The sequence below is a fragment of the Alosa sapidissima genome, chromosome 15 (assembly GCF_018492685.1).
Source record: "Alosa sapidissima isolate fAloSap1 chromosome 15, fAloSap1.pri, whole genome shotgun sequence".
Classification (NCBI taxonomy): Eukaryota; Metazoa; Chordata; class Actinopteri; order Clupeiformes; family Clupeidae; genus Alosa; species Alosa sapidissima.
This window is the reverse complement of record NC_055971.1, coordinates 4416422-4704779: the sequence shown is the minus strand read 5'-3', so window position 1 is coordinate 4704779 and position 288358 is coordinate 4416422. Positions and strand designations below refer to the sequence as shown.

Genomic DNA, 288358 nt, shown 5'->3' with positions numbered 1-288358 from the left:
TGCTAGTACAATAGACCTTGCCATTTTCTGGCAGATATTTTTCCCCAGCTGCCATTTAGGTATCTAAAAATTGATATCGGACTTGACTGTTGGCTGCTGAAATATTAAATCAGCCGAATGTTGAGGAGTTTATCAAGGCTCAGGATCGCTGGCTCTTAAGACGCTCTTTTCAGCAAAGCAGAGCAGCTTCAGACTGGTTAAAAAAGAAAAAAATAACATACATAACTGTCTAAACTAAGACTCAGATAATCACTGAAAAAAGCATGCCGCTCGCAATTCAATCTGAGCTGGCAGTGAAGAGAGGCTCCGCAAACAAATCGGACTCTTCTGAAGGAGTCGGAGGCATTTAGAGAGCAAATATACAAAGCTGTCACTTTTAAAAGACCTGACATTTTCAAACCACAGCCAAGCGGTGGCCACATCTTTGCCCCCCACCCACCCACCCACCCCACCCCACCCCACCCCAGCCCCCACCTCTATGGAGGTGTATTCTCCGGCTTACTCAGGCACAAAAAAAAAAAACCTACATATACATAAGAGTTCTAAACCTATTTCTAATATACTATCTGATGCCTGATTCATTCCTGAAAAGCTGGTTTCTTTTGTTTCAGGGAGAGGGGTTAAGGTAGTGTAGCCACCAACACACCACAGCACATCTGAGACGGAGAGAGAAGAGTCAAAAAAACAACACAATCTTGTTTTTCAATAAAAGAGTGGCTAGCAGATAAAGTGCCTGTGTGGCTGGCTAGCCCCGTAATTAGGACCCAGCTGGCTGGCGGACGCAGGCAGGGCTGTGACGTGGGGCCAGGGGAGCGGCCAGGAGGCGGGAGGGAGGAGGGCAGCCTGCGACTTCTTTCAGAGCCACATCCACAGCAACAACACCATTTGTCACCACCAATTCTGCACTGGATTACATCATAAATGTTCAATCCTTTTTACCAGGAATGGTGCAGGACGGTCTGGCACTCATTGTAGGGCCTCTAGTACAAAGAACTGCTAGTGCTGTTCCTGCCCTTGTGATGTATGGCAGTAATATCATCTTATTTACCTGCTCTCTTTTCTCTCCAATACATCCACTACTGTTTTGCACAGCCAAAGTGAAAGCAGTATCTTCAGCTACAGAAACTCATAATGATAATGATGTTTACACTTTCACCTATACATGCTCAAGAGAAGGAACAAAACCACAATGCTGTTTCACTAATACACTGTGTGCTGACCAACTGCATCACTTTTGTGTCTAAATGAATTTAGTATTCAGTGCATCTGTAAATCTGTATATCAGATGGATATATGGATAGATAGATAAGATAGATAGATAGATAGATAGATAGATAGTAGGGATGCACGATATATCGGCGGCCGATATATTATTGGCCGATAAGTGAAAATATTATTATCGGTCCGATAACATAATTCTGGCCGATAATTTGCGCCGATAATTTTTAAAGTCCTAATTTAGGCCTACGTAAGGTCCATCTGGCTACACTGAGCTACTTGAGCTTGGTTGGCTATACTTTTTCCTCAATATAATGTCAGCGGTGTGAATGTATTTCACCACTCTAACAAAATCTGTGGATATGCGTTCATTTGGGAATCTGTCCATCTCAAACTCCTCTCGTGAATGATCCGCCATTTAACCTTACCAGAGCGGAGCTCAGCCCTATCTAGAGCCGTCTTGTGCTGATGTGTTTGCACTTTACCGCGCTGGTCGGGGAAACAAATAAACAAACTCGTTAGTGGGACGAGTACATAAGTAGGCCTAGTTCTAAGTTTTAGTATTATATTTGCATTACTTTAGCTTGGGTTTTGTATTATTACCTATAAATATGCTAACCATTCCTGCTTCAGTTCCAGACAGGTCATCATAATAAGTTATTAAAACCTTCGGGGCTATAACCCCTTTCATTTCTGCTGCAGCAGGTTGTGCGCAACAGAGTAGATGGACATAAGATACAGTCTGAGGAGTTGCAGCTTTATTCAGTTACCCGCAGTTGAAACTAAACCTAAGTTTCCCTCACAAACTCTGATTTGGTCGCTATACTGTAGCTTATTCCCAGCTGAGCCGTTTATGAGTGTTTAGTAGTGATGGGGACGAGACCGCCTATGCCGAGTCCGAGTCAAGACCGAGTCTTTGAAGGGTCGAGACCGAGTCGAGACCGAGTCTGTTGGGTTTCAAATACAGTCGAGTCCGAGTCAAGACCGAGTCTCTGAGGAAGCAAGTCCGAGTCGAGACCGAGTCCTTTAGGAGTCGAGACCGAGTCGAGACCAAGACTATAAAAAATGTTCAGTTTTAATATTCATAATTTAATATCACTCCAGTTAATAATCAACAGTTAGGCCTACAGACTAAGCTAGATTGGGAATTGTTTAGAGGAGCAGTTTTAACGTCCTAATATGGACTATGCTGACCTACAGACACTCACCGGCAGCAGAGCCATAGAAATAAATAAACGGCTCTGACGGCAGTATCTTTGCATTGCACCATGGGATGTCATTTTTAAATAATGCCGGTCAACATTGCATTTTATTATTATTGTTGTTATGTGTTGTCTGTTTTTTTATATGAACATAAAAAATGCGTTGGTCTCGAGGACTCGGTCTGAAATTACGAGTCCTTCTCCTCCCACTGTGGTCCGAGACCGAGTCAAGACCGAGTCTTTGAAGGAACGAGTCCGAGACGAGACCGAGAAAGCAGAAATTGGTCTCGAGACCGGACTCGAGTCCGAGACCGGACTCGAGTACTACATCACTAGTGTTTAGTCCTAAATGAAAACGATTCATACTCTCTAGCCACTCACTCGCAATTCACTGACGTCAGGTTCACTTAAAGGAGCCACACATACTGTTATGTTGACTGCTGTACTATTGAGGACTATTATGAGTTCTGTCCATCATTTGGTGGTAGGTAAAATTACTGCAATAAAATTATGCTTATTAAATGCTTTCCCCAAATCACTTTTCACAATTTTTTTTCAAGAGTAATATTATCGGTTATCGTATCGGTATCGGCCACAACAAACCAATAAATATCAGTTATCGTTATCGGCCCTAAAATTCCATATCGGTGCATCTCTAATAGATAGATAGATACACATAGATACACACACACACACACACACACATATTGCATATGTGAGTATGAAGCACACATTTTTGTTTAATTAACACACAATAAAGGCCTATGTATGTTCAGCTTAATGTTGATGCAAGTTTTGCGTGTGGGCTCAGAAGTGCGCTCTGACTGCGTGGTTCTAAGCACATTAACTGTAGTCTCAGTCCACTTCATCTGATATTTCCTCTGATTTGGAGAGCTGAGGAAACCCGTCTAAACATCACAGCTAATTAATGGCTAAGAGCTCAGTCGTGCGAAAGCCGGAGAACACACCATGGAACACTTGACGGATGAGATGTGAGCAAATGTTCAATCTGCCGCAGATCCACTTATTTTACTTGGTTGACCAACTCGCTTCAGTTTGAGCTACTGTACAGCTGGTATTTATTGCCCATTTACTACAACGCTCTTGATGCCGCTGCTCTGTCTGACTACACCATTAAAGGTTAATAAAAGGGCATGAAGCAAGCAATGTCAAAAAAATAACTCTACAAGGACTCTTTAAAGGACTGAGACAGGCTCATGGGATTTCTGTAACGGAGCTATCGTTTACTTGACAACTCTAGTGTTTCTCGTTACTGGTCTGAAAGCATCCACCAATGTGTGTGTGTGTGTGTGTGTGTGTGTGTGTGTGTGTGTGTGTATTAGGACTGTGTGTGATGGGAAATAAAGAATATCTTATTTTCTTTCAACATCCATCTGATTTATCTGTATTTTGGCAGAATTCCAAAAGCAAGAGCAATATCTTTCTGTTAAGTTAGAATCACTGGGTTGTAAAATAGTACATAATGATGTGTTCCAACACTAAAAGAAAGTGGTAGCAATGTTATTTTTTTCTCTCTCTCTCTCCCACATACACACACAACACACACGGGGAAGTAGAAATGTTCAGGACCACTCAGTGATGGAAGGCGAAGTGGAGTTGTCCTTTTCCACACACAGAACAATATTTCCCATTGTGCTCATTGACACATGCACCATGAAACTCTCTCACAACAATTCTATGTGTAGATATGAGCTGAACATTTGAGAAACTCCTCTGCTTTTCTACTCAATGACATTAAGCCCATGTATTAGCAATTGCCTGAGCCTGAGCAAGGAGGCTCTGATACTGACTCAAACACACACACACACACACACAAACACACACACACACACACACACACACACACACTGCGACAGATAAAAGCCGTCTTTCTGCTTCTCCACCGTCTTTTCCTTCCCCAACAGGAGTCGTTACACTCCGATGTGCTGAAGCTCCGGCCATTTGGCGGAGAGATTCAGCAGTTCCATAATCCCTATTGATGAGAAGTATTAACCTTCCCCATGCACTGCACTGAGACCTCCAGAAAGCCAGAGAAATTCACTAGCCAAGGAGCAAAGGGATTACTGTCAAGGAAAATGTGTGTAAAGGCTCTTAAGAGAACATGGCGGGTTTCACAGGCCCATAATTACTATTACTTCACAGTAAACAAAGAGTACGCAACATACAAACAGGGCAGGGACTGTTTTAGAAAATAACAAATTAATGACCTGCACATCAACAGACTGGGACTATACCATGGGCTACAATTCTCAAGTCACATCATGTAAGTAAATCCCTACAAGATTTCAACTAATTTCAGTGCTGCACTGCAGGGAAAATACCACCACCATGTACATCTATCTGGATAGTGTAGGTCAAGTAAACCTCAAGTAAAGACGAACTACTTGCAATTGTGATAACAACTCTAGTGATGAGCTCTTTAAATGACTATGAATATCCAAAAGACTAGAAACCTTGAACTCTAATGCTGAAGATGCCTAGCTGTCCAAACTCTCACTACATCCGTGCGCTCTTCCTGTTCTATGCTGGATAACAAGGATGAAATGATCAGATAAATAAGCTTCTGCCAGTCTTTTTTTCCTCTGGGTTAGGTCAAAAGTCTTGTACAGTCTCAATCCCCTTTTTGGATAATTACCGCATTCCAACATTTTCTTTTGGTTTGCAGTGCCAGGAACCACTGAGCAATTAAAAGCACCACTGTTACAGAAATGCTGCTTTCAAGCCTAGACAGACTGCCTGATCAATACAACAGTGGGATTTGAGTTATGTCTCTGCTACACTGCACTGCTGAAGACATCATTCTCTGTAGCTATCTAAAGGGAACCACATGCAGCATTACAGTAAACATCACTAAAAACACACACACACACAGAAGGGCTGGTCACCCACGTCTCATAAGGAGGTAACTATTCAGAGAGAGCCAACGGACAACCCATATCCTTATTAAGTCTGTGAGCTTGTCTTCCCTGAAGGTGAAACAGAAACACACACATGTGGTCAGAGAGAGCTCTGGTTTCCTGTGTGCTGCAGAGGATCCTATGCTAACTCAGCCCAGACCAGAAAACTGAGCACAAACAGCATGCTAGCCTGTGCACACAAGTGTGACCGATTACTGCCACTGCAGGGAGAGCTTTCGGTGCAACGTTTTCTCCAAGTCACACACTCACTAGCTGCCTCTCTCAAAACACTCACACTCACACTCACACTCACTCTCTTACTGCCGTCCCTTACTCTCCTGACATAGATCACCAGTCCATGACAACGGTGATCACCAGCACCAGAGCACTTTCTCTTCTCCAATGTACTGTATGGGAGCTCAACAAACCTGCTGTGGTGCCTGCAGATGCCTTTCTTATCTTAGTCCTTTTCATGTACAATTCTGTTAATGGGTCAAATAACAACATGGGCTGTGTGTGTGTGTGTATGAATATGTGTGCATCTGGGGAGATACTCATGGGCCCATGTTCACTACATTATCATGTGTCCCAAGAGAACGAGCCCCCTCATCCCTCTTCTGCTGTAAAAAGCGTTAGCCTAACCTGGCCGTGCTGCCTGTTAATCCTGCTAAGAGTAGCCAGCATCTCCAGCGCTCACTGAAAGATTTGATTTGGCTAAGTGTTGAATTTAAAAAGATCCTCCGCAGCCTCAAAGAAGCATCTCTGCAAGCAAACAGCGACTGGTGGCATGTACCTGCAAGATGCACGCACAACTGATTTACGTTTTCTCCTCTAATCTGAAGAAAACCTTTCACGTACAATTACTTGTTGAGGCTAATCAAAGACAAATGTCTATAGCAACGGCACTTTATCCATGAGAGACGGTGATCAAAAGATTGAGCACAGAGCTTTGTGAAAGCCATTCCTGCACCGGCATGAAAACACAGCAGACTCTCCCCTTTTCTCACTTAAGTTCTCCTCGCTTGCGCTACACCCATTCTCTTCCCCCCCCCCCCCCCAAACACCCAGTCCCACCCCTGGCACCAGCACCAGCACCAAGCCACCCATCACAAAGGAAAAAGGGAACAAGCTCAAATGCTGCGTGGCCTCAGATTTCACATCTGTCTCCCGGTGATATCAGCTGCAAAAATAAATTGACTTTGAGAAATATTTGAGCTCAAACAGTTTCGGTCTCTGTGCTAATTAATAAAACGGCTCGACAAAAACAAGCAGGCCGATAGGTTTACACTGTAAACAGCCGCGGCGTGCTGCCTTAGCCAGATAAGGCTTGTTCAAACCCAGTTGGAGTGGAGTTCTGAGTGCGGCACCATAGCCCTACTCACTCCCTCCTCCCCACCACAACCAACATGGCTAATGGGCTCCTATTAACTAGTAACAAAGCTCCTCTTTTCCATCAACTTGGATTACTGATCAGTAATAATCGTACTAAGAAGAGGGTGTGACGGGAGCAAGATATTTGGAGCAAATATGTTCCATGTACTCTGTAACTGCATATTGCTGCATGTCAAGTAATGTCAACATTAATTAAGTGGTTATTGTCATCCTGAGGGCTAGGCCATGTCACGTTTCAAAAGGGTGACCTGCTGCTTGCTAAACAGTAATACTAGCACAGATCTTTCTGTGTGTCTCCTTTTCTTTTGCCTTCTAAGGAGACCCAACCTAATGAAAAACACACACACACACACACACACACACACACACACACACACACACAGACACACACACACACACACACACACACACAAGCAACACTAAAAAAGCCCAGACACAGCCTGAACACATTTGCTTCTCTCACTCCATCTCTCACTCTCTTGCTCCCCCTTTTTTTCTCTTTTTTTCCAGCGAGCAGATCCTCTTTTGTTCTGCATAAATGCCAATTACCTAATTCTCTCTAGCATGCAAATCAGATGAAAAGGGGCCACGGCAGATTGCCCATAGAGCTCCACACAGCATCGTTTCCACAGTGACAAGAAGGGTACCTTTTGGGACAATTCTCTACTTAACACTTTAATCAAGCTTCATTTAGAGGGGGGAGGGGGGAGGAAAAAAGTAATAGATTTTTTTGTTACCCTCTACAGCTTCAGAGTAATAACAATCACTTACCCCCCCCCCCCCCCCCTTACCTCCAGCCCACGACTACATTTCATTCATTACCAAAAAACCTCACTCTGCAGTCCAATACTTGGAGCACGTTAACACACGTGAAAGCCCACTAACAACCTCTAACAACCAATTTAAAATATTACAATTTCATTTCCCCTTTCTTTCAGGGAAACAGGGGTGGGGATGGGGGGGGTGTAAGAGTAGAACAATCCTAAAACAATCACCATACTCCATTTGGCAATACAGAAGGTTGTGTTCCCTTGGCTCAATTGGGGCTGTTCTGCCAAGACCCTTTCTGCATGGTTTAGTTGAGCTGTTCTCTTTAAGAAGAAAAATGGCACAATTAGGGTAAAGCCAACATAGTGAAGAGAGTGGGGCAGTAAAAAAAAAAACGAGGACAGCTCAGGTATATTAAAACAGAGTGAACAATGAGAATTGCTTCCACTCTCTTTCCACTCGACGAGATAAATTCACACCCCGCTCAGCATTCATCACCCCACCAACTGCCACTCATGCCGGAGCACTGACAGGAGCCGGGCATGGGCACACGCGTGGTGCTGAGGACAACGCACAAGCAAGCACTTCAGAAGATGCCCTCAGCGCTCGCCTCGCCGTCGCCTCGCCATCTCCTAGCCTCCCGTGTCTCGGCCTGAGCAGGCCAGGGCAGTGCCAGGAATAACAAACCAAAGCTGAGAGAGGAAAAAAAACTAGAGAGAGAGAGAGAGAGAGAGAGAGAGTGAGAGAGCCCTCCCAGATGGGTCTGCCGGCTCACTGACATGTTATTACACTTCATAAGCCGTCCCGTCTGACTCCCTGTGAGGCTAATGTCACTGACGCCCACTCCAGGAAGTGACCTCGCTAATGAAGGGTGAGGGGCGCTTGGTTCCCTTCCAAGGGCCATACCTATGATGAGGAATACTAATTACAAAAACAACCTGAAGGTGACAGAGAGAGAGAGAAGAGAGAAAGAGAGAGAGAAAGAGAGAGAGAGAGAGAGAGATAGAGAGAGAGAGAGAGAGAGAGAGAGAGAGTGAGCAAGCAAGAGATGAGACCTTGAGCAAAATAAAAAGCTGGTATAGTGACAAAAAAGTTCTGTGCATGACTGGTGCCAGAAATTCCCTCTGCATAACAATAAAGCTGAAAACCCCACTTTCAATGTGCCTTCCCTGAGAAGAAAACCAAAGTCCATTGTTATCATAAGTGTTATTTACACTTCGCTTTTCGCTGCATCCACAAGATTAAAAACACCATCACATTTGTACAATAAGAGCAATTAAACTATTGATGCATGATAATTTGGCGTGACATTTAGCACAGGCAGAGAGACAGAGCCACGCGCCTCTCGGTATTCCGAGCATCATTGGCTTCGCCTGAAAAAAGCAACCAAGAAAATGGGCTTCTTTAAACGATATGCACGACAGGGAAAAAATGTTGAGAGAAAAAAAAAAAGAAAAGAAAACGGCTCCACGCCACAAGATCTGAATCACCAATGATCCTCTCTGAAACCACTGAAATAATCCTGCAAAGGAATGATTCATGGAAGCAACAAAAAGACTGCAATTAATATCTGCCAAAGAGAGGACGTGTACTCCCTCTTTTTTGTGTGAATATGAGGCCTGCTCAGGATAATCCATCAACACGACTCCTCAGACAAGAGCATACATTTATGTGATAAGAATGGAAAAGGTGTCTCACCTCTTACACTTCACTCACTGTATACACAACTAGTGCTGACACTGTCTGTAGTTTATGTCATTCAGTTAGAGCACCAATGACACTGATTAAGCACTACGAACTGTGCTGTAGCGTTTGTATTTGGTTACTGATGTCAATGGTTTGTTTATCGCGTCTCTCATCTCTACTGCTACATGATGTGGGGAGATTAAGAATTCATATTATGAGCTAATAGTGAATAATCTCTCTTTGAATCTTCAGAAGGAACTTGAAGGAGACCAGAAGCACTGCAAAATTGGCTGTTCAAAGAGCGCGGCAACCTTTCTATGCCAATTATGCATCACCTGGTAGCCAGACCTCACACCATGCAGGTGTCTCTTGACACTTTCATTTCAAAGTCCGCGCATTCATTTTTAATGATTATAAAAGCAGACATTAAAAAACGAAATCTATTCATTGAACCCCAAAGACAAACACAGCTTGACATCTTCTCCTGCTTTTCCTCGCCAGTCGTATTTGTGTTTCTTTCCCCCCTCTCCTCCACATTCATCTCTATCATTTATGTCTTGGGTCCTCGCTGGAGCGCCGGTTCAAAGACATTTTCTCGTATTGCACTCCCCTGCCTGAATGGATGGATATAACACAGTATAATCAAAACAACTGACACTTGCCCTGAATCTGCCATGAGATTTCGGGTCACATCCTTCACCGGGAGGCAGGATATTACAGAAGAGAACTCACCTCTGTGATTTGCCTCAACACCATCTTTTTTTGTTTTTTACTGTGGACTACATTTTGACAATGACTGGTTTAAGCTGTTCATCTCTACGGTAAAGGCAGACACAGAGCTGTAGCTCCATAACCAGGCATTACCGTATGTTTATATATCTGCGTAATGTCTACTCTCACTTTACAGCACACAAGCATGGTGCATGTCTTTTTTTCAGATGGCCAGGTTTAGTGGAGAGTGGTTCATGCCTCCCAGTCCCTCTACCATGGCAATTGATTTTTCTGTCTCGATACTTGTTCATCCCACTTAAAGCGCTTGTTGCCTATGGAGAATCTGTTGTGGCAAATTGTATCCTGCAGTTTCTCTAGCCTGAAATAGACCACTGGAGAGGACGAGAGGAGTTACTACTATAACTATGAAGCTATGTGTGACCAAAAGCTTTACATTTTCACTTTATGGCTCTTTGAATTTGAAAAGTATAAGAAACTGATGTTACATTTTGCTTGCCTCACCTGCTTAAGACCAGTAATATTCCTGCCAATACCTTAAAACAGTTCTAAAATTTGAATATAAATATGGCCCTCCATACAAACTAAACAGAGTAACGAATTGCGGAGCATTCAAACTGGCCAAAAATGGAAATGGCCCTGATTGTGCAGATGTCATGGTGAGATAGGCCATCAGACGCAATGAGAACATTCTGTGGAATATGGAGCTGTGCTAATAGAAAAAGGGCCAATCAAAAGGGGAGAGACTGGATGATGCCAGCTTGTTTTTCCTGCCGGCTGTTGCACGCCATTTTTCTGCCCTTCTCAGCAAAACTAAAGACAATGCAGTTGTAAAATAATATCTTGGAGGACGAGAGCAGCAGCAGCAGCAGCAGCGGCGGCGGTGGTGGCGGTAGCAGGAGCGTGCTGAAGGGCACGGCCCGGCACTGCTGAGTCTGGCCCAGTAAAATGCATCATTAATGGTCCCTAAAGACCCCGCTCTCAGGTGGAGCTGCACTGTTTGTCTTCATACACGTTGGAGATTAGAGGCCAGAGCTCCGGGCATGCTCCAGTAGAGCGCGGTGCCAGTTTGGTTGGCTTACCTCCCGGCATGGCAGTGCTCGAGATTCCCCCAATATCACTTTTCACTGCAGAAAGAAAAAAAAAAAGAATACGAGGGGGGAGGGGGGGGGGGGGGGGGGGGGGACGCTCTACTGCAGTGTGCCGCTTCAAAACTTGCTGTGGAGGTGGGCGAGTCCGACATTAGTCAAGCTGCTGAGCGTTTGGCAAAAAAAAAGACAAATACTTCCTACTTCCTGTCAACAGCCCGGAGTTGAACACATTGCCTCATTTCTAAAGAAACACTGCAACCCACTCGTCTCCCCTAAACCACACTACAGCGAGGGAATGAGCTCTGACAACCAGAAGGAGCCAGCCATGACTATCTACCTGTCTGCACATCTTGCCAGCCTGCCTCAGGCCATACCCCATACCCATGCAGGAGAACAGAGGAGAGCCAACGTGCGTCGGTAAATAACAATTCAGGGAACCAGGAGCGCTTTGTCTTGCTATCTAATCAGGGCAGTGGTATCTGAACAACCCTTGTACTATTGCCAGAGACAAAAGGCAAGAGAAAATCCAAACAAAGCATTCATTTCAGCTGTGCGTCATGCCCAGAGTTGTCTCTCGGATGGCACGACCCACATGCTTTATTGCAGGTGCAGAAGAAAACTGCTCTCTCAAGCTTCCTGCACATTCATTAATAAGGGCGGTGTTTCTTTTCTCCACGGCTCTATCTGTAAAGTGTCTCCTGCAGAGACGAATGAAAGCAAAATAGGAAGAGCACATGGGGGCAGATAGGCTGGCAGACTTGCTGGATCTCTCTCAGAACTGAGAGGAAGAGAGTGAAACATGGAGGACAAAAGGAAGAGCAGTTATAGGGCATGAAGATGTGGTGATGCTGAAAGACATTCATAATATACTCAGACTGGAAAGGTAATGTAATTCACACACACACACACACACACACACACACACACACACACACACACACACACACACACACACACACACACACACACACACACACACTATATCTTCGTCACTACAGCATAACGGATGTTCATCTCCCATGGTGGCTGGCTCGGTCCTTATATAGACAAATGTCCTATTCTCCGGGGTCTCTGGTCATCTCCTCTGGGCCATGACAGAGCTATTTTCAGCCTGCTGTGCCACTCTGCCATCCATACAGGGCCAGAGACGAGAGCACAATCACCTCAATGTCAAACTCAAATTGTGGTGGTGGTCCCTGTCAATAGTGGTCACTCCACATCACACACGCAGAGAGAGAGAGAGAGAGAGAGAATGCTAAGGGAGAGCCGGTCATGTAGGTGGACAGCGCTAGTGCTTAAAAGCTTTTGAATGATAACAAAGATAGTGAAGATGACGCCGTGTGGCCCAGGGGACGATAAAGTCACACGTCACAGACGCAGCGGCGAGAGGAGGGGAGAGGACGCCCATATGGAGCTGTGACTCTGTGGATTTGTTGTGTGTGTGTGTGTATGTATTACAGACAAAGAAAAAGAGACAGACAGAATGAGAGAGAGAGAGAGAGAGTGTGTGTGTGTATGTGTAGTGAGTGTGTGTGTATGTGTGTGTGTGTGTGTGTGTGTATTAGAGACAAAGAAAAAGAGAAAGAGACAGACAGAATGAGAGAGAATGAGTGTGTGTGTGTGTATGTGTGTCAGAGACAGAGAGAGAGTGTGTGCGTGTGTGAGAGAAAGAGTGATAGATAGATAGAGAGAGAAAGAGAGAGTGAGAGAAAAAGTGTGTGTGTGTGTGTGTGTGTGTGTGTGTGTGTGTGTGTGTGTGTGTGTGTGTGTGTATGTGTGTGTGTGTGTGTGAGTGTGTGTGAGAGTGCGTGTTTTGAAAAAAAAACAATCCCAAGACCAGCCAAGGTTAAAGAAACACGGGAGCCTCACATCAAGTTCAACAGTTCAACTAGCAGCCACATCAGCAGATTAGGGATCGGAGGAGCCAGAAGTGCTGATTGGATGAAAAGCCATATGCTGCACTGACAGGCTGCGTGGAGCTGCTGGGGGCACTGGTTTACGTGACACACGCCACTGCAGGGAGGCCCTGCACCACGCCACACCAACCGCACCAGCCACACCAACCGCACCACACCACACCACACCACACCACACCACACCACACCACACCACACCACACCACGCTCTTCACCCAGGTGCTGCCGCCAGGCCTACTCTATCTCAAGTGCCGGAGAAAGAGCAAGGCAAACTGACTGTGACACCAAAGGGTGGATTGTATTACCCAGGGCCGAGTGTGGGAAGGCGAGTGTGAGTGAGTGTGTGTGTGTGTGTGTGTGTGTGTGTGTGTGTGGTGGGGTGGGGTGGGGGCCATGTCTGAAAGTGAGCCGTAAACTAACCAGAACATGCAGAGGAAGCCTCTGTGAAATCTCAGTGCATTGGCAGCTCTAACAGATATCAGCTGGAACAGGGTGCAGACATGCAGACACACAGACACACACACAGACAGACACACACACACAAACACACACACACACACGCACTGTTTCTGTACAACATGCAAAGGATGTCTTTTCTCTGTGTGTGTGTGTGTGTGTGTGTGTGTGTGTGTGTGTGTGTGTGTGTGTGTGTAACAGGCTGGGCACACTCACACTACCGATGCCTTCAGATCATTAACATAGAAGCGTGTTTTAACATACAAATCCTTGCGCCCAGCGTACTGAAACAAATGGTCTGCGCCGACACAGGGCCAGGCTAAATTTAGCACTTTTTCCATGCAGTGGCACAAGCCCTGAGCTGGACAGCACAGCCTGGGAGAGAGCTGGACCTGCAGGGCAGCAGGATGCTTTACCGGCCATTTCAGGCCAACCAGCACCTCTCGCAGCGTTTTTTTCCAGATGGCCAGGCAGTGGGTAGGGTTACACTGTGTCACTCTGCAGAGGTTGGACAATGTTAGCGAAATCAAAACAACCGAGGAGGCTTCAGAGCTGAGAGGGAACGGTCATTTTTTTCAGACTCTGTTTCTCCCTTCTGCCATTTTAGCTCTAATACCTCTTACCTATTGAACACCATGGATAGGCCTCTATTCTTGTCCTTTTCTGCACACCACTCCAATCCAATCACATATTCTCTCTCTCTCTCTCTCTCTCTCTCTCTCTCTCTCTCTCTTCCTGCAGCCCTTTTTTGACAGAGTTTATAGGGCTCAAAAGAAAAATGATGAAAAGGTCGACAAGGTCAGCCATCAGGCGGAGGTGTCTGATACACTTCATTTAACTACAATCCCCAGCCGCTCCCAGTGTTATTTTCCAAGGTCTTACTCCAATGAGGAGGAGCGGAAGAAAGGCAAGATGAAAAAAGCGATTAGTGCGGGATTGGGAAGTGTTCATAATTCATATTCCCTGTAACCAAGATGATTTCCCACATCTTAAAGAGAAAGATCACAGACGTAATGTGAAATGGGTCTCAATGGAGACCTTAGCGGGGGTGAAAGGGGTGGAGTTTGCCCCCTTTAAAAAGCACTCTGGAGGATTCCACAGCAGAGCTGCCTTATGCCTACAAGCACTCTCTCACACATAGATCACACACACACACACACACACACACACACATATATACAGAGACACACAAAACACACATACACACTGCAATTGCACTACACACGGATCAATCATACACACATTCACACACAACAATATACAACACTGACAGCATACAAAATGAAAATAAAGATGGTAACTTCTTTGTACACACACAGAAACAAACACGCACTCACAATGTACTGCATGTACAAACACACCAAATGCACAAGCAAATATACACTCGAACTACAAACTCAGTGTCTTGAGTCACAAACTAATCACGCAAACAGTTCTAATGACATCTCCTCTCCTGTGTCCCTCTATTAAAAGCTCCCAAAGGAGATGTGAGCAGCATAGGAAAGGCACAGAGAAAAGAGAGAGAAAGACACAGAGAAAAGAGAGATAGAGAGCCCTCTCTTCTTGCTGCAAAATATCTGATGTCAACTTCGATGACTTCGATGAATTTTGCAACGCTACGATAATGCGGCTCAAAGGTGCTGAACAGATAACCATTTCATGGTTGATACGTATATACTTTCCCTTTTTTAACAAATGCAATAAGTATATTAAGTTCATATTATTTACTGTTCTTTTGTTAACAATACCTTTATCATAGTGAGCTTTGTCAATATTGTACAGTATATGATATCATGATAAAAAAAACGGTCATAAAAACAGAGCTCATTTGCAGAGGGTGGGAGGGAGAGAGAAAGACAATGGCAGACTACAGGTGAAAGGGATGGCCACCCAAAGACTTAGTTAAGGATGGTGATAACAGACAGAGCACATGAGGGTGGAAAAGACAAAAATGGCAACAATACAGTCTGATTTCTAAAACAGTAATTAACTCTGTTATTCCAACATACTGTATCACCTGCCCCCATACTCAGTTATTCCCCTCCCTCTCCTCACTAGGTGCCCAAATTGGACCACATCCATACTTGACTGGGACACACCAATAGAGAGCGTTGCGTCACACAAAGAAGTCAATTTTCTCCTACATGACTGCCTGCACTATTCAGACAAATTGGTGTCGGAGGAACATTCCTCTGATTATTTAAATTGCAGAGCAGCTTTTAATTACAGTATAATCTGAAATAAAAGGGACATTTTCTTACCTGATATAGATCTATGCCAACAGCTAAGAGCTCTTTTTCTTATTTTTTCTCGACTTATAAAAATGTTAAATGCACAAATAAACAAACCAGGGGGCAGGTAATTAAAGTATGCAGGTAAAAATGAGTTGTCTTTAAGATGTAGCAATATGTAATTTACTGGTGGCAGGAGGACGAGTCAGGCAGACTGTCCACGACTGTGTCTAAAGCAGCAGAAATATCAGTCCCCTTGGCAATTGTCTAATAAATGTAGGATAAATAGTGCATTCTCCAGCACCAAATGGTGCCCCATGCAGCTTGGAGAGACAAATATTACTGCCGAACATAACCCAGTTTTCTTTTCCTGCAGTCATTATTACTGAAAGGACTGCAGAGCCAGGAAAATGCACCCCATTATACACCAGCAGGGCTGCGTGAAAAAAACTCAGGGCGTTCACAACGCTGGAGAGAGATACAATCTGTCCAAGCGGCTGGACTTCATCGCGTGTGTCACCAATGGTGCGATAATGCTAAAGAGACAAGATGACACCATAGCACTTCCATTTCTCTGTGTCACTGGCGACCCTTCAGCCTCACCATAAAACAACAGCAACACCCTCCGCCATCAGCAAACACCCAGAAACATGAGGAGACATTAATGTCCAGATTGCTCACAAAATGGCCAGGAAAACAGCACAGAATAAATCACTTTCCCAAATCAAAGCACTGCACAAGTCGGGAGACAGAGGAGTAGAATCCCATAAAAGCCCTGAGGAGCCACGGTCCCCACTCTCACAGAAAAAAGCGTCTTCACACACACACTGGTGTCTAGTCGCCGGTGAAGGAACCAAATAAGGAGCGCCCTGAAAATTCAATTCCTGGCTAATTAGCGCAGGTTTGCTGCTCGCTCCATGGTAATGGAATCCTGGGGATTCATCGACTGGCTGTGCTGTGTTTAAGGGCTGCAGATTAGCCCACAGACCCAGGCTGCTGCCACTGGCCCTCAACACTGACCCGGTGGAGAGCAAGAACACACCGACCCCACTGAAAATACACACCAACGTGATGAGAAACTAGACAAAAACCAAGACATCATTGATTTTGTGTGAAAACACACAACAAATGAGCATTGGGGGGGGGGGGGGGTCCCAAGTTGAACGATCTCTAATAAATAAACATATAAACTCAAAGTTTGTTGTGGCAGAGGGGCTGGATTTCCGCTGTTATTTTTCCTCTGGTGAGATCTTGATGAGTCACCATCCCAACGTGTTTCTACGACTCCCACCCCCACACGTCTCGCTCTGGTGCCGCCCAGGCGCTACCCCAGGCACATCCCACCCACTCCTCTACAAGTCCATACTGACACGCAGCCGCTCATCTCTGAAGCACATACAGGAAGAGGAGTCTCCTTCGAAAAGAGAGATTAGCTGTCATGGCTAACGGTGACACTAAAAATGCAGAACCTCACCCATGTCCTTTTACTCTGTTCCCACAGCAACCTCACTAAGACAAATACACCTCTTATCAGTGGGAGTATCTGCATATCCACACAAAAAAGCAAACTAATTTAAAAAAAAAAATACACACACACAAACATTTGGCAGATGAAGAGGTAAATTAATAAAGAAATTCAAGGGAGTGCTTTTTTTCCAGTGGTGCACAGACAGGGAGAGGGCTTGTCTCCACTCCTGAGAGAGCTGCTCCGACTTCAGGCTGGAACTTCAATGGGAACGTGTTTGGCTTTGATGCAGCGTTACGTGACAGCTGACAGCGCTGGAAACACAGGGCTGCTTACTGAAAACAACACCCAAACAAACAGGCACTGCCGGCACAGCCGACTGATGCGCCGAGCTATACCGCCCATACGCCAGACCTCCCACACCTGTGGAGAAGCAGCACTGCTCACTGTTGTTTGTCATCATTCTACCACCACCGCCACCACCACCCCCTCCCCAACCTGCAACAGCTGAAGCTTGTTGAAACCTGAACTCCAACTGTCTCCAGAACTGTATACGGCTGACAAAACCTACACGAGAAAGGAACTGGCACGCCTTTGAGGAACTGGGGTTCCGAGGCAGAGGTGTGTGCTTCTGTCTGCAAACAGAGGCAGCAGAGATTGCTGATGGGTGAGGGGTTGAAATTTCAAAAACCAAGACAGAATTTACATTTATTTTCAACATTACGACAGGTGTGTCACTACACGAAACGTCAATCTAAAACTAACAGGCATCACTGCAACAACCACCACAACCACACAGCACATGAAGCATTAAGGCAAGTGCCAGCTCAACATGCCATGGCAGAACTGAGCCCAATCCTGTAATAACCACTACAGACAATTACCTTTTCACATCCCATAATGTTCCATAGTAAAACATTTAGCACCATGATACTCTCAGTAAATCAAAGAGAAAGCCACCCAGTAACAGTAAAAGCTCTTCCACTGCACCTTGCACTGACATCTCACATGTTTGCATCTCTTTCTTTTCTCTCTACATCACAGTGAGGTCTAAAGGGAACAGTGAGGTCTAAACAGGACAGAGTAACAGAGATGGTCGCCAAATCCCTCTATCCCCCCACTCCCACCCAGTCACCGCAACAACAAGCCCAGTTATACAGTGAAGAATGAAAGCTCATACCAAAAGGCTGTGAGACCGGACATAAAGGTAAAGAAATATAATACAGGCAAAAAGCCTCGCCCTTACAAATGTGTTGTGCTGACAGCCATAAACAAAGCATGTCCTCCCACATTTACATGAGAATAATCTTACTAGAGTGTCAATCAAACACAGCCACCAAGCAAATACAAGAATTCGAGAGGCCATTAGAATTTTATTAGAAATTACAAAAAAATATTGCCAAGAAACACCAAGCAGCTCTTTCTTCTGTATTGGTACAGAAACAAAAATTCTGTATAAGAAACAAAGACAAAAAACCTAAACCTTCAATGGTATCACCGTGGGCGTGGGAGAAAGCCGACACTGTGTCTGGTCTCTAATGTAGTGGGACCGACTCCAGCTGCCCGTCATCCCCCTTAATCTCTCTCCTCCTCACTCTCCCCTCACGCTCCTTAATAGGAGCGCTGCAAACCTGTGTTCAATTAGGGCTGCAGCCGGCCTCTTGGGGCACAGCCCACAGGGGTTAACCGCTAAGGACCCTGGCCTGACACGGGACACAGGGCCTAGCTCCACGTCCAGCCCACACCCACTGAGCCCCGAAGCTCCTGCAGCTCGGCCGCCACAGTTCTGCACACATCAGCATGGACCTGCATCCCAGCGCCAGCACAATGGCTCCCACAGGAACATAATGATGTGTTAGGACCTTCGAGCCGGAGGTTGCATGAGTGTTTCATACATATAAATACGTGGATAAATAGCCCTTAAAATAAAAACAACTCTCAACCGAATGCTGGCACACCTCTGCAACTTTCCTGGTATACTGATGCCATAAAATAGTTCTGTGTGTCTGATGAGAACGGCTTTAAATGGCTTCGTCGCTATCTTCATTGCTCACTATAAAATATGAGCAATAAAAGCAATGCAACCAAGTGTATTTTACAGTGTAAAAGACAGGAGGCCGATCCTACATGGTCTATTTCTGCAACACGTGGAGAGAACTGACACTAGAAAAGAGGAAGAAAAATATAGACCCAGTAGAACACCAGCACAGGTATTTCTGTAAAAGAAAAGGGAAAAAAGGTTCTGTTGGAATACACTGACTGGAGGAGGGCAGGACTCAGACACAACGAGACACTGACAGACACCATCATGCCTAATAGGCGCCATTCAGAGTAATTCGGTGTAACACTCACACAATGTAAATAAATCAGAAAGGAGCGAGTGCAGCTGAATACATCAGAAGGCTGTCACCCGCCTCTGGGGCCGGCCTCCTGAGCATGGCTGCCTCTTGTTAAAGACCGGCTTCTGTTTGGGAGGACAGGGCCAGGCAAGAGAGATACCCATCATATTCTGACACAGTAATAGGCAAATGGTAAACATAATCTTACTGGTAAACACAAGTTGTAAATCTTCTGGCGGCGCTGTTTCTGCAGAGCTACCATGCCAACATCAGCAGCAGAAATGGCAAGCCGCTCAGCCTATTTGTTATTGCATGGCAACTAAATGAGCTGACAGAGGAAAATCAAAATCCATTTCAACGTAATGATAATGGACTAGCGGTATATGACAGGCTCACAATTTCCCATTTTACAACCCCGGCATTTGCATTCACAATTCAGAGAGGGTAATGTTTCATATGCTCCGGAGAAAACGGGCTTTAAGAGCAACACAGAAGGTATGAGGGGAAGAGAATTCCTGTACAGCTACTGTGAACTCACCCACATTAGCAATCACATTGTTGAGAATGGGATTGATAAACTATAATAACAGCTGCCAAATAACCATTAATAATCCATTACAAATTCAAAGCATTGTGAACGTTAAATCTATGATGATCCACTCTGACTACATGTGTGACATTGTCCTTGTGGGCCAGTAAGCAGTTAAAGAGCAGTGGGTTAGATTTAGCATGTAGCACTCAGCTGTCAACGGAGTGCGTCATGGTGAGGAGGGGGGGCTCTGACAGAGGAGGGTGGCATCAACTTTGGACAAGAATGGCTGGCCAAGGAGACAGCAGTCAGCAGAGAGAGAGAGAGAGCAGCTCTGAAATGGAGCCTTCACCACGCATGCCCTTTGGTTCTACCCTTGTAATCAGAGTCCGAGGGGGAAGGGAGAGTTCACCCAGAGAGAGCAGCAAAGGGAGCAGGCCAGAGAGAGAGAGAGAGAGAGAGAGACAGACAGACAGAGAGACAGACAGAGAGACAGACAGACAGGGAAAAGAGGGGGGGGGGTCTAGAGCCAGGGTCGCACCACTTTCCTTCTGTGCCATCGGGGATGGCTACTTTTAGCATGGCTGCTGCTATTCAGAAAATCTCAGCCCTGTGCTTCTGATTCAGAGACAGTATGGGGGGGGGGAGACACAGGAAGTATGTGCGTCTGGTTCTGTGAGAGAGAGACAGGGACAGAGGGAGGGATTGTGTGTGTGCGTGTGTGTGTGTGTGAGAGAGAGAGAGAGAGAGAGAGAGAGAGAGAGAGAGAGAGAAGAGAAAAAGAGAGACAGGCGGCAGCTCTTTCCAGCTCTTTCATTCAGCAACATTCATTAAAAAAATCAAGACAACTGAGTTTAACCTCAAAGAGGTAAATTAGTTTTTAGGAGCGGGCAAGCAGGGAATCAGGCTTGTCAATGGCTATTTGCTTTTTGATTTCCTTCAGTCGTAGTCTGCCCACTCTCTCTCACTCAGAGCAACTCTCTCCTTCTCTCGCCTCATCTTCTTTTCCTGCCTGATTTGCTGACTTTGGAGCTGAAACATGTTTGTTTAACAGCTCACAGAATATAGGTGTTAGAGGGAGCCATTCGCTTTGTGTGTGTGTGTGTGTGTGTGTGTGTGTGTGTGTGTGTGTGTGTGTGTGTGTGTGTGTGTGTGTGTGTGTGTGTGTTCTTGATTTATTTTTTAAAGAAAATGTACCACACTATGCAGTAATTAGAAAATTAAGCAACTGTTCAGCACTGAGCATTTCTCAGCATTTGCTACAACTTGAAATAATCCTGACCACCAAGTACTCAATTCCAGAGTACCCTGAGCATTCCTAGTAATGATTTTATTCCTGGAATATGTTATCTTCTTTAAACATATTTAATGTCAATGACATTCCTTGAAAAAAGAGTGTATTTATAAGAGGAATTTTACACATTCAAATGTCGACCACTAAACTAGGCCTAGGCTGTCTGTGGGGGCTGTAACACAATAGGACCAAAGGGATTAACATATTTTTTCTATTTAGAAACATCCTTCATTATGTTGCAATATACTGCCAGGAAAATCAGTGGCATCATTGATACATCAATAAGCATGACTAATCAATATAATGATGCCTGAGCCCAGCAGCAGACACCTAAACAGTGAGAGCTTTGTGAATCACTGATAGCAGACAAAAACTGGAGCCATCCATCTTGATTTAGTTCATTCCTCCCCCTCCATCGCTTCTCTTCTGTTGCTCTGACCGCAAACAGTCCATCCCCAGCACCAGCACCAGCCGGCCTGAATTAATGGCTAGATAGTTTGTAAGGCTGCACTCTTTTATTGTTAATTACTTTGTGCAATTTCTGTTCCAATATTCATCAGCTGCCTGTTTTGATAGACATAGCAGAATTCAAATCCCAGTATGTAATTCTATGAGCTGCACAGCGGTGTGTATTATGTGCCGTAAATCAACTTTAATTTACTGTCCTCCCCCTCTGGCTATTAATCTTTTCTGCATTACTCAAAAGCAACAGCAGCCAGGACAGCTGCTCCTCCAGGCTTTGGGTCTATAGGCTGAGCCCTGACTGCTCCGAGCTCCGACTCGCCACATTGTTCTTTCACCTTATTTCTGCCATATGAATGCAGACCATCACCACAGTCACAGCGGCGGCAGGGGCGGCCTGAGAAGAATGACGGTCTGAAAGGGACTCGTTCAGGCGGACGCTGTGAACGAGGATGGTTTTATTTGGGCTCGTGCTCTGACTGTGTCCTCTGTGCTGGTATATCGTCCTTTCACTCCCGATTCCGATGAATAGCAGAACTGAGCTCATAAAAGTAGCAATAAGAAAGAATCGAGGGAGAAATAAAACATCCAGAGGTGACACGACATACGAGGGCTGCAGGAACGTAGCATGCATCTCTTCTCCAAAGATTAGCCATACAGTATATTCTCTGGCTTTTCTTAAAGGAAAGGGGAAAAGCAGTGTGTCTAGACCACATGACTAAGAGTAGTAGGCACTGAATCATCAACCTGAATTAGACCAGATACTCTGCATTTTTAAACCTGAATGATGGGCCATTCAATTATAATAATAATTATATGGTAATAATAACTTCCCAGAACTTCAGTACAGACATATTGGGGAGCTTGCTGTTGTTTGGCCACTTGAAAGGCAAAGTCGCCTACACATACAAACACATACAAAAACAGTTTCCAACCAATTTCCACTCTTGCTCAAAGGACAAACAAAACTCAAACCAAGCTTCCCTGCAGCGAGTACAGTAAACAACTCTGACCGTTTAAAGTTAAAGAGGCTGCAAATTACAAGTATGCAGTGGCCTCAAAAGTCACTGCGAAAAAGCACAAGTTGTGTCCTTAAAATGAGAGAGATTAAAAACACTGCGGCAACAATTAAAAAGCTCATGAAGGCCACCACAGCCCATGTTGTCGGAGGACTCACTGATAGCAACAGGCAGCCCAAGGTCAGCTTGAAGAACACGTCAACCTCTGCAATGGCAGCTGTGGAAACAAAGATGGGGGCGAACTACAGTGACCCATCAACAAACAATCACTTCCTTGCGCAAAAACACATCTCCTTTCCCAAAAGAGCTCCAGCCTGTATGAAAGAGCCCCTGGAGCCATGGAGGTCACAGCTGGGATGGACGTGTCTCTGAGAACGACAGAGGGGGAGATGGCTGCAACATGAAAGAGTTGAGGAATGGAATAAATTTGGAGTGACCGGCAGCATTACAATATCCTTTCACGATCCCCGAGACTGCACAGTCCGCAAGCACACTCACAAACACACACGTTGGTGGATTGACCACCTTCAGCTCCGTGACCTGCCTTGACTTTTGCTCATTAGGGTTTTGTGGGCACTACATCGAGCCCATAGTCTGGCGTGATGCAAAGGCAATGGCAGGGATTATTATGAGACGTGCAAGCTTTTAATAGGAAGCTGAAAGCTTTTTAGCCAAACGGCGTAGGGCTTGTAGCTCTTCACACAATCCCCCCGTTACACCCCTCTTACAAATATGAGAGATAAGCAAACATCAACACACGGCAAATCACAACATCGCCAGATAAAGGTCTATATAGGTGAAAGCCCTTTCACACTGTTATGAAACTCTGGGCCATTATTCTGAAACCCAAAGCAATCAGCCTGGCATTAACCAGTTGGCACAGAGTAATTAAAGTAAATGGAGTCATTTTTATTCGCCATTAGAAGCCCTCTTCCTCTGACGTTTTTCTTGCTCAAATCAATGTACAGTGAAAGCCTTTTCACACCAATCCGTCTGAGCCCCGAGGACTGGTCTGGACAAACCTGCCAGCTGATATGACCTACATTCTCCTCTGTCCCGGCCAGAGAGTGAGCCTGAGAGCATCCGTAATGACAGCTCTCACCTGTCCCTCCGCGAGGAGGAGGAGGAGGAGGCGGCAGCACGCGGGGATCTCCAGGGGACCACCTGACTCCGAGCTGTAGCATAGCAACGAGGGCCAGGGGAGCGTAATCTCCGCCGTCCTCAGGAGAGTTGGCACTTTAGTCCTCTGAGGCGCACTAGCTGATGAACAGCCCAGTGCAAATCATCAGATGTTTTTTTTTTCCATTTGTTTGTTTGTTTGTCTTCCGATAAAAACACACCTCTGACTTGTCTGTAATTGCTTGCCTTTTCAATGTCGTTAAAGCGTGTGTGGGGAGGGGACCGATTGTGACTGCTATTCTAATGAAGGGCCACTCTGGGTTATTCCTGGCTTTGCCACTTATCATAGCCAGCTTACTGTGCTGAGAAAATTAACAAGCTCTATATCTCAGCAAAACTTTATCAAGTATTAAAGTTGCTGTATTTTAAATGTATCCAAATGAAATTAAGATAAAGTCAATAAGATAAATAAGTCAATAAAATATTGACTTAATGTAAATAATCAGCTGGGGAAGTTTTGTGGGTAAATCTATTAGTTTTTACCTTATTCACCTGTAATATATATATATATATATATATATATATATATATATATATATATATATATATATATATATAATACACCGATAAACAGTGTGGTGAAACACAAAAAGCCAATCACCAATGCAATCATTTATTTTCTGATTCAAGGTTGTACAGTATGCCTTACCAAACGTCACTATGAGACTTATTCCCCTCAGATGGTACAGACCAACCCCTCTGGCTCGAGGACTATTTGGACTCTTCCTTGAGAAGTCAGGTGGTCAAGGCACAGAGGCCAGGTTTCTACTCAGCTGCCTCACACAAGGCCACATGGACACCGATATTAGTTACTTAGTGGCACAAGTGCAGTTGCTTGCTGAAATGACTCCATTTATCTTGGCGGTAACTAATTACAACATTAGTTATCCACAGCAAAGCAATAGTGATTTACTGTACTACTGCAGGGAGAGAAGACCAAACATAAGACACGGGTCAATTAGTTTCATGCCAATATGAACAGGTTTAGCAGAGACTTGGGTGAAGGGTAGAGACCAGAGTAGTCTCCATATATCTCTGTAGACATGTATGGTGTGTGTGAGAGTGTGTGAGTGTGCGTGTGTGTGTACATGTGCATGTGTGTCTGTAGAGGAGTCTAGATGAGAGTGTTCTCAATATGTCCCAAGCTCAGACCTGCACATGACTATTCATCTTCAAAGCAACGAAACACATCAACTGGTGCGAGGCATTAGCCGTGCGAGCGTCAGACGTATCAATATCTTAAGAAGCACCTCGGCTCCCTTTTCACAGGCGCTCTGCCAGCCACAGGCCAGACCCAAAAATAAAAGCAGCGCACACCATTTGCACTGTGCCTGTGCCTGCGCTGGGGGAAACCCTAACAGGGCCCTCATAAAGCGCGGAGGGGGAGAGGTGCCGGACAGAGTAGTCACAGTGGAAAGAGCCCTGGTCACGGCAAGGCACCTGGCAGATGGAGGACCGACAGAAAGCAGGACGAGTGAGCAGATGACCCGGGCAGAAACATCAGCTCGGACGACAGGCAGAGGGGGGATTATTAGGGAACACTGCCAGGTCTTGAGAGCTCTTCACCAACCCAAACTAAAAACAGAACACACTTTGAGTTTCAAGTGCTGGAAGACGTCAGCAATTAGTTTATAAATACACAGGGTCAAACGTGCTAGGCTAGTAAGGAGCCACAAACATAACAGCAAGGGCAAGTCATAAAAACAACAAACATATCAATAACCTAGGGCTGGGCGATATATCGATATAAAAGATATATCGATATATTTTAAAATGCAATATGGAATTATACCATATCGCATATATCGATATAGTTCAAATTTGCGCCGTGATCCTTGCTCTACGCAAGCCGCTGACCGGAGCTCTCTGCACTGCTCCCCTCTCTGCACTGCTGTGAAACTGCACGCTACTTTTCTCATATAAATATATTTATTTCAGAAAAAGATTGGCCTATTTTATTTTATAGGCTATTTTTATTTAAGATATTTTTTTTATTTAAATGTGCACCTTGCGGAGCTTTGATTTTAAAAAAAGGCACTCCAGTTTTATGTTTACATTTTATTGTTATTTAAGTAGTGAGTTTTCAATAAAACTACTCATATTTGACTGAACATTTCATTTTACAGCTCTAAATTATATATGAGGAAAATATATGACTTTTGGTCCATATCACCCAGCCCTAGTGTGAGCATGTCATTAGGGCTGTTGACTGGGTATGCTCCAACAAGTGGACCTGGGGGATGAGCGACTAAAGCAAACTAGCATGAGACGAGTGTCAAACATACATTTATTTGTCTCTCCTCAATGTTTGTTTGAACAGGAAACATCAAAGTGCCGCTCCTTGACACACCGTTGGGGGTGAGACTGAAACCAGGAAACATTTTGTGGTTTCCTGAGCTGCCAACGTGCCGTCTGCAGCGGAGCCCACGGAGTTCTCTCCAAGAGCCGTGTTGTTCTCTGGCTGGAATCCGCCGCGTAGTCACCGGGGAGCACTTTCCCAGGCTCAGCGCTCTGAGCTACCTGTGCTACATCACCCACGGATACAGTTCCCCACGGGCCAGTAGCTAGCAGAGCAGCAGCCTCGTCGAGCCTCTTCCACACGCGTGGAGAGCTCTTAGCTGAGCACTGTTAGCGCTGCAGTGGGTCACTGGAGCCCCCCCACCCCCAAATCTCCTTTTCATCACATACAGAAAAGACAAATCTGACTGTTATCGACCAGGCCGAAATATTACATTGACAGTAATGTGAAGAGTAAGTAAATCTTAGCTGGCCTTTGGGAGAGGGGGATGGGGGGGTGCTCTCATAGTGGTGATTTCTTCATGATACAATGACACCAGGCAGCAAATCAAGGCTGGTGTCTATATCTGCTTTCTAAGGGCTTTTTTTGTGATGGCAATGAAATACAGCCGAGTGGGGAATTAAATCACATCACAGCAGGGTGAGCAGCTGGCTTCAGAGAGCTCAGTGGGAGTTCACCATTAGGTCTCTGACTGGATCAACAATGACAAACACAATCTTAATAGGAAGAGAGAGCAGGAGGACGCAAGGGGGAAAACGCTGCTCAACCAGCCTCCACTTGGGCTTTTATGGAACTGTCATGCCCGTGGAAACATACTCCTGAGGTCATTCAACATGAAACATGAGTGGTGTCACGCTGAAGGTCAAAGAAAAATGTTTAGTTAAGAAGCACACTCTGCTCCTCGTCACACTAGAAATAACCCAAGTTCAGCCAAATACTAGTGAATGTATTGGAGGCAGGCCTTATCCTTTTACATAATAACAGACCTACCAGGAGCTGACATTTCAATATATTACCATATGCTTCCAATCTTAGGAGCTTAAATTGTTGCAGTTGAGAAGAGGTAGAGCATACACAGATAAAAACGTCTTAACAAAGTTAAGTAACACAAACAAATAAAAAAGCGATCACTCAAACAAACAATCAAACAAAAAAGCAGCCTTTGAACTGTCAGGGAAAGTAAAGGGAGGAAGACCCCTGCTCTTCTCCTGCCAAACGGCTCTGTTGGGGAGAGAGAGCCTGCTACCCTTTCTCTCCCTGTCAAACACACTACTCTCTCTCTCTCTCTCTCTCTCTCTCTCTCTCCTCTCTCTCTCTCCTCTCTCTCTCTCTCTCTCTCTCTCTCTCTCTCTCTCTCTCTCTCTCTCTCTCTCTCTCTCTCTCTCTCTCTCCATCTCTCTCTCTCTCCCTCCCTCCCCTTCCTCCCCTTCCTCTCTCTCACCCACACTCTCTCACCCTCTCTGTGCCAGTAATCTCTCGCTGCTAGAGAAAAACTGCCGCTAAATTTAGCATCAGATTTATCATGCTGTAGGAGAGAAGCTGGAGTGGGCGAGTGAGTGAGTGTGAGAGGGAGAGTGTGTGTGACAGAGAGAGAGAGAGAGAGAGAGAGAGAGAGAGAGAGAGAGAGAGAGGCCAGGCAAGAAATAGTTGGGGGTGGTCTCAGTAAAAGGGGCTGTCCATCAAGAGTCACCCCCTGAGCCAATGAAAAGGTAGAGACCTGACTTCAAATGTCACATTCACACATCCATACACAATCACACACATACATACATATGTAGTAATATATATATATATATATATATATATCTACAGAGCAGCCCAATTATCCACCTACACATACAATATATACAATATAGAAATGTCTGGTAAACAGCCTTCTTATTCCCCTTACCCCTTGATATACACACACAGCCCTTGAACATTAGAAGAGTGTAGAGAAAGAGCGAGAGAAACAAATGCTGTGTAAACTCACAGTGGAGCAGTGAAGGGAGAGTGAGAGAGAGACTGACACAGAGAAAGAGGTGTTGAGGAGAGAGAGCTAAAGCAGCACAAAGAGGAACTCCCCAGGCTTCTAAAGCAGGGCAGCGGCAAGGAGAGCAGAGGAATACAATCCAGACAGAGCAAAGAGGAGGAGAGAGAGGGAGAGAGAGAGAGAGAGAGGGAGGGAGACAGAGAGAGGGAGAGACAGACAGAGGCAGCAGGCACCCTGGCAGGGAAGTATCTCGGTGCTGTGCAAATGGGTGCATCTCTCTCACACACACACACACACACACACACACATTACTGCTGCAGTCAGAAGGACAGTGGATGCACCAGGGCACAGGAATGATTGGTCAGACGCATTCATCGTTCTGAGAGGCCCATAGATACTGTTACCAGAAAATACACATCAGTGAGGACCCAGGTCAGACCCTCCAGACACACACACACACACACACACACGCACACGCCATTCACAGATAGGTGCAAGACACAACATCACCGCCCCAAGTCTGAGAGCTTTTGCTTGAAACAAACGTTAAGATCTGAGCGGCTTCAACTTGCTTTCAGCAAATGATTCAAGTCACCCAACGAGTGAAATCCTGCTTCTTAGAGAGAAATACTAAACTACAAGCAGCAAAGTGGCATCATTCCAGAAGAGTCTCCAAGCATGGTCTCAACACAGCATGTGTGTGGAAAGTGGATCCAAGGATGTGGATGACAATATGGTGCACCACAATATAAAGGAAAGGAATACCAAACACCCATCTTCACACACACACACACACACACACACACACACACACACACACACACACACACACACACACACACACATCAGTCACCAAGGACAGAGAGAGTGAAGGCCATACAAAAACATTGTCAAGGACATCCATGCCGTCCAAATAAACACACACCCATGTGTGCCCCCTCTCTCTCTCTCTCTCTCTCTCACACACACACACACACACACAAGATGCTCCCAGCTACAGCAGCCGTCCGTGCGAATGACATGTTGAGCAGCGGAGGCATCAAAGACAAGCCAGTGGGCCAGACCGAGCAGGGCTCAGGAACGGCTGTCTGCTCACAACACACACACACACACACACACACACTCACACACACACACACAGCTTGGCAGATCTGGCAGCTATCCAGTCAGCCAGTCACAGAAGGACAATAAACACACATGCAAACACACTCATACACACCAGAAAAAAATACACACCTACACAGTGCAGAGAAGCAACACAAACAGATGTACACACACACACACACACACACACACACACACACACACACAGTACAGAGAAGCAACACACACAAAATATCCACGCACAATTCATTGTCATCCAGCCACTGAGAAACTGCACTCACACACACACACTGAAACACAAATCCCTCAAAAAAACTGAAGATCGACAAAAAGAAAACTGCGGGATGCTCCCAAAACCATTTGTCACAAAGTAATAACCTGTCCAGTCACTGGCTTGTTTTGTTGCTAAGCTTTGACGGGCAAAAGCTCAAGCAGCTCTACGGAGTTCTAAGAGAAGAAGCGCTAACATTTTCCACCAGTGTTTGCCTTCTCGCTCAGAGTTAGCTCTTCAGCTGGAGCCGTGGCATTGAGAATACTTGTGTGAGCGAGTCCAGCAGAGAGGGAGAGCTCCTAAAGATGGCAGCCGAGGCGTGGTGCCGAATGAACATCTCTACTCTTTGATGGACTATTTCATGCTATGTGCCTGCTCAAGGCAGTGGGAAATTGTGCATTCATAATCAGGGAAGAACAGAGATGCCTCCCCCCACCTCCACCACACACACACACACACACACACACACACACACACACACACCATGACAGACTCTGAGGCATAAATATAAGCATCTTACACACTTATCAAATGCATCTTATTTATCTCCCATAAAATAGATGCAGACACGGCCATGAATATAAAAGAGGAGACAGGCCTCGTCTCCACATCTATGTACCACCTGAGCTCCAACACTACACTACACTACACAACTTGCACCACCCGAAAGATCAGCACATATGGCTATATCTATGTTCCACTTAAGCTCCAACACTACACTACACTACACTACACTACACAACACAGCTAGCACCACCCATCAGCACATATGGCTATATCTATGTTCCACTTGAGCTCCAACACTACACTACACAACTTGCACCACCCGAAAGATCAGCACATATGGCTACATCTATGTTCCACTTGAGCTCCAACACTACACTACACTACACTACACTACACAACACAGCTAGCACCACCCATCAGCACATATGGCTACATCTATGTTCCACTTAAGCTCCAACACTACACTACACTACACTACACTACACAACACAGCTAGCACCACCCATCAGCACATATGGCTACATCTATGCTCCACCTGAGCTCCAACACTACACTACACTACACAGCTAGCACCACCCACAAGGTCAGCACATCTGGCTACATGTGCAGCGGGGGGAGTTATGTCTGGGTCAGTATCAGAGAACACATTCTGCCCATTGGCACCTCTGTAGTCATTTTACAAACTAATCCATTTAAACAATGGCTGACTGACGAATGCACAAACTTGTATTAGAGTAATGTATGAGAGATCATAGAGAATCAATAGCCAGATGACCAGGCCACTTCAGTCAAGGATCAATGGCTTTGATCAATAAAGGTGAGTGGAGAATGGAATGGAAATGGCTAGTTTCAGGCCTGGGGGCCAGGGCAGAGAGTGTGTTGCTCCAACTAACCACCCACTCTCCACCAGTCATGCCATCATACAAGATACAACATGTCTATCAGATACACATTGGCACAATACAAACCACACACACACACACACACACCCTGACTGACTCGACCTGAAACCCAACCACCGGTCACCCTACTGATGGAGTGCCACGAGACACTGTCACATGGCGGCACCCCCACCACCCCACCCCCCACCCCACACCTGGCATCCAAAACTCTTACAGCAGGCCCGTAATCCCCTCACGCTCTCCAAAGTACAGTACAAGGCATCCGGAGAACAAAGCAAACAAAAAAGAAAAAGAATGGAAAAAAGAACAATAAAGAAATGACTGGCTGATTCTCTCAACTCCTAAATCCACAGGAACAGAAGCCAGACCATCTGGCCAGCTTTAAAAGGGAGCAAAGGCAGCGGAAGATGTACAAAGAAACAAGGTGAGAAAGAGAGACTGACACGGGGCCAGTGGGGAGATGGAGGCAGAAGGGAGGTTGATGTGTTCAGATAGAATATGCACAACCCCCTACACTCATGTCCTTTATACAAGAGCTTTCATTGCCTGGAGCCATTGCAGATCATACACAATGTATACATCAATCTCCAGGAGAACATCAAACACATTCCAGTGGATATCAAACCAAGCCCCTTTTATCAAATCTTTATTTCTCCCTAAACACACACACACACACACACACCTGCATACACACACACTAATGAAAAAGTGGATTACGTCTGGATATTTGAAGGAAAATAGAAGTGTGTGTGAGAGAGCTTTGCTGGGCAGGGGGCAATATGTAAGGGGACACACTGAGCTGAAGCCAGGGTATGGCAGGCATGTGTGTGTGTGTGTGTGTGTGTGTGTGTGTGTGTGTGTGTCTGTGTGTGTGTGTGTGTGTGTATGTTCAAGGTGAATGTGGTTTGGGCACTGGGCAGATACCACTAACCCCAATGGGCACTCCTTTGCTTGTAATAAAAACAGAATATTAATTTTTCCCACTTTTCTTCCAACTTGGCTGGAATGTTTCACAGCCTTCCCCCTCGGTGCTGAGTGTGCTGAGGCCCAACAGTTTCACAGTTTCTCAGTGTACAAGGTGTAAATATTTCCCTCCCCCGAAACACAAACCCAAAATATGGCACCGGAGAGTGTGAACAGAAAGGAGAGAGAGAAAATTAAATGGATAAGAATGTACAAGGGCAAACTCAGACAGCCCCCCCCCCCCCCCCCCAACACACACACACACACACACACACACACACACACACACACACACACACATCAACCTGGCTAACACTGACAGTCGCGCTACAAGATGAAGCGTGTACAAGAGTGTTGGTGGATGCGGATGGGGGTGTGTGTGTGGGGGGGGCGGGGGGGGGGGGGGGGAGGCACCCAGCAGAGGCATTGTTTTGACAGGTTTTGTGGCAGAGGATGCCAAAAACATCTCCGGTTAGCTTGCACAGCAGCCGAGGAGAGCTGAGGGCTCTCATTATGTTCCACTGGCTCTGACACTCCTCCTTTAGAGCAGTACATCAGACAACACAGCTGGACACTCCTTAAAGTCTCGATAGCATCAGTCATTCCAATTAATCAGGCTTTCTCATGCAGCATTCACAGATATTATAGTCTCCATCTTCTCATCAGAAAAAAACTACATGGGCCTGAAGATGATATTGGTACTCATCAAAAGACGCAAAATTTTATGAATTTAAATAAATTCAGACGAGGAGACTTGACTTTACATAACAGTGACCTTACAGAGCAAACAAGGAGAAGGAGACATCTGCCAACCCTGACAGGTGCCTCGCATAGAAAAAAGACAGTCAGTAGAAAATCTATTGGACTCAAGATTGGCTGTCATAGTTGTATCCAAGTTAATATCATAGTAATGCGAGGAGCGCTGTGACTTTCTTTCCGTTTATCAATAAGCTATGTCAAATCAATATGAGCTGGGAGGGGGGGGGGGGGGGTTAGATTCAGGCTAATCTGTCAGGTCACTCAAAGCAAATTGAAATGCAATAAAATGCTAATTGAAATCTCCCCATGGAGTGGCTCTGCATTTGGCTAAAAGGGAAAAACTAAACCACTGTTCAAGTCAATAAATATCAATCTGAGGGGTCCTGGTTACGGGACCATGCAACACTTGAAACTCCAATTTAATATGCCACCAAAACATACTTTTGATAACCAAAACCTCACTAGAAGAATTAACCATAATTAACCATTCACTTTTTTTGGACTGGTCAACTGTTTCACAATTACATCCATATATGGGGAAACTGGGTTCAGTTCAGAACTATCACAGAAGAGATCTATCTCAATGCATGGCCAAATGCATCACTTCACCTTCACTGACCGATCATGTCACCACCTGACTGTCCCCACGAGTCCACACCAGCCTGTGAAAGTCATCAAACATGCTTTTGACTGTAATGAAATCAACCACTTCCTCAGAGGGCCAATAACAAGCTGCCCGCAATCTAGCTCTGTGTGTGCAGCCGTGGGCTCTAACAGGCTACCGTAGGGCGGCCACACTCACGGCATCAATTATAGTCATGTCGTGACACGCACCGCCGCTGCAGGTACGGAGACAGGGTGTGAATCAACCAGCCTGAACAACAGTGAGCAGTCCACAAAAAGCAATCTCAAGACAGAGGAAAGAAACAAAACGTTTATTACTTCTCAAAAACAATAATCCCCAAACATTGCTACTGTCGTCTCATGCGCTAATGTAAGGGAGGCATAAAAACACCTCCGGAAAAACACCAAGACAGGGCGGTTTTCATTTTTCTCTTTCCCTTCCTTTCCTCAGCATGCCTTCTTTCCAGGGTTAGCCAGGACACTGTGCGCTGATGCTGTGCTTTGTTCTCACTGTCCCTTTCTTCCCCTCGCTCGCAAGTATTTCGTGGCATGATTGGAAGTGAAGGTATATATTAGTGCATTTGCATAAAACTTATTATGGACCCGGATTCCTTAAGACAAAAGAGACACACCGTTGGGGCTGTGCTCTGCCTGCCTGCCTGCCTGCTGCTGCTGCTGGAAGCTGGGCCCCCATTAATGCCTCCATTCATCTTGGATCTACCCTGAGCCAGAAAAACGCATTAGGCTTCGAGCCCTGCGGCCTGGATTTGGACCAGTGTTGTTGGCATGTGCGTCAAGCGCGTTCGTTTTCAAGTGCGTCATTTCTCCTCCACTGATTTCCCCGACCCGGACAGGACCGGGAAGTTCTTTGTTACAATTAGCGAGACAAGTGTGCAGTGGACACCTTCTTTGCACAGTAGCTCATATCTCACTGACGGTAGGCTGAGAATGCGTGAGAAACTATGAAAGAAAGAGGGGGAGAGAGAGAGAGAGAGAGAGAGAGATAGAGAGACATCACATAAGAGAGATGGAGAGGTGACAGATAAACAAAGCAGGAGAGGAGCAAAAGAACAGAGACTCAAACACAGCCAATACGAGAGCGATAATGGGAGGAGATGGTAACTCCCAACATGCATTGCAAACTTTAAGGCTAGGAGGTCTGCTGTGCTGAAAACTGGGACGAGACAGTTATTCCACTGACAGCCCGATCTGAAGCGACCACCTCGAAGAATACTTAAACAAGGCCATTGCAACAGAAGAACTGGACACTAGGAGACAAAGCTGTGATCAATGCCAGGGCTTAACTAACAAGAGCAGTATGTCGCGAAGATTTCATTCCTGCTGTCACCCGATATGTGGAATCCTAAATTCAATTTCACACGAGTAAAAAGTAAAACGACGCAATACTAATAATCTAGCCACTTTAATCCTATTGCTTTAAGGTCCTTGGATATCCACGCTCTCCTTTTTGGAGCTAAAACAAATACAAACCCATTTCCTCACTAATGAGCTTGCCCTTAAAGCACCGGAGCCAAAGGTAACTCAATGTCTATTCTAACACTCAAATAAATTATCCTTCATTCCTTCACAATCCACTCTATCAAAACCTATTTCAGTCAAAGACCAACACGTCGACACAACTACAGATCAAACCTGGGAGTAGCTGCAGCTGTGTGGGTGCTCTATGTTGGTGCATATCTTAACAACAATCCAATGCAAATGAAGTCAATCACAATTTCATTCATTTCAGTATGGCAGAAAGGTGTTTAATGTACTGTTTTGCACAACTGAGGATTGTGACTTCAAATGTGGCAAGTGATTTAAGAACCACAGCACAGCACAGCACATCAGACAATGATGGCTGTGACATCCCTAAGCAGATATCATGGTACATGGGTAGGAACTAGCAACGGTTTGCTGTGGCCAAGACTTGCGGCTGGAGACTCATGGCTTTCTTTCTTCCTTCCTTTACTTTCCTTTTCTAATGTCATTAAATACATTATGATGATAGAGTGGTGGAGTATTTCCCAAAACACTGAAGGTCATTCAATCAGCAAGTGGTGGGTTAAGTTCAAAAACTGAACTTCAAATCATTGTTTTTTAGAGTAGCTAAGAGAACTAAGCTAAAATGTGAAGAATGAAGAACATTTGCATAAGAGAAAATAAAAAGCGGTCTGTAATGAACAAAGAATACTCCACACAGTCACTGACACACACTTAAGCGCACATACACAAACACACACACTGATTCTGTTTCTCAATCAAATAGTGACCCTTAAGAACTGCATGTGCTTTGGCTTTGAAAGCTTTTCCACTGGCATTTTTTCATCCGACACTGCCAGGCAACAATACCTCCCTTTGTGCTCCAAACTTGGGAAAATTCCACATTTGATCTTTGGGCTTGTTTAGAGTAAAAACTGCTATGTAAAAAAACAGGACAACTGACCAATTTAATTGACTAAATTCCTGGAATCCTTTCCTTGAATAAAATCACTTGACTAAAAACAAAGAAATATTGCCGATTACCAAACGTGTCCGTAATATGCCCTTGAACGTGTTGTGACCAAACAAAGCCAGATCTGCATCACATCACCCAACCTTTTGCCTCTTGCTCATTGGACGTAAAGTTGGATAAACACACTGCGCAGAAACCAAGATTATTTCACCTTTTGTTGTTGTTTTTTTTATAAATGTACAAGTGGATATATGTCCTTACCTTGGGTTGAGCACGTCTAGGGAAGGCAACTTTAGGGTCGATCTGGTGGAAGAAATGCAAACAACAGAAAAGAGGAAAAATTCTGAATTAGACATTTGACATAATGCACAACAAAACACACTGCTCAGAATGTCTAGAGTGTGAATGATACAGGTACACAGATCCATGGCCAAGTCACCTGGACTCACAGTGGAGCTCTAAAGGTCAACAAGAAAAGGACTATCTATGGATTTGTAACAGTAACATACAGTTAGTATCGAAGGACATCATATCAATGTCTACAACCTGCCTTTCCCTTGAGGGATTACCACAATTATTAGTGACTCCAAGATCGTAAGGCAAAGGAGATCATTACATTATTCCCTAAATAAACAAATGCTTTAGGTCTTACACAACACAATTGCATAAAATAGACCTACATATGTCAAGCAAAGGATTGTACTCTGTTCTGTTCTCGTTCAGAACAATGTTCTTTTAAGTATGACTTTTTCAAGGATATGTTATGCCATGGAAATTCATTACATGACCTTCCCTTACAATTATAACGAAATAAAATGCATCGGACTGTTTTGTAACAAAAGACAACTGCAAAGCTGAAGTCGTTTGGATGTCACACAGCTGATGGTGTAAGCAGAGATATACGAGTAGTGCTATCAAACCCAAACATTTTAGTGATTAAACCAGTTCAACAAAAATAAAAAAAGTAAGAAATGTAAATGTTAAAAGAAACAATAAATAAATATGCCATTTCTAGTGAAGCTTAATGGAGCTCCCTTTAAGAAGTTAAACAAATGAGTCATACATTTGCCCTGCACACCTGATGACACACAGGCCCTCTCTCTGGTTACACTCAGTAGGGTTGTCCTCTGTCCTTCGCATGACAGGAGCCTGTAGCCCACAGGTCACCAAAAGCACCTTGGGAGCAATTATGAATGCAAAGCTGAGCAGACAGCAAGTGCTCTCTCTTCTCGTGGACATGTCCCCCCCCCCCCCCCCCCCTTCCCCCCTCTCTCTCTCTTTCACCCTTTTTTCTTTTCATCGCGAGCACAAAATAACTAAAGGGTAGAAGGCTATTAATGGAGGACTAAGCGATATATGAATATACAGAGGTCCACTACCATCTTCCACAGCATGGGCAAATGGACCGACTGGAACAATGGCTAGCACACCACAGACAAAAATAGATGTGCCTTGGGACAGAAAAAGTGGTACCCATATTAAGCTGGTCCAAATGGAATATTCAATATGGAGTGACCACTTTATTGTCCAGGAGGAATGGGAAAGATTAAAAAGAAAAAATGATGTGCCCCTCATCCTCTAATTCAGCAGAAAAGTGCTGTGGGCTTAAACAGAGGGCATATGATTGTAAACAACTGGCTATACTGCTTATTTATGTTTGACAGATTATGCAACTAATTCAAAATGAAATTTCCTCTACTGAAATGCTCTTCTAAAATTCTCCCTCTCACTCAGTCATAAACACACACACACATACACACAGCCATACACTCTTGCTCCTGAACCACTTGTGAATATTGCAGGTATCCAGTGCATATGCATTGCATTAATTCACAATTACATTTATCTTCACATAGCAGCATTTCCCATGCCTCTATACAAACACAAAACACTTAGATCATTACATAATCTTCCAAAATACCAAGACATGAATCTCAAAGAGACAGGAATCTTTTCACAGCTCAAAAGCTCATGAGGCTTAATGAATCCTCCAACCTGTCACCTGCTAAAAGTGACTCTGCATCGTCTCCCCCTTTTCAAAGACACGCTGTCCTTCATCAGGGGCCCTAGCAAGTGTGCACTCCACACAAGAGCATCAGGCTTCTTCTCATTCTCATTTCAGTCTTCAGTATCTATAGTACATCTTCTGATTCATACCAGGGCATCATTCAAAAACAAGTGGGGCAACGGAAAACCGACACAAAATTGACAAACGTTTCTCTATAAACAAAATGTCTCCAGGGGACTCAGGTTGCATCTCAGTAGTCCTTCCTGGACACATATAATCCTTAGTGCCAAACACAATTAGCAGATGATTTCCTGTAGCTGCCTCTAAGGCTGGGGAACATTAAATAAGGACAGAAAGCCTGTATAATGCGTGAACAGAATATCCAGAACTCTGGCCGGCTCCTGTGAGGCACCCGTGATATGTGCAACACTGAGGGGACGCCCAACCTACACTCTCACTTTCTCTCTCTCTCTCTCCAGATCCTGCTCTCACCTCCACCAGCAAGGACACGCTTCAATGCAAGCCATTCGAGTGCAACCTAAACACCGCGTGTGACATCACAATCCAGCGGATAAATAATCCGAGCTCCAAGCAGCCGCCCTGTCCTGCCTATTCCAGTGTGATTTCTACATTTCTCATTTTTTTCCCTTTCCTCTTCTTTAATGGCTCAAAATAATATAATGTCAAACACTGACCCAATTTTATCAGAGTTGTGCATGTGAGGCCCTTATGAAATTTGCATGGCCCAGTTTTATCATCTGAGGTACAAACTGCACAGTTTTAACAAGACTGAACAGGCTCCAATATAGTTTTCTTGTCATTACACATTTCATATATAATACAATGTTTATTACACCGCTACACATGAACAATGTAATGATTTAGTTCCCCAGCTTTCTGTCATAACCCCTCTAACCTTGCTGGTATTATCAATTCAAATACAGGCTGTAATGCAGACAGTGATTTTCTTCTCTGCATGAAGCATGTAAGACAATTACAACATAAAGTCTCAAGTGAGCAAAAAACATTTATCTGCTTGTACACATACCACTAGTCCAACCTGTCTCATACTCGGAGATGAACTACAACTAACACAGGCCTATTGAGCAACAAATACAGTTCTGCTCTGCAATCCTATTTTATGGCTCTATATCAATCAGTTTATTTTGGATGACTGAAAGACTGCATGTAATTAAAAATTGCTTTAAAGCCTTAAAACATCTCCATTCCTATAATGTGAAAGCTGTCTACTATATAAAGCTGTGGCCTGTTCCTAAATATGTCAGACAAAACTGACTGTTAACATATTTATACTAAAAGAGGATAAAAACATGCAGTTCCAAAAAACTTGCTTAGGTTCAGGAATGCTCTTATTGATGCACAAATTGCTGACAGTGACCTTTTGAATTATGCCTTTACAGAGACAAAGAGTTATTCAAAAAGTACATTAAATTGCACTGTGTGGTATTTATACAGGTCCTCCGATTCTCTTGAACGCACTGTTAGCAGAACTGTCATATCCCAACACTGCAAGTGGATCAAGGAATAGGTTATGCACCAGTCTAGCATTTTCATCAGACATTGTTATACTCAAAGTAAGATTGCCTTGTATGCCTCTTTGAAAGTTCTTAAGAAGGACCTCAAGTTGTGAATGTGTTCTTTAACTTTGTATCCAATAAAACAGTAACAAAACAGCTGCACAAAAGTAATTTATTTTACATTCTAAACTTTTACTCTAACTAAAAACATAACACACATGTAAAAAAACTTTAAGCATGGTTTCAGGTAAGTTTTGTTTTATTTCCATGCAAGCAATTAATGAATCACATAAACAATTATGGCAAGTGTGCATGATTGTATGTACATTACTTTACTGAAGCAGCATTAAAATAAAAGTGGCACATTCGGAGATCCATCCATCTTTCCCCATGCATTATTTAATCATATTGCAACATATTTTTAAATGATCCAGCGATGAACAGCGAAAATAATGTCAAATAGGGTCTGGGTTGAGAAACAGATCAAATCAACCTATGAGATGAAGCAGGAATTATGCCATACTTTTAAAGCAATATGAGTGGCACAGTTTAAGCGATCTTCATCCACACCACCTGTAGATGTGGCCAGATACCCTTAAATGCATCAATCATTTTTTTACTGAGAAGATGAATGTAGAAAATAATGTAGCCTTCCCAACGAAAATAAATTGCAGACTACCTATTCAATGCAATGTCAATTTAATTGTCCGTGTGTCCGATTGCAAACAGCTGTGTTTGAATGGTCTAAAAGACGTCGGTAGCCTATGCATTAACAACCGCTAGTGCGGGCAGATATGACAGAGAAAAAGGTTAAAGTCCTGATAGATATTAGAATGAGACAAGGACTAGAGCATGCAATCACGTAGTTACTTATTGGCGTCAAGTGCGTTTGCTTTCTGAATGACAGTATTATAATGTCACGGAGCAACCGAGTAATGGAGATGATATGGCAGCCTGTAGGCTATGTGAGTGTTTTCCAAAGTGGAGACCAGTGAATCACAAACATTTGCACACAGTTTAGAACAAGAACACCAGACATACCGTTTTTGAGTCTAATTCGTGGTGCGGCTGGGCTAAGACTTTATCTACACTGCCAGCATCCGCAAACGTAACGAACCCAAATCCCCTGAAAGAAAAAAAACACACACAGAGACCAAAATATTACTAAGACCAGTCACGGGAACAACGTGATACAGTGATGACAAATAAATCGTGAATGTCAAGCTTTAATTTGTTAGGTTACGAACATAATAGTCCAAATGCGGATGTGTGGGCTATATCTTGAGGTAAAAAAACTCGACCTCAGGCATATCAAAATGAAAATGTTTTATTAAAGAAAACATGACATCGGCACCTTCTTTAAAGATGCAATATTCACTGTGATTAATTGTTTGCATCCGCTTAAAGTGCAAATAAACAAACATACCGTGTAGTCCTAACTCAATGTCAAATTCTGGTAGGCTACCTTTGCAAATCGCTGATTCAATGGCTTAAGAAAGCGCATCGAAGGATGCCTGATTCAAAATTATCGCCTCACTGCCCAAGCCTGAGGCGATTTTAATGTCGCATAACCACGCGAAAGTGAAGAAGAGAAACACCTTTAAAACATTTTACCTGGAGCGTTTTGTTGTGGGATCTCTCATCACCATACATTCTCTTATTTCCCCGAATTTACTGAAATAGTCTCTAAGGCTGTCTGCAAAACAAAACAACAAGGATAACACATGTTAACGTGAAGTCGTTTGTGAGCACAACAATTATTGTAGCAATTTCAAAAGCCTGGATATACACAGGGGTCGAATAGAGGACTTCAAATGATTGGAAATCAAAATAACCTTGCGCGCACAACACATCCCGTACAGCGCCGCACGCTCGTTACACTGTAACTAGCACAGAACACACTCTGAAGGTAACAAAACACAGCCCCACAAAGCCACCCGATTGACAGCAAATGATTCTCTTACCTGGTGAAGTTTGCCAGCTGAGGCCACCGATAAACATTTTACTGTAAGAGGAAAACATAGCAGAAGTGAGTCCAGATGTCAGATCGGCCATTTTGACGTGTAGCTAACTACTTAGCTAGCTACAAAAAAAGATAGCTAAACGAAGGCAGAGCAAGCAGCAAGAGAGCTGTTTTAGTTAGCCCAGCAAGCTATCGTTGAAAAGGGGGCAGGCCCGTTCGCTAATATAATCAAACAACGGTGTAGTTGACTGCACGCAAAGGAGAATGTTAATGACAGTGCATCGCAAACGACAGTTCCTAAGCTTTTCATTATTAATTCAAATTAATAAAACAGCGACAAGTAAGTGCCGACGGAATTCTTTCTTACCCCGGGTCGTGTTGTGAATCATTAGGGCTTCCAGATGTGGCTTGGCTCCCTTCTCCCTCCATTGCTAACCCAACTATAGCCAGTAACTAATACACACAGTCACAGCAAACGCTACACGGAGCCCAGCTAAGAGAATATTACTGAGCCGGGAATGCAATCGTCACACGTGGGATCAGCTCTGGCTCCCTCCCCCTCCCTTGACCCACATGGGGCGGAGTAGTGGCCCGTCACCTAACCAATCCCATTGACGTCATTAAAAAGACACGCCCATTTATAGCTAAAGATCATGGTGGTGTTTTTCATGCGCCTGTGGGGAGCACCATGCAAGGGGACCATTACGTCATCGCTAAACACAACGCAATTTTAGCACAATTAATGCACACTCTGTTCCACCCAGATCCTTTGACTGAAATAAACCTTGCGTGTTAGGTGACAACCCTGACACAGAGCCTGGGGCATAACCTCAGCAGAGAAGAACATATTAGGTGAGTTGTTTTTAGTTTGCTTAGTGATCTCAGAGGCCCAATCAATCTTAATTTCTCACAGAACTGGTATATATTTACAATGGCAGTGGCCACTTCATAGTCAACTGCACCCTCAGCTCTCTGATATCGGTTATGTGTAGCCTAGTTAGGGCCTTCATAAATACCATGCAACACTGTATCCTTTACTTGTTTCAAAAATAATATAATAGTATAGCCTATTTGCAGTTGCAATTGCAGTTCCATCATAATTGTAACTGTTAACGCAATGTATGCCTCTATTTTACATAGCCAAATGTTATCGATTAATGCATATGTTCTTCGGTTTGTTTTTGTTCATACTGTGAATACTTCATACTGTGAGACATGTTGATAAAATAAATTCAGCAACTTTGTTCAGCTGATTTATGGATCTAGCATTGTCCTGCCCGGTCACAATATAATTCACCAGAAAAACAAGAGCATCACAAACTTGCTAAAAGCTCAGAACCATGGAACAGGCCATTTTAATAAGCTGTGAAAACTGAACTAAAACATGATTACAACAAGGGTAGAATAAGGGAAAGTTTCATAAAAGAGGGGAGTAAAAATGGGGATATTTATAATGACTAAAAAGTAGGTTTATTACCAAGAGTGTAGGAAGCAGTGCTGCCTTTCTATTAAATGTGAAAATGAATGCTCAATTAAGTCTGCTTGCTCAGTGAGTTCTGCTGTCATGCTACAGTGATTGCTGTTTATTTCCAAAAAGCCCCGTTTGAATTGAGCTTCCACGCCATATAGACAGCTCATAAATCTTTCTCTTTTTTCCTTTTCATTTGTCTTTTCCCACTTGTTTTCCACACCTCCTTCACCAACTTTTTTGTTGTTATGGTGGTGGGGGGGTGCATAAAGTTTGGAGCCGCAGTAGCCCAGTGGAATGAAATGCAGGTTGATTGGCATGTTAGTGCCGTGGTCTCACCTCAGTGAATGGCAATTCAAGAGCTGTCTGCTTGTTAGTACTGCAAGAAGAAGAGAGAAAAATGCAGAGCAACAAAAAACAAACAAAAAAAAACTTTAAAGAAAAATTGATATCAGTGCCCCTTGATGTCAATATTCAATGCCTTTTAGCTGTAGATGGTACCCAGTTAATACAGAACGACTAAGAAAAAGGTCATGATGCTACGCAATCAACAACGTCACACAGTGCAAATATCAAGCATTCCAAGCGTGCATTGGCAATTTCAGAGAATTCTTTCTCCGTATTACAAGACAACGTAGCTTCAGAATGATTTTGAAGCTGTTATCGATCGATAGAAAATTGAATCTACGGATCAATAGAAAATTCAGTGATGCATATCTGGAGAAATGGCCTCCTGGGTGATAGTGGGGCACCTTCATAGACTATTCGTTTTGATTATTACCTAAAAAAGAAGAGAGAAACAGGGCTTATAGTAACAAGTGGTCGCTTTGTTTTCACTAAGTGGCCTAACAGCTGTTTTTACCGGTGATCAAAACTCAGCTCATTCATTTTTCATGAGCATATGACTTTGCAAAGAAGCATCTCGGTGTGTTTGAATTATGTCCATGCCGCCTGTGTGTTACTGTCACAGAGGGTTATTTAGTCAAATGTTATTTAGTCAAAACACACACACACACACACACACACACACACACACAAACAAGGTTTTATAGCCTAACAACTACTGTGAGTCACAATGACACTACTAATATATACATTTGAATTCCTGTAAGAACAGCAATAATAGAAGACATCCATCAATAACAGGCCATTAGAACATCAATACAGAATCTCCCAGCAAAAAGTGTGCGCTAATTAAGTAGACAAGATAAATATAGTACAGGTTGGGCTATTACACCATTAGAAATACCATTTCTTTACAGGGTGTGCATGAATGTTATAATTTATGTTATTTCAATCACTTCAACCTGCTCTCACACACAGACATTACCTGTGAAGGTATCATGGGGGACCCCTGTTCATTTGTCAGGGAAGCCAGCAGAGATGATCTGTACCATGAGAGATTACCTTTACAGACATGAAAGCTACAAAAAGAATTACATCATCATTGCAAAATATATGGACTAAGAAATAGATTTGTAAATGTACAAATATTTAAAGAATATATTTGACTTCAACATAATTAGGTCTTTACAATCAGCTAAGAGAGTTATGACTGTGTCTCCAATCTAAGTAAGCAGTGAGTGACATGGTCTTGTATGACCTGTGAAAATAAACCCAGAACATATTATGTCACTGAGCACTGAGCAGTGCGCCAACCACCTCTGGAACAGATCCATGCACATCTGGATACCATGGGTCAGCTATTAGAATCAGATCAAGGGCAGATATATTTCCCTCAGCTACTTGTCCTGGATGGTCCAGTGCACGTGCTTTCAATGGGGAACGTATAGGCACTACACTTACGACAAAAAATGACCCATCAATCAGGAGACCAATGACCAATCACCTGAGGACATTTGGCTTGCATGTTTATGTAGACTTACCTCCCATTTTACAGTAAGTGGGTCACATGCGTGACCTGGGAGATAAGGCATTTGGCACACCTGCATTAATCACAAATGACTGTTGATAAATGTGCAATTATGCACCCTGAGCAGAGGAGCTGAATTGCAGTTTAATAGTGTCACAGGTTAGGTGGATAGGATTTCTGCCATGACTATACAAATAGAGCATTTGTACCAGGCTATGGTGATTCAGTTATCCTGAATGCCTGAATGTCTTTTTAACCATGAAAGACACCTGTGCCTGGGTGTCCTTGGAGTAACCTGCTGTGAATGAGATATATTTTGTGGTGCAGCTGGCTTACAATAGGCATGCTTTAACATCACACAGCATGCTCCAGTTTGCATGAAATACATTGCTGAGAGTCTGAGAGTATTGTATATATATATATATAACCTTCTAAAAGCTTGAAGCCCCTCTCCCCATCTCCCCCTATAGAGACCAGGCAGAACCATGCATTGTATGCCACATAGAAGCCAATGGCAATGGCATAAATAATTTAATTCAATTTAATAAAACAATTTAAGCTCTCAAAAGATATGTTAGGATGTGGATAAATGTCACATGGGCCTCTATAAATACAGTTTAGAGCTGCTGAGCCCTTTAATAATGGAGTTAAATATCCAATTTTTGTCTGACTGTAAATAATTTTATAATAATCTCTAAATCAAATATGTAAAACTTCTAGAGCATTTCCAGCCAGGGACCTTTATCAATTTTCAACACATTAGTTTTTCATACAGATCAGCGGACCAAAGCACTTCTCCTGAACTTTAGCTATTGGAGGTAGTCCAGTCCATTGGGATTAACTACCGCCAATAGGATTAAGTCCGAGATGCTAAAGATTTTTATTGAACTTCACAGAGTGTGTCTTTGCAGGAGGTGGAGCCTGTTCCACTATCACGACTGCAGTTAATGGAAAATGACATAGTGTGACTTAATTAATCAATGGGGGTGATGGAGGAGGCACTTAATTTCACTACACCCTGTCTGGACCCCAACTCAACAGAACCCACAGCATTTCCAGCAGTTTACAAAACTGTGATTAACTGATAGCAGCAGCAGACAGCATGAACTTACTGCAGCGAAATGAGGTCCATCAAATACATACATAGCAATAGTGATGATTTGTAGACTGTGGTGATACATGTTGTGGGTTGTTAAATGTTGAGTATATGTGTTGAGTAATTTCTGAGACTGTGTAGGTATAAAGACTATGATATGGAAGAACCTCAGCTCCAAGAAATAGTGAAATAGAGATAATATGTTATTACTGACCCACCTTCACTCTCTGTAAGATGCCTCAGGAATAGATTACTGTGTTTGCACATTATCTTAAAATATAGTCAAATACTATCGTTGGACACCCAGTTTTCCTCTGCCCTGCTTAAATGTATCTCCTGTTTAAACAGCATTTCCCAGGGAAGATCAGATTACAGTAGAAAATGCCCCTGTTTTATACCTCTTTCAGATCAAAAACAAGAGCAATCCCTTATCTTTTAAAGTGCTAATTAAAACATGCTTTATTTATTGGTAGTTTCTTGCATGCAGTTGGTGTTTCCAGTGCTTGACTTCTTTGATGTAGACCTATTCTCTTAGTCGTGTGTGTGTGTGTGTGTATTTATAAGTGAAGTAAGATGTGGAAGCCCAAAGAAATTGCCATAGTGAGAAACCATAATGTGGCACATTTGAGATGCTCTATCAAAACACTCTACTGTTTATTTTATTGTTATGGTCTTCAACTTTTTTATTTTCATTTCAAGAGGAGGAAGCGCCTAGCTTTTTGGCTCAACTGCTCTTCCATGAGAGCTGCAGATCTGAATAACAAAACTTGAATGAGTGAGTCTTCCTCTCCTCATTCACCATCTGGTGGGATTTAACACCGCAGTCTCATTCTGATCCATTGAGCCTGCACGGATGATGCCGTCTATCAGCACTACAGATAAGACATCCTCAGCATAAAAGAGAGCACAACCTCTGACACAAGATGGTGCTTTTATGATTTCTTATTGAACCATTAGAATCCGAGCCTGACCCAGCCTGGCATTTGCTCCTGTTTTGATAATAGGCAAATTAACTGATTCTCTCATTTCAAGAGCTGTTGTACTTATGACATATCAGATATCACAAACTAGGGTTCAGTTCATATAGATATTATTACATAATGCTGTTTTTATATAATATTTTATAATGCTTATGGTTTAATTTAATCAGGAACAACAGTACATTTTTGTTTGGGTTAAAAGCTCTACTTTCTGGGAACTACGCATGAGAAATATTTGTATTTTTCACAAAGTAATTAGTTCTGATCAAAAGACTGCAGTGCTGCAATCAAAATGCAATTTCATTCGACTGTTTAAATCCATAAACCACACAAATAACTTTCATCATCATCTTTTCTATTCAAGTCTAAAGGATAGAAACAAGTATCCTTAAGTATTACAACAAGTATTAGAATCCGTAAATGATTGTAAACAGCTGATTGTGTAAAGGTGTCATGCGTTGTGATAAGAGAACCCAGTAAACTTTGTTTTCACCCATTCTAGACTAGATCATCTCCGTCCATATCCTGACCTCATACTCCATCTTGTGGAGATGTGAAGTCCTGAAACAGCCTTCCTCTTGCTGCTACACAAAAGCCACGACGCACAACGCTCCAAATCAATGATTCTACTCTGATCCTCTCAAATAACATAGATTTATCTTATATGGTATTTAAATATATTCTAATGTCTGATCCTATCCTGTAGGTCACTGGCTTTGCATAATCACTGTGGATGTATGTGAGGCCTTTGTCTTTGCTTTACAGAAGAATAAAACTGGATTGTATGTGATTTCAGGGGCTGGTGCTCGGGAGCTGGCTGCATCACTTAGCCTGTGCGCACTGACCAAGTGGCTGAGCTCCGGTCTGGAGTGCACTACTTAGCTAGTCAGCAGTGTAACGCACCACCTCACTGCTCTCCTCTAATGGAAAAACGAGAAGAGGAGCGAGGGAGCTGGAGAAAAAAAAGAGTTCACAGGCAGTCGGACTCAAAGCTAAGACTCTCTTTGTAATTCATGATTTCTTCTCCAGCATCCTCCTGCCTCACTCCCCTCTGTTCTCCAGCCTGCCTCCCCAGCCTCGTGGTCCTGATGAGAGGACCAGCAGCTCACCAGATGCCATAGCCAACTGAGTGCCCTCTCGGCAACACAGAGAAAGTGGAATATGTTTTGTTAGAATATGTCTCCCTGGCATGATGTGTATATGATGAATACACGTGGGACACAATTTCAGCATGGCTTTGACCCACAGCAATAGAACTCATCTATGATATTTATTAATTTAGATATTGTATTAAATCTCTCTTTTATATAAAAACAATGAAATGTCTGATACCTTCATTTTGTCATACTATTAGGTAAGGACTTTATGTATGGATTAAAGCAGAAAATACTGAAATGACTGCCTATTCTGAAATCAACAGGCAATAATATTTTAGGATGACAAACAGCCAATCATATTAAAGTATTCTGTCAGATAATCAGATTTCAGATTCTGACAGCGAGTCAGATTGCAGGAGTGACATATAATCAGAATGATGGATTATATTACTCTTATTTTTAATATCAGAGGGTAAAGTGTTAAATTCCTTGGGCTAAAAGTAGGGGATTTACGACAATAGCCGATCAACAGCCAAGCCACAGGGTATTCACAATTGGCTGGTGGCAGTCGCCAACGTCCACGTTGTACCTGGGATCCTTAAAGGCCCTCTATCGTGGTACGCTGCCAGTTATTTGGAGGCCCCACCAAAGAACTAAACATCACCAACAATCACCTTCATGAGCATGCTTACGCCCCATTAATGCAGGCTCTGAGCAAAGCCAGTTTGAGTGAACAAGTGCATATATCACAAGGGATATTCAGCCTCTAAAATGTCACAAAAACGTTAAGCAATTAAATATTTGTTAGACCTACTTAACTCTATTATTATAGGTTATAGCGTAGTAAAGGCTAACATAAAGACAAAGATCATTTGAATCTAATGTAGGTTAATTTGTGCTGGTGTAACCTTAGAAAAAGAAAGAGTGATTACGTGGTGGACAATGTTTAGTAGGGGAGACCGGGGCTGGTTGGAACAGGGGCAGGTTGAAACACTGTTAATATCCAGGTTACTAGAGGGAGCTGCAACAAAATTCCAACACTAAACTGACGGCCTTATTGAGTAGAGTAAACTCACGTATGTAACTGGTCTCCAGGTCATTAACCCTTTAGGTGAGAACAACATTTTAATTTTGTAGTGTCAAAACTTAGAATATGCACCTCCCACTAAATACATCCTAGAAGGGTAATAGTTATAATTGATTGCTAGGGGACTCATCTATATCTTAAAATGAAGTTTGAAAACCTGAGGTGACTGATATTAGCAGGCTAACAGCATTTGTGCAAATGACCTAATGTGGGCGGGGCAGGTTGGCACACTGATTTTGGGGTTGGTTGGCACATATATTCCCTATGGCTATTTTGTGACAAATCTATAAACTTTGTATTTTACACATAAAAACATCATCAATCTTTATTTTAGCATTGTTATTGTAATTACTGAATATAGTTTTACATTTGGAAGCATTTCAGACATTTTTAAACATTTGAAGTAAAAAAACAATCGGTAGGGACCAAATTGGTCATGACGGTGGGCCCTACTGAAGAAAAACACACATGAATGACATCAGCAAAGCCCTACAGGCAGTGATATAGATGAGCACTTCAAACAAAAGCAAAAGGGGTACTGCAAAGGACTATAACATAGGTGTTCCAACCAACCCCGACTACATGTGCCAACCAACCCCGTGCATGGGGCAGGTTGGCACACGTGCACAACACCACTTTAATCATATATAACTCAAAACAAGGGATAATTTGTTGACATTGAATGTATACATTTTGTAGCTGAGATCCCAAGCTTTCAGTTAATCACAATTTGACAATTTCAACGCATTTTAAGACGGAGAAATATAGCCGAGAGTGTTCCAACCAGCCCCGGTCTCCCCTACCCACCTGTTCTGTAACTTAATATTCTATAATCAGTGTATGTGAAAACCTAACATGCAAAAAACAAATACTTTGAAATGACAACAAGGCATGAAATGTTAAAAGATAATCTTCCATGTTATCTGGCTGGTGATTTTAAATCTCCTAGTTATATAGTCCTTTAATGCCCCCTGCAGGCCAAAAATACTCATAGCTCCTTTACCACAAGTTTGTAACTTAGTCGTGCTTAACCATGGAAATAAGCAAAAAAGGGTCACGTTATGTTATGGTGTGTAGACCACAGATACAAATGGAGGCAGAGTCGAAGTCTTAATCAGGAGCCACTTTCTGTAAGATACAGGCAGTTTCTGTTAGACTGATTCTAATATGAACTCTTAGAATCAGTGGCGGAACAAGTCAGAGCCGGGCCGGGGGCGGGGCACATGACCGGGCCCTTTATTAAACTCATCATAACATAAATTTACAACATACACATGCCCGCAACAGCGGTCTAGGGGCTACAAGCGTCAGCGCCACGGTCCACGGAGAGCAATTATGTAGGCCTAATTTTGAAGTCCATCGAACGTACATGAAGTGTAACCAAGACAACAACAACAAAAACATTAGGCTACATGACCCCTAATCAGGGTTGCCAGATTGGGCGGTTTCCCGCCCAATTGGGCGGTTTTGCAATCTATTTTGCGGGCAAAAATGGGTTTGGGCGGGTGTATAAAAATTGGGCTGGTTTCGGATCAGTTCGGCGGGTTTTTGTAGCCGAAACAAAGGCACTTCAGACCCTTCTTCCAGCGACCGTCTCTGGTCAGCAGGCAGCAGTCTCTCACTCACTCACTCACACACCCTCTGGCTGACGTGCCCCCCTAAACTCACAACAGACACTCTCAGCTCACGTCACCTTATGTATCGAAACATGCATTCTAGCCATATAAATGGCATAGTGCATGGTATTTCCATAACCGCGAGATATGCGCTTCACAATGACCGCAATTAGTTGTTAGATATTCACAGCAGACAGTAAAGCCCAGCAGTAATTTATCCAAATTAACACATATTTCAAGTACCATTCATGATGTTGTCAAATATTGAAGTTGTGGGAAGTTTAAGCTGTATGTTTCTTTCGTCCCCCATGTCGTTTCATTTATCCCGGTATTGCTTGTGACAAAATATTAGCTTTCAGTGTTTTACGATGTCTTTGTAAATTACGTTTAATTAAAAAGTGTTTCAGTCCGGTTCTCCCCTACTCTGGCGCAGACCGCCATTCAAACACACAGCTCGCGGGGTTTTCAAACTTAGCTAGCTGACTGACAATGTCAATATGCCAAAGTGGGCAAAGAGCATTTTGTCATTACAGTCAATCTCTTCATGAATGTGCACACTGCTGAAAGATTACCTACGAGACAGGATGGACTTACCCCTTCTTTCAGGGTTGATGGATGTGCGCAGGTCTTGCGCGAATGGCTTGACATAGGACTACGGCCCACGTTCCGTCCAGCCCGACAGTTGTTGAGGAAGTTTGACAAAGCCTAGGCCTACTAGAACTTTTTAATTATTTTTAGGCCTAATAACAATTGCTCAAAGCGATTTTCACGAAGGGCCTAGGGCCATAGGCCTATGTTTTTTGTGTAGAGATGGCCCATGCATGAACGTTCTGCTTCTGCAAAGAGCGCACTGACACCCGTGTTCGTTCAACGCGACTTTCATGAAAACTAGGATTAACTGCCTGTCAGGTAGGCCTACTAATTGTTCTAAATTACAGGTGTCAAACTCAAGTTTGCCTTTAGCCTATATCTGGCGTATGAAAATATTTTTTGCGTGTAGTTGCCATGCATGGACGCACTGCTTCTGCAAAGAGCGCACTGACACTGTCCTAAATAGCCTATTCAGCGCGATTTTCATGAAAACTCTAGGCCTAACTGCCTGTCTCAGGAAATATATAGCGCCTAGGTAGGCTATTAATTAATTGTTCTAAATCACAGGTGTCAGAGTCAAGTTTAACTCAAGCCTTTAGCCTACATTTGGGGTAGGCCTATGAAAATATTTTTTGTGTAGCCTACAGTTGGCCCACCAGTTATGAACGCACTGCCTCTGCAAAGAGTCGACACCCCTGTTCTATAATCAATGCGATTTTCATCTAATGTTATGCATGAATATGCATGTGTCATGTTGCTATTATAAATAATTGAAATGTTGTGCATTAGGCTATTTTGTATGTTCATATATCCACTCAATGTTTTTATGTTAGGCTAGCCTACTGAATGCTTTTGTTCCAAGCGTCTATTGACACTAAACAGACAGATTAATAGTCTATGTTTAGCCTATTGCATTATTTTCCGTAACATAAGCTTATAGAATAATAGTCTGACGTCCGTGTAGCCTACTTTTGCGTTCATTTGATTGAATATTGTTTCTGAAATTGGATAGGCTAAGTCGAAAAATTGGTCATTTTAAAGCTTGTTAATGATTTTAATGTGTTTAAATGAGAAACAAGCAAAAGCCAATTTGGGCGGTTTTTTGTGCATTCTCGCGGTTTTTGACGAGGTTTTGGGCTGGAAAACCTTGCTGGCATCTGGCAACACTGCCCCTAATAAAAAAACAATAGCCTAATACACAGCACTATTTGAAGGGCATACGACGAGCCTTGCGCTCCGCGAACTCGTCCAAGATGCTCTGTATGTCCATTTTCTTTGCTCTCTCATTCTATATGGACAACATGGCAAGTCCACTCAGTCTCTCCTGTCCCACTGTGCTCCTCGAGTGGTTTTTAATGATCTTTAACTTGGAGAATGAGCGAGGTTGCAACGGTGACGGGAAGAGTCAAAAATAAAATTAGGGCGGTGCAAATCTCACTGAATGCAGAAGTTACTGCTGGGTGGTTGCTCAAACCCCGAATCTTTTCAAAAGGCTCAAGCCCCGAATGTACACAGACAGCTCAGACACAGAACGCATATAGGCCTAGGTTAGGCTACTTTCACTAGAGTGCGCATTCATTAGGATAAAAGATGCTTCACACCAAATCACAAAGACTCCAATTAGAAAATCGAAACCAAAATCATGTAAGTGTAGGCTAGGTGTTCTCTCATTGACGCCTGTAGGAGACAATATCGTTGATCCAATTTTGTAAATTTGCACGTCGTAAAGTTCAATATGAGAGTTAAAATAAAGCCAGTCATACAGCAGAACATTTTATTCAATGTTTTACACCTACTAAATCATCAAAGTAAATTTCAAAACTGTTCAGCAACCGTGAGTCATAACTCGTCCTGACTGGGGCAACCTATAAGCCTAATACGTCCCACTCTGATGAAAATGATTGAAAAGAAACCGTTTGCTACTCCGGCCTTGTGCCGTGGGAGAGGCCCGTCCCACCTTACCAGGAGGTGGGTGAGGGGCGCCCTCGCACCGGGCCCCTGCGGGTCCCGGCCGGGGGCGTGCCGCACCCCCTCAAGCTCCGCCCCTGCTTGGAATGCATCATCTATGCCTCAGAGATTTCAAAGACCAATGAAAGTCAAATTGTGTAAAAAGTGAACTCATCCCTTACGGGAAGTAGGCTATAGTTATGGGACTTCTCACCTTCACTCAGATATGACAGTGAAGAGTGACGAGTGGGAGAGATGGAGGCTTGGCCACGGGTCAGAATGTGGTACGGATGCTGCTGCTTGTGCCACAGCTACCCCATCACAAGTTTCAGCATGTTTAGACTGCAAGGGATTCATTTCGAGATAAGGCCAAGAGTAGTGCTTGACCTTGCCTACTTGGCTTTAGTAAAAACAGTCAAGATAATGGCAAAATGCATTTTAGTTAAAGAAACAAAAATAGACTAATAACATATATTTAAAAAGTAGATTTACAGCTGAACATATAATTAAAGCAACAAAATGCTTTTGAAATGCAATCTTTTTGTGACGATTAAAATGTGTGGTAGTAAATTTGTCAATGATCAAGTCCCACTGTCACTAGCAAATGATATATGGCTGAACGAACAAGACAACAAATGTAAAATATCAAAATGTGAAATAACATCAAATTGAAATTTATATTTATAATTTCTATGTTCACTACAATTACATATTAAAAAAAATCAAAACGCACACCAAGTCTATCTTAATAACTTTATTTATTACTTTTCCCTCCCAATAGACCTGTACATCCCAAGGAAAAAAAACAAAGAAAAAAAATCAAACCTTTCACGAGTCTAGCACAAACTGACCTGTACATGCCTCAGCATCGGGGCAGAATTGCTTGCACTCATGTTAAATAGCCAATGATTACCCTAGCTAAGCAAACACTTCAAACCAGTCCTATGGACACAAGAACTGAGCAGATCTCATTGGGAAGGGTGGCGGTGTTGGGGGTGGACACTTGGATGAACACAGTTCCCTTTTTTATTTCATGTCTCCTTATCGCTCTCCAGTGTGTTACAAAAGTACAGTGAAATATCTTATTTACACAGACTTGCACAATTTAATTATTTTTTTTGAAAGAAAACATCTTAAGTCAAGCCACACACTCCACTTTAGCAAAGGGGAGATGGTCTGATGGTGTAAAATGTACACAATATATGCCTTAGATGCAGCGCTGCTCTGGATCGGCGTTGATAGATCAAGAATCTAGGGGTTTCAACTGACAGGGCAGGGCAATGGTCAAATAAAAGAGGAAGACGCCAACAGCACGACTTTCTACTTTCACAGGGAGACTTTAACCATCAGTATGTTTCAGTATTAATGATGTAAAACTGTCAGTATTAATGATGTAAAACTGTTTTTAAAAAGCAAATGAATATGGAAACGTGAGTACAATGGTAGACTGTGGGCACTCAACCATAGCAAATGACACTAATGGATCAGGCTCTGGTCTAACACTGACCACATGACCAATCACAGACCAACCACAAGGTCTATCTGCTTAAAAGGTAGGTCCTGTCCCTCTCGTTAAGTCACGTCACCCCCACATGACAAACCACAATGTGTGACATACCCAAACCATACAATAGGTGACATACACAACAATACAGAGATATGAAAATGCTTTGGAAGGTCAGTTCAGTACAATCATCGGTTTTCCTTCATCAACACAGTTACACATACCAGCTAATTCATGGGCAAGTAATTTTACAATGCAATGTCAAAATAAGTGGTCCTCATAGTATGGACAACAAATTTAAAGTCATCCACCTTTCCTGAGGCTTGAACTACGAGACAGAGGCCTATACATGACCATGAATAAATTAGACTTTCAAGTAACAAGGCGTAAACAAACACGCTCATCTTAAAAACAGACACACTCAGGGTAGTGCCTTTCCAATGTGCTATTACATGGTCTTCTGCAATTCATATTAGAGTCAACGTCAGATTGAAACGGGGCCAAAGGCCCCCATAGTAGTGATATTGAAGGGCTTTTAAAACCACATTAGAGTACTTCATCAGTGCTTACAAAAGGTTACAAAGGCTCCAAATTCATTAGCAGAGCAGCCTCACCATGTGACTTCACCAAAAGCCCAAACAGTGGAAAATGTCTATGGAACCTGATGGCTTATGTATGACATTTGATGCTAGCAATGAGGTTACAGTGTTCTACAGAGACAGTATTTGGACACAAAGGAACTTGAAATGATCACAGCTGGTAGTGGTGATAGAAAACAAAAGATGGATGACGAATGAACACAAACAGCCTCAACAGAGCAGGCAGGGCAGCCTGGTGAATGCCCCACTGCAGACACACAGGTAAGTGACTGGAGAAAATAAACACACACTATTACTTGGTTGAACAAATAAACATGGGCGCACACATTGCAAATTTCCTTTACCATACCAAGCAAAAAAAAAAAAAAAAAAAAAACACTACAGATTCAGCATGTGAGCAACTGCATATCCCAAGTCCCTGTTCATTTGAACAACTTAACAAACTGAGAAAGTATTCTTACAGTACAGAGTACAGAGTTTTGATTTTGGTATTATTTTGACCACACTTTCTTTTAGATGTGACCCCCGTTCACCTATGCCATGAAATGGGAGTGATGATGCTGTGTTAAGCTTGGGATAATAACTGGCCAAACAGCTAGATCATGACTGCCCACACACTGGCTTTGACTGAATGAAACAGTGAGGTGAGGACTATAGGCGGCCAGTGGGCTTGTGTTTGTTGAAAAGGGAGTTCTAGGTCTTGAATGAAGGTATGAAGCAACACAGTGAAAACAACAGAGGCATGTGATCTTGTGGACAAGGCTTACATGCAAACCAGACACACACACACATAGTTATCCTAGTTCTTTAACTAGTGGCCATTCTGACATTGGCCTGCATAAAAACTGTCCCTTTTGCTCCCATTCTTATCTTGCCACTGCCGTGGTTGGTGATCCGTAGTGTCCATAATCCACTGAGGATGCTGTAGTGTGTCCAACACCCCATGTCCCTCGCCGACACACACCACATGAATACTTTTGTTTGTGTTTCATGCTGCCGCACAGCGCTGACCCTCCCCAACATGGTGTGCACTTAAAGGACAATGTAGGATGGGGACACCAGACACAGCACACAACACTAAGGCTATTGCCACAGAACCAAGATGGCTTATTGCCCACTAGCTGCCTCTTCTCTACAAAACACTAGGCCATCTCCAGTACCTTTGCCAAATGGAGCTCGGCTCTCCCTCAAAATTGCAAGCAAAGGATCAGAAATACGGTGAGAATGCACCGCGTTGCTTGGTCACCGCACCCTGAGGGTTGTGGTCAAGCAAGAGGTTTCTCATAGGACTGTCTGATGGGTAGGGGGAGGAGTGCAGAGAATGGCTCTTCTGCCTCCTCTGGTGGTCACAGGAGAGACGCCCCCCCAATTTCCTCCCGTTTAAGGCCACAGTGTTGTACAGACAGGAGATTTTGGGGGGTACAGGAGCAGACTTTGAGAAAGGGTGCCACCCACCAATCCCCACCCTTACAACACCGCCCCCAACCTCAGGACTCCCAGATCGGACGATTCTGATCTCGTTCCCTCACAGTGGTCTTACATGGATCAAAGTTCTTTTTTTTTTTTTTTTTTTTTTGGTGGAATTTTTATAAACTTGCTTGTTAACCCCACTTTATATTGATTACAGGTGTGACGATTCTTTGTTTCCCCTAAACATGACATTCGTAGAATCCAGCAAAGCACACACAGTGGACAAGATGAATCACTGTAATGGAAGCATACAACAATCTCACGACAAACGAGACCATCTGCTTTTGATGAGCGCCCCGATTCATTGTGTCTGCTATTACTGTACATGCGGAAAGAGATACCTAAAAAATTAATTTCCTCTGAAATATACATTATTCCTTTGAGTCAAGCATCCATGGAACAAAACATCCACAGACGTGTTTGTGCTGAACACCTGGAAGAGACTCTTTAGTGGCAGGACGGAGGGGGGGGGGGGGGGGGGGGGGCTTTATGTAACTACAGCAATGTCCATTTTCCTTTTGTCCCCAATTTCTTCTAAAATGTACAAGCTGGAAAAGTAGCAGACGCTGCTATCCCAGGCCTCAGTGGGGAGAGGTGATTTGGTGTGTTCTGGTGTTGGGACAGTTGCTTTAATCTTAGCTTGACTTTATTTTTAAAATAAAGTACTTTAGATTTCTTTTTTTTTTTTTCCGACAAAGAAAAAATAAACAATCCAAAAACTCAAATAAAGAAAAAAAAATAATCTCCTCAAACCAATGGTGTGCACTTCAGGTTGAAAAGGGTAGGCGGGGTGGAGAGAGGAGGATATGATTTTTTTTGAGGGGGGTGGGGGTGGGGCTACAGATGAGGAGAGACTCAGAAGTTGTCCACCCAAGTGCCAAAACCTCGTTCTGCCAGGGTGCGGTTCAGAAGTACCAACTAGAGGAAAAAGATTTAGAACAATTAAAGTGATGCAACTGAGAGGTCTTTATCCTACAGGTCAATGTCCTAGAATCTACTAAATTCACAGGTCTTAACAAAAAAAAGTACAGTTTCAAATTTTCCAGAACCTCTTCAATTAGTGAATCTGTCTGGCATCTAATAACATCACCTATATAAATTAAGTGTTTCTTGTTCTGGGCTACATTCAGGAATGTTGTAACTGTTAGATTACATAGCACATGGATATAACATACCTCATCTCCCACCATGTTCCACATCTGGACCATCGGAAGGCCTGTGTTGTTGTCGTAGTTTGTGACCTACAAGTGGATGAAAAAAGCAAATAACGGATCCATGAGTGGCACTTCACAAAAGGTATAATTAGTACAACCCCACACAAACACACAATCAGGCGGCATTCAAAAACGCATGCTTTTCCCCCCCCTACAGGCGCCGCATTTAACCGTTTCCATATGGAACAATGCAACTTGTCCATTGTGACGGTTGCATTTTTCTTTCCAATAACGTGTTGTTGCTTGGCTAGCTATCTTAAGCCAAGTCAGGAAGATAACATACAAACAAGTACACAATTCCTACCTAGCGTTTTTTTAATTAATTTTTTTTAAACATTAACTATTTTGGAATACTCGTGTTTTGGAGGTGAAAAAAGCATGTCAATGTGAATGCATCCTCAATCAGTGCACATTACCTGTGCAAGCAGCGGCACGCCTCTCGTCATTTCCTCCAAAGCAGCATTTCCCTCTGTGGAGAATCGGTCTTCACCTGAGGGTCAAGGATTAAAGAGTGCTGTTAACTAGCATTTAGAACTCCTTTGGACATCAGCTGCATAAAGTCCATCTTCACTCCAGATAATTCCTTCTATTAAAAAAATGATATGATCACTGTACCTGGAAGAGGCAGGAGGTTATCCAGTAGTACTTCGGTTCCTTGGAAGGGTAAAGTAACAAAGTCTGACCTGGGAATACAGATTTCAAAAGAAGAAGTCAGTACTACTGTAGCCACTTCAACCATAATGTCTTCACAGACTTTGAAAGTGTGTTTGGGGATTAACCTTATCTGCCGAAGTGTGTCGATCTTGACCCGCTCATAGCCACCGTAGTCCACGTAGCGGATCTCAACCTCGTTAGAGTCTTTGTAGAAGGAGATGACTTGCGCTCTCCACCATGCGCCTTCCCCAGCTGGGGCAGCACAGATCACCCCCACTGGACACACACAGGGAGCACACAATTAGGAGACTCAACGGCAGAAGTGATGGAAGAGAGAAAATCTCACACAATGAAATGGTGATCAGACGGAAAGAATGAGACTAAGGCCTCCGCTACACTACACCGAATCAGTTTCAATACGGGGTTCCGGATCAAATCCGATAGACACTGTAGCCTTGTTTGGGAAGCCTGAAAAAGCCTTAAAAATCATGACAAACGCATAGTCAATAAGTATGGATACAAGGGAATATAACCACCAGATAAAATCTGAAAACAGGGTGGAAATGGGATGTTTGCCAAGTTTAGGTTACTGCCTGGGTGCAAAAGACAGCATGCTACTTTATAGAAATTCATGTTATAATGGCAGGTATTTGTCTATGTATGTATGTATGTATGTATGTATGTATGTGTGTGTGTGTGTGTGTGTGTGTGTGTGTGTGTGTGTGTGTGTGTGTGTGTGTGTGTGTGTGTGTGTATATATACACATACATACATACACACACACACACACACACACACACATATATATATATATACACACACACACACACACACACATATACACACACGAATAAAATAGCCTACCTCGTGTGATAGACATTATAGAACATAGCCTACACAGTGCTTCAAAGGATCAAGAGGGATTTATTTGTCACATAGCCTACACAGTATGCTATATAATAGCCTAGCGTCTTTAAATTGCACATAATCCGTTGCCATTCACTGTATGGCTGTCAAATGAATAAATATAGGCTACTTCTCACGAAAACAAAGCAGCATGGCAATCACCATGTGAAACGAGCACAACGAATCAGGGAAGGGAACATGGGCTTGTACGTCATCTGTTTTCAGATGTTTCCGCAACACACTACAGATATAGTCCACATGTGTACGGCTGCGGAGCAAAATGAGTTAGGGGTCTCCAGCGGATCCAAATTGCTCCACTTCGGATACACTGATCCGATGGTCTAATGTGGAAGGGAGGGCGAATCATAACAGAAGTGTATCCGACAAAGTGTAGATGTAGCCTAAGACGAAGCATGGTCGTACACAAGAGTGGTTTATATAGAAACTAGAACATGGGCTACTGCTAAGCACAAGGGCAGATACAGCTGGCAGAAAAAGCAGCGCCTGTAATTGTTGTTTGACCGAGCACACGGTTCAGCCCTGCTCCTCCCCAGACTCAGACCTGCAACCAGGGCATGAGCATGCTAGTAAGGGAGCTAAAACCCATGTGCTAGCATCTATTACTAGCACGTGTTTCAAGGAATCAGAAAGGAGGTTCACTTAAGGGCTGTTCACACCAGGAATGAGATCTATAACTAATAATAAAAGACTCCTCACTGACCAAAATTAAGGAAACTTTCTCGTGTTGATGAATTTGATAGATTTTGATTGGCAGTCAGCTTTATATCAAACCCAAAAGCTCTCTGAAAGTGATCCCAAACGATATTGTTCTTAATGTCATTATAATTATAGTTTATGTTTGGACGTTGTCATTTATATTAGCTAGAACCACACTGTCAATACCATTATAGTCATCGTTCTTGGTGTGAACGGCCCTCACACACACACATACTGCACAGCTGTCGCACCCTCTAAATCTAACTCATCCGGATCACAGCACCAATGTAATGGTGTTGTGTGTGATCGGTCACTCGTTTCAGCCCTGCACCTACCCAGGCTCAAGCCCACAACTTGCACACCTTGGAGTTTTAGCACCCTAACTAGCATGCTCGCCTCTGCTGCACAGAAGCACAAAAATGGACAGGCTGCAGAGTGAGGTAACGGTGGGGTCAAAGCCAAAGGCACTAAGTGGGCAGATGCAGGCTGAAGTTGATCATTGATCATCTCATTCAATAGTTTTTAGTGCTGAAAGTTTAATTCATGTACAGGGTTTAAGACAACAAGCCTGAGTGGACTAGATCATTATGGTCAGCTGATATCTTTGTCAAACTAGTGACTACGGAGCAACAGGAGATGTACAACATGAGCACACACATCTACAAGAGAGGAATAGGACCACAAATGTTAAATAGTTTTGTGCTTAGCTAAATCTCATGTTCAGTGACTTAGGTTCCCCAGTCTGTGCAGAACTCATCTCATCAGAGTTCCGCACATCCTTTCCCCTATTCAAGAACCAGTCACATTTCCGTAGCACCTCACCTTCAATGGGGGTGGGCAGGGCAGGCGTGCCGGGTTGCGAGTAGCACAGGAACATCTGCTGGTCCAGGCTGCGCAGCGCGTGGTAGGTAGGGTGGGTGTGCTGCTGCACGAACATGTGGCCAGGGGAGACGATGTTCACCACAATCACCTCCACCGTTACACCATTGGGGAGCAGGAGCTGCAGGGGGGATTGGGAAACAATTACTCGACAGACAGACAAATACGGGTCCTGGAAGGAGAAAGAACACGCGTAAGAATAGAGGAAGCAGAACTCATCCGTACCCAGGAGGTCATAGGCAGTGAAGGGAGTGTGAGTGGCATGGGAGGGGGTGCATACAGGTTGGTCAGGTCCAAGTCCTTGAACTTCTTCCCAATCAAGGCCAGCGCTTTATCCACCTGCTGCTGTGTACCTAAGAGAATGAGAACAGAAATCATTACTGTATGAGGAGGGGAAAGATCAGAGAGCACAGAGGGGGTGTGGTGAGGCCAACAGGAAGCACTGTAAGAGCATGGATGCACCAGGGGAGGATTCTCTCCACACAAGAGATCCTCAAGGACTCCATGCAACTCACAACAGATATGCAATCAAAACCACTAGATAATGAAGTGCACCCTCCATCAGGTGCTTGTCAGAGAACAGCCTACCTTCCATGTGGCATATCTGGAACTCCTGTGTGTAAGGCAGAGTTGAGATGTAAATCTTTGCTCCTGAGCTTTGCTTTAGGAAGCTCACATATCTCCCTTGTTTTCCAATGAGTCTCCCCACTAGATGCTGGAAGGCAATTTACATGAAGCAGATAATTAGTCTTCCTTTTCCGAGGTGACAATAACAATGCAGACAAACTAGAATTAAGGAAGGAAATCACAGGTATATCTTGGCTTGTCTTTTTTTTTTTTTAAATCAAAGTCACAGTGACATTCAGTGCTAAATGCATTTAACCATACAGTAGCACCCCTGTGGCACTTTTAGTACAGAAAGATAAATCTTGACAAGTAAGAAAGATAATCTGACAAGTAATGTCAAATTAAGAGATTAGAGTATTTTGTATGGTTGAACCTGACTGCATCGGACTACAGAGAGTTATTGTTAGGATCAAAACACTTAATAGCATAAAGCCACAAAAAGTCAAGTGTTTTGTAACATCTTTTTAACATATGGGCCAAAGGGATGTCAAGCATTCAACAATTTTAGTTTATTATTAAACCAACAACAACTATATGTAACCAGATACTTTGAACAACAAACAGTGTGCTGTTGAGCTATATGCGGAAATAGATATATTTGGATAATCAATTAAAAGACCTTCAATAACATCTTGCCATGAGCAGACATCTAGCTGGTGTGAGCTAATAATACCCAAAAGGAGCCCTATACAGAAAAGACAGAAGGTTGTGGGACAGATAAGGTCAGATCTAGGGCATCAGAGGAAAGGGAGTAATCTTGCAGAGATGCAGGTCTCTGGTTACCTATGACACTACCAACAGCTGCCTGAAGGGGGCACAACTGCATAACTTGACTTGATAGTCAACTCATCTCCATCTGTGGTCATGGATATCTTGTTACATTTAATACATTGCTTCCACATGTAGAGCTCCTCTAACCATGTGGATGATGCACATACAGACACAGAATCACATCTCTTTTGCTTGATCCCATACCTTTTTCCAAACCTATAGGATGTGGTTCTGGTCTAAGAACCGTTTGCTGTGCTGTGGATCTTTACCTTTGGCACCTCTATCTCCCACACGATGACCTCTGAGCTGGAGGAGGCCGACGGCGGGCCGCTGCTCTGGCCCTCTCCCGCTCCCAGCGTGCAGCCGCTGTCCACCGAGTCCATGCTGTTCACATCAGAGCCTGGACACACACACAGGACACAAACATACATGAAAATGCATGAAACATTCAAATAAACAAGACAATTCCACAAATGTTGATACTACTGCTCAGTTAGCCTCTTGCTTCCACATCAACTCAAAGTCTATGACTAACTCAGTCTCACCAGAAACACTGAACAGTAAATATGGCATTTTGGGCAATTTCTCAGCACTGATTGTTAACAGGCTCCTTTCCCAGGCGTCTGTGCACAGGTTTATGTGCCTATGTGTTCATGTGTGTCCGTGGCTACAGACAAACAGCAGCCCATCATGCAGTGTTTCCTTCAGCACACTCACTGCTTGCCAAGCAACAAATGGAACTATAACAAAGCCCTTGAGCCAACGAAAAATGCCTGCGAGTTCACACGATTTCACTATAGGACTGAGTGATACACTGAATATATATTGACATTGTCCAACACTTCAAATATCATTATACCCAAGGCTCTTTCTAAAGATCATGTTACTGAGTATTTTGACAGCTAGACTGTATTATTAGATATTATACTAAGCTGCTATGGCCTGTTCAAAGATAATTGTTCATTGGGTCTGTTATTCTCATTCGTTCATTGAGTCTTTATTTAAAAATTTGCCATGACCAGCACCCTTACAGGGAGGCTACAGTAGTCACATAACTCAAGTGTACCGTTCGTTGAGCATCTGCTGCAACAATTAGCTGCCACTGTAATCAATGGAACTGGCTACACCAGACGTGATGGCGGCACATACCTTCAAATAAATGAGACCAAAACGATTTTACGCTCTGCTACCAGAGCACTTGAGTTACATGCCTGGTGTAGTTTAGAGAGTGAGACTACCAACTTTGTTCTTGCAAGTGAGCGGGCAATGTGAATACTGGTGTCATTTAATGGTAAGAGTATGATGTAGGCTGTGTACAAAACAAAAGAAAGGCCAACATGGATTATAATACAGGCTTCCAAAAAGAGGACGCATGCAGAGGTCACCCTCAATTTCTACTGTCTAGGCACTAAGGATAGGCTTATTAATGGTGTGCTAAAGGTCTTGCTTTCACCTTCTTTTACCTTTCTAATGATTAAACATCTATAGACACTGGCACACCTTCAGTCACACCCTATAAAGATTCAAGGTGAGCTTCTCCTGTGCACCATGTATGTAATGGTAGTCAAACTTCATTCCAAACGATTTGCTTCATAAAATAGGGTAGAATACCTCTGCTGCATCCATGGACTACACAGAATCTACATGTCAGTAGTCAATGAGTTGCACTTTTTGATTTTCAATTACACTTAAAAAACGGGCAGATTGAGTAGCAATGCCAGTTTATTTAACGTTTATTCCTTGCCAATTAAATTGGATGCCCCTTTAAAGTAGTCTTTAGGGTATGTAACAACTAGGTGTATTTTACGCTGATGCCGGCGTCCATTTTAGATTATAATCCTATGGAGTACAGTGTTTTCAAAAAAGTCATCGGCTTCTTTTAAAACGCGTCTTTTTCTGCAGCTCAGAGCTGGTTTTAAAGTTGAGAAATGTTCAACTTCTACTGTAAAAACGCCCTAAGTCACACTGATTTTTGACAGCTGACCAATCACAATCGGATACTTAGCATATCACAAAAAGACGCTTCCTGCTGCTTTTTGGAACAAAAACTATGGCAGATTCTGCAACTCTTGTCAGAAAAGAGACTAGTCTAACATAGATAAGTAAGTACAGACAATCATTCAGTAAATTAACCTTAGATTTGGGAGCTTTGCTTTGTTGGTGACCCAGAGAAAAATTCTGATATAGAGATATATATATATATATATATATATATATATATATATATATATATATATATATATATATAAATTATTTTATCAGACAGGACAAACAGGTCAACAGCACCGACATCCACAAAAAGCCTGTACTTTTGAATAAATGCACTGAAATGAAATGATAATTTTTTTAAAGTAAAGTTTAGTTTTGGTCTTAGGGAGGCTCATGTAAGATCACATGGATATGGAGTGAGGTCATCAGTTAAGGGGACTGAGATTGGTGAGGTAGGGCAAAGATTTCTGACCATCATACTTTGAAAACACAAAATTTCTGTTTTGTCGGCTAATGTCAAACTGGCATGTTTGCCAGGGCAATGCCAATGCACATAGATAACAGCACCTTAAATAGCTCAATGACTTGTGCATAGTAATATATAAGGATCATTTGCTGGGTGTTGTGCACAATGCAAAATGAAGCACTGGTTGCACACTTGCTGCATTGGGTGTTATGCACAATACATAATCTAAATGAACACTTGCATTTACCTGTCTATCAGGGTCTCATACCAGTCATCAAGGATGCATAACTGCTTATTTATTGACCCTTACATGTATTCTACATATCACTAGATTGCTTCAGTGTTCAGTGAGTAAAAGGAGCAACTTCAAGCACAAATAAAGAGCTTGCTTCAACTAATGCAAAATTCTACCTCACCACTACGTGACACACAATCATGCTCTGAACTGGGCTGGTAAATAAGTGTAGGGCACCCACCTCCAGACTGGTCGGCCTCAGCCTCGCTGTTGGCGTGGCCTCCATTCCTCAGGGAGGCCACGGTGAGGTGGGGCTGGAGAGCTGTGGCGGCTTCGTGCTGCTTCAGCACGGCCTCCTCCAGCAACACTCGAGCAGGGCTCCCCATCGGCTGCACCTCCTCTGGTTTGGAGGATGACACAGACGATGCCAATGACGATGCTTGGACGACACCATCTTTTGCGTCGGTGGCTACCTGTGGTAGCCCTTTGCCATGAAGGAGAAGGTCATCACTGCTGACGCCCTCCTCAGACTGGTAGCAACCAGAGTCCTCCACTGCAGAGTAGGTTTCATCAGTCTGTGGTTTGGACTGACTGATGGCGGGTTGTGCGGCTGTGACTGGCTGCTCCTTTTCTGCAGTCCTCTCTGTGCTGCGTTCCCAAGTGGGTGCTGTCAGGCAACCGTTGGTCATCTCTTTGTCTGACTGGTCTGATGGCGGCAGTCCTTGCAGTCGTGTTGCCTGCATAGATCCCTCCACCTCATCTGCTATGAGCTGTTGTCCCAGGTCGTCTGTGGAACATGGCCTACCGTTGGGAACAGGCGTGTCCTGAGACGCTGCGGCTTGTGTGGCCGCCAGAGTATCAGCATCGCAGCTGCCGGTCATCTGGACCTGTTGGGTAGCAGCTGAGATGACCTCTGTGATGAGGCCAGCGGCAATGCGCTCAAACTCCTGCAGTTGCAGCGCGTGTTTGTCGTCGGTGTCATCGTCTTCCTGGACCTGACTCACAATGCCATTCTCCACCTGCCACTGGTCGTGGTCGTCGGCGCGCACCTCTTCGGGGCCAGTGGGCGTGCTTGTGAAGAGGGGGGATGCCACATGCGGCACTGTGGGGGTTTCAGGGTGCACAGGTGGGGCCTCCAGTCTAGACTCCGATGTCATGGGAGCGGGCTCTTCTTTGGTGATGGGGCTGGCAGAGATCGATGGGGTACAAGGAGTCACATTTCCGAGCGTCTTTTGTAGGGTCTTGGGTGTGAGCTGGGTGTGTGGTGTCTCTTCTGCTGCCACCTCTCCCTCTGGTTCGGGCCTCTCGTCTTTGGTCAGCTCCACAGCCACGTCCACTCTGGGTTCCACCCGGTCAGAGCGAACAGCAGCAGCAAGCCTAGGCGCTTCACTGGCCACATCCGCGGACACCTCTTTGGCTGCTGTAGGCTCAGGCGCTTCTGATGGAGTGCTGCCTACATGCATCGGTCGTGTATAACTGCAGCTGAGGGCATCTCTCTCCGGTTCTGTGGAGCTTTTAGCTGCTTTAGTCTGCTGCTGCGATTCTACGCTGCTCTGGACAGGGGCTTCTCCACCTTTCCTGAGGTGGGGTGTGGATACTGGGGGTACTTCAGTCCTTCCCAGTCCCAGAGAGGGAGACGTGGAGATGGAGATAAGCTCAGGCTCAGGATCGGCCTCCACTGCTCTACCCAGAGGCGAGTGGACCTGAGCAGCCACCACCACTACCTCCTGCTCAGCGGATTTGGGCTCTGTGGCTTTGGGTCTGTCTCTGCTGGGCCTGCGGTGGACTGTGGTGGTGGCTGTGGGTTGGCAACAGGCTTTGTCCAGCAGACCATTACTGCCTTCAGTGGGGGAGCTGAGCAGGCCCATGGCTGGGGCCGCCCCCTCTTCTTCAGCCTGGAGGCTGGCTGGTCGAGCTTTCTTGCGGGAGATGTACCACCACCAGCCGATCAGCGCCAGCACCCCAGGAAGCGTGTACGGGGCAAAGGACCGAAACCTCAATGGCATCTCCTCTGGACCCTAGCTACTACACCTGATGGGGAAACAAACACACACACACATCAAAGGGATTAGGACCATGTCACAGACCGTATTTTACTGGATAGAAAATCCACAATGGGTAACTTTAGGAAATTCAAAGCAACCATATTCTATTTGTAATCCTTAGCCATCCATCTAAAAAACCTATACTGTTAGGTTATAGTTTAATGTAGAACAAAGCAAGGAGACAAATCTAAAGAGCATGGCACCCAGAAGTGCACATAAGAGGAAGACGGGGGTCCCTGACTGGTGGAGCTCAAAAGAGCAGGACTCCTGTCTTCCCCTGTAATGACAGCTGGCTCACATGGTTAATGTGTAAGCCCTTAGACAGGACCTAGGCCTAGTTCTGCACGTCCCCACTCACCTCCGGCTCCTATTGGCAAAGGCAAGGCTCCCCCTCCCTCCCACGGGAACCCACCTCCCTCATGTTTAAAAAAGGAAGTCCAGACATGCCTTTCCTTAACAGAACCTCAGCAGCTCAGCCTCAGACAGGAATGCGTCAAGGGGTGACTCCAGTAAACACCGGCAGGGGGCTATATAACACTACACTGCATAACTGTCAGGCAACCGTTGAACACTACTGAAAGATTGACACAATTCAGGATGCAGCTTTAAAATAGTTTTTAAGCTGTTGTTCACTGCAATGTCAAATTTGAATAAATTAAATCATTCTGTGTGCGTGTAAGGGCTGCCACCAAAAGAAGAATAATTTTCCTACTCTTGAATAAATCTGCAGGGGAAAGAATCTGACCACAAAAGAGAGTCAAATAAACCATCAACCAGTTTTACAGTGCTCATATGCAAAAACGATTCAGAAACTAAAATGCATCCAGTTACTGAAAGTGCTCTGGCAATGAAATCATCTTCACGGCAGCTGCAAAAACCTAAAAATTAATGGTTGTGGTTGTGGGGGGCAACACACTAGAAGTGAGGGACAACATTAGCACACCTTGAGTCTTCTCAATGGTAATTGTGTCACAATGGGAGGGGCCGTAAGTGCTCACCGGAGGATCTCTTTACTGAGATTACACTTTTAAGAGGCTCAGGGGTGAGTAATGCAGTACTGACAAGACACAAGAAAAGTGGAGAACCTCACCCCTCTTAAGGGTGAGAACGTATAGGCCTGTCGCTGAAGACGGCAGTTGCTAGGGGCAGCTGGGGCCCCTCTGCCTGTGTGGTAGAGATCAAGAGTCCTCAGAGAACTAAATGAACAAATGTCCACTGATGAATGAATGAGTTAATTGGTCTGAGTGACCAGAACAAAGTGGTAAATCATGAAAACACAAACAAACAACAACTTAAGGACCAAACTAACCTCAATCTCCTCAAAAAAGAAAAGCTTAATACCATCTGATCAACACTCAAACGCTGTGTGGGCTCCCCAGTGGCAACATCAACTGGACAAATACTAATGCTGGGCATGATACAATCACCTGAAAGCTGAGCTTGCAGATTAGTGCTACAAGGTCATAAGGCAAAAGCCAGCAACAGGTCACCAGCTACTGCAAGTCCTTGGCCTGACACCTCAACCCCATAATGCTGGGGCTAACCCAGGACTCACACCATCAACTAGTCACCACAGCTGTAGTCATCATTATCAGAATAAATCATGACAACTTCAGTACCAGCCACAAACATTTTGAGTGTTATGATTTGAGTGAAGTTTGAAAGCCCCTAGCATCCATTAGCCTAACTGTAATAGAACACACATATATACACCTACAATGCCGATATGTACCAGTGAAGTCACAGGGTGAGCAATCTATTAATTGTGTTCTCAATTATGAGCAACTATTGTCATAAAAAGAAAAGAATTCATGGAAATAAGACCGTCTGAAAACATCCACTGGAAGTTGTAGTTGCACCTCTGTCGTGGTGTGTCCACATGGTGGTGATACTTCACAACATGACTCAGGCAGTCTCTCTAGACGTTAACCTTCAATAAGGTTAAATAAACGCCGTGTAGGGAGGAGTCCTGTGATAAAAGAAACCGGGCTTTGAAAGCGACGCTCCCGCACCACTTCCTGGCCCGTGGTCCCCACAGTGGAAAAGCAAGAATCAAGCGACACTGTTGTACGACCTTGGGTGTAGATAACAGACAGGGTCACACCGCATTTGCTCAACACGCTACAAACCATTAAACACACGGTCAAAACGCATCGTTCACTGCTCAGTCGGGTGTTGCGGCTGCATTTAGAATATGACAAAACTCGGTAGTCACGAAGTAAAGAACGTACCTTCCAAGCTAACTTTTGTTAATGCCTGGCGTGCAGAAATGTCTGGAAATATCCATGCATGATTATTCACGTCAATCTGAATGTAGATTATTTTAAGAATATAAGTCTGTCATTCGTAACAGACGGTCTCCCCCTTACACATTTAGGTCAACGCAAATACCGGTAACGTTAGCAAACTTTCTCGAAAACACCCATGCGGTAGCTAGGTTTGCAGTTTGCGTTTATCTCGTGGCTGCGGTAACATACTAATAGCAACATGCTAGTCAAAGTTAGCTACCAAGGTAACTAGCATCCCAAATGCTGTAGTCTCGTGTATCACCAGAATGACAAAACCAGATAAATAGTCAAGCAACACTAAACACACAGTAGCTGTTACGTTTCACTGAATAAATCTCAAGGTCACTATAAGTTATGGAAGGCATTTTACCGTGTAAATAACAGGTTAATTGAATGAGAGCTGTGACCTCGCTGCATCTTGCCTATTAACAGCATGGTAGGCCGCAGCGTTTCATAAAACAATCCATCCAGCTAGCTAGCACAGCAGCTAACCACTGCAAAATTCCATCGGATGTCACTGGCAGTAACGTAATATATGATGGCTAAGTTTTTTTAAAACGATGTTCTTGCGTAACTACTGCATATTGAGACAAATATTTCGATATACTGCTCAAACAGTTTACACAGTCTGTCATCACATAACCAACTCAATGAGTATACTCATTGACTGACATTCAGTCACACTTACGTTACTGCAGTGTGTCAAACATGGTAAGCGTTGTGAATTTCACAGCGCACAAGGAAAATCACTCAGGTACATATAGTACCTAACTGTGAGAGAATTGTTGTCGCTGTGCGAATGCCCCCCAACAGTTGTACAATTATTTTCGCAACCTATCGCAAACATTGCCCGGTTACTTGGGCCACAAACCAGAGCTGCTAGCTCGTAAGCAGGTTTAGCGGACTGGTTAGCTATCGAAATGAGTTAGCTTGCGTTATCCTACTTGCTGCCTAATGTTAGTTGGCCAGGCAAGCATAACTCTTGGGAGGTTAGCCTGCCTGTTAGCAAACGTCGTTGAACAGTTTTATGTAAATGGCCAACAATGATTATCTAAGTTGCTATTTTCTTCTTATATTCAGATCACGAGTTGCACAACCTTAACGTAAATGGCACTTTACATATTGTCAGGTTTGATATTAGTATGTAGCAAAGGTCGCCAATGTGATCTTCCATCAAGCAAGGATGAGTTCTTGAGGCAGTCTAACATTATAGCTTATTTTGTTAGCCAATTTAGCAAGCTAGCTGGCCAGCAAACAAATTAATGATGGCCCACGGACAGAGCTGAAACGGGGCTCAGAGTACCATTCTCCATTCGACTCAAGATACTAAAGTAGCGTTACATCACACACACCTCAAAGACATATATTGGGTTACTTACTTTGTTTCAATGTTGTCTTCGCCGCCACTGTGAATTGCAGGCTCGTAATCTAATATTACGTACACTGGGCCCAACACAATCCCAACGTGTCCCCCCTTTCTGTGTGTATGCCTCTCTTTTCTCTCTCTCCACGTGTTGACCGTCCGAACAGCACACTCTAAAAACAGATCTATCAGCTGATCAAATCTCGCGTTAACTGCGTTGCGAGCAATGCCTGCGAGTCTCGCGAAACTCCGTGCCAGACATTTTCCATCTTTACGAAGGGGAGTTCATTTACCCTCCAGTTTTTGTAGATATAACAAAAAATTAACAATTAAGCAAATTTACATTAAAAAGAACACGTTTTACGTGATGAGCAGAATTAGAGATCAGCAAAGGCCTCCATGCACCCATAGGCTATGGTTTGGTTCGCCACCCACATATAGAAATTTTCACTAGGCCTGTGTAAATTATATGCCATTTAAAGTAAGCCGATTTTGGGTATACTTTGGGTCACTTAGTACTCACACCTAGTAAATCACACCTTTCTACTCTATCTTTTTTGTGTGATCTTGTGCCATGCACGTCACAAAAACAGCCCTAAAAGGGGCTCGAATTGGTAGGCCTGCAAAACAGTAGTCTACAGTAGGCCTACTGTTGTTTCAATATGGTCATTGAAACTAGAATCTATGTGACCCTCATTAAAGTCATGTTTGATTCAAATAAATTGCTCCGTAGGCCTGTGGGTGTGTACTGTAGCAGGCTAATGTTTCATTCTTTGATAGGCTAGGGGCGGAATGGATATAGATGTGGTTATGTTGGGGTTATGCATGGATGGATGTAGGCCTATTTCTCCTAACAAGCCACCAACACAAATGCTATCCATAATTTCTCCAAGGTGTTGTGTAAAATCAGCCAACATAGAGTTGTAGAAGGGAAACTTTTATTACGAACACTGGAATAATTAAATTTGCATGTTACATCTACAGCAACTAACGGCTTTACAAAAAGGAAATAATACAATAAGACATGTATTTACAGTAGTAAATATACCTTTTTCCATTTTTACACAAAATATTTACAAAGGCAAAAAGTACAGACTTGTTTTTCCTCTGCAACTGTGGCCAATGTGCTAGACAAAGGTTTAGCCTTGCATAATCAAATTAAACATGCCATGTATTTGACTGAAAAAAAAAAAAAAAATGGAGAGTGGTGACATATGCTCTGAACCCTAAGCTATGTATATTTAAAAAGTGTCGGGTTCTTCTATTTTCACATTCAATCTGTACCTTTTTTGTCTTATAAAAGCACTCTTGGTAACAGTACCATATAGGCCATCTTTCTCACCTTACAAAGTATTTGGTGCAATTTAAACATTGATTACAAGGGCATACTTATAAAAACAAACAAAGAAAATAAAGAATAGAAACAAAGAATAAACAAGCAATAAAATAAAACAAACAACATGCATTTAACTCCTACTTAGACATAAATTTTGGCACAATTTAACTTCAGGCTTCTGCACATACAGACCAGTATTGGGGAAACAACTGGTAATGCTTTTTTGTCCTTCAAAGACAGCCCATGGATTTAATAACAAGCTACACTTGTTTTATGTGCCGTTTTCAAAAAATGAGGGCTCTTTGATAGATTTTCAAATAATCCCGATCAGATGGATATCAAGTAAACAACATACTGTATCCATATGTACTCTGATGAGCCTGGAGGAGCCATGGGGAACATCGGAAAACAGCACTTTGGATTCAATTCTGTTTATTACTAAGACAGATGCTCTATCTCAGGAGTCAAAATTAGGATCTTGAGTTCCTCAGTCGTTTCAAGCAATATTTAAGATGCCACTAGTTGGGTTAAGAGACAATTATAAGTGCAGTCTAAACCATGGTTTAAGTTACTGTACCATAAATCAAAGCATATTGTTAAAACATTACCAGGACAGATGCACATGGCCTTCATGTGGTTCTCTTGCAGCAAATGGTTTGAAAATGGACATCATAATGACACCCCTTTCACATACCACATAGGCTATTTCAAAACAAATTGTATATAGCGGTAATAAAATTTGTAGTATAACACTTGGGAAAATGTTCTTGTGTTTGGTCCCTATTTTTCCCCAGACAGAACTATGAGGAGACCCTCGATTCTCAATGCAATCAATAAATCAAATGTTTAAAGGGAACATGTTTCAAATGATAGTGGTCAGAGATAGCTTATGAGTTCTTTAGTACTTTTTAGGTATTTTATTAACTTTGGTTTCATCTTTATAGAGGTTAGGCCAAGTTTGTCCTGATGCTTGTATTCCATAGTTTTAGTTTCCCTTTGATATGATGAAGACCATGTCTACATAATTTAAAACATATTAAGCTGGCCATGTCAAGATCCTCTAATAATCTGGATCATACTAACTTCTCTACTTGATTGCCTAGCAGTCTCCCTTTTTCATAGAAACTACATGGCAAAATTCCATGATTTTAAGCACGTATGCAGCATCACTGGATGTCAGTAATGGTGTCAACAAACAGGCAAACATTCAAAGCTCAGGAAAATAAAAAAATAATAATAAAAAAAAAAAAATGGCAGAGATAATTTCACACCTATCCACTTACGTTCTGTAGGGAAGCAGTGGTTACTTGTTACAAGTCTTTCCTAGTTTATCCACTGAGACCAGTAATGTAAGCTCAAACTAAAATGATAATTTGCCATAGTGCAAGATAGTCTTTGGTGCAGTGTCACTATGTTTGCTGCCATGCATTCAGGATTTGCTTTCAGTCAAAGTTCTCAGTCAAAACCTCACATAAAGTCCTTAACTGGGATAAAATGTTTCCTACCTGTGGATTGACTGAAGTGAGGGAGAACAAACAATATCAATGTGCAGTCACAGAACTAGAGTTACAAACAATGAAGGAACGTTGTTTCTCACGTTGTTGCTAGACATTGAATACAACTTATAATTTTCTTATCACTGGGGCACAGAAGGGATATCCTTCACTTTGTGATGCTGTTAACTTCGAACAACTAATTGGCTTGATTGTTCCTGTAATTAGGTGGAGAGAAAAACTCAACGTTCTCATGCCTTACTTATTTTGGTGTTTTTTGCATATTACACTGATTTCCTGGTCATATCACCAGACTGTAAACAAATCAACTCATTCCTCACCCATAAAGTAAAGCCTTTCGCACTATTTACATTTTTTTGCATTGATCTATATAGTTTGTTAGTGTCTTGCTATGGGTGTCAGTGGATGAACAATGCATAAAAGGAAAAGAAACAAAATAGCATGACTCCATCCTTACTTGAGGAGTCCCTTTACAGGTTAAATACTTTTTCAGGCAGAGTAATGATGCTTGTAATATTTCTGTCGATCATAGAATACTGTACTGTTTTACAATGCAGCACTCGAGTTATATGGACAAGAAAAATGAAAAAGAAAAAGAACGAGTCTCTAGTAATTAGTACCTGTACTTCCCTTCGTCAGCAAAATTTTACTTCATTTTTTCCTGTTTTCAAACTACAAAAACCCTGATGAAGGCACACCATGAATAAAACAACAACCCCAGTATATGTGAAGAGTCTTGCAATTTTGTCCTCTGTAATTATTTACATATATAACTTTGTATGACTTTCATATGTACATCTGGGTAAGATTAGTATGCTGTCCCCAATCCTCGCCAGGTTTCAAGACTGTGGATATCAGAGTTTCCCTACACAGGACATTCTTGGATTTCATCTCTCATCAAAATGTACCATGACAAACAACAGGTAGAAAGTGATGGAAAGCCATGTTTGGTTCACCACTGCCCTTTCTGTAGGGAGATATGAGGTCTTCTTTCTCCAAAGCTCATGGAGAATCAGAGGGAAAAGGGGATTCCTTGATGAAATGGTCATTCGGTCAGCTGTAACCTCTGTGGTCCAACTGAATGTCACATTTCTCTTTTTGTATACAATGATTTGAGTGGTTGCCTGAATAAGGCAGCCTGTGAGAGATCTGCTCACTTTCTGCGACCGTAAGGTAAATTCAGAATATTCACAACATGAGGGGAACTTGAGCGGAGTTCCTTTGTTTCCAAAACTAAGGGTTGACTGTTCTCCATGGGAAAAACACAAAAGGCCACAATCTGTTGAACCAGGACACAAATGTGCAATTTGAGGCCCGCCAGCTCTGCCCTGATTGAGGTGCCCCACAAGCCCCTGTGGCTTTGCTTTGCTTTGTTTCACAGAGCTGTTGGTTCAAACAGGCCTCTACACTTTAGCAGAGTTTCATCTCCTGTGAGCAACTCTCCATATTCAGCTGGCCACTGTTGTGTGAATGCATCAACAACATCCAAGAACGAATGGCTGAGAGTCAACATTTTTTAAACGGAGCTTGGTAAAAAAAGGACAAGAGTTTAAAACGGAGAGATGCTTAAAAAACTGGAGCAGAGAGAGAGAAAAAGGAAGCACTTGGGGATGAGTGGAAGAGTGGGGTGGGCTGCGGGGCTGCCCGCTCCTCCCCTCTCTGCCCATCTCCAGGGCTGCTCTCTGACCATCAGACGATCTTTTTTATGCTGGGCCTCTTGAAGCTGCCCGCACTGCGCTGCTTCTGCACTTGGCTTGCCGAGCCGTGCCGTGTGCGGCCACTGTTAGTGTGGCCTGTGGTAGGCGACAGCTCCACGTTCTCCTTATCGATACCTGAGGACAAAGGGGGGACAGAAGTTAGAAAGTTACAGAGACTGCCAGAAAGTGAGAATAACCGTTACAGAGAATAACTGTACAGCTGATTTTAGTTTAGTGAGGAGGAATGTCAGGATTGCATATTACTTATTACAGTGCATGCAAATGCACTGTATTGTTATTCCATGGGCTTCTTCTGACTTATTATTACAGTGCATGAAAATGCACTGTACTGTTCTTCCTAGGCAACTTCTTATTATTATTCCGCTTACCACTTTTTCCGTACGCAATTTCTCTTGAACAGTTTAACTTAGAAACTTCATTCAAACTTTGTAACGTAGGTCTTTAAACAGATCGGGTTGGTATGACTTTTCAACTTTGAAACTTTTTAAACTATTAAAGAAAAACTTTTTAAAAATCCCCATAGACTTAACATTGGCGATTGTGACATCATAATACGGCCGTTAAGCAATTAGAATCCTATGGCAGGTGTTCAGGCCACCTGCAGCCTCAGGCTTTAAGCATACAATCTGGGTCAATTAAGACTACACATCCTATTCAACTGTTTCCTCTGCCCAAAACTGTTTCAAAATAAAAGTCCTCACTACAATAATCCACTGTTAAACAATGTAACCCATTAAACTACTGAACTTTTTACATTCAACTTTTAAACGGTCTACTTTTAAACTATCTATCTATTAAACTAGCTTTCTATCAACAACTTTTAAACTATCTACATTCACTAGCTGTCTATCAACAACTTTTAACTTGTCATCAACTGTCAACACTTTTCATCAACTATGACTCCTACCCACTGTAGCTAGTTAGCATGGTTAGCATTGCTAGCATTTTTAGCAAAACTGCTAAAAATGATTAGCTAGGTTAGCTAAGTCACATGGTTAGCATAGTTAGCATGCTAGTTAGCATTTTTAGCAAAACTGCTAAAAATGATTAGCTAGGTTAGCTAAGTAATATGGTTAGCATAGTTAACATGCTAGCATGTTAGCATGCTAGTTAGCATAGTTAACAAAACTACTAAAAATGATTAGCTAAGTTAGCTAAGTAATATGGTTAGCATAGTTAGCTAAGTAACATGGTTAGCATAGTTAGCATGCTAGTTAGCATGTTTAGCATAACTACTAAAAATGATTAGCTAAGTTAGCTAAGTAACATGGTTAACATAGTTAACATGCTAGTTAGCATAACTACTAAAAATGATAAGCTTGGTTAACTAAGTCACATGGTTAACATAGTTAGCATGTTAGCATTGCTAGCGTAGTTAGCAAAACTGCTAGAAAATGTTTAGCAAAACTGCTAGAAAATGTTAGTTAAGTTAGCTAAGTAGCATGGTTAGCATGTTAGAATTGCTAGCACTACTATAAAACATTAGCTAAGTAGCATGGTTAACAGAATTACAAATCTTAGCATAACTGCTAGCAAACATTAGAGCCATTCCAACTTTCAGTTATCGTCAAATATCTACCTATACACAGCCATTAAACTATTTGAATATCAACATTCATTCAACTTCCAGTCTGTCAACAACTTTTAAACTATTTACCTTCAACTTTTAAACGGTCTACTTTTAAACTATCATTAAACTATCTATTAAACTAGCTGTCTATCAACAACTTTTAAACTATCTACTGTCTATCAACAACTTTTAAACTATCTACATTCAGCTTTTAAACAGTCCACTTTTAAACTATCAACTTTTATTAAGCTATGCAACCACCATGTCTATCCTAGCATCACCGTAGTAACCATCTCTGTATTATCTGTTTTAACTATACATGATATTTTACATCACAACTTTAGCATTTTCATGCACTGGTAATTCCTTGGAATTGCATTTCTAGTTATTATTATTATTCTTCCAGGCCCTAATTTGGCTTGAACCGCTTATCGTAGAAACTTGGTTCAAATTTCGTCACGTAGCTCTTGCTCTAAATTTTCGTTCTATGACTTTTCATATTTCTACGACTTTTACTTTTTGAGATATTAAAGAAACTAAACTTAAAGTTCTCCATAGACTTAACATTGCCTTTATGACATCATAATAGGCTATTAAGGAAATAGAATGCAATCAACTGCACCTGTGCTCTCTCACTGACTGCCTGCAGCAACTTGAATGGAACCTCTTCCTGTGTGTCCCTCTCCATTCAACTGAATAGCTCACTTCTCATCCCAAGTTTCTTTCACTTCTTTTTCTTCACTTTCTCTATCTATCTATTTCTCCCAATTTCAATAACTTTTAACTATTCTTACTTTTTTTTACTATTTACACATTTCATAGCATGGTAACCACTATAATGACCCTAGCAACCACTTTTATAGCATAGCAACCACTATCATTATCCTAGCAACAGCCTAGCAACCACCTTAAGTACCCTAGCAACAACCTAGCAACCACTTTTATAGCCTAGCAACCACTATCATTATCCTAGCAACAGCCTAGCAACCACCTTAAATACCCTAGCAACAACCTAGCAACCACTTTTATAGCATAGCAACCACTACAATGACCCTAGCAACAACCTAGCAACCACTTTTATAGCATAGCAACCACCATCATTATCCTAGCAACAGCCTAGCAACCACCTTAAATACCCTAGCAACAACCTAGCAACCACTTTAATAGCATAGCAACCACTACAATTACCCTAGCAACAACCTAGTTACCACTTTTATAGCATAGCAACCACTATAATTACCTTAGCAACAGCCTAGCAACCACATTAAGTACCCTAGCAACAACCTAGCAACCACTTTTATAGCATAGCAACCACTATCATTATCCTAGCAACAACCTAGCAACCACCTTAAATACCCTAGCAACAACCTAGCAACCACTTCTATAGCATAGCAACAGCCTAGCAACCACCTTAAATACCCTAGCAACAACCTAGCAACCATTTTTATAGCATAGCAACCACTACAATTACCCTAGCAACAACCTAGCAACCACTTTTATAGCATAGCAACCACTATCATTATCCTAGCAACAGCCTAGCAACCGCCTTAAATACCCTAGCAACAACCTAGCAACCACTTTTATAGCATAGCAACCACTACAATTACCCTAGCAACAACCTAGTTACCACTTTTATAGCATAGCAACCACTATCATTATCCTAGCAACAACCTAGCAACCACCTTAAATACCCTAGCAACAACCTAGCAACCACTTTTATAGCATAGCAACCACTATAATTACCTTAGCAACAGCCTAGCAACCACCTTAAGTACCCTAGCAATAACCTAGCAACCACTTTTACAGCATAGCAACCACTATAATTACCCTAGCAACCAACCCAGCAACAACTTTGCATGCACTGCATTTCCTTTCCTAGTTAATATTGACTTCACAGGTGTCTATCTTCTCCATTCCACTGACAGAGGAACAGATGCAAAAGTGAAAATGGGATTCAACTTTGATTGTTTTCTGCTGTTACCGCATTTACCATTTCTCTGTATTAATGTCAAATCTGCATTAATAGCATTCAAATTGATCTGCTCTAATATACAATCTAGCTATACTTAATATACTGGCTATACTTAATGGCAACTAAGGTTGCAACTAATTGGGGGCCAAGCAGAGAAGCTGCGAGGACCTCATTGTGTTTCTACGTTTTCCTATTATTATTATTATATGCAATGGGAGTCTATGGCAGCCTATAGAACCGTATGGTAAAAAGTTGGGAAATTTGGCACACTGATTGGGGACGGTCCCATGATTCATGTCACCAAGTTTCATGTCGGCAACTCGAACCCTCTAGCGCCACCAACAGGCCAAAGTTGGACGTGCGTTCATGCACGTAACTTTTGACCTGTTGGTCCGATTTTCAAAAGTCAGGTATTGTTGGAATCCTTGGACCAAGCCGAGTTCAACGCACCCTATGACGTCATTTTCCGCCATGATGGATTTTCCGCCATTTTGGATTTCATCAAAAACACTTAAAATGTATCAGGGGTCACATACTTTCTCTGATTCCCACCAAATTTGACACAGATCATCTTCAGACAAAGCCTCACAAAAGTTATCACTTTTTGTCTTCGAAAGTATTACCGTTCGCCCGTAAAAGCCAATCAAAATTTGTGACGAAGCCGCCAAACAGGAAGTGAGCTCATATCTCAGCAACCCTTGCATGTATCAAAACCAATCTTGGTACATTGACTCATGACCCCATCAGGAGGACCCTCAAGAAATGGTGACCTTTGACCTCTAGGGGGCGCTGTAATTCACAAACATGCCTTTTGGCCTGTAGCTGCTGCTGTGCTTAGAATTAAATTATACTAGTGGTGTCTGGTAATACTGTGAAAGGTCCTTAGGTCAACTGAGGGCAACTTGTCACATCAATATAATTTATTCGGCCGCCATATTTGATTTGATCAAAAACACCAACAATTTCGCACAGGTCACAAATTTCATCTGATCTTCACCAAAATTGGCACAGACCATCTTCAGACCATGCCTTGTCACTTCATTTATTTCTGTAACAATTAATAAAAGCGTTCGCCAATCATCCAATCGAAATTTGTGGCGAAGCCGCCAAACAGGAAGTGAGCTCATATCTCAGCAATCGTTGCATGTATCAAAACCAAACTTGGTACATGGACTCATGACCCCATCAGGTGAATGGCGAAGAAATTTTGTGACCTTTGACCTCTAGGGTCACTGCAATTAGCAAAAATGCATTTTGCCTTGTAACTTTTGACGTGTTAGACGTGAAACTTGCTTTGACAGCTTATGGCCATACGTCTGATTGCAGCATTGAGCTAACAGCATTTCGTTGCCATGGTTACTCCGGCCCCTCTCCTTGGCCCCCTCATTGCTGCTTGCAGCTATATTTATTATTTTCATAGTCAATTAATCTGTTGATTATTTTATCAATTAAGTTGTTTAAGTTTATCAATTAAGTTGTTTAATCAATGAGATGATGTTGAAAATGGTGAAGAAAATGCTGATAAGTGTTCCCCTGAATCTAAGATTTTGTCCTCAAATGCCTTGTTTTTTCCAAACACCAAACATATTTAGTTTACTTACTGAGGAGTGAGTAAAGCAGAAAATATTAAAGTTTAAGAAGCTGCAATCTGCTAATTTTGAGGCATTTTCCTTAAAAAAAATTACCTAAATTGATTGACCTAAATTGATTAACCGATAAATGTAATAGTTGCCAACTAATTGAAGTATCACTTCATTGTTGCAGCCCTAATGGTAACACATATGCATAAAGTTCTTATGCTAAGTTTGACTTGAAATTAAATTGCTTATGATGTATTGTTACACTGCAATTATGCCATTAATATGACAAAAGTGTTTTTTGTGTGCTATTATTGATCATGGGGAGACCCATGCCCTCAACATACAAGGTGTCCCATCCACAATGATGTTATGCAGATAATCACAGCTTAATAAAAGATTCAATGAAAGTGGCGTATTGAACACCAGGGGGCACCTAATGCAAGCTAGAGATTTTAGGGCGTTTATACAGTATTAAAATGACTGGCCAATTGCTCTGCTTTGATCTGCGGTTTAATTGACAGAGACAGCAATATTGGGGTTTACATCTGCTTTTTTTGACAGGGGTTGCTGAAACAAAAAGCACATGAAGTCACCTATGACTTCATGACTGGTCCTTATCCACACAAAACTATGTTTGATTGGCATCTTAAGACTGCTGTACAGCCATTATCCAAACATCCTATGCCTCCAAAAAGCAGGGGAACTGTTTTGGACCCACTCTCAACTGTATTGCACCATTACAGCATTACATTTCATTTCTGCTTTCTCTCTATATATGCATATATGGTTGCATGTGTATATAGGATCACAGAGAGAGAGGGTTTCTGTTCGGTGTGCTTTTGGGTAAAGGCTCCTACTTCACACCTGTCACAGCGGGCTGAAGGTGAGAGTAGTACCTGGTAGGACGAGGTGTTGTGGGAAAACTGCCGACTTAGAGCTCGGCAGAGAAGCTTGGCCCAGAGAGACAAAGAGAAAGGGGAGAAGAGAGAATGGAAAAAGGAAAAAAACAAGAATGAATGACTACAGCAATGAAAAAAAAGAGAGAAAACAGATAGAAAATAAATGAAAGACATACCACAGTCATAGTAAACTTTCCCAGAGAAAGCAAAGCAAAATAAACTAACCTTAGAAAGCAAACTAATGCAACACCAAAAACAAAAAGATAAATATGATAATTTAAGATGGATGATTGTATCTGTGCCGTGGCTTATGACCTAAGAGGTGTTTATAGAAAGAAACTTAGTATAGTATTAAGATGTGTTTCAAATATGACATACAAGAAGACTAATGACACTTAATAAAGCATGTCCTCACTGTCCTGCTATACAGTGCTGTCCTGAACATATCCACTAGAGGGCAGTACGGAACAAGCACAAGCAGAGCCATACAGTCTACAGCTCTGAGTAAAAGGACACAACAATTTAATAACACATTAGCAGCCCCAATGGAAGTGAAACATAGGCCTATAATGAATATATACAGTTCTTCTGCTTTCAGAATATTGCATTTTAAATAAATACTACTATATTTGGACAAATAGAGAAAACAAAAATTATTAAAACAAAAATGCAACTAAAAACACATTTATATTTAGGTACTACCATCCTTTTAGTTTTTGATTTGTGGCAACAGATTTTTGCACCTCAGTCAACATGACATAGAAAACTTGGCCAGCACCTGTAAAGTCTAGTGCAAAAAGCAATGATGGAAGGGAGCGGGTAGAATATTCCAGACAGACATCAGCCATGGATATGAAAGGGTTCAAACAGACACTTAGTTGGAGGAGAAGGTCAGGGAAACATGCTATGACCAGCTGTTCCACAGACTAATACTACTAGCACTACAAAGGTGATGGTGAACAAGGAAAGGTGACCTTCACTATCGAAAAGTGATGATAGTGCCGGAAATTGATTCCATCATCTCTACGTTACACTCCAGGATGCCATGGAGGTGTGGGCTGTGTGTGTGTGTGTGTGTGTGTGTGTGTGTAGTGTGGGGTAGGTTACATTTAAAATGTATTCCACTACAGATTACAGAATACATGCCCTAAAATGTACTTTGTAACATATTCTGAATACTTTGGATTACATCAGCATTGCATTAATTTGTATTAGCAGTGGATGCAATAGTTATGTGATTTGTTTTAAGACCCATAGCTAATGTCAAAAATCCACAACCTGGTTTACAGTCAGTGAGGATGGATTGATATATCAGGCTATGAGCTATGAAACACTGTTTCATAGCACAGAGATGTTCTGCCTGCACATAGGCTAAAAGACTACCAAATCCCAAACAAGGTATACATAGATTTGTTTTGGATTAATTTTAACAGCACAAGGGGTTATATGCCTTTTTTGCAGAACACTCTGTCAAGAAACGAGAACCTATCACTGGCTTAAAACATGCTGGCTGGATATAGGCCATATTGGCCTATACAACCAAACTCATTTTACATTCTTCATTTCCTGAGAGGTTTTTAATTTAGGCTATTGATATAAACAGAGAGGGAAAGAGAAAGAAGCCATCCGAAAGATATATAGGCTACAGTGTGATTAGAAAATATTTGAATTTGAGTTTCAAAAGCCTTGGCCTACATGTTATAATGATTTAAATTAATGATTTAACTTAAATTGATCAGTGTATTCTGAATACCACCCATTTAATTTGCAATTGTATTTAAATACAGTTACTCATATTTTGTATTTTAAATACGTAATCCTGTTACATGTGTTCCATTACTTCCTGACGCTGTGTGTGTGTGTGTGTGTGTGTGTGTGTGTGTTTGGGAGAGCAGGAGAAGGGATACAAAGGCAGGACAAACCACATGCAGGTGTGGAGCAGAGTGGGATACATGGATGACACAGGAACATTTCATACCAGGTTACAAGTGCAGAAGAACAGAAGAAACAGTAGCCACTATGCAACAGGTTTAGGTGACCACGCACCTGTGATTTCTGACCTGTGATCTTGATTGTGTGTGTTTGTGTGTGATTAGTTCTAAGTATGCATAGTAACTATGCTTATGACCCTTCTCCACATGCACCAGAGTTTGGCCTGATGTTGGCTGGCTTATTATGCGTGCATACATGAATTCTGTACATGTGAACTGAAAAAAAAAGTATGGTTGTCTGTGTGCATGTATAATGTGTGACTGTTTGTGTGTTTGTGTTTGTGTGTGTGTGTCTGGTGTGTATGTATGTACATGCAAAACGTATGAATGTACGTATGTATGGACGTATGTACCCATGTATGTATGTATGTATGTATGTATGTATGTATGTATGTATGTATGTATGTATGTACGTACGTACGTATGTACATACCGGTATGTATGTATGTATGTATGTATGTATGTATGCATGTATGTATGCATGTATGTATGTATGCATGTATGTATGTATGTATGTATGTATGTAGCGCCTGGCTGACCTGGTGAGTGCTGTGAGGTGGCCAGTGAGGTCATGGAGTTGGAGAGGTTCAGGTTGGCTGTGATGCTGAGCTGACTCTGTTGGGGTGGTGGGTAAGGAGACGTGGGCGTGCGCAGAGACTCTTCACTGGCCTCCTCCTCGATTCCCGGCAGGTAGGTGTCGATCAGAGCGTCCAGGAACTTCACCACCAGCTCGGCATAGTCGGGGATCTGGGTTTGCTGAGGGCAGAGGTTGGCGAGTAGCAAACGTTTGGGATCAGAGTGAGTGACAAAGAGAGAGATGAAGATAAGGAAAAAAGAAATCAAAGGAAAAATAAAGAACGAATGAATCAAAGACAACATGAGTCATTTAGTTCCCAAATCACAAACATCAGTCTGACCGGCAAGTATGTGCTAGCCCTTGTGCTGTGCAGAGCATCAGGAATTGGACTGAGACAAGAGCCCTCAGTGCAGATGAGCGGGAATAAGACTGAGATGTCTCTGATACACACACACACACACACACACAGCTGCAGAGAGAGCTGATGTTTGGGGAGGGGGGAGCAAGAGAAGCAGGGAGGGTATGGTGGCAACAAGATGGTGTCAGTTGATCCATTTCCAGCCAATCTGCAGATGTGGTTGGAGAACAGAGGGAGGGGAGGAATGGCAGGGGAGGAGGGGGGGACTGCTTACCCGGCACTTTTTTTCCTTTACAGTGCTTCCTGCGGGGAAAATGAAAAGCAAATAAGAGGAGCTATTAATCTTACCTTTGAGAAGGGACCAGCGAACCTCCAGAGCCCGTTGAAGCCGAAGCCTGCCAGCCAGAGGGGAGGAGAGAGGAGCGACAGCGCGAGAGAGAGAGAGGAGTGACAGTGAGGGAGGGAGAGAAAGAAAGAGAGGGGGAGAGGAGCCACATTGAGAGAGAGACAATATTATAGCTTTATAGCTAATATTACTTATATACTGTAAATGTAGTTATTCTTTTTATATACTACTGAATTGATTATGTTTTATTCCTCTCTTTTTTCCCCAAATATATTGTATCTGTTTGTATTATTTTGTTAAAATATGTATGTTTTGACAACACTGTTTCACTGAGTAATGTCAATAAAGCTCCATTGAATTGAATTGAATGAAATTGAATTGAAAAGAGTGACAGTGAGAGAAAGAGGGGGGGTAGAGAGAGGCGCAATAGTGAGAGAGGGAGAGGGAGGGAGGGGGAGAGAGAGTGCAAGAGAGAGCTTGCGAGAGAATGAGAGAGAGAGCGAGAGGGGGGATAGAGAGAGGAGTAATAGTGAGAGAGAGGGAGAGGGAGGGGGAGTGAGGAGAGAGAGAGAGAAAGAGAGGGAGAGAGGAACAACAGTAAGAGAGAGAGGGGGGTGGCGGGTCAAGGGAGGAAGGGACAATAATGTGAGCTGTGGTATAAAATGCACTCAAGGGCTAAACACAGCAGTCTGGGCTCACTAAACACAGCCAGTTCAGCTCTATTGACAAGAGTGATAAATGTCAAGGTGGAAACCAATGGGGCACAAGCCTGTTAACGTCTGCAACTCATCCACTAAACAGAGAGCCTTACAGCCAGTCCGTACACAGCACATGAGCACAAACACTCCTGGGCGGACTGGCAGAGTGACTGACTAGCTCTGGGACAGGAAGTGTGTGAGTGTGAGTGACAGAGTCACAGAAGTCAGATGCGTGGATGAGTCAGAGTGAAAGCTGTGTGTGCACTGCAAGTGGGTAGTGAAAGGAGAGTTCAAACGAGAACACAAAGATCAATGAGACAGTCTGGTAGATGTGGAAAGTGAAAGAGGACACTGGGCATGTGTGCGAGATGAGAGGGCTGTGGGTTTACTCTGCAGGTATAGGGGCTGGTACTGCGGGGGCGACTCCTCGTGGTACACCACACTCTGCACGATGCCATGCACTGGGTTCAGCAGGTTCGGATCCTGGCACATGGACAGCAGGTTGTTGATCTTGGAGTCCAGGAGCGTGTGGCTGGATATCACACAGCACACACACATGCGCACGCACACACATGCACGCACACTCACACACACACACACACGCACACACACACGCACACACACACACACACACACAAAAGCGCACACACACAAACGTACACACACAAACGTACACACACAAACGTACACACACACACACACACACACACAGAGAGAGACAGACATACGGACAGACAGAGGCACAGACAGAAAGAAACACAAACAGATTAGGCTCAAATGCAGGTTGGGCATCAGTGAGATAAGTGGGTGAAAGGAGAGCTTCTATAAGAACCTATAAAAGAAAAGTCTTACGCAAAGTCTAACAAAAAGTCTAACAAGTGGTGGCCGAACAGAGTTGCTGTGACATTATTCATTAAATTATTATGATTGTATTACAATGAAATCATAGTCATAGCCAAATGAAACAATGTCTTTATCATTTCTGTAATATTCATTATTATGCAATTTATTATCTATCTGTTTATTAGCTTAAAAGCCAAAGAAAATTAACTTTTTCAGGCCCACCATTAAAAGTTACGTAGAGTTTTCTTAAGTATATAAAAGCTCCCAGGCTAACAGGAAGTGGATACGCCATATTGCTTTTCTAACCCATCAGCCCTTTTTATGCTGAATCACTCATTTCCTGAAGCTGGATAAGGCCAGTCTGTTACTGGTGGCAGTGGGCCTGCAGCCTGGCTGGACAGTCTGCCTGGAGTTAGTCCAGCAGACAGGGTCTGAGTCCAGCAGCAGCTGAGAGCCAGCAGCTAATCAGACAAGGGATCTAGTGAATGGTCACTTACACAACTGGGAAGACCTTTGGGAAGACCACACTGGCCTCGGCCAGGTACTCATACAGAATCCTCTGGTGAAATTCATCCGTGGTGTACTTCACCAAGGTTGCCTGGACGACACGAACACGAACACACACACACACACACACACACACACACACACACACACACAAACAAACAAACAAACAGCGCTTAATCAATATGGTCCCTCATCCAGATAAAATCACTTGATTAATGCTTTAGGGGAGGGGGCAGGGAGAGCTAAAAACAACATGACAGGAATAGTGCACGATGAGATGGAGAGAGACGGACAGAGTGAGAGAATAAGAGAGAGAGCGAGAGTGACACGAGATGAAAGTGAGAGGGACAGATATCACAACAAGCAAGAGCAGCAGTGAAGGGAAGTGTGATGGAGACGGACAGAGAGACTAAATATGGACAAATTCCTAAACAGGGAGAGACAAATGAAGACAGAGCGCCAGGCAGATACAAATGGACACAGCAGGAGGAATATAGAAGAGGCCAAAAGCTTCCTCTCACCAGCACAGTGACCAGGAGAGCCTGGATTTTGGGGTCTTGGAGCACTTCCTCGTCCAGAAGCACGTTTGACTCGGACACAGACACCTTGCGGAGGTGAGAGTTGGCTATTCTTTGAGTCTCTGCGAGAGGCAGGACAGTCAAGAGTTACATTAATGTACACGTATACCACACACACACACAAACTCCATACTGCACTCACACACTCTCTCTCTCTCTCTCTCTTGCTCGCTCCCTCACAAACACACACACACACACACACGCACGCACACGCACACACACGCACACACACACAAACTCCATACTGCACTCACACACTCTCTCTCTCGCTCCCTCACACACACACACACCCCTTCTCACCTATCTCATAGTCGTTCTCAGCCACTCTCCTCATCTTTGGAGGAGTGGTCATGCCTGACTCCATGTCTGGCCTCTTTGGTGCTTTTGAGTCCGATATCAAGTGATCAAAGCTCTTCCTGGTGCCTAAGCATGCACGTGCACAAACACAAACACAAACACACAAGCAATCAGATTAGGTGTGTTACTAGGGAAACCAGTCAGTCACATACATACACGTTTAGTGCAGACCACACACCCCCAAATCACTCCTGCATCTACCCAAGTCTGGTGGCTGTTAGCTGGTTAGCTTGGTAGTTTCAAACAAAAGCACCATAATGGGACATGATGGATGGGTGTTTCAGCCAGTGGACTGTCCTTAAGCATGTTCACAATCCCTAGCGGAAGTTGAATACGGCTGAATTGTATGATTGGTCTACCTAGTAGCTTCTTGGTGTTGGCCTGTGAGGGCTGCCCCATGTCCAGGCTCATGGACTTGCGTGTGCGAGGGCTGATCTGGCCGACAGTGGGGTAGTAAGCCGCCAGGTAGCGCTCAGTCACTTTGGGAGACGTCCAGGGTTGGTTCTCCCTCAGTGTCCTGTGACAAGATGGAGGATGGGGATGACCATGCAAACTCTACTCGAATTTCCCTCACCATAGCTTCATATTTAGCAGTGTTTCTGTTCTGTTACTTTTGATGATTTCAATAAATTGCATTCAACATAATATATTTAAGACATACCTGTAGACTAAAACAAAGAACATGCTACAGTTTAGAGAGCAGCAATCTACACAACAGAGTTAGCATTGGCATAATAATAATAATAAAATAAACAAGCCAGAAAAGTCTATTTAGTACCTGCAGCCTGGGTCGCTATGGTACACAGAGAACGTGTCCATGGAAACGCTCTCCATGGTGACATCGGCGATTAGCAGCGACTTCCTGTGCTTGAGACTGCATCGGCTGCGCACTTCCTCTGAGACGGTGAGGAGAGCTGCACAGAGCGGAGCCAAAGTCACTTACTTGCTCCTACAAATCACACTTCAACGGCCCAATGCAGCAGAGAGCAAAGGAACACAGTGGAATGTGCTACAAGCACTACTCTACTGGCACTGTGTCATTTGTAGAGTTTGCCGGTGCTGCTAATATTGTCGGAAAGCCGAAAGTTGTTGTGTAGGTGATAAAAAAGCACTTTACAGAACAAGAACATTAAACAAGAACATTACAGAGACGTTATTTTGTAATTATAGTGGATAGAATCCACTATCTTGAAATCTAGCTTCTTCTTATTATTATAACCTTTTCTTTTTACCTTTTCAAGAATGAATGCGACTCTAACCGCTTCACGTACAGACATGTTGAAATAACCGTTCTGAAGGTCTGGAGTGGGGCAAGAGTTATTTTTCAGATTTTTCAGATTTCTAAAATGTTAAAAAGCAAATTTTCCCCCCATAGACTTGAATGGCTGTGATGTCATAATGGCCTAAAGCCAGCTGCGCTCGTTAAGCTCCAAGAGTAGTTCCCGGGCTAATCAGAACACTGGCACAGGTGTCACCTGTGAATCCAACGGTCTCAGCTTCTAATGCATACAATGTGGCAAAAGATAATTAATGCTTAGCAAGATGGGTAGTCCTAGTTCATGTCTATGAGGGCAAAGTGGAGTTCAGTCAGAGACGTGCTCTGGTTCAGTCCCCGCCTGCACAGGGGCGTGTCACTGACGTATGACTGACATTTGAACGCCTCGGTTCCACGCCAGACAGAAGCCGGAGTACAAAACAAACTTGGTGTACACCTTCATTAATGTTGATTTTCTCCCGACTGGAGGGTCATACTGTCACAACATTCTCCTGAAATGGGGAGGAGGGTTTGGAGATCATGATAACGTGTCCGAAATGTGCATCCATTGCTCAGAAAAATAGGGCTTTGACAAATTCTGGGAAATTCTTGGATTCTGCCATAGACCAGGGGACAGGAAATGGCCTATCAGGAAGTATCTTCGTAATCAACCATCTTTGATGTGGCGCTCCCCAAAACTACACATCCTGTTTAAGTGTTTCCCGTGTGTCAAAATAAGTCACAGCCATATCTCATGCTTTGCGCATTATATCTCCAGAACGGTTTGACGCATATGCTTCAAATTTGGTACAAGTGTTTGAATGGACTCAAAGATGAAGTGAGTTGATGTTGGAGGTCAAAGGTCAAGTCCATGAACACTCTGAGCACGATATCTCAAGAATGCCTTGACATACATGCCTGAAATTTGGTACGAGTGTTTGTATGGACTCAAAGATGAAGTGAATTGATGTTGGAGGTCAAAGGTCAAATGTCAAGGTCAAAAACACCTTGAGTGTTATATCTCAAGAACGCCTTGACACACAAGGTTTTTTGGTACGAGGGTTTGTATGAACTCAAAGATTAAGTGATTCAATGTTTTTTTTTCAGGAATTTCCCCACCAACATTAAGCCAGCAGCTTTCCATCCACTATTGTAATTCCTCTGGCATTACATTTCTAGTTGTGTATGTTATTCCAGACCCACCTGCTAGATAGGCCACACTCTGGGTGTTCACTTCAAAGCGGTCACAGCCCATGTGTTTGGCCACCAGCCCCAGTAGTGTGTGGAGGATGCGCACGGTCCGGGCTACCGTGCTGGACGAGGGGTGTCTGTAGCCTGCAGGAGGCACAGACACAGCAAGTTAAAAGGGATAGGAGAAGGGCATGAGGAGCAGATAAGAGGACTGGAGAAAAGTCAAGAAAAGAGAGAAGGATGAGATGCAGAAAAGAAGAGAGATGGAGGGGCTTTTACTTCACTTTAGTGCAGACCTATGCAATTACAGTCTTACAGCCAATGGCACAGACAAGACACCTTCACTGGCCAGGGCCATCTGCTATTTGGGATCTGTGAAGTACATCTTTCCCAGTGGGTCTCACCTTTCAGCAAATGTCCCACTAGAGCAAAGTTGAAGTTGGAGGTGAAGTTGAGGCCCACAAAGTGATCCATCTGTTTGCAATGCCACTCCAGAGGCTTGCGAATCTCCATGAAGACTTCCTCAGGACTCTGGAGAGACAGAGGGCTCCTTTGAGATGCCACGCTAATGTCAGAGGACAGCCTCCATGAACCACAAGGGTGCTGTTTCACACTGGTGTTATTCAAGTTATTACTCCATTGTTAAAGTCACACAATCCAACACTTTTCAAGGAATTTGTTTTATGAGCGACTATATCATTTTGATGGAATATGGCCATGTCATGTCCACAAGTTGTATAGGCTATGCAATGTGTAGTTCTGTGGTTCGAGTCAGAACACCATGCAAAAAAATGAATACAAAAGCGTTCATAGCAGTAATAGCCCAAAAGATGCATTGTTGATGTTAAGTTTGCAAGCTTCAATTAGTGCCAATTTCTGGTAGGTGGTGGCACTTGCAAGGTTTCTACACATTGTAGAAAGGTAGCTCACTAGTTTTAGATCAAAACTCTAGAATGCCTCTTTAAACTCAGTAGCAACTGTTAAGAGATGTTATTTGTAGCGGTTATTTTATGTACTGATATTATGGGATTCTTTAAAATGCAAATCAGTAAAGTATCTAGACGGCTAGAACTAAAGGCTTCAGCAAATATTTTGATGTAACTGGCAGTCAAGGAAAAAACAAATCAAAAGTACAGCAATACTAGGCACTGAGAGGCCCTTTCATACATGGGCAGCAGTATGAGGCCTTGAGGGCAGACCTAAACGTGGGGATAAATGTGTGGTCATTCAAAGTGCTGTGTGAAAAATGATCTTAAACTCTGGAGTACGAGCCACTGCTAAAAATAATTCTCAGTTCTGCCCTGAGACTGGCTGAGCCTTAAGCAAAAGGCCAGAGGTCCTGACTTCTTCTGACAAGCCTGCATGCTACACAAGTCACAGGAGCGTTCTCACTTACATGGGCGCGCGCGCACACACACACACACCCCTACATATAGACACAGCAGTAGTAGTCCCATTCTATTGCACTACTTCTCCCTCTCTTGCATGCTCTATGGAGTCTCTCTGACTGCCTCAGTCTTTCTCTCTCCATCATACAGTTGCTCCTTGTCTCCTTCTCTTCATCTCAGTCACAGCCTGTCTCTCCCCGTACACACTGTGTGTGTGTGTGTGTGTGTGTGTGTGTGTATGACTATACATGTCGGTCACAAAGCCTTTGGGCTTTCACCAACACTGACAGGGCTCACTATGTGTCTTCATTTGTAAATTCATCAGAGAACAGAAAGGGGATAGAAGACAGACAGTCAGTCAGTCGGTCAGTAAGCAGCACTCTTCTGTCCTCACACAGAGCAACAGTGGGCTTGACCGCTGAGGGGGAACACTACGCCCACAAACTGGGACTATTGATTTCAAGTGATTCAATGAGGAATAGTACTGAGCGGTAGGCCTGTGGGTTTAAAGATTTAGAAGGCACCATAGGCATACTGCAGCATGAGCAACTTTAATGACATAAAAGTTGATTAAGAATATTTCTATTTCTTCACAAAGTGATATGAGTGTACACAAAAGAATGTGTGAATGTCTGTGTGCATTTGTGTGTGTGAGTGTGTGCATGTGGGATTGTCTGCATATCTGCATATGCTCAAGTGTATGCTAATCTGGGTGAGGACCTAGAGCCTACTGGTGTGGCTTGCTTGAAGTGCCCTGCTCGTGTGGTGTGTGTTAGTGTGTGTATGCACCTTATCGTTGAACACCCGGAGGCTGTCGAGGGTGTGCAGGTTCTGCTCCAGCAGTGCAGTGCCCGCCGAGTAGAGGTTCACCTCGTCCAGCTGCAGAACAGCCACCGCCACCCAGAACAGAGCCCTGTGCATGGGGGAGTCCTGGACACACACACACACACACTGAAACCAAATCATTGCTTCATCGCTACCTTACGTATGTAAAGTATTTATTGTTCATTATAGGTCTTCTATTGTACTGTAGCTTGAATGTTATTCTACACTTGTCACTTGAACTAACATTCCTTGGATATCCCCACTCATGGAATGTCTCTTGACCAATCAGAAATTTAAGCTTACAAATTGTTCAACCAGACTTAACTGTTGTATAACTTAAAATAAACAGCAGATATAGGGTGTTTAAATATTTCACATAGTCTGCATTGGCAACATTGTATGAGATTACGATCAGAGGCGGACAGCCGGTTCAGAAAGTTAAAGTCCTGCCAAGTATTTGATCCAACCATTTAGTAAACCAGCTTATCCTAATTAGCAGCCAGGTAGATCAGATAACTAGTGATATCACCTGTGTTAAGTGCACAGGTAGAAAGAATATGACAGGACTTTTACTTTCTGGAACCAGGATGTCCGCCTCTGATTATGATACATGATAAAATACTTTTTTCTTGTCTTCAGTATATAGGACACACACACACACACACACAAATTCATTTAAAAGCCACAAAGCCACAGTAAAAGGAAATGGACCTTGTACAAGCTTTTACGGAGCACAAATATAACACATGAACTAAACTCAACTACACAAACCAATTGAATATCAATAATTTATTTAAACTAACTGTGAAACAACTCTATACTCAAGATCTACTTTTAATGAAATACAATAATTCATTCTGAGCAGTGCAGGGTGTCATCGGGTAATGTAGGCACTAATCTAGCTATCTAGAGGCTCCAAAGGATGCCAGCGGTTTTCATACCTTAGGCAGGAGGGGCTGCAGTTTGGTCAGAGCGATGACTGTAGCCTCAATGAGAACCTGACTGTTGTAATTATCTGAGCCCTTTAAACAACACTCCAGACCCTGGGTGAGCGTGAGAGACAGAGACAGGAGAGGAGAGGAGAGGAGAGGGGGAGTAACAATGAGGTAGATGAGGAGAGAGAGGGAGACAGTGATGGAGAGAGAGAGATAGATAGAGTCAATGAGGGAGGGAGGAATGGGTTCATTAAATCAGCTGAGGCATTGGGGCGAGGACAAGGAGAGCAGGAGACAACCTGCAGAGGCATGGCACCACCGCACCACCACACAGCTCTGCACAGCACCCAGAGCTGACAACAACAGAGTCACTGTGCAGAGAGCGCTTAGTACAAACAAAGCCATGTGTCCATGCTATCATACATAACACAAACACAGACAAGCTAAAGAACATCACCGTGAACACATCAACAGCCCAACTGTAGCTATACATTATTTCATTTGATTTAAAAATGTAGTTCAGATGAAATGCTGTATGCATTTCTGAAGCATTATTTTGGCACTGGTGCAGTAAAATCAAATTAGTCTACAAAAGCATACAGTTCTCCATTTGTGTGTGTGTGTGTGTGTTGGGGTCAGGGATGACACTCACTCGATCGATACTGAGCAGGGGGCTGGCCTTGCTGAGGATGCGGATGATCTGCTTGATCTGGCCGTGAGTCACACGCTTACTGATGCAGCCAAAAACCACCAGAGCCCGCGGCTGCAGAGAAGGGTTATACTGAAACGCAAACCTGAGAGATGGAGACAGAGAGAGAGAGAGAGAGGGAGAGAGAGAGGGAGAGAGAGAGGGAGAGAGAGAGGTGGAGGTGGCAAAGCGAAACAGAAGGAAAGCATTAGAGTATGAAAGGCAAAAACAGACATCGACATGAAGAGATGCGAAGAGAAAAAAACAAACAAAAAAAGACAGCATGTGGTAAACGGAAATAAAGATGGACGATGTCCAGATAAAGAATAGCCCTCAGCAGAGTGAGACTGATGGGCAGGGCTGCCATAAGCCTTGCTGCTGCAGCACGTCTACTCACTTTTGGGCCAGTTCTGTCCACTGATCCAGCCACTTGCAGCCTGGGATGTCTCTCATACAGGCCTATGGGGAACATAGCAGAGTTAGAGCACTACTCAGGGCCTCTCTAAGCAGGGCCGGACAGAGGAGACATGAAAGGCTGGCGCTTGCTCACAGGTTTACATACATGCTATGGAGTACAGCACACATAGTGCTGCACATGTACTGTGCTGTGGGTTCTCAGTCAGCAACTAAGTATATGTTGAAAGTGTCAACAGCATGCCATGGAGAGGAGAGAGAGGAAGAGGAGGGAGACGATGACAACACACATGTAGACAAAGGACAGAGACAGACGGACAAACTACAAACAGATGTTGGATGGCGACCTCCATGATCTCCAGCAGGGCCTCGGTGACCGTCTCCAGTGAGGACAGGGCAAACGTCTCGCGCTCGTACGACCCCGGGGAGAACGACCGGTCACGGTAACTGGAGCGGAAAGCGATGACAGCTGCCGATTTCACCTTGCTGATGCCAAATAGCAGGTAAAACTTGGGCAGTGAGAATTCTGTCAAACTTAGGCGAAGAACCTGCTTCGTCTCCTCTGTCATAAAAAAAAAAAAAAAAAAAACAAATGTTAGGATGTTTCAGTAAAAGACACCTACATGATTACCTTCTTCTGAGGCCTTTGTCCTGATCAGCTAATTAATTGTTACATCTAAGGACTTGGCAACTCCAAAGAGTGGGAATTGAGACAAATTAAGAAAACAACTCAAAGACAAAATTATATTATTTTTTTCATTTTTCAAGGATGACTGACTAGGAAGTTGCCCCCCCCCCCCATACTACTCTCTTGGACGTGAAAGTGGCAGGACGTGCGGTGGGCAGCTCACCGCTGAAGCAGAGCTGGGCGCACGTGCAGAGCGAGTGGATGATGTTGATGACCAGGCCGTGGGTGGAGGCGCGGAGCGACAGCGGGCCCGTGGCTACCAGCAGCGTCACCACGTGGAACAGGTAGGGCAGGTGCGCTGCCACGTCCAGCGAGTTGTTGAAGGACAGCATGAGCATGTAGCGCGCCAGGATGGCGATGTCGTCCCACATCAGGTGCTGCTCCAGCGTGGGCGTCGGCGACAGGCACGTCTTGTCAATGATCTTACACATGCGGCCGATCACCTGAGCAAATAAGTTCATGTTTACATGTGTCAAGTCAGCATAATTATGTGAAGCAGCCATTGTATCTGCACTACTTATATATATTTGCATAACCACTTAGATTAAAGTCCTAACTAAGTCCACATACACAAAGACCTATGCTCAGCTTTACACCCAGAGACATCTAAGGAAGGGATCTAAGACACATCTAACACACTATGCTCTCACTATGGTCTTAATTCTTTTAACATACATATTCCTTTTCACTATATTTATATTTCATATTCAATTCTAGTATTACATTCTGTATCTTGCTGTACATGCACAATGACAACAAAGGCATTCATATTAGTATATGGATAAACATGAATAAAGATGTATAACCCATCGACATTTCACTGTTTTCATATCAACAGTACAAATGGCAGTGGCCACAAGTCCATCCTTAAGGATGATCATTTGACAACCACAACTAGATGTGATCTATGCATTCTGAACACAAATAAATAGTATGTCTTTCTATCACTTTACTACTTCATCACCCCCTGCATACAATCTGGAACGAGAGAGAGACAGGCAGAGAGAGAGAGCCCATGCTGGACAGAAGGGTAGGGGCAGTAACATGGGCCTTGGGACTACTCTGCAGGAAAGAACGGGGGAGAGGGAGCTGGACAAAGCCGGCCGTTGTGCTCCTCAGAGTTGGCATGTTGGCACTGCGAGGTCAAAAGAGGCTGGCACTTAGCGTCGGTCACTCAGTGCCATTAAACAAGGAGTGAGGAGGACCACACCAAAACACATCAACAAATTAAGACTAGCAAGGATTAAACCACGTGTCCAAGCGTACAACTGCAGGATTCTGGGAGAGATCACAAAATTAAGGTACTGTAAGACATTTTATTGGCAATGAAATGGGCCTTAAAAAAAAAAAAAAAGTAAAAATCCACAATGACTACTATTCATAGTTAAGCTCTCACAAGTCATTGGGCAGACAGTGCCTGAGTTACTATCTTGTTTGCATGCATGTGTGTCCACTTGTGCCTGTGCGATACCAGGAGACGATGAGTGGACAGTGGAGATGATGGACCACTAGTAGTCTGGGTGGAAGGACCCTTACAGGCAGGGAAAAAAATTCTGGGAGGATCAAGAGGAATACTAGGCAAACTACAGATGAAAGACGATTCCTAAAAGCAGTAAGTCTCTCTCTGTTTAAATTAAGATTTGGGGAACAAACAATAAAGATGAGCCAAGAGTTTGAACTCAATGACCTCACGAAATCTCTAAAAGAGCGCACCATTGTATGATTATAACAAAAGTTTATTTCGTTCCATCTCCGTTACTTTTGCTTGAATTCCAGTCAGGGGCTTAATGTATGACAGATGCCAATGACCTAAGCTGTCTAAGGCACTGAGAAGCACCATTTTTAACCTCATCTTTGAGGCTGTGACCCTGAGAGGAACATGGGTGGGTTTTTTGTCTGATTGTTCCGACTGATGAAAGCTCAACTATGTCAGAGGGCTCTTTTGAAACAATGGCAGAAGTGTTAGCACGAGTGACGGCTGCTTCAGCACTGTTTATGCAGAGTTCTGCTTAAGGACTGAGAGGGAAGGCAAGAGAGGAACAGGAAAAGATAAGGGCAGAGAAGACAGAGATAGGACTGCTAGCAAACATTAACACAGAGTGACAGGGACAGAGAGCACGGTCAGAAACCCTCACCTTGCTGGACACCAGCTTCACATTCCCAGAGGCCAGGGCCACGGCAGTGTCGGCCATCACCTCGGCCTTGATGGAGCCCAGGCCTCCGGTGGCGCTGGTCTTTATGAAGCTGTCCAGCACCACGTCCAACAGGTCTGTTATCTGAGGTGGGAGCAGAGGGGGGGACACAGGCCAGTCAGTGAGGGGAACAGTGCTGGAGGAACAGCAGAGCTGACAGGAACAGGGAGAGAGGGAGAGGGAGAGGGAGAGGAGAGGGAGAGGGAGAGGGAGAGGGAGAGGAGAGGAGAGGAGAGGGAGAGGGAGAGGGAGAGGAGGTTTTCTGAAGTCTTCAGCTGCAATCTAACACCAAACAACCAACACACAGTTGCCAATACGATTGATGATGCAAATACTGCTACACACACTCAAACTAATTTCCCCTTTTCTGCTGAAATGAAGCTGTTCTACTTTGTTTGTGAGAAGTGACAGTGAGGTATTACTCTGCCTTTGTGCAGATAAACTTGAGTGGGAATGGAGCTTATCTTTATGGTCATTTATCTGCAGACTAGTTAAGACTGTTATTAGTGGCTCCCTTTAGAAAACAAGACTTACACCTCCATAACCGGAGCAGACAGCTCACAGCACATTACCAAACAGAGCAGGGAGACCATTAGCACATATTTGAAAGAGAGCGAGAGAAAGGAGAAAAGGAGAAACAAACCAGTAAACAAACAAGTACTGAAACACAGATAGACAGAAGTGGACAGAAGGGCCATACACTGGCTGAGTAAGAGACGGATGGACAGACAGAGACAGACAGACAGAAGTCACAGTATGACTAATGCACAGACAGACAGACAGACACAGACAGACGTCATAGTGTGACTAATGCACAGGCAGGCAGACAGACAGCCCTAGGGTCCTTCAGACCTGTCCCAGACTGCCCCAGATCTTGGCCTGGATGGACGGGTACATCTGCTTCTCGTTGATGGTCATGGTGATGAGTTTGTCCAGGATGGCGGTGACCCGCTGGCGCTTGGCGTCGTCGTTGTGCTTGCAGAAGCGCACCAGATTCTGCAGCCAGGGGGTCATGTACTCCAGACACAGGTGCTTCAGCTCAATACCTGCACACAGACACACGTGTGGGTCGCACCAAATCACTACACACATGCAACACAGAAGCTTCATCTGAAAACACAGAAAGTTATGCTACACACTATAGAGAAATACATAATGCTTAGTGATATATCAAGCAACAAATCATGTTTATATTTGTGAATATTTTGTCTCACACAATATTTACAGTTAATTTGTTTAGCAGTTACAAACTTGCTATTGTTAGCACCTATCTCAACAGCTGCTAAAAGCAGCAGAGTGTTTACTGAATATATGACTAACTGTTGACACTTAGAGAGTTGACATTTATAGAGTCTGTGAGAGCATTAGCAAATCTTGATATGCAAGATTATGTGCATGTTTGTGCATGCATCTGATCATGCACATGCACATCTGTGCAGGCTGCATGCATACACAAAGGTGTGTGTAAGTGATGATGTTTGTTATCTGAGTGTGTTCTACTGACTGGACTTGCTGAAGCCCGAGATGCATTCCTCCAGGAACTCCAGGGTGAGGTGGGGCTCATTGGCCGCCAGAGTCTTGCTGATGGACACGATGAAGAGGGTGTTGTTGGCCGGGATGCAGAGGCCAGACGTCTCCAGCAGCTGGCCCTCGATCTTCAGGTTAAACGTGCAGGTTAAGGCACAGAGGAGGTTGTAGGCTGCTGACCTGCAATGACCAAGTACTTAGAATTAGACCAAGATCTGAGTTTAGGAGAGAAAGCTGGACAGTGCTTTGTACTCTACTGCAAGCCATCACAGAGGGAGGACCACACTGGACTGGAACGTCAGTGAGAGCAACTGCATTAGATTACTAATGTGACCACACACACAAACAAAACTGAGATTCTTAGAATTTTGTTCTCTGCTCGTTATGTGTGGAAAACCCGATGACCCAGCAGCACTGATGCTTTTCCTCTTGACGACAGCTGAGTCATTTGGTGTGGTGGTGGTCAGGCTACAGTTTGTGCCGTTCACGATACTCAATCATGCTTCCTGAGTGCATATGAGCAGAACAGCTTCAGTGCTCCTGAACGTCACAAACAGGAACATGAGAAATCCCTCCCCAAGTTCTCCTCCAACGTTCTGATGGCGTTCTCCGCGCGACTCACCTGAGGCTAGGGTCCGAGCTGCCCAGGTTGAGCAGGGCGATGTTGAGCAGCGTCCCCGGCACGTCCTTGGGCCGGATCTTGGTGTGCTGGGGGATGGAGTCGGGCTGCGAGAGCTCCCAGCGCGTGCGGATGTGGATGATGCACTGCACGATGGCCTCGCACTCCTGGTGCATGAAGGTGAGCGGCGTGCCCTGGTTGGCGATGGTCAGCGTGAACTGGCTCTCGTCCACCAGGCAGATCTCCTCCACCTCCGAGGCGTAGTAGATGTCGTTGAGGAACACCGACTGGCCCAGGACGCGGGTCCGCTCCGCCGAGGTCACCTGTACCGCCGTGGAGCCCACCTGGCCAGAGTGGACACAGATACTAAGAATGAGCTGGAGGAAGACAACACTGTTGAATTGTTCTGGACGACAAATTGAAAACCCATTTTGACTCTGAAGCTACATCATACTCAATCAGGAATGTCCAATAGTTTTTCCTTCTCCTTTAAAAGGTTGTTTGAATGTGTTCTACAGCATAACATAATAAAAGCCCATTCACACAAATAAAACAGCATGTTGCAATGGAAAAAGCCTCCCCCGCTCTTCTCCTCTTTACAAACCCCCTTCATCCAATATCATACCCTCCCTTCCAATGTCCCTATTTTACAATGTGCCATTGCTGTTTGAGGAAACAACACAGGCACTGTGGAAAGTCCCCCTCCCACTCACTCAATCACTCTCACTCAGAGCAGTTTCACACACTTACAGTATGTCAACGTGTTTGTGTTTTACAATGCGGAAGTTCCTGATTTGAATTTGTATGCCCATCAATCTCAGGGTGCATGTGAGCTGTTCAGTGCTGCATGCCACAACTATGCCTGGAGCACTACTGCATGCAGCCATTAGACAGGGGGCTTTATTCAAATCTGTACTGTACAAAGGTTCTGTCAGCACATGTATGTACTCATGCTCCTTCTGCATGACAGACGAATGTGTGTGTCTGCCTTCAGATGCCTCACCTTGATGGACACTTTGGTGTCCTTGTGCGCCAGCTTGAGTGCGTTATGGAACACCTTCAGGTCTTCCTCTAGGGTGAGTGTGGCAGCAGGCAGCTTTTGTTGATCTGGCTCGATGTGCTCGGCCAGCCGCGCGGGCGAGTCGATAAACAGCAGCTTCTTGCTGCCCTTCAGGCCCGTGAGCAGCCGCTCGTGGTACTTGGTGTACTCGCGCACCCACGTGTTGCAGTTGTACACAAACACGGCGGCCACGTTCTCATAGGCGAAGTTCGGGAAGACCACAAACCACTTGGAAAGGAAGTCCGTCTTGAAGCGGTTGCTTGGGCCTACATGGGTCAGATCCACAACAATCTCGTAGGGCTTGGCGTAGTAGGGCTTGAGGGTCAGCAGCACGTGGTAGATGAGGAGGTCACCGTTGATCTGGCCTGTTTTGAACCTAGGGTCAGAAAGGAGAGGCGACACAAGGTCAGATCAATGTCATAAGGGAACTCTGGTTCAGTAGTGGTAGATAGTAGTTGGTCATTTTGGCCACACTTTCTTACAAAAGTATTGTAGAATTCAATTCAATGTGAGTGAGTAAATGGATGTATATCTATAACCATGTGTCAATCAATCCATCCATCTTTCAGTTGTGAAAGCTGCAAGCTTCAAAAGCACTGAACAATCACACAGAACAGAAGAGAGAGAGGGGGTGGGGGGGGGCAGAGTATGCATGCAGGTGTTTGATAGGTTTTTTTTAGCTGTAACCACTCGCTGTGTCTACTTACCAACATTCGTCATGTATCTTATTTTATCTTTGTTTCAGTAACCAAGACGTCTTCTAAACAAGACCGACACCCAAAGAGCACCCAAATAGCTCTGAGAGCTAAAGCAAGCCGAACTCATTCAGAGAACAACTTTTCTCTGCACAGCACTTTGACATCAAGCACATCTCCTGTGTCTACAAGAGCAGAGAGCATTTTCAGAGAGCACTGAACCTAGAAAAGCCTTCCACCCAAATCTCTTTACAACGTCGCTACGATCATGGTAGGTGTGGTACTGTTACTAATCATCTTGTCAAGCTAATTTTGACAAACATTTAATGAACTGTTTATCACTACCTTCAGAGCAGGCCAATATTTTTAATAATCCTGGCACTTTTAATTAAGCAAGAATAAATTCCAAGACACCAGAAATGATGAGAAATGGTTGTGCTGAGATAATGTTGATGCTGAAACAATTAAAAATGTTTTGATCATAAAGTATTGCCACAGATGAAATGAAATGTATCGAATGGCAACCAAAAAAGTAAATCCAATGCCTGAACAAGATAAAGAAATAAATCACTGTTACATTCTGTTATGTTTCTAGACAATGACTACCATCGATACATCCACACCATCACTCGAAATCAACTCCACGTCCTCAATCTATAACATGACAGAGACCATTACTGTCCCCGCCAACTCCACCGAGCAAGGTCTCGACTTCGGCTGCATTCCAGCAGAGGTGGCCTTTGTGGTGATGGCTTCAGTGGGCAGTCTAGTGGTCTTCCTCCTGGCCTCCATTCTGGTGCTGGCATGTCAGGTGTGTCGGCTGCAGCGCCGTCAGCAAACCGGCCGACACACCCGCAGCAACGTGGACCTGGTCAGTGGAGCAGGCTACTGGGGAGCGGGCAACCAAGCCGAGGGAGGGGGCATCGCCGGACCGTGTGATGCCAGCGTCATGCTGGAGGAGGTCAAGACGCAGGAGGAGCTAGAGGGCTCCGAGGAAGAGTTTGAGAACAGAAGCGAGGAGGGGAGCGAGGTGGTGGTGACCGAGGACAGCAGGGGTCAGCCAGGAATCACCGTGGCCCCTGTGGGGGAGCTAGTCGACGTGAGTGTGACGAAAACCGTTCCGCCCTCGCCCCCACCCCCACCCCCCATGCCAGGCTCCACTTCCACAGAGTCCTGCCTGGAGATGGGCAGAGACCTGGAAGGTATGCCACTGGTGGTGTGACATCAATGCAATCTTGAGAAGGGGGGATTATGAGAGGAATTTCTGCTCTTGTGAGAAGACTTGATCCGACTTGTTAAATCAGATGAAAAGAATATAATTTCATTTCTTTCTTTTGGATGCCTTAGTCACTTAGTTTTAAGACCCATGGTTATCAATAACCAGTCGAGTAGGAGGAAGTTATCATCTGAATAAACTTGTCACATACTGTAGAAGGGAAAAAGTTTAAGACACATCTCCATACTGTATGTCTGTTATTACCTAGATTAATTACCTTTCGATATAATGCAATTTAAATACCTATTTTCTCAGAATGCTATGTTCACATACTGTAATTTACATACTACAATATTACTAGATATGTACAACTAGAGAGCCATGCTTCTGCTAAATGATTTGAATGTGGGTAATGAAATGATTCCTGAAATAACACAAACCTAACCAGGGAAAAGGGAAGTGCATCTATGTTATATGAATAACTGTTCACACTGAAGCAACCCATATGTGTGTCTACTTTGTCTATGTGGGGATATCGATGATTCAATTCTTTAGATAATATTTTACAAACTAATAAACAGTCTACTGTGGAATGGCATGATGGCGGTCATCTGAAATATGAACAGTTACCGCCACAGTTATTTGTAAATTCTGTAAGTGTTTTGTGAGTTCCAAATTAAATAAACTCCTGCAAACCAACCTGATCCCCATGTACTGTGATCTATGAAGGTGTCACAGTCACAACAACAAAACTGTCATAGCACATACATGTAATCACCAGTGACTACGCTATGTCCACGGATAACAGCACCAAGTGGCATAATATGTCATCATACTATAATATGACAATCAGCATCATGGGTGGTGCCACCCGCATTCAACAATTGATGGGGTCACAATCAGCATAACCTACACTACCAAGTGCAATGTCAAGCTCTGATAAAAGGATGCTCCTCTCTCAAACCAAAATTCAGTAATAAGTTTCAGAGAATATTAAATATTCGGGACAATGTATTTGAAGCTGAGCAAGCTAAGCAAGACAAAACTACTCAGACATCATCTGAACGCCTTTTTTTTTTTTACAACTTCAGATTTGCAATTTCATTGCCCCAATCTTGCTTTAAATGATGTCCCCACCTTTGTAATGCAATGTACCCTTTGAATGGGGAAAGAACTCCTTTAAAGCCAAGCCCAGGCTAAATAGCTGAAATTGCAAACAGTGGCTTTTGTTGAGGGCACAAACTGCATTAAGATGAATGATGACAAGATGACAATTTTGTCAGTCTTGACGCCATTTTTTAGATGCTCTGCTGATCTGAGGTGATATACCATTTGTTTTTGCAAGTAAAATCCACTCTGAAATGGAAGGGGGTGGTGGTTTCACAGCACTTCCTGACACTTTATGAAGCAACGGACTTGAGTTCCGTTTTCCACAAACCTCACACTTTTGACAAGATCAGTCACAGTTAAGGCGTGGTTTCATCAGTCGAGCGAACAAGTATATGTAATCAAGACATAATCCAAGTTCGATAACCTTCCATATCAACCACGTGGGCATATGATACCTGGTCACCAGGAGTGAATGGGGTAGAAATAGCAGGTCAGTGCACGTTGAATTGTATTCTTTTTCTTGGTAGACAAGGACTTAAACTGCTACACAATGACCTTAACTACTGTGGGGATGGCAATAAAAATGCACTAGTACTGCATGCACATGATGTAATGGTCATGGTATTTGAGTAGTTCATTTTAATGGAGATATAAAGGAATGGATGATTTTGTTATCATCACAAGTCAGCTGACAGAGCTTTCTTGTTATCATCTACACACAGCTGACAGAGCTTTCTCTTTAAGACCAGATTCTTGAATCTTGAAACTCCAGTGTCACAAATAGAAAACCTTTCTGAAAATTAAGAATAGAAGAAGATATGTTTACCATCAGGATTGATCTGTTAGGCCAAATGTCCTGCACACTGATGTCCGTACTGTACAACATGATCTCATAAGCGACATGTATTTCTTCAACTGTGCAAGTATAATCTGAACACAGACGGGAAGTACATAACGTTCACAGAAACCCACCAACAGAGGACTTTTTATTCTTTGTTTTTTAGACTTCTCCAAAAACGTGTACTTTGAGTGTGGACAGAATGGAGCAGATCCGTGGTGGCCTTGTGCTGCTGTTCTGTGCCGCTGCTCTGTCACCACAGGAGCTGAATGGGGCCCCGCTGAGTCACCACTCGACACCTTTCCAGCCTGAGAACACAACCCTGCATGCACCCAAACAACACACCATGATCACTACAGCCAAGCCAAGCCAGGAGCCCATGACTGCTGCTGCATTCACTGCTAGGCTTGAGAGCAGGCTTGAGACAACAACGGGACCAGTATCCAAATCAACGAATCATACAACTCAGAGGCCCAGCCCTCCGATGGCCTTTCAACCAGTGTCAAATACAGAGAAACCAAATTCAACTTCTGCCGTGGAAATGAGCACAAATCACACAATAGCTTTAGACAAAGCAGTTACTACGGATCCCCATGTGTTGAGCACAACCTTAAGCCACTCTGACGCCAATCAGACGGGTTCGTTTGAAAGCCACAACCATACAGCAATGATCAGTGCTAAGCCATACACCAGCAAACCCACTCCGACAGCCAAGGGGGCATCCACACAGAGCTTGTCCACCTATGCTACGCCAAAAACCCCAGAACCAACCACGGCTCCTACTTCAGCGTATGCAAGCACAAGGACCACTAGAAGGACCACCACAAGGATGACCGCTCACCCATTTAAACCCAAAACTCCGGCAGCAAAAACACAGTCTTCTGAGACAAATGGGATTGTTGCAGCCGTCTTGATTGGCTTGATTTTGCTAATGATGTTCGTGGGCATCATATTTATCTGGGTCAAAAAGTGCAAATGGCAGAGGAGGCAGCTGGAGAATTCAGAGTGGGCAGGTCCCTCCCCATTCCTTGATGGAAGCACCCAGCCTCACTTCAGCACGGATTCCACCAGGCAGGAGTCCAAGAGGATCTCCATCGCAGGGTTCCTTCATCAGAATCTCTCCAAAAGTAATTCTCTGCTCAATGATATGGAGGAGGGCATTGATATGGACATTCTGCCAGGTACCACATTTGGACAACACGACCACGTTGAAACTAAACCAGCTAATGGAACTTTTCAAGAGAAAAAAGGGGAAACTGAACATGAGCAGGACAATAAGAGTGCTAAGTCTGCTTCAGAAAATGTCCAAACGACCACTGATGCAGCTATCCATGACCCAAATCCAAAAGCCGAAATGGAGGACAATAACTCTGGCGTGAATCCAAACGAGACTCCCTCAGCTCAGCCACCACCAACGAGCACCTCCACAAACACCCCTCCTCCACCTCCAGACATTGACCTTCGACCTTTAGAGGACACAACACCAGCATCAGACGTGCAAGTCCCTCCAGCGCCGCCCTTACCTCAAGCCTAATTCTTGTGACCGCCTACAAGTTACTCATCTTTGAAATACCAAAGAGAAACTAAACGACCTGACCAACCATTAAATACCACAAAGGAAGGATACCGTTTAACTGGAAAGGGCAGATGGAAATTTACAAGTAACACACTGTGATAGTAGTGTCTTATGACGAATGGAAAAAATTGTAAAATAAAAAGGGTTCAACAGTTTAATTCTTTCAATGCAGCATAAGACAAAACTGATCTGTTCATCAGTAGGATTAGAAACTGATAGAGTGCATATGAAATTATTTTTCAACAAAATAACTTATTATGGAGTTCTAGGCTGAACTGCAGTGCTAAGACTTCAATAGAATAATATGTATTGAAGGCTTTGATACATATGCCGGTACTATGAAGTGTCATTTTTGTGAAGTGAAACAGCATTCATACTTAGGAAAGAGACAAACAGGTACTGTAGACAGACATAGGTACGATGAAACAGAAAGTTGGTAAAAAATGAAGTAAATAGGAATATCAACCTCAGAGAGAAAGGAAAAAGGAACGAGAAAGAGGGCGAGAGCCCCTTCCAATGAATGGAAGCCATTTAACTGTGAATTACTGCAGTGCTACAGTACAGCCTCATCCAGCAACTGTCTGAGCCATGTAAGAAGAATGGCATTGGACAGCCACAAAAGAGAAAAGCTAAACAAGCCAGAGCCTATGCGTTCTGCACATTGAATTGTAATTGGACTAAATATATAGTAATTCCCCTGTATAAGATGCATCATGTATACAGTAAACAGCATGACTGTTTTTTCGGGGTGGGGGTAGGTGGAACATGTACTGAACACACCCGTGTATTAATCACAGTTTATTAAGCATTTTTTTATTGTGTCAAAAATACTACATTTCAGGTGGCTACAGTACAAGTGTCAAGCTAACCGTAGTGCGGATGAAACCACTCAGCTGTAGTTTGAGTGCCCACAAGGGCCCAGTAGCCCAACGAATCAGATTGTGCTTTCATCCAAAAGAAAAATGATAAAAAGAAACGCATTCCTGTATAGCCCATTCCCAGGTATGAACCTCACAGCTGAGATAACTTTGCTATATCAATGTATAACCCTTGGTTAATAGACAGGAATGCTCTGTATTCAACAACAGTACTATCTTGGGTTCAGGGTCCATTTATCAATCTATTGGAGATAAATTAAGAAAAAACATGCCAACACCCCGAGTTCAATCCATGGCTACAAGACTTAAAGTTGTGACACCTATGTCAATATGTAAATAAGCAAATATAAGAGGTGGGCCCAAAATGACATCGCTACAGCTACTGCCACGCAACTCTGCATTAAAATGCAAGAGGACACTGGATATTTAACAGACATTGAGCACTGTCTTTCTTGACAACTTTCTTGAATGATGAGGAAATGACAGCTGACTCAGGCAGAGACCATGCAACTATTTTAAGGCATCAAAAGCAACTTCCTTCCAGTTCTGAGGATATCCTGCAAGGACATGTGATGCCCTCACCTGCTTTAGTGTGACAAAACAAATCTTTATCATAGTACAATATCTGTTATTGTATATTTTGTTATGTAGCTGCATCACCAAATAAAATATGTGTCTCTGTTTATTAGCTAAAATGTCAACTGGACCAATTATGTTATGGGAGGAAAAACAATATGTTTTTAAGCTTAAAAAGTCAGTGTAGTCTAATAATTTTCAAGATAATGTCTTTCATCTCTGTTGGTTGCAGGAAATTGTATAAATCAATGAAACACTGATATTATGACTAACATCTCTTATTCTGACTCCACTTTAAGGAGGCTGATAGTGTTGCAATACAAGCTTTAACTCATTTGATTGGTGTTGCCAGGCAGTTCCGCATGCAGAGATCTGCTCATCCCTTCTGATTGGTGCAGCCGCCTGCTACAAATCTGAAGCTTCATGCCAATGCTGCCTCTGCAGCATGCGATGCGAGCACTTCTCATCAGTTCCCCCTCACACTAGACACACCACTGTAGCCAAGCCGGAAAAGGAATGCTTTTTGGCCCCCTGAAAGGCATTTTCCTGCTGATAATGGCAAGGAATTTAAATAAGGCTTACTAAGCCATCAAGTCAAATAGGGTTTTTTCATCCTTCACATTCATTTGTGTGCAACCAGATCAACATTTACAGTATATGTTGACTTTACTGTTACATTTAAAGAAATACAGACCTACTTCAGAGTTAGCAAGAAATATTTGGTTCCTTCTTTACATTTCTAGTTATAACGATACATTAATTTAAGTAGACATGAAAAAATATTAGTGGGTATATACACTGCAGATGCTACACATCCATCCATATGTATACTACACATACTTCTGAATTAATTTTTAGTATTAACAACATTTCTTGTAAAAAGAAGTTAACTTGTCAAGAACAGGAAGGCATTCAATGCAACAACATTAGTATCTAGCCAGTGGCTGCTAGCATTTAGGCCAGCACTCATTACATTTTCAGATTTCAGCTAACTAATAGGTTCTAGGCAGAGTAGTCATGCTAACATTTTTCTTTGAAGCATATGCATAAGTTTCTGTACAGAACTGATGCACTGCTTCTCAGTAGTGTCTGAAACTGTATGGTAACACAAATAGCTGAGGCCCTGAAGTTCTGGTTAGCCCCACACTGCTATTTAGTGCATGCTCCTGAAAGCGTGTGACATTATCAGAGGAAACATGCCCTCCAACATCTCATTCCTATAGCAATGTCCCCATTCCCAGAGCACATAAATATCCATGTGCAACAAAGAGGCTGTACTGGCATGTGAATCTATAGCATTCATCCAAAGAAGATGGTGTCACATCAATGACCATCTCATATATTTAAATGAGAAACAAAAACAGCTCCGTCTCCTCATAAAGGATGAATAGAGCGTTCATGTACGTAACGCATCCTGAAACCCAACCCATGATGCCAAAAGGAAGCAACATATACGTGAAAACTTGACCCATGATCTACTTTCAAACGTTCACATGTCACTTTTGAGTAAAAGAAAGCTTTGTGCACAGGCAAGAGAGTTAAATAGGAGGGTAGAAGCACACCATGGTCAGCATCATGGATCATAATCTGCTTTGCATAACGATTGCAACAGTCTTGGGGGAGCAGTCTCATAAACATACAGTACACAGGGTCTTTAAAAATGATCTGTTTCTCTGTAATGATGACACATTTTTTCACCACTCCTCGTCTACTAGGTATTAAATGCAAATGAACTGACCGATACCTCACAGTAGGCAATAAACGAGCACATACTGTATGACTGCAGGAACACATTTCTAATTTTCACAAGACTTCAGAAGAACCATGAGGTCTAGAAGTGCCACTTCATTAACTTTGCTGAAAATAAAACACAGAGAGAGAAAGGGCGGCTGACAACGCAAGTATGCCAGACTCACTTCTCCTTTCATGTTCCTCAATTTAAGCATAAGATAATAAAACACCTTCCACTGTCTGTTTGATGCACAAGCCAGAGGAGACAACAGGACAATGTTGTCCAGTTGAGGATGCTTGAATTTCCTGCTCAGATTCTGGCCGATTGTTGACTACAATGTTGCACATTTTTGAGATTACAAAAAGCATGCAAATGCTGACGTGACTATTTCAGTGTTAAGAATAGTAGCCCAGAGACCAACTGGGCAAACACAGGCCCAATCAGAACTAGGGGCAGCAACTCACTTCACTCACTCACTTCCACCATAAAAGACATTCTGCAGTCAGCCTGTGAGTGTGGTGTAAAAAAATAGGCAGGAGAGACTAATACAACCAAGCATGATGACAAACCAAACCAACCAAGCAACTGCATTGAGCCGTGGAGGCCTAGAGGCCAACATACCCACCTGTGTACAAAAGGCACCATTTGCAGCGGGAGAAAACCTGGGGCGGGGAGTAGTCCTCATCCATTCTCAACATGGGCCCTTAAGCACATGACCCCCCTGAGTCACACGGCATTAATGTCACGCTAGCCAAGAAAGGACACATGAACTAGTGGAGAGGAACACAATTAGCCCCATCACATGATGTGGAGCATGTGTGTGTGTGTGTGTGTGTGTGTCTGTGTGTGTGTGTCTGTGTGTGTGTGTGTGTGTGTGTGTGTGTGTGTGTGTGTGTGTGTGTCTGTGTGCGTGCGTGCGTACGTGTGCGTGTGTCTGTGTGTGTGTGTGCATATGTGTGTGAAGGGCAGATAAGCAGTAGAGTGTTGCTGGGTGATAAAACAGGTGCATCCAAGAGAGGGGGCTGGAAGGCTCAGACTCCCTGGGTGCACACAACACAACCGAGCAGAAGCAGTGTTGTATTTATCTGCATGTCTATGCAGGGGTTTCTGCTAATGGGACATATATGTGGTGTATACAAAGATTTAAAAAGAAAATCTGCAGAAGAGAATGGTGCATGTGTGTGAAGATGAGTGTGTGCACATACATGTACAATGGAAATGGGGAGAGAGTAGTAAGTGTGTGCCGGAAGGTCAGTTGAGGAGATGGAGCTTCTACTGGACAAGCAGCGAGGAGTAAGTATGTGAGGGACGGTAGACATGTCAGAAAGAGGCAGGGTTAGAACATAGTTGCTAAAAAGAAGGGAGGGAGAAAGGGAAGAGAGAGAGAGAGAGAGAGAGAGAGAGAGAGAGAGAGAGAGAGAGAGAGAGGGAGAGGGAGAGGGAGAGGGAGAGGGAGAGAGCTGAATATAAAAGATTGCAGTCAGCACCTCGCGAGCTCCAGCCTCATCAGCAGCAGAGGGGGCACTCACTCACTCACTCACTCCCTCCCTCACAGTGCTGCAGTTCACCAGCTCAGCCGCCAGCATCTCCATCCCGAACGCTCTGGCTCTCCCTCTCTGGACCCTCCCTCTCCCCACTCAGACAGTCTCATTTCTCTCCTCTCCTCTCTCTCGCACACATGCACACATTTACCCAACTGTCCTGCTCAGTCCTGCCCACTCGCTCCCCCTCTCTCCTGAACACATAGTTAAGTGGTGAGTGAGCGAGTGAGCGAGCAGCCTGCGCAGCAGCAGAGAAGGAAGAGGAGGAAGAGGAGGAGGAGCAGCAGGAGAAGGAGGTGTCGTAGGACGCTTTTCATCGCAGGAGAAACAGGACATTATTGCTATGCCAGGGGGAGAGATCACCGCAGGGGAGGGCTGACCAGAGCCACTGCCTGCCAACACCTAACCCCAAGACACTGCCATCCAGACAGAGCCAAGGAGGGGGCAGGGGACCAGTGGAGCGCTGGACAACAGGACCCAGTGAATGCACCTGGTCTCTAGGATTATATATACAGCGAGAAAAAGGAAGACCGAACACAGAGGACAAGGGATCAACTTGGGAAAAGTCTGAAAATAAAATTGGTCCTTGCTTCCTTGGGTGCTGTAGGGGGGAAAAACAGCAGAGCAGCGCGACAGAAGGAGGGGAAGGGGGGGGTCGGAGAAAAAGAGGAGGTTGGAGGGTGGAGGACCGGACGAAGGCAACAAAACGACAGAGAGAAAAAGAGAGAGGAAGAGAGAGAAATGACTTCTAAGTGATGGACAGGATCAGGTAAGCAATAATTGGCATGGAAAGGCATGTCAGCAGAGGTGTGGGGAACGTATGCTGGAACACACACACACACACACACAAGCAGGACAGCGTGCATGCACACACATATTGCTATTCATACAGGCTATACTGAATTCTATTTTCTTCCACATTTACTGGGGCAGATTGCAGCAACAGCATTACATCTCACCAGCGAGCTTAAGAGGTGGAAGAGCCCTGCTCAGTCTCCCCTACAGCTGAGGCATAACAAATATGCTCTTCTACTCATCACAGCTAATATCGTCTGCGTTTGTGTTCTTCTAACTAGCTGCTCAACCGGCTAACTGGAAGACTAATGTTGCACATGCATGTGGACACACCAGGTTTAGTCACCTTGCTATTTTCATGCTTTGATTTGCACATGACCTTAATAAAACAAAAGGCAGCCAGCAAAGACGAACGCTAGTGTGTGAGCATGCCCTGCGAGAAGTTTCTAGAAGCCGACTGTGTGCCTGCTGCAACACACAAGACACATAATTGGGAGTGGGAGTGGGGGCTGGGGGGGTTACAGGAAATTAGACAAATATTGAGAGTACGTGATAGAGCGAGGGACACACACACCATAGTCTCTCCCTGAGCCCCACACACAGACTGTCCTGAGATGCCCCAGATTGTGCACTATGGCTCCGAGGTGCAGAGAGAGGACAGGGCAGGCAGAACAAGGCTGAACACATCCCAACAAGCACATTGCAGCAAAAACATTCCCGCTGGCAAGGACTCAAGCACCCCCTACTGCATGCTACTAAGAGTACCAACAAGGGGCCCTGGAGTCTTCTCCCCCATCCCATAAGCACTATGCTCTTCATTCTGTTAGCCAGAGCTGGTGCTGATTTTCTGTTGGGACTGGTTGCAGCATGCATATGGTGACCGACAGGCAAGGGTGGACTGTCCAGGCTTCCAGAGTCTGCAGACATAAACCAGACCCAAACTACAGAATGATCATGAACAAGTCCTGCTCATCTACTGCAGTGGACACTGATGACATCTGCGTGTCTCTATGCAACCTTGCTCACCCTCAATCACTGCTCACAGAGAGCTGGGCAGCGTGTTTAATGATGGCCATTGCAGCCTCATTCACTCAGCCATAGTTCAAATTTACTCCCTAATTCAGCGTGCTGACATTTATGACACATAGTCATGCAACGCTGCTCTCAGTAATAACACTGGTGAAGTTTAGTGCAGTGATACCAAGCATGACATGTCAGTGATGCAAATATTCAAATCTAAATCACTCAACGACATATACAGGCCAAAAGGCCTTTAAACACTTCTCATATGAATCATTATATACAAAAGCATTGTCAGATCGTACAGTATTCTATGGCAGGACTCCAAAGTCTACTTTTCCCAGTCACTTGTTAATTGACCCTGTGCATGAAGTTGGTTCACATATTATATAGATTTGTGTACGGATGAACTTCTTTTCGGCTTCATTATGACCTCAGATGCGGTCAAGAGCACAGTAATGAAGGACATAATGACAACTTAAAGGAAAAGCCTGATGTTTACTTTTGGAAATTCAGAAATTCAAAAGTCCAGGGGAGATCAGTGAGTGCAATTCCTGGTCAAATCAGTGACAACTCCAGCTACAATTCCTAATAAGAAACAAACAGAAACCCCAGCACTTCACAAGCCATACCCAATTACATTAGTTTACATGGAAAGCTTTTTTGCCATTCCGATTAAACTACTCCGATTGAAAGATTTGTGCTGTCTGTTTACATGGGGTACGTTCTATTCTGATAAGGTGCTCTCAAGAGCTTTAGAATCTTTGATCGGAATAGCCGTTGTTGCCTACTTTTCCTTGAGAAGATACAGCAGTCAATCCGAATGACTGTATACATGGGTGTTCATTCGGAATAGGAGTGGACTACACCACCTCTTTCATTCCGATTAAAATTCTGATCGGATCAGGAATTTTCATTCCGATTGAGGTGTTTATATGACAATTTTTATTCCGATTGAATCGTTATTCCGTTTATAATCGGAATAAAAAACGTGGCTATTGTGTCACTTAAAGCAATTCACTTGATACATATTGTGCAGAGAGAGTTACACAGATTTTGTTGAGCATCTGTTGAAGGCTGAAATCAAAATGTAATTCTTGTTATGTCTCTGATAACAGCGGTCACAGCACTGCATATAACTTTGTGGATACTTCCTTCATGTCCAGTAGTAGTCCTGATCTGCGTGCTGACCCTGCATGTCGTTTTCCTCAGGACTTCATTTCTGACCATGACTGCGTTGCTGTGCCGAGTGTGCCTGCTGGCTCCGCTGCTGCCCATGCTGCTGCTGGGGATGCGTGCGGTGGCCGTGTGTCCCTCCATGTGCTCCTGCAGCCGAGGCCACCGCACCGTCGACTGCTCCAACCGGGGACTCTCCCAGCTGCCTGACGGCCTCCAGCACAACATCCGCTTTCTCAACGTTTCTCACAACCACCTGCAGGACCTGGACGGTCTCCTCGGCCACTTTGCACACCTGAGAACGCTGGACGTGTCCCACAACCGCTTGCACAAGTTCCCCTCGGGCCTCCCGCGGGCGCTGTGGGACATCCGTGCGTCCAGGAACTATATACGGCACCTGGATAAGAACGACACCGCCTACCACTGGAACCTGCAAATGCTGGATCTGTCATGGAACGAGCTGGACCGTGTGGTGTTCATCAACAACACACTTCCGGCCTTGCAGGCACTGAACCTCAGCCACAACAAGTTCTGGACCATGCCCACCAACATGCCCCACAACCTGCAGACGGTGGACATCTCGCACAACTATCTTCTGCAGATCTTGCCCGGGTCACTTGACCGGCTGCCGAGACTAGAGAAGTTCTATCTCCATGGCAACCGCTTTGCTTGGGTAGGAGAGGGAACATTTGTGCATCTGGAGGGCCTAAAGTTGCTGACACTTGGGGACAACCCATGGGCTTGTGATGAAGAGGAGAACATCACACACCTGCTGGTGTGGGTGCAGCAAACCAACGCCCGCGTGTTGGGATGCCCGTGCCACACTCGGCACACCTGCGGGGAGGCCCACCTCGCCACAGGCACCTGGCATTCCTACGCCTCCTACACAGAACACCCGCTGGGCACTGACGCACGCAATCGTCTCCTACGTGAGCCGAGTGACCTCAACGGACCGTCAATGCAGGCAGTGACCTCAGGTTACCTGTCCAAGTGGGCGCTTATTAACCCACGCCACCAAGGCAACGGGAGCCTCTCGGCTGAGGTCTCAGAGCAGACACTATCCAGAGAGGCCAGCACAGTGCTGCCGGTCACGCCTCACCGCGGCCTTGGAGCCAAAACGAGCACAGCTGCCCACACAAGGGGCACCAAAAAAGTGATCCCAGTACGGGCACGCAGCACGAGCTGTGGCCTGCACGCTACAATGGGCCAGACGCTTGCCTCCAACCTTTTCATTGCCATAGCGATCCTCAAGGGCTTGTGATTGTCACACTCATGAACTTTAGCCTCATCTGTCCATCAGTAGTCTGTTCTTACCCTCTCTGCAAATGTGATGAAGTTGATTTTGGCTACTGATTATAAAGGCCTTCTGAATTGCCCTCTCTGGCCCGATCCTCCCATTGCCTCCCCGATTGTCTCCCTGTCTGGCTTGAATGCAAACAAAACAACAATAGACACAGAATGTGATAAAAAAACAACACATAACTAAACAGTGTGCATATGATGTATTGACTCTCTCTGTCTTTCTGCTTTCAAACTCATAAGCCGACCTATGAAAAATGTAGTTGGAAAAATGTATGGCTCTACAATGGATAACCATATATTCTGGAAAAAAGTAAAACCTACAATACATAAACAAGAACTAGTCTGCTTCATACATCATGCTTGTGTACTGATCCACACCATGTGCCAAAGTGCAGTTTGTTGTGGCTATGGACCCCCCTCCCCATGTGGATGCTTGAGTGTCATGCACAGTTCACAGCTGACTGTCACACTAAGCTCACAGATTTTCGCAGACAAGTCCACATGCATAAATTGACTATTTACAATTAAATGAAACACATCACAATGACCTTCCTTTCCCTCAACCATCTTAACACAGATACCAGAGGACCTGCGAAGAATTCATCCCATTGCTTAGAAGGTTCCTAACTGAGTGAAATGACCCAGAAGTGTCTAACTGGGAGCCATGATAAGAGCTTCAATGTCTCCTTTCTTATGTCCCATATACTATATAACATTGGGCACACATTGGGATCATCATTTACAAAAGGAGAGGAGATAAAATCATCCCAAACAGCAACATTTAAACACCCACATTAATAACATTAGCTAGCTTAGGACTCTTGGATTCTCTTAGCACTAAGGGTTCTCTGGTTTTCTTTTTCTCTATGAATCTTTTCTTGACCTCATAATGTTCACTGAGGTCAAGGAAAAGTGACTGTCCAGCCACAGGCAGTATATAATGAAAGATAATATTCCTTTTCATTAAAAAAAAAAAAAAATAACACTCTCCACAAGTATCCATACTGATTAATAAATAACTTAATGAAAATTAAGTGCCCATTACAAGGTAACCACGACCAACCATGACCAATCTTATGGGGAAATTGTCTGGATCCTAGGCTTAATAGTTAAAAGCATTCTTCCAAAGTGCATAGAGATGAAAAATATTTTCGAGACAGTCTATAGATTATTTTAGCAAGGGACAGAATTGATAACAGAAACTTGGGTAAATAAAACATTTTTCTAAATATGCTCATTTCTCTTCCTAAAAAATGCTTATGACATACCACATAGCCCACAATTCAATGTACAAAATGCCTCTCAATACAATTGTATGTAAATAATTATTTCGTCACCAGACTAATTTACAAACATTTTATTATTCTAAACTATTCAAAACTATTTATTACATGCAGTTAAGTGCAGACCTCCTGCAAGGCCAAAATACCTGATCATGCAACGTTAGTGACAGTGGAATCATATTTGTTGAGCTCCCCCCTGTGAGGTTAATGCGGCACTAACACGTAGGAGATTCGTACTTGTCGCATGCAATATCTTTCCACCAAGATTAATGAAAAATGGCAGTGTTTTCACTATCCTGCACACAAACAAACCTCACCAAAAACATAACCCTGTTGGCTGAGGTAACAATGTGTTGAAAGTGCCGCTTGAGAAGAGATTGCCACACACACACACACACACACACACACACAGTAGAGTCACGGTTTCCTCTCACACAGTGTTCAGCCGTCTCCTGCCCAGCACTAGCTCTGAGTCTACAGCCCACCTACTCTGGTTCTCCTAAATTCTGTACCACATCATCAGAACGTCACAATGCATTTGCATGGAGCAATAAAACGGTGTGTTCAGACCGGTTCCTCTTCTATCCTTCTCTTTCTGGAGCATACAACAGGTGAGTCTTAGACAAACCAAAACCTTCCATTTTGGGACTTAGACAAATGGATTCCTTTGGCTTAGAAAACTGAAAGATGAGTGCTATTTTACATCAGCCATGAAATGACATATGAGACAGAGTGAAATGCTGCAACTGCTTTGTAATCTGCTGTGTAATACAAAAAGTGCATAGTTCATAGTTAACATCATATTAAGGAGATTTACTTTATGGGAATTAATTATCGCAGCAAAGCGCACGCACACACACGCACATAAACATAAACGTGTACACGCACACATGCACACAATTCAAGAATTTCTCCGAATTATGAACAGGCAAGATGGGGGTGGGGTTGTATAAAATGAATTTTACATGTGAAATCTATGAACTAATCATGTTTTGGTACTTGTTGTCTAGCAGATACCAGTGAGAATTGAGTGTGGATAATGCAATTTAGTGAGACAGTTAGAATCATATAGGCCTTTCAGCGTAATTTATTTTTGTGGAAAAGATGTGCTGGACTGGGCGGCGGTCATATTTTGTACCGCTCTGCGGCACATATAGTTCAATTTAGGTGTAATCTGAAAAAGACAAATGTATGTTGCTTGTGCTTGGCAATGCACCGGTCTCCAAAATTACCCTGACATTACCGATGGGGGGAAAGATATGTTGACCTGTGACTGGTACATCATTTTTACCACTAAATGTCAAATCTTACAAGAACAAAAAATGTTAGAATGCATACTACATTGTGCAGTGTCTTGCATTCAGGGATGTAGTGGTAAAATAAGAGGTGGGTAAACTATGAATTCGGTGATCAGAATTGTGGACTGCGCCATGCGGTATCCGATTTTTAGGAAAGGCATTCAGAACATGTTAGATGATGGTGGAGGTTATTGTCCAATATTTACAGGGCTCCAGAGTGCGACCAATTTAAATTTTTAAGGGTGCGACTAAAATTTGTCCTGGGTCGCACTGGTGCACCTAATGTCATAAGGTTGAGCGCCTAGACTTTACTCGCATCTGCTGTCTCTCCACGAACTAAGTTGTTCTACTTTGACTAGTGGTGCATGGTGCACCAATACTACAAAAGTATCGCAATACCCTGAAATTAGAAACCTCACAATACCTAATTGTATTAGTATCGATATAGCCTACGTTTAAGAATGACAGTCGTGCGCTTCCCGTAGCCTATGTGTCTCACACGCACACAGCTGTCGTGATCCGAGCGAGTAGCGATGCACCTCTCAAGTTTGTGTTGCCTAGGCTATGGAATTTAGTTAATTTAGGCCTACTGTTGAGTTTTCCGAAATAAGCTACACAACCTATTGGCAAACATTTACATCTTGAGAAAGTTCCTCAGGTAACTGTTAGCTCATGTCAGGGTTTCCGTTGTCCGGTAATTACCAGACATTGGCCGGGAAAAAAATGAAATGTCCGACAAAATTAAATCTCTCCGGTCAAACTGTCCGATTGAAATTGGCTAATAATCCCGTCCCTTAACGCAATCTGAATTTGAGAATAAGCCTTAATATGTAAGCCTATATTATACGTCCTCTGGCTATGTTTTTAAATGAACAGGCTCTACCGTTTAAAAAGTAAGCTATTAAACAACACGCATAGCCTGCTGCATTTCAAGTAGGAAGCGCACGCTTAAAACGTCCATGTTAAACAACGAACAAATGAATGAGGCGGTTCAAACGTGGCCAGGCCCAGGCAGAGCCTTAAAAGTTTTTTCAGAGGCCAGACGCGATGGATGATGATACATTGGTAATGTCTGAAGCCTCAGATGTCCGGTCAACTCCACCACCACCAGATAAAAAGCAGAATCTGTCGGAATCAGTGAAGTGGTGGAGTTGCGGCCGCTCCAAGACACTGTCATTCTCCGTGTACACTGGACATGCAAAGTGTTCTTTACCAAAATCATACAGTAGGCCTATGCGTTCTCTGTCCATGATCTGCAGGGTTAGGGCCTCCTCGACGAGGCGATTACTGGTCCGCGGATAATTTCTGGCACAATTAAACGGTATCATTTAACTGCGGCCGAAAGAAAAGAAAAACTAAACATTTCCCAGAATAGGAAACATTTCTAAATGTATTGTTATCAAATAAAGAGGCATAGCATTAGGGGGTAGTGGTGTGAGCGCTCATTCTTGTGTGTGCGCATCTGTGTAAGTTAAACAGTCAGTCACCACTGGAGATAACGTGGGTAGCAGCAACAAACAACGTAGCCTTTTTAAAACAACGAACGAAGCGGATTCTTGCTGTCCATGAAAAGATACTGGCTAGATCTTGTTAGGCATGTTTAAGTTGGGCCAATTAACATGTTGCATTCTATACAGCCTGATTATGTCATTCTTTAAGCTAAATAGCCTGTCTCCAGTTTTCCTAAATTTGACTAATTAAGAAGGGATAATAGGATATTTGACCGGCATATCATCAAAATGTCCGGAAAACGAAACCTTCCGGCACCATTTTTTTCTAGCGGAAACTCTGGTTCACGTGTCATGTCTATCATTAATGTAGTGATGATTTCAACAAAATCATAGAAATTAACATTGCAAGACACTTATCTCTTCTATAATCCCATAAATATTTTCTTTGACTTGTTAGTTTTTTGAACATTTATTTTATCAAATGACATAGAAAACATAATGAATTGCATCCATATATCCTTGGATGATGCGCGACTATTTTCCTCTAGCCATGAGAAAGAAAGCTACTTTGACGTTCCTCTTAAAGTGACAGGCACTCAATTAGACCTACACACCACCACTGTAATAACATTAACACTGATGTGAATGATCACAGTATTCAATATTACTGATGTCGTCAAGGTGGTGGAGGCTCCAAATCAAATCAATACTGTCATTCCTGGTCCATGCTCTGACAACAGCTCAGACACGGAATGTATATGGAGAGCAATAAAAAGGGGACCTTGAAATTGTGACGTTAAAGGTGCCGCGATGAAAAATAAGTACTCTTTTGATCCCGTGAGGGAAATTTGCATTTATCCCAATTCGCATTTATCCCAATTCGTGAATTAGTTAAAACACACACAGCACACAGTGTACACAGTGAGGTGAAGCACACACTAATCCCGGCGCAGTGAGCTGCCTGCATCAACAGTGGTGCTCGGGGAGCAGTGAGGGGTTAAGTGCCTTGCTCAAGGGCACTTCAGCCGTGCCTACTGGTCGGGGTTCGAACCAGCAACCCTCCGGTTACAGGTCCGAAGTGCTAACCAGTAGGCCACGGCTGCCCCCTCGATGGATCGAAATTTGGGTGCACCTAAATGTTGTGCTGGTGCACCTAAATAAAAAAGTTAGGCGCATTAGTGCAACCAATGCAACAAGTTAGTCTGGAGCCCTGGTTTATAACAATACAAGTGGCATTAAGTGTTGATGAGTGTACATATTGTGATTGTGGATAATACAGTGTGATTTTTAAATGTTAACAGTTGTACTTGCTGAATAAACTCTTTTGAGAGCTGGATAAACTCTATTTCTGAAATGTCAGAGGTGGGTAAACTGCGTTTACTTGCGTTTAGCCTCCACTACATCCCTGCTTGCATTATCATTAAATGCCATATTCTTCATAACCACCATAATCAATCAAAACCCGTTTCAGATACATTTTTAACAGAAACCATCTTTGCACATAAAATGACAGTTATTTGCATTTTACATTTTTGTTACTTTCTTGTTGACCGAAAAATGGAAAAAGAACAACCTAAGAGGCAGACCAGAAGGTGTTGACAAGAGAAAAAGGGAAAACCGAGGAGAAAAGAATATAATACAAACTACATTACTCTAAATTTGAGACATAAAACAATACAATGTTACAGAGCAGACATTTACAGGAGGATATTTCAATATCAAAAACCTCTCTGATTTTAAAGTTTTGTTTTGTTTTCTTTAAACCAGGTCACTGCAAACAATGTTTCTCCAAACACTGATCACCCTGATGCTCATAACCACAATTATGGGCAACAGCACCATAAGCTCATCCACCATGAAACAATCTTCCATGACGGCAAACAACAATACTGCAAACAACTCTGCCATCGCGCAGTCCATGCCTTTCAGAATGGCTGGAGTACTCACCCTCTCATTGACCTGCATGGTTCTTCACAACGATATTAGTGCATCCTAAGCAAGCTCTGACAAACACCACCCTTAGCCCTACTCAAGAGCATGCTGGAAATTCATGTGTTTTTTTTTGGGACTGCAGATACATTGCACTTGACAGTTTAAGAAAAGAAGAAGATGGTGAAGGAACTGAGATGATTGTGCATGTTGTGTTTCTTCTGTGCTTTTGGTAACTGAAAGCATGTTCTGAGTCTAGTTTGCCATCCTACACTACATATATACATGTATACAAAATAAACTTTGAAGCACATATTGACAGCCTCAACTGAATTTCTTTAACATTTGAAAAAAATATTCCTATATTTTGACTAGACTAGATTCTGAATCCATAACAGTATATAGGTAGTGCTACAACAATAGTAGATATAGTCACAGTTATCATAGTAGAATTGGTGTGAAAGATGGCTGCACCAAAAACGGAATGTACAGGTGCATATGCCCAGATCTAGAATTGGCGATCAGAGGGGTCCACCTAGCTTTGCAAATTTCACAAACTAGGGATAAAGCATGACAAATTTCGTTGTAAGTTTGAACATGTACATCACAAAATTGCACAAAATTGTAATGGCTGCTGAATTCTGATTGGCCAGTGGCAGCCATTTCTTGTGTGAGCCAAATTAAATTTAAGGAGATGTGAGTAAATGTGGCAAAGTGTGAACATCCCAAATTTCAAAATGTTTGACATAAAACTTACCTCCGTGCCACGTAATAGAACACGGGGTTCCCACTCTTTGAGGTCCCAGCTTGGTAAAAAATGTTGAGGGTCTTTAAGGCTTTGAACTCCTCCTTTTCATGAACTTGGTGCCTATTGACATATCAAAGTCTCAGATGTTTTACCCAGCAAGTTGAATTAATCATGTTGAGAAAAATGACATAGTTAATAAATAAATAAATAAATAAATAAATAAATAAATAGTGTTAAGGTCTTGTTATATTACCTGGTCATAAACTCCTCAAACTTGGAGCTAGTGAGGTTAAGGCTGGACCAGTGAGTATCAGCCACAGGCTTATGTTCTGGAGGGCCTAGGTAAGCCAGGAGAGTCGCCATTTTGTCAAAGGGCCTCCGACCAACTGCTTTGTGATCTCTGTAAAGGATAAAGTGACTCTTTCATTAGAGCAAGAGGGCAAACTTAGGGCAAACTTTTTGGCTCATGGGCCACACTGGGTTTTGGAAAATTGGCCGGCGGGCCTAAAAAAAAGGTTTTATATAATTTAAATGATTATAATTTTGTTTTAAAATATGAATTGTTTAAAAAATACTGCTAATTTGATGATGTTTAACTAATTTATAAATGGTGCATTGTCACTTTAAGAGCAATTCATGTTTAGTTCTCAATGATCTTTTGCCAGCTCCTCTCAAATATAGCCTAATGCTAGTGCTATGCCTATGGCTGTGCCCTCTAACAGTTTATAAATGGTCAGTAGAAGGAACTTGGCGGGCCGGATTAAAGTGCTTGGCGGGCCGTAGTTTTCCCAACCCTGCATTAGAGTGTCATTTTCCAGATATTCACCGACTTCTTCTGTGTGCATTACAAGCTGCATAATCACATTCTTAGATGTATATTTGCCAGTTAATAAAAAAGCAAATTGTGTACAATAAAAAAATATGTTTAAAGTAGATAGATAAAAGTCCAATTGCAAGGCCAAGTGTCCCTAGTGCTTTGATTATTAGAATTTTAATGACCCATTACTTTCCAGATACAATTGCCAAATGTGCAAAACTGTATGCATCTACACTTTAGGCTATTATACAGTATGTCTGGTTACGGTTCCTGCAGCACAGTTTGGAAGGCATATCACAAAACCCAAACCAAAGGTTAGATTTGTTAAAGCAAATCAATCAAATCAACTGAAGAAAACAGTGATTTTAATTTTGTGTATGATTACACAAAGTTCTGACTGCTCGTCTTAAAGTGTAACTCGCCAAAATGCAAGCTAGGATCTTTTTGTGAATGTACCCGAGTCAAACTTTAGAGTTTACTAAAAAGAAAGGTTTTGGACAACTCACTTCTTGACTGGCAAGATGGCGGAAAAATAGACAAAAACCTTCACCTACTGTATTGTGTATACATTCGTTTTTATAAAGTATAACAGCTACGGACACTGCATGATAAGTCAATCAATCAAACTGACCTGCTGCTTGAAAGGTATTGGCCAATTCGCTCCTGATTGTTCCATAGGAGGCGGTGCAAGGCAAGGACATTCCCATCACTAATGAAAGACAGGCTGTGATTGACTGAGTCACTAGGGGGTGAGTCTGAGGCAATGTCCAGGAAGAACCTACGGAACAGACATTAGAAAATAAACAAGGTGCCCCAAGGTCTTCCTGCAACCACAGAGGTTACAATAACACAGGGGAAATTGCAGCTGTTTTGATCTGAATATAACTGAATAATATATTGCACATTTATGCATTCAGCAACAAAGCTGCAGTGAAAAGATATATACCGTCTGGCTGCATCAAAGTTGCTCTTCACAAAGTCATTAAAAGGCCTCATGTGTTCCTCTTTAGTGAATAGGACATGATTGGCGATGCTTTGTAGTATCTGTGAAATAAGAAAACGAAGAATGATGGCATGAAGACCGACAGAAAACGCACTAATACTGAAATCTCTCAAGTGAGCGAGCTTAATATCCAGTGTTTCCCCTAAGCTCCTAGAATTTAAGCGCCTTTTTTCAGAATTTATGCGAAAAGAAGTTGCCTAATTAAAAAAAAAACATGCAAGTGAACTTTGGGAACAGCTGCCGTTCGTTCCTCTCCAGGTTTGATGTCAACAAATAAGAGGCTTACGTTGAAGGCACAGTCAGGGATTTCACAGGAAATCACGTTTGTTTGTTTTTATGTTTAAGTTTATTAGAAGACGCAATCTCATGCAAATAAACGTGGCCTACATTTTAACCAAGGAACCAAATTAAACACACCAGCGAGATCGCTCGCCCCTACCTTCAGTAGCCTATTCACAGATAAATTCCACGCAGGGTTTCGTTTTTGTTTGTTCTATATATACAGTCAATGCTGTCAAGCCCTGTGTTGCGATCATACCTATGCTGTGAAATTAAGGTCTAGACTACTGGTGGGTTTAATTGAATTTTAGTAATAGGATACGCAGCCATTTACATCTGGAGATAGTTATTTGTAATTCCTGTAGAGCTACCCAAAATCATAGAACTTATCATTACAAGACACTTATCTCCTATAATTCATAATTCCATTTCTTCGAGGTGTCAGGATTTTGAACATTTATTTTGACATGGAAAACATAATTAATTTCATCCACATATCCTTATGCACAATGCACAACAACGCTACTAAATTAGCTTAAAACCGTGAGAATCAAGCAAGCCTCACGGGCCGTCACGGCCTTAAAGAGACTTGCACAGCACCAATACAGTGTAATGACATGAAAGAGAAGTCTATAGTTTATACATTCTACATAGTAATAGTTTAGCTCACAGGTGAGATGTGGCCTATGATTAAGCTTTTTTGTAATTAGTTGTAAATAATAATGTTCTGTGTTGTGCCATTTTTAAATTCTAGGGGAAACACTGATATCTTTTATTCTGGTGAACATTTCCTGTGCTTCCAATGTAAGGCGCAAAAAATTACACTAAGCTATTAGTTGACCTTGAGACTGTTCATTATTAGTCTTCCCTTCACATTAGGGGTGTCACGATTTTCCAAATCCTTGATTCGATGTAATTTTCCATTTTAAAGACACGATTCGATTCGATTTTCGATCTTTTTGTTAATATTACTATTAATGCATTACTTATAGTTTTTTTGGCCTTTTCCTTTTTGTTTCGGGGGGCTTTTCTTTTGAAACCGCGTTTTATTTTGAAACCGTTCCAACCGCGAGGTTGTAATGTAAACCGAACTAACATTAGGCTAAAACAGAGACGTGAACACAGTGAAATTAAACAACACAGAATGATAATTTGATTGTTTCAGCACACTCCGAAGAGACCCAAGGTTAGTGTTCATGGAATATGTACTTATCAATGTGCATTTTAAGAGCAAGAGTAATTTTGGACTGTAACTAGATCATCTTTTCACTTGCTAAGTTGAGTAGGCTAAGTTAGTGTTAACTGACGTGAATGAACGACAAAATACACACCGGTGATTTCAAAGTAGCAAGTGGGGCTTCGATTTCGGTAGGTTGATGTGTATATTTCAACTGTCTGCAGCCTAAAACTAGAGCAGTGTTGATGCTGCAGTTCAGCACGTGCGTGTGCGTTTGTGCGCCGTCTTGGCATACATGCTGGACGTCACATAAGGGGTGTGGCTGCATCATTGATTCTATTTTTGAGCTCGAAGTTCGGGATTGAGATGTAATTTCGATCAATTCCGATATAAAATCGAAATCGTGACACCCCTACTTCACATACTGCACACTTCCTCAAATCATAGTTCATAGTATACACATCTATACTTTACCTTAGACATAAGTTTGAGCCCCCGTTCTATCCTGGGTGGAGGTTTCTTGTCCAGGATGCCAGCCTCATAAGGGGACACGATGGCAGGGTTGATGAAGCGCAGGAACATGGCACTACCCACCGCACCAATGCTGTTCTGAGGGAAACGCTGGCTCACCACCTGTATGGGGGCCGGGGAGAAGAGGATACAAGAGGGGAGTAGGTAGGGCATTGGGGGTGCATGTTGAGATGAGTTAAAGTAAGGGGCAGGGCGGTAGTCAGGCCAGGGGTTCCCATAGAGTTGGGTGTAATAGAAGAGCAGTATGTGAATAGAGGTATCAGGAAGTATGAGAGAGCAGCATGGAATAGAGGTATCAGGAGGTATGGGAGAGCAGTATGGAATAGAGGTATTAGGAAGGAGCCAGAAAAGACAAGCAGCAGGATAGAGAAGGGGGAGATGGGTAAAAGGTGAGAAGGGAACACAGTGGTCAGCAAGCGGAGCACATACAGTACTGTACACACTAGATGTCTACAGTCCATCAACCTTTTACCTTTCTCTACACCAGCCAACAGCCCCAAAGAAACACTGAAAACACAATCCCAACCACAACAAAATGACCCATGTAAAACAACAGAAATGAACCATGTAAAACAACAGAAATGACCCATGTAAAACAACAGAAATGACCCATGTAAAACAACCAAAAAGAAGTAAAGTGAAAGCCACAGAACCATAATGAAACGAAAAAGAAAGAAAAATGGGTCCTACTGTTGATCACAAATGCGTTGAAAGACTGTTCAATGAAAACATTATGAGCATGAACACAGCGAATCAACCATGGGCTAGAGGGGACACTGCAGCTTGGTTTTATCCCACACACAGATACACACGCACGCACGCACACACACACGCATGCACACACATACACGCACGCACGCACGCACACACATACACACACACTCATTTGTAGCCCTTTCAAGTATAACGGAGTTTGTTTCATAACATAAAATAACTTGCTTTTTTCAATATGTTTTCAGTTTAGCCCAACAGTAATGAACTACACCGTAAGACTAGGAGTCCAAAATCTTGAACACAGTTCAAATACACCATCCTTTCTGGTGACCCAAATTTTTTTTGAAAACATATTGTCTTAGTCCAATGTCACTTACAATCTCAAGAAGAGTCAGTATGACCCCTATCCACTAAAGACGCTTTTTGACCAACAGAGTCCATTCTGAATTCTTTGAACCGTGCTGCTATCCAGTGAACCAGCCCGCACTTCCACCAGTTTTGAATGGAACCAAAGATGCATCATCAACAGAGGGTGTTATGTGTAGATCTGAACTGTAGAATGGCATGCCTACTCTGGTTCACAGGGGAAAAATAAATAAATAAAAATGTGCCAGTTCCTATTTTTAAGTCGAAATGCTTTGTGCGGTTCAACATCTGGTGCGTGAACCAGAATGAAGCCAATAATCAATAATCTTAATAATCTGCACCACTGTAATATGATGATAAAACCTCTCTGTATTAGCAAATTACAGTACACTATATTCCTTATAACAAACTTAATTTATCGATGATAAAGGTGAACTGGTAAAGCGGTTTTGGTCACACTGGGTTTAGTCACATCTGGCTTCAACAGTCCAAGATATGTTCAGTTCCATGTGTTGCAATTCCTGTTTCCAAATTATGTGTAATGCACAGAGAAAAAAAAAAATCAGCCTGTTTCAGGGCATCAGAATTGCTTTTCAAGACTGAGCAAAAATGCTGGATTAGGCAAAAACATACCAATTCATGTTATGATTACATAAGCACGTACTTAGTTTTTAAAGGAAAAGGACAACCTCAGACTATTGATTTATTGAAGCAGACCTAGGGCTGGGCTAATGAAACACTAATGATACATATATATATATATATATATATATATATATATATATATATATATATATATATATATATATAATGTGAGAAGTTTGACAATAAGAGTGGAAAGAAAAGTGCTTTGATGAAGTCCTTGATATACTTAAAAGCTACAGTAGATAAAAATCTGTTCCATTTGGACAGCATGTGAGGCAGCAGTAGAAGCACCAGGCATACTCTCCTTAGCTCATAAAGAGCCATCACATCGCAGGGACCAGGTGTAGGACACACATACTGTAGAGCCAATCATGTGTTGTTGGGATAGGTTACACATGTTCTACAAGCATACATTTTTTACAAAACAGGGGCTTCAATTTTGTACCGAGGCCTGGTTCTAACCAGGAACTGAGTATTCCACACAAAGCAGACAAGGTTTACTTTCTAGAATGGCATTGGTGCATTGCCTGCTCACCATACCGCCACAGTAGAGAAACAGTCCTGGAAATTGCTCTCTGTATGCTATTAGCTAAAAGACTCTGCCTCATTTTAACTGTAGTTGTGCACATTATAGTAAAAAAGATTAGTTTATGAGTAGAGACACTGCACTACTTTTTGCTAGTATCAACTCTAGATTGTCACAACATCATTACATTACAGAAGAATCTACACAGTACGCATATATATTTCACCAAGTCAAATTCCTTGTTTCTTTTTCATGTGAAAAAAAGAAAAAAAACTTGGCAATGAAACGATTCTGATTCTGCTAAATCTGATATTTTCCCATGCATTTAATGGTGTTACTGTGTTTAAAGAATCAACTAAATAATTACACAAAACAAATCTTTTCTGGTAAATGTACCTTTTTTTCTCAATTTACCTTCTTGCTACTTTAGGGCCTTTCCTTTTAAAGTAGCCTTTACATCACTGGGTCCAAAATGCTCTTGATGTTTTGGCTGCAAACACTTTTAGATTGTGTTTAGTGTTTACATTTTTTGACACATCACCCAGCCCTAGGTCTAGTAGAGTTAATACTGGAACATCTATTATATCATAAGGAACACATTTACATACCAGGTAAATCATTAATATTGAGCAGAATGACAATGTGAGAGAGAGAAGAGAGAGAGAGAGAGAGAGAGAGAGAGAGAGAGAGAGAGAGAGAGAGAGAGACATTTAGCAAAATGGAGAAATGAGTTGGTAATGAAGGGGTTAAAGATGTGCCGAAACCCTGTCCAGTGCCCGCATGCAGACGCAAACTCATCTACTCCACACACTCACCAAACACAAATAAAGCACAATATTAAATACAAGACAGTATTCTGAGTGACTCCAGTACAATGCTGGACAATTCACAGATAACTAGTATCGGTATGTTCTTTGTCTCACTTCAGTGAGAAACCCCAAACAGCTACTTCAGAATACTGTAAGATATACATACAAGCACAATCATGGTGATCGCTGTGAGCTGGTTATGACAAACACACGTTTTGAGCACTCTAGCTGAGCACAATGCCATGGGCAAGCGGCAAGCTAGTATGTTTGTGGGAGGCAAGACACACCCCAGATAGCACATGCATCTTAACCCAACTAGCCACCCTTACAACTGCCTGCAGTCTTTACAAACACCATCAAACAGTCCACAAGGATGCACCAATGTAGCAGTTTAGTGCCAAATGTAAATTTAAATTTTACTAACAAATTTTATGGGCAGCCTATCAACACTAAATGTTTAGATTCTAAGGAAACAGCATTTGCAACTCTGCCAGCAAATCGGCAAACATTTAAAGCAGTGCTTTAAACATCAGGAAGCATAAAGATGGGTAAGCCAAACGTCATGTACTTGCACTACTTCAAAAGGGCTACATTGGTGCATCCTGGCCTGTAAGGTAAACGAAAAAAGAGGACCTAGCATAAAATCAACACTTGAGATTCTGCCAGGACTGTCATCCCCATTGTCCAGACAGGAGCAGAGATGGACATGAAGTAGCCCAGGAAGACCAGAGCACTAAACAGCGCTGATTTCCTTTTGTTAGAGTGTTAAGTGGAAATGGAATAAAAAATATGGAGCTGGGAAGCTTGGAGTTAGTACAAGGAATCCCCAGGACATTGTACACAGACTTTTGGGGCATGGATGCATTTCTGCGAGAACAGCATAAAACAACAGCACTCCACCAAACCAAGAGAGAATTTCTTGTTTTTTTTCCCCCCAAGGGGAACAAAATGCAAAAAAGACTTGCTTTTTTTGCTTCACGGAACTTAAAAAAAGGAAAGTGGCAAGAAAAGGTTCTCACAAACTTACTGATTTTTTGTTTTCCTTTTTCTCTTTAACTCTGGCTTTATTCAGTAGAGAGTGGCAAGTAGCCTACAGAATAGAGATGAGCACAAACAGGTCACAGCACCGGCTTCACAAAGGAGACACACACACACACACACACACACACACACACACTCACACGCACCTGCATAGCAAACTCACTAACACATGCTGACAATGAAAGAGAAGCAAACCTCTATGTCCTGCAGGAGGACACAAACTCACAAACAAACAACCACACACGTACACACACACGTACAGTACACACACACACACTAACAAACTAGTCAGACTGTGGTAGAGGAAGTTTGCCATTCATTCATTTTAAGTAGTGGCCTCTTCATATTAACCTCCAGCTACACAATAATGATAGGACTGACAAAGAGCAAAGGCCTCAAAGAGGCGACTCAATAGCTCTTCCTTCATGTGGCTAACAACAGGCAGAGGTCTGTGTCCTTGAGGCTGGTCATTATGCCATCTCGGAACAAATACCTCTCTAATCCCATAATCTATGATGTGCACCCTCATGAAGTCCCAGATGAGGACGGACACTAAAGCGATGCAGATGGTTAAAGGCAGTGCTATCCACCTGAGGTAAACATGACGCAACACAGTGGCCCATCTAGCTGTGACACTTTTGAGGGGGGGGGGGGGGGGGGGGGGGTTAGAAAAGACAAATCTGAGGGGGGTTTGAGTGAGTGAGAGAAAAAGTTGGTGGTTAATAAAGGACAAAAGGCCCAAACCTATGTTTTGCCACAGAGGCCAAGCTGACCATTTAGTTTTAAATACCCCTGAAATACAAACACACATTAATGCTTCTAATATTCTCTTTCTTTCCTTCTTCTGTGGATTAGTTTGACCTCTCCTATACTTGTATGAAAGCTCACCCTAACCACAGCACCCTTATCAGTGTGAAGGTGAGAATGGCACTGAATGTGAGAGCAAGTATAAGTATAAGTATATATACTCTTTTGATCCCGTGAGGGAAATTTGGTCTCTGCATTTATCCCAATCCATGAATTAGTGAAACACACACAGCACACAGTGTACACACAGTAAGGTGAAGCACACACTAATCCCGGCACAGTGAGCTGCCTGCATAAACAGCGGCGCTTGGGGAGCAGTGAGGGGTTAGGTGCCTTGCTCAAGGGCACTTCAGCCATGCCTACTGGTCGGGGTTCGAACCGGCAACCCTCCGGTTACAGGTTCGAAGTGCTAACCAGTAGTCCACAGCTGCCCCACATGTGAGCAGAGAACTAGGGTGAGGGTGTCTGGACAGCGCCTCATTTTAAAAGGGAGATCATCGTTGAGTATAGATTGATAGATTGAGTACAGGTGGTTAAATCAAGAAAAAGATTCAACAGAAAACAGAACAAGAAAAAAAGAGTTTAAAAATGGGCCATCGAAAAATTTGCCATGCAAATATGATGGGCAGGAAAACAGCACAAAGTTGATCCTGCCTCATGCATGGCTTGCATGCAGTCTGCTGTCTGACACTGCACACAGACGCCTTTGTGCAGAACTTAAGCCAAAACCAGGCAAGCAAACACTGTGAAACTAGAGACCGAACACATATTTAAATCATGAAAGTCTTCTCTGGGCCCCATTTCATGGAAAAGAGGGGATTGTCTGGGCTTTACCATTTTCAGAATTTACATGACCCTGGTTGGTTGAATTAGACTAAACTTTCTGCATGATCTGCTAACCAACACACGACACATTTCTAAATATAAGCTGGGACTCTTCCTAAGTGTGATGTGTCATCAAATTTTCCGTACATAAAACAAACAAACACAAGTAGCCAACATATTACAGGATACACTACATATTACAACATTCCCATCACACACTCATTCATTTGCCTAGCAGCTATCCAGCAAAAGTCATAAATCAAATCCGTAGGACCATGTGGAGTGGATAAAAAAAGAGCCAAAACAAGAGACTCTTCTACAAGGCATAAGAGCGTTCAGATCAGAGGAAATGAAGGCAAATAGACAAATAAGCAATTAGCTTAACAGAACTATTCCAGCCGTTGAGCCAGTTTGGTATGAAGGGTGAGATGAAAGCTTTATTGGAAACACAGTAATCAGTGTGTGTGTGTGTGTGTGTGTGTGTGTGTGTGTGTGTGTGTGTGTGTGTGTGTGTGTGTGTGTGTGTGTGTGTGTGTGTGTGCACTTGAAATAAGGATGAAAAATGTGCAATTGAGCAGTGGGCAGAAAGCAGCATTTATGTTTTCTCAGTGCATGTAAATCTCAAGTAAGCAGCAAGGCTGGCTCAAGGTGTTTGTGAGGGTGAGCGTGCGGTGGGGGAGGGCAGCATGTACTCGGGCCTTAGCTGAAGCAGTGGCACAGGTGCCCATCATCAGCACCGCACCCCCACCCACACGTGTGCAATGAGAGGATGCCGTATACGGATCAGGCTTAGGAGGAAAGGCTTGTGGTGCCTGTGGAGGGTGGAGAGTGGCATGAGACCGTCTTGCTGGGAGTACCTGATAGAGACAGTGGCAGACACTGCGTAGCTGGGGAGGGAACTCGCTGGAGGAGTTGATGATGGCTAGGAAGAAGCGGTCTGTGATCTGTAGAAGGTTCTTCTGGTTCTCCTCTAGGTTCTCCATTGGTTCTAGTCTAGAGCACACACATAATGCGAGAATCAGTAACATGTACTTTCAAGTCAAGTCAAGTCAAGTTTATTTATATAGCGCATTTCATACACAGAGGTCATTCAATGTGCTTTACCTAAACAAAACCAAACAATAATAACAAATAAAAGCATAGAAGGGCAATATAGTCAAAGAATAGTTCAAAAGGTAAAGATCATAATAAAAAGAAACCATAAAACACAAGGTAAAATCATTTAAAAATAAAGAATAATTAGTAAGCAAAAACAAAGGCGAAAGTAGTAAAAAAGTAATAAAAGACAAAGTAGAATAATTATCAAGGCAGATCAGAATTTGTAACTCGGCGCAGTTAGCAGAAAGCATCTTGAACTGACTGATGCTCTTGGTAAATACACTACAATCATGTCCAATAATACTTGGCCTTGGCATTCAATACTGTGCAGCAGCTGAAATATTTAGACACTGTGGTGTGCTTGATGTTAGTTATGCCACCTCTGGATCACACTAATGGATAGCAAGAGACAGTATACAATTCAGATTGAACCTGACATTCTAGGTTAAGTGCAAAGACACATGATTTGTAGGCATAGGACAGACTGTGTTTCACTGTTTAATTGTTGTAATCATTTATTATTTGTGCAAGTGTCATTTGTAGCATTTGCCTCCTAAAAGTAGATTTTAAGTCTTTAACATAAAGACTTAATATCTGATCACTAGTAGATTGTGATGTCTCAGTCTCCCCAAGCATGAAAACTGGGTTTCATTGAGGTTGTCACATGCTGTACAACATATTCCCATCACACAGATGCTATAAATAAAAACTAGAACAATATCCCCCCAAGAGAACAATGTTAGAGATGGAATTTATGACCCAGATGTTACAAAAAGACAGCATCAGATTTCAGACTTCCTGCCAAACATCATGTTAAACAGCAGGTGACTGAGGTGAGGCCTACCTGGTGGGATCCACTTCAAAGCTAATCTGCTGCCACTCTGGTGTGGTGATCACCCCTCTGAGAAGAGGTTCCAGAAGTTTCTGTAGATATGCTGCCCCATACACCTACGGGTAGGTCAGAACGCCAGGAAGGTCAGTTGCATGAACAAAAACACTGACCAGATGATGCACACAAAAATATACAGCAACAGCAAATCAAGCATGGGGGGGCTTTTTAATGTACAACACATGTGTGTTATTTATTAATGACAACTTTGTATCACCATCACGATATGTGATTCATATTCAAACATAATTTGTATACAGTGATGCCACTCCATCTGCCATATAGGTTTTGTATGATTTTTTATTATATTTGTACGTTTCTACAAAGTTTTCTTTTATTCATGTACTTACTCATCATGCTAAACGTTTTAACTGTTTAACGTATAGATGTCATTTTCCATAGTTTCAAGCTTAGTCCTCGTAATGTCCTGCCGAGCATTAGTTGGCTGATACCTGTCTGTAATATTAATGTTACTCCACTGCACTAAAAAGCCATGCCTTAGACAGACCTATATTGCTTGATCTGTTGAGAGATCTGTCCAGTGTCCATCCATGATGCACAAGCTCCACGTCCACTGTCTGGTCAGAGAGATCGCTCAGGACTGCTGTAGGTCTACTCTGTGAGAGATCTGTCACTGGCACAAGCTCACCGAGTTGCTGCTGAGCTGCCATGGTAGGCTAGACACCTGGCGTCTGGACTGAAAGATTGCTCAGGAACTCTTCACAACCACAAATCCTCATGCTAGTTTGTTATCAGTCCAAAGTCCCCCGAGCTGCTAATCTGTGTTTCCAGTGCTCTCCAGACGGCAAACAGTTAAGCCCGGTTTACATCATTGCCCATGGACATTTTCAGCTGGTTAAATTTCAGCAATGGACTGTTGCCGTTTGTGCATGAAAAATGCACCATATAAACGCTTACTTACTTTACTCTCCTTGGACCACAGAGTGAACAACTAAATTGCTTGCAAGATAACTACCAAGAGCCAAAGACATCATTATAGACCATTAATTTGTCCAAGAGGGTAGAACCTACTAGTTTTATAAGAGGTCTATTAATTCTAACAGGGGCTGCAGTCAGTACTGGATATTGGACACCATTGAATCATTGTGGTGGAGCCTATTGGTTCTCCTTACCTTAAAACAGAAGGTCATGATTTTACTCGCCAGGCTGTTCCCCCTGAAGAGCGTCTGCATGGAGTCGGCCAGCTCTACTTCTTTAGAGAACATGTTCCACAGCAGCTGGTACAGCAGGTGCCTCGAGTCAAATAACGTCACCAGCACCCGAGCCAACTCATCCTGTGAGGAGACATCCAGTCAACAATCTCTCCAAAATGCTAGTGTTGAGCCATTATAGAAATGCACTTATGGCAGTATTATGCACACAAACATACAATATATATGGTGCACATAAAAAAATATAGCTTAAACAATTATTTAACCCCTGAAAGTCATCACCATTTGCAAGAAACCGTACATTCTCTATTTTTGTGAACAAAAATTGTGTTCATCAATACAAAAAAAATACAAAAAAGGAGTGAGATGACTTATACGCACCCACTGAGAGCAGGGCACCACATTGGCCAGCGCCATAGCAATGGGTAGCTCCCCTTGGTCCCCCATCATGGTGACGAGTTCCACTAGCCGTTCAAAGCGGTCAGCCAGAACAGTTTCAGCCAGAGTGTCAAACTCTGTGCCCTGCTGCAGGATCTTGGTCAGGACTTCCATGAAGGTGGCACGTGTCTGTAAGTCCTTATGGTAGCCCAGCCCTGTTGGAAACAAGTGTTGTGAAGAGAGGTGAGGTTTTCAAAATGAGGAAAACTGGATACTGGAAATACTTCTGGAATGAAGAAACATCAGGTAATCAATTTATGAATTTGTTCAGCTACTATGGGCTGCATATCCTAGGAGCATTCTATTTGATGACATTGTAATCGCTAGGCAACCAAAATGTTTGCATTAGAATGTTCAGCCTTAGAATGTTGGCAAGGTAGAACGTTCGTCAAAGTAGAATGTTGGAAAACTTTCTTAAGCCACTTCTTGTTTGAACAAGCTGAAGGCAGGTCACTTGTGATTAACCTCTGCGATTTCAAGGCAATTTTGAAATTTTCCATGGCTTTCTACCGAAGAACATTCAACCCAACAGGATCCTGGATTGGTACTGAACATCAGCTTCTGTCTCAGAGAAACATTCTCTGGCTCAGCACTGCTGAGGAAAACAGAAACATGGCGCCACTCTGGACAACTCCAAATACCAACCAATACCAACATGTCCGGTCTACACGGTTTTCTGCAAGTAAGAACACAATCTTTCACTTGGACAGCTCTGAATAATTACATTAGTAGCTATAGTTCCATTATGATTGATATTTTTCTATATTTCTAGGTAAGTATTGGAGAGAGTCTGGAGACTGGCGTGCTGCCCAGAAGGGATATAGTGGTATGGTCAAGCTGCCCACCACAACACCTCGAGAGAAAATGGAAACCCTCACTTTTGTGGGCAACTTTAACCATCCTCAGCTCACCAGTGTCAGGAGTAGCCAGGTGGCTCCCATCAAGCCTGCAGCAGTGGCTCCAGTGAGGAAGGAGACATTTGTAGAGAACTTCTCTCATGCTTCAAACGTCACCCAGGACCAGTTCATTGCCCTGCTGAATTCAAGACAGTCCACCATCTCTGGAAGTGCAGTCATCCGTGGTGTTTCATCCACCCAGAAGACACCACTCAATCCCACTTGGTCCCATAGTAGTGACAGTGGGAACATGAACTATGCCCACCCATCTACAAGTAAGAAAGTCCATGTGCTTTATATGTGGCTAATATGAATAACTAACCATGAGAGTAACTAGTAGGTATGTTTCTTTTCAGGTGTTGATGCGCACATGCCAACACAAGAGCAGAGGCTGCAGTGGGCCACTGCTCTTCATCCGCAGGAGACTAGTGATTTGACCCATGTGGGCATAAGAAGCTCACACACTAGATCATCTGCTGAGAGTGTGAAGTCTCTCAACAATGTGATGAACCTCATGGCCAAATCTGATGACACAACTGCATCGCTGAAGGAGGCTGGACACCTTAGATTTGTGGGGAACTTCACTCTCCCTGCAGAGGTCCTTCATGGTCAACAGTCAGCCCAGGTGCCTTGCAGTGTGTCCCAGGAAGGATTATATTCTCCGAGGGTCAGCCAAACTCCGTCCACCTCTGTAGCTCCAGCTAGCCTCCTCACTGGGGCCCGTGGTCAAATCCCTTCCGTCCCCAAGACATCAACTGACTATTACAATAGAGTGAACTATGTGAAAATGATGGCGTACCACCGTGACATGGCCTCCTACTACAGGGAGCTCAAGCTCAAGGCTGAGCCCATCCCAGCAATGGAGGGGTCATTGTGCACTACAGAGCTCCAGGGAAAGACAGGAAGCCTCCATGACTGGAATGAGCCTCCACAGAAGACGTGGTGGGATGACGCCACAGAGGGCATTGTTCTTCCAGATGATGCCGTTGAAAAACTTGATGCCATTCCAGGCATCTGGGATTTAGCCATACAGATGGGCTTCCTGACTGTCTGCGAGGCAGATGACTGAAAATTTTTTAGTCCATTAAAAAGATAAAGCTTAGTTTTGACACACTATTTTTGTATTATATTTAAATAAAAGATGTACTATTATTAAAACCAGTGACTCCTTACTCTTCTCTAGTATTAGTGAATAAGAGAGAAATATTAATTTAATACATATTTTATTTTCCCCCACTATTTGAATTCGCTGCCCTTGCACAATGTAAGCACAGGTCAAGTTAATATTAAAACGATATTGCAACTAGTGCAGTGCCCATATTAACCATGCCTCTCTCTCTCTAATAACTAATGATTTCTATGAATCAATATGGACACAACACAACAAGGTGATGAAATGTTACTGAATGACTAATGTACTTTGCTGAGAAATTTGCAACTGCGTAACCTATTCAAATTACTCTATCATTCTGTCCAGCCAGACTGACATCACACTCTAGCACTCGGTCTCTTCCGCTGGAGTGGCCAGAGCCTACTCTGCTCTGAACTAATGCTCTGAAAATGTGACACTCTAAATAAATGAACGACAATACCAACAGCATTCCATATTTACGAATGGCTTCAAAGTGCTTCAATGTATGTCAGTCCACCTGCCATGTGTGAAGTTGGACAAACAGTTTGGGAGATGCAAGGAACGAACAAACAGACAGACAGACAGACAGACAGACAGACAGACATTCAGTCATTTGTTGCATTACAGATAAATGAATATATAGATATTGATACACATGTTGTGCAGACATATTATCATCTTAGTTTGCCACTATTATTTACCCATGCACAGATGACAAAACATCCTATTCTTTGTTTGCTTTTCCTCTTTAAAAATGTGTGGAAAAATATTCAGACATTTTTTACTTGTCCTCTTATTCTGCCAGCGAGCTTACCTCAAACAAGACTGCAAGTTCATCCTTGGCTTAGTAAGCAACAAGCTAGCTTGAATTTTTTATGAAATGCCATAGGGACAGTAAAAAAGTTGTTACAGGAGTAATTGAGTTATTATAACAGTTAAATTGAAATCTCATTGTAGGCTACAGAACATTTCTTATAAAGGAAACAACTGGTAAAAGTCCTCAATGCTAAGATACTTTTTACTTTTATACTTTAAGTACATTTCAGAGCATGTACTTCTGTTACTTTTGCTTGAGTAAAGAAGTTGAATCACTACTTATACTTTTAGTAGTCTTCTTTTACAGAAGTATCTGCACTTCTACTTGTGTATGGAAAGTGTGTACTTGTGTGGATCTCTGACCACTACATTTTGCATTGAGTTCCAAAACAGAAACCGTTCAGTGCTATAGATACTTTATTCATACGAGGGAAATTTTAGAGCACTGTATGATTTGAATACTCCACTATAAACACTAGGAAGTATTCATGTCACACATGACTGATATTTTGGCTAATATTTTAGTTTAAGGAACATGTTAAGTATTAATACTTAACTAATATGTGTTTACGTGCTCAACAAGACCTGTATTAAGCATAATTGCACATATCTTAGGTCTTTATTGAACAATTTGTTATTCTTTCATAGTACATATTGTTTGGGCTTTTTGCCTTTATTTTGACAAGACAGTGAGGAGAGAGACAGGAAGTGTGTGGGAGAGAGAGATGAGGTGGGGTTGGGAAATGACCCGGGTCGGACTCAAACCCGGGTCCCCGTGGGCATTTGGAATTACCAAATGTGGTATGGGTGCAGGAGCCAGTTGCGCCACAGCGACCCCCAAACTATTTCTTATTCTTAATCAATAGGTACCGGTAATTTATTCTTGATAAATCCTTAATAAGCAACTAGTTGGTCTTGATATAAGGTTACTGGTACATAGCATGGATCAAAATAGAGAGTATAAAGACACCTAATACACTGTCTGAATACATGACCTATAGTGACAGAATAGAACCAAATTTAGACAATGTAAAAGAAGGCCATTACGTTTCTGTTTTGAGCATATATCCTTAAATATGAACTTAAATCAATACCAAGTAGTTGGTTATTAAGGATATATCGAGAATAAATATCCTATTCAGTAAGAACAAACTGTTGAATAAAGACCTAATAAATGCGTACAGACCTTATTGAACACTAACACATACTACTTATTTTGTCATGGCTAACATGTGTTTGCTAAACTAAAGTGTATAAAATATTTTGCTTTGAAACCGTAACACTTCTGTCAAATCATCAAAAGGCTCTGGTAGTTTTATTAATGTCCATTATAGAACTTCAACTTACCAATCGAGTGCATAAGACCACTGTCCACATTTGCATTGAGCAGATTGGACATTGCGAGGACAGTGCAGTGACGCAGCGATGCCAGGCGGCGAGACATGCCACGCTTCCTCCCCGCCACCTGCTGGCCCTCGTCCTCCACCTCACTGCAGTCGTTCAACAGGTTCATGAAGAGAGTGAAGTATCTAAAGGACAGACGGAGGAGAGACCGAGAAAGAAAGATGGAGTGGGGGTGCAGAGAGAGCGAGAGAGAGACCATGAGAAAGAGATATGGAGATTAGAAAGAGAATGAAGGGCAGGGAGGGGGGGAGAGAGAGAGAGAGAGAGAGAGAGAATGCAAGGGCATGGTCTGTGAAATATCTGGCCTCATACAACAGTTCTAAACGCAGATGAACACAAGTGCTACAACAAGGCATGGCATTAATTAGCATTGATAAAAGAACAAATGAACTCACAAGGGGACCAAGAGGTCAAAATCAGCACAGCCTCTCTTGTATAACAGTATCCTTGTCAGTTGCATGGTTTTGAATAGTAATGAATTCATGTAGAAAGGGTATTCCTTCCCCCATCATGCTAAGAAGGAGGATACTGTATACTGTATGCTCACACCCCCCATTGGCACAATATTTTTCTCATTACTGAGAATTTGCTGTTCAATATCTAGCTTGCAGGGGCACATTGGCCGATAATGCTCTGTACCACATCTGGATCTGGCCTTCCTCTCACTACAGCCCATCTGAAAGCGATGATGAGACAAAGAAGACAGAGGAAATGAAGAGAAGGGGGAAAAGGAGAGAGCAAAAACACTAGCAGTTTGGTTTTACTTGAGGAAGAGCTGGGACTTGGCCTCCATGAGCTCCACTCCGTCTCCCTCCTCTGGTTGCAGCGGTAACCCTGCCAGCAGCGACACCACTGCCTCCATACTGGCCTGGTCCAGGTCCCTGCCAAACACACAAACATACACAACACTCACGGATCCTCCCTAGTCTGCCATGCTCAAATGTGTCCTGCTGCTGAACAGATCAGGGCCTCAGGTCTCTTGCTTTTATAAGTGTACCGTGTCAAACACTTGATGTCGTCATCTGCTGCTTGATTTGATGTACCCATCACCCAGTCCGTCAGGTACTCCACCATCTTGTTTCTGTTGGCATAAACAGCACAGCAGTCCAATCACTCACCCACATGTTACACTGCCATGTGAGAGACAAACAAACAAAAGTGAAGTGAAGTGAAGTGAAGGTGGCTGTGGTTCAGGAGAGGATTACTGTAGTAGAAATACTTGGACAAATACGTAACGGCAGATGTGACTCAGACTGCATAGTACCGCGTGCAGATGTTTGATTGTGGACCGAGTCAGCTCACCTGAACTTCATCTCCTGGCAGAAGGACAAGTCATCCCTCCGCTCCATCATCACCTCCACCAGCTGGCACAGCTTAGTCTTGATCTGGATGGCATGGACCACGTTCCCCAGTACACGCACGTACCTGAGGAGCACACAGGTCAGGTCATCTTGCCCATAAAGGAAGGGCTATGAAGAAGAGAGACACTCCAGATTTTCAACTTTGTCAACTTTTAAGAGTCTCACAGGTCAAAAGACCATCGGATACGTTATGGGTAACACAGGACATGCTAGCATTTACCTAAGAAACACAACAGAGGTTGCAATCCTGGATCCCTGCCTCTGACAACAAGGAGCTGTTAGTCTAGTCTTACTGTACTTCAAACTTAATCTAGACTGACCAGCACTTCACAGTTATTTTAAAGATATAGACACCTTTGAGAGGTGGTCTATTGTGGGGACAAAGACAACAATTACTTTTTTCTGGAGAAAGGATTTTGTCATGAGTGAACATCACAGACCAAACTACCCTCCTCTCTTGCTCGTTTACAAAACACATCGGTTGGCCAGCCATAAAACAAGATTCATGTAAACCTAATAATTTTTTTCCTCCTCTATTTCACTGGACTGTGCCATCACCTTGCTGTACCAAACAATTACCACCACATTGTTGCATAGCGATAAAAAGTTCTCATCTCATCTTACACCTCCCACACTCTCACCTGACCAAATTGAGCATCATGGTCTCTATGCTGGCTAGGCCCAGGTGCTCCGAGCTGCCCTCTGTATGGCTATCCAGCAGGTTCTTCAAGATGGCGATAGTCTGCTCTACAAACTGAGTGTTGGTGTCATTAATGGGGACCTAGGAGGTCAGACAGAGCAACAACATTACAAATGCTCAGACAAAAAGACACGCTCACAAAATGTAAGAGACTTCTTGAGATAAACATAAATATACACAACGAATTCAACTGACATTGGATTTCAACAAAATGATTGATATTTGTAGATTTCCAATGTCTTGAAATCAAAATGCTTCCAAGACAACGGACAGACGGAGCAGTCATCTTGCTGCTGGTACCCACCGGCCCCTGCATCTCAAAGAACCTGCCGATGCTGTTCTTGAGCTTGTTGAAGAGCATGGGGTAGAGCGCCGGGCTCAGCTCCAGCCCCACCAGGTCCTTGATGTTGTTGCGGATCTGTAGGCCCACGCGCTCGTGGTTGCACACCATCAGCGACAGCAGCCGGTCCAGGAAGCGGCCCAGCGACGTCTCGCTGCTCACCTCGCATGAGCCCATGGAGACCATGGAGCCCTTGCGCTCACTCAGCGGGCCCATGGGGGGGCTGTAGGTGCCCGGGGCAGGCGTGTTGCGCCGCTGAAGGCACACCCCACCCAAGGCACACAGGAATCCAGTCATGTTGATCCACTCCTGGAGAGAGAAGAGCGCAGGGGTACATGACTATGTCACAATTTCCTTTCCTGTCAGAGACAATGTTGCCCCCTGGTGTCATTGTTATTTTCAGCAGCCATGCTTTCTTCAAATGATTGCCTCTTGGCCTATTCAGTATAGCTCATTCAGACTGTTGGATAAGAACAGGACAACATTCTTAGACTGGATCTCCCAACCTGTCCATCTTCCACCTTGTTTTTTGGATGATTGAGAATCTGCTTGGTTGCTTGATCCCATTTTGCATAAGTATCTTCCCAGGCCTGTAAAGAGAAGGATACATTGAAATGAACTGTGAAACTCACATTGAATATAAGAAAAGGAGATGTGTCATCACAAATAGCAAGCATGCAAACATGGAGCATGTTACACGTGACCTGACCTCAGTATTGCCAGCGGTAGGATGTTCTATTCTGCGGAGCAGTGCCATTACTCTTTTCTGCAGGGCAGAACGGCCTGTGTACACATACAAAATACACACACACACATATTTTCAAGAAATGTCTTAAAGGAGAATTCCGGTGTGATATTGACCTAAAGTGTATTGAAACATGATACCGAGTGTGAACGTATGTCTCATAGCCCATCTCGGCTTGTCCCCTGCACTCCAAAATCTGGCGCTAGTTAGCCGATGCTACCAACAGCTTTTTCAATAGTGGTGCTTCGGCATCGGGCTAGCCATGCAAATAAATCACTGTTTTACACGCATTTACGAGGCTCAATGTATCTCCACACTTCATTGGTAGACTTCCGAGGGCCCTAACATTTAAAACGAGACATTGAGAACTTTGAAAAAGCACTGGTAGTTTACTTACAAGACGATTTATACAGACAGTATCTTCATGAAGTTTAGCGTTTGCAGCCATCTTGAATTTAGTCACGATAAGTCGAGCAACGAGTAAGAATGAACAGGTATGATAAGGGATCAGATTCCAAAAATAATTCAGTGGAAATGCATGGATTCCATTTTCTTCCAGTAGCAGCAACTGGAATCCATGCATTTCCACTGAATTATTTTTTTGGAATCTGATCTGGAAACTTTGTGAACATACTGTCTGTATAAATCGTCTTGTAAGTAAACTACCAGTGCTTTTTCAAAGTTCTCACTGTCTCGTTTTAAATGTCAGGGCCCTCGGAAGTCTACCAATGAAGTGTGGAGATACATTGAGCCTCGTAAATGGGTGTAAAACAGTGATTTATTTGCATGGCTAGCCCGATGCCGAAGCACCACTATTGAAAAAGCTGTTGGTAGCATCGGCTAACTAGCGCCAGATTTTGGAGTGCAGGGGACAAGCCGAGATGGGCTATGAGACATACATTCACACTCGGTATCATGTTTCAATACACTTTAGGTCAATATCACACCGGAATTCTCCTTTAACATGAATGTTAAAATGAAACAGTGAATATAAGAGTATGCACTTCATATATGAGGGGGAAGAAAACAGTAATGAGCTGTGTCTTTTCCACAGACCTGTGGCCATCATGTTGCTGACCGAGGCGAACTCCATAAAGGTGTTGTAGTTGGGCAGGATGGTCTGCACCGGCACCTCGTCCACACCGCAGCGGATGTCAGCCTCTTCACACAGGTGGCGGAAACAGGACATGGCCACCAGCACGGCCTCCATGTCCTGGCTCCAGAGGAACGTGTAGAGGCACACCTCCAGTTTGGTCTGCGCCTCTTTACACGACGAGTTACCGCTGCCTACTGTGGCACTCTCCTGGAGGGGAGGGCATGCAGATCAATCATCATTTCAATTATATGCTCCCTTGTTTTACACCTAAATTCATTTAGAAGCTTCAGGGATCATGGTTTCAGAGAAGAATGTGGTGAAGTCACACAAGAGGCCCCGAAAGTTGAGGTCACTTAAGCTGAGGTCATTAGCTTTTTATTTTATTCTGCGTTCCTCACCTTGTTCTTCAGGAGAAACTTGTTCCTGCAGATGAGAATCTCCCGTAGCCATTTCAGGATCTCTGTGCTGTTGATCATCTGGTGACCGATGAGCTTCTTACAGATGAAGCAGAGAATCTGGGAACTGGAATCCACAGAGATAGCACATACAATACCAACATGAAAAAATAAAACCAAAAACTCAGACCATTCACATCTATGGCACAACAATCAGTCTGCTTCTCAGGGTCCGGTAAAAATATATGGTTCAATGTGATCCTTTATTCATGGACTAATAAATATTAGTATATCTGCTACTCATAGACTGTCCTGCAATGTTAATGCTTATATCATAACCACTGGTGGAACAGTTTATGTGTGACTCAATGTGTGGTCAAGTGAAAAGATGAAACTTGAGGCTCTACTTCACCTGATGTCCCAGAATGCCTCGATGGGGGCGTCAGGGTTCCACAAGTCAATGGTTTCAGGCTGGTGCAACACTAACAATGCCTGAAAAAGAGACAGGGAGCAGAAGACCATAATTAGTAAGTCATTAAAAACACGGGTCAATAAAGCACTGTTGACACTGACAGTGAAGGAGAAGAATGCAGTTCAAAAGAACAAGTGAGGTGGAGGAGGAGGACAGCAGTTGAGACTATTTTGCAATGCCCATGTGACATGAGAGAAGACTATGGAACAGACCTCCATGGCCTCTGGGGAGATCTCAGCGGAGTTGGTGTAGGGCACCAGCTGCACCAGCCCAATGATGAGCTCCGCTGTGCTGCTCTGGATCTCCTGGCCATGCTTCCCAGGGTTCTGTGGGCACACCGCCATTAAACACAACCACACACACACACACACACACACACACACAAAACAGTGTGCTAGACCAGGATTTGAAGTGTGTGTATGTGCTTTTATCTCACGTGCAGCATGAGTTTGGGGTCAGCATGGATAAGCTTGACCAGGGCCAGCAGCAGACAGCGGGAGTCCAGGTCTGTGGACTTGTCTTTGAACTTAAGGCTTGTAGTCATCTTCTCTTTGAATGTTTGGCTCTGCATAGACAAAGGACATCACAAGTCAACTTCACATTGTTTTGAATTGTTATTTTCTGATGAAATCTAATTGCACAGCACACAACCCCCCAATACTAGACTTTACATTAGGTACATGTGAAATTCAGACCTGATTGCATTGCTTTGACTAACTTTAAAGGTCTCGCTCCATCAAATATCTATGAACTCTTAACCCCTTATTCCTCTGCAGCTAGCAGTTCTTTAGTACTCTTCAGTAGCCTTACAATTCTGGCCATCCCAGAATCTTGCTTAAAATCTCAGCAGTAGAGCTAGAACAGATTTGATCCATATGTATGCTTTTTGAGATTTTAACCTACAGTATGGCCACTGGGTGGTAAGGACCTATTTCAACCCCGTTGCCCTACTAACAGCACAACAGGAGCACTCAGCAACACTGCATTGAAAACCAACCAGCATCTTCTAAAATCAGAGTGCCTGGTGTTCTGGGAGTATAAATGCAGGGTGCTGTGTGTGTGTGTGTGTGTGTGTGTGTGTGTGTGTGTGTGTGTGTGCGCGCATCACCGTGGTCATGCGTAAGGGAGCGTGTGCACTGGCCCCCTGCATCACTCGGGCCAGCGTCTCTGCAAACATGGCGCGCAGCTCCCCCGAGTAGAAGTACACGGCGTCTATCTTAGGCCACCAGTCCAAATGAGACTAGAGCAAAGGGAGAGGAAAACACAACCAGATTGACGCACTCTGGAAATACACAAGCAACGCTTGAACCAAATCAGAACCAATCAGAAATTCTCTGGGTAGACTGATGGATGTCATGAATTTGCCCTTATTCTTAAAAACAATCAGTAGGTCTATGAAGCTGAAGTGTATGAAATGCTGTTGGCCTAGATACATTATCTGCTATGAAGCCTGAGCAACCTATTAAAAATGACATTAAAGTCAGAGGAGTGTAACATCTGTACTGAGAGAGACAGTTACTTATTCATCAACAGATCCAATGGAACGATAGTGATGCTATGATTAGTGCAATTTAGGTGGATTCTGTTTGTAATGTGGGGAGCTTCGTACTCACATTGGTGATGATTCTGTGCAGAGAGTTGACCAGGACAAAGTGGAAGGTCTGCGGAGAGGAGGAGGCGAGGCAGACCTGAGGAGTGAGGGGTCAGAGTTGAGGTCATCCCATGACAATTCTGCACCAAAGTATGAATGAACTAAGCACAACAACAACAACAACAACAACTATTTTTACTTTATTTTTCACAACTTATGTTCTGAACTCCTGAGATTTGAAAACTGAACACTACCTCTTCAGTGTTACCAAATGACTAAATGTGAAGGTTAACATGATCAATATTGAACAACCAACCAAGCAGAGTAGTGTAGAACAGATAGTGCTGTTTGTGTTTGCACTAGGTTCACACAGCCATTTTACCAGGAAAAACAGAAGCGCATTAAATCTGCTCTATCTGCAGACAGGGCCAGACCTTGAAGTGCTGGTTGTTGTGGGGGTTGATGCGGAAGCAGGAGACAAAGCAGTCAATCATGAGGTCCACATCTGCGCTCTGACTGCCTGTCCCCCGCGAGAAGGGCTTGGCTGGGTTAAAGAGTAAGGCCTGGGAGGGAAAGAGAGAAACCATTAGAACAACACCCAGAGATGCTGGCTCCAGTCCCTCCATGTTGGTCTCATATTTGTCTTTCAATGTGTGTGTGTGTGTGTGTGTGTGTGTGTGTGTGTGTGTGTGTCCTGCATGAGTTACCTCACCCGACATGAAACGTGATCAGTTTAAAATGTGTGGAATCTAGCATGTATTGTCCCAACACTAGATGTGTCTCTACATATTCTCAATGTTCAAGTAGACCAACAGTTATGCACTATTCCATTTAAACTCATTCCATCCGTACTGAGGATCATTCCAGCCTCTGTGTACATCATGTACAGAACTGAGCAAATCCATTACTAGTGTGTATCCACTTCCATTACATTCTGATACTTTTGGAGGATGTATGGCTCATGTCCACAAACCTTGAGGTCCATGACTATAGACTGCACCAGGAGGAAGATGACAGAATTGTCCTCCCAGTTGATGTAGGTGGAAGCCTTGCAGAGCTTCACACAGGCAATGGCTGCACTCTCGGTCAGCTGTTTACTGGTACCATGGCCAGTCAAGGCCTTACGCAAGTTATCCAGGAACAACTTCTGTAATGACCAAGAAAATGTAAAAAAAGTTGCTGGGTTCCTGAAGTTACCACTGCTACAAACTATATTATTAAAAGATTATATATTATATATATATATATATATATAAAGATTATTATACGGCTCTTCACAATGCTAGTAGAACGCTCCATTGACTTGAATGGGATTTCCCAACGTTCTACGGTTAAATAAATTCATGTAATTACCGCTGCAAACATATAATTACCGCTGTCAATGGCAACGGGTTTTGTGCTGCTGATCATATCACTCCGCAAGTATTCCGGTCACTTCTTGCATTGGAACTTCATTCAAAAGTGAAAGCAGACGGTTGATCAGCTGTGTTCTAAAGAATGTTTGATTCAAGTTCAGCGTGTGTTGCGAACTATTTGTTTCTCAGCAAAAGCCACGACGAAACGGTAACAAATAAGTGTAAAGAGACATATTGTGGAGTTTATTTTTTCGTTTTGGCAAGTAGCCGTATAATAAGCGGGATAATGTATAGAACGCCGGTCATTATGGGAAAATAATTCCCTTCAGGGCGAAACAACACTTATTTTCCCAATAATGACCGGTGTTCTATACATTATCCCTTACGTAATATACAGATAGTATACACAAACAAATATATGAAGCCTATGAGTCTGTACTTTAATCAAACATATCATTATTTATTCATAATATGTAATCCCATGAGCAGTAAGCCTACAGACGGTCTAATTCTTACCTTGTTGGCCTTGCTGTCATCAATGGCCTCTTTGGTGATGCTCTGTATGATCTCTGGACAGAGGATGAGCAGGATGATCTGTAGTGGCCACACAGCAGCCTTACGCTTGGCACTCTCCGCAAAACTGTCCACCAGGTCAAAAAGCTTCTCTGCACAGTCTGAGACACATGGGCACACACACACAAAACAAAGGTCCTTATTCTCATGTGCAAAGTTTTATCTATGCTACAGAGAGTATGATAACAGAGTATGACAAACTCCCTGTTCCCGACTGTCCACAATGAGAAGTAAAAACACATGTGCACACTGACCTGCCATGTCTGTCTGTGGGCGCTGGTACAGCATGGTAAACTCATCTGGGTAATAATCCACCCAGTTCCAAAAGGCCTACAGATACAAGACAAAATTACTTTCATTAGTAAAATATATTGTGAGCTTGAGTGCTATTTTTTTAACTATTTTTTAACATACACTATTTTATAACAGGGTAATTCTTTTTATTTTCAATTATTTACTAATTATTCTGCAGCAACATTAAAACATTTGTGCACAGACATTTTGTGTCAACCAAAGCCAAAAATCTGAAAAAAAGCACAATAATGCTGAATAATGAATTGAAAGTAAAATCTAAAATTATTTCACCACAAATGAAGCCTCTTCAAAGATGTGGGTGAAGTACTGCACCACTGGGTGGCAGAGAAGAGCAAACGAGCCCAATCGTGTCCACTCGAGCCCTGGAAGTGGGCTGCCTTCAACTCACCTTCTCTAAACTGTTGATAACAGAAAGCTGGGCAGGTTTCTTCAAAGTCTTGAATTTCAATACAGTCTCTGTAAAAAGGTAAACACCAAAATATTACTATTAAGTCATATAGGTACCACACAAAATACTTATTTATACAAATAAAACAGGAATCTCCATAGTAATTGCACTGGGTGGTTTTTATTTTTTATAAGTTTTACCGTATTTGATTGATCTTATATGTGTGTGTATATTTTGCCATAGTAGGTAATATAATTGATAACATGACGCAAACATGACACATAAAACAGATTCAGAATACTGCAAGCGGAAATGGGATTTGTCTGCATCAGTTCAAATATGACATCCATTTAACACACGTCCCATGCTCACCTTGTAGCAGTCTTTTTAGCTTGGTACAGTCCACATTTATGTACTGAATGAGTTCGATGTCATGGACATCCACAGTGTCTTCTGAGCATACAGTGAGTTCCTGCATTCTAGGGTAAGAAGCAGAGAATTGCAGTTACGGATTCTGAATTGAGAAAAAAGTAAATAAGTACCATTTTAATAAAGGTGGTTGTCTTTCACCTCGGATCATCACCTCACCCCTTTCACCTCAGATCATCCTTAACTTTCCTCTCTACAAACTGGCAGCATTTACTAGTTAAGCAGTGGGGCTCAGCTCCAAAGCTCCAAACTCCTAAGCTCCACATGAGCGCACACACAAACCCTCCAGAAGCAGCTGCAGGGTGGTCAGAGCTTGTCGCCAGATGAAAGATTGGAATTCTTACATCTAGCTCATGCTACTTCTTATGAAATGCTAGTGTTCTATGCAACACAAAAGCTGCTCTGGCAGAGTTATGAAGCAGACTTTCATATCCTCCTGTGTATGGCACTATAGCAGTGGCAGGAAACCACAACAGACCCATGAGCTGTCTGGGGCAGGAGAGGGGTGCTAGGTGAGTATGGTAACTATGGTATGGTAACTATGGAGTGCTAACTTCAGGAATGTCCCGAATGTGAGGGAGGCCGAGGGCCGAGCTGGATCCCAGTCTCTCTACCTGGTTGAGATGCGGCTGAAGACGGCGTTGAAGTTGTTGCAGCTGAGGGAGAAGAGGACTCCGGAGGCGGAGGCCCGCAGGTCGGCGGCATAGAGGTGGCCCTCGCGGTACGTGTGAATGAAGTGGCAGATTTCTGGCAGCAGCTGTTTCACCAGCATGGCCTCATCCAGACGTAGGCAGTCCTTCGGTTGCTACAGAGGGGAGAGACATCAAAGAGATGTTTAAGCAAACTCATGACATAGTCAGGGCTACCGTGACCCTTGATTTAGGGAGTTCCCATACACTCACTCTAATGAGTTTGTTGAGATAACAGGGAGTCCTCTGGTGGCTCTAGATATAAGACTGAGATATGCTTCAGTTCAACCCACCAGTAGAACCCATTGGTTCCAGGGTCATACACATATCTTGCATAAATCTAAACTCACTTTGACAAGGTAACTTCATCCTTAGGATAGCTTGGAATCAGCATCCTGCCCTCACAGGAATAGATGAGCAAACAAATATCTTGGAGACATTCCAGCTCTCTGTGACCATCACCTTAATGGTGGTGATGTTAGTGTGGATGCAGTTCATTTTTGAAACATAGTTGAAAATGCTGGTATGGATGATGTGATATGTTTTCATTCTAAACGCAATAATGTGGACAGTCTCAATCTGGAGGACTATGAAGAGAAAGGCAAAAAGGGAGAGAGAAAAGGGACATCCTTTTGTCCGAGAAGGCGATCACTGCCAAAACAGCAGCAAACCTTCGAGGCCATCTGACCCTCATCTCCCATGGATCCATTGCATTTCCTCAGCCACATCCAAGGACACGGAGGGAGCCGCTCTAGAGCCAGCTGTTATTTGAGCAGGTGATCTCAGATGGAAGGATAAGAGCGCATACCTGAGCTCCACATTGTGATATTGTGTACAGTAAGAACCAGAATCTAAAAGTAAAGGTCAAAGAGGAGTCATGAGCGAGATGACGGTATCACCCAGAGCCCCTGGTACCGATGGCTTCAGAGATGACAAACTGAAACATGATCATTTGCATGGGTGAGAGGGGGAGAAGGGGTATAGTGGACGAGTCCTTCATGATCATTTGCATGGGTGAGAGGGGGAGAGAGGGTATAGCGGACGAGTCCCTCATGATCATTTGCATGGGTGAGAGGGGAAGAGGGGGTATAGTGGACGAGTCCCTCATGATCATTTGCATGGGTGAGAGGGGGAGAGGGGGTATAGTGGACGAGTCCTTCATGATCATTTGCATGGGTGAGAGGGGGAGAGGGGGTATAGTGGACGAGTCCCTCGGCCAATCTTACTGTTGATTTATGGACAAAAAGAACGAGTCCTAATGTACTGTATAATGCATGAACAACTGAGAAGTATCTCAATGGAAACACTTAAAGATGTGAATGACAGCTGCGTATCCAGGTTAGTCACTACTGTGATGCTCCGGGGGCAGGAGGTCGTGAGAAACAAGTGAAATCGTCATATTTGACAGCCTGCTTCCCATCACACTGTAGGACAGCAAACCACAAAAAGAGTCAAGAGTGAGTCATTCCCCACAGTGTAAAGCAAATCAGTAGCCCCCTTTTGGCGTTCCCTCAAGAAGCTCCTAGAATTAAATTCCTGTAGCGAGAAAGTTAACTGTTTATTTCAGTAATCACTACCTAGCAGGGTTGTGCAAAATTCAAATTGTAATTCTGCTTCCTGTTTGCTACCTCAACTGAAATGCAAGTGAAATTCAAGAATAGAATTGGAATTTAAGAGCCAGTTTCAATTCAATTCTGGAATTTTGCACAAACCTGCTACCTAGACCAACATTTCACATATTTAGCTATAATGTGCACATTTTTACTGTTCAAATAGGTTACTTTCAGAATAATAATATATCCGTTATCCTGTTTTAAACTGACCAGCCTATAACACTAGGAAATTCATGAAAAGCCAAGATTCACTTTCAACAAACCCCACTGGTGCTTTTTGGCTGCAAATTATGTTGGCCAGAATTTTACTATTGATAGAACAAAAAACAATAGGATCTAATGCGTATATGACCTGCCATGAGATGAATTTAATATGTGAGCGCTCTCTATGGTTACATGCACACTGCAGCTATTCAAGGTTAAGTGGCCCTCTCAAGTTCCACAACAGAAGGATACCCCACCAGGGACAAGGCAATCAAACCCAGCAACCCATTCTGGAAACTACCGGACAACACTCCAGTCAAATGGCAGTTTAACCCTAGCATTACCTCCCTTTATGATTACGACTTTAAGAAACCTGCATTGTACACACTAGGGCTACTCAGCCTTGACAAGGGTCCGGTCCCAATTCCATAAACTCAGAGGACCTAAGGAAGAGGCTCTGCGAAATACTTTTTTTTGTCATCAACTCTGGCAGAATCATTCAATTTCACAAGAATGTTCAGAATATCCTCCTCTCCAGAAAATCCCCATTAGATTTCAAAACTGCTTATGTGCATTCCTCATGCTTTACATTACATTTACAGAACAAAACTCAACATGCTCTTATAGTCAAGTCAAGTGACTTTTATTTATATATTTATATAACGATAACAATATCGCCTCCACAAATTGAAATCCATTAGAAAAGCCAACTTAGCTGAAAAGGTATACCACAGTAGTACTCTCTGTAAATTAGACTGACGCATCATGATCTGATACCGAGGTTTAAACAACTCGGGCAGTGAATCTGTTCAGAGAAAAAAATATATGCACTGGGTTCCCCAAAAGAGGCAAATTAAAACGAAATCAGAGTAGGGGAAGGGTTTGGAGGGTGAGGCATCCGGAGGGCGTAAGGGATGGGGACTGGGCTTGGTGGTGGTGGTGGGGGGGGGGGGGTAAGGGATGGGGACTGGGCTTGGTGGTGGTGGGGGAGGGGGGGTTAAGGGATGGGGACTGGGCTTGGTGGTGGTGGTGGTGGTGGGGGGGGGGGGGGTTAAGGGATGGGGACTGGGCTTGGAGGTTGGAGCTGCAGCTGGCTCCCATCTGACAGCTTACATTAGTGAATAATCTATACAGGAAACTCCAGCCAATCCCAGTGGAGACTGTGAAAATGCTAAGTCAAGTCGAGGAAACACCTGCAAATGTAATCTTCAGCAAGTGGGCAGCCGGGAGCCGAAGACTTCTTGCTGGAGGGGGTGGGGACAGCAGGGCTGGAGGCCTGGCCTTTGGGGAGAGGAGCGAGGAGCTTTAAGTGCATTACCAGAGTTCTGTGAATGAGCACTGCCTACACAGAACAAGAAACCTCTCCACCGGGAGGCCCACGGATCTCGATCTCTCTCTCTCTCTCTCTCTCTCTCTCTCTCTCTCTCTCATAAGTGGCACAGGGCAGAGAAGAGCTTTCCTGACAAGGATAACCTCATTCCCAACCTTGTCCATCACAACACCAACGTTTTCCTTGACTTAATATATTGCTGATTTGATCTGATTTGTACAATGTCCCTACAAAAACGTGCAGTGACTTTTTAACTGCTGTCAGTGCAAAGGGGGAGGAGGGAGGGAGTGCAGAGTCCACACACAGAGAGATGGATGAGGCTGTACTCAGGGTTCCCACATGGAGCAGTGGGAGCTGCAGTGGGAGACACACCGAGATGGTTCCACTCACCCCTGCCAGGCACTTCTCCAGCGTGTCCAGGATGATGAGCTGAGAGAGGTAAAGGTTCTTCTCCGCCGTTTCTCCAAAGATCCGCTGCAGAGAGGAGGAAAGCGTTACATCAGTGTTAGGGGAGTTTGATATGGCCCGAAGGAGCATTACACAGACAAATCCCCCAGAGAACAAACTCATGTGTTACGAGAGGACCCTCACTGCACTCATGCAGTTGAGCTCATGCAAGGTTTAATGGTTTGGTTCCCGCTGTGCAGACCATTGCTTGAGAACGTCCTACACTTTGTCCTTCTACAACATTTGGGGGCAGTCGTGGCCCACTGGTTAGCACTCTGGACTTGTAACCGGAGGGTTGCCGGTTCGAGCCCCGACCAGTGGGCCGCGGCTGAAGTCACTGCTCCCCGAGCGCCGCCGTTGTAGCAGGCAGCTCACTGCGCCGGGATTAGTGTGTGCTTCACCTCACTGTGTGTTCACTGTGTGCTGTTTGTATTTCACTAATTCACCGATTGGGTTAAATGCAGAGACCAAATTTCCCTCAAGTATATATACTTATACTTAACATACCATCTCTTCTCAGCACCCCTGAAATATTACCCAAATTCAGGAGGCTTCACTGATCAGCCTAGAGTGGGATACTAGCTACATCAGTCATGAGTAATCTTCATAATTTGTATGGACCATGTTTGGATCACCAAAAAGAATAGCTTGCAAGAGTAAAAAATCATGGCTCTGTGGCCGAGACCGAGAGGTACTTTACATACTTCATCATTATCATCGATTTCAGTAGAACAAGAGAGGTGTGCTACATAACGTAGGCGGTCTTCATTGTTTGCACTGAGAGGGAAGGAGGGAAGATGGGACTCCAAAGCCATGTCCAGTGGGGCTAAATGTCCAGTGGGGCTAAATGTTAACCTCTATTCTAGATCTCTACTCAGACAACTCTGCATTACCATAGAGAAAGAAACATATACTAGAACAGAAAAACAATATTCATTGGAAGACACCTCACCACAAAACCAAACCAATGATAAAAATGTATAATAGAGGGACACTTTGTGAAGATCAAAGAGACCACACTTGTCATGTCATAAACCTGTTTCCAGGGAGCACCTTTCCCACACTCTTCAAGGAACACAGAGAAGTAGCACACCCAGGGTAACGTCACTTCTGTTAACATTCAAACGAAAACAGAGAGCTAGCTCACTACTCCCTCCCCCTCCCTACCATGGAATTGAAACTATCTTAAACACGCATTTTGTCAGTGATTGGCTGGAACAGTTTGTTCTGTTTTTATGGTCCAGGCTGGACCAGGTTGTTTTTGTTGCTATCTTTGGAGCCTGGGCTATCCACAGAGACCGCATTTTTTTGCAATGTATTCAGGGCGCAGGCAGCTAGCGGATAGTGAGGTGATGTTTGCTGTATGTGACAAAAAATGTTTTCGCTTAGAAACTGTGTGACATCACTTAGAGCACCTTTAATAAATGAAAAATTGGGGAAACTTTATAGCAGATAACCAAGAGATTATTTGTTATGATTAAAAATATAGCAGAAACATAAAGCCAATAAACACCTATTACACCAAAAAACAAACCAGCTATAACAACTTCCACACTTAATCCACACTTACCATATTGTTCACATTTTTTAATATGTTAGTTAGGCCACTGATGACAAGGGTGAACTTGTACTTGGAGATGTTGATAAGGCATTCCTTGTTGTGCTCTGTGTTGACTTTGGAATGGGTGCTCTGTTGTCCTGTTTTGATCGGAAGCTGTAAAATGGGACAAAATACAAAATTAGACTAGATTAGATTACCTACTTCCCAGGGGTGCGTTTCCCAAAACCACTTTGTTGTTGCAATGCAATTTCCCATTGTCAACCAACTAAGTTGCTAACACAGTTAGCAACTATGGTTTTGGGAAAAGCACCCCAGATTACCAATCACAAAATGCAAAAGTAAATAAAACATTTACTGGATTACTTGCACACAGTACACTGGGAACAGTGCACATTAGAATACATTTCAGAAATGGCTCATTAAAGCCCAGTTTTAAGCCTTTCAACTATTCAAGCCTATTCAACTGCGGCTCCTACTATTTGGCCCGTGTTCATGTCTGCGCCCCATCCTGCACTAGCCCAGTATGAGGTGCAATAGCATTTGCCCCACCTGGCCAATGAAGATGATAGCCAAGCGGCTTTAAGTAGCCAGAGGTTTCTAAATTGTGAAATCAGTTAAAGGAGGAAGGACCTTCAGTAGACCTCAGTGCCTGTGGATAGTCAAAGGAATAGATCCACAAACCTGCAACATCATACAACCAAAAGGTGCAAATCTCCCACCCCCCACACACACACCAAGTAAACCCTTGGCAAATATTCCACAGAGAAGTTCACAAACTGTACATTTTTTGATGGCACTCGTCTCTAAATTTGTGGCCGTTAGTAGTCGCAGAATTCAAAAGTGAATTCAATCAAGCAGCGTGGAAGAGGCCAAAGTGGAGCAGTGATGCGATGCGCAGTGCAGGGCAGTAACGTTAGTGTGCAGGAAAGCCAAAGCACCACCACATAACAAAGTTTGTCAGTTCTGTAGTAGCACTTGAGTGACCTTTTAAAGTATTCACACTGCCAAAAAACAGATGGTAGATTTAAGAGTGTTTGGCCACAGTCTAGAGGCATGAAACTAGGGAAGAGGACGCTACGGTGTCAGCCTGAATGATTCTCAAGAAGGAGCCCACTCACACTTACAGACCCGGCCCTCATGTGGCACAGCACTCTCTCCTTCCCCTTCTCCACACATTTCGTTATTTTTATTTAATTTATGTCAGTCTGTCCAACACGCTCATTCAATTTCCTCCATCTTCCCCTCCATTCTGTTCCCTCCATTTCTCAGCTTCCATCCACACCTTTCACGGTTTACACCATTTCTCCTCCTTCTTACATTCCCCATCACAAGGCTTCACTCTTCGTGCTGGGTCTGGAGGTGTGCGTGTGCTGACAGCCCGTTGGCAGAGCCAAAACTCCAGCCTGGGTCTGGGTGAGAGTGAGCCCTGGGGCCAGGGCAGTACTACTGAGCCACAGGCCTGAAGGAGGATCTCTTAGGGGCCCCCCACCACACATCCAGACTCTTTGGTCTTCCCTGGCCTCAGCTTCACTCATCCACAGGGCTTAGAGCATGAAGTCATCAGAAACTTTCAAAGTCAACATATATAATTATTTTTTTTCTCTCAAATCTTAAATGGCCTGGCCACACCTGAATGCAGGCACAGTGCCGGAGAACTTGGCCGCCCTTCTCTTTGCCCCTCTGCCTGACACAGTCTCTGCCTCCCCATTAACCCTTTGCATGTGTCTGGCACTCTCTCTCCTACTCCTGAGCCACTGGCAACTCACTTCCCCCTCCATCCCAGGAGCAGTGACTTCATCCCTACCTCTACTCTACTCTACGTCACTGTTTAACCACCCCATGCCTCCCCTCCCCTCTCCTCTCCTCTCCTCTCCTCTCCTCTCCTCTCCTCCTCCCTTCTTGCCTCCCAGGCCTGGGGGAAAAGCGCGTGCCTGGAAATGAAAGTCTCAAGACTGGAGAGTCAGGCATCTGAGCCCAGAGCATCCTCAACCACACACTCAACACACACACACACACACACACACACACGTCACCGTGTATAGCAGCACACGCACACACACAGACAGACACAAACACACACACACACACACACACACACAGAGCAGTTGACATCCATTTCAATGCAGGATGGCCGAGGAGACAGTGAGCACTTTGTTTCACAGGCACAGTTAAAAATTCCTCAAAGGTCACACACCAATCTCTTCCCTGATGTGCACTTTGGCAGGGCTGCCTGATACAGTGCACACAACCACTAGATATTACATGAGTTCATAGTGTGTGTGTGTGCGTGTGTGTGTGTGTGTGTGTGTGTGTGTGTGTGTGTGTCAATTTTTATGAATGTGTTGTGTGCAGCTCTGTAGAAGTGAATGCAAGCCATCAAAAGCAATTAAAATGACATGTTGTTGTTCCATCTTCATTCCATATCAGATTCCCAAGGACTGTACATGACAGACAATTATCACTAAAGTCATGGCAATAAACCCTTATACACACACACTTATAATATACACACATAGGATCACACATTGCTTTTATCCACATGGCCAATCGGGTATGATCACTGTTAACAACACAATTATGCCTCATCAGATCCTTTAAACACAGAACTCTGTGGAGCTTTTTGCATGATTTAACCTCAACTCACAGGAATCAGCTTTCCAGAGAAATTGACTGATTATGGTGAAAAGTGATCCCTGATCAATGTATGTATGCAGTTTATCATAAGCAGCATGGCAAAGCACCAGATATACCCTGAAGAGAGGTCATCCCTCCAGACAGAGGAAGGACAGAGCTGCAGGCTAGGTGGATTGAGTTTCCATGATGATGCACTGCTCAAAGGTCATTTTCTCTCAAGGTGCTCCTCTCCATACACCAATACTGAGAGGGCTAGGTTCTCTCACACACACACACACACACACACACAACAGCCAAAACAGCAAGTGTATCAAGTACAATGCTTCAGACTCCCTAAAAGTATGCTCATATTTTAACAACATAAACACAAGCATCAAACTACAGTACCAAAAAACAATTCAAACAAGTAATATTCTATCAAGAATTACAGCTATACTATACAATGAAAAAAGGGTAGCCAAGTAGGGATTCTGGAAATAGTATATACACATTACACAAGGGTTAGCGGAATTAGCTAGTTGTCAGGCTTAAGCAGTTTCAGACTGGCTTAGCATTAAGGAGGTGACTTAATTCGTATTATTCCTTCATCAAACTACAATGAGTCTTTCTCAGCAGCTAAGCTGTGAAACATTCAAACTTTATGGCCACTGAAACCAGAGGCCTTGTAATGCCCAACCTGTAATGAACATGTTACTTGACAAAGAAAAACAACACTCAAGTATTCTGCAGCCAGGGCACAAGCAGTGTAGTGTCCGTTGTGTCGTCTGGCTCAGGCTACAGTTCCCCACTTCAACTGGCACTGGGACTATGACTTTGGACAAGTTATGTCCAAAAGAAGAAACAGAAAATGTATAACAGGTTAAATGGTTTAAAGATAGGACTAATGAGTTACGTAGCAAGTCATTTACCTAAGCAAGCGGTGACTGATCCAGCTGCTGCTATACTGGCACTAGCAGATGAGAGCGCTAAGATTCTGCATTGGTTGAATAGAAAGAAGCTACATTGTTTTCAAATGCTCCTCATTGCTAGGCGAAGGCGATAACAACTTAACAACACATAATATATCATAGGTGAGGTGGTGTTGTAGTGGAACACCAGTAGGTTGTAAGTTCAATCCCAGGAAGTACCACTACTGTGTCCCTGAGCAATGCACTTAACCCTGAGTCACTAAGGGGGACTGTCCCTGTGGTTAGTTCACTGTACAATGTCATGTAATGAGTCGATGGACGACAAAAACAAGGTCTAAAAGAAAGGCTGTTTTTTCCACACAAGATGGAAACTGATGAATTGAGTTACAAGGAGTTAAACAGAGCAACAGTCAGGTGAGGAGAGTGAGTAGCATGCCGAGGAGCGTCTGTTACTCCCTTCACAGCCGAGGAGCGTCTGTTACTCCCTTCACACTTGAACTGAACCCCAGATATTGTCCAGATATTAACCAGGTCGGGATATATGTGTGGGCATCAAACTTCCCACATCTTCCTACACTGTCCACACATTACCTGGGTGAACTTAAATGTAAACAGGGGCAAGACATATGGAATGACACATTGATTCATCACATCTAGTGAGGGCAGAACCAAAGCAACAAAATCACAGAACTCAAGAATACTGCTGCGATAATGGAGAACACCAACTGGTGAGACAGTGAGGTCAGGGAGGTTCTAATCTGTACTTAAGGGCAGAGGCAGAAATAATCAGGCAAATTACAAGCATAGCCCATTACAAGCACAGAGACTATTGCTTATTGTTTTAAACTTCACTGTTTATCAGTTAATGGGAATACTTGACTATGGTATATAGGGAAAGACTTTTTGGGTTATGTCTTGTCTCATTGCTAACTCCATCACATAACCCTTTCAAGTCCCTGCCCTGAGCTATGCGTGTGAAAGGGCAGCTCAAGACATTCTCCAGACCTTGTTCTCCGGACATTACCTTGGAGTTCATGCCTGGGGGCTGTGTAGGAGAAGGTAGCTCACCCAGAAGAACCACTGAATCTGTGATTAAGATTAGTGAGAGAGAGGGGGAATTGCTTAAGCAGTGCATTTCTGGTACAAAGCAAATGCATTCGCGATCAAGAAAAACAAGTCTCTTCTTTATTTGTCAGCACCAGCCGACCAGAAGCCATAGGTTAGAAAAATGACTTCCCAGGTAAATGTTTATTCTTATTTTTAAACTCTTTCAGACACTAGAAGAAAGTGTTTGGCCATGCCAGGCTACAAGACGTGTGGCAGTACAACAACCCCAGTTAACCGCAAGGCTGAGTTGTTGACTACAATCTAAACAACCCCGGATCGACGTACCTGTTCTTTCTTTGATGCAAGTTGATGCAGTGTTCACTTCAGCACTACATTCATGTAAATGCTGATGTCTTAGCTTGAATGGAACCTGCACAGGATCATTGGACCTAGGCACATGGGCCTGAAAACTGGTTGGACTTAACCCATAGTCTGAAATATTCAACATTTCTCAATTTTATCAAAGGGCTGTTGCCAAAACCTTTTCAGAGGTTACAAGAGTTACTACAATGACAGCACACACGCCTGTACCACCAGAATGTCAAGAACACAGGGGTCTTTTCAGGCCCACCAAAACGGGGAAATGTGTTATATGCACAACTGCCTCGACCTTAGATCCAAACGCATCTTCCCAATATAGGCTACATCCTTATGGAGGCGCGATGACAAGCCATGTCATCAGACAGTTTCCAGATTCCCGTGAACTGTACTCAAAGCATGTGTTTACCTACAGCACCTAACGTTAAAGTTTGCAACACTATGATAATTCCAAAGACCCACAAAGTTTTCAAAGACGGAAGACGCCATAATCATTATTGTGGCTGTGCACGAGCATGCCAAACATTCAGACTATTTCTCTACCATACACCTCGCAGGCCATGGCCTTGCCTGAATGTATGTGTCCCTGCAGATGCAAACTGCAAAACCGTTGTCTACACCCACCTTAGCCAGCACCCATGGCTGGCTTTATGAATGAATCAGAGGCAAGAGTGCATGCTGAGCATTTGCCATCGAAAGATCACAACTATAACAGGTTACATTCCAATACAATCTGTCAGAAAGACAATTTTTCCAGACTTACTAATGTCCCATCCTTACGTATACAGTAACAGAAACTATCAGCGGACCAATGATTGCAGCATCTAATAACAATCATATTAGAGATCTATCTATTGCATTCTTAACTTCAAGTGCAGATTTTAAGTTTGTTTTGTTGTCGAAGGATGCGTCTCAACTGACTGGAGTAACCGTTTCATAAATCGGAGTGCTTAGTTTTAAAAGGTGGCTTAGCAAACATCAGGACAGGAGCTAAAAGCTAGCTATGGCTAGCAGTATGATTTCCACAATTTCTTCATGTCAACAGAGAGCTAGCATGCTAGTGCATACCCAGGCGGTCCATAATTTCTTTGTTTATATTTTGTCAGCTTGCTTCAGCGATCTATCAAATATGATTAGCTGCAAACTACCTTGCTAGATATTGATGTTATTATTCAAGCAGTCTGCACATTGTGTCTTGGGTCATTTGACTCCGAATGTTGCAACAAACAGAACAACTGGGTAACAATGCTGGCCGTGTACGTGTTTTAGCCATACTTACACAGAACTAGGTATGATAGCTAGCTAGCGTTTTATCTACTCTTCACCGTCGCCCATCTTTGAAAAATCAGGTAAACATTGCTTAAGATGCTCGTGCAAGTTTGTGGCATAGGAAACACCTCCCCCCCGCTACAAAACAAACGATTGACAAATGCATTGATACCAGTGCAACCTCTTTCCAAGCGCAGAACCCTATCTTACCTGCTCATCAAATTTATTTATAATGGCCTGGACCCATTCCACGGGCTTGTGTGCCGCCATGGCAGGGCGAATCGGTCGTGCTGATCCCAAGTAAAATGTGTCTGTTCTTGATAATATTCAACGTAAAAATCCAATACCAGCTAGCGAAGGACGGCAGTGGGGGTTGGTTATTTTTTCACTTCAAGCATATTCTGCCATGCCGCCATGACACACCACCGGAAGTTTCATTCCTCGGATCCAGTGAAACCGATGGGATGGAACCATAGGATGGAACTGAGTTAACTTGGTGAGGGATGGTGAACGCGCTTGCGTAAGGAACACTCCTGTTTGTAGTTGACAGGAGTCATGCGCTTGTTCTGCACCTTATGACAGTGCATGGTTCATTGAATATTTTGGCACCCTAAATGATTTTATAATTAGAGATTAAGTTTGTCAAATATGGTTTGGTTCAGCTGTTATTTGGGATAATTACCTACATTATCAATACCATAGGCAGGCCATCAGGCAAAACGAATTGCCTGATGTTTACCTCTCTGTAACACTCTATATCATTCATACACTCTCACATTACGTTTCATTGATTCTATCAAATTCATTGAAAAAATCCTTTCAAACCATTTCCATTGACAGAAAATGTCATAATGCACAGCCCAACCAGCATTTGTAGAGGGAATGAACAGGCAGAGAATAGCCTAAATGCACAGACATTAGGCCTAAAAGAGAATACCACTGCAGACGATAGCACTGACCAATAATATATATGTGGATTATATTGAATGGTGATGTCCGGGAAGCCCAACAACCACCAGATGGACCGATATTGTCAATGAAACGTTGACATGAACAAAAATCTAAAAGTTTGAAAATGTCAAGCTCTACTGGTAAAACATAGGTACTGCAGTGAATGCGAAACCCGTAGAACAGGTTGTCAGTTAACAGTTTTTTGCCATTTCAAACACAAAAACAGGTATTATGGCACAGTATTGAGAGAGCTCACTAGGCTATAATTGAGTAGGTATCCGTGAAGGTATTGCAATATGGTTACCACAAAGGAGAGCAAGTGCGAGAATAATAGGCTAATAGCCTAGGCCTACAATATAAAAATACAAATTGGCAATCATTTTACAAACAACAAAAAAGTGCAATCACGCATGAAGGCTGATATCCAGTACCAGTCGAAAGACAGGTAGGCCTATTATTACCATGCCCATACATCAATTTCACCTTGCCTGTAGGCATATGGCCCTGACTCCAAAAGAGTTCCTCAGCCCCGTCAATAGAGCATGCAGCAGTCTTGCTATACTCCTCTGTTTAATAAAAAGTGGCAGTCATTGTGCATGATGGACAGCCGTTTGTCCTCTTCACCAATGACATAAGGGACCAGTTCTGCCAGTCAGAGAGCTAGGTCTCCTCGCCAGCCTGTCCAGCTGCAGTGTCCCTCTTATTAATGTCCCCCCAAATCACTGCATATAAAAGAGATTGCTGATCACAGACTGTAAAGAACCCGCAGAGATAGTGTTATCTAGAAATGGGGCCCCTTCCTGCCCAATCCTGTAAAGTGCATGAGTATAAAGCAGTTCAGTTTATTGTCCAGAGGTAAACCGATCCTGACCACCGCTATATTCACCCCTCAATGGAAACTGGTGGCAAAGTGGGCCTGAGCCTCTAGAAATTCACTACCCTATCCATGGTCTTGGAGGTGTTCAGGTCAGGGGCGTAGATTTGCGTGGGGACCGAAGGACGTGTCCACACCAATGTCAAATTACGACTGAAATGTCCCCACCAATATTCAGGTTGAAATGGGGAAAAAAGCGCTCACATGCGCTACACAAAGAGTTCATTTTTCACTTCAGTGCTGCGGATCATCTCGTACAGATCTTGTAATGTGCAGTAGCCTATAAGGGTAAATCGCGCTGATTTGAAGTTACCTAATAACTACCAGTGAGCTGCAGCATGCAGCGCTTCAGCTTTACTTCACTACAAGCATGAAGTGCGTCCAAAATTCACCCATTCTTCTCTGTTGAAGAAAAATAACTTCAAATAACACATGACAAACCATATATCAGAATAAACAGCAGACCTTACCGAACACAAAGGTCTAATGCATTCCCGTGTATAGTTAGCTGTTTCAGAGTAATCCGGTTTTGAAATAAATTATAGCAAAATTCAACATGGTCTTTCTGCTGCATTTCTTAAAACTGAGCTGTGCTTACATCGCCTAGATATCTGTAAATATTAGAATCAGAGAATATACAGGCAGCTCACAGTTAAGAGTTTGTCAATGCCTTAATGATTTCTTTTCACAAAATGCTAAGCACGCATGTATTTAAGTTTCTTAAAACTGAGCTGTGCTTAAATGGGCATGATTTCATAACAGACCAAATAGAAAATAAATGTTAAATATAGCTGCAAGCAGCAATGAGGGAGCCAAGCAGATAGGCCGGAGTAACCATGACAACGAAATGCTGTTAGGTCAATGCTGCAATCAGACGTATGGCCATAAGCTGTCAAAGCAAGTTTCACGTCTAGCACGTCAAAAGTTACAAGGCAAAATGCATTTTTGCTAATTGCAGTGACCCTAGAGGTCAAAGGTCACAAAATTTCTTCGGCATTCACCTGATGGGGTCATGAGTCCATGTACCAAGTTTGGTTTTGATACATGCAACGATTGCTGAGATATGAGCTCATTTCCTGTTTGGCGGCTTCGCCACAAATTTCGATTGGATGTGACGGGCGAACGCTTCTATCATTTGTTACAGAAATAAATGAAGTGACAAGGCATGGTCTGAAGATGGTCTGTGCCAATTTTGGTGAAGATCAGATGAAATTTGTGACCTGTGCGAAATTGTTGGTGTTTTTGATCAAATCAAATATGGCGGCCGAATAAATTATATTGATGTGACAAGTTGCCCTCAGTTGACCTAAGGACCTTTCACAGTATTACCAGACACCACTAGTATAATTTAATTCTAAGCACAGCAGCAACTACAGGCCAAAAGGCATGTTTGTGAATTACAGCGCCCCCTAGAGGTCAAAGGTCACCAAATTTCTTGATGGTCCTCCTGATGGGGTCATGAGTCAATGTACCAAGATTGGTTTTGATACATGCAAGGGTTGCTGAGATATGAGCTCACTTCCTGTTTGGCGGCTTCGCCGCAAATTTTGATTGGCTTTTACGGGCGAACGGTAATACTTCTGAAGACAAAAAGTGATAACTTTTGTGAGGCTTGGTCTGAAGATGATCTGTGTCAAATTCGGTGGGAATCAGAGAAAGTATGTGACCCCTGATACATTTTAAGTGTTTTTGATGAAATCCAAAATGGCGGAAAATCCATCATGGCGGAAAAGGATGTCATAGGGTAGGGTTGAACTCGGCTTGGTCCAAGGATTCCAACAATACCTGACTTTTGAAAATCGGACCAACAGGTCAAAAGTTACGTGCATGAACGCACGTCCAACTTTGGCCTGTTGGTGGCACTAGAGGGTTCGAGTTGCCGACATGAAACTTGGTGACATGAATCATGGGACCGTCCCCAATCAGTGTGCCAAATTTCCCAACTTTTTACCATACGGTTCTATGGGCTGCCATAGACTCCCATTGCATATAATAATAATAATTGGAAAACGTAGAAACACAATGAGCCTACATATCTGTAGCCTACATATTAAAATCAGATTATGTAGGCTACACAGTGTAGTTAGATCAAGTTGGACAGTAGCACATTTTAATCATGGATAGTAGTTGGACAGTATCACATTTTAATCATTTTATATATCTATAGTGGCTGGTGAAAGAGTTGAGTGTTTTTTTTTTTCGGGGGGGGGGGGGTTAGTGGGTAGTGTCCCCACCAAAGCTCAGACCAAATCTACGCCCTTGGTTCAGGTGCAAATGGTTTAACACAAGGGTCTTCAACCTTTTTTTCTTTCAAGAGCTACTTTGACAAAATGATCATGGCTGAGATCTACCAGTGTTTTATAGTAGCATCATGTATTATTCACATAACTGATCTCCACCCAAAACAGCTGAATAAACTTATTATGTGTTTTAGGGCTCCTTTCAACCACTCCACCTCCTCTGCAGACTGTAAATTGGACAAGTTTACCAAGAGAGATTTATAACAAGATCATTTTTGATGGCAGCCGTGGCCCACTGGTTAGCACTCTGGACTTGTAACCAGAGAGTTGCCGGTTCGAGCCCTGACCAGTGGGCCGCGGCTGAAGTGCCCTTGAGCAAGGCACCTAACCCCTCACTGCTCCCTGAGCGCTGCCGTTGAAGCAGGCAGCTCACTGCGCTCGGATTAGTGTGTGCTTCACCTCACTGTGTGTTCACTGTGTGCTGTTTGTGTTTCACTAATTCACCGATTGGGTTAAATGCAGAGACCAAATTTCCCTCACGGGATCAAAAAAGTATATATACTTATACTAGGGAGCTACAGGTAAGTTAAAATCACTGGTTTAACAGCATTTCATCAAGTCCTTCACCACGCACCTGCTCCACCCTTAACACACCCCACAAATACTGAGAGAGGAGCAGTCCCTCAGCCTGACAAACTGGGTCTCTCCGTGAGGTATATGTCTGCCATACAAATTTCATATTTTAAAACTTTAGATCTTACAGCTTTACCGCAGTCATGCCACATAAAAGAAAAACAAAAGGGAAATGTGACAACCTGATGTCATGGAGGATTTCATTATTAACTATTTTAATTATGATTGGCAATCGCTCGTTTGCATTATTTATTTTTAATTAATTAAGATTATTTTGTAAATTTGCTTTCACTTTGACATTAAAGAGGAGATTTTTGTAAATGATTGTAAAAAAGGCCAAATTAAATTGACCAAGAGTCCATTTATTAAAGCAATAAAAGGGGAAATATCCAATGGGGTGAATACTTTTTATAGGCACTGTAATTGGGTATCAACTGCATAGCTGTGGAAGTTTACATTATATTGACTTATGAAGTTTAGACAGCTTGGGCCACACCGAAGGGCAAATCATGTTTTACAGACAGTAAAACATAAAGTTTTACTAGTCTAACATAAAAATCTCTGCTAGTAATGCAGGTTTGAAACCAGTTATCAGAGAGACCAACCCACTTTGCAAGGCGGTGAATTAAAATGTTATGATCAATGATGTTGAATGCTGCACTCAAATCTAGAAGAATAAGGATTGAGACTTTGTTTAAGTCAGTAGCAAGTCTGAGAGTTTTTTACTAGAGACATTCAAAATGTAATGATAGCTGAGCTCAGGGGTGGACAGTAACTACATACATTTACTTGATTACTGTACTTAAGTATGATTTTTGAGTATCTGTACTTTATTAATATTTTTGGAAACGTGACTTTTACTCCACTACATTTGAAAGGAAAATACTGTACTTTTGACTCCACTACATTTAACCACATTTGATTCTTTGAATGCAATAATAGACCATCTTATAGCTATTTTTTTCAGTAGTCCAATTTGGCTGAATAGTGACAACAGATTCTTCATCAGAACATCCTCCATGTAGCCTGAGAGAACCCCAACAAACGAGTTAGCAATTGAGATTTGAGAAGTGGAAATTTGAATGAAATTAAACAAACACCTGACATTCACCACATAGTTGGCTCTTTACCCTATATCAGGGGCGGACTGGCCATCTGCTTTCCCGGTGGGCTGACGCACCTTTGGCCCGATAGAATATACAATTGAATTAGATTGGCCAACGATCGGCCCAAAGCAAGGACAGTCAGTGGCCCATTGGTTCATTTTCATACTGACACTGGATTGATCCAATAACAGCTCTTGTCAGGCCCCACTCCTCCCATTTTGGCTCAGAGCCAAGATTCTGTGAGCGCATCAAAATTGTTACTCGAAGTAGCCTAGGCTAAACATTGAAATTGCGGCGGGTAGAGGCCGGTGATGCAAAAAATAACATCAATGTAGAAGCTTGAACAGTCAGTAAGAGGTTGAACTTGAAGGAGGAGATGTAGATGGACAGTTGGAAATTAATAAATGGGCATTGAAAAAACAAGGTAGGGCTAACCACAACCACTCAAGCAATAATACAAATATATTTCCAGGCAGCATTGGTGTTTATAAGGATAATCATTAGCTTTTACTCGTTACTGGCTGCTTGAGTGGTTGTGGTTAGCTACCTTATTTTTTAATGCCCATTTATTATTAATTTCCAATTCTAAAAAAAGTCAACAATTCTAGAATGCTATTTGGCTGCTCTGAAAGCTTTGGACAGTGAATTAATTTCAATGTAGGCATTTATTATACTGTAACAAATCAGATATTTGTGGAAATGCTTTCGCAACAGAGTTTTATTGATACAAAAATGAAGACATCAATGCCGGGCTGTCCCCGGCCCTTGTGCCCCAGTACTGAACATCAGCTTCAGGCTGTGCTGACAACACACACTAGTTGAACCTGGTTCTTTGCACTCAAATAACCGTGAACCCGGACACAACTGGCATGAAGTAGGAACGGTGCCAACTTTGCATGATTTTAACACTAACATTTATGCACGCGTTACACAGCATTATGGGAGTTCACAACTCCATGACTGTGCCTATGCTGGTACGCTACAATACAGTAGGTCATGGAAATTCAGTGAATTATAGTAGTGGTTGCTAGGTTGACAATATAGTAGTGGTTGCTAGGTTGTTGCTAGGGTTATTAAGATGGTTGCTAGGGTGTTGCTAGGGTACATATGGTGGTTGCTATGCAAAACAAAGTGGTTGCTATGCTGGTTGCTAGGGTAATCATGTTGGTTGCTATGGTGGTTGTTATGTTGACATTATAGTGGTGGTTGCTAGGTTGTTGCTAGGGTAATTAAGATGGTTGCTAGGGTGCTGCTAGGGTAGTTGTTGTGGTTGCTATAGTAACTCAAGTGGTTGCTAATCTGGTTGCCAGGGTAATCATGTTGATTGCTATGTTGGTTGCTAGGTTGTCATCATGGAAGTGGTTGATAGGCTGTTGCTAGGTTAGTTGTGGTGGTTGCTAGGCTGTTGCTAGATTAGTTGTGGTGGTTGCTATGCTGGTTGCTAGGTTTATCTCATTGGTTGCTATATTGGTTGCTAGGTTGTAACTGTGGAAGTGGTTGCTAGGCTGTTGCTAGGGTATTTGACAAGGTTGCTAGGCTGTTGCCAGGGTAGTTATGGCAGTTGCTATGCTGTTTGCTAGGGTAATCATGTTGGTTGCTATGTTGGTTGCTAGGTCTTAACTGTGAAAGTGGTTACTAGGCGGTTGCTATGGTACTTGAGGTCATTGCTAGGTTGTTGCTAGGGTATCCATGGTGGCTACTATGGTGCTAGTATAATCATGTTGGTTACTATGGGAACTGGCATAGATACTTTAAATTTCAATGGTTGCTATGTTGGTTGTTAGGTAGGTGGTGATTTAATATAGTTGGCTGGAGGCATAGTTGATGATAACTTACAGTTGGAATGACTGAACAGTTAAATAGTTAAATAGTTAAGGCGAGACACGGCAGGTGAAAACATCGTTTTTTCATGCACTGGTCAATTTCGAGATTTTGAGCTAGTATGTTACCTTAGCATGTATTCTATCACACTACTACAACAAAAAAGTGCGATTTACACATTTAGGTGTTTATTTCATTATATTGTGTCTACTCGTGCCTGTATATTTCTCCTAAATTCAGCAAAAGTTAGCATTCTAACCTTGCATGCACTCCCGCGACCGTGGTCCAAAACATAACATGTGTACTACCGTTGGAAAGCTCTGTTTTTCCTGTATCACGCTATGTGATCCATATATGGACACTTCCTTTGTATCAGCAACCAATCGCGAAAGTTCAAAGGCGAGTCTAGGCTGAGAACGGAATCTCATTGGCTGTCTTTCAAGGCTGTTTTCTCAAAATGAGTTTCCGCTCACACTCTGAGCTCAAAAACTCCACTTCAGAAGCACGTACATACACCAAACTTTCTGGATTTATGCCTAACTATATGTCGAAGATTTCTACAGAGGGGTTTGTTGATATATTATTCCTAGCCTGACTTAGATGACATTTTATGCCTAAAAACATGGAAAAAAGCGATTTTTTTAGGGCTAGTGACATAATTTTCTGATTTACAGGATAACAAAAGTAGATATTCATAAATCCCTCTGTAAATGTTTTCCCATCTAATATCTGAACACAATGAAAACATCATTTTGAACTTGGCTGTATCCAATGCTCAGGTTTCGTGCCTTAAACTGTATGCAAATTAGCGCATATTTAATTAGATAATGCCTAATTTGCATATGTAAACATTAAATTACAGCAAACTTGTAATACATTTTTTTCTCATATTAATGTAAGTAATCAACTGGGGAAGTTTCATAGTGATATCTGCTTGTTAAAAATGTTACCCTATTCACCTGTAGTGTCTCGCCTTAAGTAGTTTAAATGGTTAAATTATTTAATAGTGAATTATTGTAGTGAGGACTTTCATTTTGAAACAGTTGTGGGCTGAGACAGTGACTGTTGCTGCAGGTGGCCTGAACACAGGATTCTAATGGTTTAATGGCCCTATTGTGATGTCATAATGGCCAATGTTAAGTTTATGGGGAAAAATAAGCTTGTTTTTTGTTAATATCTCAAAAAGTATAAAGTTTACAAATATGAAAAGTCATAGCAACCTGGTCCATTAGAAGACCTACGTTACAAAGTTTGAACAAAGTTTCTAAGTTAAACGGTTCAAGTGAAATAGCGTACGGAAAAAGTGGTAAGCGGAAGAAGAAGAAGAAGCCTACAGTAGGAAGAACAGTACAGTGCATTTCCATGCAGTGTAATAAGAAGCCTAGGAAGAACAGTACAGTGCATTTCCATGCAGTGTAATAAGAAGCCTAGGAAGAACAGTACAGTGCATTTCCATGCAGTGTAATAAGAAGCCTAGGAAGAACAGTACAGTGCATTTTCATGCATTGTAATTATTGCATCAATTTGAAATGTTGCAAAGTTATGAAAATAGGTCAAATGTTTTTTGTTGGATGTAAGGAACTAAAGGTCATGACATTAAAAAGGAGAAATACATTAAAAAGGACAAATACTTGTACTTCTGGATTCTTAAGTATTTTCAAAAGCAAGTACTTCTGTACTTCAGCTTAGCAACTTTCACTTGTATTGGAGTAATATTTGACAAGGTGTATATACTTCCAGAGAAAAGGAATTGTGTACCAATTGCCTTGGTTGACTAGATGCCCCAAAAGTTAGATTACATGTACAAGCAGAAGGCACTGAAAAACAAAACTTCAGCAACAGTAAAAAATCCCCATCCAATCCATACTGGATTGATACGCTACAAGCTTTGAAATATCCTGGACTTAATGATGGTCTTGATTTTTCTGTGTTTTTGTGATTGTCTTGTTGTCATAGGTCTACTATATTTTATGATACATAGTGTCTAACTGAACTTTACTGGTGTGTTTGTATATATACATGGTTGACCTCTTAGGAGTAAATGTGAGTGGTTATTGCCTGTACCTAAATCCTACATGCTGCTAATGTATGTTATTGTATGTACCTGTTATATGTTGATAGTCATGTGATCATATCACATGACTGAGCTCTACCTTTTTAAGTGCACCTGTGTTATTAATTGTAATTAAGCCCTGAAGAAGGTCGGAAGCGACCGAAACGCGTCGGCAGGTCCAAAGTAAAATAAAGGACTTTTATTAATATATCAGAGTGCCTCGGATCTCTTCTCTCCTTTTTTAGTAAAACATCCCCATCTGATAATTGTTAGTAGTATTAGTAGTGTCATTGTCAGTTCATAAACATTCTCTTAAAGTGCAACAGGTCTAATGAAAACACAACCTCTTTAAAATATTTCATGTTAATATTTAAATAAATTCATGTTAAAAACATGCTATAATGGAGTGTAGCAAGGTCTATGGACATGAGGTTATGTCTTAGTCTGACCATATTGACACTCTTTCTTTCATCCTCTCCCACTCTCCCTCACTCTTTCTTTCATCCTACTGTACATGGCATCTAGACACAGATATTGAGATCTGCTCACAGTACTCTAAGGTATGACTAGTCCATTAGCCAAGTCAAGTCAAGTCACTTTTATTTATATAGCGCAATTTTGTATGCACAGAGTCTATAGAAATGTATTATAGTATGTATTATTAGCTACATTAGGAGTATCAGAGACAGCAAGCTTAAACCTACAGCCACAGTTGCCCTAAAATTGTCACCAGATTTGTATCAGGTTGTGTGAACAGAAATAGACTCATATATTGTTTTTATTATTATTCTTTATTTTTGGCTCTTACGCAATGTACATTTTGGTATTATTATACTAGCTTAAATGTAAACTAGGCTATTGTCAAAAACATTTTGAGATTTACTTTTTTCCAGGAAAGCAAAAGAGGATACATTAGGTTAGTTAGTCATTTGATTATTGTATTGGTAAAATAGAATTGGTATATACCGGTACATCAACAATAAAGAAGATACAATTGTGATCTCTTGTGCTGAATGGTTTTGGTCATTTTCTGCCTAGACTGTGACAGAGTTGAGAGTCAAGTCTCCATCAACCTCCAACATATCGATCTCCTGAAGGTTGCTGTGGCGATGCCTGAAGGTGTGCACTTGATTGCCATTCACCATAACATTGTAACTTTGAGGACTGCATACAATAGTCAGCTGAAACACAAAATCCAACATCATATTGAGTGAGATGATGAAAATATCATATAACTGAATGTAGCAATTCAGCATACTGTAGGCTACTATATTTATCATCAAATGACATTGAAAATGGTATACCAACAACTGCATTGATAATACTACACCATAAGATATTGTATAGATTTCAGGTTTGATTACTGCTCTGTTTAACATTTTGTGTTGCATCTACAGTCAGCACAACTCACGTTTTGAATAATTTGCAACGGCTCAACAAATGTTGTACTAATTATTACCATGAACTGCTGGCCGCGGTGAAAGGGCATTCCACCTCCACGCTCCTCACTACCCCACTTCTCGCGCATTTGGCTGTTACGCACCACTGTGTTCTCGTCAAAGCGCGGGTTGTAGTGGAGTGCTATACCAGTCCTGTGGCGCAGGTTCACAGCTATTCTGAAAGGGCAAAGGTCAGCAGCATTAGAGGAAAGTTAGAGGCACCTGTGAATGTGCTCCCATTGTATTGCATTTATTGCTGTCTTCTGCATCCAGTGGTAACTGAGCATTTGGAAATTACAGTTCTCTGTATGTGCTGCCAAGAGATATTTCGTTAGTTCTGGGTTGTACAGTTACTGCCTGTGATTGGTACGGAGCCCCTAAGGGGACATGAGCAAAAAAATCTAAAAAGTCAACATTATATTAGCCTACTATATAATACTGCATAATATAATGTTGACTTACAAACAAAGTCTTTATAGACTAATAAAGCCCATTGCTCTCCCATGTAGAACCTACAAAGCATCAATAGCCTACTTTTCATATGCTCACGCGGAACTTTCAGGTGCTCACATAAACCTTTTCATGTGCGCACATGAAAGTTTCGTGTGAGCACATGAAAGTTTTGAGTGATCACATGAAGGTTTCACGTGAGCACATGAAAGTTTTGAGTGAGCACATGAAAGTTTCGTGTGAGCACATGAAAGTTTTGCGTGTGCACATGAAACTAAACTTTAGATTTGTTTTGCTCATGTCCCCTTAGGGGCTCCGTAGATTAGCCAGTATGGTGGGTCGGCAATATTTTTTTGGGATCTTAGTGTCAAATCAGATGTATGAGAAGCGCACACAAACAACAACTTTTCTTTTCTGAGTGACGCGTTCATGAATCAAACCTGGTAGGCCTACTCAACAGAAGTCTCAGAAGCCCAACACAGACAAACTGTATGTTAATGTAGCCTGCGTTGTGGCCTATTCTATAGGCCTATTCTATTCTGGCCATGTCTACACTATTCCGGATTTGTTAGTGTCTAACCTTTTGGCAGCGCCGTTGATCACACCTTGGATTGTTATAGTCCTTCCAGGGTAGAATCCACCATTTATGACGCTTTTGTATGGCACTGTCTTTTATAAGGAGATATCACAAGACTATTCAGCCATAAAGTAACAGGTTTGCACATTAAAGTCATCACCAAATGGAATTTAGAAATATAGGTCATGTGAAATATAAATATTCTTACATAGACTACTGGTGGCGGATATGGAGAAGGAACCTGAGGATAAGAAAAGCACAACATGAACGGCAACATAAGACGAATGGAGACAAATGAAAATAGAGACAGAGTCAGACCCTACGGACCAAAACAGGTGATAAACATCTGTCATTTCTCATTGCTACAGTGCATATTCTAACCCTGACCCCTTGCCACAACACACCCACGCAGCAACTGAAAAATACGGTAAGAAGTCATAAACCTATAGAAGTAACAGGCCAACAACAGGTGATGCACATAAACATCACATGTTTTTATTATTTTATTTATACATATATACATATTTCCCCTCTTCTTTTCTCACTATTTTTATTCTTGTTTTAATTTGCCTTTTGTATATTTGTATTGTTCTTGTTTTGTTATTTTGATTATTGTTGTTGTATGTTTTGTAACTCAGGGCATTGCTGTAAAAGAGCTTGATGCTCAGTCAATTTCTCCCTGAATAAAAAATGTTTGATGTTGATGATGATGATGTTTGTCTTGTCTTTATTTTTTATTAATATCAATGTCTGTTAGTTAATTACTTAATTAAAAGTTAAGTCTGTTTTGATGTTCCTTTTTATCCATTATTACCCATTTTTATGTCTTTGGTTGTATTTTGTTTGTTGTCTTCTGTATGTGTATCTGTATTAAAAAAAATTGTAAGAATATCTTGTGTCATCATCATTTTAATATTGTTATGATTAGAGCGCTACTACAGAATATCACTTTGTATGCTACTCATACAAATTGAATTGAATAACTTGTGATTGGTTTAACAACACACAACAATTACCGGATATCCAGCTGGGACGCCAGGAACAGCATACTGTGGCTGCAACAACAGTCAGTTTTAAAGTTACATGCTTACAAAAAGTATCAGTGTAATCAATGCAAAAATACACACACACACACACACACTTACAGGATATCTATGCGGCGGGAAAGCACACTGTGGCTGCAATGACATGATGTTATTACAAGCTGACCAAACTAAAGAGAAGCTCCACAAGCTTTTTGTTGGTTTCATAACAGAACAGATTACTTACAGGGTATGCAGGCTGGGGGGTGCAGGGCTGAAAAGGACAAATGTGAAATATGCATTTTTGGTTTTGGATTTGGAAGTCATGTTTCATATCATTCAGCACCAACACTAACCCTTCTAGCCTGATGACAAAAACCTGCATAATAACTGTAATGTTGATACTGTAACATGCTACTGTAACTTGGAACATTTTTAAATTCAGACAGGTTTGCTCACCTGAGGGCTCTGGAAAGCTATGGAACTGATCTCCACCATTCCATCCACACGGATCGTATCCACAGCAGCAAAATGGATGCGATGTCTGAACTCCATGAAGTGGCTACCATTAGTGGCAATCTGACATCAGAACAAAAGAAGCTGTGAATGTCTGTGTACAAAATAAATAAAAAAAACATCCATCAAATATCATCTATTAAATCTGAATAGCCGTCCATAGAATGGGAGGAACATTTAGCCTAGAAATCTAGACGCGCCCCTAGCGGCAGCGAATTACATTTGCTGCCAGGGCTAGTCTAGCAACTCTCCGTTGGCTTGTGAGCTCCAGAAATCGAAACTTAATCAGGCCAATGAAATCGTGTATAGAGTCGTTAGGTGGGCTTAACATAATGATTGATGGCAGAGTTGCAACGGTTTGGCTTGAATTCCCTGCTACTTGAAAACAAATAAGATGGATGTTGCTGCTGGCGAACAGTGTGACACGAGTTAAGCTTTTATTAAGTTGGCAAACGTTTGAACTAGCCAACTAGCTCCGCTGGTGGGAAACGCATGGGACTCATAGCGCTGCCGCTGTCCTATTGCGTGCAGAGGGAATTTGAAAGACAACTGATTATCCCACCCCTCGGACTGAGCACTGCGAACGGTGAGTGTCCAGTCCCTACATTTTAATGTGGGTCTGGCTCGTCAGGCTAAGCAACATTATAATTGTAACAAAAACCAATACCACCAAGAATCTAGGACACTCACTAAATTGTATGCAATCCACTCTCCTAGTCTAGATGTATAGATCAGTGGTTCTCAAACTTTTCACGATGAATAGGCTACCACCTCAGAAAATAATTGTCTGTACAAGTTACCACCATTATTACTGGCATTAAAATACAATGGTGTAGGCCAATTTCACATATTGTATACAGTATTGTACATACAGTTTTGTGTTGTTTGTTGCTGGAAAGTGCCATGGAAGCTTCAGTCACTTGTGTTGGGCTCATTGTCACCAATTTCAGTTTCTGCTCGACATATTCACCACACTTCTCTTTCTAATACATCCAGTTTGGAGCCATGATTGCATGAATGTTTTCCGTTGCTTGCCATCACAGCTTAGCTTGTCAACCATTTGCTATTGCTTGTAAAAGTCCTGGCAGGAAGCGATTTCATCAAAGTTTTTTGGTATATCCAGTTTTTAATATTTTTTCCCGAAGTGTTTACAACTTAGCATTAACTAATAATTGTTGCAAACTAGTACTACGAACAAAATATTAGTGCATTCATGGATCTACATCCTTATGCATGCTTCCTGCCAGGACTTTTATGGGCTTTTCCCAAATCACGGAAGTAACGTCGATGCAGTGGTAGATAGCAGCAGAGAGTAGAATCCATCAGGCAAGTGTTATTTAAATAAACTCCTGGTGTACTTTTCAATGCCTCGTTTTATGAGTACAGAACATAGGTGTACTACTGTAGAAGTTTCGTACCATTCAGGGCATTATTAGTGGGGTAATTTACGAGATACTCTATAGGTTCCATAAGCGCCTGCAGAAAGTCATTAGTTTCTGACAGCGCTACTCGACCAGGGTTCGACCAAGGGAAAACGGGTTCTGGGAGGGTGTTTGGCTTGGGGTCATGGTGCAAAGGACCCTAGGGTGAAATTACTCCAAACCATCGCTTTAAGCGTAATAAGAGTGGTCACATAGCACGCTATTGTACATCAAACACCCGCCCACCTAGCATCAGGTCTCCAATGCCAGAGGAGACTGATAATAAGTCAACACGGGTTGCAAAACCAATTGATAATTTGATAGGATCCTGTCCTGTTTTATCAATAAAGATGGCTAATGTTGATGTTCAATGTTTACTTGATACGGGATCAAATGGTCACAACCATTGCTGAGAGCAGGGGCGCAGGAGGCACGGGGGACGTGGGGGATATGCCCCACGCAGTGCTGAAGAGACAGCCGTCGTCCCCCTCACTTTTGATAAGGAAAAAAAGCCTTATAGGTACGCTAAATAAATAATAACATAAAGGATTTGTGCTAACTGTAAAACTCCCCATTAACAGCATCACATCACTAACCACAGCCATCTACAGTACTGTAAGACTGCACAATCTCATATTCACTCTGTTGGATATCTGAAGCCAGTTTGTCTACTAACAATCATAAAACTAGATGTACCGCATAGCGGTACAAAATATGACCACCGCTCAGTCCTGTACATCCGTTCCGCGAAAATAAATCACACTTCAATTTGTCTCCATATTTTACTCCATCCCCCACTCTTGAAACTTTTGTGTATGCTTGTTTGGCATGCCTGAGTGTGTGTGTGCGGCTGCACAGAAAGTAGCCTACTGGTGCTGAAAAGGTGAATAGATTGTAGAATAGCCAAAGAAGATGTAGCATTGTTATAAAACCTTTAAAATCTCTAAACAATCACAAGTAGGGCAGTTCGTCACAGTTCATCCATTGCAACTGGATTGATGAAAGGTCACTTACACCTGTAGGCTACATTGTATTTGGGAAAAGCAAAAGGTATCAGCATAATGTTATATTTTTATTTATTTTTTATGTATTTATAAACAAAAACATCTCTGTCAGTTCCATTCCGTTTTCAACAGCTATCAAAAACAAAGGTCATTTTTGGATGGATGGATTTGTTGTGAATGTTTCTTCTTCTACATAAGATTTTAGTCATCTTTAGTTCATGTAATACTTTATTGTCAATGCACAAATTAAGTAACAGTAGTCTGAAACGTTATTGTTAATGCACAAATTAAGTAACAGTAGTCTGAAACGAAATGCTGTTTTACATCTAACCAGTGGTGCAAATAACTGACATGTCCAAATGGGCCTTGATGAAATGCGTCGCTAGACTGTTCATACACATTTTAACGGGCCAAAGTTGAAGAGCTGTTGTCCGTTATTGTTCGTGCAAATATAGGCTGATTCATGTTCCCTTGCATTGTGTAACTGAGGTCCATGGCTAGTCTGGCTTTCATCAGACCAAGCTCAATCTTTTAAGAAATCAAAAAATAAATAGCGGGCAGATCAGGCTGGGTTCACCCAGCCTAGTCCATAGGCACCCAATATTGTTTAATTTTCCGATTGAGATATACACGCTCTGGCTATTCTAAATGCAAAAATGCATCAGGGAGTTATGACAAAACTGTAACTAACAAACTAGATCCTAATAGAAAGCTGTTAGCTTCCCTAAGCTACAGGTAGGCTTATAAGGTAGGCCTATTTACAACATAAATTGTCAATAGGCTATGCTGGCGACACAAATAAAATCTCCTTTGGAAACCAATGGCTTACGCCTTACAGTATCAAGCGGACTTAAACTGCCATATCGTGGCGAAAAGTTGTAATAAAATTCGCGCAGCTCCATGAGTCAAGGAAAGCGCAAATGAAGTAGCCACTTCTAAATGGGACCCACTACACAGTAGCTTAAGGTGTGTTGTTAAAGCAGCCATAATGAAATGAAGGTGTCATTGTTTGGGGGTCAGTGACAGATAAGGGTTGGTAAGATGAGAAAATTAAAAAATATGTTTAAACCTTTAAAACAAAACATGCCTGACGTTTGCTAAAGTGTATACTTTGTATTTCTGTTGTATTCATATTATTTGATATGACGTATATGCTATTTTTTAACAAAAGATAGAACTAACAGCCTGTTAAATTGTCAAATGGTGTAACCACAAAAATGACAAATATCTAATATTTCACACCTCCTAGAGTTCATGCAATTGCTCTAATGAAATTATTAGTTTATTTTGTAATATCCTATGAGAATATGTTTTATTATATTTATTTCTAAATTTAAATTATATGGGTTTTTCATTGTACTGAGCAAGACCATATGCTGTAAACATCTTGTGTTCTTTCTATTCTTTGACCATTTGAGTAAAAATGGTTTAAACAACCATTATTACAGTAAAGTAGAGTATTAGATCATTATCCATATTATTTTTTTTTGTACATTATTAGTATTTAAGACAAAATACTGGTTACACCAATTGACATAAATCGGTTACACCAATTGACCATAAAACGTTTATAGCAATAGGACAAGAAATTGACACAGAAAATAGGCATCAAGGTAAACTGAATTGGATATTTTGATATGTATTCATGTCATTCATCATATTCCATATCAAATATCATTTCATAACATCAATGAAGAAACTTGTGTTCTATTTGATTTCAATTCAGTTCTCATACAATTTCAGTCTATACCCATTATTTTCAAAGAGAGTGAGATAAAGGGCCCTATTTTCGCAATGTAAAACCTGGCGCAAAGAGTAGGCCTATTATTATTCTGACGCAAAGTTTTTTCATATCTTACACTTCACTTTAATTAAATAATGCGCCCAGGGGTGTGGCAATTACCGACATAAGGTGTGGTCTGGCACATAATCTAAAAATCGCTATCTTATACCGTCTAAAAAGCATTATGCCACTGTCCAAGAAAAGCCTGCTGGTATATAGCGAAAGGTGCATATGAAACACAGCTGAAGACGCACTGTCACGAGATGTAAGCAGCAATTCCTCTGCAGAATAAATGTCCTTAAGTTATTTATTCAGTCATTCGAACATTATAGGGGGAAGTTTTTTTCAGGCTATGTTTTTGCAATGGTAACCCATTGTCAGTCAATATTGAAAGTAATTAACTGTGTATAACTGTTTTGTCGTTGACTATGACACCACAGTGAAGTTAGTTTCACTTTGTCTATATGTTTAATTAATAGACAAGTGCAGATGTGTGTAGCCTATACTCTACTCAGTTTTAGTAAAGAATGGCTTAGTGGAATACCTGTTCCATACGGTCTTGCGTACAAGCAGATTCCTTCAAATACACTGCTGACTATCAAAATACTGATGCGCTGTTTGAAGTTGCCCTGCTTGCTGTTAAAGGGAATGACAGATGTCCTCCTCATTGGTTTAAAGGATGTTAAGCCCAAAACACACCCATGACTGATTAAGAAACATAAGAGCCACCTTTTTGCGCCAGGCACCTGACGTTTGATAACAAAACCACCCCAAATGTGGACTGGACAAACCCCTAAATGTATTTACGCTATTTGCTAGTGACCATGCATTTTATATTGCTAAATTAGGGCCCAAAGTGTGTGTGAGAGAGAATAAGAGTGAGTGAAAGAGTGGGTATGATCATTTAACAACCAACCAACAGCAGGATCTGCAGTCACATGCACTCTGTGGCGAGACAAGTTTTTCTTGCTTGTAAGTGGCATCCATTGGGGGACAAGAGGTACATTTTATATATAATAAATGTATTTATATTATTTATTTATAATTTGAACATACTGTTTACATACATCATAATAAAATATAAAATAAATATTATGGAAGTTTAAATTTAAAATGAAAAGCTTTGACATTTCAAAAATCGCTTAAATTGCAATCTAATTAAACCCTTTTAAAGCTATTGTTCATGCTAAACAGTTAGTCACTATTTAAATTATAAAAATAATATAATTGGCACCTAAAATTACATACTCTTGGCGCTGAATCTGATCAAACTGGTCTCAAACAGAAAAGAGTCAAATGGTGTAACCGGTTACAACATTTGACATTTCTATTTAAAAGCAAAATTTGCAGGCATTATTATGGACAACTATGTACACACTTCACCTTTATGTGAATATGCAAACACAGTTTTTACATTAAATTGAATATTTTATGATTATTATGATTTATGAACTTTTTTAAAAGGTCATACCATTTGACATGTAACCTAAGCTTGCCTGGCCATGGCCTAAAAACACTATTATGTTACTTGAAGAGAGTTGCTAACCTTGACTCATAGCAGTTGGGGTCTTGAAGGGTCCTTCTCTATGACATTATTTCCTGTCACATGATTCTCTGACACAATTCATACAAAATTGCTCCTTAAATGGTGGTTACACCACTTGACATTTTAAGTGGTTGATGTGACAGACACGATTCCCCATATTAATTCAAACATTCAGAACAATGGGGTTTCATTACTTGTATTAAATATAGAAAAGTTATTGTGCAAGATCATGGCAGATTATTTTAAAAGGGATTTTGGAGAGAATTTCACATTTTTTTCAGCAAGTGTAATTATTTGGTTCATGTTTTTGTGGTTACACCGTGTTGACAATTTTACCCAAATTCAGTTAATACTCTTTCAAAATTAAACTAGATGTACCGCAGAGCGGTACAAAATATGACCGCCGCCCAGTCCAGCACATTTTTTCCACAAAAATAAATCACGCTGAAAGACCTATATGATTCTAACTGTCTCACTAAATAGCATTTTCACACTCAATTCTCACTGGTATCTGCTAGACAACAAGTACCAAAACATGATTAGTTCAATTCTGAGAAATTCTTGAATTGTGTGCATGTGTGCGTGTACACATTTATGTTTATGTGTGTGGGTGTGTGTGTGTGTGTGTGTGCGTGCTTGCTTGTGTGTTTGCCTGCGTATGTGTGTTTGTGCATGTGCATGAATGCATGCGTACATATGTACTGTGTGAGTATGTGTCATACGTATGATTACTGTGAATGTATGTGTGTGCGCGTGTGTATCTGTTTATGCACATGTGTGCACATGGAATGGGTTAACATGACCCCTGGAGGCAAACATACGAAAAAAATTGGTCATCCTAGGCCCTACGGTTCTCAAGATATTCACAGAAAACTGTGTCTGCCCTACCCTCCTTTCGGGGGTTCCAGTACAGCGGGGGGGCTACAGATCAAAACGAAAAACGATGGTTCCATGCTATCCATGTGGGGTTAAATGCCCACCAAGTTTTGTGTACCCCGGTCTTTCAGTGTCCCGGGAATCCTTGTTGGTGTACGGTCACTAAATGTACACATAAATTATTTTATTGTAAGGCCCCCCCATGAACGAAAGTTCACAAAACTTGGCATGCATTCGGTCATAATGATCCTACACTTTCAATTTCGTGCAGTTTTGACCATGTCAGCCAGAGATATTGTGATGAAAACACCTAATTTTTTGCTTTTTAATTTTTAAATAGGTGGCGCTACACATGAAATAAGTGGTAATGGGATGGGTTGACATGCCCCCTTAAGACCAACATACAAAAAAAAAGGTGGACCTCCTAGGCCCTACGGTTCTCGAGATATTCACAGAAAACTGTCTCCGGCCACCTACAGGCCAGTTGGTGTATAGTAACATAAATTATTTTTTTGTGTGGCCCCCCATGAACGGAATTCCACGAAACTTGGCGTGCATTCAGAGGGTGTCATAATGATCCTACACTTCCAATTTCGTGCAGTTTTGACTATGTTAGGTCACAGATACCTGCGATTACAACACCTCATTTTTACTTTTTTTGTGTTTAACTAGGTGGTGCTATACATGAAATAAGTGGTTATGGAATGGGTTGACATGGCCCCTTGAGATCAAAATACAAAATAAAAATGATCCTCCTAAACTTTACGGTTCTTGAGATATTCACAGAACACTGTGTCTGCCCTACCCTCCTTTCGGGGGGTGCAGTCCAGCGGGGGGGCTACAGATCAAAACGAAAAACGATGGTTCCATGCTATCCATATGGGGTTACATTCCCACCAAGTTTTGTCTACCCCGGTCTTTCAAAAAAAAATCTGACTAAACCTATATGGCGGCGGTCATAATAAATCCAAAACTTTAAGATTAGGGTTTGATGAAAATGATATTTTAACAATTTTAAATGTATGTTGATGCAGAATGATTTTGTAGCACGTGCAATAAATGACAGTCGAAAGATACAATTACAGTGCTGCTATCAATTTGCTTGGTATAACCGCATTTATAGTTTTCTACAAATGCAATCAATCAAATTGGCCTCCATCACTCAACCAACGCTAACGGTAACATTACCTAGGTCCTTATTGATATTAATTGATATAAATTTTGTTTCGGGGACGAAACAAAATTTTTCCGTAAAAGTCTAGTGGGGCTACATAACCACCAAATTTCATGTGCCCCGGTGGTTCAGTGTCCCGGGTATCGTTGACCAAAAATTCAGGAAGTAGATGACGAAAAAAAAAAAACTTTGACAATCCCTATATGACCGCTTCGCTAGCGGCGGTCATAATGATCCAGGCTACTTGCTTAGCATAAATCATTTATCATCATCTTTATTAGAGGCAGGCTGGTATTCGAGGCAGGCTTTAGACATGCATTTCGTTTGGAGCGGCATGCATACCCGTAGGCTATCAAAAGCATTTTCGGTTTGGTTTGGGATTTAATGTACTTTTGGACTGTTTGATTATATTGCTAAATGTTGGGACTGATGGGCACTGAAATCTGGAAGATATTTGATGGTTCACTGTTAAGTTTCATGCAGTTGAAAAAGTGTCGGGATTTCCACTGCTGTTTATTGCGAGACAAGGCAGCCCTTCATTGAATAGGGGTTGTGCTGTAATGGAAACCTTTTTGCGTAGCCAAGTAGCCTAAATTGAGTTATTGTTTAATTATGCATGATTTAGTATTTTTTATTTATTTTTTTTATTCGTAGGCTGGAATGCCTTGAGTCGCAACAATTGACCTGTCGCTAAGCGCCACCCTTAGAACGCTGATGAGCCAATGACAGTCCAGCCTCAACGGGACTCGGACATTAGCTCGGACAACTCCATAGGAAACAACAGGGGGCAGGAGTTGGAGTATGGAGTTTATTAACTAAAAAAAAAACACTTTCTGTTGCAATTTTCTGAGTGTTCTGGACTGGTAACTTGTTAAGCCAACACTTGTTAAGTTCTAACGTTGCATAAATATTAACTGCAAACACACAGTGGAGAGTTGATTTGGTTTATACCAGTGTAACGCCGGTTCAGCCTGCGCAGCCCTCTCTGTCCTGTCGGCTGCGTCGACCACGCCCACTCCAGTCCTGCTCCGCTTCGCCGGAGTTCTAACCACCTGCAGTCAATCAACTAATTAGCCACTGGCTTTAAAAGGACTCTGTCTCCCTTGCCTCAGCGTGAGGTATTGTTTCTCTTGTAACTTACTAAGCCGTGTGATAATAGCAGTATTGCGAGATTTATGACTTTATTGTTCTGTGACCTTGTTCCGTACCCGACAACGATTCTTGGACCTGCAATTTTGGATTATTTGTCTTACCTGTGAACCCGTGTATGACCAGGACTGTACCTTCTGACCCCGATTCTTGGACTTGTGTTATTTGGATTGTTCGCCCTTTACCTGTGAAACTGTGTATGACCTGGATTGTGTTACTGGATTTTGCCACTGGATTTGCCCTTTGCCTATAAAAAGTATTCTCCGCATCTGAGTCTCCCTCGTACTCATCACAACCAGACAATTTAAGTAGGCCTAACTAGGCTATTTGATCATGTAGTCTATGTTTGGATCATAGGCATGATGATTCATTCATGGCCTCATAAAATATCAACATCCCATGTTGCTTTTTTCTACCATTAGCCCAAGTAGTGACCAGTATTCTACCATTGGCCCAAGTAGTGAAAACAATTGTTTGAAAACAATCAATGGTATTATCTTGATATTCTGGCAAGTTTAAAATATGATGGTCAAAAGTGGGCCAGAGGTGGCAATCCGATATCTGGAAATCTGATCTCACTATGGGTTTGTGTTCACAATTTGGTCCCCCTCACTTTCAAAATATCTTCTGCGCCCCTGGCTGAGAGTTTTTTTAAACAACACCCTTTGGGTCTTTGCAGTGGTGGGGTTCAATCTTGCGGGTGGTTAGGTCTCAAGGCTGCAAATGGGTTGGATATTCCTTATGTAGGATATGTAGACATTAATGTTACTGTATTTGATGTGTGTCTTCCTAACTGTGGGGAACTGGTTGTCAAAGATTCTCTGCATTACAAGAGCAGAAGGTAAAAGTGCCAGGTGTTCTAGGCATGAATATAATTAAAAATTGTTATTCTGCCTTGTTTGGGAATTTCAGGCCCCTCAGGTGTTATCGGCAACCCCGGCCTGGAAAAAAGCCCTCCGCTGTTGCCAAAAAACAGAAGCCATCTTGCAGTCCCTAAAAGCACATAAGGTGAGGGTGCAGGGTAAGCGTTAAGATTACAGCTGGCACACTCACTATGGTTCCTGGCAGTGGCGGAACAAGGGGCGGGGCACATGACCGGGCCCTTTATTAAACTCATCATAACATCATTTTACAACATAGGCTACACATGCCCGCAACAGCGGGTCTTACACGCGTCAGCGCCACGGAGAGCAACTATGTAATTTTGAAGTCCATCGAACGTACATGAAGTGTAACCAAGAGAACAACAAAAACATTAGGCTACATGACCCCTAATCAGGGCCGGAGTGGGGCCACTTTTCAGCCCGGGAGTTTCAGGGCCAAGACCGGCCCACTTTTTTAGTCGTGGTAGAAAATTGGATAAATATGGCAACATTTCAGCTCTTATCCTGTAGTTTTTATTATAGGCTACCAATATTCCACTATTCCACAAGGATAGGTTGATAAGTTAACAAAAACAGGAAGGAAGAAATAAAGCATTTGAAATGTATCCCACAATTCCACTAAGAGGCATATTGAACTACTGTATTGTTTACATGTTTTTTTCTGCATGGGTCAGCTATCATGTTGTTGTTTGGTGATTTGCTTCTTTACTACACCCACTTCTGAGCAAACAAGGCATATACGTTGATCATGTAGCCTACTGCTGTCATATAGCCGATGCTCTTTCTTACATAAAATAACTTTAATTCATATGGTTAACTCTATTATCCTCTATAGGCCTACTATTACTGAGCAAATATCCCTTACTTTCAAAGCCCAATATTGACAGATAATCTGATTTCCCACACGATGAGTTTAGGCAATGCCAGAGCGGTTTACGTCATAAACCTGGCAGGAAAGTTCAGAGCGGCAAAATTAGTGGCACCTCTCCATGCCCTAGTGGCCAGACTGTGCAGCACCCGTCGAAGGGGTAAGACACCTCATCTTTCTCTGGATGGCTTGTGGGATGGGATTTCCAAGCCCTGAAAGAGAGACTTGTAACTGCACCTGTTTTAGCCTATACAAACTTTCAGAAGCCATTTGTGCTGGAAATAGATACCAGCTTTGATGGGCTCGGAGTGGTCCTCTCTCAAGAGCAGGAGGGTAAGTTGCGCCCAATTGCTTTTGCAAGTCGTTGTTTGAGGAAAGGGGAAAGAAATATGGACAATTACAGTTCAATGAAGTTAGAATGTCTTGCCTTGAAATGGGCCGTCTGTGAGAAGTTCAGGGAATATTTGCTGGGCAATTCCTTCACTGTGTACACAGATAATAACCCCTTGTGTCACTTGCAAACTTCTAAAGTTGCCGCACTGAAGCAAAGATGGTTGTCACAACTGCCCTCTTTCAACTTAAAATATCAATACCATAAAATATCGTCCTGGACGTATCAATGGAAACGCTGATGGTCTGTCACGGCAAGTCATTGCAAAGACTTTTCCCGGGATTGAGGTTCCACCGTGCCTAAGGGAAGGATGGATGCGGCCCCCACATGAACAGGTTGGGGTGATGGGGGCAGAAATATCGGCTTTTCCAGAGTGTTCACAGACAGATTTAGCTTTGTTGCAGGCCCTGGACCCCATCATTGGCCCCATCTGTACCGTGTGGAAGGAGGGCCATCCACCAAGCCCTAGAGATTTGGATGGAGCGGGTCGAGCGGTGAGAGAGCTTGCCTGGCCTGTATCGGCTAATCTACACTCAAGATGGTCATTGGGAGGTGGCTCAGTTGTTACCTCAGTGTCTCCAGAAGGTGGTGATATCCAGCCTGCATGATGCACATGGCCATCAGGGGGTTGATAGAACTGCGGGGCTGGTGAAGAGTCGCTGTTATTGGCCAGGTATGTGGAAGGACGTGGAGAGGTGGTGCAAGGAGTGCAGACGGTGTATCCTGGCCAAGGCTGTCCAGCTTAAAATAAGGACCTACCTTGGGACACTACAAGCTATGAGACCCCATGAAATCAGCAAGAGATGGTAAACATACTGGTGCTCACTGATGTCTTCTCCAAGTTTACACAGGCAATTCCCACTCGAGACCAAAAGGCCTGCACTGTTGCGGATGTTCTTGTGCGTCATTGGTTTAGTGTGTATGGGGCACCCTGTCGACTGCATTTGGACGAGGGCAGAAATTTTGAAAGCAGCCTGATACAGCAATTCTGTCAAACCTATGGAGTGGGGAAAAGCCGCACCACTGCCTGTCATCCTCAGGGAAAGGGAAAGGGAAAGTGTCAGAGACCCTGGACTAGAAGCTCCTGATTTCTGGGTGCATGAGCACCAAGAGCGTCTGCAGTAGGCATATGCCCAAGTTCGAGAGAGGCTGCAACAAAAGGTGTTGCAACGGGATCAGAAGTATTCCAGGGTGAATGACAAAGGATTTAAGGAAGGTGATCTGGTTTACTTGAAAGACCAGGAATAAAATACAAGATGTTTGGAATCCCTGTCTGTATAAAGTGATGTGTGCTCCTGGAGATCGAGGAGTGGTGTATTCTGTTGCGCCAGTGTCCCAGAAGGGTCCCGTGAAGCGAGTACACAGGACCGAGATGAGAGCGGCACTGCTGCCGCTGCCACAGAACCCCTGGCCAAACAGCGAGCCATCTACCTGGGAACCAGAGGAAAATGATGAAGGTGAGCCAACTGTGGCATTACTTGAGCACCCATATGAGTCTGTCTGGAAGCTGAACCGCAATCAGAGGAAAGACCCCCATTGCGACAGTCTGGCGGTCACGGCGGGTCAACATTCAAATCCATTTAGGTTCCCTAGTATAAGTATAAATATATACTCTTTTGAGGGAAATTTGGTCTCTGCATTTATCCCAATCTGTGAATTAGTGAAACACACTCAGCACACAGTGAACACACAGTGAGGTGAAGTAGAGGTCTGCGCGGGACTGATTTTTCCCGCTCCCGCCCGCTCCCACAATATTCTGTCCCGCTCCTGCCCGCATTAATGTGTCATTTTTAGTCCCGCTCCCGCCCGCATCTGCAACATGATGTCCCGCTCCCGCCCGCTAAAGCCTGCATGCAGGAGGGATAGCCTATTCAGCTTTTCTTTCTGTCTCACGAAAGGAGCACACACACATGAGAAAGACTCCAGATGTCAGTTTCTTGGTTCTTAATGTAGGCTGACAACTGAAGTAGGCCTAGTCTGGTGCCCTCTTCCTCTGTCATGCTTTCGATTTCGAGTTTTGACAATGAGCAGCAGGAACAAATTGAACCCACGTAAACGACAATATAGGCTATAGGCCTGCTATCTGTCAGTTATGCTTAAACCCCGTTTTTTAATGCTGCCTAACAGAACATCCAGCTGAACTATAGTTATGAACACTACTTTAATCGTTTCCATATTTAATTTTACGCACATATTTAATTTGCGGGAGTGCAGTGAATCATCGATTTGTCCCGCACCCGCGAATGCACCTCTCTCATCCCGCCCGCTCCCGCAAAGAGCTTTCAAAAGTTATCCCGCACCGCACTCTTTTGCGTCGGGACCCGCGGGTCTACCGCGGGAGTGCAGACCTCTAAGGTGAAGCACACACTAATCCTGACGCAGTGAGCTGCCTGCTACTGCGGCACTCGGGGAGCAGTGAGGGGTTAGGTGCCTTGCTCAAGGGCACTTCAGCTGTTCCTACTGGTCGGAGTTCGAACCGGCAACCCTCCGGTTACAAGTCCGAAGCCCTAACCAGTAGGCCACGGCTGCCCACGTGACGTGGGTAATGATGGCCACTAGAGGGGTGTATGCTCTCCTTAAGACAGCTCTTCCCTATATGAGGAGGGATGGGAGGGAATGATGAGTGCCACTGATTGTCAGCACCTGTGTGCTGCTGCTCCTCAGACCAAGTGTGCAACCAGCCGAAGGAGGTTGCTGGTTTTCTCCTTGCCTGGAGGTATGTTACTAGGCCTCTTTTATTCTCTGTTTGTGGAGAGGTTGTGAACTGTTTTTATAAAAGTTGTTTTATTTTGTAACAGATGTAAGCAGATGTACTTTGTCCGGTGGTATGTATGTGAGTAATTTCAGCTTCTGCAGGTAATGGGAATTTTATCTGTTTAGTTTCTGCATGTTAACCTTTTAGAGGATACGCTGCTGATGTTACTTTTGTCTGTTGTAGAGACTATGGGGGATCTTTTCTTCTGAGAGGATGGCAGCGTAGAGGCTTTGTTGCTTCGCTGTTCCTCTTGTGTTCTTTTGTCTTTTCTTTTGGTTATATGTGATTGTGTATGCATATGCTTGTGTTTTCTTTTCTGCTAGCCAGCAGCGGTGGTAATTGCTGATAGATAGATCAGCTTGTGTGAGTTAACTGAGTGAACTACTACTGCGCTGATTAGCAGGTTTATGGGTCATTCTATAATTCAGGGTACATTTCCCGTCTCCATGATAAAGATTTAGTTATTATCAAAAAAATAAATCTTTATGGAATCTATTTTGAACAATTATGCTAATAAGACACCCTTTCACCAATAACAATGCTTTATTATTTTAGACCCAATTTATCCACAAAATATTAACTTAATTACTTCTACACCCCATATTATTGACTGTCTCAGAGCCATGCATTCAACTTGACTAAACATGATGTTATCAAGTCTAACAATCTATTTTTTGGAGATTAATTTACTAACTGTTATAACATCAGTTATATACAATGTCCATTTGCTGTATTATGCAAGATTTAAAAAAATATATAATTTTGGTCCGTCTCAAAGTTCTTGTCAACTCTGTTAACTCTGTTATAAAACTGCTTAAAATCTACACAGACTTTGAATATGAAGCATGATGCCTACACAGAGAGATGTCAATTTTTTTAAAAAATATGATTAAAAGCCATTCAATTCTGGTTTTATACATATCATGCAGTTTGAGGTTAGGATGTGGAGCTAAGCCACAAAATGATGGGAAATGTCAACTCTGTTATCGTCAACTCTGTTAATTCTGTGGTAATTGTGCATAGATTAATAATAACAGTGTCATGAGCTCTCTCTCTGCCTGGTAACACACGCTGATTGAAGTCTGATGACCTCCACCTGTTCCTGCTCTGCTCTGCCTCACCCTCGTTACCTACCAGCTGCACTGCATTCACCACTCATCATGCCCTGTATATAAAGCCTTGCTTTTCAGTCCACACTTGTCAGATCGTCTGCAACCAGCACCAGTTACCTGCCTGTTTTGGAAAACGCCTCTGACTCTTTGCCTGTGATCCCGGACCCGCTCGACTACTTCTGTGTTCTCCAGCCCCGGTAATCTTGACCTGCCTTCCGTCCCTCTTCTACGAATACCGCCTAGTCCTTGACTGTACTGCTGCTTCGTTTCAATTGCTGTTGTGTGGGTGTTTCCCCCAGGACTTCCCGGATCATCCAGCTCCTGCCATCGCTGTTCGGCTACTGGGGGAACACACACACGCAGACTCTTGGAACTCCTGTACCCCCCCGGAACCCCTGAAACCCCCTTAACCCCCAACCCTTAAATAAACTTTTGAACGTGACGCTTTTGTGGTCCTCGTCCTGTTTGGTGTCTGACAGTACGATCTGACCAAACATGGACCCAGCGCACGGTCGAACCAGCATGGAAACCGACGAACCAGAACCACCCACCGCCATGCAACGCCTGGAAGAGACAGAGAGAGAGGTAAACCGCAACACTGCTGACATTGCCTCCCTACTTCAAGCCGGCTACCAACAGCGTCAGCAGTTCCAGCAGCAACAGCAACAACTTGCAATGATCATTCAACTTCTCACCAACCTTTCTCCTCTGCCTGCTCCCACCGGCCCAGCCCCAGCCAGCCTGCTCACCGGCCCAGCACCCGAGTCTCCTGCCCAGTACACTGCTGCCGTGGCTGCCGGAGCCCCAGAACCCAGGATCGGCAATCCAGAGCGGTTCAGCGGCGACCCAACCCAGGTACGGGCGTTCCTGACGAGCTGCCGTGTCCAGTTTACCCTGCAACCCAGGACTTTTGCCACTGAAGGGGCGAGGGTCGGTTACGTGATCACTCACCTGACGGGCCGAGCTCGACTCTGGGGAACGGCGGAGTTCGAGCGCCAGACCCCAGCATGTGCAACCTTCAACCTATTCGCAGAGGAGATGCTCAAGGTATTCGATTTGGAATCCACAACAGCCGAGGCATCTCGGACCCTGATGAGTATTCGCCAAGGCAGAAGGACTGTTGCGGATTACTCCATTGACTTTCGAACTGTGGCAAGTCGGAGCTCCTGGAACATGGAAGCATTGGTGGATGCCTTCCTCCACAGCCTGGCGGACTACATAAAGGACGAGCTGGTTTCCCATGATCAACCCCCCACTCTTGATGAAGCCATTGCTCTGGCTGTCCGCATCGACCGCAGGATCCAGGCCCGCCGTCGTGAGAGAGGGTGCCAGAGTCCATCCACCAGCACACGGAGTGTCCCAACTGCCCTTCTGTCCGCACCTGCCACACCATCTAGCCAGCCGGACCAGTTTGAACCGATGGAGATCGGCCGCGCCTCCCTAACCCCTGCAGAGCGCCAGCGACGCATCACCTCCAACTTGTGCCTGTACTGTGGTGGTGATGGTCATCGAGTCGCCACCTGTCCAGCAAAAGCCGGAGCTCACCAGATGTAGGAGGAATCCGGATGAGCTCAATGAACATTCAGCCCTCCATCAGCCGTAAACCCCTCATCCAAGTCTGTCTTCACCTGTCTGATTCCACCCACACCCTGGCAGCCCTGGTGGACTCTGGCGCAGAAGCAAACATTATTGACACAGGACTTGCTCGTCAGCTGGGCTTGGAAAGCCATCGCTTGTCCACTCCTGTTCCAGCCCGGGCCCTGGACGGTCACGTAATTGGCACAGTTACCAGCATCACAGCCCCCATCTCAATGATGGTGTCAGGAAACCACCGAGAGACCATCCGCTTCCACCTGCTCAGCTCTCCAGGCCAACCCCTAATCCTGGGCTACCCTTGGCTCCGTCTCCACAATCCTCACCTCGATTGGGCCTCCGGAACTGTGAAAGAGTGGGGAAATGCCTGCCACCTGACCTGTTTGCGTGCTGCCTCGCTGCCCCCCGGCTCAGTACCCCCCAGCACTGCCCCCGACATTTCTAATGTCCCTGAATGTTACCATGGCCTCCGAGAGGTGTTCAACAAGACCAAAGCCACATCTCTGCCCCCACACCGTCCGTACGACTGTGCCATTGATCTCCTCCCTGGGACTGCTCCACCCAAAGGTCACCTCTACTCACTATCCCCTCCTGAAAGAAAAACTATGGAGGATTACATCAGGGACTCCCTGGCAGCTGGACTCATCCGCCCGTCTTCCTCTCCTGCTGGTGCCGGGTTCTTCTTTGTGGGAAAGAAAGATGGTTCTCTTCGCCCCTGCATTGATTATCGAGGTCTGAATGATGTCACAGTGAAGAACCGGTACCCTCTGCCTTTACTCACCTCTGCTTTTGAGTTGCTCCAGGGATCCACTATTTTCACCAAACTGGACCTTAGAAATGCTTACCACCTAGTGCGAGTAAGGGAGGGTGACGAGTGGAAGACTGCATTCAACACCCACACCGGCCATTATGAGTACCTGGTAATGCCATTTGGCCTCACCAACGCCCCAGCGGTATTCCAGGCGCTGGTGAATGATGTGCTGCGGGACATGCTGAATAAATTCGTCTTCGTGTACCTGGACGACATCTTAATTTTCTCCAGAACTCTGTCCGAACACACCCGTCATGTCCAGCTGGTTCTTCGACGGCTCCTGGAGAACTCTCTCTATGTCAAAGCGGAGAAATGCGAGTTCCATGCTCAGACTGTGTCATTCCTGGGATACATGAATGACAGTCATTCATGTATCTGTGTCATTGAAGGCAATATCCAGATGGACCCCGCAAAGGTCTCGGCAGTTACCTCCTGGCCAGTTCCGGGGAATAGGAAGAAGTTGCAGCAATTCCTCGGTTTTGCCAATTTCTACCGGAAATTCATCCGGAACTACAGCTCCGTCGCCGCTCCCCTCACAGCTCTGACCAGCATCAAACACCCCTTTTTTTGGACCCCAGAGGCCAACACAGCCTTTCATACCCTCAAGGCCCGGTTCACCACTGCCCCCATCCTCCAGATGCCGGATTCAGACCGGCAGTTCGTTGTCGAGGTGGATGCCTCAGACGTGGGAGTCGGGGCCATACTCTCTCAACGGGCAGAGGAGGACAACAAGTTGCACCCCTGTGCATTTTTCTCTCGCCGGCTTTCACCTGCAGAGCGCAATTATGATGTTGGAAACCGTGAGCTGTTGGCTGTCAAGCTTGCCCTGGAGGAGTGGCGTCACTGGCTGGAGGGGTCCACAGTTCCGTTCCTGGTCTGGACCGATCACAAAAACCTCGAATACATCCGCAATGCCAAACGTCTTAACCCCAGACAGTCCCGCTGGGCCTTGTTTTTCACCAGATTCAACTTCACCCTGTCATACCGCCCAGGTTCTCGGAACACCAAGCCGGACGCTCTCTCCCGTCAGTTTCTTAAGGATGACGCCCCCTCCCAGGAACCTGCATCAATTCTGCCAGATCCCTGCGTCGTAGCTGCCCTGACCTGGGATATCGAGGAGGAAATTCAAGAGGCCCTCCGTGACCATCCCAGTCCCAGTGCATGCCCAGACGGTCGTCTCTTCGTCCCAGAGAATTTGAGGTCCCGGGTCATACAGTGGGGACACAACTCCCGCCTTGCCTGCCACCCGGGCTCCGCCCGCACCTGCCATCTCCTTGCCCAGCGCTTCTGGTGGTCTTCTTTGAGAAGGGATGTCCGAGAATTCGTCCGTGCCTGCCCCACCTGCAATCAGAACAAGTCCTCCACTCGGCCCCCCGCTGGTTTACTCCAGCCCTTGCCTGTGCCCACACGACCCTGGTCCCACGTCTCCTTGGACTTTGTAACTGGCCTCCCACCATCAGGTGGGATGACTGTCATTCTCACTGTGGTTGACCGGTTCAGCAAGATGGCACACTTCATTCCCCTCCCTAAACTGCCATCTGCCAGAGAGACTGCCCAGGCTGTTCTTGATCATGTCTTCCGTCTACACGGGCTGCCCAGGGATGTTGTCTCTGACCGAGGCCCGCAATTCACCTCTACATTCTGGAAGGAGTTCTGCCGTCTTCTAGGGGCCACAGTGAGTCTCACCTCTGGGTTCCACCCCCAGTCCAATGGTCAATCCGAGCGGGCAAACCAGGAGCTGGAGAAGGCGCTGCGGTGCATGGTTTCTCGCAAACCCCAGGCTTGGGCACAACAACTGATGTGGATAGAGTATGCTCACAACTCCCTCACCTGCTCCGCCACTGGTATGTCACCTTTCCAGTGTGTGTATGGCTACCAGCCCCCCCTGTTCCCCAGCCAGGAAGGAGATGTGTCCTGCCCGTCTGCCCTCGCCTATGCCCGCCGTTGCCGTCGTACCTGGTCACAAGCTCGTGCCACGCTACTCAAGTCAGCTGTCAGCTATGCCACTGGGGCTAACCGCCGAAGATCGCCGGCACCCGCCTACCGTGTTGGCCAGAAGGTGTGGCTGTCAGCCAAGGATCTCCCACTGCGGGTGGAATTGCGTAAACTGGCACCTCGATTCCTCGGCCCGTTCCCTATCCAGAGGGTCATCAGCCCAACCGCAGTCCGGCTCCAGTTGCCAACCTCCATGAGGGTGCACCCTACTTTCCATGTTTCGAAAGTCAAGCCGACGCATGAATGCCCGCTGGTCCCCGTGCCGCTTCCTCCTCCTCCTCCTCGCCTCGTTGACGGTGGGCTGGTGTACACCGTTCGACGCCTGCTTCGGTCCAGACGGCGAGGTAGGGGTCTCCAGTATCTCGTCGACTGGGAGGGCTATGGACCTGAGGAGAGAACCTGGGTGCCAGCCAGTCGGATTGTGGACCGGACACTCATCGCCGACTTCCACCGTCTGCATCCTGATCAACCTGCAATCCGTAGGGGCCGCCCCAGAGGGGTCCCTAACCGTCCTGCCCGCCCGGCTTCCTGTCCTGTGCCTGACCCTGTCTCGGTACCTGTCCCGTCTTCTGTCCACGACCCTCCAGCTCCCTCCGAGGATGAGGATGTTCGCTCGGACCACTCGGAGGAATTCTAGCCCTCCACCGGCTCCCCTCCGCCCTCCCGACGTGGTGTCACTCTTGGGGACTTCTGGGGCCGTCCCTTAGGGGGGGGGTTCTGTCATGAGCTCTCTCTCTGCCTGGTAACACACGCTGATTGAAGTCTGATGACCTCCACCTGTTCCTGCTCTGCTCTGCCTCACCCTCGTTACCTACCAGCTGCACTGCATTCACCACTCATCATGCCCTGTATATAAAGCCTTGCTTTTCAGTCCACACTTGTCAGATCGTCTGCAACCAGCACCAGTTACCTGCCTGTTTTGGAAAACGCCTCTGACTCTTTGCCTGTGATCCCGGACCCGCTCGACTACTTCTGTGTTCTCCAGCCCCGGTAATCTTGACCTGCCTTCCGTCCCTCTTCTACGAATACCGCCTAGTCCTTGACTGTACTGCTGCTTCGTTTCAATTGCTGTTGTGTGGGTGTTTCCCCCAGGACTTCCCGGATCATCCAGCTCCTGCCATCGCTGTTCGGCTACTGGGGGAACACACACACGCAGACTCTTGGAACTCCTGTACCCCCCCGGAACCCCTGAAACCCCCTTAACCCCCAACCCTTAAATAAACTTTTGAACGTGACGCTTTTGTGGTCCTCGTCCTGTTTGGTGTCTGACAAACAGAGTTGGCAATGATGTGCTGTCAACTCTGTTTTCAATAGCATTTAATGAGAGTGTCAACTCTGTTAATTTAAGATTTTGCTCTTAAAATGATGACTAAATATGTTTTTTTTTGTTTCAAATGTATATTAGAATATGTGTTACAACTAATATTTTTACCACATGATTTTTTTTTTATTATGTAGAAGCTACCTTTTTTAAGAAAATATGCACCTCTTAGAAACTTGCCAGTGGAATGTGTTTTTTTTTTTTATTTCAGGACAAAAAGTAGCAATCTTATCAAATTCAAAATTGCTACAGTGACTGTAGAGACAAACATTCTCTTAGGGAAGGCATAATTTAAAAATGTATCACATTTGCTAAATATGCATAATTTACTGAGTTTGTCTCTAACAGAGTTGACCATTTTTTCTGTTATTTCATAATTTTTTCAAATAAATAGTTGAAGTCTTACAGGTTTAAGCTCAGCAAATACTTGTCATGTTAACTTTGAAGTGTGTTCTATGACTATAAAAAAAGTTTAATGATAAAAACTCATTGTATTTTTTTGGTTTCTTTCTATACTTGAAATGTAGGCCTACCCTGCATTATAGAATGACCCTTATATTGTTTGTTTGTTTGTTTGTTTTGTCAAACCATTCCCTATAAGTGTCTTTGTCTAACCCAGCGTCTAGTGCATGTATACGATTGTTGGGAGGTGGAGCGGGGCTTATGTTTGTGGCACGTTTGCTTGAGTTTGAATCTTTTATTTGGCACCTGTTGAGGCTTTGATCTTTTGTTTGGTCGTTGAATCCTTTTTTGGTTGTAACCCCCCCTGCTCTGTCTCAGAAGGTGGATGTAAATAATTATATTTTTATATTCTCAACCGTTACCTACTTCTGTGGTATTATTCCTAGAATTCTGGTCAGACTACATATATATATACAGTGGGCATCGCTTTCAAATGGCCACTTCAGTCGCGCATTACGAGGCGTGAAGCTGCGTGAAGCTTTAGTACCACTTTCAGCCACTGTGCGTCGCTCTGCCACTGTACATCGCTCTGCCTGCCGCCCCTTCTGAAAAAGCTCGATTTACCTCGATTTAGGCTACTTGGGTATGGCTTAAGGCTTGACTACACGGTGGTAACGGAAATTGAAATTTGCTGTCTACATTATTGTCAGTGTTGGGTTAACGCAACTACGCAAATCAAAACAGTGATGTGATAATTGAGCCAGTGAGAAATAACTGTTCAGAATTAATCTGTAGCCTTGGGTAGGCTTCTGCAACGTTTTTAACAGGCTACTCTATAGAGGCTTAGACAACTATGACCCACGTTTTGGTTTCGTAAATTAATTTGCCCTACTTCTTGACTGCAATGTAGTCAATTGACTGCTTGACATGTCATTTTTATTTTTCTGTACAATAAACAAATACATCTGCTTTATGCCGCAGAATTACATTCATATTTGGAACTTACATAGTCCAATGCATCGTTACACTACAGTGTATATATATACTTTTTTTCGTGAAAGACAAAAAAATAGTTTAAATTTAACTTCAGTGATCGTGTGGTTAAGGATTTTGAATGGTAGGCCTATATATTTTTTATATAATTTGAAGTTGATCGTCATCTTTATAAAAAATATTGGAGACTCCTGGAGTACCACTAGAGTATCACTACCCGTAGGCCCTACCACAGTTTGAGAACTACTGATCTATCATCACACTCCCATTAGTCGCACCCACCTTGAATGAGTCCCGACCAACTTGGATCATTAGGTTGAAGCATGATCCCTGCAGAAAGGGAGTTGGATGCTTTCGCTCCTCTTGGCCCCATCTGGAGTTCTGGAAGGTATTGGTCACCACATAACCAGGGCTGGCATCATATCGCGGGTTGAAGTGAAGGGCGACATCTGCCCCTGCTGCCGAACCGCACTGTAGATTCACGTGGAATCTGTATGTGTAAATGGAGAGAGAGAGAAATTCAGTGGTCATCAGCTTGTCCCATACACAGGTTTCCCGTTTACTAACAAAACTAGATGCGCGCGCAGCCGTGGGGCAGAAGACGCTTGGTGGCCGTCCACAATAATAAACTTAACCTAAATAGACGGCTGCTGTAAGCTACAATCGGATTTTTTTGTATACCACTGTTGTCTCAATGATAATAACATCTCATTTCGGGCTATATTTCAGAGTTTGCCATTCATTTGCATTATTAATATAACATTGTATTTTGTCATTTTTGGCGAAGACCTGCATTCCGTCAGAGGCGCACCTTGTCAACAGGCAAGGCAGGCAACTGCTTGGAGCCCCCGAGCCACTAGGGGGCCCCCGAGACCTGGTCTCATCACGTATGCCGGTGGGACAAGCGAGAATTTCGTCTATAGACATTGAATGATGTATTTTGCCTGCTCCTGTCCTGTTGTACGAACAGTACATCTGTACATGTATGCTATGGCCTTATAAACAGCGAATCTGTGTTCAAAAGAGTTCAAAGAATCCGCACATATTTAGGCTGTGGTAAATGTCAATCAAGGGTGCAGAGGGTGCAAAGTGATGACGGATCAACATCGAAGTTTGGCATTGACTCAATGAAGTTATAGTAGCCTACTGTAGGCTAATGGCAGAAAGATTGAACATGATTTGCTACATCTAAATGACAATAAACTTGAGCTATCTAGCAACAGTTACAACTAGTTAAGCAAGGAGATGGTTAACGTTATGTTTGTATTAGGGCTGTCAGCCATAACGCGTTAATTGCAATGCGATTAGGCTAAGCACCAAGCATAACGCATTCATTTTTGTACACTTTGATGCACCGTTTCTTGTCCTCAAACTAACACAGACACTTCCAAATAGCCTAGGCTCTGTCTGCCTTCCTCCTATAGTCATGAAGATAATAAACACTAACACAGTTCTAAACTCCCGGTTATTGTTTTAAAAAAAATAAAAACTCCCTGTCGGCTCAGGCGACATGGAATTAAAATATCACAAACACCTCAAGTTTAAGCTATAATCTACGACATGGGTCGGCAACAGGTGGCCAAAGTTGGCCTGCCACTGTAATTATTTGGCCCGGCGAAATTATTCTGCCTGTCCAATTTTTAAAAATCTTTTATTTTACAATATCGATTTACAAATAGCCTATTCACCAATAAGACTGCAAGTGGGTGCTTAAACAAATAAAGCACACCAGAATGCACTGGATCCTAGCTGTGCATATTGAAGCCAGTGCTTCAATATTGCACTTTTGTGCTTCTGTTTGGAGCAGATAGGCCACATTGAAGGCGCCGCTGTGTTTCGTATGGTATAATATTCTATCAATATAAATCAAACAGCGACAGCGTTTGATTTATACTGACAGCATATCAGATACACAGGCTTATACTGACAGCATATCAGATACACAGGCTTTGCATGTGTGAAACCGGGTAAGATGAATGCAACATTTTCTTTCCATTCCTCTTCATAGGCCCATCTATTTTTCTCCCAGCTCCAACTCCTGTAGTTTGATGCATGCTAATTTCTTGTAGGCAAACAATAACGTTGTCAGGAGATGGGTCAACCAAGTAGCCTATTTAAGAATAAAAGTAAGATAGACTTTATCCAAAGAAGTAATTAGAATAAGTCAGGCTCCATGTTAAACTGTCCATCAATTCCAAAATTATTGTAGCCTAGAGCCTAGTGTTGTAGTACCCACATTTACTTTTCACAATATTGAAAGGGGAGATAAAACAGAGTTCATCAAGATAAATCAATTACTAATTTTGGGTATAGGACCCCAATAAAGCTATTTCACTTCTATACTTTCTATTTTGTACAAAATTTATATTGGGTTTAAAGTAATGTATTCTATTTCATTCTATTTTATTTATTTATTTGTATATTTTTATTGTTTACATTTATATTGTAATAATGTTTGGAAAATTTGAAATAAAAAAAGTTTTTTATTTCATAAATTTTTCGTTGCTGTCAGATTATTTATAGCCTAACATAATGGTGATGAACACTGATCTATAAAGATAGTTCTTTATAGATCAGTGGTAGGGCCCCCTAGGAAGTTTTGCTTAGGGCCCCCACAGACTCTAGAATCGCCTCTGCATTCCGTTAGGGATATTGAACATATTGAACATTCTCTAACCATCGTGATTTCGAATTGGTGCAGTTTTCAGCACAAAAACTCATTTTATTCTTTTAATGGAGAGCCCTACTCTATGCTGTTTATGGTGCTTTCTGCCTCTTAGTTGCACACGCATGTTTTCGTGACGTTGCATAGAAATCCATGTATACAGAAAAAATATACAGCGGGGAAAATAAGTATTAAACACGTCAACATTTTTTTCAGTAAGTATACTTCCAGTGAGGCTATTCGCATGAAATTTTCTACAGACATTAGTATTAACTTAGGTAATCCACACATATTAAAAAATCCAAACATTAATGTCCCTAAGTAGAGTTATGAGTAAAAAAGTGGAATGGCACAGGGAAAAAGGAACAAGCTGGAATCCTATACATAGTTAGAGAGTAATTATCCCTCCTATCTGAGCAAATTAATGTAAGCTGGGTTAGTACATATTGATGAGCTATAGAAAGGTTTTTCGTTACCAAGTTGTCACACAAGAAACATGTCATGATGGGTAAAAGCAAATAGCTCTTCCAAGACCTTTGCAACATAATTGTTGCAAAACATATCAGTGGAACTGGTTACAGATGCATTTCAAAACTTCAGAATCATCCAGTAAGCAGTATTGGAGCCATTATCTGCAAGTGGAAGGAACATCACTGCATCATCAATCGGCCATGCACAGGATCTCCTCACAAGATTTCTGACCAGGAAGTAGAAGAAGGATAGTCAGAAGTGTAGCCTATAAGAGCCAAGGACCACTCCAGAAAGACTTGGAGGCAGCAGGTTCAATTGTTACAGAGAAAATCATAGGTAATGCACTCCACCGCCGTAGCCTCTATGCACGCTTACCCCACATGACTCTATTACTGAAGAAAAATATGTCGAAGCTCATTGAAAGTTTGCTACACAACATTTGGACAAGCCTATGAAATACTGAGCGAATGTATTCTGGTCAGGTGAGAGCAAAATGTAACTCTTTGGATGTCATACTACACACCATATTTGGAGTAGAAATGCATCACCCTAAAAATACCATACCAACAGTGAAGTTTGGAGGTGGAGGCATCACAGTGTGGGGCTGTTTTTCATCTCATGGTACTGGCAGACTTCATACAGTTGAAGAAATTATGAATGGAGCCATTTTTCTGGGAGAATCTTGCCATCCACCAGAACAATGAGGATGAGACATGGCTAGACCTTCCAGCAAGACACTCTTGAATTTCCCCTGGGGATCAATAAAGTATCTATCTATCTATCTATCTAGCAGGACAATGATCCAAAGCATTCAGCAAAGGAAACTCTCAATTGGTTTTTAGAGAAAGGAAATCAAGGCCCTGACTTAAATCCAATTGAACAGTTTTGGAAGTTACCTGATCAGGATTTAAGAGGGACCCCTGGAATCTTCAATATTAAAAGACTATCTGTAGACCTGAATACTGCAACTGATTAGTTTCGTCATAGAGGAAATGCCTTGAAGCTCTCATTACAAATAAAGGGTTTTCCACAAAGCTTTTTTTCCTGCGGCATTCCACTTTTTTACTCATAACTCTACTTATGAACATTAATGTTTGGATTTTTTTTATATGTGTGGATTACCTAAGTTAATACTAATGTCTGGTGAAAATGTCATGCAAATAGCCTCACTGGAAGTATACTTACTGAAAAAATACTTATTTTCCCCACCGTATTGAAATATGTTTTTAAAAATATATAGGCCTACTCTTGGGCCAATTTCGGATATTTACATATATTTCAAAATATATTGTGAAAATATATTATTTAAAATAAAGGCTATTTTTGTTTATGCGTGTGGTGCTAACTGTAGGCCTACACGAAACAGTCTACGAAGCACTATTTTCATTTGCTCTTTGAGTGCGTGTCTGGCTCAGGTTAGAAAACAACAAACCTGTTTGCTCCTGGAAAGACTCGGCCAGATATAATGATACTTTTGCCTTCCTGTAGACGTCCATGAATTGACCCATTAAAGGGGATTATCTGGAGGAGAAAAGAAAGTACAAGTAAACTACAGTAGGCTAAGGAACAGACTGATATTAGCCTAGTTTGGAGAAACGTCTACTTAATGGACAGATCAACAATATGAGATAAGCATTTAGCCGACTCACCGGGTTGTAAAACGGCTCCTGTGGATAAAAGGCCATTCTTAAAAAATAACTTTTCCTTCTAAAGGGTAAACGTGTCTAGTTGTAAGGCACTAACTAGGCGCTACAAAGTGAAACAGATCACTGATTAAATGCTACAGGAGAAGAGGGGCGGAGAGAGAAAAAGCAGTGTGTAATTTCGCGGAAATCATACCAATCTGTGTCCGCGTTTTGTTTTCGTTCCCTGTTGTATTTATTGATACAGATAGCCCTATCTGCGACTTTCACTTCCAATAAGGCATGGTTCAAGAGAGGATTGCTGTGCCAATGTTTTCTCAGCGATTCTCTGTAATCGAGTTTCTTCACTGAGCTGAGATCATCTCACCTCACAGCTCCCTTTATTTACTCATTTAGCATCCCATTTTCTTAAGTGGCAAAAGTAACGGTACAGACATTAGTGGCATTACGTTTTTAGTATCCTATCCAACGTGCGTCAGTGCGTGTTATTGCAACTTGCTCTACAGAGACACAAAGTCTGCATTTAGCATGTATGTCATAAATTCCTCCATGTATGACATACATGGAGGAATTTACACCAATCTGGAGTAACACTGGTCATAAGATGAAAGAAGATGGAAATATGCAAATGGAAGAATGAGAAGAAGCTGTATCACAGATTGGTTATCTGGTTCATTATGTCCTGCATTTAATCCTATAGCCCAGGGTCGGACTGGGAACAAAATTCGGCCCTGGCAATTTTCTCCTGGACCGGCCCACTACTGGACCGACGACCCCCCCCACACACACACACACACAAGCCCACCGATACCAAAATCCTCCCCTGATTCCCCCCCATAAATAACAAACACACAGTATCATGCTGTAGCAACACTTCATAAACTGAAACCAAACATTTAGATTTGGACCTATAGGTTATTATATAATCAGTATCGTAATCTCTGTCAACTATGACGATGTCCATGCATGTTCAGTAGCCTATATTTTTTATTTAGTCAAGCAATGACATGTGGTTTAATCAGTGTTGGGCAAGTTACTTCAAAATCGTAATACATTATGTATTACTTATTACTGTCATTTCAAAGTAATTCATTACATTATAATATTACTGTCTCTGAATTGTAAGGCATTACATTACTATTGTATTACTTTTAAGTTACTTTTACCAAAATATCTGGAAATATGGATTTGGAATTCTAAATGCAGTTTATTATGCTCAATGCAGCTCATTGCACTTCTAATGGAGGGTGATGTGGTACAACATAATGACTGAGCTAGGCTTAAGGCTAACAACAGTAGAATGCAATAGGTGCAGTGATGGCTCATGATGCAATACAAGGAACAATCATAGCCAGAATTTTGTTTAAAGAAGACAAAAGGTCAAAGTCTGGTCAATTGTGATAGAAATGCTGTAACTTTAGGCTTAGGCCTACTCATTAAAATCAACAGAGAGCCCACTACCTGTATATTGTAACCCAAAACTTAAAGACATGTCAAGATAGGCTACACAGTGCAGCTACTGGCCATTTTTGTGCCCTAACTGGTGAAATACAGTATTAACCTAAGTTATACTTTATACTTTGAAGTTCCTTTTGAGTCCAAACATGAATAGGTTTTCTTTAACCTGTGCTACACTTTTCCACCAAGTTGTGCGAAAATTGTAGGTACCCGGAGTTTTTTTTATGTTGACAGACAAACCGTACTACAGTAGCCTACATGGTGCAGTAAATGGAAGCTCTTCCATTGTGGACCGGCCCACCGGGCATTTGCCCGGTTGTACAGATTACCAGTCCGAGCCTGCTATAGGCCACTCATACAAGTTATCCCATTAGTTTACCAAAGAGCTCCTAATATTCATTTGTCCTCTGTCATTCATGCTTGACATGAATCATCAAGCAGTCTGCAACATCTTCCTATTTACTCTACATCTCACTCTCCTATACCGGATCCCATTTTGAACTTTACATTTGTGCATCCACCAATTATAGACAGACAGACTCAATGTGCAATGACAGCATTGTTTTCTAAAACACGTCTTAGCTTCACAAGTGAGGTGATTTACCCTTTCTCTTCCTCCAGGCCTACATCCTGGAGCCATCTTTCTTACTGTTCCAAATGACACATGGTAATTGACATGTGAAAGCACTTAAATGATGATCTGTAACACAGAGTCTGATGTAGGCCTCAGGGGCGGAGCTTGAGGGGGTGCGGGAGGTGTGGCAGGGGCCCGGTGCGAGGGCGCCCCTCCCCCACCTCCGGGTAAGGTGGGACGGGCCTCTCCCACGGCACAAAGCCGGAGGAGCTAAGGGGCCGTGCACACGACGCCAGTTTTTGTGAAACCGGTGAGGTTTTGTTAACGGTTATGCCTTGCATGTACACGATGCCGGCAGTTTAGGAGACTGAAACCGATAGCTTTTGAAACCGGCTTCCGAAGTGGGAACTTTTGAAACCACCGGCTAACTTTCGCCATGTAGAGGCCTGTAGGTGCGAAGCCGGCAACTTTATGACGACATAGCCCCACCTCTCAACTCAGCCAAGGCACTCGACCTGACATGTTGCTTGTCAAACCAAACCATTTATTTATCATATTAAAATGTTTTTCTTTCCCCTGTCATGATTTATGTGCACAATGTAGCCTATCAGCTTTTAGTGGCTAAGTTAGAAGCACACGTTAGCTTAACTTAGTTAAACATTAGCTTACTGCATGTTAGTGTTTTCTCCAGTGGTGCTCAGACCTAATGCAATGCGTAGGCAAAGCATTTGAAATTTCACATAGCAGTCACATACCTTGAAAATGAACTTTATTAGTTTAACAGTTGAATTGAAAACCGAATTTTCTGTAGTCTCCTTATTTCATGCGACTGCTTAACCAGAGCACTTATTAGACATTCTCTGGCTTAACAAACTGTTCCAACAATGTTTTCTTCTACGCGATTCACGCGAAATTATCATGAAGCTTCTGCACAGCGGCGCCATCGACTGGTCTGGCATATGCACTACAGCACATTTAGCCGGTTACACCTCTGTGTGTACACGCAAGGTTTTTTCTTGCCGGAGTCGTTAAAGGTGTGAAAGCGGTAAGAGAAAATCCACCCTGCGGTGTCGTGTAAACGGCCTCTAAGATCATGCAAACGGTTTCTTTTCAATCATTTTCATCAGAGTGGGACGTATTAGGCTTATTAGGCCTATGCGCTCTGTGTCTGAGCTGTCTGTGCACGTCCGCAATTGATTACGTTCCTCAAATGGAGAACACATCAATCCCATGGTATTTTTGCCCTAAAATGCATGAAACATGCAAGTTCAAAATCCCGCCGGTACGTTAGCCTACATCTCCGTTTTATATTTGCCTAGGCTACTAGCCTACAATAAATGAATTGAACGAACTCAACTGACAACAGGTATATCTACTGATTCGGTCATTGAGACTACAGAATACAGACTACAGAATACAGTACAACAAACTTTCTGTCTTTCTTAAGTTTATTTTGTATTCCGGGGTAGAGTAGCCTAATTGCCTAATGTCTTGACAATAGTTTTTCTTACCGGCTTGCTGTTTAAACTGACTGCGCCGCTCTGAACTTTCCTGCCAGGTTTATGACGTAAACCGCTACATCTCGGCTCTAGCATTGCCTAAACTCATCGTGTGGGAAATCAGATTATCTGTCAATATTGGGCTTTGAAAGGGATATTTGCTCAGTAATAGTAGGCCTAGGCTACATGTTGTAACATTTATAGAGAAACCGAGGGGAAGTTAAATTAGAAATCGTTGGAAATTGAAAACACATACCTACAAAAAAAAGATTCGGGGCTTTTAAAAAGAGATTCGGGGCTTGAGCCCCTGAAGCCACCCCCTCGCTCCGCCAATGCAACCACCCAGCAGTAACTTCTGCATTCAGTGAGATTTGCACCGCCCTAATTTTATTTTTGACTCTTCCCGTCAACGTTGCAACCTCTAAGCGCTCATTCTCCAAGTTAAAGACCATTAAAAACCTGTGTACTTGTGGACTTGCCATGTTGTCCATAGAGAATGAGAAAGCAAAGAAAATGGACATAGGCCTACACAGAGCATCGTGGACGAGTTCGCGGAGCGCAAGGCTCGTCGTATTCCCTTCAAATAGTGCTGCGTATTATTATTGTTTTATTATTAGGGGTCATGTAGCCTAATGTTTTTGTTGTTCTCTTGGTTACACTTCATGTACGTTCGATGGACTTCAAAATTACATAGTTGCTCTCAGTGGCGCTGACGCTTGTAAGACCCGCTGTTGCGGGCATGTGTAGCCTATGTTGTAAAATTATGTTATGATGAGTTTACAGTTTTTTCTGAATGCTTAAACACATTTTTTGTAACTATGGCTTTTTTTGCAAAACTCTACACACAAATGGCAAAACCACTCACTGAGTTCGCAAAACTAAAAGCACAAACACTGCTTTGCACTCAGTTTGCAATTGTGTAACACACACTTTGCACAACTGTAGGCACAATGGCTATTATTTACACTATTTTGCCAACTCTCTGGCACACTTTCTCATGTGAAAACTGTTTTAGATAATTAGTTCACTTTGCAATCAGCCTAAGCACTATAAATAAGCCACAGGTAATGTACAATGGGTACGATGGAGTGAGCAGGAAGAGTGAGAAGAGAAAAAAACAGACAAAAAAACAGTCTACATGTGGGGATATTGTCATGTCAGGCCTGGATACTTCATTCCAGAATATATTTTTCCCGGTGCCTTGGACTAGGACATTGCATGTGATGTAGACAGAATTTTGAGAGAGACGACCCGATGTAGACTGATTTGTTTTGTCTCAGTGAAATGCTATTTTGTGTTTTGACTTGGAAAAACACATTTGTGTTTGTTTTGATGTGTGTAAATAAACACTAATACTTGAAGTTGGGATCCCTGTATGTTTACAGAACTATGACAAAAGTATGACCTCAAACTGACATAGTCTACCTTGTGCACAGAGAAAGCAAAAGCCAGATGTGTTTTTTATTCATACCATCAGTGTGTTGTTGGCACATTGTGTGCTTACTATTGTGATTGCTTGTGTTTACTGTTAGATACGAAAACACCATTTTTACGAAGGTGTGAAGAATTAAGCAAGGTGTGTTAGCTTTTGCAAGAGAACTACAATGTTTTGCTGATTGGGTGAGAGGTTTTGCCATTTGTGTGTAGAGTTTTGCAAAAAAAGCCATAGTTACAAAAAATGTGCTTAAGCAATCAGAAAAAACTGTAATAAAGGGCCCGGTCATGTGCCCCGCCCCTGGCCCGGCTCTGACTTGTTCCGCCACTGGTAGGCCTACATGTGTAGAGAGAGGTGTGCATATCTGGGCCCTCTGTTTCTTTTATAGCCCTATCTGCACTCAGTCTACCCTTCACACAAACTGTATGATCTTGTATGGTCTGTTCATAATTCATATTTATACATTTACAACAGCAACAATATATATATAAACTGTCACTGAGTGACTTCTCCACGTCAGCAAATGGATGGCCCACTTCCCCAGCCCTTGCTCATGAGTTTCATTCATATGACCTCCCTCACTCCGCCCCCAAGTCCCTGGCCTTTTATAGCATTTCCCAAAATGTTGCAACTGGTGGATTAGACTTACACATGCCTACACATACTGTTCTGATTAGACCATAGACTCAGTTCTCAGACTTCACTTCTATGTCATCATTTCTGCTAAAGTGATCATAGGAGCCAATGAAATAACTGAAATGTCAGAGCTGGATGAGTTGAATTTCTATCCCTACTGAACTATCCCTACTGTCCTCCAGCATGTCATCAGCACAAAAGTGCAGGAGGACAGGATGTGCCTTCCTCTCCTTCACGCTTGAAAGATGGGTGTGGAATGAATATGCCTCAATATGCACCAGGTGACTTGAGCGAGATTTATTGTCTTTTGATGAGAACATTTGTTTACAGAGGGCAGATAAAAGACTGTACAAAAATATGAATTCTTACAGGACATATAAAATATTTCTACCCTTAAAAAATGTACAATTCCTGTTTAACAACATTTTGTACATAAAAACCATCTGTTTAAAGACCTGTACATTACCATAAACTTAGTACCTACTAATTTCTGTCAAAAGCTGATAAAAAACATTTGTACAAATACTGAGAGCAGTTTGTAAGCCAGACATTGAATAAAAAAATGTTCCATCTATTTCTAAATTTCTTAAAAGTTCTCTATAGTTATGTGAATACTCAATCAGAGCAATCTTCCACTAGGTTTCTCTAGTGATGCACACTCGTAGCCCAGTGCAATACATTCAGTGAAAAACAAACATGCACACATACACTCACATTGTTTTGTATACCAAATCATACAAACACGTGCACAGATACACTTAAGATTCCACAGGAGAGGTCTAATTTTGGAATATGCCCAAATCCAAGAAGGTTTCCTGGTGTAGCCTACAACAGAATAACTAAAACCAAATTTATTGATAGTGAAATGTGGTTTGGTTCTACAATTTCCATTAAATGACAACCAAACTATAGGGTATATATTAAATGTTACTGAACCAAACTATAGGGTATATATTAAATGTTACTGAACCTCCTAGAGAGATATGTATTGGTCAGATTTGCATATAGATTTGTGCATAGCATTCAGGGTGGGGAAACCACTTATTCAATTTGCAACATACTGTATAGTTTGTGCAGCAGAACTTTCATTAACCTTTTTTCCTCACCATTATAGTATTCACATTTTATAGTGTACAGGTACTTCACAACTCTGCTGAGATCAAGTTATTTTGCGTGTGTGGAGAGCTAGGCACATGAACAGATGAATGTTGTTCTGGTCAGGATAAGGCAGAATAGACAACGTACATCAAATATGCATGGATGGGAGCAAAAGAGTGAAAACAAGAGTCAATTGTGGTTTTGAATTGTACAGTGCAGAATGAGAGGAGCCACACGAGAAACCCCCCTAATGGCAAACAGGAAACCATAAGCCCTGACACGCAACAGCAGATAATCAAGTGGGCCGCAGACTCCTAAACCAGGTCAAAGTAAGATGAGAAGTGATAGAGATGGAGGCCTATAGACAGTGTCAATCAGTCCCTTATTTTATTTCTCTTCTCACTTCAACATTGCTACATCAGATGCATTTCAATCACTCATTTGCATGTCTCTCAGTTATTATTAGAGTGAAACAACACACCGTGGATCATGGGAATATTCTCCCAAAAGTAAGTTGGTTTTACTAAGAGAATTCAAGCATTTAAGAGGCATGCAATGCAGGTCGAGAATTGCAGGTTTTGGTTTGCTCAGCTTCTACCTTTTTTGCATTTTTATAGCATAAGAGAAAGAAGACAGGGAACAGAGGATGGAGTTTAAGCAGTGAATGGCTAGACGCAAAGGCAAAGCGGTGATAATCAGGGTCACACCATCACTTGTCCATCACAAAGGCACACAATATAGAAATATATGCTAGATTACCATGTCTCAGTCACATAAAGAAAATCTTTCACACTTTTTTCCCCAAGAGATCCAAAAATCAGAGCGCAAATTTCAGGTCAAGTTCTTGATTTTGTAAACATCACAAGTACCAAGTACATCAGGTGCTGAAACTAGTTTACCTCTGACAAAACCCACTGTGTGCACTAGAAGGGTGTCAATTGTAAGGGCATCGAGAGCGTAGACCTTCACTACAGTGCTCACGCAGACAATGGTGATGCCATGACCTGGTGCCAGAGTGATCAGTTTGGAGGAGTGAAGCGGAAAACAGACAGACAGGTGGGCAGACAGGAACAAATAGGTCAAAGATCAAGCGCAGATCAAAGTTGATAATCCAAGGAGAGGAGGAACACAGAGAAGGAAGAGGTTGCAGTTGGAAAGGATGTAGTGTTGCCAGGGCAGAGAGACAGGCGTTGAGCAGAGGCAGAGCCCAAATGGGACCGGGTGAGAGGAGAAGGGAGCAGAACAACACCGGAACCGGAACCGGAGCAGGGCCCAGATCCAGATCCAGGAACAAATCAGTACCCCGAGAGGAGAGAGAGAGGACACACATAAAAAAAAAAACACTTTTAAAAATCCAACCCGACCACACAACAAGACACATACAGTGACAACTTTCAACTTCCTTTTAAAAACAACATGTTTCACAGCACAACATATACAAAAAACACCAGAACAAAACAGTACAGTAAATGACAAAGAACACCCTCTTGAATTGAACTTAATAGGATAAGTAAATTCTGTATATTACATCCTCTACCTCACTGGGAGGGTCTTAATCATTTCATCTCTGTGAAATTAAGCACAGGTATCCCTTTTCAAGTGCCCTGATGCCAAGCATCACACCACATAAGCCTGGCACTAACCCTGAATTACATGTCTTAACAGTCTTTTCAGGGGAGCTATTCTCTGTTGGAATAATATATTCAGCACTCTGCAGACTACATGATCCATAGATCTTTGCATCCCTGCTGGAAGGGCAGAGGAAGGCTTGCATCCATGCTGTCGTTAGGATACATACTCAGCAGACTTCCAGAAGTGTCCAGGGTGGGAAAGCCTGCGGTTGAGTTTAGGAAGTTTCTCAAGCATGTCTGTGATCTGGGAGAACGTTGGCCTCATTTCCAAACAGTATGACCAACAGGCCGAGAGGATGTCCTGTGTAGAAATAGAGGGGCCCAACTAGTAGTGAGAATAGGCGCGCTCAACTTCAAATTTCACAACAATTTCGGGAACTTAGAATAGAAAAACTGCACTCTCAAGTATACTCTCTTTACTTATTTATTAACGCCATGTCCACAGACGTGTTTCGGCCTAAGCCATCGTCAGTGTGTCTAGTCAGTGTGAAACTATACTCCACACATCACATGCAGAGCCATTTTCCATGAAAATGTAGAAGCTTTCACTGGAACACCAGAAAACGTATCAAAATATGTGTAAGATGCAACACATAGGATGTTACTCACGTTGACCTCCTTGCCCAGACTGACTTCTGCCAGCACCTTCTTGATGCCCTCTCCACTGCCCACCTGCCAGATGGTGGCCTCGGCGGGCTGCCGTGTGATGGGCCAGTCTCGGGCCTGCAGCTCGTACCAGATGGTGCTGAACACAACACAGAGTTTCTTTCATTGTCTGTGGTACCAAAATACCAAACATTCTTATTGCATTTAAAAGACTAATCTTCTAGTCAATTGTCTAATCAATAAGATGTATTTTACAAAAGCAGTATTTCAACAGTTCAACCAGAGGGGTATTTCACAAAGGCAGAATTAAGACATCCAAGATAAGTGATAAAGCGAGGTTTGACATAGCGTTGTCTGGTCATCCTAGCTCAACTAGTTTCACTAATGCCAATCCAGGATGAGTAGGAGCGACTATGTCAAGCCAGGTGTAAATAATTCAGGATGTGTGCGCGTTCCCACGGTTGGAATAAAAAAGACGTGAAAAATAGCGTCATTCACACAAAGTGAACCACCGCTTTTGATATAGACTAACAATGAAGTAAAGTTGTCCTTTTTGGAATGGGGAATCATGGCTATTTCTGTAAAACAGCAGGAGTAGGCGTGGTAGACCAACTGAATGCAAATTTACGTATGCACCCACGTGTGAGTGCTTCCTTGTCTCGGCACGCAACGTCATTAAGAAAGCGCTTGGAGCTCGCAAAGATGCACATAGTATGATATACCTTAATATTATAGTTGAAAATACCTTCGAGAACTTGCCCCTCCACTTCCAATCAACTACAGTAGGCTATTCATCAAACGTCTATCAATAAAATAAGCAAACAATTGAGTACCTAGGCCTATGTTAATAATTATAAGGCTATCAAGTAAAGTAATAACCATATGGTAGTAGGCAGACAATCTGTTTTGTTTTGCGAGCAAATATATTTAGCAAATAGTTTATAAATGGAATAAAGCTCCTTAAAAATTAGCAGGGAGGTCTGATGTGAATGACAGCTAGCTGAACCAATAAGACGACATAATTACCATTAGAATTAACTTAGCTTGGCTGTTAGCCTGGTCGGGACCAGGCTAGGTGCAGAGAATAAATCCCCATGGTAACTTATGTGCCATCTCTTTTGTGAAACCAAGTCAAGGCTAAATTTATCCAGGATAACCTAAAAATCCCAGCTTAATCCCTTATCTAGGTTTTGTGAAATACCCCTCAGATTGGTTGAGGAGGAGGATGTCCTACCCAAAAGCGTAAACATCAGCAGCTCTGGAGAAAGGAAGGCAGTCTTCATTGACCCCTGGGCCCATCCTGCGCACAATCTCTGGAGCCAGGTAACAGATCCAGCCATGTGGCAGCTTCAGCTGATCCTCACGCCTGGTGAACCCCCCGGACACACACACACACACACAGAGAGCGAGAGAGAGAGTTCATCTTTAAAGACATCTAACTACCATATTCTTCTAACGGCTTTGTCTTCTTTCTTCTTCATTTTATTCTTACCGTCCTTCCTGCACAACTCCAGACATCCCAAACAAGCCAAAATCTGTGATGACCACCTTGTTTGTGTCATAAAAAACGTTCTTGGATTTCAGATCTTTGTGTACGATTCCTTTTGCATGAAGATAGCCCATTCCCTGAAAGAGTCACAACCAGTATTAGTCCTCCATAAGCAGCAATGAAAAAACACTACAATAATCTGATGAATTAAGATGAAATTGAATAGTACCTTTACAATCTCTTGTGCTATTTGCCTGGTCTTGTTAATGTCAAGCATACTTTTGGACTCTCTGACAACTGAGTAGAGTGTCCGCCCCTTACAAAAACTGAAAAAAAAAAGGAAAAAGTGTGACATCACACATACAGTACACAACATGAATAAAATACGGAAAGTTAGATTAAAATAGAAGAAAACACATTAGACAGAGTTACATCACATCGCATTCACATCTGATATCTGGACTCTGGATACTGGAGTCCTTATAATGCCATGCTAGCACACCCAACACAAAGCAGATGTCCCCTGACCCCTCGCTCCTGACCTGGTGATGATGGCAAGCTGCGGTGGGTTCATACAGGCTCCCATGAACAGAACTACGTTCTCGTGCCGCGTCTGCCGGTAGTTCATCACCTCCTTCTTGAACAACTTCAAGTGATCCTGGTTATTGCCATCAATCTCCAGCAGGCGGACTGCCACCTTTCATGTGACACAGAAGGTTTTCTGTTTTTAATCCTTTAATTTTTAGCCATATTCATATCTACTGTTCACTTTATTTGCCATTTATTGAATTTAATGTATCTTATATGTATCAACACCTGCTGCTAGAGAAATAATACACACATTATGACTGCCTCTATCAGCATCGATCAGCATCTAACAGCCATCACTACTACTACTGTAGTCATAGAGACACAGTGATTCTCAACGTCCAGGTCACCTCTCCGTGCCAGCGCCCGCGGTGCACCTTCCCCCAGCGGCCCTTCCCGATCAGCTCGCCGAGCTCCAGCTGCTCGAAGGGGATGTCCCACTCCTGCAGGTACACGCTCGTCTGGCTGACCTTGCGGGAGATCGGCCCTCGCCAGTTGCTCCCTCCGCGAGAGCTGGGCAGGTCGTCCAGCTCGTCCCCGTCGGGCTCGCCGTCTGAGCCGCTGCCGCACTTCTCCGTCTTCCCCTCGGGGTTCCCGTGCTCCTCCTCCTCCTCCTCCTCTTGCTCCTCATAATCACCTGCCTTGTCATGCTGTCATGTGTACAAACAGAGCACGCTCCAGCTATTGAATAATATTACTGCATGAGCAATGAATACCATGCACTATGAGGAAATGAGTGATTTCTTCACTGTCCAATTAAAAGTCATTAGAGCTACAATTCAAAAGAATTGTAGCTTTATAAATAGTCCAATTAAAGGTGTTTGGATAGACTGCTAAGATACTGGATCAAATCACAAACAGTGCATTATGCAGAGTGTATAACTGAATATAAAGCCAGAATATTAACCCTAAGGAGTAGAGTTGCTGTGCAGTAATGTGATGCTTGCCTTAGTCTCACTTCTGTAAATGTAGAAATCCACAAACACCCTCATCAGGAGTGTAATGTGCACATGACCGATGTGTTTGAGGTGAGTGGGCCAGTTATATTTCCATAGCCTCCCCCCACACACACACACATCCTCTTTCAGTTCTTTCACTTCCTCCATATACATATACCACCTCTAAGGCAGAGCTGCTATTTCACTAATGAGTCAGACCATTCTGTAGCCTAGAAATCTAGACGCGCCCCTAGCGGCCGCAAATTACATTTGCTGCCAGGGCTAGTCTAGCAACTCTCCGTTGGCTTGTGAGCTCCAGAAATCGAAACTTAATCAGGCCAATGAAATCGTGTATAGAGTCGTTAGGTGGGCTTAACATAATGATTGATGGCAGAGTTGCAACGGTTTGGCTTGAATTCCCTGCTACTTGAAAACAAATAAGATAGATGTTGCTGCTGGCGAACAGTGTGACGAGTTAAGCTTTTATTAAGTAGGCAAACGTTTGAACTAGCCAACTAGCTCCGCTGGTGGGAAACGCATGGGACTCATAGCGCTGCTGCTGTCCTATTGCGTGCAGAGGGAATTTGAAAGACAACTGATTATCCCGCCCCTCGGACTGAGCACTGCGAACGGTGAGTGCCCAGACCCTACATTTTAATGTGGGTCTGGCTCGTCAGGCTAACCATTCTGGCCATTGAGGATGGAACCTTGCCAAAGGGTCAAGGGGTTACATTCCAGTAATGTAAAGGTCCGATAAAACTCTGCAAATTTTCTTTGCATATGAATCTGGATTACGGCTGAATACATTGGCATGTACAGTATGCACAATAGTTTTGCCACCCTGCATTTGCAACTTGAATATTCTTGGGTTGAAAGCTGAGAGGTTCTGATACTGGGCTCCTTACCTCTCCCTGTGGTGGCCTCTGCTGCTGCTGCGGGTCGTGATCCACTTCACTCTGCTCCGACTCACTGTGGAAAGCAACAACACATTCCACTGCACAACTGTAACTCATTGGCCCCTGTCAGCATCTCAATCCTGACCCACTGCGTGATTTGGGGGACAGATGTGAACAAAGAGCGCAAACAGTAGAGCACACAGCTGTGGTCTCTTACCCAGTGTTGTGGTAGCTCTCCGGGCAGGATGCATTGGACACATCTGTGGAGAGACACACTCGAGTGTTAGTCCACACAAAATATTGACATAAGAGCCTTCCATAACATGACCATGTTTATTTAACTGTGATAATGTATTTACCACTCAACTACTTTAGGACTAGCAGGGAGCACAAGAACTTGCACAGCACACAAAAGGCACAGCAAAAAAGGATTAGTTCCTTTTTAAACCACTAGATGGAGCAGCCACACCATTTAACATTTCAGCACACACTCCAAAATCACATTCTTTCTCAGAGGGGACAGTAACACATTCAGACTTGTTTAATTCACAAAGAAAAGCGCAAGCCAGTCCACAGCATGGGGCCTCTCGGACAGGACAGGACAGGACAGCAGCTGAAGTAACATGAGCATGTTTGAACAGAGTCTCACACAGCGAGCAGTGTTAACTCACCAGGGAAGATAAACTGTTGTCTATGCTGAAAGTAGCAGGCAGCTAGCAGTGCAAATGGGTAGGAGGGGAAAAAAATCAACCAGAGAGATGAAGAGAGGTGGAGAGAGGGAGAGACAGAGCAATGTTAAAAAGAGGTGTTAAAGATGCTTATTAATGTCAGTCCCACTCATTACACCCTTCAGGTTTAATTTGATTCCACATAATGAACGAAGAAACCCATTTATCCATTTTGTGTCAGTCAAGGAATGGAAAAAGGCAGCTAAAACTGAGAAAAGGAAGGAGATTACATAGGATTTAGTACTGAAATATACTAACAGAACAAGCCTTGTGCTTATAAAGAATACCAAACACAAACAATGCTCTCCCATTCTCCACATTCACTCCTCTCAAGCTGAAGTGCAAGTAAAATAGCACGTGTGGGAGGTGGATTTGGGTTGCACACATGGTGAAGGTGAGAGGCAAATGCAGGAGACTTAAAAACAATGAATGATAAAGGATTTCATCTTTTCTATGTAAGGGGCAAAAAGTCTCTACACTGCAGCAGCACACTAGTGCACCAGCGATGCCATGAGCACCCGAAAGCTCTCCGGCAAAGATACACATATTTCCATAGCAATTCATCTTACCTGGGAAGTGGAACCTTCCATCACGGGGGCCTTTGGGTGAAGGGTTGGGGGGTGGCGTAGCGTTGTGGGCGTTCGGGAAGTTTGCCGGAGAGGAAGGGGTGGAGGAGGTGGTGGAGGAGGGGTTGCTGCTGGAGTCCAGCTGTTGGTTCAGCACAGGAGGGTGGTCCTGCGGGAGTGGACACAGGGAGGAGCATCTGTAGCTAAACACACCAAATCCCTTCAACTGTCACCACTAACCCCAACCCTCAATTCAAGGTCTAGCTTTGCACCGTGTCATTATTGTCAAAGCTGACAAACATCTTGCAGAAGAATTTATGAAATGACAAAAACATTTGTTATTGGTAGTGATAAGCAAAAATGTGGCTAGACCCCCATGACATAAAGACATATGTGGCTAGCACTTTTTTGGGAGGGGCACAATGTTGACAAATGTAAAAACTCTTTAGTTCCCTTTTGAAGAAATTCATCATCATATGCTACTACATGGCACAATAATCTTGTAAAGAAGTGTATGATAGATGCTGTCAATACTAAAAATACATACTAAAAATTCGGACTGTGGAGATTGAACAGTCCTTTGCAAGGAATGCCGTGCTAAACTGCTAAATAACACCCTGAGTTTGATCAAATGTCTGTGCTACCTTTTTTGTTATTGCCTTTGGTAAAGTGCCAAATAGGGGGATCTCAACTGTCCTATCAATTTGATTGTTGATGTCCGATGGAACCGACTCCGTTCTTCTGATCTTTGAAACTGCAGAACAGGAGACAGAAATGGACACAAGAGAAAGAAGAGATTTTGTCTAATGGAAGAGTAATGGACTTTGATGAAGTTGGTTTCAAACTTGATATTCTTTATAGATCATCTCCATAATACATGGTACTGATCATCAATTAACACAGCAAACTTGATATCCTTTATAGATCATCTCCATAATATAAGGTACTGATCATCAATTAACACAGCAGATGAAAAGCTCTTCTGCAAAACAAACAACAGAACTTTAATATGTAACCCAGGCAATGGAAATATACGTAGTGAGTAATGTACATATACACACTACGTTTTCAATTTGGAATCACCGAGAAATCACTCTTTTTCTATTCAAATAAGCTAGAGCAGACATATGGTGTAGACATTGTGAACATTGTAAAGGACTATTCACTAATTTAAATGGAGTAACTAGGTGTAAAAGGCTGGTTTTTGATGGCTAAAAAAATTCTGAGTTATTCCAAGCCTTTGCACTACTTTGCTTTGGTTTAAAACTAGAACCTTCTGCCTAATCACAAACGTCTCCAAAACAGCAACGTTTGTGGACCAGGCTAATGATTCCTGCTCTGGTGTGTAGATGGAATAAGAGAAGGCAGCAGAATGCTATTAGTGGACATTGCAACTTCAGTGCTTGAGCTACAACAGCTCCTTTAGAATCTGTGATCAGAGCAATGACTGAGTTGACGTATGTATCCATAAAAAGGAATGGGAAAGTGATTTCCAAAGAAGGCAGTTACATCTGCCCATTCACACTGTTTCATATTTAATGGGGCAAACTTACATGGAAGGAAAGGTAGGTGACATGGTGGGGCCTCCTTTGTGCATTTGTTGTGACATTTTAACCTACGCACAGGAAAGGTCACTGTTAAATACAGTAAATACAAACCAAAATGATGAGATTGACGGGGTGGTGTTTGCTACTCACTTGCAGTGTTTACATTTCACGCCAAACATCATGTTCTTCTGACACACCTGACACACCTGTGACAGCCAGGACTTGGTTGAGAACCTTGTGAAAAGAACACAAAAGACTAAATGGTAATACCTAACTTAGTATTTTTGCATGCATGTTTTTGTTCTTGATCCTGTCAAGTGATTGAGTATAGGTCTGGTGTGCTAGTGTCAGATCATGTGGTTCAGTATAGGTCTGGTGTGCTAGTGTCAGATCATGTGGTTCAGTATAGGTCTGGTGTGCTAGTGTCAGATCATGTGGTTCAGTATAGGTCTGGTGTGCTAGTGTCAGATCATGTGGTTCAGTATAGGTCTGGTGTGCTAGTGTTAGGTCATGTGGTTCAGTATAGGTCTGGTGTGTTAGTGTCAGGTCAAGTGCTTCCATGCTAGTTCCCAACCTGTGTGTGACTGGAAGGCCAAAATCCCTCCTAACAGTCTGTGGGGAGCTCCGGTGTATTAGCAAATTATCTGTGGAAAAAGACATGAACAGAGAGAACTGATGGAGAGAAACAGCGGTACTGAGTCAGCAGATATCTGCCAGTTGAAACAGGAATGAAGGCACTCTGGGTCAGCTTCCCGTACATGGAATAAGCCTAGTCCTGGACTAAAAGAAAACATTTCCATTGATAAAAGCTTTTAGTCCAGGAATAAGGAATAGGCTCCATCTATGCACAGGAAACTGGATGTCTATGTTGAACTCTTTAAAAGCCTCTGTGTGTGTCTGTGTGTGTGTGTGTGTGTGTGTGTGTGTGTGTGTGTGTGTGTGTGTGTGTGTTTTTAACTCACTTTTGAGGACCGCATCCTCTAGGAGCCCTGGGGTACCTGGCAGGATGTAGGGACTGTGAACTGGGAGCAGTGGGGAGCGAGACGGGGAGTCCTCCAGCCCGCCGCCGCCATTGATCTGCATGTTCAGGGGTAGCTTGCTCTTCTTCCCGCTCCTCAAAGGGGAAGATGAGGACAACGTCAGTTCAGCTGGGGTCAGCCCTTTCGAGAGGCCCCCAGCAAACACAAACCACATGCACACACTGCTCACTCACACAAACATCACACAATGTTCAAAACCTCATAGATCACCCTCACACAGCATTTAAAAAAAGACACACACACACACCCTCCTGACATACTATGTCAAAGGCCTGCTAATATTAGCAGTGATCTTATTGGTCGTATTGGTTGCTAAGATACAAAAGGACTCTTTTATGGGGTGCTAGACACTCAACAAAGACAGTCTAAACTTTACCCAGTGTTAGTGTTCTTTGGCAGTCCAAATGTTCACACATATTTGTTAGATGCTTGATTTGAGCAGAAACATTAAGTCAGTGGAGAGAATGGGAACAAAGAGCATTTCCTAAATCTCAGAGCTGAAATGCTACGGGCAACCATCATAAGGGGTCACACAGACTTGTCCTTAACTTTGATATTCTACAGAACTTTGGATCTACCACGCACCCAGCCACTGGGAAGCACAGGAAACACATTATACAGAAAATCTGGACATAACAGTGGAAATCCACATCTATTGCCACAGACAGCCACAAATCAGAAGGGGTCAGTGAGGGGAAATACGGCCAGTTAATAGAGGGGGTATGGAGCCTGTAGAGGCCCACAAGATTCCTGCTTATGTTATTTGGCTTGGCTACACAAAGATTCTGGAACATCCCGAGGTCTGGACGCCAGCTAGTCTGAGGTCACGCCTGACCACACCATGACTATGTTCGAGAAATAGAAAAGGGGGGGGGGCATAAGTAGAGAGGAAGACAGATAGTGAGAAGAAAAAGAAGATAGCGCGGGAGAGGGAAGAGAAAGGAACACAGAGGAAAGGGGAAGAGAGATAAGGAAAGTCAGTGGAGAGAGGAAAGAGGTTAACGCCTGCTCCATTTGACATGGAGCACCTCCAAGGAATGCAGCCATGGAGTCCCGCTGAAGACTGCGCTCAGCACAATATTCCCTTCATTCTGTTACCCGAGCTGAACCTTTACATAGGTCACACACGGCTCGTTTGGATCAGCACACATGCTCAATGCAGTTGAGAGAAACCAAGGTGCAAAAATAAGATGCTTCCTTTGTCAAGTGCACAATAGGCTCGGGTGCCCTTACAATTGCCCAGCGGAATATCTGACATGCAGCATTCCACACCGTGATCTTCTATTACTGAGCATGGCATCCTGTAGCAGTAACAGGAAGTCAAAGGCAGCGCAGGTGGGGAGGCTTCCTGGGAAAAACACCACCATAATCACACACTCATGCACACACAGACCGACACACACACACACACACACACACACACACACACACACACACACACACACACACAGTCATCTCATTGAACACCTACTTGCTGGTGGGCTCCTCAATGCGGTTTGCTAGCTGGGACTCGTGGCTCTTGCTGCGGGTCAGGGTGATGTTGGGCAGGAGCTGGGCCAGCCGGTTGCGGGAGGGGGGCGGGGGAGTCCGCGGGGTCCTCAGCTGGCATCTTCTCATGGAGGGGGGCGTGATGGGCGGGGTGGCAGCACTGCTGTGGATGCGGCCCATCCGCGAGAAGGGGTAATAGTCACCCTGAGCGTCCTGGCCGTCACACAAGGGCACGGCTGACACTGAAATGGAGCGTCCGTGTCCGGGGGGTGGGGGGCAGGGGGTCATGGTGAGGGTGGGGGTGCATGGGCTTATGGCGCCAGGCGTAGACCTGTGAGGCGTGAGGGCTACATTCTGCCCCACAGAGGGACACAGGACTTGGTCTGTGGGAGTCGGGGAGCCGTTGTCCTGTCGCACGGGTTCTGAGATCCACGGAATTCCGTCCTCTCTCAACTCTTCTCCTATCGGATAAGGATGGAAACCAGCTTCGACTTAAAAACTATACTTTATATTACCTCAGGTCCACAACAGACACTATGATCCTTGAGTCCAACCAGAACATTTAGATCATCAACATAACTGGCCATTGCCCTCATGAATCTGAATTGAGCCTGTTACCCTAGTTGGTAACGTTAAGTCATGAGTATTTCAATACAATTCCAGGTCTACCCACATGTACTTTTAAAAGGCAACAAAAAACAATGGGTTTGGAGACATGTTTGAGAATGCTCAATGGGTTACAGATCTACATATAAATATACATATATTTTTGTAGAAATGTATAATAACACCTGGAAAGTAAAAATAACCCCCTCAAGGCAAGTGCCACACTTGAATAGGATTTTAAAGGAGAGAGGAGTAGAGATCAATTCTTCCTCCGTTCTCAGACGACTGCAAACTTGCTTTAAACTTTAATTTACACAGGGGTGTAGTCCCTAGCCCTAGGGTTTAATTTACACAGGCGTGTAGTCCCTAGCCCTAGGGTTTAATTTACACAGGGGTGTAGTCCCTAGCCCTAGGGTGCCCCTAGGGTGAGTGGCGCTGGGCAGTTTGTCTCACCTCGCTCAGTAGTGCTTTTCAGACAGGAGAGGGCAGCAGTGATGTGGGAGCACTCGTCGGAGCTGGAGCCCAGCCTCTTCATGGTGTCGTGCACCTGGCAGGTAGACATCTGCAGCAGCGCATCCAGAGACAGCGTCACAGGAACTGTCTGTAGGTGACAGAAAATTAGATAGAAAGAAAAACAGAATGGCCCGTTTGAGAGTGATGGAAACAAGCATAATGCTAGCAAAAGAAGAAGTAAAGAATAAAAGAAAGAAAGAAAGAAAATGGTGAAAAGAAAAATAATAGAGGGAGTGTGGTGAAGACGTAGAGAGAAAGCAGTTTAGAAGAGGAGGTGTAGAGAGGACTAGGAAGTGAGACATACTGATGCTATCCAAACAAATAAACAAACAAATGAAAAATGCAGTCATGTGAGCATAAATGAAGACTACCACCTAAAGACACACACAAACACAAACACACACACACACACACACACACACACACAAGGACTGCAGAAACAGCAGGAAACATGGACGAGTGAATGGAATTCAGCAAATGCACTCTTTTGTCTAAACCATCCCTGCCCTCTCTCTGAATGGGGTGAGTCAAACCACAATCTGGAGCTTCACATTCTCTGGTAGCGGCAGGATCACGAGGAATGAGTGTGCACTTCCCAGAAGGACAAGACTGCGGTTCAGGGGAGCGTGCTTAACTACCCAGCATCCCCTCCTTCCACATGAGATCACCACAAGCACAAATGCTCTGGGAGTGTACCAGCTGGGACCGAGACTATTCCCTAACCATGAAGAAGCATTGTAGTGGTAGACAACCTCACAATGTGCTTATTTACAGATCGTCCTGAAATCCTCCCTGTATTTCTGTAGTAGTAGTCTAGCATTACAGGCTGTCCTGGTATTAAGCTCGCACATCAGAAGTGGACGTTGGAATGGAATCACTCAATGGCCCATCACATCAGCACATGTGTTAGAGTTTCAGAGAGAAAGAGAACTCCTTTCTCTTGGTGACATTTTGGCCTTGTCAGTCTGAACTGGAGACTTAATTTTATGATGTAAAACACACCACTTAAAATATTTCAAACCAGTTATCCATTTCCAGGCATCCATTTCTAAAAAAGAACTGTACAACAAGTTTTACACGTCACCATGTCACTAAACCTGAACACCAGGACAAATAGGACACATCCAGGGAAAACAGCAGTGGAAAAAGCAATCAGTCCCAGCCCTACTTTTATGGCCTCTAGACCAGGGATCCCCAACCTTTTATGTACCATGGACCGGTTTGATTCCCATTTTTTTTTTTTCACGGACCGGGGGGGTTCGGGAGTTCCATGTTCCATATGTGTTGGGCATGCATTAGCCTACTTGAAAAGAACTAGCTCCAGTTATGTATGAACAGTGAAGGTAACGAACTCTTAAAAATGTGAAAAACGTGAACTTGAAGAAGTGAAAATTGAACAATATGAACTATGAAAATTGAACTTGAAGCTACATCTATCAAGTGTGAACATGCTTAACAAAATATGGGAACAAACATGGGAACTAAATGTGCATCACGAATATAATCAGTGGGAGCCCTGTGCTTGTTTCCCTGCAACAATAATGTTCCATCTGGGGGTGATGGAAGACAGTGACACCCTAAGTGTGTTTGACATGTCCAGTCGATTGCGCAATTTGGTCTTAGTTGCAGTCATTGCAGAAAACCCGGCCTCGCATAGAAACGTGGTGGGAAATGGTAGCAACGTTTTCAGCGCTTTTACGGCTATCTCGGGATATTCTGCTTTGGTTTTGATCCAAAAACCCGCCAGAGAGTTTTCCTCATACACACTCTTAAGACCACCGTCATTTGCAATTTTGATCAACCTCCTGCGCTGACAAGTTAGGACTATTCGGGATATTGACAAATGGGTTACGGACCCACTCATTGGTTTGACGTGGATCTTTGGAGGATGGGAAGTAGCCTAACGCTCAAACTCATTTGAAAGCGCAACAAGGTGATCGCGCACCAGCTGCAAGAGAAAGGGCCCTGCCTCAGTCTCTCCCAAAACCCCCACTACTGTTTGGAATATATCAAATACACCCCGTCCCCATTCATCCCCACAAATCAAGCTTGGCTTTAAATGCAGCGACTTTATCTGCCAGTTTAAAGACAGTCGTCATTCTCCCCTGCATGGCCGGATCTAGAATAGGGCTGGGAGGGGCAATGCCCCTCCAAATATTTCTTCTGCCCCACCTAATTGGTCAATTTTAATTGACAGCTATTGAATCTGCCAATCACACTTTTCTAATTCGTCCCGTCTGAATTTCGAGGGTGCTGATTTGCTGGTTGGATAGTATAAATAAGCTACCGGAGCAGCAGCGACACGTTCCCCTACCATTCCACACTGAGTGCATCACTTGCTGTTTCATACTTCAGTAGAGAGGGCTTAGCTATATTTCCATAAAGGTTATAGGCTACTAGATGTAATATAGATTCTTGTTGCTGGTTTAAATAAAGACCTTTTTTGTATTATTCTCGTTTGATTAAGGTTTGTTTTTAGCTAATGTGCATGTTAGCTTTCTAAGGTGATCTAGCCAGTTAGTTTGTTAACATTGGTCATTCCTTAACTGTTATAAGCAGGGTGGGAATTTTACGGGGGCCACGTCGTTGCCCCTTGCGTTGGCCGTGATGTCCCTTTGAAAATCGGAGGTTCACAGGCCACTGTGGCCTTGGTGCCCATTTCTTTCTATATTCTGCTTTGCATCCGACTAGCGATTTTTATTTAGCCTATGGCCTGCTTAAGCTTAGCATTCACAACGCAAATTAATTTAGCCTATGTCTTTTACGCAGTGGAGAATGTGACAGCGCACGGCAATAAAGAAAGTGCGTCCAAATTCACCCATTCTTTGCTGAAATAACCTATACTCCGATAGCCTACTCTTCACAAAGATATTACATGTATCACATCACACGAAAGCTTTTTCTCAGCTTTTAAAAGATGTTGGCCGCAAGTTGTGGTAAACGGTTCGCGAGAAAAGTAACTTTAATTTATCATGTTACATTCTGCACCCATCTCCCTACCCATTCATCTCGGTGGAATACTTCACGAATTTTTCCCGAACACATGACAAACCATATATTAGAAGAAACAGCAGACCTTACCGAATAAAAAGGTGTAAAGCATTCCCCTGTACAGTTAGCCATTCCAGAGTGATCCGGTTTTACATTTGCAGCAATGTCTAATGCATGTCTCCAACTTTGGGCTTCAGGTTTCACAGCGTGTTTAAATTGTCCAATACATGACTTCACAACAGGCCAAATACAAAATAAATGTTACAAATATCGCCAAGATATCTGTAAATATTAAAATCAGCTGACTAAGAGTTTTGTCATCATTAGATGACAAAATGCTAAGCATGCATGTAGACTATTTGAGTTTCTTAAAGCTGAACTGTGCTTTAATTGTTCAATACATGATTTCATAACAGGCCACATAGAAAATAAATGTTAAATATAGCCTAGATATCTGTAAATATTAAAATCAGGTCTATGATTAACAGTTCTATGTAATATGTCATGTTTGCTATTAGATACAGGTTTTAAGGTGAAAAGTAAGGCATTTGTAGGTAGAAACTGAGGGGGGGTTATTCATTGTGTCCACCCCAAATTTCTATTTGCCCCCCTAATATGAGCAGCCTAGATCCGGGCCTGCTCCCCTGGAGTGACAGGTTGAGGTCATTAAGCAACCCGAATATGCCACACAGGTAAGCGAGTTTTGACACCCAGTCCTCATCACTAAAATGTGCAAAAAGAAATCTCTGCAGCGGCTCTCGAACACTCTGGCCAGTGACCTGCTAAAGATGCTTGTTTTTTGTTGCTCATTCTAGCAGTTTAGCTAACTTCGTGTGACACTACCGTTCGCCAAGAACTAATTAAGTAAAGTGAGCTGACCTGAGGCTGCGCAGGGCTGAAGGCAATATGTAAAGTGTTGAAGGCAGGACAGACAGACGTAAGAAAATAGACCTTGCAAAATGCAAAAACAACTGCATATAGGCCTATGCCATGTAAAAACGTGACATTATTGCGAATTAAATTGAGTTTAGTTTGCATGCATTTTTTTAAAACTCATGTCGTAGGCTACGGCCCGGTTAGGAATGTCCCGCGGCCCGGTGGTTGGGGACTGCTGCTCTAGACTACAGAATTGGAGTGACATAGTCCACCTGGCGTCTCTCACCTGCCGCATAGCCCTCTGGGGCAGCAGCAACGACGGGGCACGAGAAACACATCTATACAACACATCCGCTCTCGCAGTCAAAATCTCGCTTGCTTTTCAGTTTCACAACTCTTGAGCCATTTGGCACAGAAGGTAAAGACCGTTCTAGCCCACATCCTACTGCATTCCTGCAGAGAACCAGACAGGATTCCCTCACAATCCTGCCGCTCTAAAGAGTAGGACACGAGGGCCGAGAGACGGGCGTCAGAGGCTTAACTGTCTGGAAAGCATCCGTCTGTTCCCAGCCTTGTTTCCATGGTGAGCTAATAGAGGGGGACAGCATGAGCAGTGGCAGGGACACATGATGCTCCTAGTCACCAGGCAGAAACACTGCCAGTCAAATGTCACTTTTCTTTAGTCATTTCTTTGCCCTTTAAGTTTCAACGTTTCTGAATAATGAAAACTTCCAAAGCACATGTTTACCTCAATAGTGCAGTCATTTAACTCTGGTGAATGTTATCTGTGATCTTTTTCTGCAATTGCTCATCGCAAGATGCTATCAGCAGTGTTATGTCATACTCACTGAGGCACAACTAGTGTGCAAATGTGGCGATTAGAAGATCAAACGCACAAATTTGGGAAGGCACGAGGCACTTTACAGAGTTTTCCTGTCACACTAAAAGTTTATAACTAGAAGCTTTTTCCTAAGTCCTATTCACAAAAAAGTGAGAACTGCTAAGCTGCAGACTCTATTGTGAGTGACAGGTGTGTGCAGGTGAGGAGACAAGCACAAGATAGCATTCCACCAACTAATAAAAAGGGTAAATAAATAATACATATGACAGGCCACAAATCAAATAATAATGGAATATGCTACCCACTCACCAAGCGTCCTTCCATTTTTAAAAATAGATCTATGGATCTGTATGACACCTTTGTGTAGACAGGAACTAGGCAATGAATGGGTCATTGACTGGTGGTATTAGTGCATCCCTTACAAGCCCCACAATATTTAATTGCAATATATATAAGTGATTCTGCATTTGCATTCCCACCCTAAAACATTGTAATGTGGAAATGATGAACACCGTCATTTTTGGTTGTTGGTCTTAGTGACCTGAGTCTTCTGAATCTTAACTACTTCTCAGTGTTTTTGGATCCAAATGTCTGTATGCTAATGTGGGCATTCCTTCTTTGGCACACTACCTGTGTGTTTGCTCTGCAATACTGGGCTCTGTTGGGCACCCTGAAACTAAATGAAAACATAATGGTATTCCTAATAATACTTATTTTTATTCCAACTTAATAATCTAAAAAAAATGGTCATACCTAGATTTAATTGACCAGCAAAGGCAGATATGAGGTCAGTTTTACTGGGGGAAGCTGTAGCGCAGCAGTGGTGTCGGCACCCTCTACCACATACGGGTCTAGTGCCTATGAGGTTTGGGTCCAGCTTGAGGTCATTTCCCAAACCCACTCTCCATCTCTCTCCTCAAATGCCCACAACGGTGTCCAACTAAATCAAGACCATGCAGTTATCACACCAACACACCAAGTCACAGAATGAGAATCCCACAGGCCAGGGAGCCCCCATTCAGACTCATTCTCCCTCTGCTGCAGGAGCAGCTGCATGTCAAGGCTTCTTCACATGGGCTACCTGCTCCTAATGAACCAATGATCAAGAACAACAGCACAGGCAGGGCCACATGAGAGGTGAACAACAACACAGGCAGGGCCACATGAGAGGTGAACAACAACACAGGCAGGGCCACATAAGAGGTGAACAACAGCACAGGCAGGGCCACATGAGAGGTGAACAACAGCACAGGCAGGGCCACATGAGAGGTGAACAACAGCACAGGCAGGGCCACATGAGAGGTGAACAACAACACAAAACGTCCTGAGGGAACCATATGGGACACAACCCACAGGTGACGCATGACCACCAAAAGCGCACAGCTCACTTGACTTGGTCTGCATTTCAAGGACGCACGGGCTATTCTGGATCCTCTTTTAATATTAGCTTTCAGTGATATTTCAGTGATGCATTCACATTCTTACATAAGAGGGAGTGCATTATAATACTGTTACGTTACGTTACGGTAAGATACTCTTTACCTAGCAACTGACTCTCCCTTGAGATGATCTTTTCATTCAGTGAGAAAAGCCAGTAACTGGTTCTAATTTTCACTAGGTAAGATCTTCGGGCTGGGCTGGGCTGGGCTGGGCTGGCCATAACAAGAGTAGGGCAATTCAGTAACCATTGAGGATGAGGATTACTGTCACCCTCCAGTCATTAGTGTTCCATGGATGCATTACGTCAGGAGAATTCAATTCATGTCAAGTTTGGTCAAGTTTCAAGCACTTTTCAGATACCACTACACACGCATGCATGCATCATCATATAAATAAGTCCTTAAAAAGCTGCAGAGGTACTCAGAAAAGGCTTAGATTTCATAGTTGTCAAAATCACTGTGCAAATCACTATGATTCATCATGAGATCATTCAGATATGCATCATCCCAGGCCTATAAATGTAATATGAGCTCAGAGAATGTGTCTTATTTACAATGAAATTAATTACCGTAGACATACATGCATCCACACACACAGACACACATACACATACTGTATGCCCATTTGTGTTGTGCTTATCCATGTAACCTGCGCATATCAACATAGCATAATCAACATGCTGCCTGTCTAACCATATAGCTGGAGACACAGGGAGACAGTAGATCCCAAGGTGATAAAGCAAACTATTTATAGACCTCCAACAGGCACCACCACACCATGGAGCTCATTTATAGGCCTGCATCAGCAACAGCAACAAGTATGTACCCATTATGTTTTTTCTAACCATCATCCGATAGGTTTGTGGTTCAGGGCATGTGAGCATTAACACTTTTCCTGACTCCATGTCTTGTTGCCTTATTTGTTTTAGGGGAACAAACAGTCAACATTTGTCAATCTGTTGTCTGCCATGCTTAGCGTGCACTCATATCCAGAACAGATAGATCATCAATAAGTGTACAACCCGCTCTAAGACTAATCTTCTTTCAAATCTGTTTAGCCAAAGAAAAACTGCAACGGTAGGCTGATCTCTGTGCTACACTTGTAATATGTCTCATCTTGTAACCCCCATACCAATCGTCATTCACAGGCTAGCGCTATTGGGCTTTGTAAACAAGGGTGTTCAATTTTGATTAGAATTCATTCAAATGGATGAATGGATACCGTACCATTTCATCCCATATAGCAACATGCTTTTAAAAGTTCACTGACAATAGCATACCACTACACTTAACCAGTAACACCAGTCAGTAAGGTGGCAACAACACCACGGTCATGGTATTGGGACCTGGCTTTACCTGTACTTTTGTCTGAAGCACCTCACAGATATAGAAATAAAATCACTGTATGAACCATCGTGAAAACCTAGCACATTAAGAGGCCGTTTACACGACACCGCCGGGTGGATTTTCTCTTACCGCTTTCACACCTTTAACGACTCCGGCAAGAAAAAACCTCGCGTGTACACACAGAGTAGTGCATATGCCAGACCAGTCGATGGCGCCGCTGTGCAAAGCTTCACGATAATTTCGCATGAATCGCGTAGAAGAAAACATTGTTGAAACAGTTTGTTAAGCCAGAGAATGTCTAATAAGTGCTCTGGTTAAGCAGTCGCATGAAATAAGGGAGACTACAGACAATTCGGTTTTCAATTCAACTGTTAAACTAATAAAGTTCATTTTCAAGGTATGTGACTGCTATGTGAAATTTCAAATGCTTAGCCTACGCATTGCATTAGGTCTGAGCACCACTGGAGAAAACACTAACATGCAGTAAGCTAATGTTTAAAGGAACCATATGTAAGATTGTGGTCAAAACTGGTACTGCAATCACTTTCAAATTACTGTAGAGCGGTGTATCCCCTTCCCCTCCACTCTGACTGTTGGCACCCCGGATGCCGAAACACTATTGACTTTGTGATTAGTAGATAGGTGGAGGGTGGCGCATCAGGCCAAAACACAATATGACAACATCAACATCAGTTGAGGGCTGCAACTTCACTTTTTAAATGACAATATCCTGGCCGGACTACTGTTGTCAGTGATATAAGTATTTTAAATGAACATGATTTCTTAATGTCTAGTGACATATCAGGGCCATTTTATGATTAATTGAAATACATTTCTTACATACGGTTCCTTTAACTAAGTTAAGCTAACGTGTGCTTCTAACTTAGCCACTAAAGGCTGATAGGCTACATTGTGCACATAAATCATGACAGGGGAAAGAAAAACATTTTAATATGATAAATAAATGGTTTTGTTTGTTTTGACAAGCAACATGTCAGGTCGAGTGCCGTGGCTGAGTTGAGAGGTGGGGCTATGACGTCATAAAGTTGCCGGCTTCGCACCTACAGGCGTCTACATGGCGAAAGTTAGCCGGCGGTTTCAAAAGTTCCCACTTCGGAAGCCAGTTTCAAAAGCTGTCGGTTTCAGTCTCCTAAACTGCCGGCGTCGTGTACATGCAAGGCGTAACCATTAACAAAACCTCACCGGTTTCACAAAAAACGGCGTCGTGTGCACAGCCCCTTGGGCATTCAGACTCTGGCCTGAGGGTGTGTCTGACAAAGCAATTAACCTGCCTCTTCAGCTGGGCACCTTTTGTCTTGCTCACGTGGGGGTTCAGAGCTGCACCAGCTGGTGACAACAGCTCCTATTTTTAGCCGTGGCTATTTCCAGGCCCCTTTGTTTGCTTGCCAGAAATAAAGCAGTTTGGCCAGTATTTGTGCATTTGCAGCGCTGCACAGGTAGTAGTAGCCTAGTTGTTATCTTATTGACTCAAGCCTGCATGGGAGGGAAAAAGACCATCACCGAGATCACAGAGAAACAGAACACCCCACTGCATAGAATATACACTGAAGAGCCACGGCTACAGTCCGAGCAAAGCACTGGTCAGCAGTTCTAACTGCTACTAGCCTCTGTCTGTTCCCCGGTCAAACACTGGGACCTGTGAGAGCATACAAAATGAGATAAACTTCTCCAATATACACATTGGTGACACATTGTAATGAAGCCAACAGCCGTTTTGGGGTCAACTAATAATCAATATTTATCAGTACAGCATGTTCCATAACCACATCCATCCATCAAGCAGTGAGTTCTGAAAGTTAATGGAGCCCGTCCGGGAGAGATGGCTGGAGGGCGTCAGATGTATTCCGGCCAGGGAGACGGCTCCAGCCTACCCTACTGCCCACACAAGCCATAGGGTCCCTCCACTACGACTCATATAGAAACTATGATGCTGCTGGTTGCTGAGATGAGTAAAGAGCACTTGATCTTAAGGTGGTTGCCAGCTCATACACTTGGTGACATCATCTGTTAAACAGCCGTGCACAGTTGTTTTGGTTTGATAGATGACATCAAACCTGACCTATTTCTACACAAGGCATTATCTACTGATCTACATTATCACAGATTTAGTCAAAGCAAACTCCTAAAAGCACAGATGAAAACAATATGGCTCCTTGGTATCAATATCTGCACTTATCTGTTTATGTAGGCATGCCATCCAAATCCATCATTACACTATGCGTTAAAATGAGTGTGCAGTTCTGCGTGTAGAATGTGTATCATTGCAAAATAATATTGCACAGAAGCCAAGCTATGCCACGAAGCCACAAAGCCTTAAAAGAGGTTGATGCATGCTCATACCAGGGTAGGGTCTGGACATGTCCACACTAGCTGTGTTTAGGCCTGATGTTTCACAGAAGAGAGGGAAGTGTGGCTCACAAGGAGATAAACAATGTCATGGATCCACCAACCACACATACTCCCTCAAATAAACACAACAAAGTATCTACCCCTTCTCCACACACAAACACATATTCTCACCCAAGACACGGAACAAGACTGTATCCTCACTACCACTCATAACAACACCAACACGCCCAAGACAGCACCCTTCACAAATCATTAAACAAACAAGAATCCAGGTGTCTGGACCCTCCCTGTATGCAGCTAGGTACAGAGGTCCATGTGAAACTCCGCTGACAGCAAGAGACACGGGGACACATATGGAGAAAGAACACAGGCTAACACGACTAGCAGAAGACTAAGAGTTTGGACATACTGCACACTAACAGACATCAAATCTATCTAAGTGTGGACGTGCATTTAGCCCAAGAGGAACACAGACACAGCCACCGCAGCAGCAGCAGCTCCAAGGAGGACATGTGTCACACTAGTTCAAAACTCAGTAGAGGTCTTCTCACCAAGCCTCATTTTGAGAGTATATATGAGAAGACATTTCAACAACTTGTTCATAAACAAGTCAATGTTTACAGATGAAGAGGATTTTGTCTACTGACCCAAGATTACAATTCACTTGCCATAAACATGAGAAAAGTGATAGCTAGATACAGAAAAAGGCTTCAGGACTAGTTCAGATGTATTTCAACGTTTATTCTATAGTAATAAAGTTATTTAAAACACACAATACCATTACAGGGTTTAGAACAGAAGTGTTGTATCTCCGTCTTTCATAATCCAGAAACGGCAGCCAGCGACTACACCACCTCACTCAACTTCAGTCACGCTATGTTAGCCGAGCTCTGCAACTCAGCCCTTTTCCCTTTCTCTCTCTCTTTCTTTCTCTCTCTCTCTCTCATTCCCTCTCTCCACCCCTTCTTCAGCACAACACCCTCCCTTGGTCTCCCTTCCTGTCTCTTGCACAGTCTTTTTCTTTTTTTCAGGCTTCTGCCAGGCAACCAATGTGTTCTTGCTGACATGCCACAGTGGTATCTAAACAACCGTGATTGCCCCTACTCCCGCCCCCGACCCCACTGGGCCAGTGTTTCACAAACATACACCCCTCCCCAATGCAAAATAAATACTTACAGATCTGGGAAACGTCTCCCTCCCAAGTTTCAGTGACATCATACTGTATGCCTCTTGGCTATCTCACCTCTCTTGTGAAACAGGTAGCTCTTGGTTTTTGACAAGATGCTTCTTGCCACCCTTTACAGGCTACTAATGGTACAAAACTAATCCTAAATGGTCAGGTCAACACCTCTCTGGTGAAATAGTTTTCTAAGTAAGGATGGGTGATATGACTAAAATTCATCTTAATATTCTGAGAAAAAATATTGACAAAGCAATTACGATCGATTATGATACCATATAATCTTAATCTTTGTATAATGTTCAGTGGCAGCATTTATATCTAATATCAGAAAGGTTCTTATGAAATACAATCATTATCACAGTATATGATATACAATACAATATGGTACATTTCAAAATCATAATGGCTGTAAATATGTACAATACAAACTTTGGAAAGTACAATTGCTATCAAAGTGTCAACGGTCACTAGCGATATGTCTGGAATCTGTGTATGTCTGTGTATACCAACAACATTAGACCCACACTGGTTCCCTGCTGTAAAACACACTGATACTGAGACTCTGTACTGAACTCTGTACTAAACAGTGGCAACATTTAAAAAAAAAAAAAAGCAATGGCAGCTCCTGATTAAATGAATCTTATCAGGCCCCTTGTTATGTTACTTCCAGGGCCACTTTGGGTAGATTAACCATGTCCTTCATATGTGCTGTGCCGAGCTGGTCATGTGTTACAAAAAAAGGGTAGGTTGTTGTGGCATACAAAAGAGCCTTCATCTTCCAGTTCAAAAAGCTTATAAAAACATAGTATATAGGAGTATACAGTAAAGTCTTGTACCAGTCAGGTCATGCAACACTTCTTTCCTGCTCTCAGATGACTTCACAACTGGATTTACCATCAGTGCTTCCTCAACCTGGGAAAACCCTAGTTCTCAGAATTCTGTTTCTAGCAAGGTTCCCATGGGGATGTGCATAATTACAGGTCCTGGGAGGAGTGGCACTACAGTGTAGGTACAATACAAGTGCTATCACACTCTTGCATGTCTGGTTAAAGACATCTCTATTTAAGCCTGAAAACCAGTCTGCCTACATAAACCCTGTCACCACTTATTTCTATTCTTATACATTAGCTGTGTCATTTGAATCTGTCTGATTTGTTGGCTCATTCTGAAAGCTACTTACTGGGATAATGATGAGCAATGGGTGATCATCAATAGCTCTTGATGAGGGTGGAGTTATGCCCCCCCTCCCCCCCCACACACACAGTCGCTGGAAAGCTTTCCCCATATATATAGCTTTTCCCCATTTTTAGTGTATGAGCAGTGTCTCACTCGTTGCTTTGGAGAACCAAGGTTTTAAATGACGTTGGGAGGTTCAGGTGGGAGGGGATGAAGGAACACACACCGAATTTAGATTAGTCAATACCGTCCAATATTCAACTTGCTCAGTCACCTTGTAAAGTGACTTCATGACAACAGTTCCTTACATAGGCCTGTTTCAAAGGGGGACAACTGCACCACTAAGCCAAATATGGATTATTTAATACATGACTGGTTATGAGGATGATCAAGAAAAGTTATACAACAACAAAAATAACAGTGAAAGGGGAACTTTACTGACCACCACCGATGTGTAGACCCCTAAAGGTGTAGGCCTTTATGCTCCACTCACCAGCTTACGGATACATATATGTGTACAAATACATGTCTAACCCAATGGAAGATTTAGACTAGGGCTTTGACTTTTGCCCAAAAATCATATTCGAAGTTCGTTTGTTTATTAATATAAAAATTCGAATATATTCGAATATGTATTAATAATATTTTAACCATTAAATGTCTTCAGTAAGACCGATATTGGTATCAAACTTAAGTTCTATATGTTCTGTCCACCAGAGGGCAGTGTATCTGTCAATAGACTACGAGCGCGAACCAGCCAGGATGCTAACGTCACCTACAGGAGCCCAGATGACTAATAATAGCCTTGCTAATGAGCTCACGATTTTACTTTACCAGGCGTGAAAAAAACCTCGGAATCTGAATTGAAAACAACGTTTACAACCAAATACATTTATATAAATTATCTCCATAGGCTACAGGTTTGAATATTAAGAGATCCCTAAAATTCGTTCGAATATCTTTAATTTTTAAATAATCGAATTATATTCGAATAACGAAGTTCGGAGTCAAAGCCCTAATTTAGACAAGATTTTATGATTCACAATATGCTTCCTACACTTCTTCCAAACGAGTAACACAAATAATCTTCAGATCTAAATCATGTGTGACCAAAAACACCTCAATATGTTCACACCTGTGGGTACACACAAACGCACACCCAAGAACTTGACTGTTGGAAGGCTGCAATGATGCAAATTCGATGATGCAAATCCCTGTCATAGGCTAGCCCAATCTTGCCTGCCCAGAGGGAGATTCCTGTCCACATCATGTATAAACAGTAACAGAGGAGAGGTGAGGTGGTGTGGGGTGGGGTGGGGGTGACGCTTGTGGCCATATTTCACATCTTCTGATGAAGGTTTGGTTTGTGCTGCCTGGGAATGAGGGAGGCAGCTAACTTCATTATTTGGTGGCAAATCTTCTCTAACCAGAACAGACAGCCATTGGTGCCAAATGTCCTGCAGGCTCTAGCCCTGTGCATTCCAGCCATGGGAGTCACAGAGGCAGAGGCACCACAGCAAATCAATAGCTTCTGTTAGCTAAAAGCTCTTAAGAAAAGCACCATTGTTTATGTAAATGGTTTATACATATGTATATATAGGAAAATCCTTTCTTTGATGATGGTGAGGCAAATGTTTAGGCAAACCACAGTTGAAAATAGTCATTCACACAGTCATATGACTTTCTTGAGACAATCACTATTATTTCTACTACAGATACATTTTACAATTCCTGTGTTTAAGGACTGAAGTTTTTGCCATTTTTAGAATGGGATGCATGGGACTCCAGGTTCAGGACAAACACCACACATCAATTTCCACAAGCAACAGGAACGAACAGCAACGAGCACACACACACACACACACACACACACATACCTCAGGAGGGTCCGATGTACACAACACTCATAAAGAGACACACACCCATGTGTCAGCCAAGTCAACAGCGTGGACTGGGAGCCTCCCTTCTCTTTCCAGTCTCTCTCTCTCTCTCTCTCTCTCTCTATCCCGCTCTCCCACTCTCTGTCTCTGTCAGTTTCTCTCTTCCTATTCCTTTTCTTTCAACCCCTTCATGAGACGTTGCGGAGCATCAGATTGGCTCAGGCGAGTACTAAACAGCGGAGCAGGGGAACTTCTGCTCCTGTTCTGCCCAGTCAGAGGGGGAGACTGCGTGACAGCCGGGGGGAGGCGACAGCCCGCCCCCTGTGATGTAAAAATAGAGGGAGAGGAGGAGTGTGTGTGTGTGTGTGTGTGTGTGTGTGTGTGTGTGTGTGTGTGTGTGTGTTTGTGTGTCTGTTTGTGTGTGTGTGTGTGAGCAAGAGACAGAAACAGAGAGACTGACGCAGCACATTCCCTTGGATTAGAGTGCTGTATCGGGTGTGTGGCTGGAATGTGACTCAGGCAGAGTCTCCCACTGAACCTCAATATACTAACCTGCATCTGACTATGCGGCTCACGAAGGCATATTCATGTCTGACTCTCACTCCTCCTCCTCTCTCTCTCACTCTGTTTATCTCACCATACCTCCTTCTCTCATTTGCTCTGTGCTCCGTCTCTCCCTCCCTCTTTGTTTCTCTCTCACGTCTACTGTTGTTACTGTCAACATGCAGGAACACAAGGAATGACTTCAATGGCAGTGGTAGTCACTGGCCACATGTGAGGACACAGTATCTTTGGTCATTAAGTTAATTACAGGGAAAGGCCTTTAAGAAGTATCTGGTTGCAGACACTGTGGCCGATATACCACTACGGTAGATTCATGAACACGCAAACCAGATACATTTTTTTTATATATATAGAGGCATTGATCATAAGGTAGTTCCATGCCATTTAGCATCATGAACAACAATGGAGATCATCACAAACACAAAGTCAACATCAAGCAGGACAATTATTTCATTTGGAGTAGAAGTGGGAATTGTAGGAGTAATTGACCAAACCATTCTTAATTCACATACTTTCTTCACAATTTCCCTCAGGAGGAAAATTAGAATATTTGCTATGCTGAAGTGAGTCTTGATACTAATTTGCAAGAGAATATTTTGTAACTTTCACTCAAACCTCAACACTGAAACATGCTTGTTCTAGTAATGTCTGACAGGTTAAACACCTTAATACATCTACTGCATAAATTATACCAGTGACGGAACATAATACAATTCTGCCTTACGCTGTGGTTCCTGGGTTATCTCCATCTGAGACCTGAAGCAGACGCCACTGTCTTCCAGTTGCAAGCAATTACTTAAGTAAATTAAAGCTCTTCCAGCTGATCCCAGATCTAAGGTAGCCATCAGCCCAGGGAGCGCTGCCAAGCGTTAAGGTAACATATGGCTGTTCACAGATCATATTTCATTTGGGTATCTCTCTGCCGTGACATCCCTAGAAGGCCTTTTTACTTCTGATGAGAAGACTACACAGAGAGAGAGAGAGAGATAGATAGAGAGAGAGAGAAAGAAAGAAAGACAGACAGACAGACAGACAGACAGATATTCCAACTCACTGTCACAACACACACAATATGGCACACAAAGACACACACAATATGCCGCACCTCAATGATCTCTGGTTTCAGGTTGATGGTGCGAAGCCAGTCCCCCAGGTGCGGGTAGCTGTCCAGCGCTGGGCTCCTCTCGCTCTCTGGAACGCGCTGCTTGCATTGGAGCTGCCTGCTGATGTAGTTCACCAGCTTCACCTGCGGATGGCAGCACCACACAAACATGAGCAGAAGCAATAGCAAACACACTAGCAGGTGCAGTACATGACAGGCTTTACTTTTTGAAGTAAGAAAAAAAAAAAAAAAGACATGATGCCTTTAGGATCAAGGAAGGGGGGGGGGGGGCTAAGATATCCCAAAAAGTCAGTAAAAGAGAATAAGCTTATTTACATTCCTTATGTAAATACAGTGTATACACCCCTGTGCTACTTAAAGTTTTCTGGTATTTGTGTAGAAGTTGCTAATGTGCTCAAAGAAAAGCAAGCTGGAGAGATGCTAACCCTGCATCACGGAGACATAGATATTACAAAAAGTTCCTTGACTGAAATATGAAACTGATAAAAGATCCATACAACTGATTGACTAATAAACTAATACAGGTAAAAATTGAGCATATTTGTACATTTCATTTTGGACCCTATTACTGAATCAGAGGTATGTCATGCTTGTGCACATCGAATGCAAATTTGCCAAAGAGCCTTAGTGTACTGAGGAAATCCCCGAATGTCAAGGCTTCTGTTGAAAAGGTGGGCTGACGCTGAAGCATCAGGCTGCACTTGCACAGCCTTTGTGGTTGTGGTGTGTGTGTGTGTGTGTGTGTGTCAAGGGCCGTGGGCTACACAGCCATACAAAGAAAGTGTGATACATTGAGGTATGAGAACAGAGGGGGTCGATAAGTAAGCCCTCTCAAAAGACCCGTTCAAGGCCTAAAATTCTTACAATAATTGTGAAGCCAAAAGACAGAGAGGCATAGACTTACATATTTAGACACAGTGGTGTAGTCTAGTTAGCTGTAGTGGCTATACTGTGATCAACCCCAAAAGTTAATATGTATCCTTGCCTATTTTAAGTGGGTATACTGAGATGACGATGCTTTTTAAATGGGTATATTGCATAGTCCTGTGTATCACGTAGACTACACCACTGTTTAGACATATTTAGAGACTGTATGAGTCTGCTAGCCAGAGAGAAAGGACAGGACCTTGTTAGTGTCAAGACCGCTATCAAACATAAGCACACATCAGAAAACATAAGCACACATCAGAAAAGTAGCTCCCCGCGATAAACGCTAAAGATAGGAATGAGAGAAAAGTCCCCCACACAAACCCAGCTTAGACTTTCTAGAAGGCCTTTTTACTTATGATGAGAAGACTACACACAGAGAGAGAGAGAGAGAGAGAGAGAGATAGATAGAGATAGAAAGACAGACAGACAGACAGACAGAAAGTAGCTCCCCGCGATAAACGCTAAAGATAGGAATGAGAGAAAAGTCCCCCACACAGACCCAGCTTAAGACTTAAATGTTGATAGAGGAGGTATTAACTCTTCAAAGGACCCCGCTAGAGTACGAAACCTGCTCACTTTATAGAAAGCCCAAGGAAACATTAATATTAATCAATGTAGTGGCAAAATAAGCCCTAAACATTAGCACCAAGAAAACTTAACCACAATAGAGCAAGAGTGATTCACTAACTATACTAATACTATGCCATTATAAACCTAAAGAACTGTCCACATGCACATTTCAGACCAGTTAAAAATCAAAATCGAGAAAATCGAATTCAAAGTTATAGGATTTCTTAAGTTAAGAAAAGATAAGAGGTCTGAGATAAGAGAAGACACAGCCATGAGTTTAGGAACTGCTTTTGTAATAGGGAGATAGGATTCTTCCCATCTTTGAAGCTTAAGTTAAGATAGGACAAGCAGTTAGGATTTTTTTCTGTGATGAAGCCCCAGGCCCCTTCCTTCATCTGGGTTTCACTGCATAAGGCTTACAACACCTTGAAGAGGCTCAAGACGGGTGTGAGAGCCAAATTGTCAAGTGGTGTGTGAGTGCTTACACCACACCTCTACATAGGCTAGATGCACATCTCTGCAAGACAAAGCACTGCCAAAATGGACGTCTCTGGCAAGAAGATAATTGAGAAGAAGAGGTGAAAGGAGAGAAAAAGATGCAGAGTGTTCATCCCTCCAGTGCAGTGGCCCCGTCCGCAAATAGCTCTGATGATAGCAATTTCGCTAGCATTCTCATGGGGGCATCTGTGTCACTGTCATGACGACCGAGTGACATTGGAAGGACTGCTGGGAGGCCCAGAGTGCACACACACACGCATATACAGACACACACACACATCCAGACGAGCGCGCACACACACACACACACGATGGGTTCAGAGAGGCTCCATCTTCTGTTCTGACCACTCACTTCAACAAGACTCCCACTACACTTCCACTTGACCTTCTGAGATGCTTTCTGTTCCACTACATTAGAATTCTACACTAAGATATTAGTAACGGAGCTCAATACAGTCTCTCAGTAAACACCTCTATAAGAAGGAGACGTCATTAGGAAAAACATGATCCCCTGTGGCTGCACCTCATCCAGTCCACTGACAGACATCTGACCGAAAACTGACATCATCTCATCCCCTGCCAAATAAATGCCAGCCCATTGTAGTCGCTGGACTGGGCAGGGTGTCTGTCTGGCACAGCGTCTGTTTGGGTGGTGTGTCTCTAATGATCAATATCAGATTCCCACGGGGCACCTACCATGGGAAGAAGAGAAGGACATTTTCCTCCAGTAAAAGCTGCCCACTCCTTCTACTCTTTTCCATGGAAACATCCAAATAAAAACAAATCCAGTTGGTATTGTTTTTAGTATGACAACACAAACCTAGCGCTTTCTATGTGCATTAACCAAATTTGTCTAAAAAACAAGCAAATTTGGCTGCCAGTGTGTTTAGCAAATTTGTCTTGATAAGACATCTTAAAATAAATCAAACTCTTATTAAACCAAGTCAAAGCAATCTTACGAGAAAGCACTAGGTAAGTCTGTATACTAAAAGCAATACCAACTATATTTTTAATCATAATATAAGATTAATAACAAGTGGTTAGATATCAGAGTTTTATTTTACTTTTATGTGTTTAGCTGTTGTTTCGAACTTTGAGTCATGTGTGTTCCTCTTCGCCACCATTGTGTCATTATTAAGAAATATAATTCTCATGATTAAGAGATGCATCTCTGAGAGTGTAAAACATATGCATTTCCACATCCTTATACGTACATGCAAATAATATCCCCAATGGGACTAAATAGGACAGTGACAGATTACTGAAAACTGGTCAAACATGAAAGCCCTGAAAACACACACACACACACACACACACACCTGGAGAGACTTAATGAACAGCAAGTGCGTGTGGTCAAACAGACTTAATAACATGCAGGGGTTGGTTTGCCGCCAGACGAGGCCTGGCTCCATTCGTCTGGAGCACTCTCACGGATTCTGTGCCTTATCGCGCTCGAGCATCGCTCCTCATCTCAGTTACCACTCTGTGCGCTCACAGCAGCAGGATGGCAGGGCAGGGAGGGAGGGTTAGGGGGCTTCACTCCAGCTCTACTGGAACAGTCTTTTCCCTTCATTTAAAAAGCAATCGGACAAAAAGGGAACTTCTTGCCTTGCTCTCAGTGCCAGTGACAGCGTGGAGGAGGAAGGAAAGAAAAAGAGGGGCACTACAACTGGCATCGCCTCAAAGGCTCAAAAGAGAAGGGATCAGTGTGTGTGTGTGTGTGTGTGTGTGTGTGTGTGTGTGTACAAAGCTGCGGTATACTCTCTTCAGAGAACAACCTTACGGATATTTCTTTTTGTTTAGCTCGGTCATTTCTCAAGCCAATGCCCTCTTTAGGCCCCCTTCACAAAGACAGAGAAGTGCTTTTCACTGTCCCACTGTACTTTAGCCTAAAGGGCAGCAGCTGACATTCTCTTCAGTACGTGTTATTTGTCACACAAAACTGTAAATTCATCAACCTCATCTTCACTGTTGTACAACATAGTTTTAGCAAGTAAAGATGCCAAGAGAGGACTGAGGAGTGTCTACGCACAGTTGGAAAATCCTCCCCTCGTTCTTCCTCTATCCATGACACCTTGTTTAAATAGCAAAAAGAAGTTAAATTAAGATGAAAACTGAAAAACACTACGGTTTAACTGAGTAAATTCACAGCACAGCAGATGACATCTACTGGGTTTTGATAGGCTGCTGCTTCATGGCTCCACAGTATTTTGCAATGGCGTTTCATTCACAAGCAATGTGTCGAAACATTCCCATCTGTGAAACAACCACATTGTGAAAACGTATAACTACATTTATTTACCTCACTTATTTCCCATTCATCCCCAATCATTCGCTATCACACAAAACTACCAACAACACAACTCGCCTTCACCTTGGATCCATACTGCCTTTCTGACAAGGGTTTTTCACAAACTGTGTACTCTTGATCTTGTTTTGACTACACAAACAAAAATATACTGTATTATGCCATATTTTGTCCACTGTAAGGACATATTTTGCCAGACATATGTCAATGAAAGAGGATAAGAGGTGGAAAATAAAGAGGTGTTGAATGTATGAAACTGTTGGCCCCTTTCTAAAGGGCACCTCAGTGATCAACTGTAGAAGAGGCATGACTGTGTTCAATACTCTGCAGGATATTCTCTTACACTATTATTGAAGGGACCAGTTTTCTTTGAGACTGGAAGATTGCCAAAAAATAGAACAGATACTTTCTGTTGATGTAGCAATACAGGATGGGATAGTGATGCAATAAAATATTGTGCATGTTTAATGTTTATTCATGTGTAGCATCCTTGTCAAACAAGTAATGGCTTGAGTTTGTGTAAATCCTTAACTAAACCAAGCCAGGCTAGATTCACGGATACATTTTTTGCATTTATTGCAGAGACAACCAAATCCATCACTAAATTTCTAAAACAGCAGAAAATCCACTTTACACCAACTGCTGAAACTGTTGTTACACTGTCTGACCAAAAATAACCTGTTACGTTGATGTAATATTCCAATTTTTACTTCCTGTCTGATTTCAATTCCAATCGTAAGCCTCTGCTGGCATCTTACATCCATGTTGGGTCTGCTGACATAGTGGACACTTAACCAAATTAATTTGGACTATATTTAGAGCGGCGGGTCATCATTAGAGAGAGCTCCTGTGCATCACTGATGTCATGTCCCATATCTGTGGCAGACACAGGCCTCATTAGGGCTGCTGCTCTGGAGGGCCACAAGTGTAACCCTACCCCGCCGCCAATGAATTTGAGGCCTGGCCAACTGCCTTGCGCCTCCATTGTGAGGGAAGGACGATAGCAGGGGAAACAGAACCATGGGGAAAAGGAGGAGGGCCTGGCTGCCGCCACTCTGCCCATGTCTTTTGTCTGGCGTTGAGTGATGGCTCTCCGCTTGACCAGAGGCCTGGGAGAGGCGCTCACTGAGACTGAGGAGTATTTTCCATGCATCTCTCTTTCTCAACACTTTCTGTCCGTCTGTCTGCATGTCTTTCTCCCCATCTCTGTCTTATACTCTCCTCTCTCAATATCTGTATCGCAGCCCCCCCAAATCACTTAAATTAAATATGCTTTATTCTTTCGTATGAAAAATAGGACACTTGTATTTCCAAAGCAATCATAAGGAATACAAAGTATAACAAGTGTCAACGTGTAGACTACAATGAACATAAAAAATAGATAATACCAAAAAAAGCTACTTCTATTATGTTTATTAGGTACACATGGTCCACTGCTCATTAACACGGACATTCATTCAGCCAATCGCATGGCAGCAACTCAATGCATTAAAGCATGTTGTCCTGGTCAAGATGATCTGCTGAAGTTGAAACCAAGCATCAGAATGTGGAAAAAACGTGATTTAAGTGACTTTGAACGTGGCGTGGTTGTTGAGTTTACGGAGTACGGTCCAAAAAAGGAAAAAGAATATCCAATGAGCATCAGTTCTCTGCCATGCCAAGCCAGTTCTCTGCAATAACATGCCATGTTGATACCAGAGACCAGTAGCCTGGCATAGCCAGAATGTGAGTCTGGTAACATGCCATTGGGACTTGATTATGGAGCGTGTTTCAACCGATATGGGGACAAAAATGCCTTTGCACGCAATTGGATGGACCTTGGATTGTGCAATTAATTCTTGTACAACCAACGCGATAGCAGAATCAGCCTTTTTATTGTAAACAAATTCAATTCAAGCATGCTAAGGTGACGTGGATGAATACATTACCGTTGCTCATCTGTCCATCATTGTATAAAGCCCACCCAGACAATTTGATTGGCCCAAACACCTCTGGATCAGGCATAGAGACTTCTCAATGGATAATTCCAGCAGGATAACGTGACATTTCACAAAGCTTGAATATCCAAAACTGGTTTCTTGAACATAACAAAGAGTTCACTGTACTCAAATGGCCTCCAGTCACCAGATCTCAATCCAATAGAGCACCTTTGGGATGTGGTGGAATGGGAGATTTGTATCATAGATGATGTGTTGCTGTCAAATCTGCAGCAACTGCACGATGCTATCATGTCAATATGGACCAAAATCTCTGAGGAATGTTTGCAGCACCTTGTTGAATCTATGTCACGAAGAATTAACAGAGTTCTGACGTGAAAAGGGTAAAGCTCTATGGTATATTAAGGACCGATAGCCTACCGATTTCGATATTTGAGGATTTCAAAAAACGATAACCGACCGACAGTCATTTTTAATTAAAACAATGTTAACATTTTCTCTAATATTTTGCATATTGTAAAGTTCTGATCAAGGTGGGATGTATATTATGAAATAACTATTGTGAGTAGTTTCAGGTCTTTGTTCTTTGATGACCACCACCGCCACAATAACTACTTCAAGGAATTCACAAGCTTTAATGCTGGCATTAATGCCGTCATAAACGTTGATACCAATATATCGGCAAATAGCTAATATCGGCGCACAATATCGGCACATCGATTTATCAGTCTGGTTCTAGGTCCAACCCAATACTAGCAACGTGTACCTAATAAAGTGGCCAGTCAGTGTATATCTGTGTGTTATGACACATTTAGATAAGTGCCGTGAAAGCAGCTGAATGTCCCTCTCCTAAAGGTATAGTTGTTTATCTTATTAGTCAAGGTGGTTAAAATTGGAGAAATGGTTTTAAAATGACAGGAAAGGTTTGTCTTATTTCTTTTTTCTGTGAAGAAGAAAGGGCTTCTCTGTCTCAGCCTTCCCTGTCTGCCAGTGCCACATGTCGTTCTCTCTTTTGAATACCAGGGATTTATGTCTACCTGTTCCCACTGAAAGGTTGTGGTCACTAAACCTGTTTTTGGTTAGAATTGGCCTCTGCTTTGTGTGGTGAGACAGATGTTTATTCATTTGACTGATAGTTTGGTTTCTCTTAAATTCTTTTGCTTGTTTGATGATTTTGACTCAAACAGACGTGTTGTGTATCAGTTAGCACAATTCCTTTTAATTGCTTGTGTTTGCATTTTTCTTACCAAGTTAGTGATATTCAGTACCAGCTTGGTCAGATGAATCTTTTCTATGTTTAATTCCAGGATTTTTAGAGACTCAGTGGTAGATATTAAACTTGAGATGCCCCTGCATCGGATCCCCAATTTCACTTTGCAGTGATGTGTCATTTCATTGTCTTATTAAGCAGGCAGTTATGAAAATGTGTTGGTAGGAGGAGGTAGGCTAGGGCAAGTGGGAGGGGCAGAAGATGCTATAGCTTTGAGCTTATAACAGGCCTAAAATCCCCCTGCAACTCAACTGGTAGGAACCAGGCCCTATGGTAGATGTGCAACACTGCATATTAATTACAGTACTGTTATGATAGCATCAGTGGAACCTTGTAAAGAGTTGTGATTCTGATAGTGGTGATCCACGTAAAAGACAAAGAAAGAAAATACATTAGTGCCCTACAAAATGATTTTTTTTCTGCATGGAAAGGCACCGCCCTTCAACTTCCTGTTTCCTGTCAGCATCTAACTGGTCATGAAGCATGAAGCATATTTCAAGTATGCAATCTGTCCTCTCCAATGATATCTCAGACAAGATATAAGGAGCTGGTCAGAGGTGTGGCCCTTCAGTATAAATACACTAACCCAAAAATATACATTCACAAGTGTTTATATTCACCCCAGTAGTTGCAACCTTGAAAAATCTTGTAAAGCAAGACTGTTCTATTTTTAGTTTGATGTAAAACTGACAGCAGAATTCTGGGATTTTCACTGCTACATTCTCAATTTATTTGTCCACTAGGCCTAAGAAAGACATAGCCCTTGACATCTGAGTTCCTGTTTAATTTTGTTATATTGATTCATGATTCCACATGCAGTTAGGCATATCCTTACATGTTTGTCAGTAGGCTACAAAAACACATGTCTTAACTACTTTACTACATACTAAGCTACTTACTATTCGTTCAAAATGATCTGTGATCTGAATGTTGCCACACTTCTTAACATCTGAAGTGATTGATGTCATGTCAGGCAAATTTGTTATAAGATTTATACTACAACAAGATTACTACACTAGTCCTACTGTTCTTTATCATGTTGTGACTTAGCCTACATTAATGCTGATGCCTGAACCAGGAAGTCTTGACGATTCCTATCCAAAGGAGGCTATGTTGCGTGACGCCTCTCAAGACTGTCCAAAAACAATAGATAGGTTGCTTGCTTAGTGACTTCACCGTTCCACATCTCCATTGCAACTCGTAATAAGGAGGTCAAGTTCGTTTGACAGTTTCACAGCCATTACTGTTGTCTAGTCATCAATTTGGATAAAAGCACAATGATGACGATGGAATACATGCCCTGTGCCATCACGCAACTCAACTCAACTAGGCTGTTGCATGATCCGTTATGCGTAGTTTTCTGTGGAAAGTTGGTCGCTTACCTCTAAAGTGCGTATCTCTTGTTGTGTGAGGTCGTTAGACGCGGCGCATTTCGTCCTGAGTCCTTGTAAACTATAGATGGAGATTTCGATCATGTTCTGGATGAGTTTGCACTGCTGTAGTGCGGCCATCGATGCACTGCTGCCGTTATCTCGCTCCGACTGACCATCACTTTCACCTGTGCCAAGCACGCTGTCCATTCCTCGGCACTGGCACGGCGTGGCAGGCAGGCAGACAGGCTGGATAGGATCTCTATTGCAAACACATGTTGCAGTTCTAAAGATGTACACAAAGTTTAACTTATCAGCCAAACGCTGTAAAAATAACGGCTGCGGGTTTTGTATCTAAGTATTGATGGAGATCTCAGAGTCACCATGCTATAGACTATAGCCTTCAATAGCCTATGTGTTGACAACAGCTAGGTCGCGTTGTCACAGTCTGGGCTTCATAAGATCCCCTCCCTTCCTTAGAAGCGTTTGCATGGGGCTTGACTGTTTGTCAGCTGTTGGAAGCACCATCTTCACGCTATGCATTATAGGAAATGAAGTTTTTTTGTTCCTTTCCTTGTGCGCTATCCTGTTCTCTTTTGGCCATTAACTCATGATGCACGTTTATTTAGCTTTATAGCAACCCTGTGGTACTGTAAGTGTACTTTTCATGCCAAATGCTGTGGAGAATAAAAATAGCCACTCAGGATTATAAAACTTAAAAATATATTTGCAGGTGTCTATCATACATCGATTTTTGTTGGTATTAGCAAATACCCTGTAAGTTTTGTGTTTTTTATGTGGGTCCTCACCTATATTTGGAAGCTTGCCACCCCACACAGTGCCTGGATTTAGTTGACTTTGAATGTTCCCATGATGTCATCACTGTGAGAGCCAGCCCACTCAGAAAGATTAGAGCTGGGAAACCACACTTGTGTCAGACTTGCTGATTCTCGTACTTGTTGTTGTTTGATCGTGGGGAGAGCAACGAATTTTTCCACAGACTCTTATTTAGTCTGTTGAAATATGAACAATGAGCATCCGTGCCATATTGGGCATTTGGAATACTAGTTTCATTGGAGTGTGCAGTGATCACAGTTCGCACATCAATTATAATGGCTGCCCAGCACTGTCATGGTTGCAGTTTTATGCAGTTTTATACAGATGCACATTTAAAAGCCCATTCTCTCTCTTTCTCTCTCTCTCTCTCTCTCTCTCTCTCAACACATTTAAATCACTTTGCTCTTTTAAATCTCCAGATCCTCCTTATCCCAGACATTTCCCCTAAGTGTAAACATTCCTCAGTACACCTGAATCCAGTCAGTAAGATTTCTTGTGGAAACCAAGGCAGCTATGTGGGCGTAGGGGAGTCAGCCCTCTACAGCAGCAGTGAGTATGGAGTTGTAGGCTCTGTGTCATCATGGTTAGTTGAATTCCCTTTCCCGTGGGAACGATGTGACCCTTCATTGGCTAGATACTTTCTCTCACACCAGAGTTGCAAGATGCATTCAGGTAAACTTTAACACACACACACACACTAATGAACTAATTGAACTAATTATAGATTAACATGACATGATCAGACATATGAGTTTGCACAAACCAAAACATTTCAGATATCCTCTCACTTGCTCTCCTGCTCAGTGTGTGTGTGTGTGTGTGTGTGTGTGTGTGTGTGTGTGTGTGTGTTTGTACTGTTCCTTTGGCTCATTACATTGTAATGAGTGTGTGTCATGTTATACTGATATATGAGAATATACTGCCACCTGCTGTACAAAAGTACATTCACAGATTTGGAACCCAAACTGACTACATTTTTTACAGGCCGATGCATGTTGTTATGAAGATCACACAATGTTAAAGGGAAATGTTACTTACGGCCTTTCTCTTATATCAGCCTTGGTTTTGGGTTATCTAGCTCTGTGCATAGAGTATCTGTGGTTGAGAGACCAACCAAGCTGATGGTAAGTCAAGGCCAGGAAATGACTCACAAACCCTGAGTTAGGCAACATGAGTAACAGGAAGAAGAGACAATGGCAGGAAAAGTAGGAATGTGTGCTACACGCTAGCTCTGATTAGTACAGAATGGCATTAACATTACTGTAGTACAAATCAATTCATTCAGTTTGTAGACCAGAGGGAGCTCTAATACACATTTAGACTGGGAGCCTTTGCTATTCTGAGTGACACTTACAATACAGAGAGAGAGGGGGTGGGGGGGTGATTCCATTACATTACATGTTTCCGAATGTAACAGCAATATCTTTCCTCAACATCTTGAGTAAATGTAGTCAAGGAAAAACTTGAAGAAAAGCAAGCAGAGAAGCAAGATAAAGAATAAAGGAAGTCTAATGATAACCCTTTCATGAGATATGGTATAATAATATCTTGGCCTATTTGTAAATAAAAGTAAATACTACTTGCAGAGCTGCCTGTACACAGCTACGAGAACAACAGCACATAATGAGTGACACTTGATTGTATTAGAAACACTTAGACATGGGTAAGGCAAACATGCACTGCTGTGGAGTGCTGATACTCACAGATGATAACAACATGGGGTTGTAATATGTTTTATTTGTATAGGTTCCAGAGCGAATACATCTTAAAGAGAGACAGGAATGACTGTCTTTGGCCCACATTGATGTAAGATAAACGCACCACCTGTGACCTGAACAGATCATATTGATCGAGACACTGAAACCAACATCAGCAGAGCACAGTGGTAAGAATCCATTCAAAAAAGGAAGAGGTCACAAGTCAACCAAAGGCCAGAGAGAACAATAGTACATAGTGAGTCCACATAAGCATACAGGGTAGTTTCTATAATGGTTCACCCATTTTTTCTCTATCTTTGAAGTTTCACCTTCAGACCAATGGCTTGGCCTGAGCTGTGTGTTTGGTAAGCCTTAGTAGGCTAATGCACTCATGAGCACTCATGACCGACCCCGCCCAATGCTAGCTGGGAATAACAGACTTAAGTGTTTCTATTGCTGTTAAAGGACCCCTTGTGAATGAATGAGATCCATGTATGGACAAATTAACATTTTTACAGACTAATTAAGGGCAAAGGTGTTCTCTTCTAAGTTTTTTAGATCCTTGATTGTCTATAATACCAGGTTCAAATTTGACAGACATCCAGAACCCGGAAAATATCCATACATACGCACAACACTCACACATATGGTGTAACGTAGATTGACTGTAAACAAGTGTGCAGAGTGGAAAATCACTGGCATCTACACGTTATCCAGAGGCCATAGTGCAGTCACCCGCCCATGAGAAAACAACGGCCACTGCCCATGCTGAAACCTTGTCCTCTCCATGCTATCTCCACTGTAGACGATCTTAATGTTTAACCTGAGGGCATTAACTTCTTGTCAAGTCAGTAATAAACCAGGCAACCATCAATTACCACATTTACACCACTAAAAACAGCACGTTAAGACTGCAGGCCAAAGGAAGAAAGGAAATTTCCACCACATGGAGAACAGACTCATAGCTAATGGAAATCTGATAAATTCACTTAAGGCTCAGTCTCATAAGTCAGCCTAATGCAGCTTGATATGAGACAATAGAGATGCAAGTTGATCCTCTCATAAAGCAATGAGAGGACCCTAACATCTCTTTTTCAAAGCCCTTTCCTCCTCTAAACCACTGCCTGTTATGCAGGTAGGTTGCTGACTGTTTGTACCCTAGGGAACAGCGCTACAGCTGCAAGAACTGAAATGACCTCACAGACACTCTAGTACAATACGTTGTGTTTGGAAAATAGGGTCCCGCTGGATTTTCATGTAAAATTTGATTTTTTTGCATATTTTGCTGATATAGAGTCTAAGGAACAAGATTTTTTTTGTCTTCAAATTTTCACGATCCATCTTTAGTGTTTTTTTCTGTATGTTTTAAAATAAGCGATTATATCTAGTCCGAAAAGTGATTTTCACATTTTCTTCTAATTTTTTGAGAGCCTTTGTAGAAAGGTTGTTGGTTCTAAAACAATATCCATAGTTTTCAAACGTTGAGTGTCTGAAAAGTGTAAAAACACCTCCACCCTTGTTGCCTATGTCAAAAACGATTTCTTAATCTTTGCTTTTCTTGATGCTTTCCTTGACCTGCCATGTCATTCTATTGTCTACCTTATAATCTATAATAGTACAGGCAACACAGTACCCCACTAGGTGTCATAGGCATGGGTAGTTGAGTAGCAGTAGGCAAAATTAACAAACAAAAGAATATAAGGTACAAACAAACAGACAAACCACGGATGGCCCTCTTACAGCCTGAACTAATACAAAAAACAAAAAACTCAAGGGAAAACATTGCTCAGACACTAAACAAGTGCATTTGCTCTCTTTAAAAGCTACGGGTTATCCACAGCCAACAGGCCGGGCGTGCGAGAGAAGCAATGAAGTCTTAGAATTAAGAATAAAGCCATGTTCTTCCAACAACAACAACCACAAACACCCATGCATCTGTTTGATCTACTGCCCTCTGGGAAGAGGTACAGAAGCCTGCGCTCCCGCACTACCAGACTCACCAACAGCTTCATACACCAAGCCGTAAGGATGCTGAACTCTCTCCCTCCTCTCCCCCCTCCACCCTCAGCTACATAACATCCTGGACATTGGACCCAAAATGGCCGCCTGCACTACTCCACTTGCACACTTGTACACTTTACAACTGGTGTTGTTGTCCTGAAAACACAACACTTCTGCTGCTCTTACATAACTTGCACCACTATGCCACTTTCTTCTTACTTAGGTCAAACAGAACTACCCAAGTCTTTTATTGGCCTGAATTTGCACTAGTGTTTTTATTGACTGTCTATGCACAATTTCAACCACATTTTGCTGCTCTTATTTTTTCATTATTATATGTGCCCTCTTATTTACTTATTTACTTACTTTTTTATTTACTTATTTACTTACTTTTTTGTTTACTTGAATGTTATGTTTGTCTGTGGACCTAAATTGGTAAAATATGTCTTGTCTTCACCGTGGGATAGTGAGAAACGTAATTTCGATCTCTTTGTATGTCTGGAACATGTGAAGAAATTGACAATAAAGCTGACTTTGACTTTGACTTTGACTTTGATGCGGCAAAAATATCAAATGACCGGCTGTGTTCTCCCAGAGAGGAAGCTACGTATATGATCACCACCCACGGGTGGGCGTGTGCGCCAGTGCTGCAGGTCAGCCTTGCCACATACACACCTGGCTTTAAAGTTCACTGTCCTGGTAGCATACCTATCTACTGCCAAGGCCTGAAGGGGACGGGGAGAATATTTACTTCTGCTACATCTCAGATAACCCATGTGAAACAGACTGTGGGAGATGGAAGGGGTTTGAATGCTGTCCGGCAGTATTATGAGTGGAACGTCTTAAGGGAGCCCTTTTCCCCATACAGCCTGATCTTATAGTGTGTGCCAATTCCATCAAGACACTCCACAATTTCATACTTGGTAGACACCCATGTATCCTGGATTTTGTGGCGACCGTGAAAATGGTTCTTTCAAAAGAGTTTACATGTACATTATATTTAGCAGACACTTCTTGACCAAAGTGACTTACATACTGTATGTCAGCTATATTACAAGGGATCACATTGTCCCCGGAGCAACTTGGTGTTAAGTGCCTTGCTCAAGGGCATAACAGTGAAAGCCGGGAATTGAACCAACAACTTTCAGGCTACTGCACGCTAGCCCAGCTCCTTAACCACTACACTACCACTGCCCACTAGAAAAAGACTAGAGTGCCAGGTAGTAATATGGGTACAGTATCAGGACTGCACACTGCAATCTCCCAGAATAACTAAATTTATTGAGTTAAAAACATAACGCAACGTTTCGACCCACCAGGGTCTTCATCAGGCCTCACCGAACATCAGCTCGTATGGGGAGTGCTGTGTGGACTGGTACACGGTGGTATTATAGGCGAACGGGAGCTGAGGGAGCAACTGGGGCCATTTACGTTTCTTTTCAGGGGGTAAGGTCCTGAGCAAGTCATGAAGTGTCCTGTTGAAACGTTCACATTGACCATTCCCCTCTGGATGATAAGTGGTGGTTCTAGTCTTTGTTATGATGTAGGTGTCACACAGGTGCTTCAACAGCTCCCCCTCAAAGCTGCGCCCCTGATCAAAGTGGATTCTCCTTGGCACGCCATACACATAGAACCATCTCTCAGTTAGAATCTTAGCTACGGTGGAAGCTCTCTGATCAGGGGTGGGAAAGGCCTGGGTAAACTTTGAGAAAACATTTGTGACTACCAGAACATTCTCTTGTCCTGTGCTAGCCCAATCCAAGAGAGTAAAGTCAATGGAGATTATCTACAAAGGCTTAGTGGCTAACATATTTCCCAAGAAGGTTCTGGCTTGGGTTGTCTTGCTTTGGCAAGCACAGTGCTCACTCAGAACACCACTTTTGCACCTCATGCCACATCTGGGGCCAGTAGCACCTCTGTCATATCAAATCTGTGGTCCTGTCCACCCCCAGATGGCCGTGGTTGTTGTGTAGGCTAGTGAGCACTTCGACTTGCAACACCTTTGGCAGTAAAAGCTGCAGCACTGGATCCCTGGAAGGAGGAGCCTGGATCACTCGGTACAAGGTCCCATCCACTTCCTGTATCTGGGACCACTGCTTTATCAACTGCGGAGTTCCCTTGGTTCACTCCACTTGTCTTAACAGGTAGGTGGTCGTCCCTGTCACCAAAACCACAGGTATCTGGAAATACAGGGATCAGTCCCTTGCAGGACTTTCAGGTCTCTTTTGGTTCGACCAGGGATGGTGTCCACCATACACAATTCTGTCATCCAAGAGTCTTGGATAGGTGCACTCGAGGCTTGCATGTTGGCTATGGCAAGCGGCAGAGGGACGTCCAGGCCGTGTGATACAAATCGCAGTGTTAGTGGGGCTTGTGGGAAGCCTAGAAAGGGTATCGGCATTGCAATTAGCTGTCCCAGGACAATATTTGATGTTGTAATAAAGAGGGCAAGCTGAGAAACCCAGCAATGTTCCAGAGCGCCCAGTTTTGCTGACTGCTGGTATTGGAGGGGACTGTTGTCAGTGTACACGGTGAACGTGTTGCCCAGGAGATACTTGACATTTTTTTCTGATTGCCCACTTGACTGCAAGGAGTTTGAGTTTCATAGCACTATAATTTGACATGTTCCTCTCACTTGGCCGCAAGCCCAGGCTAGCAAAGGCTATTGGTCGCTGTAACCCATCCTTCTCCTGTGACAGAACTGCCCCCAATCCTGCATGGCATGCATCCGTAAGATAAAGGGACGACTGAAATCGGCATAACCTAGGACTAGTGCTTGAACAAGCCATTCTTTTAAGGCTCTGAATCCAGAAAAAGTTCTGAAGGCAAACCTGAACGTGACTACATTCAATGTTAACTCTCCAATATTCAGATGTCTGTAATTGAAATGTATGCAAATTAGTGCATAATTAATGAGATATTGTTAAATTACATGCATAAACATATATTTTCAGAAAACTTGTAATGCAAAAAAATATTGTCTCTACATAACTAATCAACTAGTAAAGTTTCATAAGAATATCAAGGAGTTAAATTTTTTACCCTATTCACCCGTTCTATGTTGCCTATGGAGGCCAGTTTTAGGCCGCAAATGCTAATTAGCAGGTTTAAAACTAAAAAATCAGCTAAGTAAATAAGATATTCAGAATCAGCACCCAAAAATTAGGCAGAATACCCTCTTTACCAGTGTTTTCTCACATTTGACCCCCAAGTGATAGTAGTCCCAGTCTTAATTATGCATTATATAAATGATGTCATCTAAGCGTGAAAATCTGAAGACAAAAAAATCTTGTTCCTTAGACTCTATACTAGCAAAATATGCAAAAAAATAATAATTTTTACAAGAAAATCCAGCGGAATTACACAAGACACGGTACTACTCCCAGCAGAGATCACTGATCCCAATGTACGAATTTCACTGAATAATCATACTCAGTGTGCAGGTTTGTAAGTGTCGTCAGAGGGTAACAATATACATATACATGCATACATAGGTTGAGGAATGAGATTTTATTGAAACCCACATATAATTGAATACACTGAAGTAAATGGAGATACATTCATTTCTTCCACTGTCATCAAAGCGTGTTGCATGAATACTGTATTTAATAGTTTGTTGAGATGAAGTAGAATTAGGATATCTGCTGTGGATTAATGGTTTGGCTTCAACTGAGAGAAAAGCATTTCAGACAGGCAAAGAAGAAAACATAAAGACGAGTTTTCAAGTTTTACTCAAATACAGACCTCCAACCATCCCTGACTGCCACTTTCAAAGTTACATATCTCTTAAGGATCTTTGGGCATCAGCACAGATGGTCAAACAAACAAAACAAACAAACAAACAAACAAACAAAGGAAAGAAACAGACCAAACATTATTGCCATGATGGTTACTGCCATCCTTAGGGAGAAGAGAAACAGACGACTACAGAAAGAGGAGCCAAACAAACAACACAAATACACAATATACAAAAACAATCTCCTGAAATCGTACGCTGGGATTTTTGTAATTCAGAATCACATTATCGTTCACGTTTAATCAGGTCTACAAGCAATTTCTCCCACTAGCTTGTCACCACAATCTCCTTCAGAGAAAACAATGTCCCAAAGGCTTCACCAAGCATTACAGAACTGATATGCACACACCAATCTCCATGGTAACAGAACCATCCTACTAGAACTCTGACAAAGATTTGTAGGAGGTGGACACAAAAACAACAAAGTAACATTTCCAAAAAGAAAACATTTCTGTAGCATCAATTGGCACAACGGCTTGAGTTATATCAGTGGGAATGTACTGTAGAGATGTTACATCAACAGATGAAGCCTCAATCTTCACATAAGCATTCATTCATACATACATACATACATACATACATATTCACATTACAGAGATGTTAATCTACAGGTCATGGTCTTTATTAGAATATTTATTCCAACAAAATAACGGATTGATTGGTGATAAGAAACATTGTTTTGTACAGATGAAAATATACAATTTAGCAATAGAAAACAAGCAGGCCCATGAGTTCTTACTTTAGAACACTTAAAAGAGGACATATACACATATACATACATCGATATGTATGTCTGTACGTGTTATCGGTTTCTGTATGCCCACATGCGTGTGACGTTACGCAAGCGCTACGACTGGGCAGTGCAAAGAACAGGGAGCAACTCAGGAGGCACACTGGGCAGCACAGGCCCTCTCCCTGACCACAGCCCGCATTCCACTACCGGAGAAGGTCTCCCACCATGCAAGCACACTCGCACACACCTCACATACCAAGATACATCCTTGATTCCCTTCATAGCCTTTCAGTCAAGTGAGCCAAAACAACTGGCTCCTTGACACCTCCCTCATCTCCATCCACCGATCATTCACTTTCGTGCACTCAGTCTTCAGTAAGGTGCAGTTCTCCTTCCTTTGAGAAAGTAAAGGCAGAGGAAGCACTGCTTTCAAGTCATGAAGTATTTAGCGTTCACAAGTCTACTACCACTTGTGTCCAAGCGGTCACTCTCTACGAGATCACACAGGACATCGTGTTTGGACAGTTGCATTAGGTTATAGTGGTGCTGAAGGAAAACCGCACTGGACCTGAACACAGGCGTTAGCATCCAATGGAGATGCAGAGGTGATATTGGTGATGCAGAAGGCCTTACAGAACACCACTGCCACTGCATAGGAGCAGCTAACACAAAACGCTCTCTTTCCAAAGGGAAAACAGATAAAGGAAAAAATATATATAGAATTTGACATTCAATTAAGAAAGGAAGCCGATGAGAAGAAAAAACACTGGAAAGCAATACTTACAAAAAATATAAATAAATACAAAAACAATGCAATAAAAGAGCAATAGTGTGTCTGTTCTTCAAATATTATGAGGTGTGCATTTTTGCTTCTTCTCTACAACTATGTTTTTGGTTGTTTGTTTGTTTTTTTTTTTACAAAAGAAGGAAAGGTCCTTGGTTGTACAGTGAGTGATTGGCACAGGGTTCAGCTAGATAGTCTTGTACGCCAGGTAGTCCTGCATGCACACAGGGATGGGGAGCGTTTGCACTTGTTGAGTGGGCATGACCCGGCGCAGAGCCATGCGGCACAGGTGCTGGAGACTGGCGATAGAACGTGGGCTTGCCCAGAAGTGCACACTGCCATCACGAGACCTACGGAGAGAGAGGAGGAGAGAGACCCAGATAGGCAGGATTAATGACAAAGTAACGAATCAAGAGAGAAGATGTCTGTGTGTGAGAGAGAGGAACAGGTGGGGGAGCGGTCAGAGCACAGAGCAGCATGAAGAACTAGTATTTTTAAACAGGTTTACACGGGTGCAGCTTATGTAACCCCGGGGGTGGAATGTGATGTGAGAACCACTTGGCGATCACTTTAAATGGCACACAGGAAGGACTTTGCCTGAAAGAACAAACTTCTAAACACTGAAGTAAAGACAGATGGTCAGGGATTTTCGATAAAGAATGCAGTTTTATCACTGTGTGGCAGCATGATCATTTGTAGAAATGTCATACTAGAAAGTGCTAGGAACGTCTGCGAGTTTAAGAGGGTAGGTAGTAGGGATGCACGATATATCGGCGGCCGATATATTATTGGCCGATAAGTGAAAAAATGAAAATATTATTATCTGTCCGATAACAGAATTCTGGCCGATAATTTGCGCCTATATTTTTTAAAGTCCTAATTTAGGCCTACGTAAGGTCCGTCTGGCTACACTGAGCTACTTGAGCTTGGTTGGCTATACTTTTTCCTCAATATAATGTCAGCGGTGTGAATGTATTTCACCACTCTAACAAAATCTGTGGATATGCGTTCATTTGGGAATCTGTGCATCTCAATCCTCTCGTGAATGATCCGCCATTTAACCTTACCAGAGCGGAGCTCAGCCCTACCTAGAGCCGTCTTGTGCTGATGTGTTTGCACTTTACCGCGCTGGTCGGGGAAACAAATAAACAAACTCGTTAGTGGGACGAGTACATAAGTAGGCCTAGTTCTATGTTGTGTTTTAGTATTATGTTTGCATTACTTTAGCTTGGGTTTTGTATTATTACCTAGAAATATGCTAACCATTCCTGCTTCAGTTCCAGACAGGTCATCATAATAAGTTATTAAAACCTTCGGGGCTAATCCCTTTAATTTCTGCTGCAGCAGGTTGTGCGCAACAGAGTAGACGGACATAAGATACAGTCTGAGGAGTTGCAGCTTTATTCAGCTACCCGCAGTTGAAACTAAACCCAAGTTTCCCTCACAAACTCTGTTTTGGTCGCTATACTGTAGCTTATTCCCAGCTGAGCCGTTTATGAGCGTTTAGTCCTAAATGAAAACGATTCATACTCTCTAGCCACTCACTCGCAATTCACTGACGTCAGGTTCACTTAAAGGAGCCACACATACTGTAGGGCTAGACTACTGTTATGTTGACTGCTGTACTATTGAGGACTATGATGAATTCTGTCCATCATTTGGTGGTAGGTAAAATTACGCTTATTAAATGCTTTCCCCAAATCACTTTTCACAATTTTTTTAAGAGTAATATTATCGGTTATCGTATCGGTCACAACAAACCAATAAATATCGGTTATCGTTATCGGCCCTAAAATTCCATATCGGTGCATCTCTAGTAGGTAGCCTAAGTCCACATCATGCCGAGAGAATGTGCCGTCCTGGGCTACACAGATGAAAGGGTATCTAAAGCCTTCTGTGGACACTTGATCCTCTGCAGAAGTATGAAAACAGTCTTGTGTGTGTGTGTGTGTGTGTGTGTGTGATCAGCCACTTACCCCGCAGCTAACACACTCCCTCCAGTAGAGAAGGCACAGCAGAGGCCATTGGCCACAGGTGCAATGGCCTGAGGGGACTTCTCCTCAATGTTCCAGAAACGCACCAGCCTGAAATGCATAAAACATACATTTAAACGTTGTTGTACTCCACTAGAAAAACCAAGGAAAGCCATTCTATTTTTCGGTCCCGTCTCCCACAGACATTGATAGAAACACCCCACTCAATATGCATACAAAACTATGCATTGCACAAAATATCAATACGTTACTCTAATTTTCATCAAAACTCCTTTTATCGAGAATCCAAATGTGCTTTGAATCATCTTCGAATTCATAGAGGCCTCTTTCCAGATTTGATAGCAGTTCCCAGAGCAGAGAACAGATTATTTTTCCATTCCCCTCTCCACCCACCGCCCCCCCTTCTGTCCTCCATTTTGTGGAGTGAAAACAGCCTTGCTCCTCAGGCCTCCGGGGCCGCCAGTGCTGCGCGGCCCCTCCCCCATTCCTTTCCAATCACACAGCCAGAGCCCTGAGAGCAGGCGTTGCTCACTAGTGATTAATGGCGGTCATGTGAGAAGCATGAGATTCCTGCCCTCTCCCTTCTAGACTCTTCCTGCAAGAGGAACGGCTTCGCCAGGCCGATCTCTATGAGCTGGTTACTCACGATAAATAACAACGTCACATTAGAATAAACTCATGACCAGGGTCTTATTCTATTGGACTTGAAGTGATTTAAGGTTGGGCAGTTCAGTGGCAAGTGACCATAAGCCATCAGCATGGTGCTGAACTAATGAGTATAAGGTTGGGTCAGGGGCAGAGTTGAGATTTTCTTTTTAACAATGACCTATTTTTGCTGAAAGAGGAATCCAAATTTTGCAATCGTTCACATGACCACTTAAAAGGAAGTGGTCAGCATATTTCCAAGCAATGTGTTGAGAAGGGACAGTTTGCCAATAAGTCCAAACCACAGATATTGATATTTCTGCAACTACCTCACCTAAAACGGCAATGAATCCAACGTTTGAAATAACTTCAACTACATGGCCATAACTAGGCTGCAAGTTTAGATTCCAATAAGGTACTTTGTTAGTCAATTTTCCACAACTTAAAAAGTAGCCTACTTTTTTTGTAGATTCATGTTTCATTTTAAAATATGTTGCTTTCTAGAGCATTTAGCCTACCATCTTTAGCACACATCTCCATTGAAGTATGGCTACATGATGGTAAGGCACTTGGAGTTGCGCTCTCTGATCAGTGAGAATCTCTTGCAGCACTTTTTGAATGGTCAAGACCCAGCATATGGGTCTGCGCGTCTGCTTGAGGCTGCTGACATTCACGTCTGGAAATGGGACTTCCTGCAATGTCAGATCGCTTATTTTTGTTGTCACGCACCAATCAACAAACTCAACGCACATGAATATTAGAGATATGATTACTAGGCTACACAGTGCATTTGACAATGTCTTTCGGCCACGGTTTAGGCAGAGACCTTCTTATATGCTTTTTGCTTTAAAGTAAACTGAAATAAAAGAGAAGCAAGTAAAAGAAGGCCCGTTTATTTAATGTGTCAACAGAATATTCTGTCCGCGTTTTCCGCATCGAGGAAATCATAGGGCCCTAGATTTGACTCACCTGTCGTCAGTGATTGTGGCGATGTGACGGCCATCGTGACAGAAGGCCACCGAGCGCACCCATCGATCATTCGCGCCCCCAGCAAAGATAGGCGACGGGGGAGGGAAGAGGTGCCTGCGTGTCAAGACAAAGTGGGGTAACGATGAGTGCCGTAGAGAAGGATAGCACATGCATGTGAAATGTGTGTCCTGTGTGCCTGAAATCAATATTTTCCACGTGGTCAGTTCAGGCAGACTCACCCCAGCTCCAACAGCACGGTGCCCATGTGAGGGTCCCACAGGATGACGCGGGTGTCGTAAGAGGCTGTGGCCAACAGGGCTCCGTCCGGCGAGAACTCACATGACACCACATCATTGTGGTGGCCCTCCAGCTTCCGGATTAGTGTGTACTTGTCCATGTTCCACAGGAACACCTGCAAGAGCAAAACAAGCCTGTTATAGCGCCACTGCTCAACATTTCCACTTAGCAACAACATAGACAGAAAAGGACTCTTGATTTTGATTTTACAAACACAATTTAACGGTGTGCCCAACGTATGCTCAGTGTCAACTGTTTAGTATTTACAAACTAGTAAAAACAAAACAAATACAACACAAAAATTAGTCTGTACATGCCACACCAGCAGCAAGGCTATGTTATAGCTGTATATGGCTACACCTCTCACTGTTATCCCATTCACAACATGGTTCAGTAACTTACAACTACATCATACATAGATCATTAAAACTACATTTCATTACAATTCAACAAGGTTTGCAATACAATTTAACATTCCAAAAAGTTAAGTTAAATTTAAGTTAACATGAATATTCAATATAAGTTTTTTACAAAAAAAGAAAAAAGACTACAACAGGTTTGAAAGGAATATACAAACAAGTAGTAACTTAAGGTAACATAATGTTACTCCACTGGCATCCCCTTTCAGTTTTAGTTCACTTGTGTTTACAAAAGGCCCGCGCCGGCAGCGTAGGCCTACGGAGAGACAGATACTGCAAGAGAAGAGAACATTTGATGGCCAAAAGGCACACACCTTTGGCAAACACACAAAGCAAACACAGGAACAAAACCTAGTGCAGTCTAAATGTACAAAGCCAACTGCTCCATTGTTTTGCTCCAGCGCAATGTGATCATATAGGCCTATATATATTATATTTGACACTTTTTAAAAAATCTCATTATGGAAAAAAAAGGCATAACATGCCGTTTAGGTCTGTTTCACCATTTAGCAAGTTCTTGTGACATGATGACTACAGCAGTCATTGCACTTGAGCAAGCATTATTTGACATTCCGACTAGTCACAACTAGGACTAATAAAAGGTTTTACATAATAGTGTTTCTATCCTCTTTCAAACAGAGGCAAGAGAAATGAAAGGACTCTAGAACCTGACAATGCTGGCAAAAGCTTGCAGTCACGGTGTCATTTTCTCATGGAATACAGAGGATGGTTTTGACTTCTTTTTTGTGTATAATTATACAGAAAGGGATCCATCTTTTACAATGCAATAATGTTCATGTTTGCTTTGCAGCCTTAGCCTGTGAGCAAAAGCAGCTGAGGAGCAGAGGGCAAGGCTAATGCTAGCAACGCTACCCTTCTGCCCTCTTAGAGGAACATGCCAGAATCCTCTTCTTCATAGCTGACAATGACTGACGTTACAGAAAAGCAAGCTGCCTGCCTAAGGAACAAAGAGCCTTTTCATTTCTCATTAAGGCCACAATGAACTCACCCCTCACAAGCAAATGTGTATGTGAGTGAGAGAGTGTGTGTGTGTGTGTGTGTGTCTGTGTTGGGGGTGAGGGGGGACCTCCATGCTTCAGTTACAGTTAATGGGGCTTTAACCCAAATGTAGAAGTTGGTCAGTCATTTAAAAAACACTACCGCCTGAACTGACAATATGTAGGTAAGGCATGTGTGGAGGGGGAACTGCGGATGTGTCTACAGAGGTACTCAGAGGGAGAAGTTTGGTGAAGATTTGGGGAGAGGTTTGGTGAAGAGGAGAAGTTTGGTGAAGATTTGGGGAGAGGTTTGGTGAAGAGGAGGGGATAGGGAGGAGAGGAGAGGAGACAAGACAACTGCCAAGAGAGTTTTGTGTACTACTTGTTCTGAGGTTTTCAAAATGAGGTATGACACTAGGAAAGCTGGGGGAGACAGATGCAGTGCAGCACCTACATGCAGGTAGCCTTGCCGTCAGGAGCAAAGGCTGCCCCCCCTCACCATGGCAACAGGAGGGGGAGACTGCAGGCAATGGGCACTAGAGCATCCTGTGGACAGGGGCTGGGGAGGTGGCCCTCCATGGCAACCGTGCTAAACCGCCTGCAGCGGCGCGCTCCCCTCCAATACTACTCACACACAGAGCTCTGCCACCACCTGGGACAGGGAAAGCAAGACACTTACGGATGCACACACACACACACACATCCACACGCACCTAAAGCTGTGGGATTAGCATTTTTTCTAGAGGAGGATTACGCCTCTACACTAATGCTACTAAGTTTAATTCAGAAAGCTTTCTTCAATGCTTCTGATTGTTCTGCTATACAGATATAGATGGGAGAGTGTTTCCTCATACCATTTGCTACAAAATGCTACAATGGGCACACATTTGCACCAAAATATCAATAGCCAATTTACAATATTTAAAAAATAATAAAATAAACAACAAGAAATGCAAAAGCAGTAATTCCCAGGCAGTTTCCCATGCAGTATTGTTAAGACATGGTTGTAACTAACAATCACACCCATACAGTGCAGTACAAAACACATGCACATTTCATTTTTTCACCATTTCTTACGTCACAGTTATCCTCAACTTTTTATTTTGTCAGGAAGAACAATTTGCACCTACTGACTTGACAGGTTATCAAGTATGACACTGAGCAGTGCTTACACACAGTTCTGGCCTCACACTGCAGATCACTTGCAGAGCTCCAGCTAACTCAGAAACTCAGAAACTCTACAGCGCGAGGACGGGTTTGGGACTATTGATATAATCTCCAATCTCAAATTTAACCCATTACTCAGCGCCACCAAGCTAAGATTCTGATTTATGAGTTACCTGGAAGACAGTGCGCACACACAGGCACAAGCAGAAGCAGAGCAAGTGTAAACAATAAACAAGACGAGGAAGGAAGGGAAGTACGTACCGCTTTGCCCGCCCCCACTGAGCACAGCACTGAGGAGTCGGGAGAGAAGGCGCTATCATAAACCCAATTCTGATGGCCCCGCAGGACTTTCACCATGTTGCCTGAAACACAACAAGCAAAACAAATTACCAGACCAGAAAGCCTTGAATCACATGGCAAATGAGGCTGGAGAAAACAACTCCACTCGGTCAGTCTCTACGGTGAAGCAACAGTATTTGTATCCATTTGACCTGTTCATGCCTGCTCAGTAAAGGCCAGCAAACATAATGCTGTAAGCAGGTATAAACACATTTGAAAAAAGCACTTGGATGTAAGGCGTAGATGTGAGACAAGGGGGAAAGACCACTGCTAGGTCACCTAAAATAATTATTACAGTTTTTTACAGAATGTTAACTTGATTTCTTGAAAGGATAGTCTGCAGTCAAGCTCTGCCACATGATCAACAAGCCAGAGCTCCACCTACTCTGACGGCTTGGGCCTCGTGGTTTAGATAAAGGGAGCTAAAGCCTGTGTTTACACTCTTAACATAACAGTTGGATTGTTCACCCGGACACGTTACACTGGGTTCAAAAACATGTTGAGAAACAAAATGTCTCCTTAAAACGCTGGAGGCCAAGTGGACCAGTACTGAGTTTAGAGTTCCAAACCCATTACACTAACAGCAGGACAGGAGAGCCTGACCGTGTGAGGGCACTTGAGGAACACAGGGGGACTTCGGGAACATTCCAGCGAGTGCCCAACTAGCCAACATTGCCTTGTACATATGAGCCCAACATTATGAACATAGATTTACTGAATAACTTAAGACATTTTCTACATCAATTGTTGTGTTGTTAGCACCCTAAAGAACAACAGTAGCTTTGGTGTATTTGTGTGACTGCGACTGTAGGCTTCTCACCATCATCTTTCAGGTCCCACACGCGTAGCGTTTTATCTCGGGATGCTGACACCAGGACGAGGCTACCGTCAGGGGCAAATGTCAGGTCTCGCACAATGTCTGTGTGGTCCATCAGGTTAAGCAAAAGCTTTCCTGTCAAAAGAACAAAACAGCCATTTAGACACCATGTGAAATGCATACCTTCAGAAACAGCCAAACAAGATTGATGTTTTGGTAAGAAAAACCAAATAGCATCTACTATGAGGAGCAACAGAAAAAAAAAAAAGAAAAAAAAGAGGTGGAAGACAAAGAAAATGTATGCCCACAATGACAAGTTAAAAAACAACAATACCATATAGGATCACTTCATATAATAGGATTAGTATTCTAGGAGACCGCTAACAGTAAATGCAGAACATTTCCAGGGACGCCACAATGGCTGAACAGCACATTAAAGCTACTGGAAATTTGTTAAATAGTGTTTAATAAAATCCGGCTGCCATCCAATTACATACCATCCTTAACCGCAGTCAAAACATTTATACCCCACCTAAGATATGGATTAGTCTGGCATGGGTGACAGGAGCATTGTTGTTTGGACAGTACATGAAGTCTGCCTCAGAGAGATGGGGTTTGGTTGATGCACTGGGTGCACTTCCAATATGATTCCTAAGTTATGTTAATTCTCAAAAGAATGAAATCGGATTTTCACTGTCACTGCACTCTACTCTGACACATTTGATGACCTAAAGTGAACTAACCATAATTTCAAACTATCCGTGGGACACTGGCATGGGTGCCAAACATCATCATTCCTGTTGCACAAGAAATCTGTGACAGCCAATTGCAGCTCAGCGACAAGACCTGCCCCTCTTTAACAGCCAAACCTCCAAATCACGTGTCGACACAGCTGGCAATTAATAGCCAAGCAGAGCTGCTGACGCCTGTTTAACTACCCACCCACCTTCTGCTAGGCCAAAACACACCCCTCACTATGTGAACTGGATTGCACTGGAAAACAGAGAAAGTATACAAGAAATAAGAAATCACAGGTTGTCTCTTTTTTTTCCTGCTTCGAGATCCTCCCTCACTGCAACGAAGGGAATTTATTACACAACTCCTATGAAACCCTTATGTTAGGAGAAACGCAGAGAGAAGTATGCTGCCTAGGCAAATCACTGCCTAAAAGGGGACAGGGGGTATTGTTCTGCACTTTTAGTGCAGTTTGTTTGTTTCAGGGACAATCAGTGAAGGTTAGACGTCAGCAACGTGGTTTTACAATTCAACAACCGTTGGGCAAACAGCAAGACAGAGGCGAGAGACAGACAAAAGTCATTCAGAAAAGACAGCAGAGAGAGGAAAAACAGGAAAAAGGCAGAAAGGAGGTCAACACCCTCTCACACTCACCCAACCCCTGACACACAGACACACACCATTTACTAATAAATAAAGTCATTATAATCATAAAGACTTTATTTCACCAGTCAACTCTGAATATGGTGCACAAACATGCTGTCTAACATTTTTATGCACCATTAGCGTGGATTTGTATAAATAGATAGTCTTTATTGTCTCATAGGGATAATCATTTCCACACATCTTCCATTCATGTTCCATAGCAGAACACCACACATAACATGTAACACATATGTCCCATCCACCCATGTGGCATACATCTCATCCACACAGCACACATGGGATTGATGTAGTTCAAAGTATTCCTGGCTTAGCACACACACATTTAATAGGGCATTCTACAAACAAACAGAGCCATGTCAACGGACTTTACACAAGAGTGAAGAATCAATTTGGTTTTGATAGCTCTAGAATGCACCAACACTGTTTGTTATGGGGAACCAGCAGAATGATTTACAGAATGACATCAAGTACGTGGTATGAACGTTTAGCTGCGTAACTCACATTATGGCCCAATGCCAAAGCAGAATGATTCCCTTACCTGTGTAGACATCCCAGATCTTAATGCGGCCATTGTTGAGGCCAGTGGCCAGGAGCAGCTGGTCCTGACCAAACTTGAAGCGGTGCCACTCAATGTTGACACAGCGGCTTTGCTTCTCAGGCACGGACGAGCCAAACGCAAGCCCCCACACCACATCACCGCAGTCAATGGTGTGCTCTCGCGGTTCACTGGACAACGGGGTGACAGTGCCAATGCTGTTCTGCCGCGATAGGCGTCCCACTCCAGTTGAGCGCTCGTCCTTCCTCACAGACCTAAAGGAGAGGGCAAGTAGGGTGAGAAAGAAAAGGTCACTATTTTCACAGATGATATGGCCTCGTCACTTTTACACAATAAAATGCATTACATGAGACTGGGAAAATGAAAGACTCAAACCGATCAATCATTCTGAACAATGTATTGCACATCTCTTGTTTAGCTCGTGCCAACAGCAGCTCTACTACAGGGGGCAACACAGCACCCATGGGACGCCTATGAGGTGCCCGCAGCGCACTTTCTAGAAATAGCCAACAAGTCGCCTGCAGATATCACTCTAAAACATCCTCCATTGTGAAATTTTTTATAGATATTTAATTGTAGACCATACATGTGAAAATCTTGTGTCATGCATGCCATGCAATAGGACTGAGTATTACCTTGCGAAAAACAAAACCTTTTTTGTCAGATAATGGAGAGATTTTAGATGTGAAATAACTATAAAAGGCGTCTTTATAAGTTAGGGTGGTGATGGTTATTGAAATGTTACAACCAAAATCTTGTCCACTGAAATCAGAGCTTAAACAGGCTCTGAATTCTCAATGGTGGGTATAGTAACCTAAATCATTAATTGCACAAAAAGATTGCTTTTTACGTTTAAAAAATATAGATTAGATTCCCCATGGAAACTCTGAAATGACCAAACTGAACAAAAATGTTGGTAGTGTTGCATATTGATATTGAAGAATCAGATGAAAATACAGTTGCTTAATATATAAAGGCTTATAGGCCTACATAATATTGATCATTTAAATGTAAAAATCACATAGGTCTATTATTTAGAAGGATTACCCTCGCAAAAAAGGGGTGAGCGTCTGTTTGTTTCAAATGAGTAGCCCTCCATATGATTTCAGGTTCCTTTAGGTAGCCCTCATTCCCAAAAAGGTTGGAGACCCCTGCTCTACTGTGAGGGATCATCCTACTCTGTATGGCATCCTCTCAAGAGGCGGACCCAATGCTTCAACTAAGGGGTGTTAAATTGTTCACAAGGAGGTATTGTTTGACCCAAGTTCAAAACTGTGGTCAGAGGCCTTCACAGGCAGTTACTGTGCAGGGATGAGAGTGAATGTAGCAGGATGGCAGTAGATAATATATGCCATGTGTCTTTGGCAAGCTGGACAGCAGACAGAGGTTTCTTTATGCAGCCACAACACAGGGGGTGAAGGGGGGAGTTGTGAACTTCCAGAACATTCTGGATATGCAATCAACTGGGCTATAACCTAGAAGAAAAACTGTATATATACACACAATCTAGAAATCCCTGGGGTCCATGCTTTTGGAAATTTATCACATTAATTTCACTGCTACTCATTAACAAGCTTTATGGTCAACTTCCTCTTATCTGCCATATATTTCTTACAAGGCATGTGCCCTACATCCGTGGTGTGTGCATGAATGTGTTTATGGTTATGGCAGCTTTCTGACAGTCATTTAGCAACTTGATATGGTTTACCATGTTCGGCAAGACTACCTTGATTTTGTTTCCTCCTTGTTGTAGTTTACCCGTGCTGCTAATTTGTACTGACAGGACACACTTTAAACAACACTTAACAAGTGAATAAAACTTTTATATGACAGGCCGAGACTTTCAATTAAAACATGGGATGAAGCAAAACAAACTGTAAACTTCTGTATCTGAAACAGAGGGGGTAGTTTACACATTACCCTTGCACTGAATACAAAACAAACACACCCTGTGGCAGGCAGCCAACAACAGGAGAAGAGGCGCACCATAAAGAGAATAGACTTGATTGGCCTAGGTGCTATGCTGTTGCTTCTGTGTGTAAACAACAGGGTATGAAGATATGATCCATCAACTATGATTGAACACATGCATACTTACAGATCGGCTAAGCATTTTGACCAGGGTAGGAGCCTCACAATGCGATGTCCTTGAGACCAAGCGAAGTAGGAACCATCAGGTGCAAAAGCAACAGTCCAGGTCTCCCGTCCAGACTTCTGGTCAAAGGGTGCAACTGGAGCTAAGAGTTCCCCAACAAACTTAGCCTTTCCTGAGGATGGGGAGACAAAACATAAAAACTAAACATCTCCGTTCACACTTCAAAAACGAACAAATACAGCACTACATAATACTCTTTCAGCCAGAGCAATATAGACTGTACTACTGCAGCATTGTAGCCTGCCCCCGGTTGATGCTGTTTACTGTTTTAAGTCAAGTCAAGTCAACTTTATTTCTATAGCACATTTAAAAACAATCGAGTTGAACCAAAGTGCTTACAAACAAACATAAAACAATGACAATGGTACAACAACAATAATAACATAACATGGGGGAAAAATAAATACATAATTGAAATAATAAACAAATTGGTCAAAAATAAAATAAAGAATAAATAGTGTGTGTGTGTGTGTGTGGGGGGGGGGGGGGGTATTAAGGTAGATTAAAAGCTTGGGAGAAAATGAAAGTCTTTAAGTTAGACTTAAAGCAGTCAATGGTTGGAGAGGACTTAATATGTACAGGTAGACTATTCCAGAGTTGGGGGGCAACAACAGAGAAGGCTCTATCACCCTTAGTTTTAAGGCGTGTTTTGGGGATATAGAGAAGATTCTGAGATGAAGACCTAAGTGATCTTGGAGTGCTGTAAGGAATTAGTAGGTCACCTATGTAACTAGGTGCCAAACCACTGAGGGCTTTGAAGACAAAAACTTAACTCTGTGCTCCACAGGTAACCAGTGCAGCTTAGCCAACACAGGAGTTATATGCTTACATTTCTTAGAGCCACTTAATAATCTAACTGCTGCATTTTGAACTAGCTGAAGTCTGTTGAGAGTGGAGTGGGTCAGGCCTGCATATAATGAATTACAATAATCTAGTCTAGATGTTATGAAAGCATGTATAAGAGTTTCAAGATCGGAGGACAAAAAGGGCTTCAGTTTTGCAATGGTTCTTAACTGGAAAAAGCTGCCTTTGACCACACTATTTACTTGCTTATTAAAATTTAAAGAAGAGTCAAAGAAAACCCCAAGATTCTTTACTTCACTGTGGCAGTTTGCAGAGAGGGGTTTAGGCGAAGTAGGAAGTAACGTTAGGAATCTCTGATCGATGTGACTGGTAAGGCTGGTCCAATGTGTTCAAAGTTCGTGCCCGTCGCGATGCAAGTGTTGGAAACATTTCCCAATCCAGTCACCAGACTTTATTCACTTCGTAAATGAGTTTTGATTTTTCCAGGCTAGCAGCATAGGGACACACCACCAAATCATAGCAAATGTTATGGTAAAGTTATAACAAAAAGTTTGACTTGCCTATTAAGAGTGAATGAAGTAAATCGAAAGACCAATGACCAATGTTGTATGGTTTTGTTTGTTTGTTATTGTGCTTCCTTGCCTTCCTACTATGTAAAGCGACCTTCGGTTTGAGAAAGGCGCTATATAAAATAAACGTATTATTATTATTATTATTATTATTATTATTAATTATTTATTACAACGAACATCTCTTAACCAACAGCACGCAATGGGTCACACTGACATACTTGGGGTTTTGTACGTGACTGTCGGGGGATGGTAAACTGGCAGAACTGAGAATTCTATAACTGGCCTGCGTTACAACACGTTTTAACAAGTTCTCCCCATGATGCCCGCAATACAGAATATGATTTGTGAAGAATGTATGCCAGTTTCACTGCACTGCATACATTGCACATCAGTAGCAAAACTAGGTTAACTGACTGAACCAATATTAGCGTTAAAATTATGCTATTGATAACTGTAGAGATCAATGGCCATCTTACAATTAACATCCAAACACCACACCCACGCGAAATTGTTTTCATTACTAATAACAATGCAAACTACCTTCTTTTGTCTATTATTTTGTTATCTATGAAGCAAGTGATCACTTAATTAGCTCGCTAGTTTAACCAATTTTTGTGGTGTAACGTCAGCCCGTTAGCTTGCTAGCTGCTAGCTAAGATTAGGCAAGTTACAGCCACGTTAACGTCCACGGAAAACATACGAAAAGGACACGCCAAAAGACCATCAAGAGAGTAGCGTTGGAGCATCAACTTACCTATTTCATTTTCGTTTACAAAATCTGGGAAGCTTGCCATCTAAATGGAAACACGTTTCTTGAAAAGAACGCCTTATCAGTACAAATGGTAACGTTACGAATACAAAATAACACTTTAGCTAGCGATTCAAATACTCGCTAAGGTTAATCCACCCAAATGCGATATGCAGGGTCTGGAATGCAGGGACGTGCACACAGCGGGTTTACTAACGTTTAAGGCTGTGTTAAATTCACTACAACTGATTATAATACGATTCTCCACTCAATAAAATACACCAAGTGTTAGTTAAAACAAGTCGAAATCGTAAGATAGTCACTGGCTTTAAGGGGTCTAGAAATTCTTCAGTCCCGCTTCTTCCGTCCACACAAAAGCATAAACACGCAATGGCTACTACCAAAGCTCGTGTATTTATGGGTAGATGCCCACGTCATCGTGGTTGCCTAGGAGATGTAAAGGGACCTCCCTTAAAACGTGAGCTACGAGGTATTCAGTCACAACCCAGATAGCAAGCAGAGGTTGGCCCAACGTTGTTAATGGTTGGCAATGATTGGCAGCGTCAAGAGTTGGAATTCCAACGTTGGGCCAACATTGAACCAATGTCAGCTGCTCAACCAATAATATCAAATTGCAATTGGTTGGGCAGCTGACGTTGGGTCAGTGTTGGCCCAACGTTGGAATTACACCCACAAATGGCAGCGTCAAGAGTTGGAATTCCAACGTTGGGCCAACACTGACCCAACATCAGCTGCCCAACCAATAATATTGTCTCCATACCTGTCCAAAAAGAGGTGTTCAAAAGCGTTCTTTCTTTAATATCACACTAGATAACAGAGATAATCAGGCTAGAAAACAGCCTCTCCAACAACTCCAACATTGCAGTAGTTTATGCCTTTTTATGTTTTTTTTGTTGTTTTTTTTTGTCCCAATGCAGGCCCTCTGCAAAAAACCATGCAGAACCCCGTCCATAATCACAGCCCCAGCTCCTGCCACCTCCTGTTTTCCCCTGCCATATGCCTCAGAATGAAGACACAGGTACAAAACAGTTGCAATTTCACTAAGACAAAACTAAATCTGACTATGATGTGTTACTGAGTGAACAATGGAAGTCTGTCCTTTGGTCTGATGAAACAAAACCGCCATTCAGGTGGTGTGTATGAACATTACATGTTATTGCCATTGAACCACTCTGCAAGACAATGACCCAAGTATGTCCACTGTCCAATAAAGTATTTCTCTTCTTATCCACAGTACTTGTCCAGCCATCAACATCGGCTACACCACCAAGGGCCCTTACCCCTGTGCAATCTGGTACACAAACATCTTGATTTCAGCAAGAATACTAAGAATCTGTATGCTAAGCATGAAGACAATAACTTGTGAATTGTTTCCGTCCTACAGGCCGTGATCACATCATACTACGGGCACTGGAGGAGCTGATGGTGCAGGTTCGACAGAACACCCTGCTTTTGCAGGCTCTTACTAGCAGACAACCGGTCCAGAACACCAGCCAGTTGTCTGAAGAGTACAAATTCCCAATGACCTGTGATGAGGACCTCACAAGAGTTGAGAAGTTATTAGACAAACCACAAAAGAAAGCCCTGGTATGGTCGCAATTTGTTAATAATTATCAATAATTATTCACTATAATCAAAAATATTAGCCCCCTGGGCCCTGATTCAAAAGACCAAATGACCAACACTGTTAATTTTCTGTAAATCACATTAAGTTATTTCGTTGTCTACTGCATTTCGTTGTCTCTGTACTAGTACTCTGCACAATGACAATAAAGTTGAATCTAATCTAATCTAATCTAATCTAATCTAATCTTTCTAAAACACTAGTATCCATTCTGTTCTCATCTGTAGACTGCATACCTCGCAACACTGGGAGGTTGCAACCCCGGGGATGTGGTAAGGCGAATGCTGCGCCACATCCTGGATGACGAATTCGCACAGCAATTCAACTGGCTGGGGCGAGGGGGGAGAAAGAAGGCTTTTTCAGCCTTTAAGATTACTGCTGTGATACGAGGTGTGTAACCAAATCACTCTAATGCTGACATAAGCATCTTGTGAGTGTGTATCTAATGAGTTTTGTACTGCTGTACTGCATTGCCAAGAGTTAAAAAAAACTGTTACCTGTTCAGGTGCATCGGCTGTTCAGAAAATAACCGCCAGTGATTGTGAGGCAGTCATGAAAAACTGGCTGAAGTACAGTGGTGACAGGAGTGGAGGGAGAAAGAGGAGAGCTGGGAGACAGCAGGGAGGTATGCACAGCCAAAGCTTCATGATCCTTCAGCTTTTAAGAAATTAAGACACAATGAGTCATGACATGCAGGTGTTGCAGTACTCCTGCACTGGTTATTTGAATAAAAAACTAAACAATTTGACACTGCAATAATACATTATAAAAAAAAACAATTATTCAATTATTACTTAGTTGTTTGTTTGTGCCTATAGACTATTGTTATTATTATTTTTCAATTGAATAGGCTATCCAAATGAGTGAATCATACAGGTCTGATCAGGACGCATGCACATGCTGACTGTCTATAGCTCTGCATTAGGAGCTAAAACTACAGCGCTTTTACTTTTTATCACAGAAATTCTAATCAAATATGATTGTTTTCTGTCCTCAACTTCCCTAGCTCTGCATCATGGCAGCCTTATCATTCAGTATTCTTTACAAATGTGTTCTCAACATGGTGTTGCAAACATATCCAACAATTGAAAATTAGGCCAATTGACTCCATTTAACTTTATTAGGAGGCATAAACAAACATTACCTGCAGCCAAATGTCTGCCGATCTGTAGGTCTAATGAACATCTTTACTTCAGGTGATGATACAGTGTCCAGGGACGACAGCAGCAGCAGCAGCAGCAGCATGGATGATGACGACTTTTAAGTTATTTATTTATTTGTTTGTTTGTTTGTATTGTTTATAATAAATTATATTGTTACCTGTAGGTTATAACTGCTGTCTGTTTTAATTGCTTATGACATTTAAGCTATGAATGGACTTCTGTAAGATCCTAGAAGCTCAAATATCATGCTTATAACTATAAAAGGAAAAAACATGGCTAAAGTTGGCAATTGGTTATAAGCCAACGTTGGCAATTGGTCTTAAGCTCACCGAGTTAATGACTGTCAAAAATGACGTTGGCCCAAAGTCATGCCAACGGCTGCTATACCGTTGGGCCAACATGTTGGGCCAACGTGTCCCCGACGGCCAAAGTGACGTTGACCCATTGTTGGCAGGTGACGTAAGGCCAACGTCTCTGACACAGTTGAGCCAACATTGGGCCAACCTCTGCTTGCTATCTGGGAATGTTTTTTTTGGTCAATAACACATCAAAGGTAACCTGCATTTTTACTAGATTCTTTAGAACACGTCCAGAAACTGACAGTTTAATAAAATGTATGCACAACTTATGCCTACTAAATTGAGGGCACAATTTAGTAAAAATCACAATTTCTGTAAAACCGTAATTTAATGTTGACTAAGAATGCCATGTGCCTACATGTCTATCCATGAAAATACAGGTATACTTGATGAATGACCAACAATCCAACAAAAAAATGCATCATATATGATTAAAATATATACATTTGACTGCTATGCTAGCACCATAATAACAAAGCGAAGTAGCAAGCAACACTCAGACCTGTGTAGTCCAGCAAGTGGGCTAGTTGAATATAGCCTAGTTTGTCAAATTGAGAAATGTTGTGATTAACACATCACATTATAACTGTTATTGAGTGTTGTTGACACACAATAAGCAAATTGTGTTCTCGGAATTTGGAGGAAGGCTGCAGGCAGCAGGTGGATAGCCTATAACTGGCAACGACCGAAATGCAGACAAGAAGTGTGAAACATGTTAAAATATGCAAACATGTGTGTGTGTGTGTGTGTGTAAAGACATAGGCGTACTCTAATAGGCCCTAAGTGTTTTATTTTTTTTTTCACCCAATGAACTTTGTGTGGCCATTAACTCTGTCACAAATCAACAGAGGTGGAAAGTAACGAAATATATTTACTCACGTTACTGTATTGAGTATTTTTTCTGTGTATTTTGTATTTTTTAAGTAGTTTATAAAATCGGTATTTTAAATTGTACTTGATTACTTTTTGAGTGAAGTATTGTACTTCGCTACATCAAAAATCCCATCCGTTACTTGAGTAAAAAAAAAAGTTAAGACTAAGGAAAACAGAAAGGGAGAGAAAAAAAATCACTAGCCTAGTGATAATGGTCAGCATGTAGCCTACAACAGGACATGAATCAAGCTGACGCCATGCAGTCTTTCTGAAAGTGATGGAGATGGAGCTGGATCATGAGATGCATCAGATTAGCCTAACCTATGAAAGTGTATTTTCCGCTATTCCAATGGGTTGTCTCAGTTCGTTTTAGCACCAATGATTGCGGAGATATTCAAGCAAACACCATGGGATTTCGTGTTTTGACGTTTGTGCTCACCTTTCTTTGGAAAGAAGTTTATTAGCAGTTGTTTCCCCTCATTTTGATGTCTCTCTTTTTCCTGTTTTGGCCTTTGTTTTTAGTAACCTGACTTGGCTTTCTTGGAGAAAGACATTGCACCAGCAGCACAACAATTAGCGGTCCACTACTAGCGATGCTCAACTAAATAAACAAAAGATAGACTACCTTATGAATCGTGCAGGCGGACTAAACCATTTAGCTCTTTAGCAAGGGAGAGTGAGAGTGACCTTAGACAGTTTTCACTATGTTTTGTATACAAAATCCAGTCAGTCAAATTTTACATTTCGTCTGACATTCATTTTTACATTTAATTTTGAAGTTAAAATATTCAGGTAAAATAAATATATGGTGGAAATAAGTATTGAACGCTTAATTTTTTTTTTCCAGTAATTAGCCTAAACTTCCATTGAGTCTATTTGAAAATTTCACCACACATTATATTAACACACATATAGGCCTAAAAAATCCAAACATAAGAGTTTTGTGTATTAAAGTGGAATGACACAGGAAAAAAGTATTGAACATGCCTACTGAAATTTCTTCAATACTTTGTGGAAAAGCCTTTGTTTGTAAAGACAGCTTCAAGACATTTCCTGTATGACAAAACGTATTAGTCGCAGTATCAGGTGTGATTTTGGTCCATTGTTCTAAACAGATTCCAGGGGTCCCTCTTGTGAATCCTGATCTTTAGTTCCAGATTACTTCCAGAACTGTTTAATTGAATTTAATTGAATTGGCTGCCTTCAAGTCTTTCTGGAGCTTTCTCCGAGTGGTCCTTGGCTCTTGGAATTGACTATCCTTCTGACTCCCTGGTCAGAAATATTGCGAGGAGATCCTGTGCCGGTTGATGATGCAGTGATGTTTCTTCCACTTGGAGATAATGGCTCCCACGCTGCTTACTGGAAGATTCTGAAGTTTTGAAATGCATCTGTAACCAGTTTCATTGATATGTTTTGCAACAATAAGGTTGCAAAGGTCTTGGGAGAGCTTTTTGCTTTTATCCATCATGAAATGTTTCTTGTGTGACACCTTGGTAATGAAAAACCTTTTTATAGCCCATCAATATGTAAGCTACCAACCAAGCTTATATTAATTTGCGCAGATAGAAAGGATAACTACTCTCTAACTACTTACAGATTCCAGCTCGTTCCTTGCCTTAGTGCTTTTTCTTAGCGTGTTCAATACTTTTTCCCTGTGTTATTCCACTTCATTACACATGACTCTACTTATGGAGTTGTTTGGATTTTTTTATGTGTGGATTACCTGAGTTATTACTAATGCCTGATGAAAATGTTGTGCCCCCTGTATTCCACTTTTCAAGGGCCCTCTCCTCTATTGCCCTATACTTCCCACTTTCCCCCCCAGTTCGACGCCCTTTAATCTGCTGAACCTTCTGCTCGTTTCCAAATATAAAAAAACTCTCTGCAACTCAACATTGGCCTGCCTGCCTCAGCTGCCTGTGAGGGGCTTTTCAGTTGTGCTGGATTACTGTTCACTGCAAAGCGACCCAAGGATGAGTGAGCAGTAGTTGATTTTCAAAGTTAGTTGCAAACTTAAAGGAGAACTCCGGCGATTTTTCACATAGATCTCCATTTCTCAACATCCTTATCAGGCAAGTACCTCCACTCGGCGGCCATATTGCAACACTTTTTGGGCACTTATCGTGCATCTATTTCGGCAGAAATGCGTGTGCGTAAGGCTTCACGACAACAATCTTGCTCCAGCAGCGAGATCAGCACACCACATGATTGGCTCAATGTATTTTACAACACACCACATGATTGGCTCAATGTATTCACGTCATCGTTTTGCCGCGGATGGGTTGTGATATGTGTAGACAACTGGCGTTACAAACTAACCCCATGCATTACTATGGAGGATTTTTTTGAGTGCTGTATCTCCTCATTAGAAAGTCTCTGGTAAAACTAGTTGTTCTGGTACCCCCCCCCCCCCCCCCCCCAAAAAAAAGTAACTAAGTAACTTTTACTTAAAGTACATTTTAAATGAACTACTTTTTACTTTTACTTGAGTACATTTTCAGATCAGTATTTTAACTTGTACTTAAGTAATATTTCATCAAGGTATTGGTACTTTTACTTGACTACAATATTTTCATACTTCTTCCACCTCTGCAAATCAAGTGCTCTTGACCATGGGGCCAAAACAAAACAGCTGATAATCTGATGAGGCTGTCAAAAATCTCAAAGTCTGTAGTAGAGGGAGAGCAGCTTTACAGAAGAGAACCTCTGACGGCAAATTTGAGGAAAAGTTGGTAAACCACCTTTCTTACCTAATTTGAGGGTGCTGATTCTGAATATTTTGTTTACCGAGCTCCATTCTGAGTTCTAAGCCGCATAATCAGCATTTTAACATAAAATAGCGATTTGTTTGTGCTTATTTTCCCCTAAATTGGGTTGATTTCAAAAGTAATCACTAAAACCCAAATAAAAGTGTTCTCTAAATACATATTTGAGCATTAAAGAAGCCATTTTATAGTAAACTGGACTCACGCAGTGCACACGCGCACAGTCAGCAGATGGAGCATTCTGGATTCCACAGCCAACGGTCGGCAGTGTTACGGTGTGGCTGACTTTTGGGATGGCAGTGTAACCAGAGAGGGTTAAAGCGGAACAAGGATCTTTGGTGTAACGCAGCTTCACCAGTGACTTGCTCTGTCCGGTAAGTTTACAGTATGTATTAATTAATGTGTCAAATGTTTACAGTATAGGTTGAACTAACAGCATTTGTGCAAAACTGTACATTCGGTTTCATTAACAGCTGGGGTAATGTTAAGTTCAACTTGCTAAGTGGCCGATATATGCGCTAGCTGCTAACAGTTTGCAGCTAACTGATAGCAGCTATGCGAGTTAACGCTGCCTCAGACCATGCAGAGCAGAAAACAAATATTCTAGGTATTCAAGCCCTTTGATATTTTTTAGTTATCGAAGTTATAAGGAAGTGGTGGCGCCTGGGGTCTAGAACTAGGCTGTATAAATTTGCCAATTAGGGGTTTGCAGGGCGTGTCATCAGATCTGGACATCGCCATATTGGAGATACTCGCCTCATTAGAAAGCATTAGGCACTGAAGTAAATCCCTAACATCGTCAAAGAAAATGGTTAATTATTGCCGTGTTTTAGATTGTACCAATAGGTCAGACTGAGAAAAACATCTGGTGTAGGTATCGACTTCCAAACGTTATTAAAAAACCAGGGAGAAGGCTCCGCCTTAACAATCTTTGAGTTTAGTTCTAATGTTAGCCATTTCTCATGAGAAACGCTTGCTAGCATGCTAAGTTGATTCAAAACGTGTAGCATGCTAAGTTGATTCAAAACGTGTAAAGATTCACCGAGCACAGGCACCGACAAAGGCAAAATGTGCCGTTCCACCATATCTGTTATCACCGGCCATTGCAGAAAACGGCATCATGCCAAAAGGGGCAGAAATATCAAAAGGGGCAGAAATCCCCTTCACCTCCAGGAACTTAAACGGTCTTCACCGACAGAAACCTCCTTCTCCATGGGCTTGTGGAACTGTCAATCCGCAGTCAACAAAACCGACTTCATAGCTGGCTATGCCAACCACCTTTCATTGGAACTCCTTGCTCTCACTGAGACTTGGATCAAACCAGAGAACACTGCCACCCCGGCTGCACTCTCCACTAACCTTACACTATCCCACACCCCTCGCCTATCTGGACGATGAGGCGGGACGGGCCTGCTGATCTCCAACAAATGGAAATTCACCCCGCTACTGCCTTCAAACAAATATGTCTCATTCGAATTCCATGCCATCACAGTGATCGCCCCAGCAAAACTCTACGTGCTGGTCATCTACCGCCCTCCAGGCCAACTAGGCGACTTTATTGACGAACTTGACACTCTGCTATCCTCCATCCCTGAGCATGACTGTCCGCTTCTTGTTCTCGGTGATATGAACATCCACTTAGATGCCCCAGGCTCAGCGGACTTTTTGGCCCTGGTCCACTCCTTTGACCTCGAACTGGTTCAAAGCCCACCGACTCACAAAGCTGGCAAAGAGCTTGACTTGATCTTCACTCGGAACTGCAGCACAGACACCCTCATGGTGACGCCTCTCCATCTTTCTGACCACTTCTTCATCCAGTTCAACGTCAGCCTGTCAGAACAGCCTCCGGCTCCTCAGCCGATGGTCACGTTCCGCCGCAACATCCGGAACCTGTCTCCAACGCACTTCTCCTCTGTGGTTGCCTCCGGTCTACCTCCACTCAACACCTTCTCCTCTCTGGAGGTTAATGAAGCTACTGACTCGCTCTGCTCCACACTGACCTCGTGTCTAGACGAGCTGTGCCCTCTTACCACAAGGCCAGCTCGATCTAAACATTCTCATCCATGGCTAAATGATACCCTCCGATCGCAGCGCACCAAACTCAGAGCCGCGGAGAGGAAATGGCACAAATCCAAACTAGCTGACGACCTCAAAAACTACCAGACACTCCTGACCTCCTTCTCAGCCAGCATCACTGCTGCTAAGACTGCTTTCTACAATGACAAAATCAACAGCGCTACAGACACTCGAACACTTTTCTCAACCTTCAAATCGCTACTCAACCCTCAGCTGCCTCCTCCTCCATCCAGCCTTACTGCAGATACCCTCGCCTCATTTTTTACAAACAAAGTGGCGGCAATCAGCAGTCAATTCTCTACATGCCCACTCAACGCATCTGACTCAGATACCGCACTCCTACAACCTCTAGGGACTGCTGGAACATCTTTTTCAGCATTCATGCCTCTCTCCGAGAGTGAAGTGTCCAGACTCCTGACATGCAGCCGTCCTACCACATGCTCGCTGGACCCTATACCTACGAGCCTACTTCAGTCCATCAGCCCGACCATCGCTCCAGCTATCACACATGTGATCAATGCCTCGCTAACCTCCGGCACATTTCCAACAGCGTTCAAAATGGCCCGGGTAACACCGTTACTTAAGAAAGCTTCTCTCAACCCTGCTCAAGTCGAGAACTACCGCCCTGTCTCACTACTGCCTTTCCTATCCAAAGGCATTGAACGAGCAGTCTCCAAACAGGTCTCTGACTTCCTTTCACAGAACAACCTTCTGGATCCAAATCAGTCTGGGTTCAAAAGCGGCCACTCTACCGAAACGGCTCTGCTGTCTGTAACAGAAGCCTTAAAAGAAGCCAGGGCGACCGCTCGGTCATCAGTACTCATTCTGCTTGACTTATCGGCTGCCTTTGACACGGTTAATCACCGTATCCTTCTCTCTATACTCGCTGACATGGGAATCTCCGGTTCTGCTCTCTCCTGGTTTGAATCCTACCTCACAGGACGCTCGTTTAACGTATCATGGCTTGGTCAGCTATCCGCACCTCACCATCTCACCACAGGGGTCCCCCAGGGCTCAGTGCTGGGCCCCCTCCTCTTTGCTATCTACACCACCTCCTTGGGACAGATTATCCGTTCGCACGGCTTCTCATACCACTGCTATGCAGACGACACACAGCTCTATCTGTCCTTTCCACCTGACGACCCCCTGGTTTCAGCACGGATCTCGGATTGCCTTTCAGACATAGCTACATGGATGAAGGCACACCACCTCCAGCTGAACCTCTCAAAGACTGAACTGCTGGTCATCCCAGCTAAACCTACCATACACCACGACATCAACATCAAATTTGACTCCCTGTCTGTTTCACCGACCAGGACTGCAAGAAATCTAGGAGTTGTTCTTGACAACCAACTAAACTTCTCAGATCATGTTGCCTCAGTCGCCCGGTCATGCCGTTTTGCACTCTACAACATACGGAAAATCAGGACTTACTTGACTCAAGATGCTACCCAACTTCTGGTTCAGGCAATAGTCATCTCACGACTCGACTACTGCAATGCCCTCCTGACAGGTCTCCCAGCCTGCGCAGTGAAACCACTTCAGATGATCCAGAACGCGGCGGCGCGCCTGGTCTACAACCAACCCAAAAGGGCACATGTTACCCCGCTGCTCATCCAGCTACACTGGCTACCTATGGCGGCCCGCATCAAATTCAAGTCTCTAACGCTTGCCTACAAAGTAGTCTCCGGTTCTGCTCCCACCTACTTGAATGCCCTCATACAGACTTACACTACCTCCAGACCGCTGCGCTCCTCTGACGAACGACGTCTAGCTCTACCAACGGTACGCTCAAGCCAATCCAAACTTTTCTCATCTGTTGTTCCTCGTTGGTGGAACACACTGCCAGTTCCTACAAGGGCAGGGACATCCTTTTCCACTTTCAAAAAACTCCTGAAGACCCAGCTCTTTAGAGAACATCTACTCTCATAGCAACACTTACAACAAGTCTTACTGATCCTAGCACTCACCAGCCGTTTTAAACTGACAAGTAACTGTTAAAAACAGCACTCACCGACGCACTTATTCTTACTGTACTCTAATGTTTTTTTTAAACTGTCCTAAAATTGTGAGAATTGTTCTAAAAACTTACTGTTTACCATGTTGTTAGTCGCTTTGGTTAAAAAGCGTCAGCCAAATGTAATGTAATGTAATGTAATGTAATGTAAAAGATTAAACTGTGTATGGTTTACGTCGATATTCCTACTGTATTGATAAAACAATTAGGATAATTGGACTCATAACCTTACTGACTGAGAAAATTAGCCATGGTCTTTTATCTAAAATCTTTCTTTGTGATTTAGCAAGAGGACTTAGGTTGCAGTGTGTGGAATTTGAACAAATGTGCCGTTATTGAGGTGCAAAATGGCGTCATATAATTCCAACGTATGATTGTGATAAATGTACTAGGTCTGAAGCAATAGAGAAAATTAAGTTGCCAAATCATAATATTTTTAGCTTAACAGTATTAATTAGGTCTCTGGAGAAATCATTTAAATGAACATTTAATGTGATAAACTTAATCAGCTGTTTTAGTTAAACATGGCCAATAGATGCATATTGACAATAATTTTGCCCTCTTTTTCTTTTTGCAGTTGGAAAACTGAAAATGCAGAGCAATGAACTGGACATGTAAGTTGTGCTTGTTTGGATGTGAAGTCAGAGGTCAGTTGCTCAAACACTACAGATTGAAACATGGAGGTTACACCAGAATACGACCAAAAAAAAATGCAAAGGGTGGTGAAAACTGGCCAACGCATCACCGGTTCCTCACTCCCCTCCATCAAGGCCATCCAGGGCAAGTGATGCTTGCGTAAGGCGTGCAGCATCATCAAAGACTGTTCTCACCTCAACCACAGACTGTTCACCCCACTCCCCTCTGGGAGGCGTTACAGGTCTCTCTGCACCCGAACCAGCAGGTTCAGAGGAAGCTTCTTCCCTGCGGCTGTCACCCTACTGAACTCTAGCTCTGCATCCCGGTGACAACCAACCAACTAAGCCCCCGGCCAATGCCTCCTTGCCTGTGCCTGTTGAGGTGTCCACCATGACCATGGAAACCTTGACAGGGGACACCCACCCCCCGCGGAGAATTGCACTACCCTATCCCACCCATAGTGTTGTATGGGGTGGTTGACGTGAACTCAAATTCAAAGTGAAAAAAATTATAATTCAAAAATATGTCAAATGACATATAATTATATTCCCTTAAATGTGAATAATTCAAAACTGAATGTGTCCATTTCTAATTATTCATATATTTTGCATATTATTCACTTTTTGGTGTGGTAGTCCTAAAATGCGTCCACCGGTGCAACAAAATAAAAAATGTCATTATTTAATTCAGAGAATGTTGGATACTGTAGATAAGATAGATGAGCCCAAGGCATATTAGTTTGCCCCAACTATATTTCCACATCAAACATACCCCCAAAATTATGTTATTTATATACTATAAGATGTACACATAGAGACTTCACCCAAATGTCTGGGTTACATTCATTATATTTAGTATAAAACCCAAGGAATCTTCATTTCATCCTTATAGCTGCATAGTAATGATAGCATTATTATACTATCCAACACTTTTTACTTTATTAAAATACTTTTTCCACTCACAATTCAATTTGTTGTACCACAGGACATGCCGTTGCACCATTGGACAACAGAGTACTAGTATGTCCATTGTTATTTTAAATTCAGTCAAATGTTTAGTACAACACAGGTAAAATATTTTTTCCTGATAGCCATACTTTCACATAATCATGATTGGAATTCATCTATAAAATAACTGGGTCAAATTCATTGAACAACCCATCAGCATAGTGTGTTTGTGTGTGAGGGAGGAGAGTGTGTGTGTAAGGGAGGGAGGAGAGTGTGTGTGTGTGTGTGTGTGTAAGAGAGGGAGCAGTGTGTGTGTGTGTGTGTGTAGTAGAGTGAGTGGTGTTAGTGTGTTAAAGAGAGGGACGATAGTGTATGTGTGTGTATGTGAGGGAGAGTGTGTGTGAGTCTTTGTGTTAAAGAGGGAGGAGAGTGTGTCTGTGTGTGATGGAGGATGTGTGTGTGTGTGTTTGTGTTAGAAAGAGGGAGGAGAGTGTGGGTGTTTATGTGTGTGTGAGTGTGTGTGTGAGTGGTAGTGGAGTTAAAACAGGTAAGGTGTGTGTGGTGGTGGGTTCAAAGACAGCAGGTAGAGTATGTATGTGTATGGGGCAGAGTGTGTGTGTGTCAGTTTTTATTTATTTATTCATGCTAAAGTGCAAGACAATACAAGAGCACAAAAAGCAGCATGAAGGGGCGATCCCTAAGAAGCAAGAAATGCTTATAGCGGGGACCCATTTTACTCTTTCAATAGATAGATAGATAGATACTTTATTGATCCCCAGGGGAAATTCAAGAGTGGCTTGGCCATTAATAGAGAGACAGGTATTTTCGACATTATTTGTATTTTTTGTGGAGCGAAATATAATATAGTTTGTTTTATTGATATTTAGTGATAATGTGTTGCACTTAAACCAAGTGTCCACTTTCAACAACCCCTTGTTTGCAGTTTCCTGCAAGACAAGAAGATTTTTGTGAGACAGAATCAGGTTGGTATCATCTGCAAATAACACTTTATGATATAAAGGGTGAACATAAGAGGCCCGAGTATGGATCCCTGGGGGACACCAAGAGTAATAGTTTTCTGAACTGATTTATGGTCATTTATAAGTACGAACTGCTCTCTATTCTGAAGGTAGTTTTGAGCCATCTCCATGCTGTCCCTCTGATCCCAATGCTGCAGTTTGATAAGTAAACCATTGGAATCAATGGTATTGAATACTTTCGATAGATCCAGAAATATCCCAATAGCCTGTTTGTTGTTGTCTATGGCATGACTGATATTTGATGATGCATGATGTAGTCATGCAGGTAGTGCTTTGTTTTTTAAAGCCGTACTGAGAGGGGACAAGTATGTTATCAGCCTCTCCCTAAACTTCCTGGACCTTTCCTTGGTGGTCATCTCAGTCTCTCACTTTCAACATGGAAATCAAACTAGCTTTAACAAAACAGGGAAGGAAGGTTTTAGTTGACGGGCCATCCAAATGCGGCCGTCCATTAACGCATTCATTTTTTAGACTCGGATTATATCTCTTTTGCATATTTTAACTAATTAAAACTTGCAATACAAAAAATGTTTGTTTACATGTTTGCTTTCACTATAGTAAGGTTCATTATGATAGGAGTAAAAGAAAAAAATAAATTAAACTGACTTCATGTTGTACTATAGGACAGTGCGTTGCACCAGTGGACATTTTCGAAATCAATGCTAGTTTGCGGCCTAGCTATATGAGAGACATTCTTCATCCTGAGTAACAGTGTTAAGGTTTACATTATTTTCAATGATCAATCAATGTAAATTGATAAAAATATTCAGATCAATACTTAAATTGCGTCAAAGGACTACCTTAAGACGACCAGTTCCAACACTGCACGGAAATAGTAATATTATGAAAATATTTGAGACAGAATTGACCTTGTGTGCAGTCCATCTGCTCCAGTGATGTCTTCTGTCCTTCCTAATTCTGGAAGGACCCCTCTCAGTAATGGGGTGGTCACATTAATGTCTTTTATATCCACATAATGGCGTTGTTCCAGAAGGACACCAGTTTTGCGGACAAAATGAAATGTGTCATAATAACTCTACATAGGAACCTTAACACTTATAACCTCTAGATTCATTAAGTAAACACTCGTATGACATGCATTTAAGTATTTTAATGTATTTAGATACATTTTTCATTAAATTAAGTAATACTACCGAGGACAGTTAGCCTAGAAATCTAGACGCGCCCCTAGCGGCAGCGAATTACATTTGCTGCCAGGGCTAGTCTAGCAACCCTCCGCTGGCTTGTGAGCTCCAGAAATCGAAACTTAATCAGGCCAATGAAATCGTGTATAGAGTCGTTAGGTGGGCTTAACATAATGATTGATGGCAGAGTTGCAACGGTTTGGCTTGAATTCCCTGCTACTTGAAAACAAATAAGATGGATGTCGCTGCTGGCAAACAGTGTGACACGAGTTAAGCTTTTATTAAGTTGGCAAACGTTTGAACTAGCCAACTAGCTCCGCTGGTGGGAAACGCATGGGGCTCATAGCGCTGCCGCTGTCCTATTGTGTGCAGAGGGAATTTGAAAGACAACTGATTATCCCGCCCCTCGGACTGAGCACTGCGAAAGATGAGTGCCCAGACCCTACATTTTAATGTGGGTCTGGCTCGTCAGGCTAGTAATAGTGGGGTATGAATTGTCATGAAATAATGGTCCCGTAGGATTTTTTTGCTAAAATTGATTTTTTTGTTTTATCTGCTTTATTTGGGGTCCTACTGTTGAAAAATGATGGGGTGCAAATTTTCTGACCCCGTTTTGTCCCTCCTCTGGGGGGCACTTTCTCACCTTGGTCAGGATAATGACTGCACACATATATCTACTAATAATGATCATATTTTCACAATCTTGGTGTCAATTTAGGGGTTATTGAGGATGCTGAGTCCATTTATGACAGTTTCATTGTGATCAGAAGTTGTTATGTCTTTTTTTTTTGTGTTTTTTAACAATCTGGTGAACAATCTGATATTTTCCTTTACAATAGCTAATAAAGCAATCAATCATTTAACATCTTTGAAATAAAACTAATTCAAAATGTACTGTAGCTCTACTGCAATGGCAGTGTACATTAACTAAGTACTGAACTAATTGATGAACTAATTGATAAATGAACTAATTATTAATGTAAAGTTGCATTAACATGAACAGGAAATAAAACACCTTAGAAGTACACTTCTACATAAATCGATCATTCATCAGCATCATCCTTATTTGTAGTATGCTTGGTCGCATTTTCACAGTCACCAGCAAAGCATTTGCAAAAAGGAGTACAGGGAATTCCATGTCTGTGACAAGTGCACCTGAGTGTTTTGCACTGGGTTTTGCACACACATTTTGTCAACTCTATCACAGCTCTACACTCTAAAAAATGTTGGGTTAAAAATAACCCAAATATAACCCAGCCGCTGGTTAACTATTGGACCAACACCACATTGAGTTATCCTAACCCAATGGTCTGGGTACATTATTAAACCCAGCAGATTGGGTATGATTCTAACCCAAAACACTGGGTTATATCAACACAACGTTAGTTAAATTGGCACAATAGACTGGGTAAAGGTAACCAATGTGCTGGGTTATAACTATATAAATGTTGAGTAAAATTCACACAGTATATTGGGTATAGATTCAACCCAAACCACTGGGTTATATCAACAGAACTGCTAGTTAAGATAACCAGTTGTCGGGTTTTCTAAACCCAGTATTTGGGTTGCATTGAGAGAAAATGGGCAACAAATAGCCATGCAATGAAATAAAACAGTTCGACATAATTATTTATTTGACAGTTTACTTTATTTTTGAATGGATAGCCTACTCTAAAAGCAGCATCAGCATGTGATAAGTTACTTCCATGAAGACAGCTAGATTCCACGGTCCATTTGGGGGTCAGCCCTGTCAATCAAAGAAAGAAAAAGAGTAAATTAATCACTGCTATTGACAAAACTTTAGATCAAGACTTTCACGAACCATGATCAGTGAATGATGTTGACAAACATTAAAAATTCGGAGACAAAATATTAGCGCAACACACTCGGAAACCATGACCACCTCATGGAGTTGTTTAACAGCAGACTGACAAACATACGTTCAGTAATATTAACGTTAGTGGCAGTGATAGTTCTACCGTTAGCTAGCTCATGTTAACACATTCAGTTAGTTAAATTCAAGTTGTCTGTAACATTAATGTTACCACCAAAAACCACCCAGTAAGTTACATGGCTATAATATGAAGCTACCCTGAATGAATTAATATGTTGTTTGGCATGATGATTACCGTACGTAAAGAGACTACTTCGACTGTATACATTAGCTGACACACATGCTGCACTAACACGAAGCATTTGTTAGAGCTAGAAGCTAGCATACCAACCGTCTGCTAACGTTAACCTAGCCAGCTGTTGGTATGCTAATTTTAGTTCTTTGTAAAAGTTTGTTTTGTTTCTGTTCAGCAGTTCATACCCAGTCAACACAGAACTATATTTTTAAGAGTCTGTCTTTGTGTAGATTTAACATTAACATGAGCAGTAATTGTCTAAAGACTAAATTAATGTTAGCTAACGTTAGCTGGCTTGAATGTCACAATTCTTAACCTGCTTAGGCTGAACAAAATTGGCAGGCAGAATATCCATTCATATCACGAAGGTATCTCTGGGTGTAGGCTACTTTTAAAATCCGTCTGAATAATAATAATAAAAAAGTTAAAAGCAGATACATACCTTCCAAAATCGCCTGATTTCCACTGCATGTTGAAAGCTGCTGGACTGCATGGACGGTTGAAAGAATAACGATTTCCCCGAACTCTCAAATAACTATGCAGCTGTGTTAAAGTTACCCTGGTGCTGAGTAGTGTGCTCACGTCAGGTGGGGGAGAGGAGGGGCGCTGTCCTAAACTATCAACCCAACAAGCTGGGTTACAGAAAATAACCCAACATGAGTAAAAACAACCCCACACAATGACCCAACAGTTTTAACTCAGCGTTTGGGTTGAGAAAATAACCCAGCATTTTTTAGAGTGTAGGGGCAGGGAGTGTAAGACATGTCACAGGAACATAAACTCCTTCTTGGAAAGTCCAACCATTATCTTCAATCTGAGGAAGAACTGGACAGTTTGAAATGTAGGATTTATCACGCATGGCAATGTAATTGGCACGAAGGATATGAGGCAACAAGGCAGCTCGTGACGGAGGTAGCATTTCTCCCTCCAAGTTCCTGGTCCGAAATAGCTCCCACCTCAGTTTTGGTAGAGTTGTGTGACCAGTTGACCTATAGACACTGCAGACAAACTGCTCTAGACCTCTGACTTGTTGGGGAAGTTCACCATTGATGAGATTAGATGGCAATGGACCTTCACCAAGCTTCTTAAAGCAACTGATGACAGGATCATCATCATCAAGTTTTTATGTAGGCATCAACCCAGGTCTTTTTGCTGACGCCCACAAATTTACCACCCCAGTCAGCACCAGAGAAATTGTGGAGACCGATAAGGCCTTGACATTTTTGATGTCCTATAATCTGCACTCTTTCTACCACATCAATTTCTCTATATTTTGTGCCCTTACCAGTAAGAAACTTGAGATGAGTGTGAGGTCCAAGGTGCTTACCAGCAACAAGATCAAGCAGAAGGATTAGGACATCAGTATCTGGTGACCAAACTTTAACTTCACTCCAGCCAGTCTCAGCTGAACACACCATTGCTTGATGAACAATAAGTGTATCTGCCTCTTCAAAAGTTCCTTTAGAGACATTGTGAGTTTCATCTCCAGATGAATTTCAAACTCCCTTGATGTTGCTGCTCTCTTCTTGCGTGTTTTGTCCTTTAAAGACTGGTCCAAGTAATAATAATTTTGTCTTCTTGTATCTTCTGTCTGTATCTTAGCAATGTGATTCTCAGCTTTGTGTCATTAGACAGAATTAAAACACATATATCTTGTGTTGAAATAGTTATCTTTGACAAAAATTGGCAAACAGCAATGAGGGGGCCAAATAAAGTTGTGACTGCTGATGATTTACTTTCTCCCTAAGGAAAATCCAAAATGGCCAATTGTTTATAATGAGTGGGGGAAAATTTGCAATGATCATCAATATGAGTATGAAGAGTATGACTAGCCATTGGATTTTTTTTGCTAACCCTACGTCATCATGATATACTGTAACCCCTAAACGCAGGATCGCTAATTATAACGCCCCCAGTGGCCGAATTACACCAAATTTGTTGTGTACCCTTGGGAGGGGGTCAGTTGTCATGTGACCAAGTTTCGTTAACATACATCAAGGTGTTCCCAAAATATGAGCTCACTTACTGTTTGGCGACTTTGCCCCATTGGATTTGCATTTATTACTGCAAAAAAGGAGTCATACCAACTTCTGATCACAATGAAACTGTCATAAATGGACTCAGCATCCTCAATAACCCCTAAATTCACACCAAGATTGTGAAAATGTGATCATTATTAGTAGATGTCAGTGTGTGGTCAGTATCCTGGCCAACGTGACAAAGCACCCCCCAGAGGGGGTGCAAAACGGGGTCAGAAAATTTGCACCCCGTCATTTTTCAACAGTAGGACCCCAAATAAAGCAAATAAAACAAAAATATAAATTTTAGCAAAAAAACGGAAATACAATTCGTACCCCACTATAGTTGGCCCACACCACCCTAACATGTGAAAACTCCTTTTAAAGTTATTGCACACCTGAAATCTCTCCATGATCTGACAAAAAATGGTCCTGCTCAGTCATGCATGCAACAAAATTTTCAGGCTATTACGGCAGTAGCCTACGGAGGAGAAAAGGCCTGTGAGCTAAAG

General features: G+C 42.9%; 11 protein-coding genes and 1 long non-coding RNA gene across 35 annotated transcripts in view; 5 read left to right on the top strand and 7 right to left on the bottom strand.

Moving 5' to 3' along the window:
- The window catches only part of msi2b (musashi RNA-binding protein 2b), a 225047-nt gene extending 183207 nt beyond the window's left edge, over positions 1-41840 (bottom strand). For all 17 annotated transcript variants that reach the window (XM_042063254.1, XM_042063255.1, XM_042063253.1 and 14 more), the window contains exons 1-5: positions 41627-41840; positions 41261-41301; positions 40911-40992; positions 40338-40422; positions 36012-36053 (exon numbers count right to left, since the gene is read on the bottom strand). In XM_042063254.1, the coding sequence (XP_041919188.1) occupies positions 36012-36053; positions 40338-40422; positions 40911-40992; positions 41261-41301; positions 41627-41688 (312 nt within the window). In that variant the 5' untranslated portion in view covers positions 41689-41840. The remainder of the gene's footprint in view (positions 1-36011; positions 36054-40337; positions 40423-40910; positions 40993-41260; positions 41302-41626) is intronic.
- An 11913-nt stretch (positions 41841-53753) lies between these two features.
- On the bottom strand, positions 53754-71008 carry akap1b (A kinase (PRKA) anchor protein 1b). The gene is made up of 11 exons (XM_042064732.1): positions 70758-71008; positions 65287-67076; positions 62625-62755; positions 61546-61672; positions 61183-61310; positions 60901-61078; positions 58581-58731; positions 58417-58484; positions 58218-58291; positions 57763-57828; positions 53754-57505 (listed from the first exon to the last, which is right to left on the bottom strand). Exons 2-11 carry the CDS (start codon positions 67049-67051, stop codon positions 57443-57445), a joined length of 2751 nt encoding a protein of 916 aa, XP_041920666.1. The 5' UTR covers positions 67052-67076; positions 70758-71008; the 3' UTR covers positions 53754-57442.
- Positions 71009-75160: 4152 nt separating this feature from the next.
- nf1a (neurofibromin 1a) lies at positions 75161-161201 on the bottom strand. Of its 2 annotated transcripts, XM_042064730.1 has the most exons (58): positions 160967-161201; positions 154530-154673; positions 152903-152986; positions 149291-149481; positions 148620-148726; positions 148248-148315; positions 147799-147874; positions 147488-147645; positions 146590-146763; positions 146051-146179; positions 145639-145713; positions 145134-145265; positions 144462-144590; positions 144238-144351; positions 143966-144045; positions 143557-143680; positions 143119-143365; positions 142027-142100; positions 141824-141907; positions 141282-141626; positions 140919-141058; positions 140219-140341; positions 139914-139997; positions 139681-139797; positions 138860-139041; positions 134612-134823; positions 134192-134353; positions 133014-133117; positions 131929-132064; positions 129426-129488; positions 125282-125440; positions 123295-123392; positions 122980-123126; positions 121785-121931; positions 121541-121651; positions 100311-100743; positions 99311-99651; positions 98666-98868; positions 98014-98207; positions 97105-97245; positions 95133-95412; positions 94629-94843; positions 94265-94326; positions 93832-93973; positions 93186-93287; positions 92209-92349; positions 90436-90562; positions 90044-90175; positions 88364-88499; positions 87945-88102; positions 87529-87651; positions 87172-87290; positions 86641-86741; positions 85690-85832; positions 84605-84651; positions 83861-84077; positions 81328-81381; positions 75161-75423 (listed from the first exon to the last, which is right to left on the bottom strand). In XM_042064730.1, exons 1-58 carry the CDS (start codon positions 161024-161026, stop codon positions 75281-75283), a joined length of 8334 nt encoding a protein of 2777 aa, XP_041920664.1. In that variant the 5' UTR covers positions 161027-161201; the 3' UTR covers positions 75161-75280. The 2 variants fall into 2 exon arrangements, with proteins under 2 accessions (XP_041920664.1, XP_041920665.1); XM_042064731.1 differs by lacking the exon at positions 81328-81381.
- Positions 95957-102982, top strand: LOC121684662. Its single transcript, XM_042064736.1, has 4 exons — positions 95957-96270; positions 96444-96581; positions 101113-101333; positions 101658-102982. The coding sequence occupies exons 3-4, from the start codon at positions 101331-101333 to the stop codon at positions 102282-102284; spliced, it is 630 nt and encodes a 209-aa protein (XP_041920670.1). The 5' UTR covers positions 95957-96270; positions 96444-96581; positions 101113-101330; the 3' UTR covers positions 102285-102982.
- On the top strand, positions 103729-105957 carry LOC121684659 (protein EVI2B). Its single transcript, XM_042064734.1, has 2 exons — positions 103729-103878; positions 104393-105957. The coding sequence occupies exon 2, from the start codon at positions 104429-104431 to the stop codon at positions 105758-105760; it is 1332 nt and encodes a 443-aa protein (XP_041920668.1). The 5' UTR covers positions 103729-103878; positions 104393-104428; the 3' UTR covers positions 105761-105957.
- On the top strand, positions 111218-115135 carry omgb (oligodendrocyte myelin glycoprotein b). The gene is made up of 2 exons (XM_042064735.1): positions 111218-111298; positions 113557-115135. The coding sequence occupies exons 1-2, from the start codon at positions 111285-111287 to the stop codon at positions 114779-114781; spliced, it is 1239 nt and encodes a 412-aa protein (XP_041920669.1). The 5' UTR covers positions 111218-111284; the 3' UTR covers positions 114782-115135.
- Positions 135043-136701, top strand: LOC121684658. The gene is made up of 3 exons (XM_042064733.1): positions 135043-135350; positions 135441-135839; positions 135921-136701. Exons 1-3 carry the CDS (start codon positions 135167-135169, stop codon positions 136631-136633), a joined length of 1296 nt encoding a protein of 431 aa, XP_041920667.1. The 5' UTR covers positions 135043-135166; the 3' UTR covers positions 136634-136701.
- Positions 161202-171206: 10005 nt separating the features above from the next.
- On the bottom strand, positions 171207-201558 carry LOC121684343 (galectin-9-like). Of its 3 annotated transcripts, none has more exons than XM_042064336.1 (11): positions 201298-201558; positions 201085-201169; positions 196799-197006; positions 174382-174501; positions 174170-174196; positions 174046-174078; positions 173917-173955; positions 173109-173141; positions 172904-172992; positions 171894-172050; positions 171207-171615 (listed from the first exon to the last, which is right to left on the bottom strand). In XM_042064336.1, exons 1-11 carry the CDS (start codon positions 201335-201337, stop codon positions 171469-171471), a joined length of 978 nt encoding a protein of 325 aa, XP_041920270.1. In that variant the 5' UTR covers positions 201338-201558; the 3' UTR covers positions 171207-171468. The 3 variants fall into 3 exon arrangements, with proteins under 3 accessions (XP_041920270.1, XP_041920268.1, XP_041920271.1); XM_042064334.1 differs by having other exon boundaries at positions 201085-201173; positions 201302-201552; XM_042064337.1 differs by lacking the exon at positions 174046-174078 and having other exon boundaries at positions 201085-201173; positions 201302-201541.
- A 5621-nt stretch (positions 201559-207179) lies between these two features.
- Positions 207180-245785, bottom strand: ksr1b (kinase suppressor of ras 1b). 5 transcript variants are annotated; one of them, XM_042063752.1, is made up of 21 exons: positions 245317-245785; positions 236404-236544; positions 220572-220719; positions 219496-219973; positions 217947-218098; positions 217559-217628; positions 217135-217218; positions 216991-217052; positions 216082-216191; positions 215441-215606; positions 214815-214856; positions 214361-214403; positions 214153-214216; positions 212660-212959; positions 212264-212418; positions 211951-212047; positions 211725-211858; positions 211467-211598; positions 210236-210371; positions 209794-209927; positions 207180-208999 (listed from the first exon to the last, which is right to left on the bottom strand). In XM_042063752.1, exons 1-21 carry the CDS (start codon positions 245512-245514, stop codon positions 208930-208932), a joined length of 2916 nt encoding a protein of 971 aa, XP_041919686.1. In that variant the 5' UTR covers positions 245515-245785; the 3' UTR covers positions 207180-208929. The 5 variants fall into 5 exon arrangements, with proteins under 5 accessions (XP_041919686.1, XP_041919687.1, XP_041919689.1 ...); XM_042063753.1 differs by lacking the exon at positions 214815-214856; XM_042063755.1 differs by lacking the exons at positions 236404-236544; positions 245317-245785 and adding an exon at positions 234732-234988.
- Positions 245786-253334: 7549 nt separating this feature from the next.
- Positions 253335-269435, bottom strand: wsb1 (WD repeat and SOCS box containing 1). The gene is made up of 9 exons (XM_042063344.1): positions 269040-269435; positions 266853-267021; positions 264737-265008; positions 262801-262932; positions 261903-262003; positions 259000-259172; positions 258761-258874; positions 257129-257236; positions 253335-255502 (listed from the first exon to the last, which is right to left on the bottom strand). The coding sequence occupies exons 1-9, from the start codon at positions 269077-269079 to the stop codon at positions 255340-255342; spliced, it is 1272 nt and encodes a 423-aa protein (XP_041919278.1). The 5' UTR covers positions 269080-269435; the 3' UTR covers positions 253335-255339.
- Positions 269436-269802: 367 nt separating this feature from the next.
- LOC121684023 lies at positions 269803-271951 on the top strand. Its single transcript, XM_042063946.1, has 7 exons — positions 269803-269828; positions 269972-270072; positions 270289-270348; positions 270439-270641; positions 270906-271068; positions 271184-271303; positions 271875-271951. Exons 2-7 carry the CDS (start codon positions 270051-270053, stop codon positions 271940-271942), a joined length of 636 nt encoding a protein of 211 aa, XP_041919880.1. The 5' UTR covers positions 269803-269828; positions 269972-270050; the 3' UTR covers positions 271943-271951.
- Positions 271952-285328: 13377 nt separating this feature from the next.
- On the bottom strand, positions 285329-286526 carry LOC121684025. Its single transcript, XR_006022997.1, has 2 exons — positions 286271-286526; positions 285329-285446 (listed from the first exon to the last, which is right to left on the bottom strand). It is a non-coding gene; the product is annotated as an uncharacterized LOC121684025 (long non-coding RNA).
- Positions 286527-288358: the final 1832 nt, after the last annotated feature.

Excerpts from the sequence above, each read along its gene's own strand:
- LOC121684343 (XM_042064336.1), bottom strand. The coding sequence starts at position 201,337 with ATGGCCTTTTATCCACAGGAGCCGTTTTACAACCCGGTGA. Across the intron at positions 174,079-174,169 it reads CCCCCCAGCCTGCATACCCT|CCACAGTGTGCTTTCCCGCC; the intron begins GTAAGTAATCTG and ends ATGTCATTGCAG. Across the intron at positions 173,142-173,916 it reads GCGTCCCAGCTGGATATCCG|GTTCCTTCTCCATATCCGCC; the intron begins GTAATTGTTGTG and ends TCTTATCCTCAG.
- LOC121684658 (XM_042064733.1), top strand. The coding sequence starts at position 135,167 with ATGGCTTTCTACCGAAGAACATTCAACCCAACAGGATCCTGGATTGGT. Across the intron at positions 135,351-135,440 it reads GTCTACACGGTTTTCTGCAA|GTAAGTATTGGAGAGAGTCT; the intron begins GTAAGAACACAA and ends CTATATTTCTAG. Across the intron at positions 135,840-135,920 it reads CTATGCCCACCCATCTACAA|GTGTTGATGCGCACATGCCA; the intron begins GTAAGAAAGTCC and ends GTTTCTTTTCAG.
- akap1b (XM_042064732.1), bottom strand. The coding sequence starts at position 67,051 with ATGCCATTGAGGTTTCGGTCCTTTGCCCCGTACACGCTTCCTGGGGTG. Across the intron at positions 58,732-60,900 it reads CCTGCCCACCCCCATTGAAG|TGGGGGTGATCTGTGCTGCC; the intron begins GTGAGGTGCTAC and ends GTGTGTGTCCAG. Across the intron at positions 58,292-58,416 it reads TAACCTCCTGCCTCTTCCAG|GTGAAGACCGATTCTCCACA; the intron begins GTACAGTGATCA and ends CTTGACCCTCAG.
- LOC121684023 (XM_042063946.1), top strand. The coding sequence starts at position 270,051 with ATGCCTCAGAATGAAGACACAG. Across the intron at positions 270,349-270,438 it reads CCTTACCCCTGTGCAATCTG|GCCGTGATCACATCATACTA; the intron begins GTACACAAACAT and ends TCCGTCCTACAG. Across the intron at positions 271,069-271,183 it reads GATTACTGCTGTGATACGAG|GTGCATCGGCTGTTCAGAAA; the intron begins GTGTGTAACCAA and ends TTACCTGTTCAG.
- ksr1b (XM_042063752.1), bottom strand. The coding sequence starts at position 245,514 with ATGGACAGCGTGCTTGGCACAGGTGAAAGTGATGGTCAGTCGGAGCGA. Across the intron at positions 212,048-212,263 it reads CAGCTTGCCATCATCACCAG|TTTTTGTAAGGGGCGGACAC; the intron begins GTCAGGAGCGAG and ends TTTTTTTTTCAG. Across the intron at positions 211,599-211,724 it reads GGAGTTGTGCAGGAAGGACG|GCGTGAGGATCAGCTGAAGC; the intron begins GTAAGAATAAAA and ends GGGGTTCACCAG.
- wsb1 (XM_042063344.1), bottom strand. The coding sequence starts at position 269,079 with ATGGCAAGCTTCCCAGATTTTGTAAACGAAAATGAAATAG. Across the intron at positions 265,009-266,852 it reads TCAAAATGCTTAGCCGATCT|GTCTGTGAGGAAGGACGAGC; the intron begins GTAAGTATGCAT and ends CCTCTCCTTTAG. Across the intron at positions 258,875-258,999 it reads ACCGTGCTGTTGGAGCTGGG|GCACCTCTTCCCTCCCCCGT; the intron begins GTGAGTCTGCCT and ends CTTGACACGCAG.
- nf1a (XM_042064730.1), bottom strand. The coding sequence starts at position 161,026 with ATGGCGGCACACAAGCCCGTGGAATGGGTCCAGGCCATTATAAATAAA. Across the intron at positions 98,869-99,310 it reads AGCTCGGACCCTAGCCTCAG|GTCAGCAGCCTACAACCTCC; the intron begins GTGAGTCGCGCG and ends TGGTCATTGCAG. Across the intron at positions 90,563-92,208 it reads TCCGGGTGTTCAACGATAAG|AGTCCTGAGGAAGTCTTCAT; the intron begins GTGCATACACAC and ends CTGTCTCTCCAG.
- LOC121684659 (XM_042064734.1), top strand. The coding sequence starts at position 104,429 with ATGGAGCAGATCCGTGGTGGCCTTGTGCTGCTGTTCTGTGCCGCTGCT.